At 37.7% G+C, this 202,941-nt stretch overlaps 1 protein-coding gene and 1 pseudogene across 1 annotated transcript; both read left to right on the top strand.

Moving 5' to 3' along the window:
* Window positions 1-22,956: 22,956 nt before the first annotated feature.
* On the top strand, window positions 22,957-25,200 carry LOC116520750 (annotated as a pseudogene).
* An 11,652-nt stretch (window positions 25,201-36,852) lies between these two features.
* On the top strand, window positions 36,853-202,097 carry NEBL (nebulette). The gene is made up of 9 exons (XM_032237740.1): window positions 36,853-37,090; window positions 39,390-39,484; window positions 103,006-103,090; window positions 107,945-108,052; window positions 174,853-175,024; window positions 186,722-186,837; window positions 188,724-188,835; window positions 199,121-199,283; window positions 201,657-202,097. Exons 1-9 carry the CDS (start codon window positions 37,022-37,024, stop codon window positions 201,808-201,810), a joined length of 1,074 nt encoding a protein of 357 aa, XP_032093631.1. The 5' UTR covers window positions 36,853-37,021; the 3' UTR covers window positions 201,811-202,097.
* The last annotated feature ends 844 nt before the right edge of the window (window positions 202,098-202,941 follow it).

Genomic DNA, 202,941 nt, shown 5'->3' with positions numbered 1-202,941 from the left:
TATTAGATTTGACTTACCTTTGAACAGGAGCAATAGAACTTCTGAGAAGATATTATAGTAGCACTTCCTATTTTGCTCTTCCTTATCCCACTCCAGCCCCTTTGTATGGGATTTTAATACCAACATTTCTTACATCAGTGTGATATTTAATGTTAAGGCAAAATCAACCAGTTGGTTATAGCTATTGGCAAAACTTTTCCATTTCAAGAATTAAAACCCGGGGCGTCAAACTCGTGTCGTCACAGCGCCATTACATAATGTACACGACTTTCCCCCCTTTCCTAAACTGGCATGGGCGTGGCCAGCATGTGACACATTTGGCCCATGGGCTGTGAGTTTGATAGCCCTGATCTAACGCATTCAGTTTCCTTCCAACTTCAAGTCTTCATTACAGAAGATTTGGATCTGCAAACAAGCAGATTTGAAATCTTGTGTGTTGTTTTCCACAGACATTCTGGAAAGGAGCTCTGGTAGCCACAGCTCAATCCCACTTGGGTTGCCAAAACTATTAGAAGATTTCTGAATTTTGCACAAGATAAGGAAATTGAGATATATGTGCATAATACACCCAGCAATACATCTGGAACTAACAATGGGTAAAGATTTCTCTCGGATTTTCTATCAAATATCACAGCTGAATGTGATTTCTTGATTAGCAGACTTTTTGTCTGCTATTCCAAAGTCTTCCTTTTTGAGTGCTTCCTTTCTTGATGCTCTCTGAGCTTGTTTTTTGTTTTTGTTTGCAGAGGTTTCATTATCTAAACTAGGTAACATCAGAAAGTGGAGTTTGCTCACTCAAGTAAGTGATAGCTTGTTTGGTCATTGCTTGATTTGGGTATTGTTTACTTCTTGACTGTTGTTCTGATGTTAATCTCGGTATTAATTTATGCTCATCTGGGTGCTGATTGCTGGTGAGGAAATGTTTCAGTCTTTTTGTTTCCTTTTTGGATTGTCTCTTTTGTGTAGTACATAGATGTTGTTTATGTCTATGTACCATTGATAGCTGATTCATTTGAGTATCAATCTTCCAGGAATTCTCTAGTGGTTTTTTTTTGGATTTGGCTTGATCAAGGATTTTCACAATTTCCCAGTTAAAACTACAGTTAGGTCTATCCATGTATTGTGAAATTAAAGAGCTGTCGTCATGTCTTCTGAGTGCTTCTGAGTGCTCATGATACATTCTGTTAGTCTTCTGCCTGTTTCCCCTATGTAGTGGCAGTTTTTATACTGTATGTTGTGCTACACTAATGCCATATGATTGTAACAGTCTGTTGGCAAGTTTCTGAGATATTTTCTGATTTATGGCAGTATTATTCTTTTTACATCTGTTGAATGTGCTATATTGGGTTGATCAGTGAGGCATTTTGATGAATCAACCAGACCAACCAAGTGCTCCACTACCAAAGTAATAACCCAGCCTCCCACTAGATGGTACAGAATTTCCTGCTTAAGCAGGGTGTTGAACTAGATGGTCCCTTCCAACTTTCAACCTTGCCCTTGATTCAAGGATTGTCTAGATGTGTTCAGTCTCAGGCAATAATCTAGCAATTATAATTTTAAACTAATTGAACAATACAAGTGTGCTTCAAAGACATTTCCATAAGAGTTGAAAAGAATGTCAGTAAGAACATGGATGAACAATATCCCTTTTAATTGATTGATTATACTTTACTTTGAATTATTCCACATTTATTATTTGTATGAATAACTCAAGGCAGTGAACACACCTAATATTCCTTCCTCCTCCTATTTTCCCCATAACAAGAACCCTGTGAAGTGGGTTGGGCTGAGAGAGGGACCAGCGTCACCCTGCTAGCTTAAGGCAGGACTAGAACTCACTACCTCCTGATTTCTTGCCTTCTGACCTTACTACTAGACCTAACTGGCTCTCTTAGTGGTGCCTTAAGTTATTAAAACATCATTGGCTTCCAAGGCAACAACCGTAACTTAATAGTAACCTAAATTCAGAACTGCTAAAGGGGAGTAAAACTCTATCCACAAGCCATAACTGATAAACATTTGTTACTGTTGGTGATGGGGTAGAAGCAAATTTCCTTCTATGAAGCCTTGTGCATATTTTTTTTTGATCTAGAGGCTAAGGCAGCAGACTAGAAAGGGATAGATTGATGAGTTCTAGTTGTGCTTTAGATACAAACCCAGCTGGGTGACATTGGGCCAGTCACTCTACCCCATCTCAGCTCACCTCACAGACTTACTATTGTGGATAAAATAGGAGGAAGGAGTTTTAAGCATTAAGTGATGATATTTACACTTGAAGTTATTTATAAATATAAAAGTGGAATTAAAAAAAAGTCTAAAAATATACAATTATTTTGGATACCCTTTCTCCTAATGTTTTTTGTATAAATAGAGTAGATGTATGTGCATTCCACCCTCAGGAATATCATCCCTCCTGAGATGAGGTTAGCCCAGAGGTGGTATTCTGTCAGTTTGGACCAGTTCGCCTGAACTGGTAGCGGAAATCACAGGTGGCCCCGCCCACCCACCCTGGCTTGTGGCCTCCCATTTAGGCCCTTTTTTTTAGCCAGAAGGCTGAGCTTGCGGACACTTGTGCGCTCACATTTGCGAACCGGTAGGAAAGGTAAGTGAATACCACCTCTGGGTTAGCCCCAACTCTTATGGCCTTCCATAAAACTCTCAAACTGTTTTTTTTTCCCTTAGTATGCCTGGGAATCCCCTGTATGTATTTAAATATCATTTAGAAATCCTTATTTGTAAATAAGGATTTACAAAATGTTTTAATAAATTGTTTTATTTTATACTTTACAGAGCCACTTTAACTGGGATGAATAGCCATATAAATTTGATAAATAATAAATAGAAAATCACTTAAAAGTATTCCAGTTCCATCTGTTGCAAAACTCTTATATTTGATGGGTCTTATCTTTTTTTTTTTTTTAAAGAAAATTCATTCAGCACAGTAACCTGTCCTGTCTACTTGCTGAAAAAAGAATTGGGGGAGCTACTATACAAATTGTATTTCCTGATCGTTGAATAAAATAAAAATCCTTTCATGTAAATCTGTTCAAATAGGTAAAAACAGTAAGTAGCATTATATTTATCATGGTTGTATTGATCATACCTCTCAGTTGCCAATCATATTAAACCCAGTTGAGTTTCTGCAGTTAGTTTGTGGGATGGGATGGAAGACAACTATAGTAGAGTGATAATGCTGGCTATTCAATGTAGTTTGATAATGGCTAATGTGGGTGACTACAGATAGTTTGCTTTAAGACATTCTTTTGCGGTGTTTTCCATTGCGTAGCGTAGCCTCTCAAAGAGTTCAGGTGTTTCATTGCAGCTGCCATCTCAGATTAGATTAATGCAAATTTCAAAACTAGTTCTGTCCTCCTTCACTAAACACTTCAAACATAGCAAGTTGTGTCCTTTCTCAAATGATGGAGACTAATCTAGTTAATCCACCCCTCCCTCTGCTTTTGAATGCAAGACACTGGGACATGCCCAATTACACAGCCATAGTCAAAACATATGGATTATTCCAAGTACTTCGTTCAGACAACCAAGCTTTGTTACTTCCTCCCTTCAAAATTCTCAAAGAAAATTACAGAAAAGATGAATGGCGCATCTGTTGATTACTGTCAGGATACTATCAACAACCAACCATTAAAATATTTTTGGACAAACCCTGTTTAGATTTCTGCTTGTTTTCAACAGTAGTACTGGAATTTGGATGTTTGGATGTTTGGTCAGACGATCACTTGGACCTCTGTGTTTTTCCTGAAAAGTTCTAGCTACGATGTTGACTGAAGTAATTTAATTTCTCTACTATTTCTCAATCTTAAATGGAATAGCACAGAAATAATATTAAGGGAGAAATCCACCCAATCCATTACCCACAAAGGTGAAATTAGACATTACAAATGTTCATTGTTATTATTTATCTAACATTGTCTGGACTTATTTTAATGAGGAATGTATTGATTTCTATTGCTCTGAAGGAGAGGATTATAATTCTTAACATTGAGATTTCAGTTTCCCTTTAGTACTGACCTAGACGTAGGTCTAAATCAGTGGTGGGTTGCAGGTGGTACGGTCTTGTACGGGTGTACCGGAACATGCCCGGAGCACCAGATACCGTTCTGGTACGGTGCTCCGGAAGGCCCACCCCACTGCCCAAGCTCCTTACCGGTCTTTTAACTCTTCTGTGCTTCTGTGCATGTGCATAGTGCGTACAGTGCCTGTGCGATGCTCTACTGAGCAGCTAGAGCATCATGGAGACTCACGGAGGTGCTAAGATGCATGCACGTGCTGCACGCGTCCATGTGGATGCCGCCAGGCCCGTTCCAACCATACTGTACCGGTTGGAATGGGATCCGGAACCCACCACTGGTCTAAATTTTGAAATGTATTTCTGATAACAGCAAGGTTGAGATAAAGATTCTGAGGAATGTCTCCCAAGTTTTAAAACAGCCCCTCTTTGAAGGAGATGGGTAGTTTAGAAATAGGAAATATAAATATATAATTTTCCACTTGTTATACTCTTAAACTAGTTTTGCTGTTTATGATTTATGACCTTTGTAAGACATAATTATAAAATTCATGGATGTATAAATAAATAAATATATAAACGTGTAGTTTTCCTAGTAATATAGGCCAGGCATGTCAAACTCAAGGCCCGGGGCCCAGATCCAACCCATAGGCTTGCGGGGCCGCCCTGGAAATAATGAAGGATTGGCTCACAGTGCCTCTCTCAGTGAAAACAGGGCTCGCAAGGGCTGCTTGCAGCTCTCCTGAGCTCCATTTTTGCTGGCAGAGGGTTGCAGGAAACTGTCACAGCCAAAAACGGAGTTCGCGATCCCATTTTCACTGGCAGAGCACTTGGTCCACCACAGGCGCCCCCAACACGAATGACATCAAGCTGGCTACACCCACCCTGACCATGTCTACCCCAGCCCCCCAAGGTCAAACACAACCTTGATGCGGTTTTCAATTGAAATAGTGTTTGACACCACTGATATAGCCAATCAGGGATTGTTATGTACAGTTTAGTAGCTCCTAACTCAAATTCTATTGAAGTTTGACACCACAGTTCTACAGTAATGAAGGAGAAAATTATTAAAGAAGTAGGATTCTATCAATTCTATTTCATTAAATGTAAATAAATATTAAATTAATCCAATCTAGTTGGCTCCACCCACTTCTTCATGTAGATTCTGACTTTGTGGAAATGTGGTCACTGATTTGTCACTTAAAAGATAAATGTGGCTTTGGGTCCTCCCAAAGTTTCACAGCTGTGCCTTAAAGGTTCTCGAATAGGCTTCTTTAAAACTATCTTCAATAATTAAAACTAATAAAAGTTTTATTTTACTAACAATAAATAAATGAAAACACGACTTTCAAAGGAAGCAGATTGGTAATCCTGCAGTAGCTAAAGTTCACTGCTTCCTTTGAAATGAAAGCGAAATTTGCTCCATGGAACATCTGGGAGATTCAGGAAAGTATATCATGAAAAGGTTTCCTTATTGTTGTCTTTGATGTGATTATTAAAGGATATATTAGGATTTTATTTTATTTTTTAAAAGCTCTCCGGATTCTGAAGAGACATGGAAGAAACAAGTATCTCATCATTAACTCAAAGAAAAAGCCAGGTGTCAGGATTGGATAAATAAGAAAGAAGGAAATGCAAAACATTTATCAAAGAATGAATTAGTGATTATATGTTTTCTTGTAACTCCGTCTCCCCATCCAGTAGTAGAAAAGGCTTAAAAAAATCATAGCATTAAAAGTTGCAGTGTAGAATATTGTAAACAAGTTTCTCCAATCTCATGTCCTCTAGGTATCTTGGACTTCCACCACAGAACTCTCAATCAATTTAGGACCACAGGACTTCCAAAACCTTTGAACAGCATTGTTTGGAGAAATTGGCTATAAATATGCTGGGAGGAAATGACTATGTGTTGCAAACTATGCACATGATTATTTTACCTTTGTAGCAGAGAATCACATTGAACTTGTACTGTACAAATTCCTTCACAAAGTGACTGGCAATCCTAATTTTTTGTTTTCAATTAATTTCAAAGCAAGATCGATCCCCTTCTATATTTCTCAGAGTTACAAGCTACCATCATGAAAAAACTAGATATTTTTGAGTAGGAAGGGCTCACTTCACATTTCATCTTCTTCCACATGACTGGGCAGCCTTATTTAAGTATTTTGCCTGTGGAAACATGCAAGAAGGACAACTGAGGATACACATCAGCTCTGTACTGAGTTGCCATCCATATTTTAAGGGGGGAACTTCTGCAACAGTGGACATTAATTTTCCAAGGTTTTAATGTGTCAGCAGAGCAACATGGATTTAAGCCTATTGCTATATGTGAAGAGCTTTGAACATGAAGACTGGAACTGCTGGCATACTTATCATGACTTTCCTCAAGTGTATAGTAATATAATGCAAGTTTACAAAGCCTCTTAACACCCTTGTCAAAAATGTTGACACTATGAATTTGATTTCTGTAAAATGACTTTTAAAGCAAAAAATAAGCATTCATTTTTTCAGAATGGAGAAGAGCATTAATGTGTTGCTTTTAAGCCAGCCTTATTTACCTAAAGTAAAATGTCACAAAGAGGGTTTGAGTTTGAAGAACTAAGAAAAATAGTCAGAAATGACTAAAGGTGAGGTTAGCAAAAGGAGTGGGAAAAGAAAGCTAGTGAACAGAAATGGAGGGAGAAGAAAAATATCAAAACCAGCAACTGAGAAAGATAGTCTGGTATAACCTTAGAAGGGGAAGAGGATGTATGAATAAGATCAATAAATTCAGGAAGACATCCATTCATTTATGTAGAACACATTGCAATAATAGACATTAGAGAGGACCAAAGTATGGTTAATTATTAAGAGGGTCAGGAAAAGTTAAAATATCATATCAGCCCAAAGTTGGATAATGTCCCCAAACTGGGACTAAAGATTAATGAATTCTAGATCCAAGGGACCAAAATAATCACATCTACTTGATTTTATCATGATTGAGCTTCTGTTTCTCTTCTTCCAAGCCCTCATGGCTTCTAGACATGGAATAGCTAACTGACAGTATGGTTAATTTAAGATAGAGATGTACAGTGGGTATTATTAGGAGGTTGGTGATGCCTAACTAATGACACTCAGTGCTAAGTTCTGCTCTGAAACTTGGTGGAATGGATCTAAATAATCTGTTTCTTCCTAGGTCCTTGGAAGCTGCAACCCAACCACCTTCTCAAAAACATTTTTTAAAAACAGAAGATTGAGGACTGGATGAAAGTTGCCTAGATCTGTAGAATCTAGTAATGGCTCCTTGAGAAAGTATTGTATCATTGCCTCCTTCAAGTTGACAGGACTACCCCTTTCTTCCAAAACAACTGACACCATAGAAAGGATTAGGCTAATGCAGGAGCGTCAAACTTAATTTCATTGAGGACCACATAAAGGCTGTGGTTGACCTTAGGGGGCTGGATAGCTGTGGCTGACTCGGTGGATGTGGTCAGATTGATGCCACTCACTGAGCATGAGGGACTGGGTGGGCAAGGACAGCTGGGTGGGTATAGCCATCTTGATGCCACTCCTCAAACTGCTGGCATGTTTCCTCTTTGCATTGGTGACCAGGCGAAAGTGATGCGGGTAGACCGGGCTGAAGTCACGCTGGCCTTTTCCCCCCTCTTCGCAATGGGTAGACCAGGCCAAAGCCATACTAGCCCAATGTTTCCTCTTTGCATTGGGTAGACCGGGCCAAAGTGATACGGATAGACAGGATTGAAGTCCTGCTGACCTGATGTTTCCTCTTCTCATTTGGTAGACTGGGCTGAAGCGATGCGGATAAACTAGGCCGAAGCCTAGTTTACACGGGTTGACCTCTTACCTTTTTCCAGGATGGCCCTGCAGGCTGGATCCAACCATGTTGCAGACTGGATTCAGTCTGCAGGCCTTGGGTTTGACACCCCTGGATTAATGGATTAACAAGCAAGGATAAGGATGGGATCTAACAATTTTCAGGATTCTGTCCATTTTTTTGCCAAATCAGAGTCCAACTTTCAGTAAGTCTAAGTGACTTCATCTGGTAAATGCCCAGAATTGTAGAACCATAGATGACTCTCAGAGAAAACATAAGGTTAAAAATGTATCTGGGTAGTTATTGAGAGATTCAATAAGAGCAGAAAAAATAGGTTTATGCTCTTATTGTTATCATGTAATTCCTAAATTGGAGTTTTACTTGTTGTTTCTCTAACATTGTTCTAGGCACTTCACCTCCCAATGCTCCTAACTTTGCCTTCCCCCAAGCACTACCCAGGGATTGATTTACTGTAAGAGGCATAAGAGCAGATCCAAAGTCTCTGTTACCTGTCTATTCTAAGCAACTTCAAAGGTTCACGTAAACTGCCAACAAGTTTCCTCAGGAAGTGAAGGAGTGGTGGTAGAGACAAATCAAAATAGCCCAAGGAGATAAAGATATTGAAGAGATCACAATTATAAATATAATGAGTCAAATAGGAACTCTGTAAGAGTTTACAATAAAACAGAGAAAAAAAAATAAACTGTTCCCCAAAACATGTGAGGATTATGGATAGTCACCCAAGTGATACAGCAAAAGGAGACAAGGGATAAGAGAGAGAGAATACTCCATTTGTATAAAATTTGTATAAAAATACTAAAAAGAAATGCAAGAGAGAAATATAAAAGTGTTACCAAAAAGTCAAAAGATGATGGTATTTTAAAAGGAAATGATGGATAGAGATAAAATACACTGTAATATGGTGAGTGTATTAAGAATTTTTTTAAAAAAGTAGAAAATAGAAACTGGGAAAATAGCTGTACACATATTGAAATACAATTTTTTTTTATAACTATAAGCATATTAAGGATAGAAGGTGGAAGACTATGCTTAGATATACTTGGTTGTATTATTATTAATAAGTGTGTAAAAATATATATTGAAGATGTTAGCATTTAAGGAGTATGAATTTAGGGGACTTGGAGACATAACACTGGGACTAACCAAGCCTTATTAATAATTGGCCTTATTGGCACTCTGAGACAATTTGGATATTGAAATTATGGTGGAATATGGAGTAATATATTAAACTATTGGTAACACAACAGGGGACAACAAATACATTGTATGAAGATAAATAATAGTATTTATTGCAATTACAATATGTATGTTGAGATGTGAACCAATTTAGAAGTGAAAAATTTACTGATAGATCAATTAATCAATGGAATGATCTGCCTCCAGAAATTGTGGATGTTCCAACATGGGAAGTTTCTAAAGAAGAGATTGGACAACCATTTGTTTGAAATGGTATAGGTTCTCCTGCTTGAGCAGTGAATTAGACCAGAAGACCTCCATATTCCCTTCCAACTCTATTATTGTAAGAGAAAACAACAAACACAGAGCTAATGTGCAACTCCTAGCAATTCTTAGGCCCTAATTAATTTGAGGCAGATCTGTAGTTGCCACAGAGGTCATGGACTTCAGAAGTTGCCTCTGATTCTAGGTTAGCTGAAGACAGATTGAAGCTCCAAGGATTATCAGCTGGAGAATATGACTGCCAACATGACAGCGTAATTCAACAATTTAGGCAGAAATTTTGCTCAATAGCAGGAAGGCTGATACATTGGCCACCACCTATCTGTTCTCTAATGCCCAGTTTCAGCTAAAAGATCCCATATCTAGTCATTGAAAAGTAGAGCAATTCTTTGAGGCTTCTTAGATCACAACTGTCTCCCCATATTCTGGGCTCATGTCTGGTAACAAACACGAGGCAAGAATAACTCCAGGATATATTTTTAGGTGCTGGAGAAAATACAAAAGAGGTTGTTTATGCGAGTTCATTTGTCTGTTGTATTTGAGAGAAATAGCTTTAGAATGAACTTCAGTTTTCTTGTTTTATTATGAAAAAAATAGTTATATTAGGTGATGGGGGAAATTTGATTTTGTTGAAGCAGTAAAAAGAAATTCAAATTATCGGCTGTGCATTTGTGTTTTGATTGCAGTAGTAATATTTGTAGTGTTCCATCTTCCATGGTAGCATTTTGTCATTGAATTTAAAACAATCCACATTTAGTCATAGAATCATACAGGGTGGGACAAAAAAAAGACATTTCCTAACAAATTATTGCAGTTAATATATAATAATTATATAAACATTGATAGTAATAAAATATTTAATATTATAAATATAACATTTATATACATATGAAAATGTTATATTTTAATACTAATATACAATAAACATTTTTCAGTATGTACAGGTGAAACTCAACAGTCATTGAACCAGGTTTTGATGCTTTTGGCAGTGTGGGCAGCTGCCAAAAGCATCCCCATAAAGCTCGTCTGCGGAAGGAAGCATGAAGTGCTCCAAAATCTCCTGGTAGACAGCTGCTTTGACCCTGTTCTTAATGAAGCACAGTGGTCCAAAATCCTGTTGCTCAGTGGTCCAAAGTCCTCTTTTCTGATGAGAGCAACTTTTGCATCTCATTTGGAAACCAAGGACCCAGAGTATGGAGGAAGAATGGAGAGGCCAATCAAGCACAAGTAATCCCATGGTCATTGAACCAATTTTTGGTGCTTTTGGCAAAAGTTGCTCTCATCAGAAAAGAGGACTCTGGACCACTGTGCTTCATTGACCAGGATCAAAGCAGCCGTCTAACAGATTTTGGAGCCCTTCATGTTTCCTTCCGCCAATGAGCTTTATGGGGATGCTGACTTCATTTTCCAGCTGCCCACACTGCCAAAAGCACCAAAACCTGGTTCAATGACTGTGGGATTACTGTGCTTGATTGGCCAGCAAACTTGTCTGACCTGAACCCCATAGAGAATCTATGGGGCATTGCCAAGAGAAAGATGAGAGACATGAGACTGAACAATGCAGAAGAGCTGAAGGCCGCTATTGAAGCATCCTGGTCTTCCATAACACCTCAGCAGTGCCGTAGGCTGATAGCTTCCATGCCATGCCGCATTGAGGCAGTAATTGCTGCAAAAGGGGCCCAAACCAAGTACTGAGTACATATGCATGCTTATACTTTTCAGAGGTCCGATATTGTTCTATGTATAATCCTTATTTTATTGATTGCATGTAATAGTCTAATTTTCTGAGATGGTAGATTTGGGGTTTTCATGAGCTGTACGCCATAATCATCACAATTATGACAAATCACGGCTTGAACTATCTTGCTTTGCATGTAATGAGTCTATCTCATATATTAGTTTCATCTTTTAAGTTCCATTACTGAAATAAATGAACTTTTGCACGATATTTTTCGAGTTTCACTGTATATCTTATATTTCAAATTAATGTGAAGATTAAAAGTTTAAAAATTAAAATTTCAATTTTTTCTCTGTCTAATCCATCCGTTTTTCCATACTGTAAGGAAATATATAGAAATGCATACATAATAAGACTACCAATACATCTATGCAGAGTGAATATAGTTACTTTTTTTTCTTTATTTTTGAAAGTGATCCTGAAAACATTGCCACAAATTCATTTATACATTTCAACTAATTTAACATGCACAACTGCATTGTCTGCTGAACAAACTTTGAATTTTAGTTGAAAATTCAACACTAATATATCTGTTTTCTTCTGCTGTGTAAAAGGAATGTACCGTATTACAATACAAAATTCTGTTCAATGCAGGCTGACAAGACATGTGAAGAATATTCCTGCAAATTAGACCATTCAGGATCTTTTATGGAGGGGAAGTAAAGAGTGGAAAGACAGACACACCAGCAAATAAATGTGATCAGATTTGGGAGCAGTTTTCCAGTGTGTTTTCTCAAATAGAAGTAACTTTTTGCAACTCTACGATTCTTTGTCGGTCAATGAGTTCTTATATCCACCAGATGGTGCCACCAATCAACATAAATACTTTGTTTTTCCCCTTTTTGTTTTTAACATGATTCCAAGCTCAAAAGTTGTATTTCCTATAAAACTTACAAAACTCAAATCAGAGAGGGATGTCAGGCTTTCTTTGATCTATTACTTATATAATAGAATATGAGAATAAAGGCTTTTGCTATTGCTTTTGTTTTCATCCTGCTAGGAAATTTAATCGTTGCTCTTTATTTAAACTAGACACATACTAACACAATAAATCCTTTGTTATATAATCTAGCAAAAAACATTTAATCTATTAGACAAAAGCAAACTCATTTGAACAGTATTATTAACAGTATTTTAATACAGATATAATACTAATTTTTGAGTGCAAGAGATTAGGGGGATAAAAATGTGAACTGCAGTGTTGTAAATTCATACATGCCAAAAAGCAGTACAGCAGCACTCTGGTTTCAAAGATCAATAAGGTCCTATCCTTTAGATTCATATGAGCAAGTTGTTTCAAACATATCAAATGGTCCTTCCTGATTTCATACTTTCACTCCATGAAGTTCACAGAACTTTCACAAAAGTTCTTAATCTTGCTCAAATGAAGTTTTCACTTTTAATTAAGGTAAAGTTTCCCTTCCGTTAAATTTAATTTCAGGGGATCATATGGATTATATTAACACATTCATATTAAGCTTTTTGGCAACAGCATGGACGTAATTTGTCACCACCTTTTTTGTTGTTGAGCTCAGCCAGGTTTGCTAGTGGTTACCACCTGCGGTGACTGGTTTTAATTAAAAATACATCATAGAAAGAGACTCTTGTTGTTTTCTCTATTTTATTATTTCATTTATTATGATGATGGAGCCCAAGATAAATACTTGCTGTGATTTTTACATCTGAAAACCGCGGTGAGTATAATAATGAAAGTAAATTGATGCAAGGTTGGCCCAAGATGTTTTCCTTCTAAGCCAGAAACAGAGGTGGTATTCACCCGGGTTGGATTGGTTTGGGCAGACCGGTAATGGAAATTTTGAGTAATTTGGCGAACCAGCAAATACCAGCTCTGGCTGCCACCCCGGCCCCCACCATTCCTTGTCCTATATTCCCTTGTTTTTTAGCTCAGTTGATTTGCATGGTAGAGTAGATTGCTGCACCTCAGCTGGGGTAAACAACAGCTCAGCTCACTAGCGCTGAGACCGAGGGTGGTCTTTGAGCACTGCGCATGCGCACAAAGCACTCTCTCATAAAACCGGTAGGAAAAGATTTTGAATTCCACCACTGGCCAGAACATTAAAAGCTTCTCCACTTGGGACACAGACATAGTATATAACACACAACAGCAGTTACGTTTTATATATGCCTAAGATGTATTCCTCAATTACTCAATTACAATAACATAGAATTGGTTTGCAGTACTGTTCTGGAGTGCTGGGTTTTCTGGATAATCTCCTAAATACTATCCAGAAGATCTGATTGTTTTTTGAGATCAATGAATGTCAATTAGCAGTTGCCACCTGCTGTAGGTGTGAACTGGAGCAAAGAGACTCTGTTAGTTATGCCATATTTCTACCAGATATTCCTGACCTGAATAAAGAAAGTCCAAGGGCTGTGTTCACCTATATTCTCCTCCAGTTATATTATTCATTTGCTCTACATTCTATAATAAATATTACTTGAATCCTGCATAAAAGCTTAAACTGGTAGAAGATCCCCAGCTGGTTTTGATCTTTTCGATTTTGTTGATCTCTTGCATATGGTTCCTTTCAATTACATTTAACTTTACATAATCCTGTCCATTTGTAGGATATCAAATATTTGAGAGATGGAATAAAGGTGGGAAAACTTACAAAGAAGCTCGATGAAGACATAAAAGTCACATGTTCATGCTAGAAATAATGTATAATGTGTTTTCTACAGATCAATCTTTCCAATTGGAATATCTCAACATTGGACTTCACCTCTGAAATCCTTCTGATAGTAGAATAAAAAACTCCATGCAGTTAAAGGACAATGACATTTGAAGATCAGCAAATGTGAATGTTAGACAGAACTTGGAATGGCTCAGGAGATCCAGAATTATGGTATCCCTATTTTTAAAGGTTTTTTTTTAAAGATGTTGAGTGCAAGATAGAGACCTACTGAAATAGAGAGCAATTGTTTGGTGTTTATCTCTGTATATCTGAGTTTCACTGTTGGAGAGGGTGTGTTCTAGTCATTTTGTTTCCTCAGTTTTTTAAATTCTTTTGAATATGTATAAAGGTGGTAAATCTGCAAGTGTCCTCTGAAGGCTAATTCATCCAAGTGCCAGGCTTTCAGGAATTCCATAGTGTTTTTGGAGTTATCTTGCTCTAAGATGCTCAGAGTTTCCCAGTTGAAACTATGGTTGAGTCTGTATATGTGTTGTGATAGTGTGGAGTTATCATTGTGTTTCTGACTACTAACTGGTGCTCATGGATGTGTCTGCTAGTCATCTCCCTGTCTGTTCTACACAGTGCCTGTTACTTTCCTTACAAACTAGTTTGTAGATGACTCCTGTTTTTCTTCTTGGGCTATCTGGGCCTGTCTGTCTGTCTGTCTGTCTGTCCGTGTCTCAACTTAAGGTAATGAATGTACTGTTAGAATATTTAGAAATAATATTTTATTAGAATACTTATATTCTTAAGACTCAGAAACTACATCTCATTTTGTTGAAGATGTTGACTTTCTTTTCATTTTCACAGGTATTATCTAAGGAAGTAAGATAAGGTATACATTCCAAGGACAGCTTTTTATTAAATAAAGGAGGCAGAGGTGGGTTGCTGCTGGTTCGGCCAGATTGGCTGAACCAGAAGTAGTGGAGGCGGGAAGCTCAGCCCACTTGCCCGGATGCTTCTGTGCATGTGCAAAGCTTCTGCGTATGTGCAGAAGTGTCATGCACCCAGGCCCTAGCTGTAGTGAAAAAAATAGCAACCCACCTCTGAAAAGAGTGCTGATTGTAATGTATATAACCTGTGCTGGAAGGAGAGGTTTTCGTGGCTTGGCCACCTAACAGCTTGTTGCCATTGCTATTGGGTGAAGAATAAAAAACTTAATTTCAAACAATGGTTCCCCCCCCCTCCATATCCCAGTTCAGAAATGATTTGTTAAGGAATAAAAATATTCACAAAATACCTAATTGTCCTGTTTCCTATTTTCCCCACAACAAACCTGTGAGGTGGGTTGGGCTGAGAGCGATTGGCCCAAAGTCACCTAGCCAAACTATGTGGTTAAATTCATGAAGTCACTAGGATTTAAGTTGGAACTGAAGGAGATTTTACCAAGTTTCCGAACTGTAAATCTCCAATTATCCCTGATAATTGCTAGATAAGTCCTCTAAATACAATTATTTGTAGAGATGTGAAAGTTTGCATGTTATAAACATAATCATCAATATGTGATGTTTTGTGCAGTGTTTTTTTAATGTTTGTTTAGTCATAATCCAAATTTACTACTTAGTTTACTTCTTATGGAGTCCTAGAAACATTTGTGGTTGTTCTTCCAGAATCAAAAACCAGGCATCAGCCATCTGCATCAAGGAACATTTCTAAAAATGTACTCTAGCTTAAAAGGTAGCTATTATTTCATTTGGACATTTTTTTTTCATGCTCTTTAAAAACACTTGTGGCTGGTTTGAAGCTTTTTATTTACATGGCGCATTAGGAACACAGCATTCTGCCAAAAATCTAACCTCTAGCTAGCATGTTTTGTGCCAGCTGCTCCAGTTTGCCTAAGAAACAAGCACCATGTGACCTTAGTTGAAAAATAAATGGTACTCATCTATTTTAATGAATGTTGGAAATTATCAAAATCTGACTCCAGACCTCTCCGGTGTCAGACTTATTAGCTCAAGTTCAGTCACTTCTGACATATACAGTTTGTTCCCTGGGCTGTGTTCCTCCCCCTCAGATGTTTCCACCAAGTCTGCTCTTTCATACTTTTGTTCATTTGATTAGTTTCCATAGTGACACTCCCTTGTGAAGTTTAGAAGTTCCTCCCAGTAGGTTCTCTTAAATGCAGCCACTGATCACCAGGTTTGTGTGCCAGGTTAGCAAGACAAACTCAGTCTTATTTCAAACCTTTTTATGGAAAGCCTTCTGTGCCATTTTTTTTTACTTCTTTTTGAATTCACTTGAGAAGTTTCTTCAGCTTGGGAAGGCCATTTGCAAAACAACTTGACTGATAATACTCTTCACTGAATTGCAGTTGTCTAACTGTTTAAGATTACATAAACTGAAGGAATTTCTTTTTAACTTCCAGTATGTTTTCAAATAATACAAATGCTTCTCTTGTTTGTGTTTCAAGTGTGATTTGGCTGTTCCGTGACTTTTCTTCAGGACAAATAAACAGTTAAGGCATTCTTTCTGTATGAGTAGACAAAACAATATATTTAATGGACTCAAAACCTTAATAAATTGGAGATGACCGTGTTACAGGAGGCATCTCCCATATGGCCAGTCAGACAAGAACAGTTCATTAGATAGTTTAGAACTAGATTGAGATCTAAGCTGAAAGTATTCCTTTGATTTTAAAGCAAACACACAAATGCATACAGTATATATAGTCTGATACAGTATATATGTCTAATTAGGCAAAGGACATAATCAACTCCATTGAATATATTTACTAACAATATATTTAATGTTATTTTATTTATATACAATCTTTCCTGTAAGACAGGTAAATACAAAATAGTGCACCTTAATTCTTTTGTAGCCAGGAGGATCTCTCAGGGGATGAAACCATCTTTTTGGGTTGTTTTATAGGACCAGCTTAAAAGACTTTTAAAGGTAAAATGTGCTAATCCTTGTCAGGCAATTCAAAGTAGCATCTCAGAAATCAGGGCCACAGTGTCCTATTTCCATCCAATTTGGGAGCTTGGCTCTCAGTTCTTGAGCTGAAGACATGTGTGCAGTAGAGCCAAGGTGGTGCAGTGGTTAAATGCAGCACTGCAGGCTACTGCTAGATCAGCAGGTCAGCGGTTCAAATCTCACCGGCTCAGGGTTGACTCAGCCTTCCATCCTTCCGAGGTGGGTAAAATGAGGACCCAGATTGTTGGGGGCAATATGCTGACTCTCTGTAAACCGCTTAGAGAGGCCTGAAAGGCCTATGAAGCGGTATATAAGTCTACTGCTATTGCTATTGCTGGACATTCAAGATGGCATTTGGTGCAATGAAGAACAACTCTGTGAGTGGGTTAGATTATAGAATAGAATAGAATAGAATTCTTTATTGGTCAAGTGTGATTGGACACAAAAGAAATTTGTCTTTGGTGCATAAGCTTTCAGTGTACATAAAAAGAAAAGATACATTCCTCACGAATCATAAGTTACAACACTTAATGATAGTCATAGGGTACAAATAGATAATCAGGAAACAATCAATATCAATCTTAAGGATACAAACAACAAGTTACAGTCATGCAGTCATAAGTGAGAGAAGATGGGTGATAGGAACAATGAGAAGACTAATAGTAATAGTAATGCAGCCTTAGTTTGATAGTGTTGAGGGTATTGTTTGTTTAGCAGAGTGATGGCTTTTGGGGAAAAAACTGCTCTTGTGTCTAGTTGTCTTGGTGTGCAGTGCTCTATAGCATCGCTTTGAGGGTAGGAGTTGAAACAATTTATGTCCAGGATGCGAGGGGGGTCTATAAATATTTTAATGGCCCTTTTTTTGACTCATGCAGTATACAGGTCCTCAATGGAAGGAAGGTTGGTAGCAATTGTTTTTTCTGCAGTTCTAATTATCCTCTGAAGTCTGTGTCTGTCTTATTGGGTTGCAGAACCAAACCAGACAGTTATAGAGGTGCAGATGACAGAGTCAATTATTCCTCTTTAGAACTGTATCAGCAGTTCTAAAGAGGGCAGTTTGAGTTTCCTGAGTTGGTGCAGAAAGAACATTCTTTATTGTGCCTTTTTGATGATGTTTTTTTATGTTAGCTGTCTATTTTAGGTCTTGAGATATGATAGAACCAAAAATTTGAAGGTCTCTACTGTTGATACTGTGTTGTTTAGTTTTGTAAGATGTGGTAGTATGGGAGGGTTCCTCCTTTTTTATTATGAAGGGCTGAATTGCATAGAAATCTGAACCTGAGCTTTGCAAATCCCAATCCATCATCTTAACTTTTACATTACCCTGAAATAATCAGAAATTGTGACTTCATCACACTTTATCATTGCATTACTTAGTGATGGAAATTTTGATACCCATTGCTGTTGTAACTTGAAAACTACCTGTAAATAAATAGGAATCTTAACTTGAAAAAAATAATATAAACTTTAAAAAGTCACTTTAAAAAGGGTGACTCCAAGATGTGTCACAGGATCTTTAGGAGGAAAAAGCAGATTCTTCCCCACACCGCTTTCCAGAGATTTTGGTGCAAATCAGTTAACTTCCAAGACACATTAAATCCTACTCATCTGGGGTTTCATATCATGTCATGTTAACGTGTCCTTCACATAAAGTGAATTCTTAACCTAAAGCCCTTGAAAATTTCAGGCAGGGCCCCCCAAATTTCAGCTGTGGCCTTCAGAGAGTTTCAGAAGTTATTTTTAAATTGGCATTTTTAATGATATGAAAGGAGAAATATTAAACTCAAGACTGGAAAGAAATCTAATCTATTTAACTCAATGGAAATCGCAGTGGAATAAATGCTGTTTTTGTACTACTTCACCTACTATATTTTGAAATGCAACATGTGGCATACTTCCAGTGTAGCTCCAGGCCCAGAGAAGGCTGCCTAACCCTATAATAGAGAAAATGAATGTGATATGTATAGTTATGTAGATTTTTGGTCTGACTAATCTGGGCCTTTTTTAAAAAAAGGCAGAAAATTCATCAGAACCTATAATTTTATTTGCCTTGTAATATGAGCCATTTAGAGTAGTTGAATACAATCAGGGACATATTGAGATCCTTGTTGGCCTTAAACATACTTAGCTTTGTAAGCTGTCATTGCAGTAACATTCCAAATGGTAGGGTTATAAAACTACTCTCTGGACCCATTTTCTTCAATGACATGCAGAAAATTGAAGTAAGTACATATATAGATAGTTCTTGACTTACGGCCACCACTAAACCCAAAATGTCCAAGGAAGTTCCAAAATTTCCAAGAAAGTTCCAAAATTTCCAAAATTCAATAAGAAGGAAGTGAATTTTGCTCTATTTTATGACCTTATTTTGCTACAGTTAAGTGAATTACTATAGAAGTTAAGTTAGTAACATGGTTGTTAAGTGTATCTGAGTTCCTCATTGACCTTCCTTATCAGAAGATCACAAAAGGTGATTCTGGAACACTGCAACTGTCATAAATATGAACCAGTTGCTAAGCATCCAAATTTTGATCACTTGACTATGGGAATGCTGCAATGGTCATAAGTGTGAACAATAGTCAGAAGTCATACTGTAATACAACAGGAGTGAAAGGACAGAGAGAAGGGATACTCTCTGGCCCACTGGATTGTGTGTGGAAGTCTGGAATATGCAATCTGAGGGTTATAACCAGGATAACCAAATTATCTTTAGGTTTTAGGTTTTATTAGGATTTGTATGCCGCCCACTCCCTAGAGATTCTGGGTGGCTTACAGATAAAAATGGGGGGGGGATATAAAAATTAAAAGAACAAACATTAAAATTTCACAACATACATACAGCTTAGAGTGGGGCTGGATAAACTCAACAGCCCCAGGCCTGCCGGAACAGCCAGGTCTTAATCGCTTTGCGGAAGGCCGGAAGTGTAGTAAGGGTCTGGATCTCCACGGGGAGATCGTTCCCTAGGGCTGGAGCAGCTACAGAGAAGGCCCTCCCCCAGGGAGTCGCGACCGGCAGATGGAATCCGGAGGAGGCCTAATCTATGAGATCTTATTGGGCTCTGGGAGATAAATGGCAGGAGGCAATCTCTCAGGTAGCCAGGTCCTAAACCATGTAGGGCTTGAAAAGTAACAACTAGCACCTTGAAGCATGTCTGGAGACCAATGGGGAGCCAGTGCAGCTCGCGGAGGATAGGTGTAACGTGGGTGTACCGAGGTATCCCCACTATCGCTCGCGCGGCTACATTCTGGACCAACTGCAGTCTTCAAACACTCTTCAAGGGCAGCCCCATGTAGAGTGCGTTACAGTAATCCAGTCTTGAGGTGACGAGGGCGTGAGTGACCATCCGAAGGGCCTCCCGGCCCAGATAGGGTCGCAACTGGTGAACCAGGTGAACCTGGGCAAAGGCCTCCCTGGTCACAGCCGACAGATGATGTTCTAACGTCAGCTGTGGATCCAGGAGGACCCCCAAGTTGCGAACCCTCTCTGAGGGGTGTATAGTTTCACCCCTCAGGTAAGAGATGGAACGACTGGACCATCCTTGGGAGGGAGCATCAATAGCCACTCGGTCTTGTCAGGATTGAGTGCAAGCCTGTTTGCTCCCATCCAGACCCTGACAGTCTCCAGGCACTGGCACATTACTTCAACTGCTTCGCTGAGTTGGCACGGGGCGGACAGACATAGCTGCGTATCGTCCGCATATTGATGGTATTTAATCCCGTGCCGGCGAATGATCTCACCCAGCGGCTTCATGTAGATGTTAAACAGGAGGGGGGACAGGACCGAACCCTGCAGCACCCCATAATTGCGGGGCCTTGGGGTCGATCTCTGCCCTCCAACCAACACCGACTGTGACCTATCTGAGAGGTAGGAGGAGAACCATAAAACGGTGCCTCCCACTCCCACCTCCCGTAACCGTCGCAGAAGGACGGTTACTGAGGAATTGTCTCTTGCCAATCACATTTACTCGACCCGTCAGAGCGGGTATTCAAATTACTTATCGGAACTCATCAAGGGTGGTTTTCACTTACCTTCCCTACTGGTTCGCAAATGTGTGTGCACATCGGACCACCCGTGATTTCCTCTACCGGTTCAGGCGAACCAGCCCGAACCAGCTGAATACTACCTCAGGATCTCATTAAGATTGTCTTTTCAACTGATTCTACCTATGGAATTGTGGCAAGAATGTAAAGATAGGATGAGGAAAAGATCTAGAGATGTAGCATCCCAAATATATGTTAATATTCTGCTCATTGGCATCAAAGGACTATCGTGCAGTAGTTAGAATGCAGTATTGAGGCTAATTCTGCCCACAGTGTGGAGTTCAATCCTGATGGGGTTTAAGGTTGATTCAGCCTTCTGAGATGTGTAAAATGAGGACCCACATTGTTAGGGGCAATGTGCTGTCTCTACAACCACTTAGAGAGGACTGTAAAGCACCGTGAAGTGGTATATAAGTCTAAGTACTACTGATCGTGCTATCATTGCCTCTTCTAGAGTATAACTTTTTCAAAGTTTGACTATGAATGACTTTAAAATGTCTATTCTGATTGAAGTAATTAGAATAAATATTTTAAAAAGAAGTTTGTTATAGAAATAGAATTGGTGAAGCCATATTTTTATGCACCGGATATCTATGATGTCCTATTTTGTTGTATTTAAGTACAATGACAATAAAGATTATACTTATATTTATACTTACTTATTTATCCCATCTCTACTGCTATTCCAAAATATCAGAGAGGTCGTGAATCACTCAAATTGGTTCAATAGATTTGGATGTGACATTCCTTAAGGATGCAATTTCAAATTGAGGTTCTTCTTCTGAATATCTATGAGATCCCTAAAATGGACAATGGAGGTTTATTTTTTTTGTTTTATTTATGCCTTTTTCTATTGGTTTCCCTTGATACCTTTAATTTACATTATTCTTTGGCAGAATTTTAAAAAGCTTCATACTGCATTATTTGTTTGCATTATTGAAGTGAAGATGATTGTTTGAAAGACTTTTTAAGCAAAACAACTTCTCAAAGGAGGAAGAACTGGAAGGATTCTGAATAAACACTGCATGCCATAGTTAAACCAGTGGTTCCCAAAGTGGGCGGTACCGCCCCCTGGATGGTGGTGGGATGACTTAGGGGGCGCTAAGAGGCAAGGGAGTGGCAGGGGGCGCTAAGAGGCAAGGGGGGGTGGCAGGGGGGTGCTAAGAGGCAAGGGGGCGGCGGCAGGGGTGAAAAAAAAAGATTGTGTATTGTGTTGGCTGCAGAGGGCATCGCCCCTAGGTTGGTAGCTTCCCCTTAACTAATTCTTGGAAAGGTGAAACTTGCCGAGCAGAAGATGGACTGTTTAAAGCCCATCAGCGTGGGCAGAAGGACGAAATTACCCAAACAAACCTGGAAATAGTTGCGGGTTTCCCTTTAAGCAACGTCACCCCCCTCCCCTCCAATCACCGCCTTCCTCCCAGGAGAGGTGCGCACACCGCTTCAATCGCCCGCCCCCCAACACTGCCGGCATCTTAACCAACTGGCTTGGCTTGTGAAACAGTTTTTTTTTTAACGGTCGGTAGACGGGGAGATCATGCATGGTGTTGTTAGGTGGAGGGGGAAAAAACCCCACCAATCAAATTCTAGTTGAGCTTGTGAGAGAGCTCTTTACCACTGGTTTAAAAAACGGTCACATATTTCGTGCCATCCTTTTCCTTTGCATGGATACACTGCTGGGTAAAAGTAAATGGGGGGAAGGGGTGATGAGTGGAAGTGCGGTCTCTCCCTTTTGGTGGTGTGGATTTTGGCTAGGGAGATTTGAATTACCAGCAGGAGGGAGCTCGCATTGCAATCTTCCATTTCTAGCCTTGAAAATACAGGTGTTGCTAAACTCATGGGAGCTTTCTTTGATATAGGTATAGTTACTATATGTATATACTACTATAGTATAGGTCAGGAGTCCCCAAACTTGGCAACTTTAAGACTTGTGGACTTCAACTCCCACAATTCTTCAGCCAGCATAGCTGGGAGTTGAAGTCCATAGCTGTCTGGAGAATTCTGGGAGTTGAAGTCCACAAGTCTTAAAGTTGCCAAGTATAGGTTCTCCTGCTTGAGCAGGGGGCTGGACCAGAAGACCTCCAAGGTCCCTTCCAGCTCATTTATTCTAAAGCTTATAAAAGCTCCACTAAATGCTGGTCGCGGGTGGATTTTCTTTTGGTAGAGTTTATTTATTCACTTAGCAAAGCCTTAAGCCAGATGTGAACACACATATATTGTAAGTATTCTGATTTTCAGAGCAGAAATGGCAGAAGCAGAAAAATCAAAGGAGAAATGTAGACAATATAGTGTGGAATATCTGAAGTATGGATTTATACTAGCACCATCAACCAGCAGCTGCCACGGTGCCTACTATGTGAAAAATTATTTACTAATGAGGCAATGAAGCCTTCCAGACTGAGTGAACATTTGAAGAAGGCACATCCTGACAAGGCAGACAAGAACCTAACTTTATGGATGGTAAGGTGCTACTTACCACCCATAAAGCCCTCCATGGTAGTGGATCTGAGTACTTGAGAGACCGCCTCCTGCCAATTACCTCCCTAAGACCTATCAGATCACACAGATTAGGCCTCCTCCGAGTTCCATCCGCCAGTCAGTGTCGACTGGCAACTACGCGGAGGAGAGCCTTTTCAGTAGTAGCTCCGACCCTTTGGAACGATCTCCCCATGGAGATTCGTACCCTCACCACCGTCCAGACCTTCCGTACAGCCCTCAAGACCTGGCTATCCCGTCAGGCCTGGGGATAAAGATTGTAATCCGTCCCCACCCGAATGATGAATGAATGTTGTGTTCTATTTTTACTTATGTGTTGTTTATGTCTTATTGTTTTGTATTCCCCTCCCCATAAATTGTAAGCCGCCCTGAGTCCCCTCAGGGAAAAGGGCAGCCTATAAATAATAAACAAATACAAATACAAATTTTCAATCACTTTGTGACAACTTGCAAAAGTGCCCAACACTGTCACACATGTTTTACAATACTTCCCAACAAAACACTGATGGTTTGCGTGCATCGTACAGCATTTCATTGCTGATTGATAAGTCTGGAAAGCCACATACTATTGGTGAAGAACTCATCCTACCAACCATTAGTGAGGTTCTGAGTACTGTTTTGCATAAGTCACCACATGATATAATTAAGACAATTCCTCTCAGCAACAATTCAGTGCAAAGACACATAGATGAATTGGCTGAGAATGTGGAAGATGTATTGTGCAGCATACTACAGACAACAGACTTTGCATTACAGCTGGATGAATCAACTTTGCCAGGCAATGAATCTTTGCTTCTTGCTTATGGGCACTTTATTAAAGATGAAAGTTTGACTCAACAGTTATTTGCGAGGCAACTAAAAACAGATACTAAGGGGGAGTCAATATTTCATGTTGTTGAGCAGTTTTTCAAAGACAAGGAAATTCAACTTACCAACATACTAGCTGGTGCAACTGATGGAGCACCATCAATGACTGGTCGCTACCGTGGGTGCGTTGCTTACTTGAAAAAAGCAGTGCCAAATGTCTTTACCATTCACTGTGACATTCATCGCCAACATCTGGTTGCAAAACCCCTCAGTGATCACTTGCACAAGTCATTACATACTGTCATTACTGCAGTTAACAAAATTAAAGTACACGCTCTCAATGATCGACTATTCAGAGAGCTCTGTGATTGAGTATGATGAAGATTTTGATCATTTGCTGCTTCATACAGAAGTTCGTTGGCTATCAAAAGGCAACTGTGTGAGACGCTTTTACAATCTTTTTGACACTGTTGTGGAGTTTTTTAAAGACAAGAATGCTTTGCTCAGTAGTGAACTCAAAGAGATCAGGCATGACATTGCTTATTTATCAGAACTATTTGCAAAGTTCAATGAAGTGAATTTGCAGTTGCAAGGAAATTAAGTCAATCTTATTAAGGCCAAATCTGTCTACGTTTATTTCAAAGTTAACTCTGTTCAAGTGCAATATAGGCCGTCGCGGGCTATACCAATTTCCGAGCTTGTCTGAGCTAGAAGAGAAAGATGGGATACAAGATGATGATCTTCAAGTTTTTTGTGACCATTTGGACATGCTGCATAAAGATATGTCTGAGCGATATCAGGATCTTCTTTTGATGGAAATTCCAGATTGGGTGATAAATCCATTTTCAGATACTGAGGAAGATGGGGTAGTGGAGGAACAACTCATAGAGCTGCAAAATGATATTGAGATGAAGCCAAAGTTTAAGAAATCATACCAAGAGTTTTGGTTACAGAAATAAATTTCTGATCGCTATCCTGCACTATGGACAGTGGTTAAGAAGCTCCTTGTTGCATTTCCAACATCATATTTGGTGGAACATGCTTCAGTGTGGTCATCCAACTTCTCTCTAAGCAAAGAAATCGACTCCAGATTACTGAACGTGGTGATTTAAGACTCCTGCTAAGTGACTTAAAACCAGACATTGGAAAACTGGTATCACTTCATCAAGGCCATCCATCACATTAAGAATTTACTGAACAGTGAAGTAGTTACTAAATTTTACTGAGTTTACTAAGTTACTAGTTACTAAGGTTCTTGATAAATGACTATCAGACTTTGAAAACCTGGTATCACTGGATCATGTTCAGCAATTTTGTTGAATTAACATTAACTAACAAGGTTTTTACATTGGATTTTGAATAAATGTGCAATTAATTGTTACAGTTTTGAATTTTACTGTTACTATCTTCCTTCTGTTGTGCAAACTGCCCAGCCATGCCCACCAAGCCACGCCCACAGAACCGGTAGTAAAAAATTGAATTCCATTACTGGGTGGGGGGCACTGAGGATCAGTTTATAGCACCAAGGGGGCGGTGACTAAAAATGTTTGGGAACCATTGGTTTAAACCATGAAGTTACTAGCTAAAATATTACAAAAGATTAGAAGAAGTAGAAAATACTATACTCATCATGTATGTTTTATCACAGCAAAGAATAGCTAAGTCCTGTTAATGATATGAATGTATATGTATATAAACACCCTATTCTATATATCCATTATGTAGAATATATTATTTATAAAGATATATGCACATACTCCAAGATCACCACAGATGGAAACTGCAGCCAAGAAATTAAAAGATGCTTGCTCCTGGGGAGGAAAGCTATGGCAAACCTAGACAGGATACTAAAAAGCAGAGACATCACCCTGCCAACAAAAATGCGTATACTCAAGGCTATGATTTTCCCACTTGCAATGTATAGCTGTGAAAGTTGGATCATAAGAAAGGCTGAGCGCCAAAGAATTGAGGCCTTTGAACTATGGTGCTGGCGGAGAAGACTCCTGAGAGTCTCTTGAACTGCAAGGTGATCAAACCGGTCAGTCCGAGAGGAGATCAACCCTGACTCTCTTTAGAAGGCCAGATCTTGAAGATGAAACTCAAATACTTTGGCCACCTAATGAGAAGGAAGGACTCACTGGAGAAGAGCCTCATGCTGGGAAAGATTGAGGGTAAAAGAAGAAAGGGATGACAGAAAATGAGGTGGCTGGATGGAGTCATTGAAGCAGTAGGCATGAGCTTAAATGGATTCCAGAGGATGGTAGAGGATAGGAAGGTCTGGAGGAATGTTGTCCATGGGGTTGCAATGGGTTGGACATGACTTCGCAACTAACAACAACAATGCACATAGAGATACAAACAAACATACACACAAAATATATTAATTGGTATTTGATTGGTATATTTCAAGCACACTATATTCTCCTTACAAATGACAGCCTAATAGATCCCAGCAGTGCGTACACACAAAGTCCCCTCCAATAAAAGTTGCCATCCTGTAGGATGTAGGCAATGTGCCATTTCAATTGTGGCTCCCACTCTCTGAACAGTATACCCCAGAGATAAAGATGGCACACTCTCTCTCAGGGAAACTAGCAGAGCTTTGAAAACCTGGTTTTGATCCCAGGTCTGAGGTTTATGTTTGTTATTTGTTTAATGGCCCATTTTGTTTTGCAGATTTCATTATTAGTCTGGGCTGTCTGTTGATTTTGGGTGTTTTTTAATGTCATGTTTAGTTTTGGGCTCTGTCTGAGTCCATTGATGTTTGGGAGCCAATACATTTAAATAAATACATAAATGTTTTGTATAATCAGGGTGAGCCAATGATTAGTTGAAACATTATAATATTTGCTTTAAACAGCCTTTCTCCCATGGGTAAAATACCTGCTGCTGGTTTCTATTGATATTGCTAAACAAAATTGCATATAATTTTTCCTTTAAAACAAGCCTTTTCCCTGAATTATTTCACATTTTCTGTGTGTGCAATGGTGAACTATGTTTTTACAGTCATTTTTAAATAAAGCAAATTATAAATTTCAACATGATTTTTTAGAGCACTTGAGTGCTTGCTGATCTGTGATTAATTTTAGCAGATTTTTTAAAAATAAGCTTTCTCTGTTCTGGAGCCCTTCAAGTGCACTCTATTGCAATTCTCAGAACTTCAATCTTGCATGGCTAATTATTGGAGTTCTGGGAGGTTTTATTTATTTATTTATACACCTTTACGCTCCACAGAGTACCACAGCAGTATATAACATAACATCATAGCAGAAAAACAAATTGACAACAGAAATTATAATCTGTAAAACTGTCAAAACATTTCATAATTTCAATATAAACTAATATAACAGAACTGACAAGAATATTGATAGCAAAGCTTAAAGAATGGTTGTTTTGAACAGTACATTTTTAAAGACTTTTGTATAGGCTCAGAGACACAAAACAATAGGGACTTAAAGTGGGAACTGTTCCATGGGCTAAATGAAAAAAAAATTCTTGCTCTTTCCATGAAATGTGTCTACTGTACAAGTATGATCTACTAAAAATGGATGATTCTGTAGGTACAAGAGGGCCAAGCTATTCAGAGCTTTATTTTGTACCTGAAAGTTTGTCAATATAGAGTCCCTAACACAGTGTTTCTCAACCTTGGCAACTTTAAGTCCTGTGGAAAAGTTGAGGACTCAATTACAACAATGTTGGAAGAACTGAAGGACCGGACTGGGCACATACCATTCTGAAGAAAATCTGTCCATGTGAATGCTAAGAGTAAATAGCAATTTGATGGCACACCATCATTATTTAACAATCTGACCAAAGGGTGACAAATGTGTAGGCCACTATTGACAGGGTCTCCTTCAGGATTGCTTCTGGAGGAACGCAGTGTGAGAAACTGTGGGAACCAGCTGGAAGACTTCAATGGGTATAAAAAGAAGCAGTCCAGATCAAAGGGGATGTGGGAAGGAATTATTTCCTTCCTTATTTGGCTTGTTGTAAGTATGCCTGGGAAACTACATTTACAATTTTCATATGTTTTCACATTTAAGATGCCTTTCTGAAATCTGTGTGGTTCTTGCTTCTTAAGTTTGCCTTCTGTGTGGGGCTTGAAGAATTCAATTATAAGGCTATCCAAATGTCGTGTTTCTTGACCAATAGGGAAATTTGCAGATGGAAGCATGGGTGTACAAAAAATCTGCAACGTAATGGGGCACAACACCATGATCAAAGACCCACCCCTTTGAGCATTGCCAGCACTTCCAGACATAAAGAAGTGGAATGAATTTGACCACAACATACTCACACTTGTAGATGCTATTGTGTTTAAGAAAGAGCTCTCTTGATCTTTGTTACTCAAAGACCCAGATTATGAATTCAGCTAAGTCAATGATCTGTGAGTACCAGTGAGTACTTTTTGGTAGTTCCTGTCATTGTTCTCAGTTTTGTTGCTTGTTCTGTGTGACTTGTCACACAGGCTCCTAAAGGGCTGCTATAATGTATTGCTGTATTTCAGAAATGGTCAATTTGTCAATCTACATTTTTCCAGAGTCATCTGTCTTTGGCTTATGGGACAAATGGAACTACCTTGGAGATGACATTCTTGTTTGTTTATTTCTCCGCCTTATCAATTAACATTTTGGTCCTTTTGCTTCCTTTGGTTTATGACACTTGCTTTGAGTTCCCTCAGACAGATGGCCTGTTAGGATATCAATCCCAACAAATTTGTGTGAGGGGTGTGTGTGTGTGTGTGTGTGTGTCTGTGTGTGTAAGTGTGTGAGAATGAAAGTGAGGGACTTCTAGAAATCAGTGTTGCAAGCACCAAAGTATATAGTCCTATGAATAGATATCACTGGCATTTTAAAGGAATCCATCTTCAGTATATAGTTCAAGGAATTAGTGATGCTTTGAATAAGCAAATCTGCTGATAAAAAACATCACATTACACCAAACAAGATAAACTGATCATCTAACCACAATAAATATTTTATAAACATAAGCTCAGAATGAATGTTTTTTTGAAGTCTGGATCACTAGTGTAAGTTAATTTAAATTATGGGATAAAGAACTAAGTCAACTAGCATGATTGTGTTCTGTATACCTTACTGAAAAATAATAGGCTACATTCTGCACTTTCTTTGATCAAAAATAACAAATTAACCATTTGTTAATGGTTACATGGTACATTATGGTACATTATGTAGTATGCAGACATGAACAATTTGAAAGAGAAATGATCTTTCCCATAGTTTTTGTGGTTACTGAATAGAAAGTACTAATTTTGTCTTTAGTTTTCACCTCAGCTGATTTATATGAGTAATAGCAAGCAATTTGTTCTAGCATTGCATCTGATCCCTGGTAACAGCAGTTGTGCTTGCTGGTAAGGCTGAATTTATTACTACACTATGATTAGCAAATGCAAATACAGAAGTACATATGAAAAAGTATTCAAGCACATCTGAATTAAGAGCATTTTATTTTCATGGTATATCATGAGGTTCAAATGGAAAAATCTTTGGTACCTAAAAAGTAAACCCCAGAAGTTTAATGAGGTTCCCCTTATTTACTGATAAATATGCTTAGGTCAAAAATATTTCAGTTCAGTAGTTGTGGTAATTAAAACAACAACAGCACTAGAAACATTAGACATTTTAATAACTCCAAGGGATTTGAAGAAAAGATGAAACAATGTAATAGGAAGTTTGCAAATAACATACAACCAATTCAGTCACTTCGTTATCACAAATGGAAATATAGCAGGCAATTTAATCTTCACACTATACAATAACTCCATTGCTTCAGTGACTTGGAAAATTGGGAAATGATTTAAACAGGACAACCTTATGCTTTCTGCCGGACTAATGGGATTTAACGCTAATGCAGCATTTAGACCTGTAGTATTCACAATAAAGTTCTCACATAGCAAATACTAATAATTAAGGTTGCTGCTTTCATATTAGGAATACACCTGTCTCGTGTAACATAGCAATTTTATCTTAAGGTTTGCTGGTTGAGGAGTCACTGCACATGATGCGAACTTGTTATGCAAGTGGAATCTAAAATGTGTTGCCTGCAAAAAAGGAACTTTAGTCATTGGTAAAACCCTTTGCTGGATTTTGGTTTTACGGGAAAAGATATGCTAGTTGAATGGTGGAGTAGCCAGCAAGATAAGAATGAAGGTGTGGGAAAATGAGGGAGAATTAAAGAGAACTCTTGCACCTAGCTAACTTTGGTTGCTCTTGAAACACTAAGTTGCTTTGAACATAGTCAGTCTGTATATATGAGAGAATCAGAATATCTTATCAATATAAACCAGGAAATTTAAAAAACAAATATCCTGGAAGAAGGAGGGCAGTGGCCATAATTTTATTAAGAAAATCCATGTCAATTAAATCATTACATAAACTCAATTTAGGGATATCTTAATCTTCGTACCTGTACAATCTCAACATCTCGCCAATCATATCAAAGCTTGAAAGCCAAACAAAGTCTATACTTGGAAACTACCAGCTAATCCCAGGGCTATAAGACATTACAAAAGTAAAAAAAAAACTTGACTGGAAAGAAAACAGTGATACACAATTTCCACACTGTTGCTAAGGGAACTGCAAGGATGCATCCATGAAGTCACCAAGAGCAGAGGCAATCTTTACAGTAGTTGTCAAAGTCTTTTACCTTTCTTTATACTTCTGCAGGAATTTCTGGGTCTCAGCACATCTTTGAAACAGTGCAAACCCTCAAGCCATAAATTCATTTCAAATCAATTCCCATGGAATAAAAAAGTAAATTAAAAATAACTACACCAGTGTTCGCTGTACAGCCTATATTACTGAGGTACAGCATAAGTCAACAGCCAAGTCCAATATATTAACTTAGCAGCATCTGGTGAGAAATACTAGGAACTTATACAAAAAGGGCATGTTTCATATAAACACACACAATTCTCTACAGTACATATAGATTCTTCAGTTTAGGATCATTTGTTTAGTGACCATTAGAAATCACAATGATGTTGAAAAGTGACTTGCGACTGGTCCCCTCAGTTGTGACCATCACAGCATCTGTGTGCTCAAATGATCAAAATTTGGGTACTTGGTATTTGACATACATTTACAAAGGATGCATCCTGGGGTCATGTGATCATAATCTTCTCAGCCAGCTTCCAACATGCAAAGTCATTGGGGAAACTAGATTCACTGAACAACCCCCAGACTTAGTTGCATGGCAATGTGTGGCAGTGAAAATGAGGTTGGTCTTGATTCCATGCTATTTATGCTATAGGTTCCTGAAAGATCTCATTATATTCCCGTGTTTTAAGTGTTATCAGCTGGAGGTCTGCATCATTCCCTGACTGGGATCACAGGCGGCAGAGCACAGACGCAAATATATCACATAAAAATATGCCAGCATATTTTTGGTCTATTTTAAACACTTCTGTGCAGTTTAAGCAGCACTTCGCATATCCAGCAAATTAATGCATTGATTTGCTTTCCTGCCTAAATTTGCTAGGATATTCAGCTACCGTCATTCAATGACATTTTGGTAATATGGACCTAGAAGTCCTGGGATCTGCAAATGAAAATTTGTAATTGCATAGAGCTGGGTTGCTCCAACTCTGGGCCTGGGCTGCGGGTGGCCAGGTGATGGCAGCATTGTGTGTTTGCACTGAACCCCCGCAGGACCTTTTGACCAACAAATTTACAGAAGAAGAGAGGGGTTATAAGACACTCCCCCATATATTCCACCTGAACTGTAATTGGCCCCCAGCCACTTCAATTTGAACATTAAGAGCCAATTCTGCCATTTGAACTCGCATCTTAAACTTTAATTAACTGCGCAATTACTTTAGTTTCTTTCTTTTCTTTCATCTTTCTCTTCTTCCTTGTATGGGATATGCATGGGATACGTATGAGATGAATGAATGTCCCACTTTTTACTATTATATTGTTGTAAATTCTGTTGTTTTAATTCTTACGTGGGGACTGTATGGGGGGGTGCATGGGTATGTATGATTCGGAGGACCTGCCGGGAGATGCGGGGGCCATGGGGGTGGTTGAGGGGACCAAAGACACGGGAGAGGGTCGGAGTATTACGGTCGTAACAGGGAGGGGCAGATATGGCGGGGACTTTAGGGCAGGCCATTACCGGGGAAGGAGGGTTCGCTACATTACAGAGATCCCTCCTTCCGGCCCTATGAGTCCCACTCCGAGACCAGATGGCGCAAGTAGTCAGGACCCTGGACTCAGGCTGCTGTCGCTAAATGCCAGGTCTGTGGTACATAAAGCTCCTCTCGTCCGGGACTTAATTTTAGACGAGAGGGCAGACCTGGCATGTATTACTGAAACCTGGCTGGGCCCAGAGGGAGGAGTCCCCCCTTGTAGAGCTGTGCCCAGAAGGATTTCAGGTGCTGCACCAGCCGAGAGCCCAGAGAAGGGGTGGGGGTGTGGCCATTGTTATCCGGGAGTCGTTAGTTCTTCGTAGGGTCCCTGCTCCGGAGCTTGTCGGGTGTGAGTCTCTGCTGATAAAGTGGGACCTCAAGGGTCAAGTGGGTCTGCTGTTAACGTACCTGCCTCCCAACAGCGTTGCAGCAGCCCTCCCCTCGCTCCTCGAGTCGGTAGCCGAGCTGGCAATTGAGTTCCCTAGGTTGATGGTCCTGGGGGACTTTAATTTGCCGTCGCTCGGTGAAAACTCTGATGGGCGGCAGGAGTTCATGGCTTCCATGACAGCCATGGGCTTGACCCAAGTAATCCGGGGCCCAACCCATTCAGCGGGTCACATGCTCGACCTCGTATTCCTCTCGGAGCAGTGGATTTGTGATCTTGGTCTGAGGGGTAACGACATCATACCCCTGTCGTGGTCAGACCACTACCTACTGAGGCTCGACTTCCGGAGACCAAACCCCCACTGTAGGGAGGAGGAACCGACCAGGTGGTTCCGCCCCAGGCGACTTATGGAGCCGTTAAGGTTCCAGACGGAGCTTGGGGTTATTCCTGACACTTTCGCCCACAGTCCGGTAGAGACTCTGGTTGCTGCTTGGCACTCGGCAGCATCGGAGGCCCTCGACCGGATTGCGCCACTACGGCCCCTCCGAGGCGGCGGATCCCGGAGACCTCCTTGGTTCACCGAGGAACTCCGGGAGATGAAGCGCCGGAGGAGATGCCTAGAGCACCGATGGAGGTCCGATAAGTCCGAATCGAACCGAGCAATGGTAACCACCAGCACCAAGGAATACACCAGGGCACTTAGGGCAGCGAAAAGATCTTACATAGCCACCTTGGTTGCATCCGCTGAGTCCCGCCCAGCCGCCCTGTTTAGGATAACCCGCTCCCTACTAATAAGAGGGAAGCGGGGGAACCCTTGCAGGCAGAGCTGAGGATTATGCCCAATTCTTAACGGACAAAATTGCTCGGTTTCGGTCGGACTTGGACTCCATCCCTGCAGTTCCAGCCGAGGCACAAGAGGATCAAGTAGACCATCTCTGGGTTGAGTTTCAGGATGTTGCCCCCGGGGATGTGGACAAGGCCATGAGGGCTGTAAGTGCCTCCACCTGTGTACTGGACCCGTGTCCCTCATGGCTGGTTACTAACAGCAGTGAGGTGACACGAGGCTGGATCCAGGCGGTTGTTACCGCCTCTCTTCGGGAGGGGAACTTCCCCGCCGCACTGAAAGCGGCGGTGGTGAGACCCCTCCTAAAGAAGCCATCTCTGGATCCAGCTGTTCTTAATAACTATCGCCCAGTCTCCAACCTTCCCTTTCTTGGGAAGGTTGTTGAGAAGGTGGTGGCCTTCCAGCTCCAGCGGTCCTTGGAGGAAGCAAGCTATCTCGACCCCTTCCAGTCAGGCTTCAGACCCGGTTACAGCACAGAAACCGCTTTGGTCGCATTGACCAATGATCTTTGGAGAGCCAGAGATGGAGGACATCCCTCCATCCTGGTTCTCCTTGACCTCTCAGCGGCTTTCGATACCATCGACCATGGTATCCTTCTGCGACGACTGGGGAGGTGGGAGTGGGAGGCACCGTGTTGCGGTGGTTCTCCTCCTACCTCTCGGACAGGTTGCAGTCGGTGTTAGTGGGGGGGCAGAGATCGACCCCTAGGCCCCTAATGGGGTGCCTCAGGGTTCGGTCTTATCCCCCCTACTATTCAACATCTACATGAACCACTGGGAGAGATCATCCGCAGGCACGGGATAAGATACCATCAATATGCGGACGATACCCAGTTGTATCTGTCCGCCCCGTGCCAACTCAATGAAGCGGCAGACGTGGTGAACCGAGGCCTTGAGGCCGTTATGGACTGGATGAGGGCTAACAAGCTTGTACTCAACCCAGAAAAGACCGAGTGGCTGTTGTGCTTCCCTCCCAAAGATTCGACCAATATTCCATCACTCAGGCTGGGGGTCAAATTTTACACCCTCAGAGAGGGTTCGCAACTTGGGAGTCCTCCTGGATCCACAGCTATCTTTTGACCACCACTTGACGGCTGTGACCAGGGGGCATTTGCCCAGGTTCGCCTGGTGCGCCAGTTGCGACCCTACCTGAATCGGAGGCTTTCACAACAGTCACTTGGGCCCTTGTGACCTCTAGGCTGGAATACTGCAATGTGCTCTACATGGGGCTGCCCTTGAAGAGCATCCGGCGACTTCAGCTAGTCCAGAACGCGGCCGCGCGAGTGATTGTGGGTGCACCTCGGTTCACCCACATAACACCTATCCTCCGCGAGCTGCACTGGCTACCTGTCGATCTCCGGATGCGCTTCAAGGTCCTACTAGTCACCCATAAAGCCCTGCATGGTAGTGGATCTGCGTACTTGAGAGACCGCCTTCTGCCAATTACCTCCCTGCGACCAATTAGATCTCATAGATTGGGCCTCCTCCGAATTCCATCGGCCAGCCAGTGCCGGCTGGCAACTACAAGGAGGAGGGCCTTTTCAGTGGTAGCTCCGACCCTTTGGAACGAGCTCTCCGTGGAGATTCGTACCCTCACCACTGTCCAGGCCTTCCGCACAGCCCTTAAGAACTGGCTAGCCCGTCAGGCCTGGGGACAAAGATAGCCGCCCCTCCCGAATGATGAATGAATGTTGCTTATTATTTTTACTCATATGTGTCTACGTCATTGTTTGTATTTCCCCTTCCTGATTTTATGTGAGCCGCCCTGAGTCCCCTCAGGGAAAAGGGCGGCCTATAAATGTTAATAAACATTCAAACATTCAAATAAATGAGATCATGAGGAAGCTTGGTGTTGTGACCTGCCAGCTGCCAATGGAGCTGGTGGCGGACTCGAACTATGAAGAGGTTGGGAAGGAACTTGGGCCAGTTCTGGAGTCTGGGGAAGGCTCTGATGGATGCTGTGCATCAAACACAGAGATACAACCAGGGCTGCCCAACATTTTCCAGCCACTGGAGAGGCAGCTTCATTTGGAGCTGCTGATGAGTGAGGAGAAAGAACAGCTGGGGCATGTTCCAGATGTGCAGAGCTGTTAGGAGAGGTGAATAATGGAGGACAAGGAGTCGGCTTGGGAAGCAAAGCACACATGGACACTGAATGGCCACCCTGGCTGGGAATAAATAGAAGGAAAAGAGAGTGGTTGTCGTAGGAGACAACAGTTCTGATTTCTGAAGATTTGTTTCATTGTGTTTTGTGCCTCAGAGACTGCTTGCCAGAACTTAATTTGCAGCTGGCAAGAAACTGATAAGATCTGTTACTGCAGTTAACTCTTTGAAGGACTATTGCCTGGACTTTCCGTTGGTGAATGCAATTAAGTCATAGAGATAAATAAAGAGGGGGTTTTCGCGATAAGGAGTCTTTTTCTTGAGTCGGCTAAGGCTGGGTTGGAACACTTGGGCTGAAGCTCTGAGGGCATTTTGCTATGTCTCTGTGCTGAGAAAATCAGGTGAAGCTGCACAGGAGCTAGAGTGATGCTTTAACAGGAAGTGGGTTGGACAAAGCCCATAAAACCCAAATCAGAATAGAATGTCAGAGTTATTGGAAACAATAGCTGTTTCTCATGTCCATGAATTCAGTGAATATACTCTTTATGTAGAATTGCAGGCTACTTGGAAAAAAACCCCAACCCTTAGCTTTTAGTAGGTTAATCAATGCCCTTTACTTCTTTGAATTCTGTGGCAGATTGAACATAAAGTTCACGATTTATTTGCCCAATGATTTTGAACTATATGCAGATTTGCTCATTCTGATGCTTCTGTGTTTTTGGCTAGATTTATAACCGATTTTTCATTCAGCAGCTCAAGATGGCTTTTATAGTCCTCCCATTTTTCCTCACACCACTGCCCTCTGTATTGGGTTGAGCTGAAAGAGAACTTGCCCCAAATCAGCATGAACATCCATCCTCTTAAAGCTGATTACTCTGAGCCAATCCAATCCCTTCACCACTGCATATTTGTTTCCTTATCTTTCTATTCTATCCAGTACCTTATTCTGGGGTTTATGTCTATTGACTGATGATTATGTTTATTGTAAGCAGTTAACCCAATACTTTTCATACTTCTAGCATGAATGTGAACAATGGCTGTGTTTTTATAAAGAGTGAATGGCTTACTTTGCATTTTGTTGTCTTTCACAATGTATTTGTGCCCCCCCCCCAAGAATAAAACTTTATCTAAAAAAAGGGCACACCTTCTCTTGCTGGCACCCATTTACCTGCCAGGCTAGGCCCCATGACTCCTCAGTTGGAGGCCTGGAGAAGGGAGGCGCCCGACTTGAGCGCCCGACCCTTCAGTGCGGAACTCACTTTGCGGGGGAGCCGAGCGCGCAGGCACGAGGCGGAGGCTGGCGCAGGCGGCTTCAGGCAGAAGTTCCCCTCCCACTCGCTCGCACATGCTGCCGAGCCGCCACCACCGCCGCCGCCAGCTGGAAGAGCCGCGCATTCTCGGCCGCTGACCTTCCACTTAGTCCGCAGGCTGCCCCCTGGCAAGTCACCTTCGCTTACGGCGGGCAAGGCATGCCCCTGACCTCCTGGGTGGCCCTTTCCGCCAGGACGCTTAGCGGGGAGGCTGACCATGAACCCTCAATGCGCCCGCTGTGGCAAAGTCGTCTACCCGACCGAGAAAGTCAACTGCCTGGATAAGGTGTGCGCGCGCGCCAGGTGGCCGGGCCAGCTGCTGCTTGGGGCGAGGGGCGGCCGGAAAAGGTGGAAGGGAACCCAGCGGGCATGCGGGAGGAGGGATGGGCGAGGGACTGCTTCGGGATGGCTTCGTTCCCTTCCCTCTACCTCCGGCATCGTCTCGGATTTTACGTGTGCAGAAGTAGAAGGACTCCAAACTGGGACATTTTGGAGGCCCTCGTTTCTTTTTGAGGGGGAGCATTCTTTGGGGGGGCGACGTTGAACTTAAGAGGAATGTTATTTGCAATTATGTGCGGAGGCTGGGAAGAGCCTTTCCTACCGGACACCTGTCACCTGTCTTAGGTAGCCGCTCCCGTCATTGCCATTTCATCCCCCCCCCCGCCTTCTCCCGATGTCAGCCGTGCAGTTTATGCGCGGGCAAAAGTGTTGGTTTCGAGCTCCCCAAAGAGAAGCGGAGGGTGGGGAGGGAAGAGTGGTTGAACCTAGTGGTTGCGCGGCGGTTCCGGGAAGGGCGGATGGAGGGAGAGAGAAGCCTGTGCGCCTTTCGGGCCAGGAGGCTCGCGAGGAGGTCCGGTGCTGAAGAGCACGGCGCGGGCTTGGCTTTTTTTCTCTGCTTTTGGGAACTGGGCTGCGGCGGGAGCGGGGATGAGCGGAAGCGCTGAAGACGGGAGAGCAAGCCGACGAGCAAGCCGCTTTGGCAGCCCCTGCGCCTCCTCCCCTACCCAGTATCGCAGTGGCGCTTGCTTCAGTAATGAACTTGTCACCCTGCGGCTGACGCATTGCTAGCCTGCCTGCGGGAGGAGGCGAAGTACTGTGCCGAGCTTGGTCTTCCCTGTCAGGCTCCAAAGAGTCTCCTTCAGGCCCCTCATCCCCCAAACCGGCTCGTCTGGATAGGCTTCAGAGAGAGTGAGGAGACAAGGCCTCCTCCCTTCTTCCACGCGAACGTCGTGGCTGCCCCCCACCCCCCCTCGACCTCCCTAAGTCCTAAAGGTGAGTCCCTCATCTGGGACTCGAACTGCTTCCTCGCCTCCAGCGCTGCAATGCAGAAGGGGCTTCTTCGGCGGCAGCTGTTACGTAACGCCGCCCGCCCCGCCGGCTTCTGTGGGTAAAGCTTCGCGAGGGGGCAAGGAGTACATCACCTCCCGAGCCTGCCCTTCTCGGCGAAATGATTTCTGCTTAGCCCGCTGGGGATCATAAATGTGCGATTGTCTGAAGGAAACCGCAAATAGTGAGGCTATGACAAAGATGCCTCCGCCCTCCCCAACGAGGAATAAACATATTTTTGGTCGGCATTAGGGTGGGTTTCTGTAAATACACACTTAAGTGGGTGGCGTTGAGTTTTCAGTTTGGGATGGGCCTTGAGAAAGTATGTATTTTAATCTCCTGTCCTTCTGTTACTCAAATAACAGGAACAATGCTTTCTGGAATAAGGGAGAAAAACAACCCTTAAAGTCAAACTACATATAATAATGATGTAGGATAGGCTATAAAAGAAGGATGTGATGTAGTAAGGGGCCTGATAATGTGATGTTTTAAATTTTTTTTAGTAAAATATCTGTCACACTAGGCTTGACTAATGTAGTAGCAAAATGCTCAGTCAGTAGACAATATTTAAGAAGGCAGATTAAAGACACAAGGAACTGATAGTTACTAGATTAAAGGCATAGTATTATTTTGGGAGGAGACTTTATATCTTTGGCCACTTTCAAGAAACTCTACAGGAAGTTTTAATAAGCAAAAGGAAATAGTGGTATTTGGGTCAATTTAATCCTGGCCTTCACAAAATATTTCCTTCTTTCTGTGAGTACATTGGAGCAAGAAACAGAAGGAGCCAGTGAAAAACAATGTGTCCGGAGTTAGAAGCAAAACTTCAGTCCATTATGACTTTGTTGACTTCGGTTCACAAATGCTCCAAATACTTGAAAATCTTTGAAGCATTATCACAAGCTACCGTATGTCAACAGCAACATGAATGAAAATGCTGCAGGAGAATGAGTGGCATTTGTAAATTGTAAAATCAGCAAAAGAAGTAAATTCTCTATTGCTGAGAAGTATCAGGGGAAGAATCCTAGGACCCAGTCAAGCAGGATGAGCAGGTGATCCATTGTGTAATAGGATGTTTTGCCACACTTTGAAATCACATACATTTAAAGGCCCTATTTTGTAAGACCATTAAATCTAGATTCCAAATTACTCAGTTATAGCCCTGAAAACTAATAGATCTTAAAAGGAGCACCTCCACTCATTGCATAAATACTATATTGGCAATGATACCACTTATAACCATGCAAATTTTCTTTCAGTACTGGCACAAGGGATGTTTCCATTGTGAGGTCTGCAAAATGGCTCTAAATATGAACAACTACAAAGGATATGAAAAGAAGCCTTACTGCAATGCGTAAGTGTTAAAATGTTAACTTAAAGAAATGTACTCATACATATTCATTAGCTCAGGTGGCAAAACCTATGTGATCTTGAAAAAAAGAGAAGCAAGGTAAAGCCTGATTACTTCTTGAATGGGGTGTAATCAGAATTCTCAGGGCTATAGGCTAGGTGGAAGAGTAAAAAAAAAATCCACAAAATGGGCAAAACAAACCACTTCCATATTGTTGTCAAGATCTACATGTATGTGTTAATGAAGTCACTGGCAGTCCAAGATTTTGCCTTACATGTGCTGACAGGATGGATATTGGATTTGACAGATATATATTCAAAAGGCAACTTCTCAAATTACTATTAGTTCAATCTCTATGAAGCTCTTTAGCGCGAAGTCTTTTAGTACAGGAAAGCCTGTTTTGATGACCTTCAAACTCAGAAGGATTGACAACAATTGGTACAAAAATTCGTACAAGATCATTCTCAAGAATTTTAATAGCTCCGTTAGAATGAAATTGTATAAAATTTCTTAATTAATGAAGAGTTTCCATGCATGGTTTTGGAGCCAACACTATCAAAAAGTTAGCAGATATGTTTTATTAAATATTTTAATACACACACACACAATATATATATTATATACTAATAAATAACAATATAGAAACAAATGGTTTTAATTTTGTTTTAATTTCTATATTTATAAATATTATTAAAATCATTTGTTTTCTATATAGTATACCCAGGATGATCATGTTTAAAGATGGATTTCTTTTTGGAAAACTAGTTTTCCTTTAAGGTAGGTAAAAAAGATAAAGGAGTCTTACTCTGCTAATCATTGCTGACTATGGAGGTACTGCTGCTCATCTTCATTTCAAGGCCATTGAGCCAGTGCTGTCTGAAGACATTTCTGTGGTCATATGTCCAGGATGATGTCATGGAGTGCTGTTACCTTCCCAGCAAAGTGGTAGCTATTTATCTACTTACATTTGCATGATTTTGAATTGCAGGAGCTAGGGCAAGGACAGGAACTCACCCCTTCACGTGACACTTGGGTCTCGAACCTGGGTTACTGGCTTTCCAGTCAACACACACACAGTCAACACAGACACAGACACAGACACACACACACACACAGATACACACACATATATGGTATATATTTGCATTTATATCCCCTTTTTTTCTGTGTGTTCAGATTTGTTTGAGGAATGTCAGAAGGGTGTCTCAGGGAAGAGGGAGTAGATTCAAATACTTAGCATCTTAAAGTAAGACAAGAACAGGGGTTCAAATTTACAATGAATAGTGAATAAATGTGAATTAAGGACAGTTTTTCTGACTGCGAGAGCTATTAAACAATGAAACAGTTTATCTCCTGAGGTTGTGGGTGCTCCAACATTGCTGGATTAAAAAAAAAGAAGATTGGACAACCATTTGTCCAGAATGGTATAAGGATTATGACTGTGATTTGCAATAATTTTAGGCACCGTATAAAATGTCCAATAATTTACTTTAAACTCCAAAATAATTAATCATTATTAGATCCAATGCAATATATCTGTATTCAATGCAAAATACGTATGCAATCATGTTAGGAGCAATTCTAATATACTGCCCACATAGATTAAAAATAAGCACTCTCCAGGAATAAGTTATGATTTTTCCAGTGAACATTTTATTTCCTTCAATATAACCTAAATGCTTTCAGTTTGATAATGGACTCCTTATTGGATATTTTAAAAATCCATTTCTGCATACTGGTAATGGAACACTTTCATTTAAATCTATTCCTTGTGGTTCCTCAAAGCCTTTTGGAACACATGGAATATTAAAATGTTTGACTTGGGATGTGTGCCCAATGCATCTAGTTTAGTATGCATAGTGTTTGTTTGCCTTTCAGAAAACAGAGTTCCCTTTTGATTCCTGAAAAGGGCAAGTTGCCTTTTGCTGCTTGCAATTTATTTACCTGCTTTTGTTTTTCATCTTGTTGGTCAAACAAAATTAGGCTGCTTTCCATAGTTGTTTTTTTTTAATCTTCCTTTTAATGTTAGCGGGATACTAGAACTCCTATTGAGGCAACAGGCAACTGATTGTCGGTAATGAACGTTGAATAACAGAATAACAGAGTTAGAAAGGACCCTGCTCATGCAGGAAAACCCTACACCATTTCAGACAAATGGTTGTCCAATCTTCTTAAAAACTCCCAGTGTTGGAGGACCCACAACTTCTGGAGGCAGTGAATGCCTTTCTACAACTGGCCTACTCTTTGGTAAAATAACATTAATAAAAAAAACAGTGCAAGAAATTTCATTTGCCTGCAAGCAAGAACTGGTGGGCCCATAAAATAGAAAAAGTGAAGAATGAAGAAACTACATTGCTTTTGGACTTTAGAATTCAAACAGACAGGTACCTGACACATAATACCCCAGACTTAATAATTGTCGATAAGAAAGACAAAAAAGTCTGGATAGCAGACATGGCAGAACCTGGAGGCAGCAGAATAGAAGAGAAAGAACTGGAGAAGATAACAAAATACAAAGACCAAGAAATAGAATAATTGTAGAAAAAGAAAACAAAGGTAGTACCAATAAACACTTAGACTGAATCCCAAAACACCTGGAATAGCAGTTGAATACCATCAGCATTAATAAAGTAACAATCAGCCAGTTGCAAAAGACAGTTTAACTTGGAATAGCTTACATTCTGCAATCATACCTCTAATACAGGAGTGTCAAACTCAAAATCCGCGGCCTGCATCTGTCTGCAAGGTGCTTAGATCTGGCCTGCAGGACCGCCATGGAAACAGTGAATGACCGGCCCATGGTGCCCCTGCCAGAAAATGGAGCTTGGGAGGGTAGTACGTGGCCTTCCCAAGCTCCATTTTCGCTGGCAGAGGGTTGCAAGAAAGCTGTAGCCAGAAACAGGGAGCCTGTTTTCACTGGCAGAGTTCTCCTGCCACCACAAGTGCCCTGACACAAGTGATGTTGAGCTGGCCATGCTCACCCCAACCCGTGAGGTCAAACAAAACCCTGATGCAGCCCTCGATGAAAGATGAGTTTGACACCCCTGCTCTAATACACATTTGGCTATCCCAGGCCATAGGAAAGAACTGGATAAGTGGATAAAAATGCCAAATCCATTCTAAACATTCTAAATCTGGCTCAAAAATAGTAACTATGGGAGGGACGTTAGAGTCCTAGTGGATGATCATTTAAACATGAGCCAGCAATGTGCAGCTGAATCCAAAAAACCTAATGCAATCCTTGGTTGTATAAATGAGGCGTAGTATCAAAATCATGTGATGCAGTAAGACCAGAGCTGGAATACTACATCTAGTTTTGGTCACATTACGAAAAAAGATGTTGAAACTTTGGAAAAAAAATGAAAAGAAGAGATACTAAGATGATTAAGGGCCAGGAGACAAAAAACATATGAAGAACAGTTGCAGGAGTTGAGTATTCCAGTCTAGTGAGAAGAAAGGCTAGGAGTGACAGGACTAAGAGTGAGTATTCTGGTATTTGAGAGGCTGCCAGAAAGAAGAGGGGATCAATTTATTTTTCAAAGCACCAGAAAGCAGGACAAGAAACAATGGATGAAAACTAATTAAGGAGAGAAGCAACCTGGAACTAACGAGAAACTTCCTAACTGTGAGGACAATTAACCCGTGGAGCAGAAGTTGCCTTCAGAAGTTGTAGGTGCTTCATCACTGGTGGTTTTTAAGAAAAGACTGGACAGCCACTTGCCTTAAATGATATAGGGTCTCTTGCTTGAACAGGGGGTTGGACTAGAAGATCTCCAAGGTCTCCTTCAGCTCTATTCTGATTAAAGATTAAAGAAGAGATCTGGCTGTATGACAAATCAATCTAGCTGTGATTGATAACATCACCATCAGTTATAAAATGCAGCTTTACTTGGAACAGCTTAGATTCTGCAATGGTATCTTTAATACCATCAAATGTAACATCTGCCTTGGGACAAACATCAACATCTCAGGTTCTTGGGAAAGACTCAGTAGGTAGATAAAAATGCCAAATGCAATCTGAACATTTGGTGATGAACCAAAATAACAACAGATGCATCTTTAGGCATTAAAATATTACCTACTATCTGAAATTTGTTTTACAATTTTTTTACCAAACCAAAGGCTAAATGGTTAATTTTCAAGTAGTAGCTTGAATTTCTTACTGTTTATTGGGCTTGGTTTAATATTCCTTATACTTCTAAATTTTAATACTCTAATTATTGCAGAGAGCAAGTGTCTCCTTGCTTGAAGAGTGATTTTAATACATGTGTTACTTACATATTTAATACTGAATGCTTTACTTATTCATGTGGCTGATATGAGCCTCTTATAAAATTGCTGTTTCAAATGTGAGCATTTTCAGAAATGTGTATATAGAATCTGAATCACACAGGGGATGTTTGCTCCTGGGCTCCTGTGAGCAGATGAGACTGTAGAACTTGCATTATTATTCACTGGTTCTTATATTAAGGGTGTCCTTAAGGCGTGTGTGTGTGTGTGTGTGTGTGTGTGTGTGTGTGTTTGATATTAACTACGTTAGAAAAAGATGAATGGTATTTCGGATGCTTAAATATCACCACCTTGAACAGCATGATCATCAAATAGGAAACTGACAAATTGAGTCAATATCTCTTGTGAACATGATCCTCATTAAAAACCAATCCTTACCCTGCATTGATGTGTGATTCAGGAAGAGGAACACTATGAAAAATAATCTTTTCACCATTTCATTCCATTCCATGGAGTGCAGGAAACAGCCACCCTTGGTGAACTTTAGATTCTGCTAACTTTGTCAGATTTGTAAATACACTTTCATAGGTTTAATTTCATTTTTAGCACTTACCCTAGGCCCTTTGTTTCTCAACCTTGGCAACTTGAAGATGTCCGGACTTCAACTCCCAGAATTCCCCAGCCAGCATTCGCTGTCCGGACATCTTCAAGTTGCCAAGGTTGAGAAACACTGCTAGGCTATTGCAAATTATTCAATAATGGGTGTTATATCAACGCATGAAATTGAGCATAAAAACAACAAATTTCTGCAATGATGCTTATGTAAAGATGCAGTTAAAAAGTAAACATTTTAATATTTTATGTGCTTAATCTACATGACAAAAATAAGAGTAGTTTAGTTGATTATTGTTTATCATTTTTTACTTGAGGACAATTAATTGTCCAAGAGCTTAAATGTTTCTGTTTGGTAAAAAACACCCCTAAAAAACCTACAGTATAAATCTGTAAAACCGATTTATGAATGTATGAATATGAGTTTAGAGCAGATTTGTTGATACCAGTGGAATAAAAATCTTGTAGATTTATAGCAAGCTGATTCAATAGCACATCACGTTAACTTTTAAACTAACATATTAATCAAATATACCAGATAACACAGGCTTAGAGAAACAACTTACTGATTAAGGTTGAATGAGTTAAATCAGTCACAATGTAACATGAACTTGGCATAACTTATAAAATGAATTGTTAGCTTGCCAAACCCATTAAACAGATGTTATCCAGCAATCTATGTTTGCTACACTTAGCCAAAACTATTTTATTTCCCCCTTTGAGCTCAATTTCTGTTATATTTTCACACCTTTATTATCCTTTATGCTTTTTAATACTTTTAAATCAATTTTTAATACATGGTTCAGATCTGATTTCTAGGTGGAAAACTCTTTTGGGATTTTTTTGGGGGGGAATTTCTGCTGTGTGCTGGTCACTTGGAGTTCTGCAACCGGATATGGTGAACTTAACTCCAGATTATTCTCCCATTTAATATAATAGGATAAAATGCTGCAAAAAGATGCAAAAATAAAAACAGACCAATATCTAGATATGGCTTTAGGATTAAATGGAGCTTAAAGTTGGGCAGATAAGGTTATACACAAAAACCCTAACTTAATTATGAAACTTTAAGCAGCAGAAGTAAATTGATTTAATGAAGCATGGGAATAAGGAATTTTTAGGCACGTTAATTAGGAATGCAGCAAGATGGTAGCAATTATGAAGCCACATAAAAATCCAACTGGTGTGGTGTGGGAGAGATTTTTGTCATGATGTTCCGTAGCAGTGAAGTAAAATAAGAAATGTGTTCATTTAAAAAAGCTCCACGAATGGTTTCTCACTGCTTAGGGGATTCCTGGGAGTTGAGGTCCTTACAACTTAAAGTTGCCAAGGCTGAGAAACATTGAACTAAATAACACTACAACAAAAAGACATTCCTCCTATAAGTTTGAGATGAGATGCAACTTATTTGTGTGGGTTGGCCTATGTGAGGCCAGAGATACACTTCTGTGCAGATTTTGCATGGCACATGAAGGCTGCACCAGTTGCAATTACTGTAAAGAAAAAAGAGGAGATACAATATTAAAACATAGATTCACTATTTCATATATGTATACTTGATTGCCAAGACTGATGGTCTTTAATTATGACTCTACATACTATTGTATAATTTTTGATATGTAAATATATTAAATAAATTTGAATATTAACAAAATGTTTTTGTGGGGTGCTAATAGAATTTGGTGCAGCCAAATTCTTATATGTTGATAGCAACCCAGAAAGCAAAAGATTCTAGAATTTTCAAGGATCAGACTAAATGTAATAAATTCTGCATCAAAAACAAACTTGTGTGTTCATAGAGGACTGAATTTGATGGTAATGGGTGTCTTTGCTTGTACTTCAGCCAACAGGAATCTCTAATCCTCTCCAGGTTGGTTTTATACTTCTTCACCAACTTCGATTTCTATTCTGATATGGGTAAAATTGTTAGTTGGATATGTATGAGTGTGTGTGTATGTGTGTGTGTTGTGTGTGTATTGTGCATAGGGAAGAATCAGAAAATTAGAATTCTGGAGTGTTGTTAAGATGAGGCCATGTATAGACATATTACCATTAGGAGCTGTGGTGGTGATAGGTTAGGATGCAGTACTGCAGGCTACTTCTGCTGACTGCCAGCTGACTGCAATTTAGTAGTTCAAATCTCAGCAGGCTCAATGTTGACTCAGCCTTTCATTCTTCCGAGGTGGGTAAAATGAGAACCCAGATTGTTGGGGGCATATGCTGACTCTGTAAACTATTTAGAGAGGGCTGTAAAGCACTGTAAAGTGGTATATAAGTCTAAGTGCTATTGTTATTGCTATTTGGACAGAAGGAAAAGAATCACTAAGTGTCATAACTGCATTCCTATTTAGGCCTTTTTGTCATATGTAAACTAATATGGTAGTATATTTTTAGATTTTGATTTCATACCTGAAAGAGGAATTAGTTAATGGATTGATCATAATCCAAGTTTCAATTCGTTCATTAATGGATAGGCTTTCTGGACTTTTCAAAGAGTGATTGAAAGCACATTTGTAATGTGAGTATTAGAAGTCTGCCTTCCATTTATTTGAATGATATTACCTTAAAATCCCCTGACTTATGAGCATGAACCCAAAATTTCTGTTGCTAAGCAAGACATAATTGAGCTGTCTCCCATTTTTGGCCACAGATGTTAAGTAAATCACTGCAGCTATTAAGTTAGTAACATAGTTGTTAAGTGAATCTGGCTTTCCAATTAATTGCTTGTCAGGCCACAAAAGAGGATCACGGTGACACTGGGACACTGCAATCATCATAAATCTGAGTCAGTTGCCAAGCAACCAAATTTTGATCATGTGACCAGGGGGATGCTGCAATGCAGTGACGTGCGGTGAGGTTTATGGCTGGTGAGGCAAGCGGGCAAAATCCGCCCCATGTCAGACACAGCGGCAGGGCGTTCAAACGGACCTTCACTTTCCAACTGCTTCTCACTGCCACCGCGCTCCGCCACCTCGCCCTTGCCTCCTCTGACGAACAATCCCACTGCTGCGTCTCCGCTTTCTTCAGCTTGGACGGAGGGGACACCCAAGCTGCTAGTGGGGGCCACCTGAGTGGCCATGATCTCACCTCCCCAGCTAGCCAGCCCACCCCCACCCGACCTACTCCCTGCCTGCCTGGCTGGCTGGCACAAGATCTCACCGCTCTTCTCCCCCTCCTCCCCTCCCCGCTCAAGCGGCGGTGGGCTCCGCGGGACAACGGGGTTTCATTCCTCCCCTAGCACGGCGAGCTCCAGTGGGCTGGATGCGGGTGTGAGGGCCTGGCCCGTGGGACTCCTCGCTCAGCTGCAGCTGGCGAAGAAAGGAGAGAGAGAGGAGGAGAGGAGGAAAGGGGGAGGAGAGCAGGTTGGAGCTCCTAGTGAGGGGAGAGGAGAAAGGGAAGGGGGCACAGTGGGCAAAAGAAAGAAAGCACCAGCCCACCAGCAGAGGCAGGTAAAAGACCCACCTCTGCTGGCGGCTGCCCCTCTCTTCTCAAACAAGGCTGCCCCTCCCTTCTCAAACAAGCTGCCCTCGCTGCCTCTCCCCCTTCCCTCTCTTCTCAAACAACTCTCTCTCAAATTGAGAGTTTGTTTGAGTGAAGTGAAGAAACAAACACACGCACCACACACACAAATTACTTACAATAAAAAATTACTTACAAATTACATTAATTTTGAACTCCTCCCCCTCCCTCCGACCACATACCTTTTCCAGCTGTTTCACAATTACAGAGGATTTCAATTCTGCTCTTGCCTGCCATGATGAAAATGTAAAAATGTAAAGGAAAAAGGCAAGAACTGCTGAGGTCAAGCTGGATTAGCTGCTGCCAGAGTCTCCAATGGATGACTCTGCTTAACTGTTTAAAAATGCCTCTAAAAAACGTGCCCTCTACAGGAGGAGGCGAGAGAACCAAGTGCCTCATCTACATAAGGAATTTTTCAGCTTTTAACCCTTGCTTAACTCTGCTCAAGTGATCATAAAGATAGACTAAATGAGGCACGTGGTTCTCCCGCTTCCTCCTGTAGAGGACACTTTTTTAAAAGGCTTTTTTAAACAATTAAGCACTAAGCAGAGTCATCCACTGTGATTCTGGTAGCAACTACCTCAGCCTTTTCCCTTTTACATCTTTTTTCTTTTCATGATGACAGTGGTGAGGCCCTGCCTCCCTGCCTCCGCTGACTGCATGTCCCTGCTGCAATGGTCATAAGTGTGAAAAATGATCATCAGTCTGTCAGGGTTCCAAGGATCACAGTTAGTGACACAGTCATTTTTTCATTGTTAGGTAACTTTGAACAGTCACTAAACTAATAGTTGTCAGTCAAGGACTACCTGTATCTGTTTTCAGTAAATATAATCTTAGTGCTATTTGTATTACCTTATTGCTTATTGCTTATTCTTATCAAAATCTATATAAATGCATTGTTGACTGGATTTCTTTTTGGGGTAAATGCTCTGGATTTGAGGAATAAAAACATTTAAAGATTTATGCTAGATTAAGATAATATAAAGGTTCCCCTTGCAGATATCTGCTAGTCGTTCCTGACTCTAGGGGGCGGTGCTCATCTCTGTTTCAAAGCTGAGAACCAGCGCTGTCTGAAGACGTCTCCGTGGTCCTGTGGCAGGCATGACTAAATGCCGCAGGCACACAGAATGCTGTTATCTTCCCACCAAAAGGTGGTCCCTATTTTCTACTTGCATTTTATGTGCTTTCGAACTGCTAGGCTGGCAGAAGCTGGGACAAATATGGGATCTCACTCCATTAGAGATTCGAACCACCAAACTGCCAACCTTTCTGATTAACAAGCTCAGAGTCTCAATTAGGCAAGATCTGAAAATATGATTCCTAAGTAAAAGTTTTCTTGAGAACATTTGACACTCTGAGTGAAGAATTTGACACTCTGAGTAAAAGATAAAAATGTACATTCTGTAATTTCTACAGTCTGCTCATACATATTTGGAAAAAGTCTTTGCTTGAATGGCATTAACTTTTTAAAAAGTTCATAGCTGCATGAGCACAAGTAGTCTTGTAAATGAGAATTGGTTGCTGAGTGCTTGAAATGCAATCATGTGATAGTGTGATTGTTGGATCCCTGGTGGGAGGGGGGGAGGTTCACCATAAGTTGGTTATTGAGTGACTGATCATAAGTCAAGGACTAATTGTATCTACACAAAATAGAGTCTCAAACTGATTTTTGGCTGGTAAAGATTAGGGATCATCTTAGATTTTCAAAGTTATAGTTTTCTGGGCACCTGATAATTTTCTGAATCTTTTCTGTGTCATCAAGGCACTAAACAAAATAAAACAGCACATTAAACTTTTTTGGTAACAGGCAGTTTTACAAAATTACAGACATCTGATTCTTTAGGCTTTCAGTTGTTTTTCATTTAATGTAGCAAAAAGTAGAATGGTCTATTCACTACATATGCAAACTGTGCTATTTTCTGTACATGCAAATAAAGTCTTCTTTGAGTTATGTCTTTGTAAATAAAGTGTCCTTTGAGCTTGACCTTTGCTGACTTCATGGACACATTAGTTTAGTTTCTGGACAACAGTATGAAAGTCATTTGCCATTGGTTTCTTCCAGAATGTTTTTCAGCTTCCTGTCTTGTTTACAACTTGTCTGTTTTCTTACCTGATCTCTCATCTAATTGCTAACCAAACCTTTCTTCCATATATACAACCAGGTGCTGTCAACTGCTAAGTCATTTATAATGTGACAGTATAACAGCACTACATTGCAATGGAGCAATTGCTTGTGAAAGTGAGTCCCATTCCCAGTTTCACATGATTACTGGTAGTTTCCAGTTAATGGCTCTCATTGGGACCTGCAATTCTATTGCTAAGCAATGTCATGTGAAATGGCACTGCTTTGTCATCCCCCACTGTCATTAGGTGAGGGCCCACTTGGATCCAATGTCAGTTCCGGCCAGCCCAGAGGCCTGGAGCTGCCATTCAGGGGAGAAAACTGGGCCAGCTGCCAAGACTCACCAGGCTTCCCTCCTATACAAGGCTGAGTAATCTACAAAGCTATTGATAACTGACTGACAACAATACATGATTAATTGTTGGGTGGTTTTCGTCCTGGGTTACGAGGGGACAGGTGTGCGCACATGTGGGGTGCAGGTTATTCTAATCACTAAGTAACTATAAAAGGTGGTGGGAAGCACCGGATGGCAGCTCTGACAATTTATTCATTGCCTTAGTGCTTTGTTGGTCAGTTCATGCCGGAGGAAGAATACAAACTACATTTACAAACCGTTTCTGTGTTTGGCTGTTTTCATTAACCCTTCAGAACCTGACAGTTTGTCAGAGCTCACACCAGAGCTTACACCAGAGCTCACACCATGGCTGAAGGTACAGATCTTGGGTTGGAGGCTGTGGCTTGGAGGAGTCTGTCGTGCCTACTGATACAATTGTGCTGGAGGCTGTGTCAGGGCCAGCAGGAGATGCACATTGGATGTAAGGTGTAAGGACCACTTGGTGGCATGGAAGTCTATAGCAGAACCTCTAGAGGCCGGTGTGGGCCAAGCCCATGCAGGGGATTGGTGTCTGGGCTTGCCAATGACTCAGGATCACAGAGGCTTACCATCCATGCTTCCCCACTCACCTCTTTTGGAACCTATTTTGCCCAATGGCATGAAAGGTGCAGCTCAGATGATGATTGGAATTACACCACCATGGTGGACAGCTCAACTCTACAGATGCTACAGGAAAGGTTTGGGCAGTGGGCTTCCGAGATAGTGGACGTGGTAGTGGTTGGAGAGGGTCCCTGGAAATGGATCCCAACAGGCAAGGGGACTCATTGACATAACCAATACAGAACGGTATGATGTCCAAGGGGCCGCAAGATTAGGATCAGCAGTCTGGGCTAGGTTTACCCCAAACTGCCTGGGACACCTGCAGGAGATGAGCGGTACGAGAGAGCTATGCACCTTACATTCTTCTTATCCAGAGGGGTCTCCAGTTGGTTATGAGCCTGGAGTGATGGGATCTTGGGACCCACTGGCAATACAGGCTACATTTGACGGTAGCCCAGGACAATTGGCCCTCTTCTTAGGCCAGGTGTTGAATCACATGGATCGTTATGGCCACATGTATATGTCACAGTGGGACATAGTGATGGCCATGATGGACAGAGAGGCTACTGACTGGGTGGCTGATCTGTATTGGGATCATGCTGTGGAACTCATGGACATTGGTCTATTCCTGATGGCACTGCGGGAGGTTTGAAGATACCACCAGGATCCAGCGGGAGGAAGCAAATTGCAGGCTACAAGACAACAATGGAAGCCAGTAGCTGAATACATCAGAGTTCCGGCATCTGGCCAGAAAAGTGAGGATGTGGCCAGAGAGGTTAGTGGTGCATTATTTTAAGGCCGGTTTTGACCGAACACTATGCCGGACCTGCGTCTACAGAGGGTTGCTACCTAGATTGACTGCATGGTTCCAGGCCGCCATGAAATTAGCTATGGAGTTCCATGAGGATAAGCTAGGAAGGGAGGGATAGGTGAGGACAAAGACTGCAACAGAGATGTTGTATCAAAGGAAACTCTTCCCCGAAAACGCCACAACCCACAGCAATCTGCCATGAGACCTGTCCTACAGTGTCCGTGAGCACACCAAGGAAAAAAAAGGGGATGGCCAGAAAGAGCATGAGGGTGGCCAGGAGAAGTCACACAGAATGCCAACCAGTTCCTATACCAGTTGACTCCAGCCCAACGGGTGATATGCTCAATACCGGTGGCAGTGACTGAGGGGAGGGTTCCAACCCGATCATAACTAAGCCTATTAAACCATTTGTGATACAGGTAGTGGTGGAAGCGGCCAGGCAACAACAATGTACAGTCCTGATCAATTCAGGGTGCACTCACCACAGTCACTGATAGGGGGTTGACCTAATGAAGTTGGCTAGGTCGATCCTTTTAAACAGATGGACGGATTGTTGTTGGGAGGCCAACACATATAACTGATCAGGTGGTATTGCAGATAGGGCCCCATTGGGAGGTCTTGCATTTTGTAGTGGTTCCATACATTACAAAGGAGATTGTACTAGGCCTGGCGTGGTTGGATAAATGGGGATCCACGATATGGGGGGTGGTAGTAGTAGGCATCTCGGAATAGGCCTTGGTCTCTCCCTCTCCTCATGAGGCCCAAACCATGGCCCAGGGTCCAGTGGGATTCCAAGCTACAGTGCATCAGTACATACAGCTGGGGAGGAGCAGCGATTCCCTCAGGTATATGCAGACTTAAAAGATGTATGAAGTGAAAAGGAATGTGATACTTTGTCCCCTCACCACCCCACAGATTGTGCAGTGGAACTACTCTCTGGGGCTAAACTGCCAAAGCCCTGAATGTATTCTATGACCCCACAAGAGCTAGTAGAAATGAGGGTGTACATAGAAAAGAATTTAAAAAGGGGTTTTATTCAGCCAGCTAGATCAAGGGTGGCTGCCCCCATTCTTTTCTGGGAGAAAAAGGATGGTGGCTTACACCTCTGTGTTGACTTTTGGGGCTGAATGCCATCTGTGTGGAACATCTGTACCCTCTCCCTTTAATGAAGGGTATGCTGGCTAGGTTAGCAGAGGGATGCATATTCATGAAAGTAGATCTCAGGGAGGTGTACTATAGGGTATGAGTTCGGTCTGGTGACAAATGGAAGACAGCCTTTAGTTGTCCTCTAGGCAGTTACCAGTTCCGGGTTATGCCCTTTGGACTGCAAGGAGCCCCAGAGGTGTTCATGCAGCTTAATTAATGAAGTGCTGCACAAGCTTCTATATCATGGGGTACTTGTATATTTAGACATATTCTTATATATACCAAAACCACAGAGGAACATGTAATTCTTGTACATCAAGTGCTTAAAAAGCTGCTGGACGCACATTTATACATCAAATTGTTTAAATGTGAATTCCACAGGATGCAGATGGATTACCTTGGGTTCCATATTTCACCTAAAGGAGTGGAAATGGACCCTGCAAAAGTAAAGGCATGTTGGACTGACAGACTCCCAAAACCCGTAAGCAGTTGCAGAGTTTTTTTAGGGTTTGCCAATTTCTATTGCCAGTTCATCCTGTCCTTTGCCCAAGTGGCCCTTCTACTAAATGATCTCTTACGCACAAAACATCTCACGACAAACCCTCGACTGGGAAGCCCAGTTGTGTGGACAACAGTGTGTTTGAGCATCTGAAGTCCTTGTTTGCACAAGAGCCTGTACTGAAACACCCAGAGTCCACTACGCAGTTCAGGGAGACGCCAGTGATGTGGCGGTGGCCACAGTCCTCTTACAAAAGAACAATGGAGGAGTCCTACAGCTGTGTCCCTACACCTCGAGGAAGTTGACAGGGACCAAATGCAACTGGCCCATTTGGGAAGAGGAGGTGTTTGCGATCGGTGGGCCCTGTTGATGTGACAGCATTTACTAGAAGGGGAAGGGATACCCTTCAAGGTCTGGATGGACCATAAGAATTTGGAGGCCCTCCAGACCCTGCGAAATTATCAGTAAAACAAGTTAGATGGGCCTTGTTTTCAGTGATTCAACTTCCAATTAAAATATATTTATATTTATATTTATATTATTATATTAATTTATATTTATATTATATTATTTATATTTATATTTATTTATATTTATATTTATATTTATATTTATATTTATATTTATATTTATATTTATATTTTATTTATATTTATATTTATATTTATATTATTTATATTTATATTTATATTTATATTTATTTATATTTATATTTATATTTATTATATTTATATTTATATTTATATTATATTTATATTTATATTATATTATATTTAATTTATATTATATTTATATTTATATTATATTTATATTTATATTATATTATTTATATTTATTTATATATTATATTTATATTTATATTTATATTTATATTATTTATATTATATTTATATTTATTTATTTATATTTATTTTTATTTATATTTATATTTATATTTATATTATTTATATTTATATTTATATTATATTATTTATATTTATATTATTTATATTTATATTTATTATTTTTTATTTTTATTTTATTTTTTTATTTTTATTTATTATTATTTATTTATTTATTATTTATTTATTTATTTAGTAAATTTATTATTTATTTATTTATTTATTTATTTATTTATTTATTTAGTAAATTTATTAGTAAATTTATAGGCTGCCCAATCCCAAAGGACTCTGGGCGGCTTACAAAGCGAAAAGAAGAGAAATTAATAAAAAATAAGGAAAACAATTTAAAAACATCACACATGCACCCAATCTGATTGGGGCTGGACCCCCAGCAATGAGGTCAACAGCCCCAGGCCTGCCGGGAAACAGCCAGGTTTTAATAGCTTTTCGGAAGGCCATGAGAGTGGGCAAGGCCTGGATTCTCTGAGGGTAGCTCATTCCAAAGGGTCGTAGCAACCACAGAGAAGGCCCTCCTCTGGGGGCCGCCAGCCGACATTGTCTAGCTGACGGCATCTGAAGGAGGCCCACTCTGTGGGATCTCACTCGGCCGTTGGGAGGTATGTGGCAATAGGCGGTTCTCGCAGGTACCCTGGTCGTAAGCCATGTAGGGCTTTAAAGGTGATAACCAGCACCTTGAATTGCATCCGGAGACCAATAGGAAGCCAGTGCAGCTCGCGGAGGATAGGTGTAACGTGGGTGTACCTTGGTACACCCAATATCGCTTGCGCGGCTGCGTTCTGGACTAGTTGCAGTCTCCGAACGCTTTTCAGGGGCAGCCCCCATGTAGAGCGCATTACAGTAGTCAAGCCTTGAGGTGACAAGGGCGTGAGTGACCGTTTGAAGTGGCTCCTGATCCAAGAGGGCCACAACTGATGCACAGGTGAACCTGGGCAAAGGGCCCCCTGGTCACAGCCGACAGATGGTGTTCCAATGTCAGCTGTGGATCCAGGAGGACCCCAAGTTGCGGGCCCTCTCTGAGGGGTGTAAATTCTCACCCCTCAGGATCAAGGATGGACTATTTGGACTGTCCTTCAGGGGCAGCATCCACAGCCACTTAGTCTTGTCAGGATTGAATGCAAGTTTGTTCACTTCCATCCAGATCCTGACAGCGGGCAAGAATTTCTTAGCCGATGCCCTGTCCCGCAAACCGCAGTATCATAATAAAAGGGAGGATTTAGTGTGGGCTATCATCCCAACCTCACAGCCTAGGGTGTTAGCCACTCAACAGGCCGCATCAGCACCAAACCTGTATGCCATGGGGAAGGACCTCTCCAGAGCAATCAAAGCAGCACTCCCAATGGACCAGCGGTATCAGGAAAATCAAACTTTATTAACACAGCGAGAGAGCTTTGCCTGGAAGGGGTCAAAGTTATATGTACCAAGTATGGTATGGGTGGCCATGCTGCACAACGTTCACTCAGCTGGACATTTTGGGTTCCTCAAGACTGCATTTAATAAATCGCCAGTTCTGGTGGCCCCCACATGAAAAGGGACATAGAGGGATATGTAAGGAGTTGTGTTGTTTGCACTACCATGAAGGCCCAGCCTGGCTGGCCTCCTGAACTGTTACAGCAGGTGGCAGATCCAATTCAGCCATGGGAACAGATAGCAATGGACTTCATCGTGGATTTACCGAACAGCCAAAGGAACAATGTCATTTGGACGATAATAGACCTATTCTCCAAGCAGGCTCATTTTGTAGCATGTACAGCCTTCCATCTGCTAGGAAGCTGGCCAACTGTTTATTACCTGTATCTATAGACTCCATGGCATTCCCAAAGGATAATTTCAGACAGGGGAGTGCAATTCACTGTCCGGTTCTGGTGCAGATTGTGGCAATATGGGGTCTTCACAGGGACTTAGTACAGCCTTCCACCAATGGTGGAAGCCTTCCACCTGCGACCAATGGTGCTGCGGAAGAGGGCAAACGTGATGGTGGAGTGCTACTTAAGATGTTACATCCAGTACCAACAGAACAATTGGCTGAACTCCTCCCCTTTGCAGAGGTGCATATAACAATGCGGTGCACAAAAGTATGGGGTTTACCCCATTTCATGTGGCTACAGGGCAGGAGTTTGTCCCAATTTCGGAATGTCCTCAGGTGCACCCAGATGACACGACCTTGCAGGAGTGGATAGCCCGGATGCAAAAAGTTTGGAAAGTGGTGAGGGATGCGTTATGTCACTCTTTTGCCATATATAAAAAGACTGCTGATAAAAGGTGGAAGGCCTTTCCACGTAGGCCTTTACCTCTCCACTAAATATCTCAGGCTGCCGTTGTCATGTAAGAAACTTGGGCCCAAATTCATTGGGCCTTTCCCAATCGTGCGAGTTATTTACCCGGTCACAGTGCAGCTAAGACTCCCCCCTCTACTGGGGAAAATACATCCAGTCTCCCACTGCAGCCTGTTCCAATCAGTTCAGACATCTGATATCAGAGGAGACCTGCTACGGCCACCAGCCCCGGTTACTGTAGATAGATAACAGCCACTATGTAGTGCAAGATATACTAGATACAGGCGGCACAGGCGATGGTTACAATACCTTGTTTTATAGAAGGTTATGCCCTGTCAGAGGCATCGTGGGTTCATAGCAAGGACTGTATGGTGCCCCACCTGACAGCGAGATTCCATCGCCGACATCCCACAAAACCAGGGGGGAAGGGGACCTTTGATTCCTAACTGACTGTAATTTTTAGCTCCCCAAATGCTATCTTCATGGTAGTAGGCATATGTCAGCTCCAGCCAGTCCAGAGGGTTACGAGGGGATGGGTGAGTGCATACGTGGAGTGCAGGTTATCCTAATCACTAAGAACTATAAAAGGTGGTGGGGAGCACCGGGTGGCAGCTCTGACAATTTATTCATTGCCTCAGTGCTTTGTTGGTCAGTTTGTGCGCAGGAAGAATACAAACTGCATTTACAAACCGTTTCTATGTTTGGCTGTTTACATTAACCCTTCGGAACCTGACAGTTCATTCTTGGAAGAAGGCAAGGGACTCTGTCATTTCAAGTCTCCCTATCTTCCTATCTACCCCCTTCCCATTTCTTTTTTTGGCCCCAGCCTAGCTGCCATCATTAGCTGCGCCTCCTGGCCTGGCCTAGCCTCTCTTTTGCCGTTGTACCATGTTGTAGCACTACTGGCCAAGGTCTTCTTTCATGTGTGGCCTTTTTTTGCTTACTGGCTGGAACATCCTTTTGCGCTGATATAGCCAGTCTTTTCTTTCATCTGCTGGCCAAGTCCTTCTTTTGTGAAAGGAAGCCTTAGCCGGCTCATGAAAAAATTCCCTGGTTGCAATAAAAGAAAGACCTGGCCGGGAGGTGATACACAAGGCAGTACACATCCACCTATCTAAAGCATTCATTTACCAGCTCTGGGACATTTCCATGGTACTTCCCTCACAAAGGATCAGGATAGTGACTCCTATGGAGGGTTGACAACAGAAATCAGTTGGAAGGGGCAGTGCTGGCAACATGGGTGTTTGTAAATGCTGGTGGGCCAAGATTGTTCACATGACTGAGGGCACCTCAGGAGTCAGAACTTGGACGACCAGTTGTAAGTTTCTTTATTCAACGCGATCATAACTTTGAACAGCCAATGAATGTTTTCCTAGGAATACTTTAGCGATAGTCCTAAACTTACAAGTATCAGTTTAGTGACTGTTTGAAGTTACAACGAGACTAAAAAAAGGGAATGCAAACCTTCATCTGACTTACAACCATCCTAGAATTCTCATGGTCATGTGATCAAACCTTTAGCAGGTTAGCAACCAGTATGTTTTTACAGTAGTTGTAGTGTCTGTAGGGGTCATTTTTGTAATGTTCCCAGCTCATTCTGACAAGCAAAGTCAATGGGGCAAGATTTGCTTAGCAACTACATCAACTGCAGTGATTTGCTTAACAATGACATGGTTTAAAAAGCTTATAAAATCAGGTGCAACTCATTTAACAACTGCTTTACTTAGCAACATAAATTCTGGCCCCAATTATGGTTGTAAGTTGAGGACTAACATAAAATATTTGTCAAAAGTTATGAAATGATTGGGATTTAATTCTACAAAATGCTTTGGAGTGGGCAGAATGCAAAGCTTGTTTGCAACTCTATAAAGAGGGCTCGGGAAAGTAGACAAGAAGAATTGATCTCTCTGCTGAAGCCAGTAACTCAGTAAATAGAATGCCCTGGGTTCTTGAAACTCTGAAGGGACCGTTGTTCCTGCAAATACATTTTATCTGACAAGTGTTATTACCTTGAAAAAAATCTTCTGAATATTTCAATACTAAATGTAATAGAGTTCATTACTGCTACTGATGTACTTCTTTATTGAAGGCATGAAGCAAATGTTCCCTTTGCCCCGTTGGACATGGCCCTAGAGGCCTTGAGCATCAGAACTGTGAATTGAATCTGAGTCTCTTTGATTTAAGTTCATTTTTGTATTTCATGAAGCTTTATATTCTCTAGGTCTCAGTTGCTTAGTCTGCCCATCTTTCAATACCCTTTTGTTCTTCAAAAGCTCGCAAATTCATAATTGCTTTGCTACGCTTGGTTGCTATGTGCTGTAACATTAAGTATGGATGTTGGTAGCTGTGTGTTGAAAGACTAAGTCCTGGCTACTAGCCTGGAAATTTCTTAGGATTTTCAATCAAGTGCTGTTTTGTTTTATAATTCAGAGACAGGAAGAGGAACAGAATTGCCACTAGCCTAATTTGTTGGATGATTGGTACTGGATAAGCACAGTACCTTGACCAGTAAAACATTAGCCTGTTAATGCTGGGTCCATTATGCTCCATTGCAATGAGGCTTAGGCGGGCATTTCAAAGGAATGGAAGAGCAGTATTTAATTTTCAGTCCTTTTTCAAATCCTCAGAGAAGCAACATCTGTGAGAGTAATAATGCTGATGATGTCTAATTGATAGGTCATTCCACTAAACTGTTATAATCTTGTGCCCGTAGACCTTGCCATTTCTTAAAAGCATTCTGACATGGACAGAGTGGGCCTGTTGGCAAAAAACAGCAAGAGCCTATAGATGACAATGCCTTGTCTAATAGGGAGTTCCACATTTTGGATTACAAAGGATGACATCACATTGTCAATTAGAAACATGCACTGAATTTATATTCCTATGAATTTTAAAAAGTTAGAGACAGATTTCAAAGTGTTTCATGTCAGTTTAAAAGCTAATATATGTTTTATGAAGTAAACTTCCATGGATAACTTCATTTTCAACAATAAGTGTACCTCTTCATATATTTGTTAATACACAATTTTGTTCCCAAAGGCTAACATAGCGAACTCTATGGAAGAAGATAAACAAATTATATATTCTTGAGAAATGTGTATATTGTGAGAAAGTAGAATTAAATCTATAGAATGTAAAGGACTCATTTTTTATTTTTCTAGTGAATGACAAAATAAAGAATTGATAAGAAAGGTCATATAGTGCAGTAGTGTCAAACTGAAGACCTGCTGCCCTTCCCAGCCCCTGTTTTCTCCCTGGACGGCCTGCAGCCTTCTGCCAGTGAAAACGGAGCACGGCTCCATTTTCACTGGCAGAGGTTTAGCAAAATAAGCTAAAAGCAAAACAAAATGAATTGCATTTGAAGTATCCAAGAAGGGACACCATACGGAGAAAGGGAAATAAGAAAGACAAAGAAAAAGATGGGAAGAGACAAGGAACGAAAGAGAAGGTAAGAGAAGGAAGAAGAAAGGCTAAGGAAGGAAGGAAGGAAGGGAGGGAGGGAGGGAGAGAAGTCCTACCTTAGCAATTGGCCACCAGCAGATGGCAAGGATCCTCTGGAGAAGAAGGTTTTGGCGCTCTCCCTGGTCTCACCTTCCTCCACTACAGACAGTGGCTCCCCCCACCCCGCCCTGGCCACCCCAGGTGCCTCCAACACGAGTGATGTTGAACTGGCCACGCCCACCCCTACCACGCCCCTCAACCCCCTGTGGTCAAACACAACTCTGATGTGTCCCTCAATGAAATTGAGTTTGACACCCCTGATATAGTGGAAAGACAGGTGTCTGAAATTTTACTAGGTTCATTTCATTAATCAGCAATGTGCAATTTTTTTCATGTTTTTAAATGAAATGAATAGTTAACAGCTTGCTTTAAAGCAGCTCAAACATTTTGGTCTCAGGATTGCATTCTGAAATATGTGAAGATCCCAAAGAATGTTGGCTTATGTAGGTTACATTTATCAATATTTAACATATTAGAAATTAAAACTGAAAATGTTAAACAATATCTATTTATTTATTTTACAGACTTCCTGAAAGGGTCTCAGGGACTGCTGCTCTAAATTATGAATATATTGAATTATATTTAAAATAATATTACCTATTTTTAAAAAATAATTTCCAAAATTCTTATCAACTTTGCCTTAATAGAGATAATATCTGAGAACAGGATGTTATGCGTTTAAGCTTTCAATAATTCCATTTTCTACATAGCTCTGCTGGTTTGATGTCAGGTCTGCAGAATAGCTTAAATCCTTTGCAGATACTGTTGATGTTAGATTGAGTGAATGAAGGCACACTCAGGGTTCAGAGTAACAATACTTGTCTGGATTAAATTGTAAAGTTACAGCTATCTGTTTTTGAAAGCAGAAACATCAGTAGAAATGAAAACTATTAAAACAAGAGTAAACTGGATGTGCATTGCCCTAATGCTGCCAATTATAGAAATATAAATAGAAACATTTGGAAGTAAGATTTTCTGCCTCCTTCTGTAAGCAGAAAACACTGGCAAACATTTGCTAGTTCTCAAAATAAAATTTGGATAGTCCTCTATAAACTTGGAAATGCAAGCTGCTACATGAATACTGCCCTTTATTACATTTGAAGGCAACGTTAATAGAATAATTAAATGTCAGGCCAAGGATATGTTTAATGGAATTACTGCCAACAACATTTTGCAAGATACATAGATTTCTTCATATCTGTATTCCTTATCTAGTATATATGTGAAGCTGAGTGGGAAATGAATTTTTGTGAATTGTTAAAATTGAAGAAATAGTTTTTTTTTTCTAAAGATTTTTTCTAAGTTTTCTTATTTCTTATTATCTACCCTCTAAACATTTTCATATAGAATTACTGACATGAGAATTATTGACTTAGAGCAGTGTTTCTCAATATAAGCAACTTTGAGATGTATAAACTTTAATATATGGAGTTGAAATCCATACATCTTAAGTTGCTAAGGTTGAGAAACACTGGTTTAATGTATAAAGTCTTTGGTTAGGATTGAAAAAAGGTTGCTGATAAATTTGTACATTAGTCTCTAGGGATTGCTAACTCCCCCCCCCCCCCCAATGGAAGACTCTTCCTTATAGTTATTCCTTGGAAGTTTGCTTTGAGAATATGCTCAGGCCTCTTTAAAGAAGATTAAATCCTTTGCAGATACTGTTGATGTTAGATCGAGTGAATGAAGGCACACACAGGCTTCAGAGTAACAAACAGCTCTTTATTAGCACGTCAACTATGTACAATCCAGTGAAGGTTCCGTCTGACTGCAGCCCTTTTATAGGGAGCTGTCAGACCCTTTGACCAATCAGATTGAATCTCTGTTCCCGCCTGAACAGAGGACTTTGGTGTAAACCATTACCAATGTTTCTGGTATCTAACATCCCTCCCCTCTTAGATGGGCTCAACCGACTTGTGACGTAGTCAGGCAGGTAGGTGGGCTTTCTGGTGGCTCGCTCAGACCTGCGCTGTTCAGTTGGTGGGTGTTCTTCAGTCAGGTCAGATGGACCTGTTGTCTCCGTGGCTTCGCCTGGTGGAAGCTCCTGGAACTTCTCACAGGCCGCGGCTGGAGTTTCTGGAGCCGGTTCGCTCGGAACTCGCTGTGGGCCTGCAACAATTACAGATAAGTGCCCTGGTATCTTCAGGATTGAGTTATCTGTGGAAGGAGTGAATTTGTGCTCTTTTTGTGTAGGGCTTTGGCTAACTCGTGCAGGAGTTACCTCTGGTTGCCTAAAACTGGAGTTGGAGATGCGGCCACGGAGTTGGTCAATGTGCCATCTCTAATTTCAACCGTCCTCAAGCTCTAATAGATAAGAGTGAGGCCCAGTGATGCCTATTACTATGGCAGGAATCCAAAGAGTTTCCACAGCGTAATTGTGGCCGTAAACTTGATCCCCTACACTAAAGTTTCTTATTTTGCCTGTTGAATCTGGGGGCGATGCGCAGAGTAGTTTGGGTGTAGCTGGTCTAAGTGGGACCTTAGCCAGTGACCTATTAGAAGCTTGGAAGGGCTTTTACCAGTGGTAGCACTTGGTATGATATGCTGTATGAGGAGGAATTGATCAACCCGTGTTTGCCAATCTCCCGGGCCCATCCTGGATAGGGCTTCTTTTACAGATCTCACCATTCTCTCCTCCTGACCATTGGAAGCCAGATGGAATGGAGCGACCAGGCATGTCTGATTCCCTGTGGTACTAAATAGGTCTCGAATTGCATGGCCGTAAATTGGGGCCCATTGTCAGAGACCAAAACATCGGGCAGGCCGTGAGTAGAGAAATGTCTCCGTAGTGTCTTGATGACAGCTTCTGCCATTGTAGAGGTCATGAGGACTACTTCTAGCCATTTCGAGTAGGCGTCCACAACTATGTGGATCATCTGAGGTTATTATAACAAGCTTGTAATTATAATTGAACAATAATAATGTTATAACTTAAATTCATATTTTGGGTAACATTGGTGTTTAAAGTTGAATGTGAATTGTAATGGAAATAAGTAAACTCTGTTTATTGAACTTTGAATTCTGTTGACACTGTTTTAATAATGAGTTGCAAATATTATTTTAGGATCAGGAGCCATCTATGGTACATACAAGTAAGATTTCCTGACATATACAATATCTTCTCTTTTTAACTAGCCTAAGTGGATCAGTAACGATCAGGTTTAATTTAGCTTTAAAATATGTTTCTGATCATTTTCATGAACATCATTAAATTTAATGTTTGTATAATATTACTTTGGGATTTTAATTTCAATTACAGGAGCTCTTGGAAACAGTTGCTTGGTAACTCATACACTTTATTTTGAACCAAGTTAATTTGTGATGATAAAATATGTCACCAAAGTGTTAGTGTTAGTTCCGAGATAAGCAAATCTTTGAAGGTAAACTGTAAATGAAGTCCATCACATTTCCTTTTAAGATGGAGGTGTTATAATGCTCCATACTATCTTGGTAATAAGCATATTGTACATGGAGCCATCAGGATGAAATTGAACTAAGGCACCCATCTTTCTCCCCCTGCTTGATTTATAATCACATAGTGCTATATACTCCAACCTAGCCTTTTCTTTCTCTCTTGGAAATGTAATTGAACCTGTGAACATCAATGTGAAGATTTTGCAGCAAATCTAATGGGTATGAATCAGTGGTGGGTTACATTTTTTTAAAATACCGGTTCGCTCATGCTCGCACACATGATACTTCTGTGCATGCAGAAGGAGCTGGGGCTTTCATTTCATAATTGTGGCCCGCATCTTGATTTTTATGACTCTCCTGCAGACACTCCTTCCTTCTCTTCCTAAATTATATCCTGCCTTTTATCTGAGAGCTCAAAGCAGCTTACATAGCAAGGCTGCAGGTAAATTAGATTGAAAGACAATGACAGAAGACCACTCTGTAAGCTTCTACGGCTATGAAGGGATTTCAACTTGGATCTCCTTACTGTTAATTTCATAACCACCATATCGCATAGGTTCTTATCAGGAGTGAGTTACGGCTACTTTTACTGCCGGTTCGCTTGGGGATGTGCTTCGGGTGCGTGTGCTTGATGTGCACCTGCACAGTAGGTAAAAAATGCTTCTGCGCATGTGCAGAAGCAAAAAACAAGATGGCAGCACCTACGGTGCCGATAGAACCAGTTTGGGGGTGTAATGAGCCAAGTTACTATCTATTCAGCCAAACTGTTCTGAACTGGTAGGAATCTGGCTTTTATTACTTCTGTTGTTTCCAGCTACTAACAATGGTTTTAACCTATTGCATGTTCATATTTATATTTTGTTTTTTTGCTTGTTGCATCTTTGGGATTATCAATTAATAAAAAGCAGAAGAGTAATGGATTTAGTAAAGAAAAAATAATTGAAATATGAGAATCCTATATATAAGTAGTCCTTGACTTGCAACCATTCATTTAGCAATCATCCAAAGTTACCAGAACACTGAAAAAAGTGACCTATGACCAGTCCTTGCCCTTAAAACTTTGGGTACTTGGCAGCTGGCATGTATTCACAATGGTTGCAGGATCCTGGGGTCATGTGACCTTGCCAACTAGCTACTGACAAGCAAAGTCAACAAGGGAATCCAGATATACTTAATGGTTGTGTTATTCACTTACCACTGCAGTGATTCACTTAACAATGATGACAAATGGGTTGTAAAATCAGGTGCAACTTAAATAATCACCTTGTTTAGCAATAGAAATTCCGGTTCCGATTGTAGTAAGTCAAGGACTACCCATAAACCTTTTAGTTTCCATTACAGACAAGCATATTATATGTATCTCTATGCATGTACAGTACATTAAGAAGGGGAAAAAATCATCCAGCCAAATGATCTCAATAGGGTTCCTGAAATGCAGTTATCTTGTATGAATTAAAGATTTTATGATTACAATTTGCATGGCTATTTTTATTATAGTAAAGTATGTTAAGGTGGATTTTTGTCCACTTACTTGGGAATACTTTTACTCAAGGATTCAAGTAGACTCCCAACTGACTAAATGGTTTGAATGTTGAGATTCTTTCAAAGACTTGCTGTGAAATTAAAATTTTAATAGCTCTACTACATGCATATAATTTAAATAAAATTAAATGAGATTTAGATTATATCCTCCCTATTTGCCTTCTAATGTTAAGGCTCATAATCTCTAGCAAGTTGCTCAGACACAATGTAGCATTTAGATTAAAAATGTTTTTCCTAATTTAAACAGTGCTATGCCCAAAGGTCACAACTCTTGGTAGCAACAAATCTCACCTGTAAGTTAGAAATAGAAGAGGCAATGGAAGAAGAAAATACTTGAATCTCTTTCTGAGGTTTAAAGAGGTTAGGAAATTCCTAATATTAGATATCCCCCCCCCCCCTGCTGACAGACTGACAGAGGTTTCCACCAAGGTCCTCTGTTCCCGCTGGAACAGAGGTTGAATCTCATTGGCCAAGAGGTCTGACAGATCCCTTTAAAAGGGGATACTGCCTGACCATTCCTCAGCCGGATGTTTACTTGACTTGCAATAAAGAGCTGTTGTTTACTGAAGCCTTTCGTGGCTCCTTTACCTGATCGAACACTGGCGACGAAGGTAGGATTGGAAGGCAACTAGGCAAATAAAGAGAGCGAAGCCTTGCAAGTACATCAAGCCTGGAGCATCCCGTGAGGCATCGAGCTAGCCATTGCTGAACAACCAGAGAGAACCAGAATGGCTATGCATGCCCCACCAACTCCGTACAATCCAGCTACCGAACACTGGGAATCGTACATGCTATGATTCGAGTGTTTCCTGGAAGTGTACGATCTCACGGGCGTTCCAGAAGCCCAGAAAAAGAACTTGTTCCTCGGGTACTGCGTCTGGGAAGTGTTCGAGAAACCTCTCAGAACCAACCCCCCTACAAGCAGTGTCCTGGTCTGCACTACAACAAACGCTGAAGACCCACTACACGCCAAAGCCATCCAAATACATTCGCTGGTACCAGTTCAACATCCGGAACCAGAAGGAGGGCTAATCGATCAATGAATACGTGGTGGCGCTCTGAATAGCCGCAGCCTACTGTGAGTTCCGTGAACTGGACGAGCTGATTCTGGATCGCATAATTTGTGGCGTGCAAGATCTCACTCTGCAGAGAAGGCTTCTGGCTAAATCCAACCTCTCTGCAGATTGCACTAGAGAAAGCTAGAACATCTGAATCAGCTGCCCAATTGATGGAAACCCTCCAGCACCACAGCGCACCTCCGGTGCACGGAAAAGTACCCATGTCCACCATGAGACCACAGAGCCCGAGAGCTCTGAAAGCGAAGAGGAAGACGGCTACTGCGCATGCAGCACAAAGCTGGCGCAAAAATTTAACTCACAAATTCCACCCTGTGCCAGCTGCGGAGGAGATCATGTCCGATCATCCTGCCATTTCCGCGAAGCAATGGGCCAGCAACGTGAGTGGAAACAACCCCAAATCAGGGGCTTGGCAGAAGTAGCCACGGGGTTCAGAGGGTGACGATAAAATCGCCAACCTCACTTCTGTTGCACAAAGCTACCCAGGGCACCCAAAAAAAGCTGAATGTCACTGTCCCAGTTAGACAAATCCGTACCATTCGCCCCAAAAAGCTGAAAGTAACTGTTCTCATTGAGGACTCTCCATGCAAAATGGGAGTGCCCACAAGCACCATGGTCCAGAATACACATTGACTTCATTGGACCAGTCCATGACCAAACATTCATATTCAAATGGTTAGAAGTAGTCCTGATGAATTCCACTACCTCGAAATCGGTCATCAAGGTACTACGGAGACTATTCTCCACGCCTCCCCGATGTACTAGTCTCTGACAAAGGGCCCCAATTCATGGCCATGCCATTCAAAACATTCTTAGCAGCTCAGGGAGTCAGACATGCCCTGGTTGCGCCATTCCATCTGGCCTCCAAAGGCCAGGCAGAACAAATGGTAAGATCCGCAAAGGAGGCCCTCAATAGGATGGGCCCAGGTGATTGGCAACACGAATTGATCACTACTTATTCATTCAACACATCACACCCAGTGCTACCACTGGAAGAAGCCCCGCTGAACTCATGGGCCGCCATCTAAGGTCTCACTTAGACCGGCTGCACCCAAATTATTCCATCTCAACACCCCCTGACTCTACAAGCAAAGTCAGGTCTTTCACCATAGGAGACTTGGTATATGCACACAACTACACTGGGGAAACGTGGATTCCCGCAACTATAATCGGAATTACCGGCACTCGGTCATACACAGTAAAACTAGAGGACGGTAGAAATTGGAGAAGGCATATAGACCAACTCCGTAGCCGCATGTCTAACTCAGCGCTTAGACAATTAAATATAACTCCTGCACAAACCGAAAGAAGCTACACCAAAAATAAGAGTCTCTCCAAAACCAAGGAAAGCCCGAGAATATCAGAAGACTTATCTGACTTCGATGCAGGCCCACAGCGAGCTCCAAGTGAGTCAATGCCAGAAACTCCAGCCGCGGCCTGGGAAAAGTTCCAGGAGGTTCCACCAGGCGGGTCTGCAGGAGCAACAGATCTGCCCGACTTCTGCAAAGGAAACACCAAGACTGAATTGCGCAGGTCAGGCAGAGCTACGCAAAAGCCCACCTACCTGCATGACTACGTCACTAGTTAGATTGTTCTATCCTAGAGGGGAGGGGTGTAGATATTCCCCCTCCCCGCCGTTGACAGACTGACAGAGGTTTCCACTAAGGTCCTCTGTTCCGGCGGGAACAGAGGTTGAATCTCATTGGCCAAGAGGTCTGACAGATCCCTTTAAAAGGGGATGCTGCCCGACCATTCCTCAGCCCGATGTTTACTTAACTTGCAATAAAGAGCTGTTGTTTACTGAAGCCTTTTGTGCCTCCTTTACCCGATTCAACACCTAACTTTTAGGCTTGCAGTGAAAAGAATTTTACTTTCTCTTGGTTATCATCATCAATTGCCTAGAGTATTTTTCAAACCATTTTACATTCCTGAAACTACTAAAACACTCCTGGAACAGCTCAATTAGTGTTGCCAGGAGGAAGAAGAGAATGTTCTCGAATTTTCTGGAGACTTTTGGTTTTGCACGTATACATTCCTGAAGAGAGAGGTGGTAGAGCAAGCAACAATGTTTTTTTTTTCTAAGTTGTTTTGACAGGATTTTAATCCTGAAAGGTGAGTTATAAGTAATTGCAATAAGTAAATAATAACTCAAAGTTTAAGAAAGAAATCAAGTGATCCTTATATTCCACAGCTAGCTATCCCACTGAGGTGTTTTTAATAATTTTAATTTTATCCCATGGGTAGTCCAATTTCATCTTTCATTTTTCTTTAAAACCTGCTTTGTTCTGTTAAGCTTACTTTTGCTTTGAAGTGAAAGATTGAATGCACCATGGGAAGTTGGCATTTACACTTTTGGAAAAAGCAAGAAACACAAACAGTTATTGTCTGTTTAGAATTGCTCTTTGCTTGGGGCAACAATGAATAATAGCTTCAGAAAACTGGATAACTGCCATTTTTAGGTAGAATACATTTGATGCATTTATTTCATGTTTGGGAAGTGAGAATCTTGAAGTTGCCTAAAGCAATGAAGGTTCCCTGTGGATCAGTCCCACCACCCCTTAAAAAAAACCTCTCTTAGGAAATGAATAACTTAACAAGAGAAGGGTAGGAGATCTGTGCATGTATTTTTTGTTTCTGAGGCTAGTGTTCACTTAATCACCTGCCAAGCTCACCACTGGATTCAAAACATTAAAAGACTGTTTCTACTAGAAGTTGGTCGGTGATGTAGGTGTTCCCAGGACTGCATGCTCTGTTGCCTCATGCCATTTTTTAAATAAAATATTCAGAAACGTACTTGTTCTAAAGAACAAACTCATCTTTATAGCTGATGAAAGCAGCACAACCTACATTCTGCTTAAATTTAGTATAAAGGGAGGGGGAAAAAAGACACAAAGCTCAAAATTAAGATTTTTAGGTATATTTCTCACATTTGTGTGATTTTTACACATTAAAAAAGAAAATAATCTCAGTAAGGAATCATCTTCTATTTCTGTGTCCTTGTGCATTCCATTGTGTTCTGATTACCAGATCTTGCTCAAGGGCAAGCCTAATTAATTTCCTTCAGATTTTGGATGTGAACTCTCTGTAATGAATACTGTTTAGCTATTTAGTGTTTATTGAAAATATTCAGTAAATATAGACTATCCTGGATATGGCAGAAATATTCCACTCTTGGCTGGACTTCTTTTTGTGTTTTTCAATAACATTTGTTAATAGAATACTTACTTCCCATTTACTATTTTATATATACTGTTCTTATATAGTGTTTATTTTAGAATTAAAATTAATGAATTAGAATTACTAAAGCTTTTGTTTATTTAAAACATCCCAAACATGTTTTCAGTATAAACATTCCAAAATTAATTTACATTAAATTTTGAACCAGAATAAAATCCCACCACTTTCGCCACAATGAAACTCATTGCTGAATTCGTTGTTTAAAAAGTACTAATAACTCAGAACATGCTTTAACTCAATATCTAAACTACTCAACTTTGGTGACTGGTGACTGGTGATCCTCAAAAGCAGTGTGAAAATATCTTTTGCTCTTTTTGTCCGTTCGGAAATGTAAATACTGAGAGCAAGCAGTGATATTTACTACCCTGCTGTGAACTGCCATTGATCCCTCAATCACTAAAATTATTTTGCTTTCTCTATACAAAAAGTGAAGTGAAAGAAAAATCAAGTTGCATGAACTTTATTTTTTGCTCAGGAGAAGGGAAACGAACAGAATGTTTCCAGTTTTCAACCCTGGCTTGCTTACGATTTCAGAAGAAGATTGATGAGGCTTGGTCACTTTTCAATGGGAAAATGGCTTGCACCCAAACACTGTAGGAGTTTAACAATGTGAATTGAAGCCAGGGTGCTTCCTATTGCAGGAAGCTGTCTAGCCTTGAAGGATGGGGTGGGGTGGGGGCTTCTTTTGGTTGGGAAGGAGGTTTGGGGTACAGAGAGAGTTAGCTGCTCCCAAAGAGTGGGGCTGACAGTTTCATCCCTGAAGTGTTTGGCCAAGGGAGATGTGGCAGGGAGTGCTAGCTAGGTTGTTCCAGGGGAAGAAACCCCCAATTTAGTGGAAATAGCCACTTCTGGATTCTTAAATCTATTCTGAAAACTGGGTGATCAGATTGCCGGCATTATTGGCCTCAAGATGCTGATATTAATGCCAGATCTGTTTGCAATAAGTCCAATCTTCTTTTATTTTTAGTGTTGGATGGGGCATGCATGACTGGGCTTTGGCAACAAAGTCATCCTGTTGGGAATTGTCCTAGTCAGTTATCAGGTTTTTCATCAGCCTTGATATTATGGCTGGAGAGGGGTGTGTATCTGATTGTGAGAAAGTCTTTGATTATAACCAGAAACAATCTTTGGAAATATTGGAGTACATGTACCTATTTGTGTTGCAGGGCTGTAGAAACAAGTTAGGTATTTTGCATGTGTATTGAACACACACAGACACAGACACAGACACAGACACAGAGAGAGAGAGAGACAGAGAGAGAGAGAGAGAGAGAGACAGAGAGACAGAGAGACAGAGAGAGAGAGACAGACAGACAGAGACAGAGAGACAGAGAGAGAGACCGAGACCGAGACCGAGACCATATATGCTCCCCACTTAAAGGCAGCTGAACCAGAGTGTATCTTGAATGGCAATAAGGTTATGGAGAAATCACTGTAGGGCTCTATGTTGGGAACCCTGTTTGATTCTGTCATTGGAAAATAGCTAAAATTTGAAGCAAGACTTTTGTGAGCCCAAATGCCGGACACAGCAATATATGCCGATTCTCTCAACACATAATTCCATATTCAGGAACTAGTTAATTGGCTGAAATCTTGCAGCTGTTCTTGCAGGGCTACATTAGTTTGTTACAGATAAGATAATGTAAATATAGTAGAACAGCTTAAAAAAAGTATAGTACTGCTTAAAAATGATTGTTATTTTGCTTGAGAATGGATTGCAAATTTTCATCCTCCCGTACTCTGCTTAATATTAGATATAGCTTTATCTTTTTCCATACTGTAGATTTATTGTAGGGTTCACTTTATTGAACATTTCATTTTCTGGTGGAGAAAAATGAATTTTTGTTTTTGCTTCTGTTTTTAATGGCATGGTACTAAAGAGCTCTCTGGGATGTGCATCAGGCTGTTTACTGTCTGAGTCATAGAACAGTCAGTGGCATTTATAGTAAAGCACAATGGGATCAAAATAAAATGTGTATCATGTTATAATCAGACAAATGCCATCCATGCTTACTTGTAGCTCGACATCATCAGGGTATTTGCATTATACAACAACAAATCTCTTTAAATGTTACAATTCTGAAGAGAGATATCAATACGCTGTAACAGTGATCCTCAGGAGAACAAGTTAAAGGGCTATATTTTGTCTGGAGGAATCCAGATTCTAGTCGATTTTTATTCATTGGAGCTTATTAATCATTTTGGGACTGCAGCTGTTTATCAGCCTGATCTCTCCCACAAGTGTATTTGGGAAACATGAAACAAACAAAAAAGATTAGTACAGGTACTATTTGACTTACGACCACAACTGAGCCAAAATTTTCATTGTTAAGCAAGACAGTTGTTGTGAGTTTTACTCCATTTTATGAACTTTCTTAAGTGAATCACTGCAGTTGTTAAGTTAGTAACATGGTTGTTAAGTGAATTTGGCTTACCCATCAACTTTGCATGTCGGAAGATCATGAAAGGTAAATTACATGACCCCAGGACACTGCAGCTGTTATTAATACATGGCAGTTTCCAAATTTTGATCAGATGACCAGGATGATACTGCAATGGTCATAAGTGTGAAAAATGGAAGTCACTTTTTTCAGTGCTGTTATAACTCTTAACAATCATTAAATGAGTGTTTGTAAGTCAGAGACTACCTGTATATACACTGCCTTGATCTCTTGGAGTAAGGGCAGAATATAAACCTCAATATATAATAAAATATCTAATCCCAGTCTCACAGTTTACTTCTCACAACAATCACATTCTGAGCATTTACCAGATTTCAAGGCTTACATTTTTGCAGCTATTCATATTGATTTAATGATTTCTGCCTTATAAATTTATTTGGACAATTTGGGTAGTGGTTAATTCAGATGATTGACTCTGAAGCTATACAGGTTTGTGTCTAGTTTATACTTGGATGGAGAATCTCCAGGAAATCTGGGATGGGGTGAAGCCCTCAAAAACTGTAAAAACCTCAGACCAATACGGATATCCAATATTCATCTTATGAAAGAAAGCAGTGGCAACTATTTCTGTACTACTGCCTCAAAATTTGATCTTCATGAAATCTTCAAGAGTCTCCATGCTTGATTTTGTCTAGCACTGTTTTTATATGCCTATAACTAGGCACACTATATTATCATAAAATGTAATGTTGGGAAATTAATACAGTTGCACACTATAATTCAGTTTAAGATTACTCAGTAATTAAAATATAGAGCCTCTGTAACCTAAATGGCTACAACATTTATAACAGTAATTACTAGTTATAATTCTGGTGGTAGTTGGATCTATATTGTTAAATGGAAAAAAAACTCTCTACTGTGTTAAGGATAATGAGGTTGCATCAGCTCTGGGCTAGATAACTGAGTCAAGTGCACAGGCATGAACTACAAGAATATTGTTCAAATATCCAGGGTTGTCCAGCTGAGCACAGTTGATTGAGCTTGCACAAAATATCTCGTGTGAAAAATGGGAACCACTTAAGCTACTCAATGAGAAATAAATACACAAAAAACCATAGCTGATAAAGTCCACATCCTTTAATTATATATTACTGCTCAGATTACTGGAAATCAGCAAGATGAGCTTCAGATGTTCTGTTTAGAAGGGCAAAAATGATCTAGCATACATCTACGGTAGTAGAGTGACACTCAGGATTGAAGCAGCAACTGAAGGACACCATTTATTCAAAAGAAAGAAGGGCAATAGAAAATAAGAGGAGTTGCAGTGGTGGGATTCAGCCAGTTTGCACCACTTCAGAAGAACCAGTGTTAACTTTCTGAACAGTTTGGCAAACTGGTTGTTGGAAGAAATCATTAGGTTAGAGAACCGGTTGTTAAGTTATTTGAATCCTACCACTGAGGAGCTGCATTACATATAAAGAATAAATATTTCTGCTTGAAAATCCAAATTAATGAACTTGGCAGTACTGTGATGAGCAATTGGATTAAATAAACAGAAGAACTCTTAAAAGTAATACTATTATTGGTGAGTAATATTATACTATTATCACTCTCTCAATCAAGCAGAAAGCATGAATGAGGCTTTTTGAAATCAAATAAGCATCTAGATATAGTAATGGGAGGTTTTAATTATATCACTGTTGGCAGTGGTGGGTTTCAAAATTTCTTGAAACATCTTCTGTATGTGTGGCCTGCTTTGTTGGAGTGGCTTGCCGGCCATGTGACTGGGTGGAAATGGCTTGGCAGTCATGTGACCGGATGGGAATGATTTGGCAGTCATGTGACCGGATGGGAGTGGCCAAGATGATGCCACTGAATTCTTTTCCCCAATGGATGATCTACAAAAAGATATAAAAAAGAAAATTATTATTTTGTGTACTTACTACTTAAATAAGATTAAAATAAGTAAAAAACAATAAGAGCTACTTACAGAAGGAAGATGACTGTCCTTGCCAGTCTTCAATATCACTGACACCAGTGAATGGTCTGCAGAAAGAAGAGACACAGAAACGAACTCTTTCATTGCATGCACTGCATTAGGATGAAACCAGCACACAAAATAATAGAAAAGGAAGATTACTGTCCTTTTGTGTGTTGAAGTCACCCACTGACCACCTTGCTCCAATGAATGGCCTGCACAAAGAGATACAGAAAGAAGACTTCAATTGCTTTCACTACTGTATTAAGGATGAAACAAGCACACAAAGCAATAAAACAGCTACTTACATAGGAAAGATGACTGTCCGAGCGGTCATACTCTGTTGCCTCTTCATCCTGTTAAATAATACGAACTGCAGAAGAAATAAAACAATGTTGGACTCGATTGTGGTTGTAAGCTGAGGACTACACTACAGGTAACAGAAGAGACCTCTGTTTTTACCCAACAATGTACAGTCTTTTCAGGAAGGATGTCCCCCAACAAACAGGAAAGATACAGTTTTTCATCTAAGAAGTTAGATCAAGAATGAATGTCATAGGTAGATTCACAGAGCAATGCAGATTTCTTTTTCTGAAATTTATTCCTCAGTTCAAAAAACAGGAATATATGAATTAGGTTCAGGACTTAGGACAGACAAGTAGCTATTCAAGAGTTAGTGATGTCATTGTTAGAAGCAATGGTAAAGCAAGATATGGATTTAAAACCAATAATATTTGGTTGGGCATTTCAAAGGAATACAATACATATTTAATTTTACACATGTTAACAGCTGCTGGTATTGTGTTTGCACAACAGTGGAAAAGCAAAGATATGAAAATGAATAAATATTAGAATATGCAGGAATGAATAAATTGACAATTAAAATCAAGAAGGCTTCAAATACTTTTTCACGTGGGATTTGTTTTAGCAATGCTAATTAACAGAAACAGAAATTAGAAATCTAAAAGTATGAAAGAAAACACCAATTAGGTAAGGAAAGATCACTAAAATATATAAGGAAATATTATTAGTACTTGATCATTAATGTGTAGATAACTGTGGGACATTACACACCCACATACACAAACTATGATAGTGCCAGGAAACACCCAAAAATAACAATTTCCCCCCAAAAGACTGCAGAAACCATTTTTTTCCCTAATCCTAAAGACAGGCAAGAAAAAGCCGCTGGAATAAAAACCATCAAGGTATTGTGGAAAATTATAAAGGACAGTGTCAGGAAGCTCACAGAACCAGCAACCACCTCACAATTACCTAAACAACCAGTATCACACAGAAACACACAAAATCTGGCAAAGCTGCCTTGCACCAACCTGGCATGCCCATAGAAAAGCAGCCACTTTGAGACACATAAACCATGCACCAATCTGCACACTTAAAGCAACATATTGCATCACAAATAAAACATTTGGAAAAGGAATAGCATTTCTTGTAATAAACATATTCTATAAAAATAAATAAATAAAAAATTCTCTAAAAATAATTTTTTAAAAAAATATTCTATAAATAATAAAAAATCCTTAAAACCATATAAAATATTCTATTCACAATACTTTTAAATGTATTGTGGATAGAATATTTTTAAATCATTTTATTTAAAAGTATTGAGTATAGAATATTTTTAAATGGTTTATTTTAATTTATTGTTGATAGAATATTTTTTTAAAAGTCTACGACAATTTTAAAAAAGGTTCTATCAACAATAATTTAAAATAAAACCATTTTAAAGTATTTCACACACAATAATTTAAAATAAAACCATTTTATAGTATTTCACATATAATAATTTAAAATAAAACCAGTTAAAAGTATTCCACACACAATAATTTAAAATAAAACCAGTTAAAAATATTCCACACACAATAAATTCAAATAAACCAGTTTAAAAGTATTCTACACACAATAAATTAAAATAAACCATTTAAAAAATCTATACTCAATACCTTTAATAAATGATTAAAAAAATTCCATACACAATGCATTTAAAAGTATTGGGTATATAATTTTTAAAAATGGTTTATTTTAATTTATTGTTGATAGGATCTTTTTAAAAAATAGTCTACGAAAATTAAAAAAAGACTCTATCAACAATAAATTAAAATAAACCATTTAAAAAAATTCTGTATTCAATACTTTTAAATAAAACGATTTTAAAAAATTGTATACACAATAAATAAAATATTCTTTAAAAAAACATTAAAAGCATAAAAGAAAAAATTCAGGTCACTCACCAGCAGGCAGAATCAGCAACTCTCTGATGCGATGGATGCAGCAGGGAGCAGGCAGGTGACGAGGCAGCAGGTAAGCTGGACTGAAGGGATAAGGGACCACCAGGTCAGCTAGGCCCGCTGCCTGGCAGGCTTAGCCAGCCAGGTGAGGCTGGGGACTGAGGGGGGAGGTGGGAGGTAGCAGGAACCCCCCTTTCTGCACATGGTGTATGCCAGCTTGTGTTGGCATACGCTAACCTCCTGCCGTCACCACCACCCACCCCTTTCGGCTGCGGGCTGGCATATGTTATCTTCCCGCCATTGTGCCTCTTTCAGCCACACGGCATATGCCAGCTTGCGGCTTTCGCAAGGGAAGGCCGTCTCTCACAAAAGCCATGAGCTGGCATACACTAGTATCCTGCCGCCGCCCACCCCCTTTCGGCTGTGGGCTGGCATACACTAGCTTCCTGCCGCCACCACACCCCTTTTGGATACATGGCATACTCCAGCTCACAGCTTTCACGAGGGAAGGCCTTTCCTCGTGAAAGCCGTGAGCTGGTGTATGCTAGCCTCCTGCCGCCCACTGCCACCCACCCCCTTTCAGCCACTTGGCGTACGCATGCAACAGCTGCTCGGGAACAAGAAACACTCTTTTCAGAAGAGAAAGACTCTTTTCAAAAGAGGAATGTTGGCTGTTGGTGCCACGCTTTTAAACGGATGTTAGAGGTGGGTAGGTTGGGTCCAGCCTGCTCACTGATTGGCTGGACTCCAGTCAATCAGTGAGCGGTGGGCTGGGCTAGTTTAGTGTGGACAGTCAGGGGAACAAATGAGCTGCGAAAGAACAGGTGTATAGATCATTTATAGCCAATAATTCCTTCAGTGTATCACTGTTGTGTCTTATGATTCTCGATGAATACATTTTATTTTTTCTGTATGTACACTGATCTGATCCTTGTAACTTCATAATGAGAAAAATGTGTGTAGCCTTCTACTCACACAATTTGTGAGGAGATTGACAGATTCACTGTTTGCTATAAAGAGATATCAAAGGAGAAAGGCATTTCCTGGGATGTTTGCATAGAATACAGTGATGGGCAATTGATTGATGCAACCCAGTCAGCTTATAGATAGTGGCTTTGTATGAGCAAAAGATATAAAAGTAAATTCCTGTGTGACAGTTCCCTCAGGCCAGGAGGGATTTCCATGCTGGCTGTTGCACTTAAGCCTCTAGTCAAGCTATGAGTGATGGTGGGTGGGGGCAGCACTACAAGTTGGATTTTATCTGTGACTCTGTGAACTATCTAGGAAGAAGGTGAAACTAACAAGCAAGGTGGTCTCCAGGGCAAACTTTACAGGGTATGATAAATAGAAGGCAGACAGGTTGTGCTGGTTTTTCTCAAAAAACTAACAGAATAAATAGAAGCCCAATAGAAGTCCTTTGCTTCCCTTGCCAATAGAACTTTGCTATGGTGGCATAAGAAGAAGGTTGGATGTGCTTAATTCAATGTCAGATTGTTGTGTCAGAGAAGACATACATCATGTTCTTTTTTTTCTGCATTAGATGCTAACAGGTTGCTTAGCAACCTAATTCTGCCCGCATTAATTATTGTCTTAACACTTTGAAACTTACAAAGAGAACTGACTTTTGAAGATAATTTTCTGAAATGTCCTTTTCTTATAGTACTGAGTAAGAAGCAGCACTAAGCTGTCTGAATTTGCTTCATAATAAGGTAGCAGTGAAAACTTTCAAAATCCATACTGCACAATATCATTATTAAGCCATTCAAAATGGAAGAATGGTGTGCATGATTTTGAATATTTTAAATAAACTTTTGTCATATTCTATGTTTGTATCTTTATTTCAGCACCATCTGCATAAATGAAAGTAAGTTTTATGACACTTATCTTCTTGTACTCAGAAATACCATTTCCACATTTCTTGGTTATCACAGCAAAAACTTCAGCTGGGAAGGGTAATGGGAATTGCCAAAGTAGGAACATCCAATCCAAGTAATTTAGTTATGCGTTGGATATTTGCAATTCCTTGAACATTCTGGTTGCATTGTTACCATGGTCATAAGCTGGCTTCCCAATAACTCTTTCAATGGTTAGATGAGTATGTAAAGAGAGGGTCAAAGGAACAACCAGAAAGAAATGAATTGACCCAGTCAAGTAATATGAAATGCAATCCCAAACAGACAACCATGTATAGTGTTAAGCTTGCTTTATTCTGTCGGTCATCTCAAGGAAACAGGTAAGTAAATTTTGCACTGCGGCAGAGGTGGTATTCAGCAGGTTCTGACTAGTTCTGGAGAACTGGTAGTGGAAATTTTGGGTAGTTCGGAGAACTGGTAAATGCCACCTCTGACTGGCCCTGCCCCCATCTATTCTCTGCCTCCTGAGTCCCAGCTGATCTGGAGGAAATGGGGATTTTGCAGTAACCTTCCCCTGGAATGGGGAGGGAATGGAGATTTTATAGTACCCTTCCCCTGCCACACCCACCAAGCCACACCCACCAAACCATGCCATGCCCACCAAGCCACGGCCACAGAACCGGTAATAAAGTTTTTTGAATCCCACCACTGGACTGCAGCCTAAACTGTGGTCTATCATATGGCTCCCAATGCCTTCTGAGGCAAACTTGAGAAATTTCAGTCTGGATTGCAGTGGGATTGGTCATGTGGTTGGGCTGGTGCTCAATCTGAACTATGGAACTCCAGGATTGGTTATCTTCATGCTTCATGACCATCCTAACCATGCAGGGAATGTAAGATCACGGACTTCCCCCAATGTATACTGGTCTATTTCCTTTTTCCTTTCCAAGGCTTTTTTCCTTTACTCCTTTCTTTTCTTAGCCCAGAGGTTTACACACAGAGGAGCTCTCACCTCCCTTTCTCATATTATTCTATTTCCTTTGTCATAACCCAGACCTTTTTGTTCTGACTTCCTCAATAGGTCTTTAGAAAGTTAATAGAGGAAGGCAGATAGTCAGCTTCATTGAAGCAAATAGAAAGTTCTTACATTGTAACTTAATGATGTTTAAAAAACACTTTTGTGGGCAGTGTGGGTGGGAAAGCCGTCTGGAAAGCCCATTGTTGCAAGAAGTCAGTTTGGTCCAGTGGTTAATGTGTGGGCTAAACCATCAGTTTCTAGTCTCCCGCTTAAGCACAGAAACCAGATAGATAAATAATCTCTCTCTCTCTCTCTCCCCTTCCCCCCTCTCCCTCCCTGCCTCTCTCTCCCCCCTCCCCCAACCTACCACATATGATTGTTATGAAAAAAATTGTGAGGAATTGTGTACTATGCATATTGCCTTCATTTCTACCCCCCATTCTTTAGGACATAAATCTAATGACTAAATAAAAATAAATGCTAAGTGTTGGATGGAGCATGAACATCCATAGTTGTGAACAGTTTATTGATTTAATGTCCCTCAGTGGATCAATTGCAAGTTATTCAAAACAAATCAGCAATTGTCAGCCAGCGGAGAACATCGCATGCAGTCAACCAGTGGCCAGCTGCTAGGAGAGGAACCGTGTGTCAGACCCAGGTAGAACTATTACTAGAGCAAAGCAAAGCATTTGTGACTAATATTCTAGGGTGACGAATAGCGGTTTTGAATCACAGCTGGAAAATAGCTGTGCAGGATGCATTTGCGATAGTGTAGAAATGGGAGAAAAGTGAGTCTTTCCTGCACTCAGGACAAGGTGAGCAGCCAGACTTGCGACAAGAGCAAGCAGAAACTGTGTATCTGGCTACAATTCAATAAATTATTTTATTTATATACTTAATATAATTCTATCCTCCTGCAATTCAGAAAAGATTCTTGATATCCATTTGCCTCAGTCCTCCAAGAAAAAGAACTATCAAGAAAGAATAGCTGAAAAAGTTTGGCCTCCCCATTACACTTCTCATTGTTCAAGACAGAACAGACTGCCCAAGCAGATTGACTCCAAGTCACTCTTCTCACAGCCTTCCTGGGCAAAGGGGAAAGTTCTAGTGAAACAGTGAAATCTTTCAAGTAGTCTTCTAAGGGTTCTTGGATTGTTAGACACTTTCTAGAGAAAGTGGGTAGTGAGTTTGTATTCTTAAAACACTAATTTTTGTCCCAATAATGATCTTATGATAAGATTTAGTAGGATAGTACCTAACAGGACTAATGAGTTTCACATAAGCATGGATTTCATGTATTAATATCAGAAGCAATAATATCAAATACTTAAAACAGGGTATTTTTAGTTCAAAATGATATTATATTTGAAATATTTGGTACACTACTTCAAATTATGTACATAAATGCTATTAGGCAGCTAACATAGATTAGTAAGTGGAGAATCAAATCTTCTATAGTAGTCCTCAACTTACAATCGTTTGTTAGTGGTTGTTCAAAGTTACAATAGCATTGGAAAAGTGACTTATAACTGGTCCTTGCACTTGCAACTGCCAGCATTCCCACAAGCCATGTGATTAAAATTCAGGTGCTTGGCAATTGAAATGAATTTGCAGAATCCCAGAGTCATGTGATCACTATTTGTGACTCTTCCCACTGGCTTCCAACAAGCAGAAAATCTGGATTTCTTTAACATCTGCATGATTCACTTAACTGCAGTGATTTGCTTAACCAATTATGACAAAAAGGATGTTAAATTGGTTGGGAGTCACTTAACAATGCCTTGCTTCACCATGGAAATTGTGGTCCCAATTGCCATTGTAAATCAAGGACTACTTATATAGTATACATGTAATCCTTGAGTTATGAACGTTCCCTTAGCAAATGTTTGAGGTTATGCAATAAGCGCAATTATAATTATAAATTCATCATATCTCAAATTGTAGGAGTTTTCATTCAAGCATTTTAAATCATTTTGAAGTAGACCAAATTATATTTACCTGTTGACTAGAACTTGAAAAAGCCATTATATGTACTTTCAAATATTATGATAATGCTATCTTCACCAAGTTGTTCAAAATTATAAACTGATCACTATCATTAGGATTAAATACCACTAGGGTCAGAATTGCAGATGAAATCAAATTAAATTGTTTCCTGTTAATTGAGGAGGAGCATATCGGTAATTCTTGTGTTCAATTAATGGTTTATATAAATTGTTTACCAACTGTACAATTGTGAATCATTCTATGTAGTTGCCTCATAATGGCTATGTACCTAATTGTACATTTAGAGATGTTCCTAATTATTAGGTATAATTACCTAATATACATTTAGAGATGTTCATACATCTAATGGTTTTTCCAAAATTGGGTGTCCTATCTCAAAAGTGACAGTGAAGGATAAATAGTAGAAGAAAGGAATTAGATGTCTCCAATGGGTTGGTTAGTATTAATGCAGAGCACTTTTTAAATCAGAAGTGCCATTCCCCCCCCCCCAAGGATAATCATCTTCAGAGATGAAGAACATACGAGCCCCATTCCTATGCTCAGTTTGACTTGCTTATGAAACCTATTCCAAACTTCTTTTTTGAGCATGACTTTCTCATGCAAAACTGCTGGAACGTATTTTAAATGCAGTAGTTGTCCCCTTAAAATTATGTTTCCTGAAACGGCAGCAGTTAGCAAATTGAATGATCAGAGCACTCAGTTATATAAGGAAGGTATGTGTGAATCAGCATTGCACTCACAGCAAGAAATTCCATCTCAGGTCTGATAACCGGATAAAAAGGAGGGAGGAAACCATCTGGTTCTCGTGAAAACCCATGGGAGAAAAAGGTATTCTGTTCATTTCCCCACACTCCCAGTCTTCCCCTCCCCAATATCTACAGCACTCTTTGGCATTGCCAATTGACACTTGCAGAGAAACATAAGGCTTCATTTCCTACCCCAATGAGAAAATGGAGGAAAATGACCTGGAGGTTAGGAAGAAAATGAGTCTCTCTAGCAGTTGCCCTTGCTGAAAACATGTCTTCTACTTAAAGAATTATAGCCCTAAAGAATTTTGGAGCAGAGAGTGCTGAAATTCTTTAGCTTCCTTGCAATTCCTAGCAAGCCATTAAGTTTATAACAATGAAGGCTCAAGCTGTCCTGCTTGAAAGAAAAGCAGTTAGCAATGTAAGTTTCATTCTCCTTAACTACAGGGAGGATCCTACAAATGATGCCTTCAGTTTTATTTTAGAAGTAACTCTTTTGGAAAGAACAAAAAGGAAAACCTTGTTTTTAAAATAAATACATTGAGTTAATGCTATTATTACAGCCTGCAACCTAGATTGTTTTGCTGAGGAGGAAAACGCCTCTGCAGGAGGAAAGGTTACAGCTGCTTATCACTAAACTGCATTTGACCATCTCCTTACAAAATAGGGAACCAATGTTTCTTTTCAAAGGGCTTAAGTGGACAAGAAATAATGTTTTTAGTATAGCAGATTTTCTTTGTATCTAGAATGTGGTAGCATTTTAATAATAAGAATGATGATAAATTGAGACATACATTTATTCATTTAAGAAGATAGATATGTCACCATCTTCTAAAAATACTTGAAGAAAACCTTCTAATGTTAAATAGATCACATTGTTTTTCTTGTACAGTAGGAAGGTCTTTGGGTACCCATCATTGGTTTATATCACAAATAGTAGACAATTTTGGAAAACACTCAAATTTTGGAATGAAGAACATATTGTGATTCTATCTCAAAAAGTGTGGCTAACAACAATGCATAATTTACCAGGAAGCAAGCTATTTAGGAAATTCCCTGCAATCATTTTACCATCCAGTTTTTGCCTTTCTTCCCTAAGTATGGACTCCCTTCTAACAAAGCTTTGTTCTAGAGTTTAGACCACAACTTGAAGAATTCTTCCAAAGTCTACAGAGGTTTCCTTGTAATTAAAGCTAGAGCTGGCACAGTACTTAATGTCATGCCAGTTTTGCGGGTTTTTTTTAAAATAAAATTTAATTTAATTTAGCTTAAGTTAGATCAGGCAGAGAACCTCAGATATCCTACAAGTGCTACACTCCGTCTTCCTAGTCATAACATCTGTCCATTTAGAACCCCTATGTAGAAGCCAGGAGCCAGGAAATCAAGGAGTGCTTTATGAAATATGTGATAAAATGGTCACCATATGGATGGCTTTTCTGGGACTATTCCTGAAGAATAAACTATTCCTTAACATCATGTTTGTTAACTGGTCAGTTAACAGTGAAAGTATGATAGGAATAAATTAAAAATTATGGGATAACTAATTAATATTAAGATCTTGAAATATTTTAAAGTTGGTTCTACTCAGGATAATTTTAGCACTTTGGTATTGGGATTACTTTGGAAGGAACAGAAAGAATGAACAGGGGACAGTGACTGATATACCAGAGGAAGACACAACTTATCTATTGACTAATTATGGAGACTAATGGCTTGGGATTTATAGAGACCTCCAAACTGCCTGCAAGAAGTTGATTAGGTCTCTTCTTGACTCTTTAACAGAAGCTATTAAACTGTTGAACTATTCTTAGATGTGTAAAAAGGCTTTCATGCAAAGTATTTTTCAGGATTTCTAGAACATTTAATTGCATAAATGCTATGTAGGCAGTAGGATCTTTTTGGAATTCTACCTGTTTGTCATAATCATTTCCAAAGATTTTTACCTTTGATTTATGCTAAAATTATTGAAATGTAATTACTATGGAAACAAATACTATCAGAGCTGATTACATTTTTGAAGTGTATAGGTTGGAACTTCTGTGGATGATTCTTAGTCATTTCCGTAGGATTGTTAATAGGGTAGAGTAAAGTGAAAGGTATTGTATGTTTAGGTAATTGTAATTTTGAAAAGGATTGGGTCGCTAAGGCATATTTTAGCATGTAGGTTTAAATTATCAGTTATTTTATAACACATAGTAAATTCATTGATTACCAAATAAAATAAATGCTGAGTTATAGCTGCATATGATTGCTTCTCAAAACATTTTATAAAATTGAATTATTTCAGGACAAATCTGATTACATGGCTACTATGTTCAATAAATTAAATGTAGAATGACCCAATATTTCTCAGTTGAATTGTTCTCCCCCAGCTCATATATTAGGACTTCATTTTACAGAAAACCATATTTCTTTTTTAAATCCTTGTTCTAGATTCTAGGCTATATACAATAGGCTAGATACAGTACACTTAGGCATGGGCATTTGTTTACAAACAGCATTGAGCTGACACAACATAGGAAGCCAAAGCTAAACAGAGTACGTTATGTATCAGCACAGTGGATCAATGGAGTCAGTGGAAAGAGATGCTATTGCTGAAAGCAGAATTCATTGATTAGATTTAGGTTTAGTACCCTATAGTTGGACTACCCTGCATTTTTTGCTTGCTTATGTAAATTCTATTTTAAATGCTTAACAAATTGTTCAGTTTTTGTAATTGCGAACTGGAACGTCCTTTACTAAAACAGCTAACAGCATTTTAAACAGTAAAACCAATGGTCATCTGCTCTGCTACATTCCTTATGTTTTAAGAATTAAATATGATATTGTATCCAGGAGTGGGTTCTAGCCAGGTTACTGCTGGTTCGCTTGTGGGCGCGCTTTGCACATGTGCTGGATGCACGCTGTGCGTGCATGCACAGTTCAATAGAAATTCAATAGAAATTCTATTGAAATTTCAATAGAAATTAAAAACAAGATGGCAGCAGTGTCTGCGGTGACCGGGGAACTGGTTTGGAGGCATGGCCAGCCTCTGCCGATTCTGCGACCCAGCCATCATGCCACTACCAGTTCGGCCAAACCAGATCAAACCTGTAGGAACCCACCACTGATCGTATTGTATAGTTGCAAGCAAACTACAGTTCACTTATTATTTATAATACAGCTTTTGTTTAAGAAAAAGTAGTACATGCCATATAATGCAATTTTCAATGCAATTAAATTTACAAAAAATCTTCTCATTTAAATTACCAGTTTCTTTACTTTTGTATAATTAAATAATGGTACTGATTCATATTTGTGATGGTTGCACTGTCCCAGGATCAAGTGATGACCTTTTGCAAACTTCTGACAAGCAAAGTCCATTGGGAAGCCAGATTTACCAACTGTTACAACCACAGTGATCACTTAACAACTGTGGTAAAACTGCCATGCTATATTCGTATTATATGATGCATTGTACTGGACTTTGAAACCACAATCTATGGTTTATATGATAATTATATCTTTGTTTTGTTTTCTTCAAGAAATGTTTTTATGTCTTAGTCACAGTAGGAAATAGGACATCTTCACATAACTGAACATGGATATTTTCCAAGTCTGGTCAAGATATTGTAACAGTTGAAGCAAAAAATTGCACAAATTTGTTTCCTTCTGTGACAGAAAATAAAGGAATTAACAGTTTACAGCTTGTTTACAAACCATTTCTATGATTCATTTGTAGCTTTATTTTGCATCACAACAGAGCCAATTTTGCATTCATTCTATTGTAAGGAAAGTTGTAGGAAAATGTCTTTCAAATAAACTCCGGTAGATGATGGCTAAATTTAGTCAGGGTTCCTATTTCCCCACAGTCTGCAACTGACTATAAACTATAGATCTTCTGGCCTACAACCTTCTGAATATGGTGTATTTATTACTTATGTTTGGAAAGCTGATGATAGGTGTTGACATATTTATGGCAGATTGATTTCTATCTTTTTAAATAAATTCAACAGAAACAGTGACAGATATGATAATGTAAGACTTATTAACTAAATAAAATTTGATCAGGGTTGTGTTGAATTTATAATCTGACATGTATCTCTAATGTGGAGGAAAAGTGTGGTGGAGATTAAAAATAAATTTATGTGCTGGTAGCAATAATACATTGTTTTGTGTGATGGCATTTGTTAACAGGAAATGTATTAAATATGGTTACTGCTTCAAAAGCAATGAGGGTAATGTGTAAAATTCACTAAATGTTCCAATTCCAATGAATGTTACAAATCCCTAATAGAAAGGTTTTGTCCATTAATTTTTAGGTATAGTGGCAATTTCTAGATTAATTTTGACATTCATCCAGAATCTTTTAAATTTTAATTCTAATCAGTGTGCACATTGGTTAAGTGAAATTGTGACTGTGTTTTTGATCTTATTTCACCTTTTCTTTGCTCTGCAGACCTGCAAAGATTGTAAATGTAAGTATTAGTTATGTTTGCATCACTGTTGCAACTGCAAATAGTCACGAATGAGTCAATCAATAAATGAGGACTATATGTATCTGACTTGAATTTTAGTGGATTTTTCCAAGAAGATGATCATGGGAGTTGCTCACAGGAGCAGATTGTTATATTTCCTGGAATTTTGCAATTGAGAACAGAGCTGAGCCACAATGTCTAGCATATGGGTGTAAAATACGTCATGCACGGGCCATACCCACCTCAGCTCCCCAAAGGGAAAAATGTTACAATACATCATGGGATGGCAATGTGATGTGGCAATCTCGACACCTATGGCCTAGTATATCAGCCAGTTGTTTGACAACTAACATGGGTGGGTTTTAGCTGGTACGGACTGGTACGGGCCTACTGGTTGGTGAAATTTAACGTGCCTTACCATACCTGCTCATCCAAAGGCTCTGACAAGCCCACGTAGCGTGCGCTGCTCTCTTCTCTTTGATAGCTGCCTCGTTTCCAATGAAGCTGGTGGGGAATGCATGCAGAGGGAGGGAAGTGCATGGATTCCCCAGCCCCTTTATTGGAAACAAGGCGGCTGTCAGAGGAAAGACCAGTGTGCACCCATGAGCTTGTCCAACGAATCCTTGCCTCCTATTACTTCTTCGCTTGTTTGAAAAAGCAACACGGGGCGTGCTTCCTTGTCTTTGGCAGCTGCCTTGTTTCCAATTGGGGGGGGGGAGAAATCCATGTTTTTCTTCTCTCTGCATGGATTCCCCCCAATTGGAAATGAGGCTGCTGTCAAAGACAAAGGAGCACGCCATGCATGGCTTCTTCAACAGGTGAAGAGGAACAAGAAGGGAGTTCCATGTGGGGCTTTTCAAACAGCTGAACTCCCCTCCTGTTCCTCCTTCACCTGTTTGAAGAAGCCATGCAGGGCGCATTCTCTTGTCTTTCACAGCCACCTCATTTCAAATTGGGGGGGATCCATGGAGAGGAAGGAAGAAGATGGATTTTTTCCCTTCTCCCAATTGGAAACAAGGCAGCTGTCAAAGAGGGAGTGCCCCATGCATGGCTTCTTCAAACAGCAGAAGAAGGAACAGGGAGTTCCACATGGGGCTTTTCAAACAGCCGAACTACCCTCCTGTTCCTCAGGCAGGCCGGATCGGGAGCGTGCATCAGGCTGTTGCTCCTCCTGCAGCCTCCGCTGTTGGTGCGACTTTCATGAGGGGAAGAGAAAAAATAATAAAAGGCTCCATGGCGGACTGGCCTGTCATGGAGTGACTCATCCCTCTCCCCCGCCTAGTGGAGTTTTCCCCCCCTCAGCTTGGCTCTTCTTCATTCCTTCCTTGGCTCAGTGCCCACCAAAGCGCTGCCCCATACATGCCCCCTCTGTGTGCCTGGATGCTGGCCTGAGGGGGAGTATGTGATGGCAGCGCGGGGCAGCTGGTGGCGGCAGCTACTCTCCTGGGTTGGTTGTGGTCACGCTGCTTGGCAGGCAGCTCCCTGACTCCCCTGCTGCTGCCTTAGCAGCAGCACATCCCATCCACAGAACCGAGGCTGGGAAGAAGATTGAGAGACATGGAGCCACAGACTCCCCCTTTCTCTTGTCCCACAGCTTGCCTCCTTGATGGGACCAGGTTGCATACAGGGTGAGTGGAGTTTGCGACCAACTTTAAAGTGAATGGGGCTGTTTGTGACTAAATGGAACAGAGAACATAGAGGGATGCAAGGGAATATAGAGGTAATCTAGTCCAATCCCTTCCAAGGCATGAGTCCTTACACTTTCTTCTCTTTGAGAGCTGTCAGTGGCAGACATGAGGGAAATTGTGTGTGTGTGACAGAGAGAGAGATAGAAGAAAGAATGGGAAAGAGAAAGAAGGAAAGAGAAAGAAAGTTGGAGAGAGAGAGAGAGAAGAAAGAAGGAAGTAAAAAGAAGAAGAAGGAAAGAAAACTTATGATCACAATTGAGCCCAAAATGTTGGTTGCTAAGCAAGAGCATTATTAAGTGAGTTTCACCACATTTTCCAACTTGGCCATGCCCACCGGGTCACACAACCGCCAAGTCACATGACCACCAAACCACTCCACAAAGCAGGCCACACTTACAGAATAGGTTCTAATTTTTTTGAAACCCACCACTGGTGCTGTAGCAGTGTTGACAGTAACAGACCTAGAAAAACTGGTTATTAAACATTTGTTAGCCTACCATTGGCTGTGACCCTTAATTTTCATGGAGAAAAATTCAAGGCAACTAAACATGGAATCTATTTGAATTTACTTGTGAGATAGATTTGGAGGCATTTACTGTAGTCATTCATGAAAGTTTGGTTTTCATAAGTTGATAATGGGGAAGACTAATTCTTGGTTATCTGGTAACCTATTTTATATGGCTTAACCTTGTCCAACCTTTGATTATAGTACAAGTAGTTCTTGACTTACAACCATTTCTTTAGTGAATGTCCAAAATGACAACAGTACTTTATGACCATTTTCACACTTACGACTGTTACGGCATCCTAGTAGTCACATGATCAAAATCCAGACATTTGGCAACTGGTATGTATTGATGATGGTTGCAGTGTTATGGGGTCAAGTGATAATCTTTTGTGAACTTCTGAGAAGCAACAGGGAAGCTAGATTCACTTAACATCTGTGCTACTAACTTGACAATTGCTAAGATTCACTTAACAGTTATGTTAAGAAAGATTGTAAAATGGAGCAAAACTTAATAACTGTCCTGATTAGCAATGGAAATTTGGGGCTCAAAAATTACCAATTACCTGTGGCCACTGGACCAAATATATTTGCCTGTAAGAATTATACACATAAGTATATTTTTTGTACATATGTAGCCATGTGGGAATAAATATAAAATTAGTTTTTCAAGCAAGATTATCAATACTCCAATGATCCAAGGTGCTATCTCCTATTTTCATTGGAGTTTAGGTGACAAAATGCAGTTATCATCTGCAAAAGACTGTGTTAGAGAGAAAAAGAGAGAATTCCTTCAATCTTATTAGTGCTACCATTTTTTTAAATCAACTGCCAGTTATATTGTTTAAAGAGCTGTCCTTAACAATTTGTTAGTTGAAGTCTCTTATGCGACTTACAGTCTGCAATGTTGTGGCTTGCTAAAAGCGTGATATATCTAACAGTTTTCAATTCAGGTGAGCAGATTTCTAGATCTGTTTCATTCGTAAAGAACTCATAACTTGGCATTCTTTCACTATTCAAGAATTAGCTTCCTTTTTTACATCCTACTACTATCACATAACCATCAGTCATCTCCAAACCTGCACACTTTTGGTACTACAACTTGCAGGGTTTCCACCTACCAGATTTTCTTTTAAATGAAGGGTTTTTTTTTTGTGAAATCACCATGCCTCATGAAATTTTATGGAATTTTTAATGCTATTTCCATCTGATTTTTCTGTCTTTTTCTTACCATAGAAAATCCATCAATGAGGAAAGATGTTTGGTAGTCGAAGGAACAATGATACTTAAAATAATCCTTGTTCTTAGGAGGTCTATATTCTTTAGCAGTAAGATAAAATTCATGTAAGTTCTTGGCCAAGCTAAACTGAAAACCTACTGACAGAAAGGCTTTGTAATAATTTGAATTTCTTCTGAATTAAAAAAATATATGAGTTTTTTCAAATGTCTTGCAAATAAATGCTTCCATCATGTTTTCTTCCACTTGCCAATTTAGGATCTTTTAATGCTGCATTTGAGCACAAGTTATGCTATACTCTTTTTCCAGAAGATTCCCTTATATTATTCCCTCTTTGAACCTTCCCCAACAGTATTGAACTACAGGACCTTGATTGCAGTCCTTGAAATCTCTAAAAATAGTTACAAAATAATTGTTATTAAGATTGGGGAAATCATTATGGTTACTGATCAATCCGTAACTAAATGTAGACATGTCAGCTCACGCTTACACTCTGGTTTTGAAAGAAACATCAGATGTCTGTTGAATTTTGATGGAAAACTGTGAGGATTGTGGTCTTGCTAGACCCTTCTGAAGAGCTTGATGTTCCCTGCCTCTCATTCATATGCTTGAGAATATCAGGTTGTTAATATCTGGTTCGGAAATATTGATGTATCCAAAATACCATATTCTTTTTCTTTTTGCCTCTTTGAAACCAGATTGTTAGCTCATAAAAATTGGATCATGAGAATATTTGTGTTGCTGTATCATCACAAAGAGAAATGCTAGAATAAATTACCTGACATTATACTAAGAGAGATGTCTGATAAAATTGAATTGTAACTTATGTAAAAAACGCTTAAGCACATATGCACGCCAACTATTTAAATATCAAAACTGTAGCCTTAATCTGGGTTTCTTATGATGCATAAATTGATAAAAGACTTTTGTTTATTGCTGCCCATTGTGAAATGGGTTTTATATATTTGATGTAATTAACTGTTCTTTAGGCATAGCATACAGATAAATTGTTCTGTACAGAATAGAGGTTGATGTTTCATTGTGTAAGAATTGGCAATTTAGAAATAATTGTAACCTAATAAAATAGTCTGTTCTTTTCTTCTTTTTTACATAGCAAAAGCTATTTTTTTTAAAAAAGTGTCAGGATACAGTATATCATTATATAATACTAGGTCTTCAGATAAAGAAGATGACATTCTGGCTTTTTTTTTCATTGAATTGATGTTTTGCCCTTTGATTATTTTATTATTTATAGCAGTTACACATGACAAATTTAATCTTGTTTAACCAATTTGGAACACTGATCTTATCTTCAAACCTCTTCATTTCCTCCAAAGAATGAGATGCAGTTTCTGTGAAAATATAAAAACAGCATACTTTAGAAAGGAAATGGAGTCAGTGAGAGCTATGCATAGTAGAATGAGTTATAAGACTGCCAAGTTTGGCAAGGTCACACTTCTTCACATTCCATCATTGTCAGATTTCCAAGCTCATGTTGCTGAGAATAGCAACAAGCAAAACATATATTTTTTCTCTCCAGAGGACTATCCCAAACATCTAAATTAAGGAAACATGCTGGAAATTGGTAAAAAGTGTGATCTACTTAATATTCAATTCTTTGTTGAAAGAAGAAGAATTAAGTTTTTATTTTCTAATAATCATCTATCCATTTTTGATCCTAATTCTGGCAGCATATGAAGCAAAGCTTTTCTCTACCTAAGAAAACAAGCTCCAAAATAACCAAGTAATTAGAGAAGATTTTTAATAGAAATAGATTGTTTATAAATCACAGACAGTAATATATGCTTTGAGTTATTGGCTGTAACAGATTTGCTCCATTTTATACCAATGTTTTGAGGTATCTTAATATTTGGAGCCCAGCAAGCGGCAACTGTTGATCTGACTAATTTTGAGAAGCTAAACAGGGTGAGGCAGTGTTAGTATTTAGATAGAAAACATCCTGGAAGAAGGCAGCAACAAACCACTTATGAATTGGGCCAAAAATATCTACAAGGAGGTGTCTGTGTAGTCATTAGGAGTTGAGCTTGACTGCAGGGAGTCTTTATCTTAATATTTGGAATTTCAAGCCGGCTCTCCTTATTCGGCAAAGAGGCCTGTGAAGTTTCATGGTTAGGTGATTGATTGTCTGGGTGTTCCTGCCTCTCCCTCTCCTTTCATATTCCCTTTTTTCCCCATTGCCTTTCTGTGTGGGTGACTTCCTTTATAGAATAAGTAAAAGCTTCACTTAGTGCAGTGGTTCCCAAACTTGGCAACTTTAAGACTTGTGGACTTCAACTCCCAGAATTCAGAGCTGGCTGGAGAATTCTGGGAATTGAAGTCCACAAGTCTTAAAGTTGCCAAGTTTGGGAACCACTGACTTAGTGAAACATGAAGCAGTCAAGTTACTAACTGGTACACCAGGACGTTCTTATTCTATGCTGCAAGTTCTGAACTTTTCTCAGTTTGTTTTCCAGGTTCTTTTCAGAACATTGTTTCTAACACAGAAGGAGGCAACTATTTTGATCCATGAGTCTATTTGGGCTTGAGAAGTCAAATAAAAAAAGCTGCCATGGGTGTTGGAGGATCTAAAAGCTGATGTCATGAATACAGCCTTTCATAAAACACCCATTTACTGGAAGACAAGGTAGTGAGGCTGTTTTCAGCCTTGCCCATTAGCCCCAGGGATGTTTTCTTCAATTAATCTTTCTTTTATCTTTTTCTTTTAAGCCGATGAGTGTACTTTTAAGCAAAGCATTTGGGTTGTAGTCACTTGTTCTTCTTTGCACTTCCACTCAGCATCTTTATACCAGGTCGGAATCAGCATTTAAATGGATCGATATTGTAATGTCAGTTAAGTTTGAAAACTGACTTGGGTTTTTGCTATAGTGTGTTGAAATCAAAGTAATGCTGGGTGTTCAAGTATGCAGTTCTGGAGTACTCCATGAGTACCCCATTCTTGCATTGGTAGAAACTTACCGCATTCCTCTTCTTGGCTTGCTTCTCTGCCATCTGTCCATAGAAGGTAAGCTGCCAGGATTGTCAGTATTTTGAAGATGGCTAAAGTAAAAATGACAGCAATTTGTTTTTAAAATGCCTTTTCAGGAAGTGGAAATTGTGACGTGGAGAAATAGAATCCATATGAATGCCTTTATAGGATGGCATTCATAAGATGAATTCTAAATTAGACCTAGAAAATAAAGATACTATAAGTTTATTACTTTGTAGGATCCTATATTTCTATGAATGGATTTTGCAGATCTTAAGAGAAACGACTATATTGCCTGCTGTATTCTTCAAAGTTTTGCAGTTAGAAATTGTTATGCTATAAGCATATATCGACTCAACATCTGAAAAGTCATTTGCTGGATACTTGTCTGTCTACATCTTCAGCTTGAGTATCTACTTGAGAGAATATATGAAATGTCAGTAAAATATAACCAATTCTCTACAAGTGTGGCATTAGCTCTGGATATTGGGATGGAGCACAATACCACATTGGTCTGGTGCATTTATAATACCATGACATAATATAATTTATTTATTTTTGGTTCAGCATTATGGGTAAATCCATCCAATATGGCTTAGAGTTATGTCTGATCCAAATCTATTATCACTTTTCAAGCCCATGGTTTTTAAAAAAAAACATGATTTGAAAGGGGAATTAGATGTCCATAAATCAGGAGCTGCATTGGAGAGTAGGAAATTCATTCTGTCTTTTTTGCCATTTCCCAGCACAACACATGGTTTACAGTTAGTGGTATGGAACGTATAATAAATAATCTTTAATAAATTATCTTTTCAAATCACCAGCTAATAAATCCACCCTACTCTATTTTGTGGGCATCACTCCTACCTTGATGTATGTTCCCAATAAATTAATTTTTCACATTTCTTTGTCTGTAAATATATATTTTTATGATTAGAATAAAAATAAAGGTTTCCAGGTGCCATAGTGAGTGGATGGGCTCTTTTATCCATTCTAAGACCACATGATAAAGTGGAATATAGATAAAATAAACATCATTGCCCGAGTGTGCAAACTCTCCAAGAAACTGCTATTAAAATTGAGAAGTTCTTAATATAAAAGAAAATCCATATTTTTCTAACAGCCATGTCTCAAAAGTAGGAAGCTGCAAGACGACCTTTTGAAAGGTTTTATGAGAATAAAATATTATTTAATGGAATGTTGATATTAATTTCATATTGGGTTGTGAAATTTCAAGAAGTGCGATTCTTTCTTGAAAAGGCTATGGCTTGGCTAGAGTGTGAGTGTGCACCACTCTATTGTAACTGCTGCTATTTTTGTAAAGTCTTTGCTATGCCCATGGGCATGAAAGTTGGTTTAGAACAACAGTGCTATTTTCAAAAAGCAAGTCACAGTCTACAATAAATGGAGGAGGGTGGCTTTTTCTAAACTTTGAAATAATCTAATGATTAAGATGTACTGCTAGGATTTTGCTCCCTCTGTTCCATGAAGCTTTTGGCATAGCCCTTTAATTCTAACTATTTCTTAAACCTTAGGCCTATGTTGCAAGTAATGTCAAGTGCTTTATTAGAAAACACATTGGCATTTTTGTTGTTTGCAAAGTTCTTTTAAGGCTAATAGCAATGAGGGAAGAGCAGATCTCATGAAGCCCATGACTGGAAAAGAACAGTTAAGCTAATATTCCTCTAGGCCAGGGGTCCCCCAACCTCTGTGTCGTGGCCCGCTAGTGGGTCATGAGCGGTTTGCAACCAGGCCACAGAAATGGTGAGCGAATGCATGCGCACGCATGAGCATCGTGTCTCCTCTTGTGTGAGCAGCAGCCTAGCTGACTGGCTGCTGGATGTGTGTCAATGCATGTGGTGTATGTCCATGTATGTATGATTATCCTTAATCTCATATCTTCCAGATGTGTCAATTTACACCTGGAAATTCTTTTTGATCAGCTTCACTCAATTTTTAACTCTAGGTTGTGGATTTCTTTGAGGTTTATGGGATATCGTCATTTTATCATGGCTCTTAAAATCTTGTCTGCTTCAATTGACTGGTATAGACATTGTTGCATCAGTAAAGAATTAAACTCTGCAATGCTTATTCTGATTCTCAGAATGCATAAGGCAGAAATATTGGAAAAATTGTACCTAAGGTCACATGTTGCAGTCTGCCTTACAGTTTTTGTGCTAGAACAGATATTAAATTTATGAACCATGATCTATGGCTTACCATTTTGAGTGAATCCAACTAATTGTGTTTAATAAACTCATAGTTAAACAATATTGCAATTACAAACTTAAACGTGAATCAGAATCAAATCTGCATTGTTTTGTTTTTATTCTGTAGAGTATCATATTATTGTTCTTTATTGTTATTTTCAGGCTAATAAATTAAATAGAACAAGGTTAGGGATTCCCCTCCCCCATTTTGGGGAGGGTAAAATGTTTAGCGGCTGCCTGTAGGCAGGATTGAAACAAACCATATTGGTTGTTGGCAGAGGGAGGAAGGGAGGGAGAAACTTCTTTGTTTGATATCCTTTCTTTTCTCCTTTCTTTCTTTTTCAACCAGCAAGCAGTAGGAATAATGTTCTTTTTATACTATAAAAGTATATATTTTATATACTTCCCCTACATTAGAAGATATTTTTTCTAGCTTGCTATAAGAATACAGAAACTGTTACTTCTCCATTTTGTTGTATGGTGTAATGAACAGGATTAGGCCGTGCTTTTCTGAAATAGCTAATGCACATAAAAAAAGCATTATTGGAAAGGAACGAACCATCTTTCATGAACCCTTACAAGTGCCATCAATTCCTTCCCTTCTGCATTTTTGCATTTGTTTGTGGGTGCATAGCAGCAGTGATAGGAAACACTGAAGAATCTAGTTTTTGTTGGAAAATTATCCATCATGTTTCTCAATTTTGAATTAACCAATGATTCAAGATGTTGTGCTTAAAATGAAACAAGAGGGTTGCAAGACATGGGAGGGGGAAATTAAAAGTTTTTCCCCAATCTCATCAATGGCAAATCTTAATATACTGTATGTGGAACAGTGGCACAAATCATGTTTCAATGTTAGCTTATACTTGAAATAAAGTAGAAACTATCATTGAAATGTTATAGTTTGTGCTGGGATTCCATTTATATGAAAAGTTGTCATTGATGAGATTGGAAAAATAATCTTTTAATCTCCCCCACCCCCCATGGTCTTTCAGCCTTCTTACTTTACTTTATATCAATTTTCCCTGCATTTTCTTTTCTTTTTTCTTTTTATAAAGCTTTCAGTAATTATTTTATTCCTTAGCCAGATCTCTTTTGTACTGCAGCCAGTTCTTTCATCTTTTCAGAGTTGAACTCACTATTTTAATTAACTAAAGGGAAACAGCCATCCTAGTGCAGTGCTTGAATTTTCAGTTTAGTTAAAAAGACACATTTACTTACTTAATTTTACAGATTTGTACCTTCCTCTCTGGTTTTCTAGGATCTGAATTAAATGTTTATTGTATGATGCATTGTTATTACAGCTTGAGCATTATGCACAAAGCATCTTGTGTATATTTGTCTTGTATCAAAACTAATTTTACAGATTTTCTGCTGTCTGATGTACTCTGATGATGAACTTCAAAGCACAGGAGAAAGATAATCTCAAACTTCAAAGAGAATTTCTGACTTAAAAAACACATTATGTCCAGTACCCAGAGATACTGGATACAGTTTTCACCAAGCTTTCCTTTTTTTAAAGGTTTAAGTCTCATAAATGTTTAACATCCAGGTCAGAATTGTATGATTCTTTCAAATGATGAAGAACCAAACAACTGCGCTTCTAGCTTTTATCCAAGATTTGTTCTTTTTTACTATATCAAGTCATTAGTATTAATATAACATTAATCGCTAGAAGGCAAATATTATTATGGATCTGTTAGGTTGACATTTGAAATCTAAATCCCCACATTTTCTTTGCATTGTATGCCTATATTGAGCACTAAAGATACAGTTGGCCTTTTAAAAAGTAGCAGTTATTGATACTCATAAAAATTGAGCTTTTATTCTGAATTTCTTTACTTCTGTATTTATTTATTGTATATACCAGTGATGGCTAACCTTATTCCCATCACGTGCCAAAAGCAAGGGGAGTGCAGGAGGGTCATGCGCAGGTGTGTCCATATCCACAATTCTATGCACATATGCCCACACTCTCCCCCTGCTTCTTGTGCATGATGGACCCATTTTTCTCCCTCCCCAGGCTCCAGGGGATTTCTAGGAGACTGGAGAAGGCGAAAATGGCCTCTCCCACCCCTCCGGAGGCTTCAGGAGCCTCTGGAGGGTGAAAAATGGCCAAAAATGAAGGCCAAAGTAGCTGGCCAGCATGCACATGTTCGCTGTAGCTGACAGGGCAATGCCTCGTGTGCCCTAACAAATGGCTCTGTGTGCTACCTATGGCACGCATGCCATAGGTTCGCCATCACGGGTATATATTGTAGATCACACAAAGATCTTAAGTAATGAAGAGGTGTAACTTTTGTGTAGCTTTAGATAGGGATTTTATTGAAAAAGATTTGGATTGCAAATGTTACTTTATTAAATCTACAGTACACATCCAATTCTGCAACATAAGATTTAGCAGAAAAATTCTGAATCAACTCAAACTGCGTAGAGTCAAAGTGCTACTTTGTCAATTATAGAATCAATCAAATGTTCAGTAGAAGATACTGATAAGTTCACTGAGTGCTGTACAAGAAGGTCAGTTCCAGTTTTCTGACGTTATAGAGCAATCGGTAAATCCAATATAGTCACATTTCTATGTTTTGGTTGTGAAAATGCAATTGAGTATGATTTATTTAATAAACATAATTTAGTCAAATCCAAGTTGGTTATTATGCGAATACCATCAGAAAATTATTTCCCATCATTTTCTAATTCACTCAATTCAGGCTGTATTGACATGTTGTAATAATCAACTTCTCAGTAGATTGTACCAGAGGTGGGTTGCTCCCGATTCGGCCCAGTTCAGCAAAACTGGTAGTCATAATGTGGCCTGGATCACAGAACTGGCAGTGACCCAGGGTGGCCACACCCCTTAACCGGTTCCCCAGTCTCCATTGCCATTGCTGGCATCTTGTTTATTAGGTTTTAATTGCACAGAACCATTCACAGAAAACTCTGCATGTGTAAGCAATGTACAGCACGAACAAACTGGCATGATTTGCGTAGAAACCTACCCCTGGATTGTACCAATCTTTCCCCCGCTCCAAATTTATCTTTTAACCATGAATCTGTTGTTACAGGGTAAAATCTAGGAGTTCAGGACATAGTTGTACCCAGCCACTGCTTGCTTGATACCACAGAAGAACTGTTCATGGCCTAGTGCCTGTGAGTGAAAATTTTCCCCAACTATTTCTCTTCCTCATGTCTACAGTATTTTTTCTCCTATTGTTACACATTTCTCCTTGTTAATTTCTGGCCACTATAAAAATTGTTACGCCCTCCAGATGGAAATTATAGCCACATGAATGCTCCATATATCATCCAAGTTTTGAGCTGCTAATTGGTTTGGTTCATTCTTACATAAATCCCGAGAAAGTGGAAAGCGTGAACAAGAAATTCCAAATAACTCCACCTCAATTTTGCTTGGCACAAGAGGGAGAAATTTCAAATTTTAGTTATTACACTTAAATTATTATATTTCGGTTCTTATAACCTACATAAACTACACTGTATTCCTAAAACCTCTGCTCTGCCTATTGTTTGGCCTATTTTGAAGGGCTGACAGAGGCAGTCTGTTGCTGCTGGTTGAAAGAAAGCAAGATTTTGTGCCTTCCAGAATTGAGAACTAGAACTTGGCGTAGACCGCCTAATTAGATGTAAGATAATTATAAATGTAAATTATTCAATGCTTCAACCCAATTGCCTTGTTTCATACCCAATATACAGGTAGTCCTCAACATATGAGAACTTTATCCCATTTTACGACTTTTCTTGCCTGAGTTGTTAAGTGAATCACTTCAGTTGATAAGTTAGTAACCTGGTTGTTAAGTGAAACTGGCTTCCCCATTGACTTTGCTTGTTAGAAGGTTGCAAAAGGAGGTGACATGATCTTGGGACGTAGCAAGTCTTAATATGAACCAGTTGCAAAGCCTATGAATTTTGATTACATGATCATGGGGATTCTGCAAAGGTTGTAACTGTGAAAAATGGTCATGTCACTTTTTAAAGTGCCATTGTAACTTTGAATGGTCACTAAATGAATTGTAAATCGATGACTACCTGTATTATGCTTAATACTTGGGATACATTAGGAAGAAGAAACCCTTTGGAATGTGGACTATTTATGTTTCCCCGACTTTTTATTGAAGCACATAGAAAACTATCAAATCATACTAATAGAGTTAAATACTATGATTTTTGTCACTGTGACTTATCCCATTAAGTCTCTGTGATAATTAATAATAATTAATTAAAATTAATAATAATTAATTAAAATTTTGAATCTTAAAAGTACTTAACGTTGCTCAGAATTGACTGACAGCAGAAAGAATGTCCAACCTTCAATTAAATGAAATGTTTTTTGTGGTAAATAATTCTATTATTAGTCTGCACTAGACCCTGCATTTCTATTGTATTAATGTAGATGAGGTTATTTGCTTGCAAGAAATAGGTGATGTTTAATTGAGAAAGCTTGGAGACCAAAAAAAAGGGTTGTCATATACATGTCCCATAGAGATAGATCAGCAACTTGCAGTTGGTATAAAATATAAATCTCTGGGAAGATTTATTAAATTTTCTTTGGTCTTCTCCTCAGCAAACAGGCCTGAAAACAGATAACGGTAATCCTGGACATTTTTAACTAGAACAAATCACAGTATTTTGATTTCTATATAGCACTGAACTATATCAAGGTGGAAGGAACCTTGTGCTCTATAAATTATATCTTAGCCTAAGAAACTTATCTCTCTGTGCAATTCAGCATTGTATCACCAGGAATATTAACCTGACGATAGTGTAGACATTTGGTTTGAATATATTCTATATGAATAATTTCCTATTTTTTTTTACCTCCTTTAAAATTAGGGAAATTGACTAAATGCATGTTAACTGCTCATTATATGAACATATATGTAAGTCTAATAAAATTGTTGAATATTCACACAACTCAGAAAAATAAGCAACAATGATTGTAGTAAATGTCAGATTAGAGTAGAAATAAGCAAATCAAATTGTGACTTAGCATTATAATGGATATTATCTAAATGGTATTATCTATTATTTAAATGGTAGCTGTTTAAGATAACTTATAAAATAAAATATCCTGATTGCTAGCTTCATAAAAGTCAAAATCTGTGTGGCACTCATGGGTTACTAGATTAAATGTAATAATAAATAGTATTTGAGATGAATGTAGTATTTCAGACTGAAGATAATGTTCTGAAGGCATGATTTTCTTTATGGTGCCTTATTGTTAAGCACATTGCCTATTTATGTGAAGGAAAAGTGCTGACCTTATTAACATTAATAAGGATGACCTTTGAGAATGTGGAATATGAATGAATCCTTTGTGACCAGTTCATAAAGGGCCTGAGTTTGCATTTAAAGAGACAGATATCAAGATAGTAAAAGACAGAACTATATATACTCAACCAGACATTGAAAATCACTTTTATGGAGACTTTTTTCTAGGTGGTATTACTTGCTCTACGTAGCAGCAATGCTGATCGCTACTTAGATTTTCATGTTTATAGATTTATAATTCTGTCTGTCTCTCTGTCTGTCTCCTTCTCTTGGTTTGAGAGCCAGTTTGGTGAAATGATTAAAGCATTAGGCTAGAAATCATGAGATCATGGATTCTAGTCCTGCCTGAGGCACAACTAGGTACCCTTGGGGAACTGTCAGTAATTTTTAAATTATTAATAATAATTTTGTTGAGTCACTTATGGGATAGTAACTTATTCTAGGAAAGAGGCAATGGCAAACCACTTCTGTGAAAAAACCTCACCAAGAAAACTGCAGGGATTTGTCTGGGCAGTATTGAAGAATTGGAAACAATTGAATGAAAATAAATCATCCCACCTTAGTTTTAAGTTTCTCCTTAATTTTGCTTTGATTATTTATATCCCATTTTAACAATGCTTTATTTTCTTCCTCTTCCTCTTACACTTTCAAACTTAATACACATGTAATGTTTTGCTTATTACTGTGGGCCAACACTTTATTCACTTTAATTCTTCTACTTCTAAATGCCTTAGGTTTGCAATAGCTAACAGAATGCCACAGGAAAGATTTAAATAAAAATAAAATAAAAACAACCATAAACATAAACTTTCCATAAACTATGATTGTATCATTCAATGGGGATAAGCTAAACACCTTCTGTAAGCATTAAGTCTGCCCAGTAGGATTGTGGCTCTTCTCTTTTTTTAAAAAAAAGCCTAGAACAAGCACTGGGATCTACTGAACTGGTCTGAACTAAGGTTTCAGTTTGTGGAATAGAGGGATTTCAGCCTATGCTATCTTTGCAATATAGATCATGGGCACCATTTATGTTGCTTCCCAGGGATATATGTTTAGAAAAAGGTAAGACTAGGCCAGTGATGGGCAACCTTTTTGGCGTGGTGTGTCAAAAATTGGCAAAAAATCGAGCATAACTCGCGTTGTGTGTCACTTCGACAAAAACATAATTTTGCGCAATTTATAGTTTACACTACAAAAATGTATAATTGCAATATATAATTGTATTTAATAAACCAAAAACAAATTATTTAACATACCTGCTTAGTAACTTCTTTGTTCATCAGTCGATTTCGTATGTTGCCCTTGATATTATTGAACTTGTTTGGGGTGCCGTGAACCAGGGCTGTGGAGTCGGCTGCTTCCAGCTCCACATCCTCATCAACATGCCGCTCCAGCCCGCCCCTGCTATGAATATTCCTAGTGACGCGAGGGCTGCTAATGGCGCTCACAGTTCCCGTTGGCACTCCGCTGTTCCCTGCTGTGGTGCGGTCGTAACCGACAGTCCCAGTACAGGAGTAGACTCTCTGTGCCGGCCTGACTGGAGAGAGGCGCGCACTGTTCTAATCACTGTTCCCGCGCTCCTCTCCTGCGGGTCCTCCCTCGCTGCGCTGATGACGTGTGTGCGCACGGCACGCACGCCTTACCAGCAGCCCCTGCGCTCAGAAAGGGGCAGCGGCGATACAGTTAGTGAGTGTGGGCGGGGGAGATCACACGTCTCGCCCCCCCGTTCCTCCAGCACAGATTCTTTCATCCTCGGCGGCCGTGCAGGAGCCGAGGATGAATCGCATGAAATCCTGTGCGTGTCACCCCAAATGGCTACGCGTGTCAGCACTGACACGCGTGTCATAGGTTCGCCATCACTGGACTAGGCGCTACAGTGGTGGTGGTGGGGCAAAATATCAAACTAATCCCTGTCATTGGGACTGAGCTCCCTGCACTTACCTAAAAGTAAAAGCTTAATTTTAAAATAATAAAATAAAAGCCATAATATCGCCTGCTTTTTTGATGTAACATATAAATTAGCATCAACATTAGCAAATGAACTCCTGAAATGAAATAATTTGAGAGCATACTACAACACCTTCAACAATTATTTAATATTTTAAAGTGATTTAAATTAATATTATAATTCTTTCCAAAATTGCTCATTTATAAAACTGAGTAAGAACGGTATCTTAAAAAATTATGATATGCTTGTGAGCCAGCATGTGTAAGGGAATGAGAGTTCTTTGGATATTTATTCCTAAAAATTGATTGTTGATTAGTTAAGAGTTTTTAGATATAGTGGTATTTCAGTATTTATCACTAATTGTTTCTGGGAGGTGCGATGAGTACCCCGAAAAAATTTGCCATAAGGAATAATGTAGTGAATTAGAAGCCAACACTGGTTGACACTGACAAGTTTTAGATTGTGCTTTGAGTTCCAAACAAATGATGAGTACCGGGACAACATTTTCACATCAGAATGCATTAAGTACCAAATTTGATGAGTTTCAAAGCAATTGTGTACCAAGGTATCACTGTAATTGATAAAAATGCTATATATGAAATTATTCCATCCAAAAAAACATTCAGGAAACTCTTATGAACAGGTCAACTATATATGTTTTGGAATAACCTTTGAGAAAAAAATGTACCAAAAAGACTTTAAACAAAAATAGTGTGATAAGAAGAATTAAGAAATAAAGAAGAGAAACACTAATAGCGTAATAAACTCTTTCTCACTTCATTCTCTGCTTTTATTTTTTGGTCTGAAAGAGAAATATATTAAAAAGAGAATAATACAACTGTGAATAAATAAGGGTATCTTGGTTGTGAAGTTCCTAGGCTTTATAATCTCATTCTATTTATTGTTTTTTTTAATTAAAATTACCATGCTATGCAAACTGCCATTTGAAAATAAATACAAACATTAATTGTTTTAAATTATTGTAATGAGCCAGAACAATGCTCAGAACAAATAAGTTACCAGTCAGTTATAATATAGTGGTAGTGGTAGTAGTAGTGGTGGTAGTAATAGTAGTAGTTATTATTATTGTTGCTGTTGTTATTATTATGATGATGATTATTATTATTTTGTTCCAGACACTATCCAAAGCAGTCCTTTACTACAGTGGCAGATACCCCTGAAAACATTCGACTAAAACAGCAAAGTGAATTGCAAAGTCAGGTAATCTTTGCATTATTTTTTGTAAATGTATTAAGGATAATCAGGAACCATTTTTAAAACCATCCCTGATTACTTATTTAATTCATAATTAAATGTTTACTTATTATTAACTTCCATTGGCATGAAGGGTTAATTGAAAGCTGGTTTAAAAAAAAGACCTGAAATACAACCATTCTTTGTTCCTTTTTTTCTTATTTTAATGTACCCATTAACAACTCAAAGATGTGTCTCATTTCTATATTTTGTTCATTATATTTTGTTTATTATTTATTTATTAATAAGAGTATCTATTGAATCCCTATTGTGAAGCTTTCTCATTACTGACTGCAAAATAGAACTTACTTGACCAAGACTTAAGAATTTGAAACAACTGATAGTTAATTCCAGGAAATCTTGATCTTCTTGATCAGTGAAACTAATAACATCCTGAATTGCTGAAATTACCATTTTTTTCTTTCCATATGTTAACTAAAGCTATCAAATCAAATAAAGAAGAAATCTTTGATAATTTACCTTATCTATATATTTAATTTTATTTTAGATGTTCTAGCTAATTGTGGGAACACCACACCATTCCAGTCAGTCATCAAACACAATTTTCATATGAAAGGTTTAGAATCTCAGAATTTATGGGAGACAATAGCACACCCTTCAGATCCCCCAAAATGTTTTTGCTTCCTTTTGTGAACATTGCAAAACTTTGATCTTTTTATGTATTGTTTGAAAAAAAAAACCATTTGCTAGCTATGTTGATGATTGCATAGTTTATATGTGTAATATATATTACATTTGAATGGGTGGCCAGGATAATCATTTGCCACCATTTATTTACACAATCAATTTAATAGAGTGCAAGAATTGTGTCAATTGGTTAGTCTCTTATCACCAGTTTTGATAACCATTTTCTTATTCTCTTTATCCATGTCGTGAGTGAAATACTGAAGAAAAAAGCAGAATTACTTCTGCATTATTTTTTAAATTAATTTGAATATTATTTAAATTTTGTATTTTTGTTATGTTATTTCTTTATTTCATATAATTATAATGGGCTTCTTTACAAGAGAAATAATAGATATATAATTCCCCCTTCTCCCTCCCTTATTCTAGTATGTTGCATGAATATACATAGGCATTCACGCAATATAGAATAAAGTAAGGTAAAATGATTAACTGGTCAACCTGGTTACATATATTCACTAAAGACAACAAGAGAAGTTTGAATGCCCATTTGGGTCAAATTTGCTTTGTTCTTTTTTCTATTCACAACGTATTTTCTTAAAAAATAGCTTATACTAAACATTCTTTTGCTCCTGTAAAAATACAAAATATACATTCACATATGGTGATTCACAATCAAAGTTGAATGATTTTTTTGTTTTTTTAATCAGTGTTTAATTTCCCCTTCTTTAGAAGGGATTTTTCTATATTTTGCAAAATTTCAGATAAACACTTAATAGCATAGAAAGTATATGAAAAGCTCCCAACTCTTTGTTGCCATATATTGATCATCTGGGGTTTTGCGGCCCAGATAGGGTAGTCACAGTATATTATGAAATTGATGCTTTCATGCACTTCTGATTTAACGTCTAGGTTTCAGGGTTGTAAATGATGAGTCACTGGTCCACTGAGAGTCAGATGATTAATGAAAAGACCAGAGCATTTAATTTACACATTCACTGGTGTGAAAATATTCAGGTGTTATGTGAAATCCTGGTATCAAAATAGAAATTTGAAAAGTGAAGTGTGAATCAAGGTGGTGTTTTTGACATCAAAAACTCTAAAGAGACAAAATATATAAAAGGGTAGGAAAGATGATGTAACTGAAATGGAGAAATAAGACTTACTATTAAAGAAATAAGGATAATTATTTCTTTCAAATACTTTTCCACATGTTCTATACATTATATAGAACAAATATATTCATTTTGGTACGTGTGTATGATTATAATGATTAAGCCACCTTATGAGAATCACTTATATGGTTCAGTGAACATATGTGGTTTTCTCTAGTCACAGCTATATACAAGAACTTTATATTTAAACATTTTTGATGTAGAAATGTAGGTTACAGTCTAGACTGTATTTTAATTCTTATATACGGCTACGCGTATTGTGCAGGACCCTCTCCTGATTATGAATGATGGTGATAATATTTACATTTATCATATTTTCTTCATCCCAAACACATCAAATCTGTTCATGCATAACTTTTCACACTAAGATAGTTGACTTCTAGGTTTGAATACGGATAATATTATACATTACCATTTTGCTCAAGTGCTTTTATATAGCATTTGTTGGAACACAGTAGTATCTACTTCATCCTGTAATTAAAAATCTGCCAACTTATTTTAAGCCAAATGACATAAGAGAAATTAACTTTTTTTAAAAAAATATTATATTTCAACATTCTAATGTGATAAAAATGTTGGATTTGAGTTTAGGGGACATCTATGCATATTTGCACTACTGTAATGGATTGTTGGTATCATAAGCATATGTTATAAGTTATGTTTTGGCCTTCAGAAAGGCCATTAAGATCTGGCATTTTTCCTGGATGTTAGGGCAGAGATATCTGTGTATATTTTGTAAATGTGCTATGTGCTGTCTAAGTTTTCTTGGATTATATTAACCATGTTTAAGGAGATCTGTCTGTCTGTCTGTCTCTGTCTCTGTCTCTGTCTCTATCTGTATATCTATCTATTATCTATCTGTATATCTATCTATCTATCTATCTATCTATCTATCTATCTATCTATCTATCATCTGATGGTTAGTTGCCTAGAATTATATATTAATATTGGTGGTAACACACAGTTTTTAAATAAATAAATTAGATGCTTCTTATGTGGTTGATGATATCATCATGGAAGTAATATGATCATGTTGTGTCAATTGTACCATGCAGTGAGATACAAATACATAAATCATATGATTTCTGTTAGTTTATTAGTAGTATTTCTTTAAAAAATGAGTGTTTGATTTAAAATTGGTTATTTGTTTCTTTTTAGTTGCAAAAACCATGGAAATTTCTTTATATATAAAATCCAAATTATATTGAATCATGAACTAAAATTCTGTCATTTTAGTTTCATAAATATAAGAAACATTACCCCCTTTTCTTTTAATGTCTTTCTGTTGTCAATTTCTATTGTTTCCCATTTCTTTTCCTTTTGATGACTGCATTTTCTTTTTGCCTTCTTTAAAATAAAATAGTTTATTTTATGGTGTCTTTTAGTTTCAATGCTCCTCACCAGGAGTTCACTGACACCAGATGGTTGATAAAAAGTGATAGTACTTAGTGTAAAGCTAACACCAAATGTGTTCTTCTTTTAACCATCAGTCTGTGAGAAGAGAGGAAGAACTGATAAAAGCCAATCTGTTTGTAAATAGTATCCAAATAATAATGGAATGCAGAAGAAAAAAAAAAGGGAATTTAACACAATAGATTTCTCCAAAAATTTCTTTCTGCTCTTACTATGGATCATTTCATTTACTGATCTTGTTTATTCATGCTCAAACAAGCATTGATATTAATATGGATGCATGTATATATTATAGATGTCTCTTGATTTATTGCATTGACATCATTTTGTTCAACAGCACAGTACCCTCAGTTATCTAATACTTTTTGCATTTAACTGGACATTGGTCGGTCTAATGCGGTATTTGACAGTCTTTTCTAGCCCAAGCACCATTACATGACCTTGTGGAAGAGATCAAGAGACTGTGCAAGTCCTATTTTTTTTTGGGAGGGGGGGGAGGACAGAATCGGCCTAAAGGCAAAACAATTTTCTTCAGTTGGGATTATTATTAGAAAAATGTAAGTCTGTTTTCTTTGCAAGCAGAGGGCTTAACCTTTATTTTTTTATTTCTTGAAATTCTCTATTTTTTATTTTTCTCTATCTTATTTTATACTCTCTCTCATTTTCAATTTTACTTTATAGATCTCCATTCCATATACACACTTTTTATCCCACCCTATACAATATTTTATTTAGTTGGTCTTTGCTTTAATGTTGTCCTTCGCCTTGTTTTCTTGCTAATTGTTCACTTGAGGCATATCTTTTTTGGAAGGCTTTTACTAATATGAGGCTACCTTTCATAAATCTCAGTTAGCACCCATGTTTTGGACTATTTTTTTCTTTGGCACATAAGCCTTTTCAATGTTTGTGTGCAAGCCTTTTTTGGAAAAGATTTAGCAGTGCTGCTCACCTTTTCTGAAATTAACTGTCTTCTCTTGGATGTTGAGTTCCGTGAGTTCCTGAGACACAGCTGGGATTGTCTTCTGTTGCCGTGTCTGGGCCTCACTCAAGATGTTGGATAAGCTGTTCTGATCTGATCAGTTGCTATCCTTGTCATTCAAAACCTTTGGTATTTAGGTTTCATACTTTTAGATATTTTTCCTTTATTGCCATTATACTTTTTTTCCAGTCAGTTCTCCAAAATTGTGAACATGGAACCTTTCAAAAGGAATAGGAGGAGTGGAAAATGTGGACAGGAGTTATTTCCACTTATTTTATGCAGTACAAATTCTGGCTGATTTTTTAAAAAAAATGATGTGCCATCAATTGAGGTCAATTTTTAGCACCCTGATAGATCAATTTTCTTGAAGATGAAAAAAATGCAATCTTTCAGGTATTGCATTGGTACTCTCTTTGCTAGTAATTGAAACCATCCACTTTGCTGCTAGTTATAATTTTGAAATAACTACCTCAGATGATGAAAAATGAAGGATTTCATTGATTAAAACTCATGCAATTCTTTCACTGTATTCTTTCACTGTATTTAAAATTACCTTGAAGCAAAGATGTTAGTTAATAACATCTTGTCCTTTCTCTCTTTTTCTTATAGGTCAAGTACAAGCGAGACTTTGAAGAAAGCAAAGGAAGAGGTTTCAGCATTGTTACTGACACACCTGAATTACAAAGACTGAAAAGAACTCAGGAGCAAATCAGTAATGTATGTGACAAGGATAATGCATAAAAAAAATATTATGGAAGTGTCAGTGAGTTGGTTGATTGTTTCCAGAACTGAGTCTGTATGGCTTCAGAAATTGGATTATTTGATGCTTTGTGTGCTTGTGGTGCCAATTTTGTTTTACTTTGTAGCACATTGGTAGTGTGTGTTTTCCTCTCCAAGTAAATTAAAGGTGGAATTACCAATCAAATTTATTTAAAAATGGCAAATGAGTATATTTATGATAAGCTTCAGTACAATGCAGTCAAATATTTTCCTGTTGTGAATTAGATAAGCTAAACATTATAGAACTACTTTAGCTTTGCAGAATTACTTTATTTAATAGGTACACTGACTTGGATGGAAAGGATGGTCACTAGGGGAAGAAAAAGTTCTAAGAATTTGGCTGAGGAACTAATAGAAGACTTCTTACCGGAATATCACAATGCATTGGGATTATGATATGAATACTTTTGCATAGGGAAAATGCTGTGTGTCTTAAAGAAGTTGTGCATCTGATTTGAGGATACTTCTATCATGCAATGTTCTTTTTGTTATAAGATGAAAAAAGTCTTACAGTGAGGGGGAGTGTTTTTGGATAGCAATTTTAGTTCTAATCCATTGTAAATAATAATTTTTGAAGTAAGTTCACTGTGATATAATCTGCAAAATGAAAATGGTTCAAAACAGACAGGTGAAGATCCAAAGGGTTGTAGAAATTTGTAGTTTGAAATATGAAAAATAGTATATTCAAACAGATGTTAGTTTCTTATTCTCTCTTATATCACTTATAACTTTTGACCAACCAAAGACAGGAAGACATTTTGATTTACTTATTTAAGGATGTGATTGGAGTAGACAAATCTGCTGAAAGTTGGTACTGGATTATGCGGAACTGCTGAAATCTATAAAATGTTTAGAGCAGTGTTTCTCAACCTTGGCGACTTTAAGTCCCGTGGACTTCAACTCCCAGAATCCCCCAACCAGCACAGCTGGCTGGGGAATTCTGGGAGTTGAAGTCCACAAGACTTAAAGTCACCAAGGTTGAGAAACACTGGTTTAGAGTGATATTAAAAATGGTATAGAAGTATTGTTGATAGCCTTTGGTAATACCAAGGAACAGGAGAGACAAGAAAGGAGTGTACTACACAAATACAGATATAAGATTTAGGGCAGCTGTGTGATAATCCCAACTGTTATTCAGGAGATGTGGAGTGTGTTTCTCTCCTCTCTTTTCTGAAGTAATGGAGGTAAGCTTTTAGAATACTTTGAGAGGATATTAAAAATATATGTGAGGAGCAATATGGTATTAGCAACATTTAAAACTATACTACTGGATTTATTTTCAAAGGTCTTCAAAACTCTTCGTTTGGTGCATCGTACAATGATTTACAGATACCGTATTAACAATGATTAATAATTGTAAAATGTTACATTTGCACCAAAGCCTTTTGCTATTAAAAATACTGAGGAAATTTGAGAAAAGGTTACAGAATAATAATATATCAAGATGGAAGTTTGTCATTAAAAGATCAGCAAAACCTGAGTATCAGATATATAATTTTATAACTAGGAAAAGGAATGGGTCTGGAATTCAGTAGGACTGTGGTCATTTGAGGAAGAAATTCCTAGTAGCAGGATCAAAGACTTGATAGAATTCTATTATCATCATAGTAAAAAACTCAATGTTTTGTATGGATTGCTCTAAGAATATTAAATAAATTAACTGCTTTTCCTAATGACTAGTTTTGGACATTTTAGTTAACTTTTCATAGTTGAATGAACATTTTAAATTGCCTGTGCATTTTCCAATTTGTGTAGTGTAGTTTGAAATGCTCATAAATTATTGTGTTTTCAATATTTCAGGTCAAAATATTATTATTTTTTTCCTGGAGAGTACACTGCTTTGGCTTTCAAGGAGTCTGCCTATGATGTTCATTCAAGAATACAGCAAACTACACTTTTGTTTATAATCAGAACTATTTTTTTTCCTTGTTACTTATACATTTTGCTATGCTGGATATAAAAATAATTCACTGTTTAGCTTTTTTTTAAAAAAAAGGTTATAATGAGCACTGAAAGTGAAAAGTAGTGTGAGAAAATGAATATAATTATATTTTAAATAAAGCATGAAACCAAATCCTATGACATAATTCATTTTTAACCTCAGTAAGAGATTTTAAATTATATTAAAAACATGTAATGGTATTTTCATATAAGTGTTTTCATGACTATTTCATAATTCTGTTGGTTTGATACCATGTAGTGCTATTAGCCAAGAATCATTAAAGAAGCCAGCGGTTTGCTTAAATGTTCTGATTGGAGGAAGTAGCTGAACCAAACAGAAAATATTGTCATTCTTAACTTACTGAGGTAAGTTTTCTCCTTGACAATGTTAAAATGTTATCATGAAATGAAGTTCAGAAATTTAATATACCTGCTTTTATATACCATTTTAATATTTTAATATACTTGAAAATATTGCAGTTGCATGGACTAGTTCAGGACCCCCTTTTTACATTTCTCATTCAATGTTTTAATTGGCAAATTAACTAATTAATTAAGTCTAACCTGTATCTCTCCCTATAATACAGAGTTCTCCAATCTTTCTCAGTTGGTAGTCTGGCGTGGGGTGGGAGGTAGGAAAAGGGGATGGTTTTGTGTGAGATGCAGGCTACCAGTCATGTGAGTGGGGCTGTGAGTGTTGGTACCCTCTGCCTGTGTAACTGAGGTTGCAACCACTGGTGCTTGTTGCTCAAGTGAGTGGGGCTGCGAGTACCAGTGCATGCATGTGATAGTTGCATGCACGTGGTGGCCCACCATTCACCCCGCTTGACCATACCACTAAGCCACATCCTGGTAGTGGGCCATGGCTCACAGGTAGGGGATACCTGCTCTAGTAGAATGCTGTAAAAATATTAACTGAAAAATTAATATTACAAAATATGTGATAGGCCTGTTCACTTGGTTACACCTGTATGTTTCAGCCATTTCTATTAATAATTCTTGAAGTATTTTTTTTAGCTAGCAGTGCCAATCAAATAACATTCATAGAGGTTTACTTTGAAAGGAAAGAAAAATGTTTGCATCTGAACAGGGACTAAAGTAAATATGGATTGCTTTCTCTGCCACTTGTCAAGGTAGTCAAAATGAAAAAAGGTTACTGTATATTACTTGCTTAAAATTTCTGTGGTCATTGATCTATTAGAATTTTTGTTCAAATCAATTTTAAAAGAAAAAAAGAAAAGAGGTGATGTTTGTAAAATATTTCTTTGCTTGTCTTTATTTGCAGACTGAATTGTTTCTGGCCTACTTATTAATTATAACCCCCCCTCTTTTTTTTGCTCTCTAAGGTCATAAAATATTTGAGGAACATACAGCAATGGAACAAGAGGAGACAAGAATAAAGAGGGTAAAATTATTTTTCATCAGCTACTGATTAGTTATGTTTGACTTAACCTTGGAGTTATTTATTGCATGTTTATGATTCATCATCTGCCTGGTGACTAGAAAAGCATATCTGTTGGGTTAAAACATTGAAATAGAGATGAATAATATTTGATATCTTGTCATTCTACTTCAAATAGAATTTGACTGGGCCTGTTTTTGTTTGTTCATTTATTTATTAACCCAGTACTCTCTTGATTCCTGACACATTTTCGAAGCAGGACTGAATTCTTTCATCATCATGACAGTAGTCAGATTTAAGGCTGATGCAAGATGTAATGTAATACAATGCCATGTACATTAATCAACAAAAATGTAGCTAAAGAGAAAAGTGAGTTTCTTTAAAGGAGAATTGAGGCTCATAAAAATGTACTACAGCAAAATAACTTAAAATGGAAAGTTTCTGTTTTTTGTGAAGAAATTGTATTTTTTGCAGTCTTGGTACTGAGGCATATCTATACTAACAACAAAGATGCAAAAAATCTACTCTAACCCTCAGTGATTTTCATCTGTGAAACAGAACTATCAAAAGGCCTCCTTAGTCTCTCTATTAAGCACTTTCCAGCCAGATTAGCACTCTCTTTTGTGTACTTTATGTACTCAGCTATATTCCTGTTGAAGCCTAAGATGAAGTGAAATCAAGAAAATTGATGATTTTCTTTTGAAAACCTCCCTCACTTCCTCCCTAAATTCATTTCACAGTGTAATAAGTTAATCTTTGACTTACAGTCAAATTCATTTCTATTTGTAGAGCCTCCCCCCATTTTTGGGGAGAGCTCTATATTTCTGTTAACTGGATTTCTTGAAAAATTGAACCAGGTGTGTCAATAGTTCTGTATTCTTAAGATTAAGAATTAACTTATTCTTAATTTTTAAAATAAAAACTGATTAAAATACAAAGAGTTGCCTTAAATTGTCCTTACTCCTAATACAGCTCAGCTTCCTTCGTTTACCATCTTCCACAATTGTTGACTGTACTTCTCTTCCAGTGAATATGAAATTCACTTGTTGAACAAATTATGCTTGTGAAATGTAGACAGTATTGTGCTCAGCTAAAGCTTCTCCTGGATTTGTGGCACAGATCTAGCTCTTAGCATTATTAATATTATTTAAACTTAAGATTCAGAACTTGAATTTTGGAAATAAAATATATATTCTGTCAAAAGTTACTTTTAAAAACATTTAGAAAAGTAGATAATTTAATGAACAAATGCTTATAAAACTTTGTGTGTTGAGTCAGTCTAGATGCTAGGTGTGGTTTTCTATCCAACATTGTCAGAATGGTTTGCTTTTGTTTTCTCCTTAGGACTAAGACTGGCCCAGAATTATCCAATGGCTTTATGCATAAAATAATAATAATAAAGCACTCTTCCATTTTCTACTCAGGTGCTGGCGGGCATAGAGCAATAAACTCTTTAAAAAGATTTTCCCATTACAGTCTGGTTGATTTTTTCTGAATTTTAATTTCTTATGGAACAACTTCGCTATGTAAACATTTACCGTATTTTTCGGAGTATAAGATGCACCTAGATTTTAGAGGAGGAAAACAAGGAAAAAAGTATTCTGAACCAAATGGTGTAGTAATATATTATTTAATAAAATGTCATATAGCAGAATATTTACAACCATCTATACTTTTTACAACCATGTATACTTTTTATAACAGTGTATACTTTTTACAATCTTGTAAGGTCAACAACAGTATTAAGAACTATCTTTCATCACTGTGATTAACAAATGAAGAGAAACTTGAAGGTTCAAGCACTCTTCTGATTTTCTGGAAACCCCAAGAACTCACCATCGTCACTGGTGTCAGAGTTTAGGAAGCTCAGTTGCTCACAATTACTTTCTTCTTTGCTACCTTCATAAATGATATCATCTTCAGTTCCATCTAAGGCATTACTAATGCCACATTTTTTGAAAGATTGTGTAACAGTTTCATCCTTCACTGAGTTCCATGAGGTTTTCACCCATTCACAAACTTGAGTGATCCTCATTAATCCAGAGGGTGTCAGAGCATAATTACCAGCAGCCATCCATTTGTTCCACTCTTCTCGCATGTAAACTTTGAATGACTTGTTGTTGGAAACATCAAGAGGTTGCAACTGGCTGGTAAGACCCCCAGGAATTACAGCTAGATTGGTCTTCACTTCTTTGAATCTTTTCTTAGTGTTGTCAGTAATATGTGCTTTAAACTGGTCAAGCACTAATAAAGCTGGTTTTTTCAGTAGCCCTCCAGGACATTTGGACCACACTTTTTCAATCCATACTTTCATGCTATGCTCATCCATCCATCCTTTTTCATGGACATGCACAACAACACCTCTTGGAATCACTTCTTTTGGGAAGGTTTTCCTTTTAACATTGGTGCCAATTAGGTGCCATCTGCACAGCAGGACAACACAACTGTGTAATGTGTCTTCTCATGTCCTGTAGTTTTTACAGTTATGTTTTTGGTACCTTTGAAGTCAACAGTCCTGTTTGTTGGCACATCAAAAATTAGTGGGACTTCAGCCATATTCCCGTTCTGGCCAATCTCAAAATTATTTGTCCTCCTGGAATATCACAAAAGTATGAAAAGACAGGATCTTAGCCTCATACTCTTTTGACATTCTCTGCGCAATTTTAATTTTGGTGCGCATAGCAAGGCCATATTGCCTCATAAATCTGAAGCACCATGATGGTGTTCCACTAAAATCTTGAATGCCTTTCCGTGTAGCAGTATGTTTGGTTTTGTACATCACCATTTTTGTGGTGACTGCGAAACCACTGTTCCGGTGACCTGTGATCCAGTCTCTCATTTCCTCCTCTAACTATGGCCACTTTGCAGGAAGCCCACGAAAGTTGTGCTTGCTTTTATCTTTTACCTTTTGCAGCTTATCCATTGGTTTCTTCCACCCTCTTATCATCTTTAAAGTTGGAGGTAGTCCAAAATGTTTCTCTGATGCTTGGTTTCCATGTTCCTCAGCATATTTCAAGACTTCCAGCTTGAAAGAGATTGTATATGCCTGCCTTTTTGGCTTTGACATTTTTCTGCAAGAACGAACAATAATTTATAACAATACAGTGCACTGTAGCTGAAACCACATTCATACACACACATTAGATCATTACATCCTCCCCCTAAATAATATGCCTTAGACTTAACCCTAACCCCAACCTGCAAACAGGCAATAAGCCTTAAACCTTAAACCAATAAGCCAAACCCATTGCAAAAGTGCTGACAGCTTTAAGACCTCTGGACTTCAATTCCCAGAATTCCTCCTCCAGTCATATTACCTCAGGATTTCTGGAACTTACTGGTAAAGTCTACAAGTTTTACAGCTGCCACATTTGAAGACCCTTGCCATCTCTAACCAGTGCTTACCTGTGTGATGTCTCAGGAGCAGATGGCAGACTTCTCCAGGCAGTGTTGTCTGGGGTGTCAGCCAGGAAGCAGGTGAGGCAAGCAGCTTATCCAGGCAGTGGTGGAGCGGTCGCTTTAAATTTTGCCCAGGAGCAGGTCAGGTTCCTCGGGCAGCAGCGAGGTGGCGGCAGGGCTCCTGGGGCAGCAGGAAGGCAGTGGCAGCGGTTACTTTAGATTTTGCCCGGCAGCAGCCGCAGCAACAGCAGTGACTTTAATTTTGCCCAGGAGCGGCAGGGCAGCTCGGGTGGTAGGTCAAATTCCTTTGTGGCAGGGGTCTCCACTAATGGCCCAACTAGAGGTTCGCCTTAATTTATAGGAACTGGTTCACTAGAACCTTTGAATTTTACATTTCTGATTGGTGGTTGGATCAGCTTTCCAGATTACCACCAATCGGCTGCCTTTTGCCATTGATTGCTGCCGTTGCCACCATTGCTGCCATTGCCACCACCATAGTGCCACCATACCTCTCACTCCCCTTTCCCACCAGGTATGGCTCATGCTACATTCGGAGTATAAGACGCACTCAGATTTTCAGCCTCTTTTTGGAGGGCAAAAGGTGTGTCTTATACTCTGAAAAATACGGTAATCATCATTAAAAGACTTTTGTCATTTTTGAAAGTCTTTGCCATATAGCTGAAATTTGTGTGTGTGTAAAAGAATGATTTTCAATGTATGTATGTATTTGGATTTATATATTTATTCATGAACAAATATATTTATGGTCTTGACCATAATGATCTAGAAAATCTCTGTAGAAAACCTTGCATTCTTAATTTTTTTGCATGTATAACTATTAGGAAAATACTTTTGGAAATTTATAAGAGCTTCCTTTTGATAAAAAGTAGCATGTAGAAGTCAAGTGTACTGATGTTGTATAATAAAAATAACAACAATGCTGCACATTTTATTTACAGCCAAGCACCCCAAATAAATATTCAATTAATTAAGGGGGAAAGAGCCCCTCCTTGAGGGAGATGGATTAGCTGGAAATATAAATAAACTAAGCAACAAATAAGCAACCAACCAACCAAACAAATAAATAAAAGTTTAAGAAAAAAAATGAAATAACTTGAAATTCTAACATGTTTCTATTGGAACATGCAGTTTACAACCTATTCTTTAATGGTCTAAATTTTTGGTATAGAAATTATACGTTTTCAGAAATATTTTTTGTTATCAACAATTTATGCATCACCAAGAATTTTTTTTTGAAGTGACGCTAATGATTACCTGTTCCATACCACTTATTGAACTTTCTTACCTCGCTAACAACCAGTACAGTGGAAAAAGAATCTTTTTAGTATATTGAAAGGCACAGCGGTCAAATATTCAGTTTTCACATTTTCATATATCCAAAGTTAAAAATTTTATTTCATCCTCCTTTCCCCCCCCCCCTTACTCCTGCTCCTCCTCCACACCACTACCACTAGCGGGGCTGCAACGCCTTCTTTTTCTCCTTTTCATGGGCTCTGGTGGGTGCAGCTTCCTGGTGCGTGGTAAGTAGTCCCAGAGCTGCAGGATTTTGGAGCTGCTTGCTGCCCCACAAGGCAAGGTGTAGGATGGCCAAAAGTGAATGTGGGGGAAATAGGTAGGTGAAAGGACTTTATTCTAGGTTCACGGCTGGAAGGGACAAAATCTGCACTGACTTGGGTTGAGATTAGTGCTTGGCAAACATCTTGCTTTATGACCCCATGACTTAGCAACCAAATCACAACCATTTGTGGTTGTATGTTGAGGAATATTTGCACTCAAAGATATTTTCTTATGTGTAAATTTTGCTGTGATAATTATTTTAAAGTGATTTTAATTGATACCTGGGAGGTACTTCATATTAGTTAAAAGAAAGGAAATTTATTAGTGACATGGAACAAATGACAGCCACAGCAGGAGGGGAAAAATAAATTATTCTAGGATGAGTTGGACATCTGTTGCCCAGTTAATTATCTATTCAATAGAACAGTAATACTGAAAAATATTATATTCAGCTGCAGGAACTGAAAATTAGTTGTATATACCTTATTTTTTAAAAAAACATTTTTTTATTGTTGAAAGAGTGAAAGAAAAAGAGAAAAAGAAAAACAGATACTGAATATTGATTAAAATATTATGAAAATATTTTTGGACACATAATCTACTTTTCCCTTTTATTTGTATATCTATACCTTATATTGAACATTACAGGTTGTTGCTATTTTCTATTTAATTCCTAGAAATCATATTCCAGGTGTCTAAATTTGTCTTTCTGTGCAATGTGCTGCTTGAATCTGATTGTAAAATTCCATTACAGATAGATGCTGTCAATTTTCATTGTAGCACGTTCATCAATTCTGGTTTCCCAATCTAATGTCAGCAACTTTTCTCTTTTACAGCATTGTTGCCAATATAATAAATTGTAATATGTTTCATTTATTAATTTTCTAATTTATTAATATAGGTACGATTTCCTGAATTATATCTAATAATATATCTGTGACTTCAGTTTCAATAGGATTTTGAAAAAATATTTTGATCGGTTTGTTTCCAGTATTTCTGAGTTTTTTTCCATTACCAATGCATATGTTCAAATGTTCAAACTTGTTATGGCATTTCCAATATTTGTGTTTATATGCTTTTTCTTTCTTGATGATTAGTAACAGGGTTATGAACCATCTATAAAATATATTATTCATTCATTCATTTATTAACAAATTTACATGACTGCCACAAACTCTTAAAAACCCAAGCTCTTAAAAAATAAATAAAAGCAAGATTGAGGGATAAAAAGATCTAACTAAACAGTTATCATATAGCTTTCCTAATTGGATCCCCAAGTTTGCTGGAAGATCACATTTTCAGGGCACTTTATAAATATTTAATATTATATATTTAAATAATATATACATATTTATTGTTATTGTTGTTAGTTGCAAAGTCGTGTCTGACCCATCCCGACCCCATAGACAATGTTCCGCCAGGCTTTCCTATCCTCTACCATCCTCTGGAGTTCATTTAAGCTCAATTATATTTATATATTTATTAAAATATACAATATGAATGTTTAAAACAAATTTCCCTTATATTATAGTTTAGATCAAATTTGTTTTCTTAATTTTCCCCAATTTGAAAATTAACAGTTAAAAGCTTGACAAAGTAAATAGTTCCTGAATCCTAAATAAATCTGGCTTTCCAGATTTTAATACAGCCATAATAAAGCCATGTCTCTAAAGCCATAATATATATTTCAATGAACATGTAATATATGATAAATATAAGTGATACAAATAGATTTTCAGATTGATGATCACATTTTTGTAACATTGTAAACAGTATATTGTGCTGTACATTATAACAGGGAACCCCCGCCCCCCAATCCCTCCCAGAAATTGTAACAAAACAAAAACTACTTTACAAAAATTGCATGAGTAATTCTGGATCATAAGATACTCCAAGAATATAGCAAAGACTGGAATTGCCAAAGAGCTGCAAAAAAATGGAAAGTAATTTGTTTTTAAGAACAGTAGCTTCCTAGTAAAGCAAATGTACTGCATTTAATCTAATGACTATAATATATCTTCAACTCAAACATATTTCTCTGTTATATGATAGACAGGGTCAAGAAGAGAGTGGAAAGGCTAGCATGAATCATCAAACAATACCGAAGCAGCCATTACCCCTATCGTTACTCGGATGATATACGCATTTCATGATATCATACACTGAGATTCTCTATTGCTTTAGGCTAGGTTGTGAAGCAGAGATGCTTTTAATTTTGTGTGCTTAAAAAAGGATAATTATGCCTTCAAAAAATATAGCTTAGGATCTGTAATTGGGATCTTGTGCACGTTATAAAAATAATACAGAATTACTCTATTTTGAAATTGTGTAGTGTGTTACATTAGGCTTTCTAACATGTTTAAAATCATTTTGAATTATTATAAGATCTTAATCAAATATTTTACATGGAAGGCAAAATTTCTATATGAAGTACAGTCACTGATGTTTCTTGTTAAAAAGGCAGGTAGTTGTCAATGGAAAGCAGTGCTGAGTTTTAATTTTTTTTAGAACCTATGATGTAGGTGTGGCCTGTTTTAAAGGAGTGGCTTGGTGGTCATGTGACTGGGTGGGAGTGGCTTGGTGGTCATGTGATGTCAGTCATGTGTCTGAGTGGGAGTGGCTTGGCACTTATGTGACCGGGTGGGAGTAGCTTGGCAGTCATGTGATTGGGTGGGGGTGGTCAAGTCAATTCACTGAATTCTTTGCCCCAAAGAATGACCAACAAAAAGAAGATATAAAAAAAGGAAATTTATTATTTTGTGCACTTACTACTTAAATAAGAATAAAATAAGTACATAAAACAATAAAACAGGTACTTACAAAGGAAATATGGCTGTCCTTGCTGGTCTTCAACATTATTGACCACCTTACACACACACACACACACACACACACACACACACACACACACACACACTTCCAGGCTCTCTGCCTCTTCCCTCTTCCTGGATTCACTCAGACATCTTTAAAACTCACAGCCTGTGCACACGCACATACTTCCAGCCCCTCTGCCTCTTCCCTCTTCCTGGATTCACTCAGATGTTTTTAAGACTCAGAGCCTGTGCACAGCACACACACTTCCAGCCCCTCTGCCTCTTCCTGGATTCACTCAGATGTTTTTAAAACCCACAGCCTGTGCACATGCACACACTCTTCTAGCAGCCCCTCTACCTCTTCCCTCTTCTCAAACATCCTCCCCCACCCCACCCCACCCCAGCCACTCACCAGTTCTTTCTTCTTCTGGTTCTTCTTCTGAGAACTTTTCAGCAGCATGGTGAGGATGGGTGGGGCAAATGAAAGAGCGAATGAGGGGAGGGAGCATTCCAGTACGGGGCCTCCTGACCAACGGGTACAGGAAGGCATGCTAAATTTCACCATCCGGTACGGCCGTACTGGTCCGTATCTGTTGAAACCCACCCCTGTATATAGCCTATATCTAAGATTTGGAGAGTCATTACTAAAGCAGATAATATCATGACAAATGTATGCATAGATGACCTTGTATGTAGGATGCCCCACATCTACATACAGAAACTTCTTGCTTTCACAATAGGACTTCTTTGAACATTGGCAATGGAATAGTTCTCTTCTACTATATTGAAGAAGTGGTACAGATTAGCTTAGGACATGCAATTTTCTCTATTGCTTATTATCTTGTTGCATCTGTTTCCTTGACTAGTAGAAATCCAGCCTGGTTCTTTATGTATTACATAAAATAGATTTAGATTATGAATTGGAACTTCGCTCTTTTCTTGTTCCCTGTTTTATTGCCCCCAAATACTTCAATAAAACTGCATCATAAAAATAATTACATATCTAAAAGTGCTGGTTCTAATGAATGTAAACTCATATCATCATAAGTGCCACAAAATTATATTATTAATTTTGCTTCTGTAGACTTACATTGGAACACTGAATGGAGAATATAATTTTTTAAAATACAAGTTAACCCAAAGACCTAAAGAATCTTATAAAAGTATTCATGAGCAACATCCTGGATATAATATTTATGTGTGAAAGAGTTTTTAAAAAGACAGGAATTCAAGAGGGTTTATATTTTTTCTATGTTTGGTGAAATACATTTGATCAAAAAGTGGTTTAATATTGAAAATAACATTGTTCCCTTAAAACCATTCAGGGTATGAACATTAATTAAATTTAAAAAATGGAAAATGGGTTATAAGAAAAAATCCAAATTGTTTTGTTCTCAAATAATTTGTAACTTGATTTTCTAGTTTTAGTTAGGGAACATTAAATATGGAATTGCTTGATGGCTAATTCAGGGAAGCAAGATTAATGAATGCTAGATTTAAATGTTAGGGAATAAAATAAAGCTTCACCTTGAAAAAGCTATGAAGAAATAAGATTTGACATTTCCCTTTTCTGTCCCCTGGCAAAGATCCTGCCATTTTGATTTACAGGTTATTATCTTCAGGTTTGTGCTGACACTTAAAACTCTTTTTTTTTGGTCTAGAAAAATCCACAAAGCTTAGTATTACAGATTCAAGCAGCCATTGCATTAATTTTTTTTAAACTGAAAGGCAAGCTATGAGACCATCATAGTGATAAAAGCCTAAGAATTCATTCCTGTTATGTCCTTAGCCTTCCTGGAAATTAACTTTCTGGTGACAGTATGAATATGTTAACATTAATAAATAAACTATTGGTTTGAATTTTTTTTATTCTACTTATCTTTTCAGTTTGTAGCTTATTTTGGATATATATATATATATATATATATATATATATATATATATATATATATATATATATATATATATATATATATATATCTGTTCCCCATTATTTTTAAGCCTTAGGCTTTCAATTCATTCAATTCATAGTAATAAAAAAGTCTGTTACTGAGGTTAGTTGTTTTTTTCTTCTTCTGAACTTTTCACCTATCTCTTGAAAGCTTCTCCCAGTTTACCATGATTAAATCTATTCTACTTGATTTTTATATTTTGAAATGTAAATGTAATATTTTTCTTTTTTGACAGATTTGTGGGAATATTTTCAGTTTTTCTGTTCTAGCTTAGAGAATCCTATACATTTTATGCTAAATAATGCATTTCTAGCACTACAATCATTATAGTTCTTTAAGAATTGAGATAATTACAATGGTACACTTTAAAGAATGATGCGGCCTACTACCATGTTTCCCCAAAAATAAGACAGGGTCTTATTTTCTATTGATCCCCAAAATAAGCATGTGGCCTTATTATTATTATTGCTCTTTTTTAAAATTGCTTTTAGCACTGGGTTTGGTATCTCAAATATGATTCATTATACATTTTGTCCATGCCATAAATAATTATTTATTATAGGGTTTCAAACTCCATTTTCTTTTTCATATTATAGTACTAGAAATTTCCCCATTTTTTATCTTAAGCTTAAAGATAGGAACTGGATAAAAATGGAATCGTTTACAAACTTTAAATTCAATTTTCATTGTTAAATAAGTTTTAAAAAGCATAGGAAGCACTACTTCCCACCAAATACTCTTTATGTTTTTTATTCTATCTTATTTTGTTTGCTGGACAAAAATATTAAGCACTATTGAAGCACAAAGGACCATAGGGTAAAAAAGAAAGAGAAGCATCTGCTTCCAACTTTTTTTTAGCACAGGAAATAAAATGTTAACATTACAGTCTCAACTTTTTACCCTTACATGCTTAATATGTACTAGCTATTTCTATAACAACAAACTTATCTAATCAGCAAAATCCAAGTTTCATTTTTCTCCAACTCAAGTCCCAAAACTAGCAGTAGCTTCCAAATAGAAACAAAGTTCGAAAGTTCTTTTCTCTGATTAAAGCAGTTAATGTAGCCATCTGTGCAAGTTCCATTACTTTTTCCAGGCATTCATTGTGGATATTAAAGTATCTTTCCATCATTGTGCAGAAAGCATTCATTCTTCAACATATATAACATCAGCATTCCAGATTTTTTTCAAGTTCTTTGTCCATTAAGACTGAAACGAAAGTCACTGGTTTGATTTTTATATTCACTTTAACAATCTTCTGTATAAAATCATGAATCTTACCCCAATATTGCTTCATCACAAGTCCACCAAAGATGGTAAAAAGGTCCTTCTTTTCATTTACATTTCCAACATACATTTGAAATTTATGTAATTTATATATCTTTGACAATTTATTAGAAGTTAAATAGTACATGATTTTAAATTACAATTTAATATAAATTTAAAACCCTTTGTCCACAGATTTTCTCATTGTTCAAGCATTATATATATATTATATCCAAAATTCTTTGAATATAAAATTTTAAATCTAATTTAAACCTTTCTTTCAGTGTTAATTATGCAAACTAGTAATAGATGTGTCCTTATAATTCTAACACTTCTTTGAACTTCAGGGCGTGTGCCAACCATTTTAACCCCCTTGTACTTTCCCCCTCATTGAAAATTCCTCAGCTACACATCCCTGCTATAAAGTTTCATGAGACATTGGAATAAAAGTCTGAAAGAAAAAAGGTCCATTAAAAACAAATGGGGAGAGGGATAAATTCCCTTTAGCTTTAATCTTTTTAGGAATTTTGCAGCATCGTTTTCATAAAAAAATATGCTCAGTTAGAATACTTTTTATATTATCTTAATATACTGTTTATAATATCTTAAGCTAATAGCAAATATGTTCCTGAACAGATGTTTGTCAGCTGTGAAATCTAATGTTTCATGCATTTGATTAAGGACATTCAAAACAAAACATGGTAAGTGGAAGATGAAAAACAAAAGCTAAACAAATAGTTTCTAGGCAGCACATTTCCCCCCCCCCAACATCTAATAACAGTTTAAATCATTCAATATCTTAAAAGTATGGTAGAGTTGCAGCAGTGTTGTCTTCTGGAATGTCATATGGACATTATAAAATAGATATTTGACAAGGCGTAGATAAGATTATGTTTTTCAGGAGGCTGAAGAAAAGAGCCATATTTATCATCTTGTCCCAGTTGTCAAGGTAACCATGTTTCCTTATTGAGTATTATTCCTAGTAGGGAGGCTAAATTCTTGCTTAATTCTTGCTAGTTATTACATTTTTCAGTTCATTGTATATCATTTACTTCAACAAGATCCAGTGCTTCCATGAATTAATGTAACGACTAACATATGAACATGCAAACTGCTGAATTTATCATGAGATGAGATGGATGGAAAGAAGTTAATGTCCTGTTAAACACTAACATATATTGAATCTTTTCTGGAATAACGTCTTCATTCTGAAGGCCAATCTCAAAGAAATATAAGCAGACTTAAGCAGTTTCATGAGAATAAGAGAGAGCAATGCAGCTGATATTTTACTTTTGGTAACAGTGCAGAATGCACTAGAATTTTCAATAGATGTCCTAGTTGCAGAACCAAAGTTACTCTGAAAAGCTTGAATTCTATGAATTTTTCTAATATATTTAAGAAGATTCTGGGTCTCCTTTTGTAGAATCACTTTGCTTGCTAAGATTAATGCATTAACTTAATTAAAAATGAATAGGATAGAATAGAATAGAATAACAGAGTTGAAATGGTCCTTGGAGGTCTTCTATTCCAACCCCCTGCTCAGGCAGGAAACCCTATATCATTTCAGACAAATGGTTGTCCAAACTCTTCTTACAATCTTCCAGTGTTGAAGAATTCACAACTTTTGGAAGCAAGTTGCTCCATTCGTTAATTGTTCTGTCAGGAAATTTCTTCTTAGTTCTAGAATTCTTCTCTTCTTGATTAGTTTCCATCCATTGCTTCTTTTCCTGCCTTCAGGTGCTTTGGAGAATAGCTTGATCCCCTCTTCTTTGTGGCAACTCCTGAGATATGGGAACACTACTATCATGACACCCCTAGTTCTTTACGTTATATGTTCACAGGAAAATTAGTCATGATGTAAAGAAAGTTTTGCTACAATAATTGAATACAATTGATAGGGAACAATTCAAGTTTATTGAAATGTTTAGAAATATTTGTACAGTAATGCTTGTTTACATATTTGCAACTCTTCTCTGTAATGGAAAAGAAATTTACAGATCATTAATAGACTTCGCTAATGATTTAGCTCTGACTATTAATAGTCCTTGACTTACAGCAGTTCATATAGTCATTGATAAAAGTGACACGACTGTTTTTTACATTTACAATCATTGCAGCATCCCCCATGGTCAGGTGATCAAAATTCAAACACTTGGCAATTGACTCATATTTATAACGGTTGCAGTGCCTCATGTTTATGGGATCATCTTTTATGACCTTCTGACAATCAAAGTCGATGGAGAAGCCATATTCTCTTAACAACCATGTTACTAATATAACAACTGCAATCAGTTACTTAAAAGCTGTAGCAAAAAATGTTGTAAAATAGGGCAAAATTCACTTAGCAACTGTTTCGCTTAGCACTTTGGGCTCAGTTTTGTGGTCAAGGATCATCTATAGAACTTCAGCAAATTGCCAAAGATTTGTGAACCATCTTATTTTAATAATTCATTTTTATTCATGTTAATAAGTTTCATAATTTATATAGCTCATATAAAGCAGATCTTCAGACATTTAAACTAATTGCAAAAAAAATATTTTTTTGTTTTAAAGAGGTCACTTCCTATATCATGCCAAATATGATCTTTGGCTCTGCTTATTTGGAATTATGGGAAGTGTAGTTCATGAGTCAATAAATTTCAAGGGCATCAAACTAGGAAAGGCTGTTTCTCAAGAATGTTTGCCCGAAGGACATCATCTGATGCTTTTCACTTCATGCTACATTGTTCAGATAAGACTTTCAAGTATTGCCTAAATAAGGAAGAAACCCTCAGTGAGATGAAGCTGGCCATGACACCAGAGTGACACACGGAATTCAAATGGTGCAGAGCATAAACTGCTTTATTACTGAACCTTTCCATCTTTCTAAAAGAACAAAAAATTAGAATGACTTTTCAGGAATCTACAAAGAACGAAGATGAGGAAATGATGGAGGATGAAGAAGAGGAGGATACAACAGTAGGTGGCTGTAATCTATTCTGTAAAGTGTGAAAAGATTTATTTTAAGATTTGTACTCACTTTTGGAAATTCTTTCCACATAGGTGTTCCTTAAACCCGTCATTGACGATAAAAACATGGAACTTGCAAAAAAGTGCACAGAGATAATAAGTAATGTAAGTAAGTTTTTCCATGCTAGTTTAATTCATTATATAACATTTCTACCCTGCTGATATTTAGATATGTAAACATTGCTTCAAATATATTTGTTGCTCTAAGAAGAAATGAACAAAATTGATACTGGATGTGTTTCATGTATTTTATTTTATTTATTCGTCAATGAAAATTATAAATTCAGAAAAGCAAAATGAAAAAAATAAATAAAATGTTACAGGAACCATAGGACTGTTAGTGTACTTACACATGCCAATTTAGAAACCTCTTAGATATGCAACAAGGTATGTATACTTTGAATGTATTATTCTCTAATTTTGTGGAATTGGACATATCCTTTTAATCTTTCTCTTTTTCCCATTCCCATGATCCTACCCTGCCCTGCCCTGCCCTGCCCTATCCTATCCAAATCCTATCCTATCCTATCCTATCCTATCCTATCCTATCCTATCCTATCCTATCCTATCCTATCCTATCCTATCCTATCCTAATAAAGGATTATTCAAAACATATTGGCATATAATTATTTTGGGATCATTTTGGATGAAGAGGAAGATATGTAAAATACTCCTAGGTGTTTTAAGAACTCTGATTTCTAGATCTTTGCAGTTATCTCCTTTTGGCCAGTTGTATTTTTAATTTAGAAATCTACAAAGAACGAAGATGAGGAAATGATTATATCATTATTATTATATCATTAAAAAAAAATCTAAAAATTTAAATTGTCATCATTGTATTGTAACCTTACATTTGATGTATTTAATTTAGACATAGTCAAGAAAACCTTTGTTCCTGTCAATTTTAGTAAACTATTTGGATAAGTTTTAAAATAATTCAAATTCTTTCATAATTTTCCTTAAATGAATATTGCAGAATTAAGAGATGAATGCATTCCTTCCATTTTTTGTCTAACCTGCTTAATTTTAGTTTAATTTTCTTGTGTTTTATTGTTGTTACTTGATTAATTGGGAACGCTTTAGCAAATTATAAAGTATCACTGCCAGGTACTCTTATGTTTGGTTTATGCCATATTGTTTTGGCTTTTTGCTATTTTGAGCTGTTTGTAATTTATCTTTGTAAGAAAGAGAATTGATTTATATCGACTCCAGCTTTGTGACATTCACTTAGCTAGAGCCAGAGCTACACAAGTAATCCTTGATTTATGATCATTCGTTTAATGTTGGTTTGAAATTGTAACTATTACTCAGTCCTTGTGAGTCATGTATTTGCAATTTGGTGCTTGGAAACTGGCTCACATTTACCACATTCTTGTGGTCATGTGAATTTGTGACCTTCCCAACTTGCTTCCAATAAGCAAAGTCAATTGGGAAAACTGGATTCTCTTAACAACCATGGTAAAATGGTCATAATATTGGGTCTGGTCACATAATGACTTGCGGACTTGAGGGTTACCTTTACGTGCATGCAGGAGGGGAGCAAGGGTGACAAGTGATAAAATACTTGTACAATGTTGTATCACAGCTATGAAAAGACGAAGCTTGCAAGTGTGACATTGTAACACATCAATGTGGCATTACTGTGGTTCGGCAGACATAATCTGAATTATAATCTTTAATCTGAATTGCAGGGCTGCTAATGGTAATAGAGGAACAATAGTGCCAACTTTCCTTGATAAAAATGTACTAAAAGCAACTTAATGCTTGTACTTTCTTCCTTCTCCTTTTTAATGTTCCATTAATTTAAATAGCAGTTGCTTCAAATAATTCTGTACTTTAGTGAGCCTGGTAGGATAGTGATTGTTGTTCTTGCCTTTATTGCTTAAAAAGAAATGGAAGCTTGTCAGGACTAGTATGGATAATATGAAACAAATAATCACCTTTCATGAAGAGCTTTCTGCCCATAGGCCATTGATTTTTCCAAAGCTCTTTGCTCTGGCTTAATGGAGCTCTGTTGGATTTCAGCCAGTGCAATCTAAGTGGTGGTCACAAAAATGTTAAGATGTCCTTGCTTACCCTCTCTTTTTCTAGCACTGGCTCAAGCTTTGCCTCTTATTTTCTGAATGAGGTAGTTTTAAGCCACAGAGCAAAATATGTTTCTTTAGAGTTCACCACTAATATAGATGTGAATTTAAAATATGCCTTGGTTTTCTTCCCCCACCCCGAGAGCACTACAATTAATATATTGTCATTGAATAGTAATACTAATGCATTGTACCTCAAGGACAAATGTAACATTTGCAGGATCTTGCTGCTTATGTCAAAATGATGAAAGCTGTGTGGTAGAACAAGCTTCACCTCTTGTGTATGTATAAACAACACGCTAATGCACATATCGAAAGGGTGAGGCTTTAGTTGTAGTGTTGCAATATAGTCTTCCAATTTGAACCCTCCTGTCACCTGCTGCAGGCAGTACTTCAAAGAAAGCAGAAAGTTTGAGTGAGGATTTATTTCTTACATTGAAGAAAGAGAAATGCTAGCAGTCCACATTCAGCTAGCATTGCACTAGTAAGCATCTAGTGGCTTTAAAGATGTTTCAATTGCAGTGGAAGATTAATGCAATGCAATAAATATTCCCTCTGTTAGTGCACTGCTCTATTTGATACAAATCATACATTTATTCTAGAATTGTGATTTTCAGTTTGTTAATAGGAAATAAGAAATAGGAACAAAGAAAGAGAATCCCATGAAGTTAGATGTCCTCCTATCAAGGGACACATTACAGTAATCATATGCATGATTTAATATTAGGGTAATCCCCTTACAGCAATTCCTCTGAAATGCTTCACTGACACAGATAAAATGGCCATAATTATGAATATTTCACCGTGTCTGTCTATATGAGCTTTCCTGTCATTTAAAATCTGTTAGCTGTTCTAAACTTATGTGGTCTTGTAGTTATGTACATTTTTAAAAGTTAAAATTAAATTATATTAAACATTCTTCTTTCATTTTAATCAGGAATTATTAATCAAGATTATATTCCTTTTTCCCCCCCTTAGGTCCTGTCAAAATAAAAATTCCTTTTATTCTCTATTCCCTCTTTTAACCCACTTTTTAAAAATCCTCTTTAGGTCCGTTATAAAGAAGAATATGAAAAATCAAAAGGCAGGTGGACACATGTGCCTGATACTCTACAGCTGACACATATGAAAAATATATCTGCTGTTATTTCTGATGTAAGGCACATTTCCAATCTTCGTTTGTTATATTGATGGTTCTATGATTTACAAAGTAGCACTTATCACAGGAATGCAGCCCCTTTTCCTCTCTTCTCATATTTCTTTCATTATGCCTCCTCCTGATTAAGTTCCAGCCTGTCAGGGGTCACACAGTTCATGGAATTACATTATGATACTATTTAGTCAATTTACTTTTATGACATGATGCCATCACTGAGACCAAAGTTAATATGGAATTAAAAAATTGTGTTCAAGGCATGACCTGATAAGGATTGAAAGAGTGACAGTATTAGAAAATTTAGTCATCTGTAATTCCGCCCCCCCCTTACTTTTAATTTAACTTTGGTAGTGTTTTTAAAAAAATTTAAAGTATTTTTATTTCTGTTTATCAACCAACGTTCCCTAGCTGGATTGCATCATTGTTTAAAACATTTAAAGAATAAAATAATAAAGATGTAATTCATTTACTGATAAAAAAAGCTTTTCGAAGAAATGATCTAGTTAATTAATATTATTTTGTTTTTAAGTGCATTAAAATGTTAAACTTACAGATCTGCTATCTGTTGATTTAAAAATTAGCAGCTGTGCAACACAATTTTAGTACATTCAGTTGAAATTCTAACAACTTAGATGGACCTTATAGAGCTGAAGTTTTAAAGTATGGTATTGATTGATTAGGTAAGCAACTAGATTAAGAAAAGATCATATTGTGAAGGCTGATTGAAATCATGAAATTGTTCTCAAAGGTAATTTTGGAAATTAGGAGACAAATTGGTTTAATTTTATTCATTATTTCACCGTTATGAAAATGTAGCCTTTAAAAACAGAAACTCACCCAATTTGGCCTCCCTCAAAATCTAGGAAAGTCTCTCTTTCTAAACCATTGTTTTTTAACCTTGTCAATTTTAAAATGTGTGGACTCCACTCCGAGAATTCCCCAGATAGCATGATTGGTTGTGGAATTCTTGGAACTGAAATCCAGAATCTTAACAAGGCTGAACAATACTTATCTAAACAGATTACTCCTCTAGTAGTGGAATGGGAACTACAGAATCCAACCTGTTTTTATGTTTACCAGTTAGGTAAACATCTATTTTTATATCTAATTTGTGAAAGATTTAACGTGAAAGTTTCTTATTGAATATCATCTTAATTTGCAAAAAAAAATAATTGTTACTTTATTTTTTTTCTTGCCCTCTAGGTGAAGTACAAAGCAAAAGCTAAGAAAGAACTTACTAACTCATTCTATCAGGAAATGCCTGCTACAATTGATAGCGTATTTGCAAAAGAAATCACGAATCTTCAGAGCAAGGTAATTTTACAAACATGCAGCATAATGTATTTCCTGGTATGTTACCTTTTCTACCTTTTCTTAAAAAAGAAACACTAAACAACAGCATTAATTGAAAAGCACCAAATCCTTTTTAATAATGGAAGCTGCTTTGGTAATTTCCACAGGGAGAAATTTAAAAAATTGAGAAATTAAGTGCTATGTATACCAGCTTGAATTCCTGGAGGAAAAGCAGGAATTTATCTCTGAAATAAATAAATATGAATGACCTAAAAGTAAAAATAAATATATGGTGATTTTTGTTTCTGTGTTTGCAGCAATATTAGTACTTGGTAGAATTAACTAGGATTCCGACTTAGAGTTTGCAAACATGTTATAGTTCAGTCAGAGAAATATTTGACCAATGCTCTGAACCCTAAAGGACAATTAGGCAAGTCTATAAACAACCCTGAAATTGAATAATTTAACATAGATATTACTAAACCCATGTAATTAATGTAACTAGTAAAATTATCCAACACCGCCTATTGCCAGTTCTGACCCTGTTTCTGGATTGAACTTGAATCATGGTTGACTCCATCATAAATCTCAGCATCTTTATAACATGGTATAAATAATCACTTGGAATTTTTGGATAACAGAATATTGAGGGATCAGAGACTGAATCTGAGTAGTTTTACATACAAATCATGTGCTTTAGCATTGAGCTTTAGACTTGAACATTGGGCACTATTTAACAAAATGAAATTCAATCGTGACAAAAGTAAGCTTCTATATTTAGGCAAGAAAAGCAAAATGCACAGGTACAGTATAGATGGTACCTTGCTCAATAGTAGTAACTGTGAGAGGGACCTCGGAGACATAATGGACAACCATTTAAATATGAGCCAGCAGTGTGCAGCATCTGCCAAAAGAGCCAACACAGTTTGAGGTTGCATTAACAGAGGGGTAGAATCAAGATTAAGTGAAGTGTTATATACCAATTTTGTTGTATTTATTTTGTACAATAACAATAATGGTTTTACTGTTAGTACTGCTTTATAATGCCTTGGTAAGGTCCTACTTGGAATACTGCATCCAGTTTTGGTTGCCACAATGTAAAAAAGATGTGGAGACTCTATAAAGAGTACATATGAAGAACGGTTGCAGGAACTGGGTACGTCTAGTTTAATGAAAAGGAGACATGATAGCAGTGTTTCAATATCTCAGATGATGCCACAAAAAAGAGGGAGTCAAGCTATTCTCCAAAGCACTTGAGGGCAAGACAAGAAGCAATGAGTGGAAACTAATCAAGGAAAGAAGCAACTTAGAACTAAGGAGAAATTTCTTGACAGTTGCAACAATTAATCAATGGAAAAACTTGCCTCCAAAAGTTGTGGATGCCCGAACACTGGAAGTTTTAAGAAGATGTTGGATAACCATTTGTCTGAAGTGGTGTAGGGTTTCCTGCCTAGGTAGGGGATTGGACTAGCAGACCTCCAAGGTCCCTTCCAACTCTGTTATTCTACTCTATTCTAGAATATTGACTGTTATACCTGGAGTAAATGGAAATGACAAATATACGTAGTAACTTATCTGTTCTACGTACATGTCCTAGAACATATGATTTCCAGAATGCTTTTCTGTAATATTTTAATTTCATTAGAACAACAATTAAAAAAAACCCTATTCTTCTAAGTCCCAACCCAAACAGGAACTCTTGAAGTTTTGGAAACTGAAAACATTGACAAGAATAAGAAAGTTATAGTTTTATTAAGTCTAAGGCAGGTAATACCAAAGGGTATTCTCCTACATCTGTTTTCAGAGGTCAACTAAAATGGATCCAGATAATTAGCACCTCTGTAAAACCTCCGTATCTCTGATTTTATTTGGGCATATTGCTCAGAATTGAAACAAAATAGGAAAGAATATTATATATATCTTCACTGCTTTTATTTATTTATAAAAACAATAAAGGTGATATCAAAACAAACAAATAAATTTAGATTGGTAGGTAGTCATATACTATAGATGAAGAATTTTATAAATAACATTGCAAAAAAAGTTCAATTTTTGTCAGATTACTTCAAATGATTAAAGTAATCTTTGCTTTACTGGGAAGCAAATTGCTTAATTTAAGAGTTAAGCTCTTTATTCAGAAAATGACACATTTTAAATGACATAATATTTTAAAATAAATCTGTTAGATAAAGTCTAGCTTAGTTATATATCACCATGTATACTTTCTCTTCTGGGCCAGTATGGACATTTTTAGACATGGCTTTAGTTTGGGGTGGAAACTGAACTGGCCTTTTCCCTTCCATATCCAATCAGTTATCCCTTGAGAGGATTTAAAACCTAGCCTGAAATATTCATAGAATACAGTTTTTTGCAATTATTAAACCATGCTTTTTTCCTCTCCATCTGTGGTACCACAGATATGGTATCACAGGACAGAGTTTCAGAGAATTCTAACCTCCTATATATTTTGTTGTCTTTGTAAAAGTATTAAATACACAATGGTACTATTTAAGACTTACTCTGGAACACACATCTGCTTTAAGAGGATATACACAATATATTCTAGATGTAGCATAAAACGTAAAATATGCAGACACATTTATTTCCCATCTGTGGCATAAATCATGACATTCTGCTTCAGACGGTAGGAAAGTGGAATAATTTCTACTCACTGAGTTTCCCAAACATTATGCTTGTAAGGACAATGAAAGAGGAGATGTTGGCTTTTACAACAGTACTGGGACTTGCCCTGTCCCCAAAAAACTGTTGTCTAGACCTTCATATTCCAAATGCACAACATTCATGGACAGACAGATTTTGACATATGCTGGAGGGTGGAAAATGATATTTATATTCTGCTCCTTCTTGCCTTTTTTTGTTCTGTTCTTCAGTATTTATAGAGGCTCTAATGTCCTTTTTGATTTATGGTTAAGCCATGAAAAATGCAAACAAACTTGTAATTCTCAATACTTAATTTGCTTCAGTAATTGTTGAAAATTAAGGTATTTTGTGACCAGTTGATTGGTAATAATACTTACATTTGTGATCAGTTGATTGGCAATAATACTAATACTTATATTTTTACTATATTGACAACGGGATAAGAAACAAGCTGTCAAAAACATTTTATTAAAAAGATTGAATTAGAATCCACATTGTCTACTGATTAAGTTTGGGTTGCTTGAAGAATTTATGATTTATAAAGTCTCTTTAATGAGTATCTTGCTAACCCATAGTAGGAATATACTTATAGTGGACATATTGGGACAGTTGCTTGTAGTAAGAGTAATTTTTTTTAATGAAATAATGAATGACAGTGCTTGTATACTAAGGAGTTGTCTTGCATCCCTCTTTCTTAGTGTATTTTCTGCCTCAGGAACAGATAAGGGTAATAATACATTTCCAACACTGAAAATTTGTGGTCAGCCCAAACTTCATTCGTAAGAATAGCATTTTGTGCTACTCTTAAGGAAATAAAAATAATATAAGCTGAAGAATGCTCTAAAATTAATTACATGGCATGTGTGGGAGCAAAGAAGATGATAGACAGAGTCAGTGAAAACATGCCTGGGCAACAGAGAGATACAAAATCATCCTATGCTGACATTTTGTGGTCATTTTGTGGAATTTTGCAACCCAGTTATAAAAAAAATCCATCATGAGAGGCAACCAGGGAAAATATTTAAGGATAGTAGAAAATCTTCGTATGGTTAAGATTAGTTGAGCTGACCTAGTAAAGATCTGTGTTGAACTATAAGAATATAGAAATGGAAGGGAGAGAGCCTTGAATATATGGAAGGTGAGTCTGTGTTAGTAGAGGACATATTTTAGAGATATAGAATAGAGAATCAACATTAATAGGAAACTTCTACCTTCAAAAAACAGCAATCAAGAAGTGATACTATTAGTTATGGAAGTAGAGGAGAAAATAATTAAATCCTGCCTCTTGAAAATTACAAGTTCTTAATGGCTGATATTTACATTTAAATGCTTTAGATTTCTGCATGTTAGTTGCTAATGGTTGTTTCAAGTCTCTACTAAGAAAAAAAGTTATTAAAAGTACATTCTGGTTATGTGCTTCTTTTAACTATCATGATTTGTATTGTCAACATTTTTTATTTTCTTGAAAATTTAATTATCCAGAAAAAAATCTTGATAGATCATCATAGTCACTGCAATAAATTAATACAAATCAAGGATGCATGTTACACGTAAAAAATATTTTTTGTATCTGGAGCTAAAGGCAGATTATAGAAAGTATAATAAAGTGAAAAATAATTCTACAAACAAAAGATAATATCTTCCTGCAGAAACAGTGGATATATTATTATATTGGGATAAATTAAACCAGCTGAAAGGCAGTTTTCATGACTAATCTACTATCAAAGCAAAAAGACAAATCAAAGAAACTGTAGATGAGATGTTTGAATTTCAGAATGAAGAAATTAATTTATGATCAGGTTAGCTATTATTATTTATTCTAAATCACCAGACATCTTATATGTTAGGATATTCAAAAAAACAACCTTTCTTTAACTGATTTACTGATTGGTAGCAAAATCTTAAATGTTTTATGCAATAATAACAGCTGATACAGTTTTTATCTTTATGGCATTCTCAAGTTGTTATGGGTATTTTGGGTCCTATAGGCTCAATATAATTGTAAACAACAGGCTGCAGGAAGCAAAGAACCATTATCAAAACAATCCTTTTCTCTTCCCTTCCCCTCCCTCCCTCCCTCCCTCCCTCCCTCCGGATAAACTTTTCTGTTATTTTAAAACTAAATTTATAGGTTTCTAAGTTTCTTATTTACTTGAAAACATTCTAAAAATATCAAAGCAAAGCTTTTTTTAAAAAAGAGAATGAAGAAATGAATGGACAGTGTAGTAAAAGACTTACTTATACATCATTTTGGCAGAAAATTCCAGTGGTTGTTTCTTACTGAACACAATGACCCAAGAAAAATAGAAAACAAGAACATGTCAGTGGCTTGCCCAGTGGGTTCTTTAAAAAAAATATCTTCAAGAACTTGGCAAATGTACTTGAAGCAATATTTTTGTTTGTGAAGTTGATGAATCTTAAGTTACAAACTCATTATCCAAGATAATAGTCATGCTACATCTCTTATATTTATCTTTATACTAGATTTTCTTTCCTCAGACACAGTTTATACTATTGTTTTTGCATATTTTGTTTGCATTACATTGTATAAATTATCTTGGATTTAAAAATAATCTAGGATAAACTTGAGTTATTGCACATCATTTTGCAGTGATGTATCCAATTAGATCTGGGATGGACAAATTGTACCCCAAGGGTACAGTTCAAATTGTGATTAAATTGCTTTTCAACTAATCAGTTGAGAGCTCTTTCCTATTGGTGGGGAGGAAGGGAGAGGATGGATAGAGATCAGAAAATATGCATCCAAAAACCATTAGAGAATGGGTTTGATCCTACCCATTGCTTAATTACATCTAATCCAAAATTAATACATAGATTCCGTGTGCGTATGTGCATGCGTGCAGGGTTGAACAATAAATGAATAAACAAGTTGAGAATCAATTTAATTTAAATTAACCAATTGAGTTCAGTGCAGATTCAAATATTTGGTTGTATATTAAAGTTTTAGATTAGTAATTTTTTTTTTAATTTACTTAAATATTTATTTTCTTTAATAAGAAACAAAACAATAATAAAGTATAAATAAAAAAAACAAAATATAAGAAAAAGGAAAGGGAAAACTCCCAGAATATACTTATAGAAAATAGCTCACATTTTAAATATAGTATTAAATATTAACCACACAAGTAATATTTTTCAGTTCTTCCATTATATTGAAGATAACAGCTGATGAGTAAGTAAGCTGAGTTGAAGGATGCAGGCTGGAAGGTTTTCAAGAGCCTGAGTGGATATGATGCACACTGGGAGATATAAAATGGTAGAATACGTAGTAGAATTCATGATGCTTGGAAGATTGATTGGATGAGTAAACATTCTTTTGAATATACCTTCTCCCACGCAGGTTCTTGCCTCAATCAGTACTTGCCTGTGGATAGAACAGTTTGAAAAAAAGATCCTTCAGTAGTCTTATGATGACTTTTATACAGCTGTCTTATAATTAGCTTCTGGAAAGGGACAGAACAATAGAAAGGATTTTTAGTTTTAATTGAGATTTCTTTCATCCAAATAGTTCATTGAATCCAGATTTTCTTATAATTCAATATTACATTGATGCAACATTTTTACATTCAATTGCTTTCCCCAAAAACAAAATGAGGTAATAGTGGAGAATCCTATATAATAGGTATACATGTTCTCTAGGGGTGGGTTCCGGCAGCCATTCTGCCAGTTTGCTCATGGGCGTGCAGCGCATGGGCGTGCAAGCACAGTGCAATAAAAATGGTTATGTGCATGCGCAAAGCCAAAAACAAGATGGTGCTGCCTATGGCACTGCCAGGAGAACCAGTTTGAGGGTGTGGCAGGTCTGGGTCACTGCTGGTTCCAACGACCCAGGCCACCAAACCACTACAGGTTCAGCCAAACTGGTCCAAACTGGTAGGAACCAGTTCTCCCCTCATTTAAAGTGTAGGCCACACATTTGTTTCTAACAAGCACACATAACTCAGTTACGTGGACTTCTCAGTTTTGTTCATCATATATTGTCAGGATTAAAGTTTAAAACTGGTGTTTATACAAGTTTGTATAACATAATTTATATTCTGAGTTTATGAAACTTATAACATAGCTAGAGGTTTGAAAGAAAAACCCTGGAGATTTATAGAATGAATGTATGAATGTTTGTCCTCTTATCCCAATAATATAGAGAAACCCTGGGCTGTAATCTACTTTGATTTTGGTATGCATGCACATAATATTTATCATTTTTAGGTTCTTTACAAGAAAAGATATAATGCTGAGAAAGGAATATCAAATTATGCACAGATGAAGAATCTTCCAGATGTTAAGCATGCCATGGAAGTTAGTAAACACCAGAGTAATGTGAGTATTTTCTCAGCTTAAATAATTAGGTTCTTGTGTGTATTTTAAATGAAATATTATAGTATTTGACATGTTGATGAGTAATTAATTGTCTTTTGTGTGATTTAGCAGTGTCTTTACATTAGTAAAACACATGGATGACTTAAACACAAACTAATAATTAACAACTTGTACTCAGATGTTGAAGACTGAATGAAAAATACATTCAAGATAATGTTTACTTTATCTGAAATATTTACAGCCATTTATTTGGTTGGAGTTCTTGTACCAGTTTTACACACCAGGAAAGCTACCAGATTTACAATCTGCAAAGTTATGTGAGTGAGTGAGAGTGAAAGTGAGAATGAGAAAGAGAGAGAGAGGGGGGGGGGAGAGAGAGAGAGAGGGGGGGGGAGGGAGGGAGAGAGGGAGAAAGAAAGAAAGAAAGAAAGAAAGAAAGAGAGAGAGAGAGAGAGAAAGATAAGCAAGACATCTTTTTTATCCAGCTATAGGTGAGTGGCTTCTTCTGAGAACCATAGAATTGGAACTAGCTAGAGAAATCCCTCTCTGTTCTCACTGTCAAACATTTTTACTCTTAGGATTTTCTTACTATTGTGTCACAAATAGTTTTGCTGTAACTTAAGAGCAGCATGTTGTATCTTATGCTCTGGCATAACAGATAGGTCTTGGCTTTCTGTTCCATATCCCTTAATTGCTTTGAAAATTGCTATCATATTTTTCTTTCAGACATCGTTTCTCAACATACTTAGTTTCTGTAATTTCTCTTCAAAATACTAATTTTCAATCCCTTATCATTTTTATTGTTCTTTTTTGCATCTATTCTGAACTTTCTCTGAATCTCTTTTTAATGTGAGCAAGGATTGGACATATCACTTAGGCTGAGAATGGCAAATATAGATTATACTATTATTTCTATGATAATCTGAAACTATGTTTTGATAATCCAACTGCAGGACTAGATGTTATAGCACACCAGTTGATGTTTCAGTCTACTTTGAAGACAACCAGGGGTGGGATTGTACCAGTGCAGACCAGTTTGGGTGAATTGGTAGCTCTGACTATCAGCTGGGAGTGAACTGGTTCACTCTGACTTTCAGCTGGGCCTGCCCGTCCACCTGCCCCTGCGCTGTACTCACCTATATTCCCTTTTCTGAAGCCCAGCTGATAGGCGCGGCAGAGTGAATTGCCGCACCTCAGCTGTTTTCCTCTTTCGGAAGGTGATTTCTCTCTAAACTGAGCACATGCACGCAACACCAGGCACGCACAAAGTGAACTGGTTGCTAAACTAGTAGGATCACAGACCTGAATATGACTTTAATATTATAGTATATTAATGTACATAGTTATGGTTCAAAGACATCTTAATTTCCACCTGATGCAAATATCATGTATCCCATACTTTAGTGGCTTGCAAATTATCATTTTAGTAGTATAAGTTATTTTGTGAAATGTTTTGCTAAGGCCAATATTTTGTTATAACATTCTCAGCCAAGAGGCTACTGGATCAAAACTAAAACAGGTTTAGAAGATTTGTTCTTGATAAATCGATGCTAATTTCTAATAATAATATTAATAATTAATATAATAAAATATATTAATAATTAATAATTAATAACTTCTTCCCGTATACTTAAAGATGAATTGCTTTTTGTTCTAGAATCATTCCAAGTATCACTTTCCAACTTTATTCATCTGATTCATAAGGTCATTAAGCTTTTTAAAAAAGGCTTTCCAATATGAGAATGCAGAATTATCATTTTGTTGGCTAAATTGCAATTCTAGTCAACATCCCAAATTCAGAGCTATATAAGACATAGTAAAATTTTAGAAATAGGAATCTTATTGATTGTTTTAAAAAATGGCCATATCCAAACCTGCATCACAATTTTTTTTTTCAATTTAATGATGTCAGTTGTTTTGTCACGTATCACGGAAATAGCTCAAAATTATTGTATATTGGAATGTAAGTTCTTAGTGAGACTTTTAAAAAAATCTAGTTGTATACTGAATTTGTTTAGTCTGAAAGACTCTTGGAATAGTTTACAGATCTGTGTGCCCCACTTTCAGCCTCCATGCATCCCATGTTCGGAACAGGCTGAAAACAGGATGCATAGAGGCAGAAATTGGGGCTCATGGAGGCAGTGATAGGCCACAGTGGTGATCCCCACAGCCTGGAACAGCTGATAGGTGATATTCCAGCAGGCAGATTCAACTGCCAATCAACTGCTCATGATAATCAGGCTGTGCTGAAGCTGACCAGGCTGGTTGCTGTTTGGTGTAAGAAGGCAAATTGCTGGGAGGCAGAGACCGAAGAGTGGGAGCCAAAGTGTGGGCGGGGCTTCGACAACATTTGCTCTATAAGATGCACAGACATTTCCACCCACTTTTGGGGAGGTAGAAAGTACATCTTATACACAGAAAAATATGATATTTTCAAGTTGCTGAAAAACGTTCTGATCATGTTTCTTGAATATGTGAAAAACCAATATTGAACAAGAGGTTTTTAAACAATCTGAAGTTTGAAGAAATGAAACCAATTGCTGACAAAATTGCAGATACTTTTAAAGCAATATGACAGGCAATAGCCTAGAGTATATGGATTATACTCTAGGCTTGGGTTAAGAAATCTGTCACCCTCTAGATATCAGATTTCAAATCTCATCATGTCTTTTCAACATGACAAATAGCCAAAAATAAAAAGGGTTGTAGTTCAATCACATCTGAAGAGCGAGTCTTGCTTTAGCCACTGTCTCAAGAGTTATACATGAAGAGTAGGAAATAAAACAAGGATATAAGGAAGTGGTAGGTTCTGGATCCCGTTGCAACTGGTATGCTGCAATGGGGCCCGGCATCCACCACGTGAACGCGTGCAGCATGCGCGCAGTGCATGAATGCGTACTTACAACCCGCAATGCTCCAGCTGCTTGGTGGAGCATCGCGCATGCGCTGTACACTCCGGGCGCGTGTGTGCAAGCCCTGATCAGTTCAAATAGCAGTAAGGAGAGAGGGTGGGTGGGTGGGCACTCTGGAGCACCCTACCGAAATGGTACCTGGTCGTATCCCACCACTGATGTGAGGATTTCAAAAGGCAGGAGAAAATAATGGAAAAGAAAATAGAAAAGGGAAAAGTGAGAAAAAGATAGAGCTGGAAGAGGAAGTAAATTAGAGAAATACCTACAGAAGGATATGAAGAAGTAGTACTAATACTTAAAAAAAGCTAGAATGAAAGTTGCCTAACTTTAGAGGAACCTTATTGAACAAAGCTTCCCTTAGTTTAGCTGTGATCTTATTAAAAGAACCCATGCAAAAAAACTTGAGGCTTAAGAATTCAACGCACGAGAGGTGGGTTCCTATTGGTTCGGCTGAGTATGTAGTAACTCGGCCGCCAACGCACCCGAACCAGTTCTATTGTTGGTGGCACCATCTTGATTTTTGCTTCTGCACATGTGCAGAACAATCTCCATTGACGAAATGTATTTCCCCCCCCTTTTCTAACGTTCTGCGCATATGCAGACTTTTTAAGGTGTAAATGCGCATGCATGTGGAGCAAAGTCTTTTGTGCGCCAAACTGGCAGTAACGCCAGTAACAACTCACCCCTGCAACACACCCTTCCTTCTTTCTTAATTGATATGCAACTCTAATCAAGGGGATAAAAGAGGAAACCTGGGCAGAAAAGCATTAAATAGGACCTTTCTTTACTTATTTGAAATAGTGCCTTCAGAAGAAATTAGGGAAAGGGTCCAGGGAGAGTCTCTATTACCTATGTGATCAACTGATTATTGTTATTGTCTAATGTTTATATAGATTTTCTTAATGATGATCTATCCATAATCTGGGCCTTGATGTTTTTCAAAGCTGCACCCATTGCCACTATAATTTAGTGCATTCATCATCTTGCTGCTAGTCATCCTTTTCGTCTCTTTCCTTTCAGCTTTCCCATCATTGAAGCCTCCAGAGAGCTGGGTGCTCACATAATATGTCTGAAGCAGAGTAATATGGGAATGGTGATTTATGCCCCAAAAGAAAACTCTCAATTGATTTCTTTAATGATCCATTTTTTGAGTGTCCACATTATTCTTAGAATCTTCTCCAACCTCAAATTTAAAAACTCTTTCTATCTTGCTTCATCATATTTCAAATTTCACTTCCATAGAGAGTCATTAGGACTATCATTGCCTGCTTAGTTCTTAGGTACAGATACATGACACAACTGAGTATCTTTTCCAAGGTCTTTGTGACCATGGAGTGTTAGTCTACAGCGTAATTACTGCCTGCCTGTTGATGGCTAATCCTAAAAGGTAAAAACTATCCATTTCTTCAATATCTTCATTGTAAGTTCTAAGACTGGTTATTGTATCTCTTTCTATTTAAAGTTAGTTCCATTTTTTTCACTGTGCATCTTGACTTTTTTTTACTAGATCTTGCAAATCTTTTGCATTTTCAGTTATCAAAGAGATGTCACCAGCAAAATAAGGTTATTGATGTTTCTCCAGTTTTAAGTCTACATTCATCTTCTGATCCAGTTTTGTTTAATATAAATACTTAGCATCTATGTTCAATAAATAAGGGAAGAGTATGCAATTTGCCTCTCTGCTTTGCCAATTTAGAACTAGTCTATTTCATCATGTTGTATCTGTGATTTGGCTATATAGAAGTTTCTCCAAAGGACAATAAGTTGTTCTGAGATCTTCATATTTCTAAGCATGTTCCATAACCCAACATGGTCTGCATGATCAAAGCTTTTCCATAAACAGTGAAATATATAGTGACTTGTCTTTGGCTTTTTCGGTTATCCAGGCTACATCAGCAATAACATCTTGTATTCTTTGACCTTTTCTAAAGCTACGATATCTTGAATACCTGGTATCTCTGCTTGCATATAGGACTATAATCTATGTCAATAACCTTTTTCCCATTGTGTGCCAAAAGTGGTGGGAGTGCAGGGGGGGTGTTTGTGTGTGTGTGTGCCCACACCCATAATGCTATGTGCGTGACTCCCTGTGCGCATGAGACCCCCCCATGCATGCAGGTGCAACCCCACCCTCCCCCCCACTTTTGGTGTGTAATTTCATCATCTCCAGGCTCCAGAGGCTTTCTAAGAGCCTGGGGAGGGTGAAAACAGCCTCCCCTGCTCCCCCGCAGCCCCTCCAGAGGCTTCAGGAGGCTTCCCTGAAACCTCCAGAACGCAAAAACTGGCCCTACGGGCAAACTGGAAGTTCAGGAACAGACTTCTGGTTTGCCTGTAGGGCTGTTTTTCGCCCTCCAGAGGCTTCAGGAGGCTTCCTTAAAGCCTCCGGAGGGCAAAAAACGGCCCTACTGGAAGTGACTTCCAGAGAATTACTTACCAGACAATTAGGCCATGGAACCAGAATTGCTGATGGTGATTCTGAAGCTGCATTACCTTCACACCGAATGGATGGATCAGTGCATGTATTTTTAGAGCCTAGTTTTAGTCATGCCATGAATTGCAACTCATAGCAAGCAATGAAAATGCACAACATGATATTAACAAAGAGTATGAGTTTGATTGCTTAACAAGATACATATCTTTTATTTCTTGGCAGTTTCTTCCATACAATATGCAAACATTTTTGTACCATGTTTTAAGTGAATAAGAAGATGGCACTTTTCACAGTGGGCCAAAATATTTAGTAACAGCATGTTGTTGTTCTGACTGAACTTTGTGATATTTACTGAGTGACTGGAAAAGTCATATTATTTGTCAATCTTTATTTTGTTCCATGTTCTCCGTGTTTTCAATGAGGTATAGCAAAGTACAAACTATGGAAGATATTTTAAAAAAATACGTCTCTCTCCAATATACTGTAAATATATCTTCACTCATGTGCCGGAAGACTAATAATTCACAGGTAGAATATTGAACTAGCTTGTGTATTAAAGCTGATGAAATAACAATTGTATGAATTTTCCACCCTCTTGTCTCTATGAAATTGACCACACTACCTTATTTCAATTACTGAATAGTAATTTATAATAAATAAAAGTAACCTGTTACTATTTTATTTAGATTACAGATAAATAGTAATCTGTCATGGATGAACCATTAAATAAATATTTGCTGCAGATTTTACCATAAGATTGACACTTATCAATTTATCAATCTGTAAGTGTTAGATTGGGTAATGGATAGGCACACAGAGGCTTAACGGTAACAACAGCTCTTTATTGAGTACAACAATCCAGCGAAGGTTGAGTCTGACAGCAGCTCTTTTATAGGGAGCTGTCAGACCCTTCGACCAATAGGATTAAACCTCTGTTCCCGCCGGAACAGAGGACCTTGGTGGAAACCACTGTAGTTAGAACTAATATCTAACACCCCTCCACTCTTGGTTGGAACAATCCTACTTGTAACGTAGTCATGCAGGTAGGTGGGCTTTTGGGTCGCTCTGCCTGACCTGCGCAGTTAAGTAGGAGGAGTTTCCTTGGACAGGTCAGACAGACCTGTTTGCTCCATAGCTCCACTTGGTGGAAGCTCCTGGAACCTTTCACAGACTGCGGCTGGAGCTTCTAGAGCCGGTTTGCTCGGAGCTTGCTGCGGGCCTGCAACAAAACCAAATAAGTTTCCCAGTACCCTCGGCCTTGAGCTGGCCATGGAAGGAGTGAGTGTTTGCTCCATTTGGGTAGGGCTTTGGCTAACTCGTGCAGGAGTTACCTCTGGTTATCTAAGCGTGGAGTTGGAGAGGCGGCCACGGAGTTGGTCAATATGCCTCCTCCAATTCCTACCGTCCTCGAGCTCTAAGAGGTAAGAGCGAAGCCCGGTGATGCCTATCACTGTGGCAGGAATTCACAGAGTTCCCCCGGCGCAGTTGTGGGTGTATACCAAATCCCCTACGCTAAATGTCTGAATCTTGCTTGTGGAGTCTGGGGGCGATGAGGCAGAATAATTGGGGTGTAGCTAGTCTAAGTGGGACCTTAGCCGCGACCCATGAGAAGCTTGAAGGGGCTTCTCCCTGTAGTGGCACTGGGCATGATGTGCTGAATTAGCAAATAGTGATCAACCCGTGTTTGCCAATCTCCTGGGTCCGTCCTAGAGAGGGCCTCTTTTGCAGATCTCACCATTCTCTCCACCTGACCATTGGAGGCCGGATGGAATGGTGCGACCACAGCATGCCTGATTCCCTGAGCTGCTAGGAAGGTCTCAAATTGCATGGCTGTGAATTGTCAGAGACCAAGACATCGGGCAGACCGTGCATGGAGAAAAGTCTCTGTAGCACCTTGATGACCGCTTCTGCCATAGTGGAGGTCATCAGGACTAGCTCTAACCATTTCAAGTAGGGATCCACAACTACGAGAAATGTCTGGCCATGAACTGGGCCAGCAAAGTCAATGTGCACCTAGACCATGGTGCTTGAGGTCGCTCCCACTCCTTAGTGGGCGCCTCTGGGGGAGCTGGTCTGGTCTCTTGGCACAGTGTGCAGGTAGCCACCCACTCTTCAACCTCCCTGTCCATGTTAGGCCACCATATGTAACTCCTAGCCAAAGACTTCATTCTGACAATTCCAAGGTGCCCTACGTGTAACACCTCTAATACTGCAATGCGCAGTTTGGGTGGAACAACTACCTGCTCCCAGAACAGTAAACAGCCATTAACAACTGATCACTCATAGTGTTTGGCAAAATACATTTTGAAATCAGCCCAACAGGCCCCTTGGGCCACCCCCTCTACACCCAGTTCAAAATTTGCTTGATGGTGGAGTCCTTTGCAGAGTGACGGGCAATGTCACTGGATGAGACAGGCCCAGTCTCAATGCAGTCAATGAGAAGGACTGGTGTCTCGGGGGTAGGGTCAGCGAGAAGTTCTGGCACTGGGCAGCGGCTTAAAGCGTCAGCATGCCCCAAGGTGGATCCAGGTCGATGGATGAGGTAGTAGGAGTAGGCAGCTAGGAAGATGGTCCACCTGGTCATGCGAGGTGATAATGACACTGGGGTAGGTCGGTCCCCAGCCAGTAAGCCCAACAATGGCTTGCGCTCAGTAACCAGTTCGAAGTCCTGGCCGTAAAGGTATTCATGGAACCTCTTTACTCCAGCCACTGCAGCCAATGCCTCATAGTCCAGCTGGTTGTAGTTCTGCTCAGTGGCAGACAAGGTCTTGGAGTAAAATGCAATAGGGGCTTCAGTTCTGTTAGGCATGCAGTGGCTGAGGACAGCGCCAATGCCGAAGGGGGAAGCGTTGCAGGTCAGCACTAACGGCAGGGTCTGGCTGTATTGGACTAGTAAGGAGTCTGCCGACAGGAGTTGTTTTACCCCGGCAAATGTGGCAGCCTCAGCTCTGCTCCAGGACCACTTCATGTTCTTAGCCAGGAGACGGTGTAAGGGCTCAGCAATGGTGGCTTTCTGTCTGAGAAAGATGCTGTAGAAATTAAGGTGCCCGAGGGACACCTGCAGCTCAGTTTGATTGCGAGGTGTGGGGGCATCCTGAATACCTTAAATTTTTTGTGTAGTTGGGTGAATCCCAGAACCATCAATTAGATACCGTAGGAATTCAACCCTTGGCACATTAATTTGGTATTTCTCTTTTTTGAGACAGAGGCCTTTGTCTCTAATTCGAGCCAAAACTGTTCGTACGCATTTTAAAAGTTGCGCCTCATTTGCAGCCGATACCGAAATGTTGTGGGAATAGGGGATGACTCCTGTTAATATTTAATTTTGTGCTGAGTTAGTTCATTAAAGTAGTTGCATTTTGTCCAGAACTTTGCAGAAGTAGAATGATTAGCAAAGAATTTCTGTCCTGGTAGTTGCATGAAATCTAAACAACATCTTCAAAATCATTTATAAAATATACAGAGTCCTAAAACAAATTAATATAGTTTAGAGATAGGTAATATACTTGTTGAAGTAGCTTCTTTGCATCTAATAACACAGTTGTTTCTATGTGTGAGTGCAGATTAAAACAAAACAAAATAAAGGAAATACATACAGCATGGTTATCAAATTAATTAAATAAAACTAACAGAAATAGACGCTAAATAAGAAGAGAATCTGTTTTTTACTGAAAATGTTGGGAAGCAACCAGCCTAGTAGGAAGGGAGGATGAAGCACAGACTTAGTCTAGAGTCACTGTGTAACTGTAAAAGGGCCAGAACTGAATTCATTGGAACCTTATTTAATTGTGCCAAGGGATACTGGGGAGATTCTTGTACTATAGGTGGAACAAACTATTTAGCTTGAACTCCACACATATGGGTCTGGTTGTTTTCATTTGACAGAAAAGTATCCATCTTTTTCTAGTGCTGAAATGGCAGTGATAATGAAGTGGCAGGTAATTCTTGAATCTTGTTCTCATACTAAGCTATTACAGAGTGAAGAGGCGTGAAAAAGAAATATTTTAAAATTCTTACGTGCAACACATGCACAGCATTAAGATAGCACTCCCACCTTGAAGTATGCCTAGAAACATGAAGCTAAGTCAATTTAGCTGTTTTAGAATTATCATAAAATGATATTTTCTATCATCTCAAACAACAATGCATTCTAATTTAATATACAGCATTTTCATCTTTTTAAAAAAAATAGATGTATTATTTTACTATATATATATCATTTATTTATCCTATCATTGCATAATATAATAATGTTAATAAACATTTTATCCTATATTATTATGTTTATTATGTTGTATTATGTTTATTTATGTAGAGCTCACTATCACAAGACATTCATAGTATTTTATTTTACAGGTTTCGTATAAAAAACATCTCCAGGATATTCACAAATTTACTGAAATTTCCAATAGACCAGATATAATGATGGCAACAAAGCTAACAAAGATAATAAGCAATGTATGATATTTCTTATAATTTTTTTGAAAAGACACAGTTATCACATTTGCATTTTGGTATAGATTAACTATGGTAATTGTACTTAGTAACTGAAACTTTAAGCTTGCATTTGGATTAATGATGATAATGATGTGAAAGTGAACTAATGTCAGTAATGTATTCTATTTTAGACACTCTTAAGTATTTGTTCTAAAATATCTTTCTTTCTTGATAGTACCTTTAAAATAGTAAACTTCCAATATTTCTATAATGTTTTACAGTTTTATGTCTGACAAGAAAACATTTATTAATACAGAACACTGAATATTTCTCCTTATTACCTTTAATATATTTGTTTAATTGACCATTCAAAATATGTTAATAATATCCTAAATTTTCTTACAGTTTCATTCATTGACTCAATCTATCTTAGGTTTTAAGGATATATGTTTATATAAATATACAACCGATTAACATAGTATATCGGATAGTCATTAATTCTGCCAGATCCTATTTGTGCTTTTAATACTGTACTAGAATTTGTAGTGCAATTTATTAGAAATGCTTTTCTTCCATAAAAGATATTTCTTTATATCCTACTTTATTTTTAAATTTGAGGATCTCTTTTCTAATTTCTATTGGTGGTGTTCTGAACTAATTTTATTCTTAAAAGTGTCACTGGTGTTGCTGTTTTATCTTTCCTTTATAACAGTTTCCTTGACTATCTGCTATTTTTTTAAAAAAAAATTATTTATTTTGTCAAACTTGAATTAGATAACAGATATAAGCATAAACATGATTATGAAATGAAATGAATATGAATACAAGGGAATATTAGGATAGGGACAGTTGCATGATGGTGCTCTAATGCACACCCCTTAAAGACCTCTTAGGAATGGGGTGAGATCGACTGTAGACAATCTAAGTAGACAATTCTCATTCTGAAAAAGCTCCATAGAAGAACATCTTTCACATAGCTTATTTTTGATATTACATTCTCCAAAGAGTCAACAGTCTAGGGGAGAGGGAATTATATAGTTAAAGGTCATTCACATCCAGTGTTAGATGTTTTCATAACTTTTCATGACAAAACAGAAGGGGTGTCCTGCATGAGGATTTCACTGTTTCATTAACTCTGAAAGAAATTTCAAAAGCAAATTCTTATTTTTATCAGATTGAATTAGAATTGATAAGAAAGTATTCAATAAAGATTTTTCTAACCAACACTATTTTTCAATACATAAATTACATGTAAAAAATAGAAGGTGACAAATGGTTAGCATTTGAGGAGAGATTTATTTTGTTGCTATTATTAAACAAGATTTTTTTGTTTTCTCTTGTCTCCCTTTTATTATTCATATAGAATTCTGTGAGTAAATCCTGTTTTGTCTTTTCCAAGCCCAGTTAAATGTTGATTAGTATTAATATATCTACTTTTTGTTTTGAAGGCTGAATATTCAAAAGGAAAACAAGAAATGAGCAAAGATCCAACTGTACTCGGAAGGCTAGACTTTAATCATGTTCAGAAAGTATCCAAGTTGTTAAGTCAAGTAAGGTTTTGATGTATTTTACATTCAGCAGAAATGTATTTCTCCCAAGAATATAATCAATGTTTTCTTTTTAAATTGTAATTTTTTTTACAAAAATTATGCTTCAGTAACTTTTTAAAATTGTGTTGTGAAAAAAATGCATTTAACTGACACTACTGAGAAACAATAGCAGCAGCTCACTAACAGATAATAAATCTCAATTTTATTACAGCAGATGATCAGATTATAATATTTTGATGTGCTCCACATAGTATGTGGTTGTGCTTAACGGTGCTAAATTCTGTTATTGCAAATATTTTTTAAACATTGTATTGAAAACAAGGAATAATTTCAGTAGAAATGAAAACACATACTGCAGCTGAATATGGCCACTAACCTAAAAAAGAATGACTTGTCTTTGTATTATGTTATATAACACCCAATACTAAATTTGATATGAAGGTGTCTTCATATCAGAAAATTGACATAAAATAATATTTTATAGATAAATGCAAGATGGTTTTCTGGAAAGACAAAGTAAAGTCATTAAGTCAAAACATCTCAGGGATATCAGGTTGCTTGTAACTGACTTAATTCTGTAGATCTCTAGAAAAAAAATTTATCCGAGAGGAAGCAGCGTGTTTGGGGAGTGTTGAAATGAATATAATTAAAAGTGGCTACATTTTTAATTATAAGAGGTTTGATTGTTTAAATATTATGCCTACTTACTATTTATTACTTAATCTTGAACAATCAGAAATCTAGGCCCAAATTTAGTATAGTGACAAACTGATTATATCCTGTAGTATATAGAGCAGAGGTGGGTTCCTACCAGTTTGCACCAGTTCGGTAGAACCGGTTCGTTAAATCTACCGAACCAGTTAGAAGAGGTTCCACCAGTGGACCCGGAAAGCAGGCCACACCTACAGAAGAGGTTCCAAAAAAATTTGAAACCCACCACTGACACACACACACACACACACACACACACACACACATTCACAGAGAGAGAGAGAGAGAAAGAGAAAGAAAGGAAGAAAGAAAGAAAGAAAAAAAGAAAAAATGAGCGAGATGAAAGAAAAAAAGGAAAAAGGACAGAGAGACAAAAGGAAGGAGAGAGAGAGAAAGAGAAAGAAAACACATGGCCAGCAAGCCACTCCCACCAGGTCACATGGCCAGCAAGCCACTCCCACAAAGGAGGCCACACCCACAGAGTAGGTTCGAAATTTTTTTGAAACCCACCACTGATATAGAGTATCTTTAGGACAGTTAGCAAGAAGTTAGCTTAGTTCTTATAGATTGGCAATTAAACAAGTAATAGCAGACTTTCTAACTGGTGCTTTCCAAGTATATTAACTTCAAATCCATAATTCTGGGGCAGCGTGGTTTGTGGCTCTGGAATACAAGAACAAAAGTTGTATCTAGAAACCATCAGGTTATGGAAGACAATGTTGGAGAAATTAGATTGAAGTAGGAACAATTAACTTTTTAGAAAAGAAAATAGTTAATTAGGAAAAAGTGAAGATCTTTTGTATGATCATATGCAAGTTAAATAATTAAAATATAATTTACTATCACAGAATAGTTGAATGTAGTTAACTTGTATTTTCCATTTCTTTTTACAGCTTGAGTAATAAGGTGTTATTCAGAAAATTCCATTATTACTTCACCACTTTGTTCTTTGTTAATAATGCTTTAAAATATATTAATTTCCATCTTACGCTAAATCAGTGTAGAATTAATTGTTCTTCAGTATAAGTATTACAGCAGAGTAGCTTATTAATACTGCAGTGAATTATAAAAAACAGGACTTCAGAGTCACTGAATTGAGATAAATATTCAGAAATCTCTAACAGGATTGGTTTATACATTTTTGGGTCAGTATAATAGAATTTGGGTCACACTTGATTCAGAATATTATTACTGTGTCAGTGTTCCTAAGAGTAATTTGTTTAGATTATTTATAGAAAGTAGATGATCTCAGTAGATGATCTCATATCTGATGCTTTTGGATAGATATCAATTTCAGAACATTGTATTCTACATTTGATTGGGCATTCTTAGGATTTAAATATGTTTTTATCTTCTTAGTTACCTCTTTTATTATAGGCATGTATATTGCCGTATAGTGATCAGGAAATTTACTTTTCTAACTTTTATGCAGCATGCATTTTTACCTGTTTTTGTATGGAATCAGGAGAAGCCACTGGGAACACACTACATGATCTTTTGATATCTTGGCAGGAGCTTGGTATCTTTTTAATGAAGGATTAACAGTATCTTTAGTAGATATTAGGAGAAAAATATAATTTTGATCCTTATTCATCTGACAAACCTACATTTGGGGATAGTCTCAATTTGAAAATTGCAGATAATTCATGGTTAATAGAATATAAACATTTAATCAGCTTATTGCCCATCAAGATTTTAAACAAACTAAATCACTGCAACAGCAGCAATACATTTAATTAAAACATTATTTGATTTCACTTTAGCACCTTCTGAACTTCGCAAACTATTATCAGCACTGAAATGTGTTTCTGATTCAACAACAGTTTCTTTCATGGACACTTTGGATCAACATATAAAAGTGGTTCATCGTGAATGTCTTTGTGCTTAAAGTAAAAAATAATGGAGGTGACATTTAACTATACCCATGTTTGTTTTAGGAAGAATAATGTGGCTTAAATATGTGAAAATGGTTTGAATTATATAGTATAAATTTGAAATTTATCATTGTATGAAGAAATACCTATTTATCATGAACAATATTTGGGAATATTGTTCTTTTATCTGTTACCCCAGATGTCCCCTTCATTCGTACAGTAGAACAAGCTTTTTAGTGATATAATCAAAAGATTGATCAATATTATTCTGTCAAAGTTTAACACAACTCATTTTTCCTTTTGGTATGCTTTTTTCTCTTTTGGTATGCTAAAATAATCTAAATAAAATAATAATAAATATATGAATTCTTCATAAATGTATTATTTACAGTGATATATTTATTTCTTAGGCTAAATATAAAGAGCAGTGTGTTAAAGAAATGAAGAATAATTGCTTCAATCCTCTGGAAAGTGCTTTTTTCAAACAAGCTCAACTGGCTTCTGCATTGGCAAGTGATGTAAGTGGATTTTTTTGCAGGGGGGGAACATTTCACTACATTTCTTGAACTGAATATTGTAAGTGTGCATTTAAATTTCCTAGAATAATTTCCTTTACTTTTAATTAAAAAAGTCTAGTCCATGTTAAAAGTTTTAATTTTCTCTTAGATGGAATGTTTTCTGATTACATTTTGGTGCTCTACAGTAAATGAGTGCCACCTAATGGCCACTATAAATATGAAATAAATACATTCTGATTTATTTATTTTTTGGCAAGCAAATTGGAAATATCTTATTTCTTCTCTGCATTTTGGTACTTTCACCAAACAAACTTTTTCCTTCTTAAAGGTAAAATATAAAAAAGAAAGTCTGGACAATCTTCATAAACCAATATCTACATTTCCAAACCTATTACAATTGGAGCATGCATTGAATTCCAGCAAGATCCATAGTAATGTAAGTTGAAATTCTTGTAGTTATATTGATAAATGTCACCATGACTAAATTTCCAAGAGTTAATATTTCAAGATATTTCTTCCTCACAAGAAATACATCTATTTACTGGATTTTTATTTCTGTAGCTGGATGTCAGAACCAGCTGTTAAGAAGACCTTTTTTTGTGACCTCTGAACAATACATGGTTCTTTCTAACATTTTGTCAATGATGGAATATTGTAAACTTTTAATAAGGACATTTTCCAGAAGTGTCAGGTTAGATGCAATAATATTGTTAGCATGCCATTTGTAAGAATTCTAGGAGTTGGAATCCACATTTTGAGGGAGTACCCAGTTTGGGGAAGGCCATTGTAAGCGCTGGTTGAGAAGCTACCTTTAATAAACACCTGGTGGCGTTTTCACACCACAATTTCCACTTTGATTTCTCCTAAATTTAAAGGAGTTTAAAGCAAACTTGTCTGTTGTCTTAAGAGGAGTTGACGTTGTCTTCGGAGATGCTGGACTTGAAATGTTGATTCAATACAAGAAACATGAGGCAATCAATGTTCCCGTTAATTGAACAGTGTTGGGTCTTTGGATATAACTTTGATATTCCATGTAGATAAGGATGTTATCGAGATAGACTCCCTTGTCCAAGTGTTCATGCAAAATTTCATTTATTACTTGCATGAAAACTGCTGACACCCCCTGCAGACCAAACGGGAGTACCCTGAACTGGAAGCACCCCAAAGGGCAGTTGAAAACAGTTTTCCACTCATCCCTTTCTTTGATTCTGGCTCTGCAGTAGGCCTCCCTTAGGTCCAGCTTTGTTAAAATCTTCCCCTTTCCCCAAGTGGGCTAACATATCCTTCATGAGTGGCAGGGGGTATGCATTTTCCATGCAAATTCCATTAAGGTTTCACACATAAACGAAAGGAGCCATCTTTCTTTTATCTGAACAATACAGGTGCGGCCACTTGTGGCCTAGCTGGTTGTATGGAACCCCTTTTTAAGTTTTTGTCAATGAACTTTCATAATTCCTCCATTTCACATGGGGTCATTGAGTATATCTGGGGCTTAGGGAGTTTCTCCCCTGGGATGATTTCAATGCTGCAAATCAGTGGCGTGGTGGTGGTGGGGTAGTTTGTCGGAACCCTTTTCACTTAACGCCTCCTTGACGTCCCAATATTCTTTGGGGATTTTCTCTTCTTTAATCTTTTCCTGCACTGTGGCAGCTAGGTTCATTTTGGCATTGGCTATGTGGGACGTCCTCCCCTTCCCCTCAGGAGTTTTTGCGGAACGAAGGCTCAACCACCCTTTCCTCCAGTTCACGGAAGTGTTCCATTTCCGTAGCCACAGTAATACCAGTATGAGGGGCCGATCCATCCCAGGTGCCACAATGAAACTCAAGGTTTCTTGGTGATCCCCCATCCACATTTCTATTGGTTCAGTTACAAAATTGGCAGGGGCACCCCCAGCAATTGACCCATCCAACTGGCAAAAGGCAATGGGCACTTTCAAAGTCCTCAGTCTTAAATCCATTTTCTCTACCACATCCGGGCTGATTACACATTGGGTGCATCTAGAGTCTAAAAGGGCAAACATCTTCCCCTAGACTCCAGTTGATGGCACTTTTACTTCTACTGGGATTGGGGACTCACCGAGTCGTCATCATCTGAATCATTTTCACTTTCTCCCATGGAAGAGGAGGTTTCTTCTCCTCCTGGCCTGGAGGAAGGATATCAGCGCCTTCCACGCCTTCCAGGGCAGTTTCACAGTGTCTCCCTAGCTGCCAGCCAGGTTCCTCCCCACCAGCTGTGGTCAGCATATGCACAAACAGCTCACAAAACTCCTGTGTGTATTCAACCTCAGGCCTCTCCTCCTGGGTTAAGAGTTTCATCCTGCTTTTCGCCTTTTGATTTAAGAGAGGGTCATCAAAACGTTTCCTCAGGGCAGTCATAAACTCCTTGTAATCCCTCAGCTGGGGGGAATCATCATTACGCAAGGCTAACATCCAGGTAGCCGCTTTGCTTCCCAAAGCCTTAATAACACTTCTTACTTTGGCAACTTCCAGTGAGAACACTTCCCCATACTCTTGCATGTAATCCTAAACTTGCAGTAAACCCTTCCACCAGTTCTTTGGGATCTCCTCTGTAGTTCACTCCAAGTGGAGGAATCTGAGGCATTTGGTGCCTTCGGGGGTTTTCCTCTTCCTTGGGGGAGCTCAAACTGCTGCTGCTGTGGCTGTGGCCCCTCCCTCTTGCCCAGCTCTGGGAGCTGTTTCAGGGCTAACCAGGTGTTCTGGTCCTCCCTCCGCCTGCTCGGCTAATCCACTCTCCCTTTCAGTGAGACTTACATGGGTGTGCCGTCGTTCCCAAGCCTCCTGAAGAAGGTGTAAAGCATGGGTCATCATGAGATCCTCTCTTTCCGCTGCCTGCCAGTCATCTTCTGGTTTTTGGTGGCTGTGACCCTTGCCATTCTCTTCTCCTGCTTGTTACAGGGATTAGACATTTGGGTGCTCCCTCCACGGAAGCTTTTAACTCCGGGATGGGTGCGAAGGGAGATCTTGCTTAATGTCAGGCATACCTCCTTCAATATCCAAGAAAGAAAAACCTTCTCCATGTTAATAAACTACTGTTACTAGATATGAAGTGAAAGCAGCTAAAAGGAAAGCAAGATCTGAGCCAGAAAGGCGGGAACATATACATGTCAAACGTTTCACCCCAGTTTCACAACCCAGTGTCCAATCTGCAACTTCCTAAGGTGTCATGTTGGGTGCATCATCAAACAGCCTCATCAAGTTGGTATGTGAGACAGTTGGCCTTGACCAAGTCCAAACATCAGCCACCAGCATGCACAGAAGATGGTGAGAACAAGACTCCTCCAGTGCAATATTATTCCCTTCCCCAATACCATGCCCCCCCCCCCAGTTCCTATGGCAGCCGATAGTAAGCAAGCATAGCAAAGCAACCGTAAGCAAGTAACCAAAACAGAGGCTGGCAATAACTCTCTGAGGTTTGGTTGGGCTGAGAGAGAGCGACTCACCCAAATCACCCAGGGGGTTTTCATGGCTAAGGTGGGACTTGAACTCACAGTCCTCTGCTTTCTAGCCTGCTGCCTTAATCACTAGACCAAATTAGGTGTCTTGTATCATGCAAAATGTAATTTCTCAATTTAGTAGAGAATGGACTAGGGGTAATATTTTGATTCTATTTTGTTGAATGATATGGGCTTTAGAATACTTAGCAAGTATCAACATCTGCACAGCTTTTGTTATATCCATTATGAAGGTACTAAATTTCTGAGTGACAAAAGAGTCAGATACTTTTGAAAAAATAGTTTCTTCCCTTCTTTCTGAATCGTCCTAGTAAAAGTACTTTTTTCACTTTTAAAACAGAGATAAAATAATATTTAATTGATTGGGTCGTGAAGGATTGCAAGTGATCTCCCATATTGATAAAGGTTTTTCAGGCTTCTACCTTGTCTAATAGTCAAAGGGTATTTTGGAGCTGTATTGTCTCAAATAGGAAAGAACACTACAATAACTTCTATTATAAAATCCCTGGATCGCACCTGATATTCAGTATAATGTATCAGTATTCAATATCCCCTTATTCTATAGTCTTTATGTGCCTGATTGCATTTTCACTCACGCTAGTAATATTATTACTAAATTTGCAGATGATACAAGTGTGGAGGGATTAATCTCTGAGGGGGGGGATGAGTCTGCCTATCGAGATGTGGTGGAACGGTTGCTTTCGTGGTGTGGAGACAATAGCTTGATCCTTAACACAAATAAGATGAAGGAGCTTATAGTGGACTATAGAAGGAATAGATCAGATATCCAGCTCTTGCTTATCAATGGAGACCAAGTGGAACAAGTGGCCAGTTTTAAGTTTCTGGGTGTTATCTTAAAAGAGGACCTGACCTGGGGCACTCACATTGCAGCACTGGTTAAAAGGGCCCAGCAGAGAATATACTACCTGAGACTTCTCACGAAAGAACAGCTGAATGAAAAATTGCTGTTTTTCTACCGCTGCACCATAGAGAGTATTCTTACTGCAGCTGTGTATGGTTTGCCAATTGCACAGTGGCAGATAGGACAGCACTCCAGAGGGTCAACATCATTGCCCAGAGGATCATTGATTGCCCTCTTCCCTTTTTGGAAGAGCTTTAGAGCTCCTGTTGCTTTAAGAAAGTTCAAAACATTCTCAAAGATCCATCTCATCCTGAGCACTTTTTTTTAAACTATTACCATCTCACAGGTGGTACAGAATATTAAAAATAAGGACAAACAGACTGAAAAACAGCTTCTATCCCAGGGCAATAACCATTTTGAATTCTACTGCATAGCGCAATATCAGGTTTTCAATTTCAATTATATAGAATGTAAAGGAACTATGTTTGTGTTTTTATTTTTATAATTGTAATGTACACTGAAGACGGCATTTAATTTCATTGTTCCATGTGCAATGACAATAAACTAAACTAAACTAATTTAAACACCAATTTTCAATGGCACAATTCTCCCACAACTGCCTCCAAGATTTCCCCCAATAGTTCTTTAAGTAACCATTATATAAACAACTGACAGCTGCAGACTCCTTCTTTGTCAAAAAAAAGAGACATCTCTCTCCTTTCTAGGGCAGTTCCTACCCTAATGTACACAAAGATATACCGGCTCTAAATTCAAAATATACTTTGAAATTTAAAGATATATTTACTTTTTTCAGTATGAATATAAGAAACTATTTGAGAAAACTAAAGGGCTCTATAATTTTGAAGTGAATACTGCTGAACAGCTGCACCACAAAGAAAACGCAGTCCTGCAAAGTCAGGTATGCCCACATACTCTATAAACTTGGAAGTGCATGTGCTTGATATAACATTTATATTGGTGGATTGTATAAAATGAAGGGTGGAAGATATTGAATACACATAAAAGAAAAGAAATATAAGGAAACTTCCAGTTGACGTCGCAGCAGGAATGGCTGGAAAATAGCAGAACTCTGCCAGGCTCCGTAAAATGCAGCCGGCCACTGTCAAGCTGCCCTGGAGGGGTAGTGAAGGAAGGAGAGGTGCTTCATCGATCACGATGTAAGCGCAATTTCCTCATTGATCCAAAGAAAGATTCCCTGAATGGCAGTCACAAGCTGCCAAGAGCCAAGGTGGCGCAGTGGTTAAATGCAGCACTGCAGGCTACTGCTAGATCAGCAGGTCAGCGGTTCAAATCTCACCGGCTCAGGGTTGACTCAGCCTTCCATCCTTCTGAGGTGGGTAAAATGAGGACCCAGATTGTTGGGGGCAATATGCTGACTCTCTGTAAACCGCTTAGAGAGGCCTGAAAGGCCTATGAAGCGGTATATAAGTCTACTGCTATTGCTGGGACAACTGGGACAGTAAGATTTTGTGCTGGAGTGGTCCATGGACAGAGCAGAGAAACTGGGTGTGATAACTTCCCACTTTTACCTTAGAGATTTAACCCAAATTAAAAATTTCAAAAAACAATCTCCAAACGTTAAGAAAGTGGTGATTGGATTTATGGAGAAGAATTAAAGACTAAAGACTACAGAGAAAGATTAAAGATTAAAGACTCAGATGCAAAAGAAATATCTAAAGGATGCTTTTCATACAGAAAGCCTGGAAAAATTGAACAATACTGTGAAAAGTGATTATTGGGAGAAACTGCTTTTCTAAAAACTATCTTTAATCCCCTGGATTGATTGACAATCAGCTGTTTTGACTTGTACACTTTGTTCAATGCTGGAATTGAGAGCAGGAGAGCCAGCTACCGGAGGAATAAGATTACTGCAATGTAGGAAACAAATGAAAGTGATGAAAGGAGAGAAAGTAAACAACATCTGGAAGGCCATTTAACCTTTACTCTATCTTAGTAGGTAATTTGGAACCTTGGAAATATTTAATGAGTTTTTTGAAGATCTTTCAGGCAAACTGAACTGTAAATACCAAAACTTTACTGAAACTGTTCATTGCAAGATGGATTTGAAAAATTTGAGGAAACCTGGTGGGCCAAGCTGGATTTGGTTTACTAACATTACTTGACAGAGGCAAAAGAAGAAAAGCGATAGAAGGGGATGGGGGGGGGGGAGACATTAAAATTTGGACAATTGGGAAGGTGCAAACTGAAAATCATAAAGAGTGTAAATTATCAAATTATAGCTTTTAAGGACCATAAACTAAGAGGATTTGAAGGTATAATTTTGGTATTGACCAAATTGTACTAATGATGGGCTTTGGGGGGGCAGTTTTGGGGTATTAAGGTACTGAAATTTTAGTGGTATATTGAGTAATTTTTAATATACCAAACTATCACAAAATGTCACAACAGGAATAACAGAAGTATATGAAGAAATGTTAGTGATGCATAAAAGTATTTATGAAAATGTGACAAAGAATCGTAAGGAGATTATGGAACAATTTAAAGATAAAGAGGCGAGTGTAGAAAACTTCCAACAAATGGGGGGGGGGGAAGATGAACATAATAGTCAAAAGACAGATGAGAAACTAGAAGGAATGGTGGAGGAGAAAAATGTAAATAAGTTACAAGAAAACAAAGATTTGAAGAGATAGTAATCATAAATAGTAAGAATTAGGGAACTTTTTAAGAGCTTAAAATAGAAAAGAGGGAAAATAGAAAATAGAAAGTCCCAAAAATAATGAAAGGGTCATGGATGGGTACTCAAATAGTGCAGCAAAATTAAAACAAGAGACAAGGCAGAAAGAATATTTACTTTGTATAAAAATGCAAGGAAGAGATATAAGATTCAAAGAGAGAAATATAAAATAGTTATCAAACATCAATAAATTATGAAATTCAAAAAAGATTAAGAGAGGATGGAGAGAAATAAAATATCTGACAATATGGTGATTGTACTAAAAATGAAGAGAAAAAAGTAGAAGTAGAAATGGGGGAAATAGTATACTTATTGACATATAATATAATGTATTAGAACCATAAGCATATTAAGAATAGAAGATGGAAGAGTATTATTAGGTACATCTAAATTGTATTATTATTTTTTAGTGGCTTTTTTATTTATTTCATTTTCATTTTCATTTTATACAATCACTTATATACTGTGCGTAAAAAAAAAAGAGAAAAAAAAAAACCCAACATGACACTTCATTCCCCCATACACCCTCTCTTCTCCCCCTCCAACTTTCATTTCACCCCTCCAGCATTCCCCTCTTCTACTTCCCTTCCCCCTCAGACATCTCCCCCTCCCTCCATCTCACCCTCCTTACATTCCCTCTCACTAATACAATAAATTGTATTATTATTATTAACAGTGTGTAAAAAATATATTTAAAGTTATAGTTTCTAAAGATTACAAATTCAGAGGACTTAAGATACCATCACAGGGCTGATCAAACTTATTAAGAATTGGTAATATTGGTAATATAAAATTAAAATATAGGAATTATATTGGAATATTGAGTAATTTTTATGAGCACAAATTGTGAAAATGTATCATATATGTATCACCATATTTTTTGGAGTATAAGACGCACCTTCCCCCTCCAAAAAAAAAGAGGGTAAAATTTTTTGTGTGTCTTATACACCAAATGTAACCCCCACCACCAGAGGCCAAAAACGCGAGGCATGTAGGCAGCAATGGTCTGTGGCAATCCGTGTAGCCTGGAACAGCTGATTGGGGGTATTTTGGCAGTCCAATCCACTCACCAATCAACTGTGCTGAATTAGGCTGTAATAAGTGCTGAAGCTGACCTGGCTGGTCAGAGTTTGCAGCAGTAATCACATACAGAAAGCACACACAAGTAACTGATGCAGCAGGATTCAAAATAATAATAATAATAATATACAATACATTATCAAAAACAGGTTTTCCAAGGTAGCAGTAAATACAAGCAGAACACAAGCAGCTTCGCTTTCAGTTCTCACCTTCCTGTCTCCTTGTTGCTCACACGGCAAATTTTAGAGTCCAAATAGCCCTCATTGGCTGACTTAGTTGCTTTGCCTATTCATTGGATGACCTTGTTACCATGTGCCAGTGGAATACCATGAATGCTGGTAGACAGAGGCAGAATTTTTTTTCTTCTTATTGTCCTCCCCAAAAACTAAGGTGCGTCTTATATTCCAGAGCATCTTATACTCTGAAAAATATGGTCTATATATTTAATTGTATTATTATTGTTAGCATTGTGTAAAAAGTATATTGACCCAGTCAATGCATTGTCCAAAAAGTATGTATGGGTGTTAAAGGAAAATTACAAATAAAACATATACATAAAAGAAAGGAAATATACATGCAAATATATATTTTTCTATAGATAAAAGGAGAATTCCTTTCATGTGGAAGCTTTGTTTCTAATGGGTATATAGATAAATTAAAAGGCTATTGATTTTTAAATTGATTTTGATGTCTAATCTTTTTATTAGGTTAAATATAAAGAGAAATATGAAAAATCAAAAGGCAAGTCTATGCTAGAATTTATGGACACACCAATATACCAAATTTCAAAGGAAGCTCAAAAGTTTCAAAGTGAAGTAAGTGAAATGTTTTTGGAAATTATTATTATTGGTAGTTCTTGACTTACGACCACAATTGAACCCAAAATTTCAATTGCTAAGTGAGATATTTGTTCAGTAAATTTTGGCACATGTAATGACTTTTCTTGCCATAATGGTTACGTGAATCACTGCAATTGTTAAGTCAGTAACACAGATTTTAAGCGAATCTGGCTTTCCTATTCACTTTGCTTGTCAGAAGTCACAAAAGATGATCACATGTCCCCGGGACACTGCAACTTTCATAAGTAGGAATCAGTCTGAATTTTGGTCACAGGACCATGAGGATGCTGCAATGGTCATATGTGTGAATAACAGTTATAAGTAGTTTTTTTCAGTGCCATAGTAACTTTGGGTGGTCACTAAATGAATTGTAAATCAAGGGCTATCTATATAGTGTAGTAACAAAAGTATTGTGCTGAAGCAGCATCTAAATAAGAGGTTTGTGTATCAGTGCAAATGATTGTGATAACAGTCCAATATTTGAATCTAGTCTTTGGTTTTAGGTTCACTCAGTAGAAGACTGGACTTGTTGAGCAGCAAATCAGCTGGATGTAGTATAAAGTTCTTTTTCAAATATCTTCACATTTTTGCTATACTGTGTGATACCTTTCAGAAAACAGGTTCAGAGTATTCTTAGACATATGGAATGAGTAAAGCAAAACTTTGGATCTTGTTATCCTTATCCCAAATGACAGTAATTATTTTAGATCCACACTTTTCGCAAGTGTTTAAATTATACTTTGTAAAGTATGTTTGAGATCATTCTATAAAATGTTCTTGCTCTAAATTAGGAAATAACAACAACAACAACAACACTTATAACAGCTCGAGTTCTAACCAAGGACCTAGGAACTGTTAAGGTAACGTCGGAGGATATTAACAACAACAACAACAACAACAACAACAACAATAATAATTGTATGCGAAAAGCCCCACTGAACTTAAATCAATACTCAACACAGTTCAACTGTTCAGCAGGGACATCAAAATGAGCTTTGGATTGAAAAATGTGCTATATTATCCATGCGGTGAGGAAAGAAGGAATAGAACTGGGAAATGGAAATATACTGAAAGCATTAGCAAAGGATGATGGTTACAAGTACCTAGGCATATTGGAAGCAGATAACATCTTGAATGGAAAAGTCAAAGAATCAACATAAAAGGAATACATCAAGAGGGTCTGCAAAATATTAAATTCAAAGCTGAATACTGGAAACATAATTAAAGCCATTAATACATGGGCAGTTCCAATGATACGCTACTTAGCTGGAATAATCAACTGGACTCTTGCTGAACTGGAAAACTTGGACTGGAAAACACACAAAGTTTTAAATATGTACCATGCTTTACATTCACAAAGTGACATTGACAGGCTGTATCCGCCAAGAAAAATAGGGGGGAGGGGGCTATTGCAAATCCATCAAACTGTAGAAGAAGAAAAATGAAGTTTAAACGATTATGTGAACCAAAGTACAGAAAAATTGCTACAGGCTGTGAAAATGGAGAACAGCATAAAAACAACAGGAACAAAGGCAGAATATAAGGAAAAACAGCTGGATGACAGATTAAATAGATGGAAAACAAAAGCTTTGCATGGACGCACTTGAAAAACATTGGAGGAAAATGTGATGACAACTTGACATGGACGTGGCTTAAGATGGGAACTATCAAGAAAGAAATGGAAAGTTTAATACTGGCTGCTCAAGAACAAGCACTACAAACTAATGCCATGAAAGCGAAGATACAAAAATCCACTGACAACCCAAATTGCTGACTTTGCAATAACAAAGTCGAAACTGTTTCACATTTAATATGTGAATGCAGCAAAACTGCACAAACTGATTACAAAGCTAGACATGACCGAGTTGCTATATTAACCCACTGGTCACTATGTAAAAAATATGATTTACCTATATCCAGAAAGTCATGGGAACATAAAGTGGAAAAAATTATCGAAAATGAGAAGGTGAAGATCTTGTGGGACTTTTGAATACAAATGGATCATCATTTGGAGCACAACACGCCAGATATCATGGTTGTAATGGGCTGAACTGTACAGTTTATTGATATTGCTGGAGATGCCAGGGTAGAAGAAAAAGAACTAGAAAAAATAATGAAATATCGCGACCTGGCGATCCAAACTACATGGCTATGGATGAAACATGTAATGGTGATACCCATTGTCATCAGGGCACTTGGCACCATGTCCAAGAATTTTACACGATACATCAACAAGTTGCAGCTTACTGCAATGACACTAGTGGAACTTTAAAAAACTGCGCTACTCGGAACATCTTATATTTTAAGAAGGTACTTGGTTGATATATAGGACACTGGCAGCAAACAGTATCAACCATTGGCACCAGTCACTGGTATTTGTAATGCATTTTTGAATGTTCAGTTTGCTGAGTTTCATGTTTAATGAATAAAGTATATAATAATAATATACACCAACAAATTGCAGCTTCCTGCAATAACACTAGCGGAACTGCAAAAAACTGCGCTACTAGGAACATCATATATTTTAAGCAGGTACTTGGTTGATACCTAGGAGGCTGGCAGCAACCCATATCAACCATCAGTACCAGTCAATGGTATTTGTGATGCATTTTTGATTGGTTAGTTGGCTAAGTTTCATGTTTAATGAATAAAGTATATATAATAAAAACTATGTTTTGAACACAGAAAATGTATAGAAAAGAATTCGAAGAAAAAATCAGAGGGAGAGCAGCCTTGGACTTAGACAAGACTCTAGAATTCTTGCATGTGAAACACGTAACGGATTTACTAAAAGAGGTAACATTTACAAACAGAAGATGAATTTTGTCATTATATTGTTTAAATTCTATCATGTTTGTCTTCCTTTTTGTTTCAGTTTTTTCCTTTTGTTGTAATTATACATAGTAGATAATTGAAAAATGAGGTTGCTGAAGAATTATATAAAAACAATAATTGCAGGTTTTTTTTTTACATATTAAATCTCAATTAAGATATTTCAGCACATCACAATTTGTGTGTGGTATACATTAGAGCCAAGCCATATTTTGAACTTACAAATGAACAGTATGGAAACAAATGTTTATGGCAACTTGTCAAATTTTATTGTTTATCTAGATTTAAATATATAAATTTACTCCAATTTCAAGCTTTTATAGGCTTATGATTGTTTACTCAATTTGTCTATATCTCCTTATCATAGTAAAATTCCATTAAGTGAGATTTATGTGATGACTGAATGGAGTTTCTGCTTAGAATTTGAAGATGCCCAAAAGATAAAACTAAAATGGTACCACTTGGTTAGAGAGAAAAGTATAAGTTGTCTATTTCCTCTTCTGGATAAAGTGTGACAAGACTGAAATAATTAAGCCTTGCCTTTTCTGCCAAGTTTTGTATAATATCCATCTATGTGCTCATTTCAATCACAAGAGCTCATTGTGCTACATAACTCTGATTTATGGATAAGTGCCTTTTGTGTTGCATTTAGTGATCCTTTGTGAATAATGATAGCATTAACAGAATTTGAGTGACAGGGTCATTTACTTGTCTGTAATCCTGAAAGCCATCCAGAATAGAAGCTCTTATGATTTTATAAAATAACCATGTAACGGTACCATAGTATATAAGTAAAATAATGTTTCCTTTTTTCAGGAGCAAGATAAAGATTATCTTACAGTGTTTGCACTTTTTTGATTTCTCAGTTCTGTTTTAACTATGATAAATATAAATATCCTTAACTCACCTCAAACTATTTACGATGAAAGATTATTTTTTTTACTTTTTAAGATGTTGCTCACTATTTAAAGTTGATTTTTGTTTATTACTTCAGAAAGAGTATAGAAAAGATTTGGAAGAAGGAACAAAAGGAAAAGGACTGGCAATACTTGAAGATACTCCAGATTTGATCAGAGTGAAAAATGCAGCTCAGATTCTAAATGAGGTAGATACAGTTTGTAAAGCTTAATAAATGCCACGGAAAGTTTGCCCACACAAAGTATCTAAATGAAATAAATTCTTAGTTTTGTACTAAGTGGAAAATGTGTTTTACAGTATTTGAATATGCTTGTATCTTTTGTTTAAATAACAGAAAGAATACAGAAAAGATCTGGAACAGGAAATAAAGGGAAGAGGAGTGAAACTTATTTTAGAAACTCCCGACTTCCAAAGAGCAAAGAAAGCATCTGAAATTGTTAGTGAGGTCAGTAAAAGAGGATGTCCTTCAAATTATTATGGAAATGAAGTGCATGCATCTATTTTTCCCAAATCCAGACAGCATGCTTCAGATGGATTCTATGCCACCCCGAATTAATGTATCCTGTGAAATGATTTTAGGTAAGTTGGGACTGACACAAGGCTTGATGCAAAATTCTGCACCTCTGAGTACTGCAGAAAGATTTATATTATAGTTCTGCTCCCTTTCTCCATAAAAACTCAGAATGAGAAGAAGGCAAGCAAAGAAGTTGATTTGAACAAATAATGCACATTAAATCTTTATTACAGTCTTTATTATTAAGGCTAAATACCGGCATGAAACCGGTAGTCGACAAGTACTGTAAGGGAAAGTTGAAAAGAACTTTGAAGTGAGAGTTAAGAGGGCGTGAAACCATTAAGACGTAAATGGGTGGGGTCCATGCGGTCCGCCCGGAGGATTCAACCCAGCGGGCGAGGCCGGCATAAAGAGGGTTGGTATATAAAACAGGAAAAGGCATCTAAAGGAGAAGTAGGAGATGGGTGTAGGGAACATAAATGCAATATGTGGGCAGATTAAATTTATCACAGTATTCTATAATAATGACCTAAATGCTCATTAAGAGCATTTCATTATGGCACTGGTCATCATTTGATGGATTTTGAACCCTGCTGTACTGAACCAGGCAATATAAAATCTTGCTCCTATTTGTATTTAATCTGAATGATTTTGGTGTTTTTTATTGTTTTAATATATTTTTAATTTTTTTAATTTTAATATATTTTTTGAATTGCAATCCGCCCAGAGACATTGAATGAGGTGGGTAGTTGTAGAAATTGAATGAGTGAGTGTGTGAATAAACAAACAAACAAACAAACAAACAAATTTATTTTAAAATGTTATAGCAGCTTTAGTATCTGAAAGCAGTAGGGAAGTGTAGAATTGTCTTGTGAGTCCTAGATATTTATGCTATAAGCATAAGATGAGGCCCTGTATGAATGCATCTGTAATAGAGGCCCCAAAGAAGTACATAGTCTAGTTTTCTGTTTACCCAGAGCTACTGGAACATTATTTCTCTAGGTAGGGAAACTTCCTGTATTGACCTTCAAGGGCAGCTTGAGGCAAGGCATCGTATCATGCTAGCATAAAGCTTACTGGTTAGGAACTTCAAGATTAGTTAGTTATGCCACAGGAGAGGCAACATGTCTGCTGAGTCACTAGCAATAAAATTTGGGGGTATGGCTGGATCTTATTGTCACTCTGTGTCTGCAACCCACTGTTTCATGTGTGTTTTGGCCTCATCATATCTTTTGATGAATATAAGATCTGGAGACAAGTCCAAGAATTATAATTTAATTGCTACTGCCTTTTTCCATGCAGTCTGAAAACCATTCCTCGTGGTTAGTGGGACAAGGCCAATGGGAAAAAGGAAATGTCTGGGCCAATAGTTGAGTAATTGTTATCCACATTTTAGCCTTTAATGAGGTCTGTCTCTACTCTCATAGTGGCATTAAATTGTGGGCTGATCTTAGACATTTGGATTAAATGAGTTCTAATGGTGCAAAATTGGAGAAAGGGCACAGATGGACACCATAAAGAAGTTATTTCGCTTCAAATAATTTAAGTTCTATAGATATATAATGTCCACCTCTTGTCTTAAATAATTTAAGGATGGTGGATGAGCCCTTCATTTTCAGCAACATAGTCCCCATGAAGTTTCCTACTATTGGTAGAATGAGGGACTAATCCCACATGTTTGAAACAGGAGACTTGTATCCTTCAGTAATGGCTCTTGAACAGCCAGAATAGATATGTATATGAGAATATTATTACATGCATTCATTTTGTATTAATTATTTATATTTAAACAAGTAAATAATACTTGACATAATATAAAATTTCATTCAAAGTAATGAAGCGTTCCTTATATGCTTAAAAATATTGGTAGACAAATATACCAAAACTAAATATCTTACTAGAAATTAATACTATTATAAGTTACAAGAGGAAGGGAGGAGGAAGAGAGACAGAGAGGGAGGCAGGGGGAGGGAGAGAGAGAGAAAAAAAAAGAGAGAGAGAGAGAGAGAGAGAGAGAGAGAGAGAGAGAGAGAGAGGACCACATAATGACTTTTTAAGTAGGCAATTCTCAAACATTTTTATTGTAGACTTATACATTTTACAATTTTGAAACAGCCTATTTCAGAGAATAAACCCTCAATTCTTCTTGTACAGGTCATAGGACTATCAATATGTGTATACTTTAAAAATTATTTTCTCCACCTCCCATCCCCAAAATGATTCTTGTGAGTTTACAGTATATATTCTTATATTCACAGAAAGAATATAGGAAAGATCTGGAGACCAAAATTAAAGGAAAAGGGATGCAAGTTGGCACTGATACTCCTGAAATGCAGCAAGCAAAGAGAGCATCTGAAATTGCAAGCCAGGTTTGCTTAAGATATTTTTAAAGCATAATTCTATACATTATAACTTAGTGTATGATATTACTACATTATATTGCTATTAGTAAACTGATTGGGGACCCCTTCATACCATCACTCAAGCCCTAGCCAACTCATAGGTTGACTAAATGGTTCTGTCCTTGAAAATTGCCCAGATGAAGGTGGTTCAGAATACATCAATGCAGAAGTTATGGCCCTGCCTTGTTATGCCCCTGTAACAACTCACCTTTGCAAGCTGGTTGCTTGTTTTCTTTAGAATGCAATTCAGGTTTCTAGTCACCTCCTATAAAGCATATAAATTTAATACACTGTTGTTATTGTTAAAATTATTTTTTACAACAGTGTGAAATCACAGGCTCTGGTTCTTTATCATGTGTTCAACCTCATATGCATTAAAAACTTAGGATGGTAAACAAGTTCAAGATGGGATAGGATACTCTAGACTTTTTATAATTACTATTTTTAGATAGTAAAAGGATATGAAAAATATATCAAAATGTTTCCTATAGTCCACTTGTTCTGAATGTATAAAACATTTTGATCTTCTATTGCAGGGGTGTCAAACTCAATTTCATTGAGGACTCCAGCATCAGAGTTGTGTTTGATCTCAGGGGTGGCAGGGGGACATGACCAGGGTGTGTGGCCAGCTTGACATCACTCACATCGGGGGTGCCTGTGGCGGCCTGAGCACTCTGCCAGCAAAAACAGGTTTTTGGCAACCCCCTGCCAGCGAAAATGGAACTCGCGAGGATCACATGTGGCCTTTCTGAAGTCTGTTTTCACTGGCAGAGGCACCATGGGCTGGTCCTTCTCTGTTTCCAGGGTGGCTCCCCCATGCCACATCTAAGCACCTTGAGTTTGACACTCTGTTCTAGTATATCACTTAATAAAAGCACCATAGATTAAAGAAAGTTCTGTATAAAAGCTGAAGCTGTTTTACCGGTAGAACTGATTATTTCATGTTCTATTCTTTATAGAAAGAATACAAGAAACATCTAGAAATGGAAATTAAAGGAAAGGGAATGCAAGTGGGCATGGACACGCCTGATATACAACGAGCAAAAAAAGCTAATGAACTTGCAAGCCAGGTTAGTCCAGTACAGACCATTCAGTGGCATTGAAAATAAAGTATAATGGTCCCTTAAAATGTGTTTTTAATTTTTTTTTGAGAATAGAAAACATACAAAAATAATAAAACTAAATTCTATGGAAGTACAAGCAGGAATCAGAAATCTAGTCTGTGTTACAATAAAATCTTCGAAAGCTCATACAAATATGGATACAAATGACTAAAGGTTGCATATATTTCAGAATTCTTTAATGTGCTATGTCTTGCAGAAAGAATACACGAAGGATTTGGAGACTGAAATCAAAGGGAAAGGAATGCTAATAGGCCCAGATATTCCAGACATACAACGAGCAAGGAAAGCATCTGAAATAGCTAGTCAGGTGAGTAGAGAATGAGCAGTAATTAATAATAATTAAGAATAATTAATCATTCATAGAATAGGGATATTCTCCTGGGTATAGGGGTGCCTATTCTGGTAGGAGTCTTATTTTTAAGAACATATAGTTCTTGGAACTTGGGGTAACTGAACAGTCTAGAATTAATTATTTAGACTTTAATGCTCAGTTTACAATGGTCCAGTTTATTTAAACCTGACAGTGGGAATGAATCTTTTAATGGTAATCAGAGTGATGGAAACAAATTTAAGTCAATTTAAGCTGCCAATTAATGTTGTATATTAAGTGTGTATAATAAATGGTGGGATAATTTTTCAGAAGAAGTATAAAGATGAAGCAGTGAAGATGCTATGTACTTATTCTGCTGTGCCAAATACTCCAGAAATTGAGAGGATTAAAAATGCACAAAGAAATATCAGTACTGTAAGTAGCAGTAATTATTAGAGACATATTTTGCAATATGTAGCATTGAATTAATTCTCTTGTGTTTCAGAACATGGTAGAAATATGCATATTATTTCCAAACGCAGTGTATAAATTCTCTGGTACAAAATGCATCTTTGGAATTAATATTTTGAAGTGGGATCTGGTTTTATATTGTTTCCATGAAAAAAAACCACGCGTGTGTGTCAATATGTGACTAAAATGTATTTAATTTAATTTAATTCAGGTAAACCTTACATGTATCTTAAACTTTTCATCTACTGGTATGTAACTGCAAATAACTGAGATTCAGTAAGCATAACTCACAAAATTGACGTAAATGCAAATTGATATTTTTGTTGATCTCTTTTTTTCTCCATCCCTCTCTCTCTCCATTCCTCCTTCCCCCCCTTTCTGTCACATCCTCCCCTCAACTCTTTTTTTCTATCAAAAATCAGATGATTTTTGTATCTGGAAAGCCTGTATCTATACTCAGAAATATTTACTATAGTTTATTTTAAGTATTTAAAGTAGAGATGGTAGGATTTTGTCCAAGCAGACTAAGCATCTTAGGAATTGAGGTCCTACAATATGTTAATAAGATGCAGACTAAGAAAGTCTGCCTTAAAATCAGTGGTGGTGGCCTACCAGTTTGGACCGGTTCAGGTGAACTCATAGTGGTTTGGTGGCCTGGGTCACTGGAACTAGCAGCAATCCAGGCCTGCCACACCCCCAAACCGGTTCCCTGAGCGATGGCCCATTTTTTTTGCTTCTGCACATGCACAGAGCAATTTTTATTCTGCTATGCATGTGCGCATAGCACGCATGGTGCGACCACGAGCAAACCAGCAGTAGTGATTTCCAGAACCAATCCCTGCTTAAAATTATTTAAATTTGGCCAGAGAGGCAAGAATTAAAGAATGTGTGAATGTCATATCATAGTATTTATTTATTTAAAAAGTTAATAGGGAGGGAAAAGGAACTTTTAGTTACTAATTAGTACTTTTTAATATTTTTAGTTATTAATAATTAGGGCCAATACTCTTTAATATCTTTATCAATGATTTGGATGAATAGATAGATGGGGAACTCAGTAAACCTACATATGACACCAAGCTGGCAGGAATAGACAACACTCCACAAGATAGGCTTAAGATTCATAAGGATCTTCTTCACAGGTGTGATAATTAGGCACTATCTACAAAATTAAATTCAATAGTAAGATTCTATATTTAGGAAAGAAAAACCAAATTAACACTTATAGCATAGGTGGTATTGGCTCAATAGTAGTAACTGTGAGAGAGATTTTGAAGTTCTGTGGACAATAACATAAATATGAGGCAGCAGTGTGCAGCAGCTGTCAAAAAAGCCAACACAGTTCTTGGCTGCATTAACAGAGGGATAGACTCAAGATCACGTGAAATGTTAGTACCAATTTATAATGCCTTAGTAAGGCCACACTTGGAATACTGTATCCAGTTTTGGTTGCCATGATGCAAAAAAGATGTTGAGACTCTAAAAAGAGTGCAGAGAAGAGCTGCAAAGACATTTAGGGATTGGAAACATATAAAGAACAAATGGTGGAATTGGTATGATTAGTTTAATGAAAAGAAGGATTAGGGGTGACATGATAGAAGTGTTCCAATAACTAAGGGGTTGATACAAAGAAGAAGGTGGTCAAGCTATTCTCCAAAGCACCTGAAGGCAGGACAAGAAGCAATGGGTGGAAACTAATCAAGGAGAGAAGCAACCTAGAACTAAGGAGAAATTTCTTGACAGTTAGAACAATTAATCAATGAAAAAACTTGCCTCCAGAAGTTGTGGATGCTCCAACACTGGAAGTTTTAAGAAGAGATTAGATAACCATTTGTCTGAAATGGTATAGGGTTTCCTGCCTGAGCAAGTGGTTGGCCTAGAAATCCTCCAAGGTCCCTTCGACACTATTATTCTGATTCTAAAGTTCTGTATAAAAAATTACCAAGTAGATTAAGTGGTCTAAGCTATTTTAGGGCACTCAAAAGTTTATAGTACCACTGAATGAATGGAGTTAGTTACAGTTTCATGAATCAAATGAGGACTCTAGAAAACTTCTAGACTGAAATGAATCATGAATTTTATGAGGTTTTCATTTATTTAATAAATTATTTAATATTTCTCCCAATGGTGTTTTCTATAACCTAAAGTGAGAAACATTTCACCCAATAGGATGTAATTACTACATGGTTGCTGATTAGGAACTCCATAACCAATTTTCTTCTCTTGTGTCTTCTATTACATACTCAACACTGACACGATTTTTGTCAATCCTTATGTTCACCATGATGGCATTGCTTATCAAATAAAATGATGGATATATGCAACATATAACAAAAACAAAAAACCCATCAGCCATAGCATAATTTGTGCCATTTAGCAACAACAAAGTGAAATCTAAAATGCTTTAAAGTTTCTATGAGGAGCTCTGATTGCCTCTTGATGAAAATTAAGAGAAAAGTTTCAGGAAATGTGAGACAAGTATTCTGTTGCACAATTCTGATATAAATAAGACTGTTACAGTTTCTTGTCTAAGGGCAGATGATAAAATATAGTGCCTTGATGCTAAATTTAATATTGAATTCAGGTTCATCCCAAAGTTATCTATCTGTAGGAACATTAAAAGCCAAATCTCAATGAATAATTAGTTTCCGTCCTCAGCATAGAAGGTTCTTCTAATCACTTTGAAATGTGTTGTTTTGGGCTCACGTATCCTATGTGTTTTGGGCTCACATGCTATGAAGCATTTTAAGTAGTGCTATAACCTAAAGGAATGCTCTTTTAATGCAAGGCTTTATCTACTTTGCATTCTAGTAGATAACAGTTTAAAAAAATGGAGTTTCTCTGCTGATTTAGTTATCTTATGGAAAACTAAAATATCTCCTAAATTTCAAATAATGGAATAGATCCTTCCCCACTCAACCAAATGTTTTCTAGAAATTGTATATTTATTTTATTTTCTTTGTTTAATAAAGGTACTTTACAAGAAAACATTAGGTGCTGGTATAACAGTAGCAGAGACTCCTGTGACTGAATATGTAAAGAAAAATCAGAAAAATATTAGCACAGTAAGTTTAACTGGTACTATACATTGTGCTTTGCATAAATAGTAAAAGTTGTAGCAATGATGTTATTAATATTCTGTGCTGTGAAATAAAATCAAAGATCCAAAATACAGATATTTTTGTATACCCATTTTTCAAATTCTGTAATAATTTGGTGCAGAGAAATCTCTTCTTAATACTGCTATTATGAATTTTCTAAATTTTCTAATTTTCTTATAAGTATGAGTGGCACTGCTTTCTTATAATTTTGCTTTTATTATGTTCCTCATGATTTTGAAGAACTTTTGATCATTTTGCAATTTTTAATAATAATTTTCTGATTTTTACGTCAGCCTCTGTCATGAATAATGAAATTATTCATGCAATCATTATGTACTTTCTATTTTTAAATATTTTAGAAAGAAAATTACTTTTGTATATATTTTTCTTCTAGGAACTTTTATTTTGAACAGTATAAATTTTCACTGAGTTGTAGTTACAATGCTTTCATCTTCAAGTAAATTAGATTTATGTTAGCAATATTTATGTATGTTCATATTTTCCTTCTCTCCTCAAATAGTGAAACTGAGAGAAATCAATCTTTTTATCCTTTAATATGCAGTATTAATAATCTTGAAACAAACTGAAAAAAGGGAATTTAACTATCAAATGTTATTTAATGCAATGCACTACTTCACATGGTTCAATCACAGGTTATATGTGTTTTAATCGTTAATTATTAGGTGTGCTATAAAGAGCAGCTTGGGAAAGGTACTTCAGTGAGTGTCACTCCTGAAATGGAAAGAGTCAAGAAGAATCAAGAAAATATCAGCTCGGCAAGTCCTGGTGTTTGTCTCATGTTTCTTTTGGTTGTTTTGCATTAATACCTTTATCTGTATGATCAAGAATGGATCCTTCTTTTTGAAATTTTAAAATGACTACAGAAAGATATATTCATCCATATGGCCTAATGACTGTCATTAATTAGGTGGGAACAGTTGTGCATTTTTTGAAGCTCCATTTTAATAATACCATTAGTTCTTTGAAGTTTAAATAATCTTTCTTTATAACATTCACTAGCCATTCAAATGTTATGGACTGTTACTTATCAGATCGTTGATATTCAGGTTTTGAATGGACATATTATTGCAATCCTGCTGATGATAATAACAATATTATTAGTATTTTCAAAGATTAACTGTGGTAAAAATATTTTTGTGTAATGATGTATTTTACAGGTCAAGTACAGCAGAGATCAGCAGCAAATGAAAGGTAGACCTAGCCTGATTCTAGACACACCCGAGTTAAGGCATGTCAAAGAAACACAAAACATCATCTCAATGGTAGGGTAGATTCTTCACATAAGTAGTATGATCTAAGGAACAATATTGTGTTGCACTCTGAATTAACAGACAAAGCTTTGCACACACAACTGGTGAGAATTGATTTCTTCTTACACGGTGGTTGATGAAATGGAATTGCTAACAATGTAATTTCTTCCCGTAATACTAATTAAATGATTTATCTAATAATTCACTGAGTGGCTTTTTAAACACATGTCACATGGTGCTTTTGTTTCCACATCCCAAAGCTTAACAGGAGAGGATGACACACACTGCCTTGTGCCTGTGCATGTTAGAAGTTCATGTGTGCAAGTGAAATTCTGAATGCGGTTATTGAGATTGTTTTGCTAAGTTATGTATATGGATTGTGCAGAATACATTATGATCTTGGAAAAGGGTTAAAAAAGTAGAGGTGACTCTCCTTATTTGTGGTTCTGTTCCAGTATATCAAACAAATAAATAACAAAATCATGAGAAATAAGATCTTCACTCTACAGGAATTGGAAGTTGGGTTTGGGAGACTATGGTCATTCTCTCTTCCTCTCACAAACTTTATCACTTTTTCTCCCCTACTTATTCTGTGGCAAAACACCTGTACGTGCTCTTCTTTCTCCTCACTTGGTTGTGGCAAATCTTGTTGGATCACTACTGTTGAAAAATTTCACACTGTGACTGGTCTGTGTTCAAGTGAAAGACCTCTCTATTAATATGGAGAGGGAGACAGACTTTGCTGCTGCAAAGAAGCCATATGAATTTTTGTGACTCGCTGTTTAAGTAAGATCCAGGAAGAGCAAACATAGGAATATTGAATAGATCCCCTAACTCTTATAAATGTTCTTTATGCATGCGTAAAACTCTTTGATCATGCTTTTCCATCTGTAAAGTAATAGAAAATAAGCTCCAAATGGCAATAGGCTGAAACTTTTTACATTTTTATCAGACTGATATCTATGGTTCAGTCATAGATAGGCATAACTGCAGATATCAAGAGTTACCTGTATACAGATTCTGTAATAACTGGGTTAACTTTGGGAATTTGTTGATTAACATGAAGCACATGTTAAGCTAGTTTAGTATCAACACTTGCATGAGAATGTAATTGGTTGTGACTAATGATGCAATTACTTAAAATATTCTTAAAGATCAGCACCGAAACTGACATATGCTATAGCCATAAAGGCATATACTGGCAATAAAGAATTGCATGTTGATGACTCATCTCTTGTATAATATGCAAGACTTATAGGATGGCTGATGGAATAATATCTGCCAAGTGAATCAGTTATCCCTTTCTTGTGTACTCTGTAGTCTCCATTACTGACTTATTGGAGCCAATTTGAGGAGAATTCAGGGAAGAAAAACAAGAAGAACATCCTTCTGCATGATACCAATTCTGTATATTGTTGAATACAAGCCAATGGCAATGCCCAATAATTATTTACTGTTCTTAATACTTGAATCTCAGACAATATACATATTTTTCTCCAGGTCAAATATCATGAAGATTTTGAGAAGACAAAAGGCAGAGGGTTCACTTCAGTAGTGGATGACCCTGTAACTGAACGGGTGAGAAGGAATACCCAAGTGGTTAGTGATGCAGCATACAAAGGTGTTCACCCACATATAGTTGAAATGGACAGGAGACCTGGAATAATTGTGGGTAAGTCAATTCTATAACTTCACTGAATCATAAACTTGTGTGTCTGTCTGTCTGTCTGTCTGTCTGTCTGTCTGTCTGTCTGTCTGTCTGTCTGTCTATCTATCTATCTATCTATCTATCTATCTATCTATCTATCTATCTATCTATTTATTTATAAGATGTGGTGGAATGTAGTTTGTAGATAGAAGGACTGCATTCCCGAGGAGCAAAAGACAGAGAAGTTTAGATAGTTTGAATAGGGGGGAAATTGCCAGAACAGCTCATCCCTATGAGTTCTCCGAGTCTCTGATTAATGGTGTAAGTAGTTTGCTTTAGCTTGGCAAGGTCTCTATCTATGGGTGAGGAACAATTAAGGAAATTGCTTAGAAGAATATGTATGACTGTCTTGGTTTTTGAGCCAGACATCAAATAATTAGTATAATTGAAATACTATTGATGCTTGCAGTTACATGCTTTTGTGTTATATCAAATTTCTTTATCATATTAGAATGATAGCTCAATGGGGATTATCAGACAATAATTGTTTCCCAGCAAAAATGCTAATTGCAGTGCCCTCTAAAGTAATAAGAATATTAATTAACCCAATAATGAAAGAAATTTTAATCTATCTTTAAATTGCTTGACAAGAGCTTAACTTTTTTTGAAAAAAGGCATAATACAAGAAGTATTTAAACTGTTAATGTGAAAGGCCAATATTAAAACTTTAAACTATTTTAATAATGAAAGTAATCACAGAACAAATTGCCATTTGACATTTTTTATAGATCAATACGAAATGAATTAAGTTCTACCATTTTAATGTCTTGTAAGACAAGCATTTTATTGTTATAAAGTATTATTTTACTTGGTAAGAATAATAGTTTGTATTTATACCATGATGAAAATAAAATGTATTAATTTTTTTTGCATGTTACTAGTTTAAAACTCTATTTAGAGTATTTGAACAGTGTCAGATTATATTTAGCTAACACTGAATTGCCAAGTAGTGAATAGTTGAATAAGTTAGCAATCCAATGTTTCTATAAAATACTGGATTAAGGAAAACTGCTTTAGAGACTAGTGAATTAGATGCCAACTTTTTTCAATGTCTATATTGTCATATTCAATGTCTCTTTACACTTTCACTGTATGAATTTTTCATATGTAAGCATCTTATAGGTTTTATTTTGGGAGCCTTGTCTCATTTGCCAGTGAAAATCAGTTTGACATATTTTTTTTCTGAAACATTAAAAATAATTTGTAACAAACTCTTATAAAACAGCAAATAAAATTGATAAATTTATATATAAATGTGAAATAATGATTTGCAACATGTCTTTTATGACTGGGGTAGCATCATGGAAACAACTGTGTCCTGCGGGCCAGATCTGGCCTGTGATGTGTTTAGGTCTGTCTCACAAGCAGACTAGTAGGAGGAGGTGATTGAGTAGTTACCTGCCCACTTCATCGGGTATCTTGTCAGTGGCAACAGTGCCCACTGTCTGAGAGCGAGTGAGTGGTGAATGAAGGAAAGGAAGGAAAGAGAAAGGATGGGAGGGGCTTGGATCATGTGTGTAGTAGGAGAGTGAGCTGAAGAAGCGGTAGCACCACACAGGTTTAGGGGAAAGTGAGCTAGAGCTGCAGTGTTGCTGGGGTTCTGCTGAGGTCCTGGGATCAGCACATGTGGCTCCAGCTGATCTGTGCTTCTAGAAGCCTTGACTGTCGACCTGTGGGGTTGCTAGGGCTCAGCGGAGACCCCAGAATCAGTGCATAAAACTCCAGCTGATGAGCATTCCGTGCAAAGGCCAGGTGGGCAGCATCAGCCACATGGATGGCTGGAGCTCTGCCTGAGCCCCAGAGAGTGACGTGCCCAGAACAGAGAAAAAGATGAGGAGGCAGGGAGAGATGATAGGAGATAAAAGTAGGAGGTTTTAACGGGAAAAGGAGAGGAGTGAGAGGAACAGAAGGCGAGAGGGAAGAGAGCAGAGGCTTCTAAGGGGCAAACCTGAAAGAGAGAGAAGAATGAGTGAAAGGGAGGAAAGCAGAGGGATCAACAAAGGAGCAGAGGCTGTGGAAGGAAATCCCAGCAGGCAGTGCAAGAGAGGAGAAAGAGAGAGACACAGAGAGAGACAGACAGAGACAGAGAGGAAGAAGGGCCAACCAGCCACCTGAATACCATCCCATTATGTGACCAGCCTGTTGGAAGAGACTTAGACCTCAGAAGATCCAGACTCACAGCATCCTACTGAGACTTACCTATAATGTACTCCTGAACTAATATGATACATAGTCTTACATTAAACTGGCCCTTTGAATTCAATGCTAATGCGGCCCTCAATGAAATTGAGTTTTACACCCCTGTTCTAGATTGAAATGAAAACTTGTTACTATTTTGACTACAAACAAAATATGAATCTACTCCTATGGCTAGAGTAATGTAAATAAAGCAGTGTTTCATACAAACAATTAGATAAAATCACTATAAACAGGAAATTTGATACTGAAGATTTTTTCCCAGCTCTATTTGAAAATGACTTCAGACTGTGTTGACTCCTATAATAATGTCTTTTGATAATTAGAAAGAGTATGTTTCAGCTACAGCAGGATAGCCAATGTCTTTCTAATAAAAGAGCAGCTAAATTTTCTCCTTGACTTTTTTTTTACCTACTGTCCTGTTGTTTCTTTTTGGGGGAAAGATCTCAAAGTTTGGCGCACAGATCCTGGCTCCATCTTCGACCTTGATCCTTTGGAAGATAATATTCAGTCTAAAAGTCTACATGTGCTTTTGGGTATTATTTGATTATGGTTTTCTGCATTGGTTTGCTATAGTCCTAGAAGTAAAATTGACCTAGTAAATTGCACTTGTGTGAAAATAACAGCATACTATTTTTTTTTACTAGGACTGCATGAATATGGATATTGCATATGAAATTTCCCTTAGTCAGAACTAATTCACTTTCATTTAGTGAGACTGATTAGAGATGATGTCAAATGTAGACCAACTCATTAGATTGGCACCAGGTTATAAAAAAAGGCCTGTTGGGATTTAATCAGCTGCCCAGCTTCTGTAACAATATGAAACTATTTACAGAATGTATGATTCTAGAAGGGCTTTTGTGCCATTGTTTGATATCACCTTGTTTGATTCACAAAGTTTTATTGGGATTCACATGGGTGATGTTTTCTATTTACTATATGTTTTCTATTTTCATATTTCCTGTGCCTATTTTAATCCTTTTTTCTGGTCAGAGAAAAGCCATATGAGAGAAAAAGGGGAGGGAGCCAAAGTATATTTTTTTTTACTAATAGCACTAAGTGTCAAAGTTTAACTTTAAGGTTTAAATATCTGTGTTCAAATACTGTGCTTTGTTCCTAAGTGAATGGAAGCTAACAAACCTCTAGTTCAAGGATATCAAACACAAGGCCCACAGGGCCATCCTGGAAAATGTAAGCGGTCACTCCCTGTCACTTCGGCCCAGTCTATCCAATGTGAAGAGGAAACATTCCAGCAGTTTGGGGAGTGGCATCATGTCCACCCACCCTCCCCCTCGAGATCAACCATACCCTGATGCATAGGCCCTTACCCTAACCCTCAGTGAAATTGAGTTTTACACCCCCCCTGCTCTAATTGCTTACACATAACAGCAGTTGTTTATATTGTCAAAATAAGTGAATATGGAATATTATATACTGTAAATTTGTTAGTAAGGCCCCAAAAGATGAATTGTTAGACCTACAATCAGCCTTTCAAAGATAATTCCACAGGCGAACAAAAAGAACAGCACCTCTATTTCTATAGTTCCCACCTTACTTGATTTAAATGAGCTATAAAAACTTGTTTTTTTCTTTTGGCCTTTGATAGCATGTGGTTGAATGGCTTTAAGTTAGGGGATAGAAGATTCTTTTTTTAAAATTTGCTCTTCCTGGTGACTTCTGTCCCTTATAAGCAACTGCACAAAGCCTCAATATACAGTTTTTTACTTAAAGCGTTTGTGTGTCTGTGTGTGTGGGTGTGTGTGTGTGAGAGAGAGAGAAAATAATTGATTTGTACAAAATGGTGTTCGATTGTGTTTATTTATATTTTAGTATTTTTAAAATAAAAGGTTCCCTTTAATTTTTTTTTTACAATACTATTTATTGCAGTATTATATTTTCCTTATAGAAAAAGCAAGATGTAGCCAATACCATTTGCATTCTACCAGTACTTCTGGCGTTGGAGATGACAAATCAGATGATTCTATATTTTCTTACTCCAGTGAGGCAACAAGACTATCTAATGAAGGAGGAGGTATACGGAAGTATCCACTCTTAACTGTCACTGTGTGCTCATTCTTTCCACATCTTAAGAATTAACTCAGCAATTTTCACACCCAATGAACCGACAATTGCATTAGACAAAGACTTTTTTGTTAATCTTAGATTTGGGTCAACAACAATGCTATCTACCTATTGTCTTTACATACACTTTTTAAATCTTGGTGGCTTTCAAGTACAGTTATAGATTGTTCACTACTGATTTGGGTTCGCTACCTTATGTTATTTAATTGCATATATCAATAAGTAGAATTATAGATTGAATCTGAAATCATTCACAGAATAATGGAGTTTGCCATTGGTATTTATACCATTACCAAGTTTATTAAGTTAATTTATGGTTCAAACCAATGGTGAAATTCAATTTTTTTTTTACTACCGGTTCTATGGGCGTGGCTTGATAGGCATGGCAGGGGAAGGATACTGCAAAATCTCCATTCCCACCCCATTCTGGGGCCAGCTGTGGTATTTGCCAGTTCTCCAAACTACTCAAAATTCCCGCTACCTGTTCTCCAGAACCTGTCAGAACTTGCTGAATGTCACCCCTGGTACAAACATACTTACTTGAACACATTTGAATATTTATGCATATTTTAAGCAAACCTTTGCAGCTGTAAAATCTAGAAATGAACCCTAAAAAGGAAACAAAGACCCTAAGTACATTCTGCAGCTACTACAGTATTCTATGTAATTTTAAGATAAAACATTAGCAAATGTCTACATACAATATACAGGTAGTCCTTGACTTATGACAACAATTAGGACCAAAATTTCCATTGTTAAGCAAGGTAGATTTTAAATGAGTCATGCCTTGATTTTATGACCTTTTTTGGCCAGGTATGTTAAACAAATAATTGTAGTTATTCAGGGAATCACACAGTTATTAAGTGAATTGTCGGAGGTTGATTGGAAGGTCAGAAAGGGCAATCACAGGATTACTTATGGTAAGCTGGGTGGCCAATAACTTTTATAAATAATAAATTTAAAAAAATATCAAAGCTTAACAAAATCCTCCCAAAGTGACAGAGATTTTGCTTTTTAAATGTGCTTCTCTGCATCAACAGATTATAAGAGCATATCCAGAAAGCATGCACAGAGCAAAAGTCTACAAAGCAACCAAAACAATCAAGTAGCCCTTGTATTTAACCATTTTTATCAATATTTCTATATAAAGCACAATATTGCATGCAAACATGCCCTTCCTTTAATCATCTAGAGTGTACAGCACACGGTACAACTTACATGCAACTTGCATAATAGCAATAGCACTTAGACTTATATACCGCTTCACAGTGCTTTACAGCTCTCTTTAAGCAGTTTACAGAGCCAACATATTGCTCCCAACAATCTAGATCCTCATTTTACTGACCTTGGAAGAATGGAAGGCTGAGTCAACCTTGAGCTGGAGAGACTCAAATACCAAACTGCTGGCAGCCACAGTCAACAGAAGTAACCTGCAGTACTACATTCTGATAATTTTTTGAAAAAGCAATAACAAAGTAGGTAATCTGGAAGCAGTCTTTGTATTTTATTGCCAATTTCTTCTCCTTTCCCATATCATCCCATCTAGTCTAAACTAGCAGCAGCCAGTTACTATACTGGCTTGACTGGAAAAAGTAAAAACAACAACAGGAAGAAGAAGCCAACACAAACTAATAAAAACTAAAAGAAATGCTGCACTTGAAACAGTCAGAAACAACTGAAGCAGTGATGAAATTCATTTTTTTTACCACTGGTTCTGCGACTGTGGACTTGGTGGGTGTGACTTGGTGGGCGTGGCAAGGCTAGGATACTGCAAAATCTCCATTCCCACCTCATTCCAGGGCAAGAATACTGCAAAATCTCCATTCCCACCCACTCTGGGGCCAGCCAGAGGTGTCATTTGCTGGTTCTCCAAACTACTCAAAATTTCCGCTACTGGTTCTCCGAACTACTCAAAATTTCCGCTACCGTTTCTCCAGAACCTGTCAGAACCTGCTGGATTTCACCCCTGAACTGAAGTAACTACCAGTAAGACTTATTCTAACGTCCTACTTTATTCAGATCTCCAGGATAGGAGTGCTTCAAGATCACAACAATTTGAGATTAATGTACTTTGCATATTCCTCCTCACAGTATTTTGGTTGGCCCATTCTGGATGAATGGATACAATCATTATGGTTGAAATGATGTTATCATACTATTGTTGTAGGATGATAGAGCTCCTAGATTTTTATTTTTACAGTTCCGTGTTCCCGAAGAACCATTATTCCCAGGGCTCCCCACAAACAGACTTTTGAACATTCTCTCAAACTCTCTCCCATAGGCAAAGTTGTTACCTCAGGCCTGACTTTAATTCTTTGTGTAGTCTTATGCACAAAGATGTTGTAAAATGTCTGTTTTGAAAGAAGCCTATTGCAAAAGTGAAGCATTTTTTTCAGACATGAAGCTACTGTATGAACTAAGAATAGGGCATGTCAAATTCTAAATGTCTCTCCTTGAAACCTGAGATATTATTTAATTTGATTTATCTCCTGCCTTTCTTTCAAGAGGTAATGGAATTAGCCATAGTCCTTCCTCTTTCCCCCGCCTTCTGGATAACCTTATAAAGTAGATAATGGGACTGACTCATGGTCACTCATTGAAATTCTTTTAACCATTACATCACATTAGATCTTTGAGTCTGGCCCAGATGCATCACATGGTTCTTCCCAAGATAGATAGTCCTCAACTTAGAACTGTAACAGACTCTGCACATTATGGTCATACATCCTAATATTCATAAAATGGGTTGATCCACTTAATGACTGTCACATTTTGTGGCAGTCATTAAGTGGATCACCATGCTTGTTAAGTGAGTCTGTGGTCATTAAGTAAACAACACAGTTGTTAAGTGAAGCAATGGTTTTCTATGGGCAGCATATTGCTGAAAACCTGGGATGGAGTCATTGAAGGGGGAGGGAGACATTTCAGCATGGAGTCAGAGTTGTCAGAGGAAATTAAAGAAACTGCTATTGTTGCATATATCTGATCATCTGTTTTATGATGGTCATATGACCACGGGACTGTGCAAATTACCATAAATGCTAACCCTTGAACTTTGTTCATGTGACCATGGGGTGGGGAACTTGACTGTTGGAACTTTGAATCCAGGTCATAAGCAATCCCAAAATAGGTCTATTGTAATTGTGCGATGCGGCCAGTCATAAGTCAAGGATTACTCACGTGCTTCTTTATGCTGTCAACCACAGGTCTGGCCTCTCCAATTCTGCACCGAAGAGGCAACTGAGACATTTCAATCAATTAGCCAAGATAATAAAAATAAAATATTAGTAATAATAAAGTCATCTTCAAGTTGACTTGTCTTGACATCATAGTGGCTGCTCTTGCTTCCTTCTGTTATGTTCTTTTGGGTTTCTGAGATTTTTCTGGTCTTCCATCCAGGTGGTAACTAGATCTGGACCTGCTTATCTTCCTAGGTGCTGCCACCTGCTTGTCAGATTATTATTATTACCTCCAAGATTACATTTAAAAGTAGAATAAAAATTCTGAGATAGATCTTACGAGGCTATACATTTACATATTTTGAAATGATAGTTTAACTTTCTCTTTTCTGTTAATGTGTTTATGGGATTAGTGATATGAATGAACAAAAAAGTGTCCCAGCTCAGTGAATCAAGCCTGCCAGTGTTCAAAATGAAGCCATATTTCCATAAATGAATATACATGGGATACTAATAACTATGCATATTGTTGTTTGTCTGAGCTTTAAAGTGGGTTTTGCATTACCTTTAAATATGTCTATGAAATATTCATTACCATGTTCTGTTCTGCTTGATTGTATTTCCAGATCATTTAAACGATGCTTTACCATCTCCATTTTCAGTTTTAGAATGGAATAACTTTAATACTCCTATTAGTAGCAGACAGCTGTGTGTGTTTTTTTTTTATTTATAATGTATATTTTTATTTTTGGGTTTGTGAGTCTTTTACTACAGTATTTTTCTTTGTAAAAAAAATCAAGAGTTAAAAAGGAAATGTACTAATCAATAAAAGTTCTTTTCAGCCTTAACACATTTAGTTAAGCTGAAAATAACTTTTCTTGCTTAGTACATTTCTTTTTGTACTGCAGTTGGCAAGAACAGTCAAATCACCATAGTTCCAAAGTAAGAAATCTGAGAAAAGCACTCATACATTTTAGATTAATATTCCTCAATTTTTCAAATGTACAGTCCAAGAATACGTATTATTTCCATTCAGAACTGAATTTTATGAAACATCTATGTTTTAAATAAAAGGCACATGGAAGGCAAGGATTTTGAGAAGCATTTCTTACTACAAACTAATACAAAAAAGCTGAAGAACTGAACTGGGGGAAAAACTGTGCTTATCTGAAATATTTTATCTGATGTTTTGGCTAGCAGGTAATATGGTTGACAGTAAAACAGTATTCATCCCAAAGATATTGTCTGTATCAATCAATCAATCAATCAATCAATCATCCTCGGTATAAAATAAATAAAACTAGTATGAAACAAAATCTAGTAACAAGAATGGCAAAAGTCAGACCTGAAAATCACCTGAATCTGATTGCACAAAATGGGAGTAGCTCAAAGGTTTGCTTCTGAGTGGCCACCAACTGGTCTTCAGAGAGTGGAGTAGTGGTGAATTTGGATGGGTGGGGGGTTGTAACTTTCCTAACTGTTCATCTGGATTCATGCAGAATCTGGATGTGCCAAATTATTTTGGGCTTTAGAGGGCATAATTGTATTTGGAAATAAACTGATAATTTGAGAGTTTATCAATTATTATGTGGGGGCAAAAGTAAGTCTCTAGCTCTGCTTCAACTGCATCTACTACAATCTAGTAGAAAGGGGGCATAGATGTAGTAATCAATGAATTGATCCAAAAAGTGCTTTTAAATTGTCTTTGTATACACAGAAATATTAAACTGTTATGCCTGAAGAGGTCCTCTTGATGATTAAGGGAAACGTTGCACTATAATATCTTTCAGCCTGTAACAATGTGCATTGATTATGTGTCATCAAGTCAATGTTGACTCTTAGTGGCCACGGAATTTTCTCCATGACAATTTGTCCTAAACTAATTTTTCATCTTCCAGTGGTGGAGTCATTGCTACTTTGCTGCTGGTTTCCTTTTCATCTCTTTCCTTTTGCCTTTCCCAGGATTAGAGTTTGCTATAGAAAGCCAGATCTTTACATGATGTGTCTGAAGTAGGACAATTTGAGTCTGGTCATTTGTACTTTGTGTGAGAACTCTAGATTGATTGTTCATTGATCCACTTGCTTGTTTTCTTGGCTATCCATGTTATGCGCAGGAATCTTCTCCATCACCAAAGTTCAAAAACACCAATACTCTTCCTATCCTGCTTCTTCAAAGTCCAACTTTCACGTCCTTATAACCTTACAGAAACTACTATAACTTGCATGATTCTGATCATTGTGGGTTTAAATACAACATGACATTTGAATATCTTTTCCAAGACTTTCATGGTTGCTGTACCATGTTTTAATTTTGTATTTATTTCTTGATATGTATATACTGTATAACAAGACCATTTCTACACAGTACCATGCTTATATGTGATAAACAGTGATACAAAAAATTGAGTAAGGACACAAAATAATTTTTAAATCTGCTTCTAGCTTTACATTAAAAATGAGCTTTGGAATTTAAATTTCTATATATCTTTGATTCAGAAGAAATTAAAGGTAAATTTTAATTATTTTCCATTTCAGGAAATATTTCATTGCCAAGAAAATGTGTTTCATTATTTAAAATATTATTGTTTATATGCCATCATGAATACTTAATGACCTCATTGATAGACCTTCTCCAGAATTACCAGCTTTATATCTTCCAGTGATGCATCCCTCATTGATGAGTCCATCCAGTTTGCATTTTCCTTCTTTTCCAAAACCATGGATTTATTAAAGGAGATTATTTTTGCATAATGTGTCAAAAAAGGTTATGTTTCAATTCTTATTTTATAATTCTTTCTTCTGAACTGTGATCACATAGCACATCCAGTGCCTGGATAACAATCCATATATATATATATAAAACTCCTTAACACTGGACATTTTAAAGAAGATGTTGGATATCCATTTGTCTGAAGTGGTGTAGGGTTTCCTGCCTAAGCAGGGGGTTGGACTAGGTGGCCTTCAAGATCCTTTCCAACTCTGTTATTCTATATTATAATTACCATGATAGAAGGCTGGTGGGATGCTAATGAAATAAATAATTTTAAATGTTATTTTCTTTCTTGCTCTCTATGCTTATAAAGATTAATTCAGGTAGTATTTTCATTTCAAGATTAATCGGGGCATATGGAAGGAAGAAAATAACATAGGGTTTCTTAATTTACCTAATTTACAACCTGTCACTAACTATTTAAAATTAATGTTTTAGTCCAGTGTTTCTCAATCCCAGCAACTTTAAGACATGTGGACTTCCACTGTCAAAATTCCCCAGCCAGATGCTTGAGAAATTATGGGAATTGAAGATTACTTACTTTAGAGTTGTCAATGTTGAGAAATAATGGATTAGACAGTATACAGTCTATGGATGTAGGACTAAAAGTAGTAGTGGCTCCACAGCTTTGTACAAGCAGTATGTATTATATGATAGAGCAGGAAAGCTTATTGCTTAATTTATCATCTCATATCATCTAATCCCACCAAAGCATTATTTATGCTAAACTTAGTCTCCATTATGCACACAACCATTCTTTAAAAAAAGCATTTGAGTGATTCTCTTTTTTGTTTTAGATTCTTTTTCTTTTGCTCCACAAGCTTCTAGTCAATAAATAGGTTATTTATTTTAAAAAATTGTTGGAAATGTGATTTTTTCAATTTTATTTTATTTATTTTATTTCCCAACGTGAGGAGGAGTAATATGTTCCCACTAAGTTGGAAGTGGAAAGCGCTAAAGTAATCTACTTGTGTATGAATAATGTGTAATATGAATGACTTACCAATGTAATAGAGCTCAGAATTACAATCATAAATCATGGTGATTGTTAAGTGGGTCGCCATATCACTGTGTCCAATTTTGGGATCTTTTTTTGTAATTCCTGAATATTACTTTAAAACATGTGCCATTGTATGCCATTTCCTTTATCAATGTAAAGAAAAGAGTATAGGAATATAATCCTGAAAATTTGTTCTGCTCTTGCATCTAGATTTGTGCTTGTCTTTCTATGCATGCATGCATGGATAATATTGTTTCCAAAGCACCTATTTTATTGTTTAAGATAAATATTTATAACACAAAAGTTTCAGCAACTTATTTCAGTTCCTACTAACAAGGCAGTTTCTTTGATTTCTTTAATCTGGAAAGCAAATTGCCATACAATCATCTTGGCATGAAATAGTAATCTAGTTTTATTTATTTCCCATTCAGCCCCTGTGCTTCCTGGGGCCTACCAACAAAATCAGCCCCAAGGATATGGTTACATGCACCAGACTAGTGTGTCATCTATGAGATCAATGCATTCACAGCCACATTCAGCTAGCTTGGTAAGTATTAAATCAAAATATATTTAAATATATTTTTTCTCTATTTGATACTTTAAAAAGTTGCCAGAATGCAAATTTCAAATTAAGTAAGAAATGTTTTCTTATTACATGGGCATCTACAAGAATGAAATTGGTTTGGTTTATGGTTATGGTTTATTAAACTTGTATGCCGCCCTATTTCCCGGGGGGACTCAGGGCGGCTAACAAACTCATAGGGGAGGGGGTAATACAAAAAACAAACAATACAAAACAATTACAGAAAAACAGATTAAAACTCCTCAACAGCCACAACAATTCGAGTGGGGCTGGGAACTCATCAGCCCCAGGCCTGCCGGAAAGCCAGGTCTTAACGGCTTTGCGGAAAGCCTGAAGGGTGGTAAGGGTCCGAATCTCCACGGGGAGATCGTTCCAGAGGGCCGGAGCAGCCACAGAGAAGGCCCTCCCCCGGAGGGTCGACAGTCGACACTGGCTAGCTGATGGAATCGGGAGGAGGCCTAATCTGTGGGATCTAATTGGTCGCAGGGAGGTAATTGGCAGGAGGCGATCTCTCAAGTACCCAGGTCCGATACCATGTAGGGCTTTAAAAGTAACGACTAGCACCTTGAAACATATCTGGAGTCTAATAGGCAGCCAGTGCAGCTCACGGAGGATAGGTGTAACGTGGGTGTACCGAGGTGCACCCACAATCGCTCGCGCGGCCGCATTCTGGACAAGCTGAAGTCTTCGAATGCTCTTCAATGGCTGCCCCATGTAGAGCGCATTACAATAGTCCAGTCTTGAGGTCACAAGGGTGTGAGTGACTGTTCTGAGTGCCTCCCGGTTAGGGTAGGGACGCAATTGGTGCACCAGGCAGACCTGGGCAAATGTCCCCCTGGTCACAGCTGACAAATGGTGTTCTAAGGTCAGCTGTGGGTCCAGGAGGACTCCCCGATTGCGAACCCTTTCTGAGGGGCGTATAATTTCACCCCCCAGCCTGAGAGATGGAATCCACGGCCAATTATTGGGAGGGAAAAACACAAGCCACTCGGACTTGTCGGGATTGAGTGCAAGGTTGTTCACACCCATCCAGACCCTAACAGCCTCCAGGCACTGACACATCACGCCAACCGCTTCACTGAGTTGGCACGGGGCGGACAGATACAGCTGTGTATTGTCTGCATATTGGTGGTATTTTATCCCATGCCGCTGAATGATCTCACCCAGTGGCTTCATGTAGATGTTAAACAGGAGGGGGGACAGGACCGAACTCTGTGGCACCCCATACTTGAGGGGCCTAGGGGACAACCTCTGCCCTCCAACCAACACCGACTGCGACCTGTCCGAGAGGTAGGAGGAGAACCACTGAAGAACGGTGCCTCCCACTCCCACCTCCCGCAACCGCCACAGAAGGATACCATGGTCGATGATATTGAAGGCCGCTGAGAGGTCAAGGAGCACTAGGACGGAGGCATGACCCCCGTCCGTGGCTCTCCAGAGATCATCGATCAGTGCGACCAAAGCAGTTTCCATGCTGTAGCCAGGCCTGAATCCCGACTGAAGGGAGTCTAGATAATCGGTTTCATCCAAGGATCGCCGGAGCTGAGAGGCCACCACAATTAAAAAAGTCAAGATGGCCATTTGATTACACAATTGTGCCTACCACCATTTTTTGACTACAATTATGGTCATCCCTATATGATTACAGATTTTTTTCTTTGAAATACATTGTACACAAAGAAAATGTTTGCAGATTAATTCAGCCAGCAATTGTAGTTACATAAAATTTTTGGATGGATGGTTTGTAGATAGACGGATATATGCTGATAGAAATTGTCACATTAACTGATTTAGTAGCTGCCTTCCAATGGAATTTGTTTAATGGACTTTCCCCTATTGTCTTTTAACAGAGAACTTATAGAGCTATGTATGACTATAGTGCCCAAGATGAAGATGAAGTTTCCTTCAGAGATGGTGACTACATCATCAATGTACAACCAATTGATGATGGTTGGATGTATGGTACAGTTCAAAGAACTGGGAAGACTGGAATGCTTCCAGCAAATTACATTGAGTTTGTTAATTAGTCCAGCATTAACTCTTACGAGCATTTTGATTTATCTATAATCTTTTTAAACAAAGTATTTTTAAAACCACAACTTTATGATTTCCCTGTTAGTGTAACAATCTGTGATCATATGCTAAAGTCAACATATAGCCCTATAGGGAATCTAGGAATGCTGAGCTCTGAAAGCATGATACTTAAAATGATTTATAAAAATACACTGATGGTGGAATTTGATTAATTTCGGTTAGGTCCCAAATAGAATACTGCCTTTAAAGTAGGTTGTGTTTCTCATTTGAATTATAAGTATAAAACAACTGATATTTTTTTATTGTGTGACTTTGAAATTGTAAGAGGTATAGCTTGCTGTTGAGGTTTGCGTTATTAAAAAAAAACCAAGTGCATCGAATCAATGTTTTTGTTGTAATGAATGACATGATCAAAAGTTGCTTACTATTGCTTTGCATACCATGTCCTTAATGATGAAAGGTTCCTATTACCTATAGTTGTCTAACCTATTGTCTTTACTCTAAAGTTCTCGTTTGTTCTTTTTCTGCTTAGACTAGCCAAAGTACTAGTTGACATGCCTGCTGAATCATTAACTGTATGAGTCTTTCGGAGCAGTTAGTGACAAATTCACAATGCTCTTGTTAAATTCTGTTTTCTGTTGTGTTAATACCATATAGTTTATATATAAAAACCATTACTTAAAACATCTTTCAAATTATATCAATATTTAACATATTCTGCTATCACAATGAGAGTTTTCAGTGGAAGCGACTACAGGTAGTCCTCAACTTATGACTGTTCATTTAATGATAGTTCATAGTTAATGATGGACTCAGAAAAAGTGACTTACAATTCCCCCTTGAAATTATGCTCAGTCACATGATGGCAATTTAGATGCTTGGCAACTGGCAATGGCTCTTATTTATGACAGTTGCAGTAACTTGCAGTCATGTGATTGCAATTTGTGACCTTCACAGCTGACTTCTAACAAGCAAAGTCAATTGGGGAAGCTGGATTGGGCCAAGTCACATGATGAGTCATTTAATGTCCATATTGTTAGAAACAAAAATTCTTGTCCTAATTGTGGTCATAAGTTGAGGACAACCTGTATACTTTATTTGCAAGAGGGTAATGGATTGGTAATAGATTTTAGTTACAATATGAATGTAAGCTTAGATTTGAATTTAGTGAATCAGCAGGGTTCTTCCCACCAACTTAATTTTAAAAAGGTAGATTTTCAGTAGACTTCCATTCTTCCTTGTCAATATAACTTGCCAATATCTCTAATAATTGAATTATGACATCAGAAATTTTCCCTTTGCAGAAAGAGTTTTAAGTTTTAAAAATACTTTTAAGTTTCAAAAAACTCTTAAGGATTTAGAGGTTGATATCTGCTTAAATATACTGGCTAATATAAACATAACAACAAAATACTTTGTAGATATATTTAAAAGTTGTTTGGAGTTGATGAGATCCAATGGAGTTACTGTAGCTAGTAAAAAAAATTGGCAGACTGTCCCAAATGTAATTGTGGGAGTTGTCTAGGACAAGAAAAGAACATATAAAGTCCCATAAGGTCATAAACAATCAAGACGAAATGTATTGTATAAGGCAGCATTTTAAGTTCCCCACACTGCCTACAGATTGCTTACTATTTTCATAGGCCTGTGCTATCTTGGTAAAACATAAGCTAACCAAGTTTTTCTTGGTTTTACTTTTACTATTGGAGTTGATGTGATCATCAAAAATGTGATCATCTAAAAATGAAGTATTAGAGGTTCATGCATAACTGAAGGGCTATAGCTTAGGTCAGCGATGGCGAATCTTTTTTGGCTCGTGCGCGTATGACAGGTGCTCCCCCCACTTTTTGCATGCTTTTTTCGCCTCCCTAGGCTCCAGAGGCTTTATAGGAGCCTGGGGAGGGCGAAAACAGCCTCCTGCCCTCCCCAGAGGCCCTCCGGAAGCTTCAGGAGCTTCCCTGAAGCCTCTAGAGCACAAAAAACCACACCTACAGGCAAACCGGAAGTTCGGGACCGGACTTCTGGTTTGCTCGTAGGGCCGGTTTAAGCTCTCCAGAGCTTTCAGGGGCCTTCCGGAGGCTTTCCTGAAGGCTCCGGAGGACAAAAAATGACCCTAAGAGCAAACCAGAAGTCACTTAAACCGGCCCTTTGAGCAAACCGGAAGTCTATTCCCGAACTTCCGGTTTGCCTGTAGGACTGCTTTTTTGCGCTTTGGAGGCTTCAGGGAACGTCCTGAAGCCTCTGGAGGGCCTCTGGGGAGGGGGGGGGAAGGCTGTTTTCGCCCTCCCTAGGCTCCTATAAAACCTCTTGAGCCTGGAGAGGGCGAAAAATGGCCTTAAAAAAAGGCTAAAGTCAGCTGGCCAGTGCGCGCATGTGCACTGGCCAGCTGACAGGATGCCTCCCATGTCCTGACAAATGGCTCTGCATGCCACCCGTGGCACATGTGCCATAGGTTTGCCATCCCAGGCTTAGACTGTAGCAAAGTTCAGAGTCCTGTTCTTTCCCTTTTCCCTTTCATTAATCTCAAAGGAATGAAAATATGATGTATCCATTTCTGGTTGGTATAGGTGGGCTTTTCATCAAATGAATGAAGTTTTATTTCCTTTGGAGGTTTCTCTGAGCAAAGCCTGGGATCACATGGCATATAATGTGGAAAAAAAATCCTACTGTTTGAGTAATTTTAAAACTCAAATCATATTTTTTCCCAAATTCAATCTGAGACGAGCCATTCTTATACCCATCCTCTGCATAGCAACAACCTATGTTTTAAGGTTAAAGTAAAGTATAAGTGAGGCTGTTTATATAGCACTCTGCATGAAAGATAAGAGGCTGGCAGCATTCAGTATCCTATTTGTAGCTTCCAAAAAAAGAATAGATGGTATAAATTTTAAAAAGCAACACTAGTACAGATAGTCCTCGAGTTACGAATATAGTGGAGCATACCAATTATATCCATAATCCGAGGATTTGTAGGAGTGAATCACATAACTTGACCACAATCACTTTTTGCTTTTGTCCAACATTCACTAATTCAGGTCATTAAGTTCACATGAGGTCACTCAGTGGGGAAGGCCTGGGGAGGGGGCTTACGATGGAACAGGACACCTACTTCAGATTACCCAGCTCACTGAGATATCTCATGCTCCCTCCCCTGGGGTCCCCACATTTGCCGTCCCCCATCCTTCCACAGTAGGTCACTTACCTTTTGAAGATATATCTCCTCTCCAACTTCTCTGCTGTGGTTTCTTTGCCTGCTTGCAGTCTTGGCGCGAAAAGCACTTGCAAGTTGATGAGACTTTGGAGCAGTGAAAAAGCAGTGCTTGAAGCCTCCCATCAGCATGCAAACACTTTTCGTGTCATTCCAGTCTCAGTGCGAAGAGCACTTGCAAGCAGATGGGAGGCTTGAAGAAATGCAATTTCAGTGCCCCAAAGTCTTGTCAGCATGTAAGTGTTCTTCACGTCGAGACTGGGATGACATGAAAAGCATTTGCAAGACAACGAGACTTTGGGGCAACGAAATTGTGTTTCTTCAAGCCTCCCATCAGCTTTCAAGTGCTCTTCACACTGAGACTGGAATAGCACAAAAAGCATTTGCAAGCTGATGGGAGGCTTCAAGCAATGCTATTTCGTTACCCCAAAGTCTCATTGGCTTGCAAGCACTCTTCAAGCTGACATTGGGACAGCACGAAAAATGTTTGCAAGCCAAAGAGACTTTTGGGCAGAGAAACCATGTTGCTTCAAGCCTCCCATCAGCTTGCATGCAGAGACTGGAACAGTGCAAAAAGCATTTTCAAGGCTATAGGAGTCTTCAATTGCAATGGGATTTTGCTGCCCCAAAGTTTTATCGGCTTGCAAGTGCTCTTTGGGTGGATCCAGTATAGGACTCAGTTCGCAGAGAACAGAGACCTAAACTACTGTAGTGAGAGATTTTGCGCTACTAATCTTGTGTGATCTCGAACTGTTATATCTTTGTTCTCTCTGAACCAAGGCCTGCATGAGATTCTAGGAAAAAGCTTTGTAAATGAAGAGGCCTTCCCTCTGTTTGCAAAGCCTTTTGCTGCGGATCTCGTGCATGCCTCGGTTGGTAGATAAGAGAAGCCTAAAGCGAGATCAGGTGAGATCTTGCATGATTTCACACTACTTTAGACCTCTGTTTTCTGCAAATGCACCAAAGCAGGCAAAAGAACCATCTAGCTTGCTAGATCATCACAAGGTAAATGAGTATCTACGGGCCCAATGGCCGTGGAGTGGCGGCGGCTGTGGCGGGGATAGGCAGGGTGAATGTGGCAGTGCTTCTACCATTGTTCGTAGGTGTGAACGACTGTGCTATAGCTTTCCTAACTTTGGGACTGTGTGATAAGTACCTGGGGGTATGTCTAACTCTGAATGGTCACTAAGTGAACTGTAGTAACTTGGGATTACCTGTATTTAAACCTTGCAGAGACATAAGATCACCATAATACTACTTAAAAAGAATGTGAGACTTCTCAATTTTTCAGGTGGGAAGGCTAGGAGCCAAATTTTGGGGGGCATTTTTAAAAAATATCCTGTTCTGATGAAGTTCCAAAAAATTAATAACATGCTTTCCACAGATTTGGAGCAGCACAGAAACGGAAAATGTTTTGCTAATGCATCTATGACTGCTAAGTATTACTATATGGATTTGGATTATACATTTTCTTTCTTCCTCTTTGAGGAGCAGTCTTTGTAAAAGATGAAGGAAAGCTTGGGATCCATACTATTATTATTATTACAATTATTATATTCAGGTGGCAGGGGGAGAAAAATAAATAAATAAGGGCAAATACTTTGGAAAAATATTACTTTTATTTTTTGGAATGTGATCCCCAAATTTTTGCCTCTCTTTGTTAAGGGAGTCTTGGAGCACATTTTTAGATACGTTCTTGAAAAAGAAATCACTATGAATTCTGTTACTTATATCATATTTTTATAATATTCAAAGTATTATGTAAAAAGGAGATTTGGAAAGATCCTATTTTTCTATTTCCTTGGCTTAGCTATTAGGTGACATTGATATTGGATTAAATAATTATGCAACTGATATTTTTTCTGGTCTGAATGAAATGTCAAATTATTATGTTTATTAATTTGGGTGAGGTTAGGGAAGAGAAAATTCCAGGACTTAAAAAAATAACTTTTATTACTTTTATACCTATTTGTATCTAATGGATAAAATATATTTTGCTAAAGTTACGAATCATAGAAATGAAAGCTATGTTGATTTTTGACAGAGTCAAGGCTCCATTGTGTTTATTTTATATTGTCTGAAAAAGCAGGTTTAAATTGTTTTTAAAATGTGTCATCACATTGTTGCCAAAAAGTAAAAGATCACTATTCTTTCAGTGATTATCTAAGAAGCTTTAAAGATATAAAGCCATTATTTAAAAGAGTTTATTTTTGTTTTAATCAGAAGGAGAGAGATAGAGATAGAGAGGGAGAGGGGGAGGGAGGGAGGGAGGGAGGGAGGGAGAGAGAGAGAGAGAGAGAGAGAGAGAGAGAGAGAAAGAGAGAGAGAGAGAGAGAGAGAGAGGGATGGAGATGGAGATGGTCCAGAAGATGAATAAACATTGTGCCTTTAGGAACTTTTTCTGTAATATTGATATCAAACCTTTCTCAAAGTGTGTGAACACAATCCCAGAATAAATACACCGTTATCCTTTTTGAAGGCAACAAAATGAAACAGACACTTATTGGTTTTAAAAGTGCTACAATTTGATGGGGAGAACAAGGCAGCTTGCTATGCATTGTGGCTCAAGGCATGGAAAGGAAATCTTATTTTAATAAAAGAATATAACTTTTGACTTACCTATTTATAACATTGTGATAGAAAAGAGTCTTCTCAGGGATACCACTATTTCTATGTGTGGAATTATTTGTTTGAAGGTGCATCTCAACCTCAAATCTACTATAGATAGCATCAAAATATAGAGTGGAAGAGGACTTTAATCATTAGAGTCAGTAAAAACTATTATTTGTGCATTTTCAAGTACAGAAATGTAGGATCTCATCAGTATGCACATTTTTGTTAAGTAAGTAGTATTAAGGCTTATAGGATGGAGACATTAAAAGTTTAATTCCTCATAAGCAAATACTATTAAGGAATCTAGGATGGAGAAATTAAAAGTTTTAATTCCTCATCTCCATAAAGAAAATCTTGTCTCCTTACTGAAGGAAAACTTTGATTGATTTAATTGCCCACCATCATTTTTAAAAGCAACAAGATTTTGTCCCTATCTTTAAATCTTAAGATTCAGGAAAAAAAATCTTCTTGAAGAATAAAATAATGTCAGCAAAATTCGGCAGTTTTTGCAATGATTAATTTTAGACTAATCATTAGTGGTTTCACTTTGCAGTGAAACAAACTTGGACAAATCCAATTTGTGAAACAAACCAGTAGACAAACATTACATTGATTTCCCCCCACCCCCGGATTCTATATTGCAGCAGATAAATTTCCAAAAGCTATAAAAGAATTTTTACCAACTAGAAAGTTAGAAATTTGTTGTCTATGTTCTAAATGCAGGATATAGAGAAAACTAAAAGTGAAAATGGAGTACTTCTCTTAATTCTAACACACAGATGATGCTTTTTGTCATGAAATATATTACCATGCCTTAAATAGTTCTGTAAGAAATATTAATACCTTAAACTTTCATGTTTACAGATATAGCTGTATCTGCATTTTTTAAAAAAGAATTGTGTAATATTTTGATGCAATAATGCTGTTCAGTCATTCTCATGATATGATGGACTTTATTTTGTCAAGATTTTTTATTGATAGCCTTTTCCCTGAAGTTATTGTAAGCTCATGTGTTTCATTGACACAATCTAGCTGCTTGTCTTCTGCCGACGTAGTTTTCTATTATTGCCTACCCCTTTTCCAAGTATGAGAGTCTTCTCTATTGATTTTTCTTTTTCCATGAAATCTCCCAAATATATAAACTTTAGCTCCCTTATGAGTGTTTCCAGTGTGCAATCTGGGTTTATTTCATAAAGTGCTGTTAATGTTGTTAAAGTGTTTCATTAAATTTGTTCATTTTATAATCCAAGATAGTCTCAACAATTTCTCCCTATCTTTTCAATTCCAAGACAGCAACTTTTCTTTGATGGATCTTTGCCAAAATATTGAAAGGGGGCATAGCAACATTCCTTCTGCAAAGCAAACCTGCTTCTGCAGGAACCTGGGACTCCATCCATATGTTTCTTTAGTATCTTTGTTTAGCAATTTGTGCCCTACTCACATAGCTACCGGTAATTGGCTAAAAGGAGGATGATTTTTGTTTTATATTATTGGATTAAAACTTAACATCTCCAAAAGCGTTGCAAAATTTCATGCAGTTGCCTATTGCTTTATATTTGGAAATATCTTAATTTTAATATTTTATAACTATATAATTTAATTTTAAGATTATATAAACATTTTTTACATTTTATGTTATTTTAGACCATAATCAAATTATACTAGATGTGTCATAGTCTATCGATACAGCAGATGTGTCTATTTCATGGCTTCAGCCACAATACCTGTTAATTTTTTTTACCCTAGAAGGATAAGAACTATTACTGTTTGTCTGACTATTTGCAATGGCTTGGCATTGCCTGATTAATATTCTTTATCTCTTCTTAAGTCAGCTTTATTTGTAGCTTTCAGTATCTAAGGTTAGTGATATTTCTCTGAGCAATTTTGACTCCAGTTCTGTTCTTCTAAACTATCCCAATATTTCTCATGATATATTTACATATGTTAAATAAGTAAGATAACAGTATACAATCTTGGCACATTCCTTTTCCTACTATATATAGTTTGTTGTTCCATATAGCGTTTCTGTTTGCATTGATTACATATAATTATTCTATTTCTGTTTCTCTTATCTGGAAATCAGTATTGAGTTGGGCATATTTTCCACTATTGCTTTTGATTTCTGAACTTCTATGACTATTTACAGGATATCATCAGACGCCCATTTTCTTTTGCTTTCTATTTCATTTCAAAATATTTTTGTTTACTTTTTAAAAGAAATCATGAATTTCAACCCAGACTGCTTCAGATATTCATATCAAATGTAACCCTTTAAATATATTTGTTTCATTCAGCGCTAGAAATATGATTAGAGTATATCTTGTTTTTTTGATTTATCTTTCTTATTTTAAGAAAACAAATCAAACACCTTTGCAAGAAGGAGTTCATGATTTGAATGCCAATCATCACCATGTATTGTTTTTGCTGAACGCCTGGAATCGCCAGCTTGATTTTCATGTTGTTCACCTGAATAATTCCACCCATAGAATCATGCTTTAGATTGTTCGAAGAAAGTATTTGCTTTGGCCATGGAATTTTTATACAAAACTCTTATTAATTCCCTAATTATTACCTATACTAAGGTTACATTTTTTGCATTATAGGTAATCCTCAAGTTATGAATGTAATGGAATCTGCCAATTACATTAGTAATCCAAGGATTAGTTGGAGTGAATCATGTAAAATGAGCATGATCACTCCCTGTTTTCACTCGCATATTCGCTAATTGAATGTGCAGGTCATTAACTGCACATGAGATCTCAGGTTGGGGAAGCCTGTGGGGGGCCTAGTGATGGAACAGGCCACATGCTTCATATCATCCAAGGTTTCCCCTGACCCACTGTGATACCTCATGTTTCATCCTCTGGGATCCCCACAATTGCTCCTCCCCCCATCCTGCCACGCTGGGTCACTTACCTTGTGAAGATCTACCAAGGTGTCTCCTCTAAACCCTCTCTGCTATGGTTTCTTTGCCTGCTTGCAGTCTTGGCGCAAAAAGAGTTTGCAAGCTGAGAAGATGTTGGAGCAGCGAAATCACATTGCTGCAAGCCTCCCATCTCCTTGCAAACTTTTTGCACCGAGACTGAAAGCTTCTGGGGGCTGTGATCTTGCGTGAGATCGCAGTTCCCAGAAATTTCCAGTCCCAGAGTGAAAAGTTCAAGCTGATGAGAAGCTTGAAGCAATGTGATTTTGCTGTCTCAAAGTCTTGTTGGCTTGCAAACAGTCTTCAGCTGTATCTGTACAAGCCTCGTTTTGCCAAAAACAGAGGCCTAAAGTACTGTAGAGTGAGATCACACAAGATCAGTAGTGCATGATCTCAGGTTATCTATCTTGTATAATCTCACACTACAATACTTGAGGCTTCTATTCTTTGTGAACAGAGCCCTGTACCAGATCTGTGGCAAAAGGCTTTGCAAATGTATTGAATCCCTCTTCATTCGCAAAACTTTTTGCCATGGATCTCATGCAGGCCTCTGTTCTCTGCAACTGAAGTACTGAAGTACTGTAGTACAAGATCGTGCGAGATCAGTAGCATGTGATCTCACATTACCAATCTTGTGTGATCTTGCATTAATTTAGGCCTCTGTTTTCTGTGAATGCACTGAAGCAGGCAAAGGAACCGATGGCTCGCTAGATCGTCACAAAGTAAGTGAGTCTCCACAGGCCCAGTGTCTTTGGAAACCCGGCAAGGGTGGGATAGGCACAGCAAATGTTAGAGTGTGAATGACTGCCATGGTGCTGCAACATTTGTAACTTTGGGACTGTGTCGTAAGTACTTGGGAGGGGTATTATGTTGTAACTTTGAATGGTCACTAAGTGAACTATCGTAACTGGAGCATTACTTATATACCATTTGCTGTTTTACCTTCTATTAGCATTCCAACTTCCCATAATTAATATTTCATCATCTTTTTGGAATTGCATTGTATATTGTTGATTTGTTAACAAACTATAGCAAGATTTCATTGTACTGTTCCACTTTTGTGTTTGAAGGATAGATTTGGATTACCATGATTGGCATGCTTGGATCCAAATAGAGATTGTACCTGAACTCTGATTTTTTACTTCTGTTGTTAATAATGGTGACTACTATATTTCTTCTATGATTTCCTTGTCAATAGTAGATGATTTTCTACTTCTCTGGTGTGAAGTGCAGTCAATTTTAGTTCATTTCTAATTTCTAGTCTGAAACACCAGATTTGTTTTGGTTCATGGTTCCTATATTGCATGTATCAATGTGAGAATATCTTTGTAGGATCATCTTTTCGTTTTGCTTTTGGTTATATCAGCAGCTGGACATAATTTCAGTTTTAATTTAGCAACATCATAAACACTAGTGCTGCTCATTATATTGTTCTGATTATGGATGATCATTTGGGATTTTTTTGACAGAATACTGGAGTGGATTGTTGTTTCTACTGGGCCATATTGAGACTAACTTTGTCTATGATCCCTTGATCATGAGTGACCCTTATGGGAGTCCACCCTCCTATAAGATAGCTCATAGTGTTACTGGGCTTTGCAAGTCCCATTTCAAGGTAACAGTACATGAAGAGTACTACTTGTATGTTTAAAAAGCAGGGTGATAATCCATCAAGTATTTTAAAGCATATGTTTCTATAAGATCTGATTTCCCAGATTTGAGGTTTACTTTTTGCTGCTAATAGAGAAGTAGGGCAACCTATATTCAGTGTTTTCACTCTCCCACCTTCAAATAATATCCACTGCTACTAAAATTGGCGATTTCTTTGTCATTACTGAAGTAGTTTCCAATTGACTGAAAGGACCAGCTCTGAATTGTACATGTGCAATGCAGCAATGTTATTAAATAGGATACTGAATTGCAAGGGAAAAATGCCAGCAATGGTCACCTGGTCCATGGTCTCTGCAGCCTAGGCAGCCTTAAGATGCCCTGCATGTTCCTTTCATAGATCTGATTTGTGAATTCTGTGGAAAGAAAGAAGGAAGGGAAGAGGAATGGATGGATGTTGTGCTACTGTTGTTGTTGCCTACCCATCTAAGAATGGAAGTGGGGAAAAAGGGGAGGCTTATGAGAGAGCAGACATATGAAGTGGTAGTTCACCTGTTTATTTTTTTATGTAAAGAAATCAAGCATGAAAACACAGTGTCTGCCCGAGGAAGAGAAAGAAATGACGAAAGAGATGAAGCCGGATAGCTAAAAGCATCATAAGCTTTTAAGATCATACAATACCTCTATATCGATTTAAAATGAATAGTACTTCTCCAAGAATATTGACCAGTTATGAATAAATAAATAAATGTCAGCAAAATACTTTTTGTGCTTCTTATACATAAGATTGCTTCATGCGTCACGCAGGCGCATTGCCATCAAAAATTTCATTCTTATCATAGAATTAGAATTCTATGCCCAGTGCTAACAAAACCATGCAGGTTATTTTGTTTTATCCATGGTTGATGAAGCCAAAGCTGGTTTCATTTGCACATATTAAGTCAAATCCTGTAATTTATAAATCACAGTGTCTGATTTTTGCTCAACTTGCTTTACAAAATCTAAGCAAACTATAATATGGATTAGGGTGTTGCATGGGATATGGGCTCATCTCCTTTTGATCAGCCATTATGTAGAAATCTAGTCATCTCCTCACAATGCTTGCTTTCAGCGCTGCAGTACTCATCTAGAGCGTTGCCATGCCAAAGTTGCTTTCAGTGACAATTGTATCATTTTGAAACATCTGAAGTAGTTTTTAGAGTCCCACTGTGAATATTTATAAGTCTGGATAACTGGAAAAACATTTTTGACACCTTCTTGAGAATAAAAGGCACATAGGCAGTTTCCAGATTACCCAAAGGTTCCATTCTAGGAATCTATGTATAAGTTCATAATAATAGTAATAATTTTTCACATGTAGAAATATGGTGCCTGTCATTTTTCAGATTTGCAAAATGGGCGCTGTCACTCTTTTGTCTGTTCCCCACCAAAGATTATTTGACTAGGGACTATCTCCCTTAAAATATTTTGATCTTTATTTTCCATGAAAGAATCACTGCAATATACTCTTCATTTTAAATTAGTGAAGCAGTATATAAGTCTAAGTGCTATTTCTATTTCCAAGAATAAGTAGTGATGATTATATGGGAAAAAGTAATTTGACTGTATATAATGAGTTTTGGATAATATGCAACTTTAAATTACTGGATAAATGTTAGCTAGTGTTCAACTAATTAGTTTAGCATTTAGTGTATTGAAACCAGTTGGTGATACAGAACTATTCAAATCTTCTAGACAAATCCTGCTAGCAAACATAGACTTCTATAAGTTACAAATCACAAAAAAAACGTAATCTTTTATCAGTTGGCTTTATTTATTTTTTGCTGCACCTAAATTTTATTTTTATTTCCATGAAAGAAAACAAAACACATTAATAAAAATACTTTTCTATTCCATAAAAATCTCCTATGCTGTCAACAGTTTTTAGAATTACATGTGATTTCTAAGGCTCCTTATATAGTCTTTGGACTTGGTTAAAAGGCTCTAGAGCATATCCTGGCTTGTAACTATTAACAAGGGCAATTCTTGTAATAACAATTCATTTTTCTGGTTCACCCCAAATACCCTTGAATTAAGAGTGTTACAAGTAGAGGGGTATCAAAGCAAGCATATTTCCATCATCCCCCTTTTTTAAACTTATCTGAAGATCTTTGTAGATTGACCAAAAGGCTTTCATAGATATTGGAGCCATATTTACCCGAGCTGCTTTAACACTCTGTCAATTTTAATCCAGATAAAGCAATGTTCCATGTAGCCTGACCTGAAAGCATTTACACCACCTGTCCCTTGAAACTTGATAAATAATGTGCAAAGATCTGCAGAGATAGCCAGATGCTCCCACTCTTACTTCTACTGTTCACTTTACCTTTCCATGGGGATGTTATTGCATTGTAATAGAGTACACTTTTACTGCAGGCTCTGTTCTTATTGGATAGTTGGCCGAGGGAAGAGAAAGCATTTAATATCTACCCATCTCCAAAGAGTTGAACATAAAAGAAAGAAGCAAGTTGGAGCGGAGTGCATCATGATTAATATTGCATCAATAGAGTGACTGTGATAATTCAGCTTTCATTAACAAAATGACTTAATTCTCAGGTTTTCTGCTCTGCCTTCCTACCTCTCTTTAAAATTCAGACTGAGATCTACTTCAAACTTTCTTTCTGTCTGTTTCCCATTTTTTTCTGATAATATTCCAATAGTTGGTTTGCCATTAACCCCCCCCCCCATGTTGCTATAAAAGCAAAAAAAAAAAAATTCTTCCCCCGGTGCTCTATTACATGTTTATTTAATTGTGCATGTTACAGATCAACCTCTAGTTTAGGAGGTATCTAAAAATCCTCCTAAACTAGATTCACCTACAAAGTGGATATACAATCCACAGGATTGGATTCCTAGGTTTCCCCCCAAAGCAGTGCTTTTTCTTTCTTAATGTCAAGAGTTGGTATTCCTGTTTCAGTAAGTTTTCCTAAACCATTGAACACATTTTCAATTAAATTCCTGGCTTCCTTTTTCGTTAAATAAAAGTATCATAAAAAATTACATCATTTAGATACAACCAAGGTGATCAAATTCTGAAATAATTTTAAAAAGGAAAATTAAAAGAACTTTCTGTTTATGAGTCTCAAATACCCATTCCTTCTCTGAAGTTTAACATCAACCTTATAGAATTGTCAATTTTGCATTTTTCTTGTTAAATATTTTGGAGCTAATTTTTTCTTCTGTCTGCATGATTACAGGACACTCAATAGAACTTTATATGTGTTATCCATACCCCATCGTATAGAAAATACAGACAAAAAATATTGTATCTATCATGCAATCACATTGAAATGGGAAACCTGTTATTTTGAAACAATCATTATCTACTGTACCATTGAAAATCTGTGTATTTAAACATTGCAAAATATGAATTGATTAAAACACCAGAAATAAATTTTTATTGATTGTATTTGATTAGCATGATATGAAGCTCACCTATTAATGTACTGTTCCTTCAAATGTAAATTCTTTGTTATTTTTCAGAATTGTATGTTATTTGGTTATAAGAAATTATGAAGAACCATTGATGCTCGATGGAATGAGGACTCTCAATGGATTAGATGATATATTTATAGAATTAGGCTTTTGTTATGCAAAAAGATAACATCAATGATTAAAATATATATTTTACTTGAAATGCTTT

Source organism: Thamnophis elegans, chromosome Z, assembly GCF_009769535.1.
Source record: "Thamnophis elegans isolate rThaEle1 chromosome Z, rThaEle1.pri, whole genome shotgun sequence".
In the NCBI taxonomy this organism is placed as follows: Eukaryota; Metazoa; Chordata; class Lepidosauria; order Squamata; family Colubridae; genus Thamnophis; species Thamnophis elegans.
Note: the sequence above shows the minus strand (reverse complement) of the source record. Positions and strands in the feature narration are given on the sequence as shown.

Bases quoted from the DNA above. Each gene is read 5' to 3' on its own strand.
- NEBL (XM_032237740.1), top strand. From the start codon at position 37,022: ATGAACCCTCAATGCGCCCGCTGTGGCAAAGTCGTCTACCCGACCGAG. The intron at 37,091-39,389 runs GTGTGCGCGCGC...ATTTTCTTTCAG, and splicing joins AAGTCAACTGCCTGGATAAG to TACTGGCACAAGGGATGTTT. The intron at 199,284-201,656 runs GTACTACTTGTA...GCATTGTAATAG, and splicing joins AAGGTAACAGTACATGAAGA to AGTACACTTTTACTGCAGGC.